Here is a 281,916-nt window from a genome sequence, read left to right on the forward strand (position 1 = left end):
ATTACAATTTTCCTTCTCGATATTTCAAAAACACTTTATTCTTAAGGGATCATTTGGCCCGCAATGTTTTTAAATATTCATGTTAATTTAATGTTCATGCATATCATTCTTACATTGCCAAGCATCTTCACATAAAAGTCCTACAAAATATGTTCCATACCACTTTGATTCGATAATTTTTTACATTGACATTTTCGTGATTTATCATTATTAATATTAAATATCTAACCCTTATCTCTCTCTTTTTTTTTTTTTTCCCCCATTACCCAAATCAACTCTATTTTTGGTTGATAAAACAAAATGCAAACTCCTAGCTGTAGTCAAACTAATGCAAAGAATAGAATCTATCATGAGTGATTGCTATTGAAAATTCCACAAAGGGCAGCCTTGAGCTTCCCATCCTATTCACTGTCGAGATCCTTGCTCTTTATTCTAAAATCCAATGCTGAAAGGAGAAAATAAAACAAAATTATAACTCAAGGCAGCATTTGAGAAGTGTTGAAGTCTAGTTTGTGATGGCTAAAGGGAGACAGGCTCATTCAATTTAAGAATCTCAGCATACATGAAAACGAAGCAAAATTCTAACAAATATCTACATAGTTTTTAACCTTAATAAAATACAAATCCTGCTACTTCACTCTTCCTCTTCGCTTTTCGACTTCTTTTTCTTCTTCTTCATCTTACCTTCGCCATCAACCTGGAGTTCTTCTCCATCTTCAGCTTTACTCTTCTTCTTTTTCTTCTTTGTTGATCCTTCCTCAGCATTGAACCCATTCGCTCCATTTGAGCTTGGGGGGGCCTGATCCTGCACCGGCTCAGACTCCTGCTCTAGTTTTCGCTTCTTCTTCTTCTTCTTTTCAGATTTGGGATCCACAGACGCATCTCCATTTGCATTGGCCTCGGGGTTATCCTCTGCCATTAGGTCATCGTTTCCTTTCTTGGATTTCTTTTTCTTGCTCTTCTTTACAGAAGGTTCAGATGCCTCTACATCCATATCTGTTTCTGTGAACATACACGGCAACACATGAAGATGAGGATTAATGAAAAACTAGAAGAAAAATCCACTCCAACAGTAAAAATATGTTTCATGATGCATAACATTAATCTCTTACAGGAAACCCCATGATATTTTTCCAGTTAGAAAACTCTCTTGGCAATTATGTGCCAACAGACATGCAAATACAATACATGACCTATGGTCAAAGAAAGGTGCATCATCCCAAACACGCAGAATAAAAGGGTAAGGTGAAAGTTACTGCAGACAATTTAACAGGTGAACTGTGCTATTTCTAGATGCTGGAAGTTGGTAAAAGATGCAGCTAAATCAGTCTTAATTCCTAAATATTTTGAAACGATATATTTATTTTTGTCCCGAAGCATTTCAATATCATGTGAATGAAAAATAGCAACTCCATACACCTTACCTTTATTTTGAGCACTGTCAATTGCAGCTTTCATTACATCAATGTTTTTGCGAGGTGCAACACCCTTGTCATAAAAGTCCAGCCGTTCCTCAACTTGTTCACGGAGTTTCTCCCCAAAGGCAGTGGTATTCCCATCTGCACTCAAAAGAATGACATGACATTTTCTAGTGAGACCAATATAGTGCAGGCGAATTTTTTTCAAGATTATATAACACAAAAGAAGTTAAGAAGATAATTTCATCACTCCTCTTTTAAAGTTGTTATTACAACGAAAAAATAAAAACAAAAACTGTCCCTTACCTAAGAAGCAATCAATGCGAGATGCAATGGAGCACTTGTTTGCAAGATAACGAGCCATTCGACCTTTGTTTCGAGCAGATGCTCGACCAATGAAGGAGGAATGAAAAATTAAACCATACTTTGGTGTGTTTCCCCGAGTTTTCAATGCCCTGAAGACAACAATAAATGCATTAAACAAGACATAAGAAAAGTGTCAAGATATCAATCCAACTGTAGGATGGACTCCCTTCTAAATTGAAAATTAAACCATGTCAGGGAATGACTGCTACACCTGAAAAGAGCCTTCTCTGCACCAAGGATCTGAAGTGTAGAAGATGGGCACTTCGCCAGATTTGTGAGACTACCAGCACGAGAAATCAAGCGTGCCCCAACAACTTCGCCAATTAGAGATGCCAAATTGGGTGCAATGTCATTCATCTTAGTAACTAGATAGTCATAAAGCTTCCTCCGGTACTCTGAGAGGTCCATTACCCTTTGAGCACATTGCTTCACATTAATCAGATCAATTGGCGATAAATCCTGTCCTGCATAAAATAAAACCACCAAATGAATAAGATATGGATGAGATTTTCAAACACGATATAAATTCAAGAAAATACCCATTGAAGCTTTTGCAGCTTCTACAATCTCCTTGGCTTTATCTTCATCTCCAATTATGTCAGTCAAGCCTGGGATCTTGTCTTCATTTAACTCTGATTTGTTCTCCACATACGTCGCAATCTTCGCATAGAGATAGTTATCATTGACAATCTTCACTAATTCAGGAAAATGCCAGGAGTACCATTCTCTGCGAACAAATGTTAATCAAATAGCATTTTTAAGGGAAACCAATATTGAACTGCCCAAGAGAAAGAGCCAGAATATCAGTATCAATAACAAACCTGACTCTCATAGAGAAAGAATTTATGTCTTTGTCAAGAGTATCAAGGAGGAAGATGGCCTGGATAACCATGTTGTCAACTCGGTTAACATTGAATTTGACCTTTGCCCTACTGTAACTGTGACCCAAACCAAGTTGTGCCTTTTCTAGATCACCAGGCTATAAGAATTTGAAAGATGAGAAGGAAGTCAAATTAGAGAAATCATTTCAAGTGGAGAAATGGGAAACAGCAAGGCGAGAAGTTAATGCAAACCTTTAGGTCCTTGATAAACCTATCAATATGCAACCGAACCCCACGAAGAAGCTCGAGCACAAACTCATTGCTTTGACAAGGAATATTGGTAACTTCATATATGTGTGAACCAATCTTAGGCTCTGACACACCTAAACTGAACTTAGGTTTCTTTCCCTCCTTGACTTTTGGGAGATTAAGCTCCAAAAAGCTCCTCAATTCATCAGTCATAAGCCCTGAAAGCCAATCACAGTAAAACAAACACAGATGAACTCCAATGAAAGAGCTAAGGCCCACAAACTGAACCAAGACCAGTCATATAAGTATGTAGCTGCATTGAACTTGCATCCCCACAAATATAGTGAAAATAGAATGATATATGACCAAGCTTTGCTAGATCAAATCAGTAACATCTAATGTATAAATGCTTAGTCTGATTTCTGAGAAAATAAAAGGGGTAAAACTAAATTAACTTGCACTTGGGAGCATGGATTTCAAGCCCTAGATTTAGAAATGAAAGGGGAAAAGCTAAATTACCTTGCGTTTGGGAGCATGGATTTCAAGCCCTAGATTTAGAGTTCAGCAGATTTGAAAAACACAAAAGTTATATTAAATTTATTTGAATCCATATGAATCCAAATCCATGGCTAAAACTTCATTCTCCCAAACACGGAGTGAAGACTGTTACAAAGACAAATTACTGATGGAGAGATTCCACCGAATGGAGGCAAATCCAACCATCTCTTTTAGTTGAAGTTGAAACAAAGTCAAGCCAAAGAATGCCAATGGTCTGAAAAAAAAGTGAAGTGCAATACTGAAATTTCAGAAATAACTATGCAAAAGCAAACCATCACAATCATAAACAACCAAATAAAAATCAATGGCATAAAAGGCCTTAAAGCAACATAATTTAGGAAATCCTCTATCAAATATAGATATGAAAACAAATAAAAATGTTTTCAGCCTATCAATTATCATAACCTGAGAAAGTAACCAAGTTCATTATGATTTAGAAAAAAGCAAAAAACAGCCTCCTAAACATGGTAGAAAAGGAGTACTACCGGTAACAACATGATGGCCCCATAAAAACCATGCAATAAACTCTAAAAAGTCTCCGAACTTGCTTTGACTGAACCAAATACATGCAAGACCTTAGTTGTCCTTTTTCGGAATCTCATATATTTATTTTCAAATCCATTTTTCATTTTCTAGTAAAGACTCAAAAATTTTAAAGTTTGCAAGAGTTAACAAAAAAAAAAAGAACCAATAAATAGGTAAAAAAAATTCTTATCTTCTAAATTAGGTTAACACATGCACTATTAGTCCCAAGGCTTCATTAACTTGGTCTTAATGATAACAAACTATTGTGTACTAATGGTTTTGTGCTTAAGTTGTTTTTAACAGGATTAAGCCATTGAAATTGAATAATTGAGAGAAGATTTTGAAGACTTAAATTGATTTATTTGTACTTTTATTCTCTCAATTGTATTCTGCTTTAACTTGTAGAACTCTAAGAATATTAAGGACACGGCAGTGACGACACAAAAGGACTAAAACTGAAGAATTGAAAACAAAATTGAACCCAACCTTGCAGCCAGACAGTTGACCAGCCCACAGGGGACGGTCGACCAGTCCAGGCAGAAGCTGAAGGTGGTCGACCGACCCCTGACGATAGTCAACTGGTCAGGCAAGTTTTCCCTGGAACGGTTATTTTTTTCTATCTAACGGCTAATAAGCAGTCAACCGGGCCTAGTAAGAGGTCAACTGGCCTAATCTGAAAAAATTCCAACAGTAGAAAGCAGCTAGTTTTTCTCCAATCTCTACATATATGCCCTCCAGGCCTAGAGAAAGTTAGAGAATTGATCCATATTGAACTGCCAAGTGCTTAAACATTCTATTCTCTCATGATCTCTCTGTGCTCTAAATTGCACATCTTTGAGAGAAAGTATAGAAAATTCTTGAGCCATATTTTAATTATTCTTTGAGAATTTCTTGTGTGCGCTTCAAATTGTATTTCTTTCCTTGTGAATAGATTTTCTGTTGTAAGCTCTCTTGCATTGGTTCCTTGGTCTCCGAAAAACAAGGGGTTGTTTTGGTTGTCTTGTCTCCGTAGAAAATAAGGGGCGTAAATTAGTTTTCTTGCTCTCCGTTAAAACAAGGGGAATTAGTGGAACCTCAAGGCGATTGGCCTTAAGAGAGTGGACGTAGGCAGGGATAGCCAACCACTATAAAAAGTGTTTGCATATCTCTTCCATTCTCTCTTTAAATTGCTTTAATATTGTGTGATTTGCTTGGTTTGTTTAATTTTCTTTAAATTTTGTATCAAGCTTTAATTTTTATTAAAGCCAATTCAACCCCCCCCCCCCCCTCCTTGGGTTGCCACTTGGACCAACATGCACTAGTACATATCTTTGGTAACATAATTGACATATGAATAACCACCAAAAAGCGTTCCTTCCCACTGTTTAATCATTAGAATTGAGCAAAGATCTTTACCCTCTTTTGCATCATTTCATGCAACATGCATGAACTATAATGCATCGACATTTTTGTCATTCTAAACTAATATTCAACTCAACATAGTTCACTATCAACTATCTAGGTCGACTAAACGAAACCCCTTTGCCATTTAATCCAATCTTGAGGCATGTCCTCTAGCAAATTAAAGACAACCATAAAGTTTCTCATTCCATACCCAAGTTCTTTCTTGCTCTCTTGTATTGATCACCAGACTTATTTTTGCTTCAATTTTTTTTCAACTTTCAGTGAATCAAAAGAACAAATGACTCTGTACTGGGAAAGCCTCAGACAATTTGCTGTTGAATGATAAATATGTTGTGTTTTTCAGGGAGAGCAGGCATCATATATTCTCCACTGAGAGAATTTAATTATTAGGTCCTTATGTTGAGCACATGCAGGGTATCCTACCAGACATAGAAAGTAGCGTGTTACTTTATCCTACTCGATGTCATAACTTATAAGTTATAACCTCCATTTGGACTCCAACCGTGCTCATCAAAAGCTATTGACTTTAATTTTATTACAAATAGAATTGGAAACTGGAAAAAATATCCCATTGAACAAAGAATTTAGATGACGATGTCAAAACAAATTCTGTAAAATTAGTGTCTTTTGAATCTGCACTGGTTGTGCATAGAGCTAAGAGACTGTTATTATCATATTCTCAAGTCAAAAGTACAGCATAAGAAGAATGTTAACCAATAAATACATAAGTTTTACAAGCTTCTACATAATAAATTCTCAAAATCCAGCAACAGAACTTAAATGTACTCTGCAGTCTTCAACCAATAGTTCCACAGTATATTGTTTTTATGAGTACCAAAAATGTTTTCCATACTTCACTGCTTATTTTAGAACAATTGTGGTCCCTAACTGCATTAAGTGCGGATAGATCACCTAAACGAGCGGAGCATCAAGATAACTCTCAGGAGAGAAATAAGAAATAATTTCACCACTTATTATAATAATTATCATACTTCACTACCCATATGATAATTATCCTTACACATATCTTTTGTTACTAAACCCTCAACATAAAAAGTTAAGACAAGAAATATAATAGGAAAGAAAATCTAAAATGCAGAAAATTATTGAGAGAAGAAAGAAGATACAGAATGGAGGACAAGGCATCCCCAAAGCAAAAGAAAAGCACTAAGGGGCAACACGGAGAACTCAGCATCACAAGGTTAGTACACAAGAGAGAGAGAGAGAGAGAGAGAGAGAAATTTTTTTCGTCTTCCAAACACTAACCCTTGGTTAGAACAAATGGAACAAGTCACTGCTAGGGTTGGCTTCATCCATCTGAGGGAACTAAATCTTTGCAAAACCAAACAGGGGAAACAAAGGCAGCTTCACTATCACAAGGTCAAACCATGAAATCTTTCAAGTGGTTTCCAGCTACAATAACATCTTATGTGTATAATTTGTTGAATTTTACATTAAATAATTTAACATACTACGATTTCTAGTAAATTATAACATAAAAAATCCCAAAAAATCTGAATAAATGATTGCAAATGTCAAATAGAGACTTCCCATGGAGCAAACTCAGTTCCTTAAAGAAGTATAAAATATAAAATATTAACAAGAAACATGACACTCAAACTATTTCCAGAAAGTTGAATCCTTGTACAGGAATTAGATGACACTAGGTGAGCATTATTAAAAAAAAAAATTAAGGCAATTTCTTCAGTTTAGGATCACAACTCAAATAAATATGAGGTCGCTTGGGTAAATAATGTTGAGGAAAATCACCTTCTGGAATGTGAAGGGGATGAACGACAAATCCAAATAAAGTGTAATAAGGTCCTTCTCAAGTATTGGAGAAGTGACATCGTTTTCTTGCAAGAGACCAAATTGGAGAATATGGATCTTCTTCTTGTCAGAGATCTTTGGGACCGGGAGACCTGCAAATGGGTTTTCCTCTGTGCTGTGGGTTAACACTGGAGCATCATAACAATCTCAATGTGGTGGAGTTGCTAGATCATTCCATCGACTCTTTTTCAATCTCATACCTGGATGGCAATTTTCGTTGGACTCTCACTGAGGTCTATGGCCTAGACTAAGGACCCTCTAGACATCTTCCTTGGGCATAATTCCTGGAAATTAGAAGCTGCTGGGGCGCTCCTTGGGTTATCAGTGGTGATTTCAACATGGTGCTTTTTCCCCATGAAAAAAGTGGAGGTGAAGTGGAGAGCAGTTGCAGGAGAGAGTTTCTGCACCTCATTAATGTGAATGCCCTCATTCATTGATCTTCCGCTCAAGGGGGAACGTTTACTTGGCCAACAATAGAGAGCCACCCGCTTTCTCCAGGATTGACACATTCCTTATCTCTGCAGATTAGGGCATTCACTATTCCAAAGCCAATCACAGACTCCTTCGCAAGCCCACATTGGATCATTTCCCTATTTTATTAACATAGAAGGAATCAAATGAGGGTAACCTCTTTCTGCTTTGAGAAGATGTGGTTAAAGCACAAGGGTTTCAAAGCCCTCAAAATGAACTGGTGGCCCTCGTTTCAGCTCAAGGGGAATGCTAGCTTCGTACTAGCTTTAAAACAGAAGGGGTTCAAAGAAAAGCTCAAGGTGTGGAATAAGAGCACCTTCGGAAATATTCAAGTAAAAAAGACCACCATTATCAATGACATCAAGGATCTTGATGAGCAGAAGATGCGTCAAAGACTCAGTACCAAAGGAAGGACAAAAAGGGTAGCGATGAAGAAGGAGTTTTCAGAGATCATCATCCTTGAGGAGACCACATGAAGATAGAAATCTACAGCCTTATGGCTCAAGGAGGGAGATCGGAACACTAAGTTTTTCCACTGGACTGAAAACGCTCACAGCAAGTTAAACACTATTTCGAGCAAAGAAATGAATGAGAATACCTTGGCCGAGGAAGGGGAAATCAAAAGAGGCATATGTGAGTTTTACAAGACCCTATATTCATAACCTACAAACTAGAGACCTGTCGTGAAAGGCATTAATTTCAAATCTCTTAGCCCCTCCACTATGGAGTGGTTTGAGACACACTTTGAAACCATCAGAGACTGCAATGGTGACAAAGTTCCCGGACCTAATGACTTCTTACCCTTTTTTCAGTCTAACTGGGACACACTCAAAAAAGATTTCATCGGCACTTTTTGTTTTTTAGGACTTCTTTGGATCAGGTAGGTTTGTGCACAACATTAACGCCACATTTCTTGCCCTGATTTTGAAAAAATCTAGGGCTTTTAACATCAAGGACCTTCGTCCAATCAGCCTAGAGGGGAGTACGTATAAAATTATTTTTCTTCTTTATCTTTCTTAGAAAGATGGGTTTTGTGGAGCGATGGTGTAGTTGGATCGCCTACTTCATAAGTACTCCAAGCTTCTCAATACTCATCAATGGGTGTCTCTAACTTCTTTGGCTTCTCCAAAGTTTAAGACGGTGGGATCCTTTTGTCTCCCTTTTCATTGTGATGATGGAGGTGCTGAGTCTCATGTTGGAAAAAGCACTGACAGAGGACTCCTATTAATGGCAAATCTCTGAAGGTCTCTCACCTTTTATTCGCAGATGACACCATCATTTTCTGTGTGGATGACCCAATTTATATTCTTAATCTGTGATGCATATTAGTAGCTTTCGAGACCATCTCAATTTTGAAAAGTAATCTCAGGACAAGTGAAATCATTTAGATCAGTGAAGGTTCAGGAGGACCTCTCTTCGTGGGTCACTTGGGATGCAAATTAGGATCCTACCCTTTTAGCTACCTTGGGCTACCTATTGGAGCCAAATTTAAAGACAAAAGAGTCTAGGACCCCCAATCATAGACAAGTTTGAGAAAAGGCTAGCAGGATGGAAAAGGGACTTCTTGACAAAATGAGGGAGACTCACTCTTATTAAAGGCACCTTGACAAACCTTCTGGTTTGCTTCATGTCACTCCTCTCCCTCCCGATTTCTGTTGCCAAAAAGGCTGGAGGGGATTCAAAGGAGGTTCCTTCAGGGAAACTTGGGGGCAGAATTCAAATTCCACCCAGTGAAATGGAGCCTAGTGAAGCAGCCAATCAATTGACTACAAAGGTATTCTGGAAATATCTTTTCTTAGAAATGTGAGATTGGGAACTTCACCAGTTCACTGATTTCTACAGTCATATTTACAAAATCCAGCCTCAAAACACTCTCGAACTTCCTGTTTGGTCCTTGGACAAGAATGGGGTCTTCACTATTAGATCCTTTTATAGGAAACTTTTTATTCGGGAGCCAATCAACATTCAATCCCTTTGGACTCAGTCATGGAAGACAGCTGCCTCAAAAAAGGTTGCTCTTTTTACCTAGGAAGCAGCTCATGGTAAGATTTTGACCCTGGACAACTAGCAGAGAAGGGGGTTCACCATGGCCAACAGTCCGCACGGTTGAGGCTGAATCAGTTGACCATACCCTTCTCCACTGCCCCTGGACTAGAAATCTTTAGAGTATGGTTTTGTCTCTTATCAGACAAAGGTGAGTTACTGCTAGATCTGTGGGAGGGGAACTTTGGGCCTAGAGAGGGATTCAGGCAACAAAGGAAAAGAGGAAGGTTTTGTCTCTCATTCCTCTCGCAATTTTCTAGTGTGCTTGGAAAGAGAGGAACATAAGGGTTGTCAAAATTTCAATCTTAACGCTTCAGTTCAACAAGGAGCAGTGGACCAATGGTTTACTGCAGTTAATAGCTGGCATAGTGGACTTGTGGCAAATAAGCTTAATGTAATTTTTTAATTCTGCAACACCCTAATATATATATGAGGTCATCAACGAGCTGTTTCACCAAAGAAAAGCTACCTGATGGAATTCCTGTATGTCTTTTTTAAAAATGGTAAATTGCTTTGAATTAAGTAACCTTCTTCAAGTAACTGCAATTGAGCATTCCATTGAGCCCCAACTATTTCTCCTCTCTCCTTCTATGACAATTTTTTTTCCCCAGAGTGTTTCTTTTAATAGAGAAGGGCAGAACCTCCAATTACATGGTAAATTACCCATCTTATAAGAGATCCTTCCAATCAAGTGGACATATCAATGATTGTGGAACTTGACTTATCCATCAAGTTCCCGCTTTTTCCCATTTCCAAAAGCTCATCATCAAGGGCAATATTCCCAAAGAATCACTTATTTAAGGGCACCTCGGGCCTCTTAAGTCTTAGAACAAGCTGTTAGATTACCACTTTACCTAAAAGCTTAAGCTATTAGGTTGTGGGCCAACAATGTATATAAAGCTTTAACACTCCCCCGCGCGTACAGCCCGGCAGCAAGTGGAGAGAGAAACAAATGATAAATAACACCACAAAATAAACACGGGCGACAAGACTAGAACCCAGAACCTCACGGTAACCAAAGCTCTGATACCATGTTAAATTACCACTTTACCTAAAAACTTAAGTTATTAGGTTGTGGGCCAACAATGTATATCAAGCTTTAACACAAGCTACTGTCCATAAGACTTAAGGGCATCCAGTACAGAAACTAGAAGATTTCAGTCCTATGTCCTACTAACAATACAGAAACTAGAAGATTTCAGTCCTATGTCCTACTAACAATGTGGTATATTCATAGGACTGATTCAATATTGCCATTTCTGTTAGGTTTCTGCAACCACCACGAGCCCTTGCATTGACGCAAAAAAATATTATGCGCTTCTATAAATTTATTTAACATTTACTTACTTTAAAATTATGAAATTGAATCCAAAAATAAGAAGCAACCATTCAAATTGAAAGCAGCTTGTAAAATTCCAACCACATAAAGTGGTAAAAACAGAAGCAGATTGCCCAGTATGCCGGTATACCAATAACAACTTCATGCCCCCTATAAGTCTATAACTAACTGCAATGAACCTTAACAAACATCCGATAAGATAAAAAAGCACACTTTTACATAACTCAAGATATGCATTAGTTACACACACCCAAGTTGAATTCAATAATTTCCAAAATATCATGCGATGATAACTATGTTATTCAAAAGTTGTTCACTTCATTATTTTCCAACAACTTCTTAGCAGCAAAAAAAAAACAAACAATAAACAAAAAACAAACTAATCAACTCTAATAAGCTAACACAAAGTTTGAGCGCGCTCCCACCTTCAGAGACCGAGTTGCATTGTTTGAGGGCATCAAGAGCCGATTCAAAAGGCTGAAAAGCAGTAAGCTTCACAACTTTACCAAACCGATTGAGATCAGACACTGAATTCCTAACGGCCTCTGTGTTCTGCCCGATCTCATCAAGCCCATGAGCTAGAAAAAGCGAAAAAGCGGAGGCCGACTCGTGCAGGAGGTACAGCGCCATTAAAAACTCTCTCCTCTTGTGCGGTTGGTTATTTGAGAGTTACAGAACACTGCAACAATTAAAAAAAAAAAAACATTAGTTAAGGGGAAAAAAAGGAACAAGAAGCACATTGATAGAGGGTTTGAAGGAGGAAATCGCAAAAGCCATCAGTGCCTCACAGTGAATCTAGGATAGAAGCTTTGGGTAGGGGTAGCAAAACAGGTTGGCAGGTTAGGCTTGAGTCAGGTTATAACAAGGTTGAGTAAATTATAAACCCAAACTCGTCAAATTAATAAACAGGTTGTAAATGGGTGCCTGTGAAGAAATATATAATATATTTATTTTAATTTTTCTTAATATTTCATCAAAATGAGTTTAATTATAAAATAAAATAAAATAAAGCACTCAATTTTTTTCTCATTAATATCTTAATGGATGTCATTTAAAAACTTAAAATTTAAAACAAGAAAAGATTTGTAGTAACCAGTAACTCACACGACCCTCCCAAGTCCCAAATTCACAAACCTCTACCCAATGCCAGTGCGAATCTAGGAAGTGCCAATACTGATACCAACATGGATATGGCAATTTTGTAAAAACAAGAATGAGACACAACTGGGGTGCAATAGTTAATTAACATTAAAATATATACTTAGGCAAATTTTAACTTTCAAATTAAAAATATTGAGGTAATAGGCATGCTATGATCTATTTATCAGGTAAAATAAGTTAAGCAAGTAGCAACTAACAAAGAGAGCAGTGACAGCAGCCCAAGTTCCATATTTCGAGTGTTCCATAACATGAGAACAATGTTAATATTGATAATTTGATACTAATATTAAAATATTGATATCAATATATGAATATAATCAACCGTCAAATTTCTTTTGAAAACAAATATACAAAAAAAATAGGTAGTGCGCAGTGGGGGTCGCAAGTACACTCTGAAGATGCATTTTTTGTGTTTGGGCCGTCCCCCTTTTATAATTTTTGAATACTGGAACATTAAAATCAATTTTTCATTTGACCATTCAAACAGTGGAACATCAATTTTGTGCTTGGGCACATCAGTAGTTCCGAACCAGTAAAAGTAAAAAACAGCTGAGGAGATGGAGAAGAGGAAGTGACTCACGTTGAGCAAAGAAGAGCCTTCGAGAGAGAAGAGGCTGGGAGGAGGTGGTCGTGTGTGCTAGGGTAAGATGTCCGGCGAACAGGAAGGGACTCGAGCAAAGAAGAGCCCTCGAGCCTCCGGCAAAAGCCAAGATCGCCGTCGGTAAAGGCTGAGATGTCCGGCCAAAAAGCTAGGAGGCTTGGACAGAGGCCCGAAGGCTTGGAGCTAGGGTTCAAGTCCTTGACGAAGAAACCGGGATGCCTCAGTTTTAGGGTTTTAGGGTATTATGAAGAAGGAAGAAAGTAGGAAGAGAAAATGATATATATCCGGATCCGGGGCTCCGACTACTGTGCTCGTATTCGACAGCTTTACGATTTGAATTCCTCGCCTGACCGGGTGAATAGAACCCGACATGAAATGATGTTGATTCGGATTGAGAGCCTCATTTTAATTTATCTATTATAAAAATATAAAAAAAAAACTCAATTACTAAAATTTAAATAATACATTTTATTTTTATATAACAATAAATTATATTAACTAAATATATGATAAAAGAACTTTAGCATATAAATTGCTTATTAGTTTTATTAAATATTTATGCTTCTCGTGGTTCAAAATATTGAAATTGAAAAATAAGACCTATTCATGTATTAGATATTAAATAATTAAAATAATTTAGATTTTAAATCCATTCAATTTTTTAAATATGAAGCACCTTTTTAAAAAATATAAGACGCAGTCGCATTTCTTGAAATTTTGAATTTTGTGGTTACACCTAATGCTCGATTTGCAATTGTAAAATTTGAATTATGAATTCAAATTTTTTGTAAATTTAAATAAATTTTAATATAATTTTTTGTTATATTTTATCTAAATTCAAACAAGTTTATATCCATAATCACTCACGAACACATAGTAAAAGTTTTCTGAATTTGCAATGCTATTACTTTTTAAACTAATATATTTTCAATTGCACAACATATTTTACTTTATAAAATCTAAAAATATGCCAAAATAATTTAATATCCCTCCATTAGACCTTAATTTAGTTATATTCTAACTCTTTAAAAGCAATTTTTTAAAAGAAACTTATGAAAATAAGTTGATTGAGATCATCAAAAATTAAGTATAAACAAAATATAAATTTTAAAATCTCACATAAATGGATACAGGCGGTTGCATTTTATTTTTAGAAAAAAAAAATTACCTAACTAATCCTTAAAATTTTATTAAATTGCATGTTACTCGTATTATAACTTTAAGTCATGTCATTTAATTTACTGAAAAAAATAGTGACGGCACACTTGAACAAAAAACATCGATATGAGTCAGACCTCTATTTGCAAAAGTTTATCATGCATCTTGATCATTATATTATAACATTTTAACATAATGATTAATATTGAGACTCTATAGTGCCTTGATTATTTCGGTTAGTTGATTATTTAAGTTTTGACCTTGTCTAAAGTTGTGATCATAAAAAAAGTTTATGACATATATTTAATTAAGTAAACAGTCTTAATAAATTTTTTGTATTGAAAATATAATTATTCTTCATTTATTGATTAGATTTATGTCAAGGATATAATAGTCATCTTATTGAAATATTTACCGGGATTTTCATGTTGCACCCGACATTAACAAAGAATCCTACATACATTTAAAATCCTCACAACACGAATTAAAAGAAGATATTCCTATGCTGCACTAAAAATATCAATGAATTAGGATATTGTTGATCGCATATCAAGTACCCCTAAAAATCTAATTCTTATAAGCTTTTACCGACCCAACAAATTAATTACCCAAATAAAAAACATCTATTAGGTTGACAAAACAAGATGAAAAACAGTGAACCATAAATAATAAATTGAGATTATAATATGAAATTATATAGAACAATTAAAACTATTATAAAATACCTAAACTATTTAAATGAATTACCACACAACCATGAAGTGATGAAGCCATAATTTAAAATGAAGTAATTCTTTTTTCTCCAAGGGGATCAATGGGTGCAATGATTAAGTGCTTGGGTGGCCATTTTGAAGAAATCACCACCAATCTAATGACAAGTCATTAAAACCCTATAATCATTATTGTTCCTTCTTTCTACCTTCTAAAATATATCTACTAACTTAAGTATGAGAGGATTATTTTTTATGGCATTAACTAGCATTGATGATTTTTTTTATTCTGAAAAATCTCTCACATGCTATCTTACTTGATCCAAAGAGATCCTTAGGTCCATTTGGATCAAATATTTTGATGGAGGAAAGAAAAGAAAAGGAAATTAAGTATAAAATTTATTTTCTATTATATTTTCTTTCTATACAAAATAATACTAGAAATGAAATAATTTAAAATTTTAAAAAATTAAATATTAATGATGCTTAAAGTTAAAATATATTTTTGTTTTCCTTAATAACAGAATATGAAAATGTGAATTCCTCCGTATTTTTCTTTCCTTTTTCACTATAAATTTATCCATTAATATCCTTAATACATAATCTCTTTGGTTCATTTCTTGAACATATGTGGGGGAAGGAATTATGCTAAGTTTCACTTTTTAGCGTATGATTGGATTGTAATTTTGAAGGGAAAAAGGAAAGAAAAATAAAATAGGTAGAAAATTTATTTTTCAGGATAATTTTTTCTCTATACCAAATACTGCTAAAAATGAAATTTTATTATAATATAATCAAAAAATAAGAAAATTCAAATGTTAACGATGCTTAAAATTTAAATTTTATTCATTGATTTGATGGATTTTTTTTATTCTTTCTTATTTTTTTAATAACCAAATATGGAAAATGGATTCCTCCATATTTTTTTCTCCATTCTCTTATATTTTTTAAATTCCAAATGGGTCTTAAAATGGGTCAAGTCTCAATTCACTATATTCAATTAAAAAAAAAAAAAAAAAAAACTTCAACAAAATAAATGTTATAAATCGAATCTAATCCTAACTTGCAAGAAACAGACCGATTCAAGCCTAGTTCTTTTTTTTTTCCCCTCCATTTTTTTTAAAGAAATTAATTTTTCTCAAAAATAATAATAACATAATTAAAGAAAAATTTTGAAATTTTAGTTGAAGCATGCAGGTTAACTTAGTTAGTCTATTGTTCAAGTTGGGGATTATATATTAGCAGAAAATTTTGCATTAATAATTTTAAAATAGATAATAAAAGTAGGGATAATCGTGGTTCAATTAAAAGAATAAGAAAATATTGCAAATTAATTCATATAAAAACTATTAGAAATTAATGAAGGGAATTATAAACAAACTCTTAAATGACTTGCCAGAAAATTTGAAAAAGAAAAAAAATTATGTGAGTGCTTACTTGGTAGATGTGTTTGCTTAGTATGGAAAAAATCATCTTTGTAATAATATTCTTCAATTGGATACAATAGATTGAGAGTCATTAAAATTTTTATATTTTATGCTTAATATAGAAATAGTTGATGGTAAAAAAATATGGGTAGAAATTGAGAAATTGAGAAGTTACCAACTATAATCAATTGCAATAATAGAAATATTTTCACAACATTGATAATTAATTAATGCTCCGAGATTAATTAAGTCTATATAAAGTGGTTCAACCCAATTCATGTTGTGCATGGTAAACAAGGTGAAAAAAATGACTCTCATCGGTGCCACCTTAAAATTCTTCCTCTCCATGGTCGACGGATCATTGCTTTTAAAAGATTTCGTTCTTAAAGATTTTTGCTTGAAGGGTGAGAAGAAGGTCCGTGTCCATGGCGAATCAGCGAAAGTCACTTAGACTTGTCAAAGTATTGTAATTTTGAAGCTTTATATCCAGAGCGTCTTTATTTTTTTAGGTCGTTTTATTTTGTGTTTGTTTTATTTAGTTACATGTGTGTATTAAAGGTCACATGTTTGGCTTTTTATTTTATTTTTACTTGATATAAAAGGAAAACAGTATGCATTTATACAAGTACTTAATTGTGTGCTAAAATTTGATATCTTTCTTTCTATTATTTGTGCATTTGTACCTTCCGGCTATTATTTATCATCATGAACTAAAATAGTTTAGACTATTTGTTGAAATATTGAAAAGGGGTCGTTGAAAACGAAGTCATTAGCATATTCAAGTGTACTAATTTTTTTAAAAAAATTACAAAATATATTTTTTTTAAAATTTGTATAAATATAAAAAATATATAAATTTAATTTTAAAACTTTTTTAGGAAAGTGTTCAAATTTTTTTAAAAATAATATTTGTAAGGGGGAAAAAAATGAGAGAAAAAACTCTATGAGTTAGATCCATTTTAGGTACACCAACTGCTACATTCGGAATTTGATTAACTTTGAAAACGGGTGCATCTCAAATTTCATATGTAAGTTTAATAGGGTCTCTTTTAGGAGGCTAACAAAAATTTATATGAGGCCCATGACATGACATGCTTAGATTATTTTGACATATCCCTTAATAAAAATTTACTTGTGGAGAGATGAATATGGTATAATATAAAATAATATTAAAATTTATCTAAATTACTATAAATACAAATTCAAAATTTGAAATCTATATTCCGGTAGCTATAATTTTTCTTCAATACAATTTAGTTTATCAATTTAAATACAATAACTAGTAAAAAGGCTTGCATTTTGGTTCATACAACATAAATGTGAAATTATTTAGAAAATAAAATATGAATATACGGCATATTAATATCGAAAGAGTATTACAAATGTAAAATTTAAAATAGAAAATGATTCTACATAGTTAATTGAAATATTTTTTTTAAAAATAAATATCTCCACAATATGTATTATGTATATGTAATAGAGACTATTTATATTTAGTAGACAATTTAAGTTTTTGTGTTAGGATCATTTCACATTTGTTAAAAGGTTGAATTTTGAAAATAGTGTCCACAATAATTTAATGGTTTTTGAAAAATATATTTAATAAATTATACTGATAATTTTAATATCAGTTAGTTATGTTATACTTTAATTATTCTTATTCTTGTATAGTCGATATGAGTTATTTAATAGCAATATTAATCTCTGAAATTCAATATGTTATACTTTAATTATTCTTATTCTTGTATAGTCGATATGAGTTATTTAATAGCAATATTAATCTCTGAAATTCAATAACTTAGATATATAATTTGATAATTATATAAATTTATTTAATAAATTAGGTAGATAAAAGATAAATTTACCGTGTGCAAATATAGAGAAATAAATTCTATCCATTTTAAAGAAATATTTTTGAACAAATAATATATATTGTCAAAAAATAATATTGATATATATATATTAATTAATATTTTAATTTTCTTAATTTTTATTTATATTAAAAATAATTTTTTTATTTTTGATAGTATTTAATAGAGAAAGAAAATATAAGGGAAAATGAGTTAGACCTTATTTTCCTTTCCTTTCTTTTTTCTAAATAAAATCTTTAATCCAAACGGACGTAAAAATATTTTGGTATTTTTTTTTAAAAACTCGGGAATTACAATTCATATTTAGAAAACTTAGGTCATGCCTTTGACTTTTATCCTTCTTTTAAATATCCAGAAAGCTATCAAATCTCCCCATAGAAAATTGCAGACTCCATTATTTGGATGAATTTCTAATCATCGTTAAATATACTAATTTATATGCCCAAAATAAAAAATGAAGAAAAAAAGACCAACCACAGAATGTATAAGTTTTTTTTTTTGAAATCAAATGTCAACAGAACCTTATAAATATTTTAAATTCCTGTTTGAAACATCTGAAAAAATAAATACCATTTAAACAAGTACTTATTTTAAGTATATATGTCAATGAAAAAAATATTCAGTTCACATTTAAATAAATACTTATTTCAAAAATTACTTTTAAAATTACTTTTTTTTTTTTAAATAGACATTTAAAAAAAAAAAAAACTTATCTAAAAAAATACTTATAATAAGTAACTCTAAATTATTTTTAAATAAATATTTTTTATAAATATATATATATATATATATATATATTTTATAAGTAGTTCCACAAGACTTTTAATTCTCGCCCATATCTTTTTCTCTATATATGCATTAGATATATAAATATCATTTAAAAGGGAAAAGGGTCATATCTTTTTGTCTCTCTCTCTCTCTCTCTCTCTCTATATATATATATATATATATATGTATGTATGTATGTATTAAATATATAAATACCTTTCAAAAGGGAAAAGGGAAATAGGGAGGAAGCATGGATCCACTTGGGCTGTATGATTAGATTACAAAATGAAGTGGGCCACTAACTTCATTTCTTAAATTTTCAATTTTCCCTCTTCATATTGCCTAAATTGTATAGAATGGAAAATGATTCAGTATGTTTGTAAAATGTGAGATGGGTCATGGGTGCTCGGAAATATTGGAGACAGCAAAGTGCTTGTGCTTCCATCTCATTCACTGTCAAGAGATTGCTCTTTATTCTAACATCCAAGCCGAAGGGAGAAAGCAATCAAATTATAACTCGAGGCAGCTTTTGAGAAGTGTTCTGGTTCTATCCAATATATCTACACAGTTTTAGCTCTTAATAAAACACAAAAATAATTAGCTCACTCGTTGTCTTCGCTTTTTGACTTCTTTTTCTTCTTCTTCTTTGTCTTGCCCTCACCATCAGCCAGGAGATGTCCATTTTCATCTTTACTCTGCTTCTTTTTCTTCTTTGTTGATCCTTCCTCCGCACTGAACCCATTCGCACCATTTGAGTTCATGGGAGCCTGATCTCGCACCACCTCAGACTCCTGCTCTAATTTTCGCTTCTTCTTCTTCTTTTCGGATTTGAGATCCACAGAAGCATCTCCATTTGTATTGGCCTGGCAGTTATCTTCTACCATTGTGTCATCCTCTTCAACCTTGGATTTCTTTTTCTTGCTCTTCTTTACGGAAGGTTCAGATGCCTCCACGTCCATCTCTGCTCCTGTGAAAATATGCAGCAATACATGTGGATAAATGATTATTAAAAAGCTAGAATAGAAAAACACCCCAGCAATAAAAACATCCTTTATGATACATAAACATCATGCTATTACAGTAAACCCCATGATACATAAACCATATATTTATGTTTGTCCTAAAGCATTTGAATATCATGTGAATTAAAAATAGTCGCTCCATACACCTTACCTTTGTTTTGAGCACCGTCCATTGCAGCTTTCATTACATCAATGTTTTTGCGAGGTGCAACTCCCTTGTCATAAAAGTCCAGCCGTTCCTCAACTTGTTCACGGAGTTTCTCCCCGAAGGCAGTGGTATTCCCATCTGCATTCACAAGATGACATCACATTTTCTAGCTAGAGAACTATAGTGCAGGAGAAATTTTTTCAAAATTATATACTTATCTACACAGAAGAGGTTTAATAATATTTTATCACCCTTTTTCTCTTACGGTTGTTCTTTGAAAAAAAAAATGCCCCTTACCTAAAAAACAATCAATTCGAGATGCAATGGAGCACTTGTTTGCAAGATAACGGGCCATTCGACCCTTGTTTCGGGCAGATGCTCGACCAATGAAGGAGGAATGAAAAATTAAACCATACTTTGGTGTGTTTCCCCGAGTTTTCAATGCCCTGAAGACGACCATAAATACATTAAAGACGACATTTTAAAGTGTCAAGATATCAATCCAGCTGTAGGATGGACTCCCTTCTAAACTAAAAATTAAACCATGTCAGGGAACGACTGTTACACCTGAAAAGAGCCTTCTCCGCACCAAGGATCTGAAGTGTAGAAGATGGGCACTTCGCCAGATTTGTGAGACTACCAGCATGAGAAATCAAGCGTGCCCCAACAACTTCACCAATTAGAGATGCCAAATTGGGTGCAATGTCATTCATCTTGGTAACTAGATAATCATAAAGCTTCCTCCTGTACTCTGAGAGGTCCATTACCCTCTGAGCACATTGCTTCACATTAATCAGATCAATTGGCGATAAATCCTGTCCTGCATAAAATAAAACCACCAAATGAATAAGATACAGATGAGATTTTCAAACACAATATAAATTCAAGAAAATACCCATTGAAGCTTTTGCAGCTTCTACAATCTCCTTAGCTTTATCTTCATCTCCAAGTATGTCTGTCAAGCCTGGGATCTTATCTTCAGATAACTCTGACTTGTTCTCCACATACGTTGCAATCTTGGCATAGAGATAGTTGTCATTGACAATCTTCACTAATTCGGGGAAATGCCAAGAGTACCATTCTCTGCAAAGAAATGTCAATCAAATGGTATTTTAAAGGGAAGCCAATATCGAACTGTCCAATAGAAAGAGCCAGCATATCAGTATCAATAATAAACCTGACTCTCATCGAGAAAGAATTTATATCTTTGTCAAGAGTATCAAGAAGGAAGATGGCCTGAATAACCATGTTGTCAACTCGGTTAACATTGAACTTGACCTTTGCCCGGCTATAACTGTGCCCCAGACCAAGTTGTGCCTTTTCTAGGTCACCAGGCTATAAGAATTTGAAAGATGAGAAGGAAGTCAAGTTAGAGAAATCATTTCAGGTGGGGAAACAGGAAACAGCAAGGCGAGAAGTTAATGCAAACCTTTAGGTCTTTGATAAACCTATCAAAATGCAACCGAACCCCACGAAGAAGCTCGAGCACAAACTCATTGCTTTGACAAGGAATATTGGTCACTTCATATATGTGTGAACCAATCTTAGGCTCTGACACACCTAAACTGAACTTAGGTTTCTTACCCTCCTTGACTTTTGGGAGATTAAGCTCCAAAAAGCTCCTCAATTCATCAGTCATAAGCCCTGGAAGCCAATCACAGCAAAACAAACACAGATGAACTCCAACGAAAGAGCGAAGGCGCACAAACTGAACCAAGACCAGTGGTAGAGTACAAGCCAGTGGGCATTCCTTACAGTGAAAATAGAATGAACTATGACCAGGCTTTGCTAGATCAAAATCAATAACATCTAATATTTGCTTAGTCTGATTTCTGAGAAAATGAAAAGGTAAAAATAAAATTAACTTGCATTTGGCAGCATGGATTTCAAGCCTTGGGTTTGGAGTAGTGCAGATCTGAAAAAAAAATAAAATACAAAATACAAAATTGTATCAAGTTTTTTTCAATCCATATAAATCCAAACCCATGGCTCAAACTTCATCCTCCCAAATAAAGAGTTAAGACTTTTTTACACAGGCTAATTACTGATGGAGAGACTCCATTCAATTGAGGCTAATGCAACCATCTCTTTTAACTGAAATTGAAACAAAGTCAAACCAAAGCATGCCAATGGTGTTAAAAAAAGGTAGAGAGCATTACAGAAATTTTAGAAATAATCATCGCAAAAGCAAACCATCAAAAGCATAAAATAACTAAAAAAAAATCAATGGCAGAAGAGGGATAGAAGCACCATAATTTAGGAAATCCTTTAACAATTACAGATATGAAAATAAAGATAGAATCTTTTATCCTGGTCCATTATAATAGTCTGAGAAAATAAAAATAATCAACTTGATTATGATTCAGAAAAATGAAAAAAGCAACCTCCTGAACACGATAAAAAAGAGAAATAGTACTAGTAACAACCTAATGGCCCTATAAATTACCATGCAATGAACTTTAACAAATTTCTGAACGCGCTTCTACTGAGCCAAATAAATGCAAGATCTTAGTTCCCCTTTTCTCAAATGTAATATATTTACATTAACTTCCGTCATTTGTTTACTAGTAATTATTCAAAATTTTTAAAAATTTTGCAAGAGTTTTAAAAAAAAAAAACCAACAAATTGGCAAAATTTTCTTGCATTTTCTGAATCGGGAGTGCATATACACTACAACTACCTCTGGTAACGTCACTGCCATAACTATACTATAAAGGAAAGTCCCAAAAAATCCAAATAGATGATAGGAAATATCAAATACAGCCTATCCATGAAGCAAAATTAGTTCCTTAAAGAAGTATCAAATATAAGACTTATAAAGAAATATGACACTTTGGCTATTTTCAAAAAGTTGAATTCTTGTATCGAAACTAGATGACACTTGATAAGCATCATTCAAAAAAAAAATTTAACACAATTTTTTCAGCTTAGGTTCACAACCCAAATAATATGAGGCCACCAATGCACTGTTTCACCAAAAAAATGCTACCTGATGGAGTTCCTGTGTGTATTTTTTCAAATAAATTGGTAAAACACGTTGAACTAAGTAACCTTCTTCAAGTAACTACATGAGTATTTCCTTCTGGCCTAAGTAAACTTACTCCAGGGGGTTAGATATTAGAACCTCAAATTCCATGGTAACTTGCCCGTCACAAAAGAGTTCCTTCCAATCAAGTGGATATACCAGTGATTGTGGAACTTGACTAAACCATCAAGTTCCCACTTTTGCCCATTTCAAAAGCTCATCATCAAAGGCAATATGCCCAAAGGAATTCTTGTTCAAGGGCGCCTCTGAGCCTTCTTGAGTCTTAAAACAAGCTATTATCCTTAGGAGCATCCAGTACAAAAACTAATGTCCCGTTTGGAATTCAGAAAAATATTAGGAAAGGAAAGAATAATATCAAGAAATCCTCATTTTGGTGTTTGGTTATCAAGGAAAATGAGAAAGAAAATAAAAAATATACCAAATCTATAAACAAAAATTTGATGTTACACATCACTAATTTTTAGTTTTTTCTAATTTTTAGTCATATTAAAATAAAATTTTATTTTTGATAGTATTAAATAAAGAAAAAAATATAAAAGAAAATGAGTTTTCTCCCTATTCTACTTTCCTTTTCTTTTGCTATGTAAAATCCTTGATTCAAGTGGCCCTTAAAAGATTTTCAGTCCTATGTCCTACTGACAGTGAGGTATGTTCATAAGACTGACTCATTCAATATTGGCACTTAAATAACATGCACTTTTCAATAAATTTATTTTAACATTAATTACTTCAAAATCATGAAATTGAATCCAAAAATTAGTAACAGCTTTTAAAACTGAAAGCAGCTTGTAAAATTCCAACCACCTAAATGGGGTGAAAACGAAAACAGATTAGCCGGTAACAACTCCATGCCCCTGTAAGTAACCTTGAAATGAACTTTACAACCACCCCAGAAGTTAAAAAGCACACTTCTACTGAGCCAAAGATATGAATGGAGTTCAATGTTTTTCAAAATATCACGCAATGTGAACTATGTTATTCAAAAAATTTTCACTTTATTATTTTCCTAAAGTTTCTTAGCAACCAAACAAACACAAAACAAAAGCAAGAAATGAAAAACAAACCAACCAACATAACAAGCTAGTACAAAGTTAGGGCGCACTCTCACCTTCAGAGACCGAGTTGCATTGTTTAAGGGCATCGAGCGCTGATTCAAACGGCTGAAAAGCAGCGAGCTTCACAACTTTACCGAACCGATTGAGATCGGAAACTGAACTCCGAACGGCCTCTGTGTTCTGCCCGATCTCGTCGAGCCCATGAGCCAGGAAAAGTGAAAAAGCGGAAGCCGACTCGAAAAGGATGTATAGCGCCATTAAAAATTCTCTCCTAGTCCACTGGGTTTGGTGAAGAAGAAAATTGCACCGCCGCCAACGGAAAGCGGCGGGAAGGATTTTGGATTGGAGCTGGATTTGGGGGAGGGCTTAGGGTTTTATGAAGAAGAAAGTGCAGCTGGCCCGCACGCGCGATTGCCACGTGCAGGTTACACGCCTGTTTATTTCTTTTGGGTGACCTAATAATTTTCTTAGGCTTTTAGTTATGTGCTCAAATTATGTAGTTTTAGGTTTGAGCTTATTGTCATATCTAGTTAAAAATTTTACCTAATTTTTTATATTAATTGTTTTAAATGGGTTGAAATGTAGTGATGTATTTGATATTATTTTTATTTTTATTTTTTAATTATTTTTGTTTATGTATACTAAATGAATAGATTATGAAATATTTATATGCATTGTTAGTTTTTTCTCTGCAAAACATCAAATACTGACCTAGGTTGGTTGTTCTGCTTGGGCACCTGGTTGCCTAACTTGGGTTCGTTGACCTGATTTGTCAACTTGGTTTACTAGACTATCTGACCAACCAACTTAATCATTCATTCATTAACGAAGAAACTCATGCATCCACGACTTTAACTTTGAATAATTTATTCCTTGGCGAGGGAATTCATGTATCCGTTATTGTAACTCTTAATTGTACGAATGTAACTCTTAATTGTCGACGCCTTGATGAAGGAACTCGTGTCCCAAAGACAATTAGTTGAGGAGGAAAGGGGAGGAGGGAAACAAAACAGGTAAGTCCAATCATTCCTTATTTTCTCTTTTCTTACCTTAATTTAGTACTTTTTCACTTTTAGTCATTGGAGAGATTCCCCCGATTGTCATTGGGACTTCTCGAAAGTGAAATCGCATCCTTACGTATTATTAGTAATGAGGATTGGTGATCCTTCTTCTATTCAATCAACCTTTGAAGTAACGATTTATTTTTAAGTATCAATAGTTTTTGTTGTCAATCTTCAATTGTTTTTTAAACTTAAAACCAAAATTTATAGTTTTCACTTATTTTAATGACATATTGTTAAAAAAATCCTTAATTGTAAGAACCCGAACCTGAATATAGGGGTTAATTATGTAAAAGAGGGGTAAAAATGAAAATTGCACAGAATTCATCGACGAGGTCATAATTCGTCAACGAAGATTGAAGGCTTCTCGTCGACGAAATTCAGAAGCTCGTTGACAAGTGAATGCCGAAAGATCCAAGAAAATGTGAAATATCTGGCTCGTCAACGAGGCTGTCGATTCATCGACGAGGCTAGTGAAGAATTCGTCAACGAGAACCCCATTTCGTCGACGAATCCCCTCGGGTCAAAGGCCTATAAAAGGTATTTTTGGGTTGCTTTGGGACTAAGTTTTTCCCAAACTCTCTCTCTCTCTTTAGAACTCGAAGCGCTCTCTATCTCTCCTCGATTCCTTCACCGTTTGTTGCCTGATTCGCAAATCCAACGTTACTGCGAGGATTAGCGAAGGATTCTTAGGAATCTCATTTCGAGCAATTTCGGGTTTTGGGCTAAAATCGAGGTAAGGCTCGGTTTTCATTTCTGATTCAGCATATGTGTAGTAGTACTGATTGTAAGCATATACTGTACTGTGATTTGTAGGTTTTGGAGTCTCGACTCATAGTTTTGAGGACCGTAAAGTTCGTGGTTGGAATTCAGGTTAAGGTAAGGGGATTCGGTTTTTATCAGTTTATTTTCAAAATCGGGATCAGTACGCTTGTAGGTTACGATCGCATGTATGTTATGACTACTTATTTGGGGAAATCCATAGGGTAAAAATACGGAATTTTTTGGTTATAGTTTTCAGGAAAATTGGGGATTTCGGGTATCATCTCTACTTTGTTTTGGAAACTGTTGGTTATGTTAAAATTGTACTATTGAGATGACCGTAATCCATATTTGCATAAACTGTATACTTGAAATTGTAATTGATATGATTCGTCGTAAACCAAATAAGTGTGGTATGTATGGATATATGTATTTGTTTCAGGTATTTGTAAAACATTTATGTGGCGGCTAATTATCGTACGCTGAAATGTATAGGAGCGTGAGCTCCAAAATGATTCAAGGGATTTGTAAAATAGTCATGTATCGGTTAACTACCGTGGGCGATAGTGGCCGGCTCTATATCCAGGGTGTGAAATATCACCAGTATGTTCTGGCTGGTCACCGAAGGGTGTGTTCTACACCGTATGTAGCAATGTAATCACTGTGGGCCTGAGTCATCGCTTCGTAGTTGCGTGTGTAGCAATGTAATCGCTGTGAGACTAGGTGACCTTGTGTACTTGCGTATGAAGCAATGTAATCACAATGGGCCTGATTCGTCGCATTGTAGTTGCGTATGTAGCAATGTAATCGATGTGAGACTAGGTGACCTTGTGTAGTTGCGTATGGAGCAATGTAATCACTGTGGGGCTGAGTCGTCGCATTGTAGTTGCGTATGTAGCAATGTAATCAATGTGAGACTAGGTGACCTTGTGTAGTTGCGAACTAGTGTGATGACACTGACCGTATGTTTTGGGTATCGTATGTACTGGAATGGTTTTTGTGAAATACTGAAACTGTATGTATATGTATGAAACTGTATAGAAATGTTTCAAACTGTATCGTATCTTTTATAGTGTTATGAAGTATATAAAATAACACTAGTATGTCACACACTAATATAACCTGTTTTCTTCCTTACTGAGAGGTGTCTCTCTCCGAATGTACGTACAATGTTTTTCAAGTCTTTCAGGTAGCCGTAAGTAGCATCCTAGAGTCTGGGAGCAAGGGTGTCGTAGCTACTACTAGTACCTATTAGGTACGAGTTTTGGTATCCAGGTTATCAAGGTAGTTTGGTAGACACTTGGGGTATGTTTTGTATTATGGGGATGTATATCCTGACTTGTATAGACTCTGGTATGATACTGTTTATGTATAAAAGATCGTATTTCGCTGCATATTATGGATGAGTATGGATGTTTGTATGTATGTATGTGGGCATCTGTTCACCCCATGGGGTTGGACCCTCACTTTGTATTGTATCAGGTATGTTTTAAATTAATATAGAAACATGTTAGGTTACAAAATTCACACTTTGGACCCACCTGTGGGTTCGGGGTGCGACATTAATATCCAAAATTAATGTTTGTCAATTAAGTTGTTCTTGTTATTGTTTAACTTTTAATTAATATTAAAATAAAAAATATTTTAATTTAAAAACAATTAAAAAAATTTACCATAAATTTTTTTATTTTAAAAATAATAAATCCACTTAAAAATATTTTTATGAATTTTATATTATTGTGTACCATATGATTATCCTTATAAAGTGAATTTCAATATCTAATAATTAAGTGAGATAATTACAATAATTTATAATAACATTTTAATGATTTTATTTCTTTTTCTTATAATTTTTTTATTATTATTATAGTGTTATAATTTTTTTTAGTCGTATTTCAAGTTGTTATTTCTTTTAAAGATAAAAGCGGGCAACTATTTCAGATTGTTTTAGTTTTAAAAATAAAACAAAAAACTGGGAACCAAACATTAGTAATCTATTTAGTTATTATATTTTTTAAAACTAAAACAACTATTGCTTGTGCTTTTTGAAGTACTAGTAGTGCCTCCCTGTAAATAAAATACAAGATTGTGAATTTATAAAAATTACCAAAAAATCAAAAACCATATCGAGTTAAATTTTGTTTTGCTTTTTCTGATTTTATGTTTTGATTTTGGTTCCTAATAATGTAAAATTTCACTTCCTATGTTGGTTTCTAACCCAAAACTAAATTGAAAAACTAAAAATCAAAGTAATGAATAGTTATGTTGTATATAAAATATATATATATGCTAAAATCCAGTTGGACATCAGGTAAAAATGCCTTATTATCGCGCCCACAGGCATGGCGCGGTGGAAAGACATCAGCACGTAAGAAGGAGCATCGGGGGTTCAATTCCAGGTAGATACACTTACGGAATCAGCGGTACCTGTGAATGGTGAGAATTTATTCTGTGAGTCAGCGAGGACCGTGGATGGTGAGAGTTTACTATGTGAGTCAGCGGGGATCGTGGATGGTGAGAGTTCTCTGTGAGCCAATGGGATCGTGGATAGTAATGGAGATGTGTCCCGAGAGTCGAGTTGGTCAAACGTCCAATTGATGTATGAAAGTCGTGTCCGTATTCCGAACTTTACCTGATTAACGAGACCTAGGGGGAGGACGCTCATTCGTAGGTTTGGTGCTGCACCAGGAGGTCCGAAGGATTTGTTGGTAGTTAGAGTTCATATGTAATAATAATAAAAAAAAATGCCTTGTTGTCATGAGATTTCGTATCTTTACTCGTATATGTTTTTATGATTATTAGTATTTTAATTTTTTTATGTCAATTAGTTTTTTTATTTGATCCAATTTCAATATGTGTATCAATTTTCTTTTGAAACTCATAAAACTTTTACGCCCTTTAGTCTATTATTTGTTTATTTTAATTTTTTCTCCCTCTTGTTTGTCAAAAATTCTAAAAATTCAGACATTTATGTGATTTGCACTTGATTTCGCTTTCACAAAGGCATTTTATAAAATAGTTTTCTTGCCTCAGTCTCAAAATCAAGATTTTCATGGGGTTCTTATGAAACCTATTCAAAAAAAAAAGTGAGTATAGGATGCATATATTTTGTAGGATTCTTTCATTTCTAAAGAGTATTAAGATTTTCATAGCATCAAATTAAATATTCAAACAAATACATGTTGGATATAATATTTTTTAAAATATTGAAAAATGTGCCAATTAAATGTTCCCTTATTTTGTCTTTGATAGCATGAATATTAAATATTAAATTTAAATTTATGTTAATTTAAAAAAAAACTAATATAATTTTATATAATATTTTATTTATATTCACACAAATTTAAATTAAGAGTTAAAATTTATGCATTCAAATAATTTCTCCTTTAAATTGACTGTATATATATTTATTCTCCGAATCTCAAGTCCACTGTGTAATTTTAGGGCTTCCGGGCACTTCCGCGACGATAGCTACGGCCAAGCTAATGCCGGATTCAGTTGGATAATCACCATTGTTCTGTCCGCTCGTCAACCAGGTACTTATTTGCTTCCGTCCGTTCGATGATTCGCTTAATCTGCAAAAATTTTCTGCGCAGAAGAGTTGCAGGTTCATCACCACTCAGCCTGAGCCATGGCTGTGTTTTCTCGACCTCATCCCTAAAACCCACCTCAGAAACCTCGAATTCGGCAGACCCACGATCTCTCACAGTTCAATATCTCGAAAATTCATGTGGGCTGCCCTTAGAATCGGCAATTTTAGCTTCTAAGAAGCTCCACATAGCAACCACTGACGCACCAGACTCTGTGTTAAGGCTCTTGAAAGCTCATGGACTGAGCCAAACCTTCATAAAAAAGTTTATCGTTACTCGGCCATCGATTCTTATGGCAGACCCAGAAAAGACCCTTAAACCCAACATCGAGTTGTTTGCATCTATGGGGTTTTCTGGCACAAATTTAGCTAAAATCATCAGCAAGTACCCTCGGATTCTGGAAACTGATGCACCCGCGGTTGTTGGGTTCTTCAGAGCTCATGGATTCACTGAGAAGCAAATGTCAGTGTTGACCATGAAGCGCCCTGTTTTGTATGGGTGCAATGCTCATAAGGTCTTCAAGCCAAAGTTGGAGTACCTCAAATCATTAGGCTTTTCAGATGCTGAGATTGCGAAAATTTTATCGACGGAGCCGTATCTTTTGGCAAGGAGTTTGGAAAACCAAATTGTGCCTAATGTTCAACTGCTTAAGCGCATTGTTGGCTCAGATGAGAATGTGCTTAAGGTGATCAGGGCATGCTACTGTCTTATTGAATTTGATCTGGGGACGATGATGGAGCCTAACATCGCAGTCTTGAGAGGCTGTGGTGTCCCCGAGTCAAGAGTACTGAAGTTGATAATGATTCAACCAAATACGTTTGTTATAAAAACTCATCGATTCAAGGAGATCGTTGAAGAAGTTTTGAAACTTGGGTTTGATCCTGCCAATTATCTTTTTATTCTAGCTATCCGTTCATTGGCACTAATGAGTAAATCGCTTTGGGAGCAGAAGTTGGAAGCCTACGTTAGTTTTGGCTTGACAAAGGATGAGATTATTTTAGCGTTCAAGTCACAGCCCATGTTTATGATTAATTCGGAGAAGAAGATTAGGAAGTTGATGGATTTCTTCGTGAATGTGCTGTATTTAGAACCCTCCAGGATTTCCAGGAATCCAAATCTTATGCTGCTTAGTTTAGAGCGCAGAATTATTCCAAGGTGTTCAGTTTTGCAACTATTGATGTCAAAGAAATTGATTACAGGTAATGTAAACATAATTTCTGTATTCAAAATAACTGAGAAGATGTTTCTGGAGAGGTACGTGAACAAGTTTCATTGTGTTGTTCCCGAAGTTGTTCAAGCACACCAAGGCAAGATTGAGTTCAAAGGGTTTCCCAGTGATGGTGCTATGTCGTCGTGAGATCCTTGTTTTGGATCTGACTACCTATAATGGAGACAGTTCCGAAGGTCGTGTTTTTCAACTACATAGTCGACCTGAACATTTCTCCGTCATAATTTTTTTTTTCGTGGGCTGTTCAAGAACCCTTCGTCCCCCTGATCACTGTCATGCCATCTGGATGACTGACAGTTCTTGAAAGATCATGAGCCAATTTTTCTCGGACAAGTCGAGGCATCCAATGAAGTTCAGGCGTGTCAGTTCTTAAGACTGGATTAAATTTATAAACCTGATAAGGCTCTCTCCCGACCAAATTCATTCGCCATTTCTGATCTTTTATCTTTGAATTGTAATTTCTTTAACCAACTGTGTAGTAGAGTAATCTCTGTTCACTCTTTCCATTGGAGAATTTGTTTACAATTTTGATCCATAATGAAGCTTACATGTTCTACTTTCACAAATTTCTGGCATTAAATGAATAATCTAATCAGGAAAATGTATCTCAGCAATCTAATAATTGGACTCCCAAGTTTCCAAGTGCATCTTAACATCCTAGGAATTTGATATCTACTTAAGGGCTTATGCTTTTATGTACATGAACAGGTGGTGCTCTTCTTTTTCTCCGACTTAAAACTGAAGTTTGCTTTGCACTCGCATAATGATGATCAGTAAAACATTAGATGGACAGAGGGAAAAAATGAACAAGGAAGAATTTTTCTTTATGTTCAATAGCTAATGATATTTACCTAGTTAAGCATGTAACTGATTGTTTTACAAAGATGGTCAGGCAACGATAAGGACTAAGATAAAATGGAAAGAGGTTTTGATAGGCAGCGATCTATCCTACTTTATGTTTTATGCATTTTGCTTTTAAGTGCTCAAGTAGAGATGCTCAAGGGAGTGTGTACAATCAGACTAATGGCCATCCTTCAATGGCATTATGATTTATGAGATCAATGATCTAACTGGCTAATGATGCCATTGCATCAATTGGCTTGCTAAGGAACCTTGTTTTTTTTTTTTTCTCTCTTTTAATAAGTTATGAAATATAACGTTGAGGCATATCTGCATATTTTGGTTTTTTTTTTTTTTATACCCCTCCAATAAAAATCAAGAACAAAAAACACAAGATGGAGAAGTTGTAATGCTTAATTCACACTAGAGATCAAACCTCTCTTACTGCATGTCTTCTCTACTTTCTTTACTTCACCAAAATTGCCTGCACCCTTTCCTTGTCCATTGAGGCCTGAGGCACTGATGGCTTGATCAATTTCTGGTGTTCTCAGCATCATCTTCACTTTTTGGTTTATACTCTGGAACTGAGGAGCTTATTTGGCACCCAAACATTCTTACGAGGCAGATTAAGGAGCATATCCTATTTCACCATAGTATTCTCTCAACATACAGTTTCTTTCAGGTTCTCTCTAAAAATACTTTATAGACATTATTTTATCTTCTCCAAAGGGAATTTGAGCATTGCCTAGAGCTGTGATGGCATCCTCAAATCTTTGCCTTCTTATAAACTTATCTCTCTCTCTCTCTCTCTCTCTCTCTCTCTCTCTCTCTCCACTACAACAATGCTTTTGCACATCCCAAATAGGAATTGCATAGTGGTTGCTGAAATACGTTCATATAGCTAATTTTGTTTGCTGAAAGTGAAGAAAGAAGGATAGAGATTGCAATCCTACATATATCTAAAGTGTGTGTTTTTTAAATGTTTTTTTTTAAAAAATAAAAAATAAAATGAAGGTATAACTTAAGAGAGAAAGAAGAGAACAAGGGTTGAAGAACAAGGCATACTACTACAACAAACAGAAGAAGAACCAAGATTTGCTGCAAACTGATGAACCTAAAGAACCGATAAAACCAAGCTAACAGTGCCAATAGATTTCGCTGAGGCAATGACACATTGGAATTTCCTTGTGATTATGAAAATGCTTGAGATGTCATTTTTGAATTTAAACATCCTATGTTCCAATGGTCTTCACTTTTAATATACATTGTTATATGAAAATTGTCATAGTTCGGGGATTTAACTGTTTGATTCTCATGTTAATTAGTTCTTTATTTTTTTGTTAAGCCTTTTCCCTCTTATTCAATCAGGATCAAATGTTGTACAACAACCAAGTCTTTATCGTCACTGAGTGGGATTGACTATATGAATCCTCTCTTGTCAATTTGCAGGATCTAGGATCAAATCTTATATCTAGTGCTGCATTATTCTGTTGCCCAAAAAAAAAAAAAACAAAAAAGGCTAGTTCTTTATGTTTTTTGGAATGGACAGAAAACATGGAGAACTTTAGGCTTCGTATAATTGAACAGTAGATGTTCTCAATATTTTCCTATGAAAATGTACTTTTTTTTTTTCTTTCATTGATTGGATATATTTTACTTATTTCTTTAGGAAAGTCTTTTTTTACAATTCGAGAAAAGATGTTTTCTACTAAGTGTGTTTTTCTCTTATATACAATGGAAGATAAGCATTTTCCTCTCAATCAAAGAAGACCATTAGAAAAAAATTTTGCCTACAAATTGTGTAATACATAATCATAAAAATTTTATGGCTTAAGAAATGCTATTGATTGGAATGTTATAGTTTGTGTAAAAATATGGATAAACAGTTGAATGTGGTTGAACATAGTTCTTGCTAGCAAGATAAGATTGTTAGTGCTATTTAATCTGTTCCCATTCCTTACAGAACACCTATGATTGTGTTTGTTGGGTGTTACAGCTCTCATTGATTTTTGTTAAATCTTCTTTTCTCTTTGGATCCAGAACAATTTGGATTCTTGTTTACCTTAGTTGCGGTTAATAAGGTAGGTTCATCAAAACACCAAATCATCCAATGTAAAGACAGTTTTGGTGCTAGTTATCCAACTACAAAAGCAGCCCCATAGGCTTTTGCTTTCCCGTCCCTAAATTGCTTTTGAATAGTATCTAGTCCTTGAATTTGATACCAAAAATCAAGTATCCATTTTCTTTGGATATTAGTGAATATATAAAGTTGCCCACTTGGGATAAAATGAGTAAATTATTTCTAGAGGAAAGATTGACTATGTTTTCTGTGATGGTTCTCTTGTAAACATGAATAATTTGTTTTCCTATTATCTCTTTGAATTGGTAAAAGCATATCCATGTGATGTCTGTCCTGTGTCTAATGATGACAGGTTTGATATGGTTAATTTGCTTAATATTGTTATGTGTCATAGGAAGATGTAGAGAAGATCGTGGTTCTTTTGTTGAATATTTTGACAAAGGAATAATGTATTATTTCACGATGGTGATTGAGATCATTATTTTGTCTCAAATTATTGTTCTTAAGATTCTTTTGAAGTTTATTAACCATTTTATCTTATTTAATGAGATGGATAGGCTTAACTTGATGCCAAGATGTGGGGAATGTTAGTTTGATATCTAGAATTGTTCATTGTGTTAATTGGACTCTTCTTGGACCTTCTATGACCACAATTAATTTTGATAGTTCCATTCATGTGTTGCTAAATTATGCTACTGTGGCTTTTGTAATTTGCAATAGCAGGTGAAGTTATTACTTCTAATGCCGTTAAGGAGGGCTTTTGCTTTGTTCCTATTGTAGAGTGCGAGGTTCTTTGGGCGGCTTTGCTACCAATGTTGGATTAAGGCCTTTGTCGTTGTTGTTTCCGTTTTCACTTGAAGGATGTAGTACCTACAATCAACTCCAAAGAAGCTGTCAGTCTTGCTCGTAAGTGCTTCTCACCCAGCTACCCATCTTAAAATTTCTTAGGAGGCTTGAACGCAGAGATGGAAGGTTTGAATGTTATTAATTAAGAGATAGTGGATTACGACTCTAATTTTTAACTTGTTCATATTCTTCATGTTTTTAGCAAACAAATTGTTTTAGGAGTATGGTAGGCACCATCTTGTTGTATGGATTTGAGTTTTCAATTAGTAAGATTTAACTTTCACTTATTACCAAAAAAAAAAAAAATGCCAATGGTCCTTTAAGAGTGTTTGATACAAGAGTCAAGATTAATCATTTGATTTATTGTTTTCATAAGAGGTCTTTGCAATGTAAAAGTTAACTTTGTTAGATTCATGTATTGCTTGATATACTATTGGTCTAAGGGGCTCCACCTTTTACATTTTAATTTTATGGTGATCTAGCATGATAATAGGTTTGTATCTATTAAGAAATTGTCCCACTATGTGGGGTCGGTTATATGAATCTTTTTTCGTCAATTTATGCGATCATGAACCATTTCTTTTGACAGATTGAGGGATATTAAAATCTTACTCATTATCTCCTTCCAAATTATTTTGGGTCTACCACTACCCATTCTACTGTCCTCATAGTAACTAATTCACTCTTCTTCATTGATGCACTATGTGACCTACGTTGCAAGTATCCATACCATCTAAGTTGTCCCTCACTTATCTTATCTTCGATAGGAGTTACATCTAACTTATCATGAATATGTTCATTCTTTAATTTATCTTTCAATGTTATAGTACTCATTCATTTAAGCATTTTCATTTAGGCAATTTTTACTTTTTGGATATTGTGTTTCTTTGTCGCCAATATTCTGATTCATATAGCATAGCTGGTCTTATAGCAGTACTATAAAACTTCCCTTTTAATTTTAAGGGTATTCCACAATCACAAAGCACACTTGAAGCACTTCTCTATTTTACCCAAATTGCTTTAACTCTACGTTACATCATCTTGAACTTCTCTTTCAGCTTGTAGAGTAGATCTAAGGTATCGAAATCTTCAAGTGCTATTTATTTCATCATCATCAAGTTTAACTTTGTTTCCAATATTTCTCCTACCATTACTAAAATTATATTTCATATATTCTGTCTTATTTTTATTTATTCTAAAGTGTAATGATCCCAAAAATTGTATGCATGGAAATGTAAAAAAAATTAATTAATTAATTAAAATTTAAAAATTAAATAATTAAACGATAATTATTAATTAAAAAAATATAATAATATATTAATATAATATAATATAATTGTTTATATAAACTTAAGTTAATTTCCCTGAAGAGAAACAGAGAGACGTTCTCTCTCTTTCTGCGCCATACTCTCTCTCTCTCTCTCTCTCTCTCTCTCTCTCTCTCTTCAACTTTTTGACTGATATTCGCTCGATAAAAAATCAGAAAATACTGCTGGACTTTATTTTCGACCATCGACATTTCTACCGGAGCAGATTTGTCGTGGGACGACGTAGGTCGTTCTCCTAGGGAAAGGTATACTCCCTATATTTCCTTAATTTCTCCTTTAACCTTCCGCTAGATTAATGATCGGGCACCACCACGGAGTCCTAATCTCGATCGTCGTCATTTTGGTTGGAACAAATTTTTAATTAGGGGGTCATAGGCACCACTCCAAAGTGAGAGTGAGATTTAGGGAATTAAGGAAATTGGTTGTTTTCGGGGGTTTAATTATTATTTGAAATTTATTGGCTTAAGAAATGTTAGAATAATATTTTATTTAAGGTTGATTTGATTAAATTAGGATTATTGAATCAGGGTTCGAGTGAGCGCCATAGGCATCGTTTTGGGGTCCTTGCTGGTGTAGTTTCAGAAAACCGGGAAAGGGGATTAAGTCAAGTCAGTAATTTTATGGAATTTGAGTCAATTTAATTGTTATGTTTATATATATGACTTGATTTGAGAATTTGGAAGTTAGTTTCGAAAACCCCGTTCGGATTAATTCATTTTACAAAATTAGGATATATATGTATTTTTGTATAAAATGAACGATGGACAATTGAATATATATATATGAGAGCGTTTAAATGTGAAATTGTGTGGCAGATGATCTGAATGAGTGGAAAATTATAAAATACTGAATTATTTGAGAAATACTGGAAATACTTATGAAAATATTGAAACTATTTATGAAATGCAGGAGTTTGAAATAATGGCCAGTGGCTGGGTATTATTTGATTGGCCAAGGGCTAGGATTATTATTTGATAGCCGAGGGCTGAATTTTAATTGACGGCTATACGCCGGGTTGTATTTTGTGGCCGGAGGCCAGGTTTTTTGAATAATAGGAAATATATGTGAATTGATATTTTAAATGGTGATTTTTATTTTCTAAATTGCATGATATGCTTTAGGAACTCTGGGGACCAGTATATTGTGAGTACGGTATCGTTGATAGGGATTTGTTATGTGGCCGTGTGCACTCACACCTGTGTTGAGAGGTGTAGGGTGGCTTTGTTCGATTTGCCTACGTGAGGAAAATGTACCCCCTGGGTAAGGGCAATTGGACCAGCAGCTGGAGCTGCATATACCTGCGGAGTATGTTAGTAAAGAGTACAGACGACTATTATCTGGGTGGATCCCCCAAGACATTAGTCCAGCCTTCGGGCCACACAACCCGGGAAGTAAATGACGTGTTTGTCACATGGAGCGTCTTATATGCATATCTATTAATTTATGTGAATACGAATAATTAATATGATAATTTCGAGGGTTTGTTGAGAAAGGTGAGTGTCCTAATAGCAATAATGGTATTAGAGCAGAGGGAAGTTACTTGTATGAGCGGGTAATCTTTCCTATCATCAGCTAATTGTGTGTGTGAGTGTAAAATAAGAATAATTTCATAAATATGTTTATCTACTTAGTGAATTGATTAATTTCTGTACACTAAATGCATGCTGGCTACACGCTGACATTAATTTAGTCTTTATCTTACTGAGCTGTGCCTCTTCCCTACTTTACAAACTATCTTTTCAGGAAATCTTAAGGAGTGGGTCTAGCAGGTTAGAGGAGCCGGGCTAGTGATTTAAATTTATGAAGGTGGTATGTATGAACAGAGATTTTATTTTTGTATAGTTTTATGAGATGTAATTATGTGAAAATTGAGATATTTGTGTATAAAGATAGTTAGAACTCTGGTAATATAATTTGAGAATTTTGTATTTTATTTTCGCTGTGTATATGTGTTTCATATATGAGGAATAAGGTATTATGTACATAGACGTCACTAAAGTTTTATGATAAGTTTTAGAAAATAAATAACTTTTGTGATAGATCTCCCACGCATAAAACCAAATCGATAGAAACCCTAAAAATACTACATTGAATTGATTGAAAGTTGTCTAAATTATAGCATTGAACTTACCAAAAATTAAAACTGTTACAACGAGTTCAACAAGATCCTAAATTACCACATTAAACCAAGTTAAACTTCATTGAAAGCCTAATATTTCGCATCAATCCAAATTGAAACCCTGGGCCCTCTAAAATAGTCTATTGAAACTAGAACAATGACAAAAAGTCAGTGTGATTGGAACATCAATTGCACTCTTGGATCTCAAAATAAAAGAAGATTATGCCCCCTTACCGAAATAGAAAAATTTTAAAATGACAAATCTTATACATGTTATGTTATTTTTTTTTATATGGTTTCATTTTCTTTCTTTTTCTTTTTTAATAAAGAATGTGGTCAATGAAAATATTGTAGTTACAAGAACATATAGGTTTGTTTTACTTTTAGCAGGAACTTGTATTTTTTTTTATACATGTATTATATATATATATATATATATATATATATATATATATATTGTTATCACATTATTGTATTATTTCTTTTTATGTTTATGTCATTATTGCATATAAATTACTCGAAACACAACGTACATTTTTCTTAGATAAAAAATTTTTATTTTATATATTTCATTGCATTATTATCTTGAACAATTCTTATAAGGGTAATAGTAAATTGATAGCATATAGTTTCTTTTGTTTCCACTCATTAGTGATACCAAATAGGCAAAAAAATATATTCATACCAAATAGGCAAAAAAATATATTCATTCCGATTTTTTTTTTATCAACCGAACAAACACGAGTATCTCATTCTTATAATTAAGAGGCTTGTTTTATGAAAATATTTTTATTTTAATTTTACTTTATTATTTGCCGGACGATGTACATAAGATGTTCAAACCAATGTTTTATTGAATGTAAAAATCCACAAGTATTTTAAAAAGATAAACATTATACCTCTTAAATATGTATAAAAAATACAAGAATGAATAATATTTTCAATATAACAACTATTAAGCATATATACCTAATTAAATATATGTCTTAAAACTTTCAACAATCATAAATTAAAAAAAAAAATCAATACCTAATAACTTAATAAACCAAAATATTTTAGGGCAATATGATCTTTAAATTTTAACAATCATTTTCATTTTAATCAATAAATACTATTTTAAATATATTAATGACATATAAAATACCATATTAAAGGGCATTAATGCTTAATCAACTAAAATAATTAGAGTAATTTAGACTCAAAATCAAGATTTTCATGGAATTTCTTATGAAACCTAATCACCAAAAAAGTAAGTTTGGGATGTATACATTTTGCAAGATTCTTTCATTTCCAAGAATATTAAGATTTTGAAAAATGTGTGAATTAAATGTTCCCTTATTTTGTCTTTGATAGCATAAATTTTAAATATTAAATTTATGTAAATTTAGAAAAAAAAATTTTATATAATATTTTATTTATATTCCTACAAATTTAAATTAAGAGTTAAAATTTATGCTTTCAAATAATTTTCTCTTTTAAAATGGACTTGTATATTGGTAGGGCTGTCGCACTTCCGCGACGATAGCTACGGCCAAGCTAATGCCGGATTCAGTTGGATAATCACCATTGGTAATCTTCCGCTCTTCAACCAGGTTCTTATTTACCTCCATCCGCTCCATGATTCGCTTAATCTGCAAAAAATTTCTGCGCAGAAGAGTTGCAGGTTCATTACCACTCAGCCATGGCTGTGTTTTCTCGACCTCATCTCTCAAACCCACCTCAGAAACCTCGAATTCGGCAGACCCACGATCTCTTACAGTTCAATATCTCGAAAATTCATGTGGGATGTCGTTAGAATCGGCAATTTTAGCTTCTAAGAAGCTCCACATAGCAACCACTGACGCACCAGACTCTGTGTTAAGGCTCTTGAAAGCTCATGGACTGAGCCAAACCTTCATAAGAAAGTTTATCGTTACTCGGCCATCGATTCTTATGGCCGACCCAGAAAAGACCCTTAAACCCAATATCGAGTTGTTTGCATCTATGGGGGTTTCTGGCACAAATTTAGCTAAAATCATCAGCAAGTACCCTCGGATTCTGCAAACAGATGCACCCGCGGTTGTTGGGTTCTTCAGAGCTCATGGATTCACTGAGAAGCAAATGTCAGTGTTGACCATGAAGCTCCCTGATTTGTACGCGTGCAATGCTCATAAGGTCTTCAAGCCAAAGTTGGAGTACTTCAAGTCATTAGGCTTTTCAGATGCTGAGATTGCGAAAATTTTATCGATGGAGCCGTATATTTTAGAAAGGAGTTTGGAAAACCAAATTGTGCCTAATGTTCAACTGCTTAAGCGCATTGTTGGCTCAGATGACAATGTGCTTAAGGTGATCAAGGCATGCTATTTTCTTATTGAATTTGATCTGGGGACGATGATGGAGCCTAACATCGCAGTCTTGAGAGGCTGTGGTGTCCCCGAGTCAAAAGTACTGAAGTTGATAATGATTCGACCAAATACGTTTGTTATAAAAACTCATCGATTCAAGGAGATCGTTGAAGAAGTTTTGAAACTTGGGTTTGATCCTGCCAATTATCTTTTTATTCTAGCTATCCGTTCATTGGCACTTATGAGTAAATCGCTTTGGGAGCAGAAGTTGGAAGCCTATGGTAGTTTTGGCTTGACAAAGGATGAGATTATTTTTGCGTTCAAGTTACAACCCATATTTATGATTAATTCGGAGAAGAGGATTAGGAAGTTGATGGATTTCTTCGTGAATGTGCTCTATTTGGAACCCTCCAGAATTTCCAGGAATCCACATCTTATGCTGTTTAGTTTAGAGGGCAGACTTATTCCAAGGTGTTCAGTTTTGCAACTATTGATGTCAAAGAAATTGATTACAGGTAATGTAAACATAATTTCTGTATTCAAAATAACTGAGAAGATGTTTGTGGATAGGTACGTGAACAAGTTTCTTTGTGTTGTTCCCGAAGTTGTTCAGGCACACCAAGGCAAGATTGAGTTCAAAGGGTTTCCCAGTGATCTGGTGCGATTATCTAAATTGTCATGAGATCCTTGTTTTGATCTGAATACTTATAATGGAAACAGTTCCAAAGGTTGTGCTTTTCAACTACATAGTCGATCTGAACATTGTTCCATCATAATTTTTTTTTGTGGGCTGTTCAAGCACCCTTTGCCTCCCTGGTCACTGTCATGCCATCTGGATGACTGACAGTTCTTGAAAGATCATGAGCCAATATTTCTCTGACAAGTCAAGGCATCCAATGAAGTTCAGGCGCGTCAGTTCTAAAGACTGGATTAAATTTGGAAACCTAATAAGGCTCTCACCCAACCAAATCCATTCACCATTTCTGATCTTTATCCTTGAATTGTAATTTCCTCAACTGACTTAGTAGAGTAATTGCTGTTCACTCTTTCCATAGGGGAACTTGTTTACAATTTTGATCCATAATGAAGTTTACATGTTCAACTTTCACAAATTTCTGGCATTAAATGAATAATCTAATCAGGAAAATATATGTCAGCAATCTAATAATTGGACTCCCAAGTTTCCAAGTGCATCTTATCATCCTTGGAATTTGAAATCAACTTAAGGGCTTGTGCTTTTATGTACATGAACAGGTGATGCTCTTCTTTTTCTCCTACTAAAACTGAAGTTTGCTTTGTACTCGCATAATGATGATAAGTAAAACATTAGATGGATAAAGGGAAAAAATGAAGAAATAAGAATTTTTCTTTCTTTTCAATAGCTAGTGATATTTACCTAGTCAAGCATGTAACTGATTGTTTTACAAAGATGGTCAGGCAATGATAAGGGTTAGATCAAGTGGGAATGGAGGTATGGAGGTGTGTGATAGGCCGCGATCTATCTTAATTTTATGTTTTATGCATTTTTCTTTGAAGTGCTTAACTTTAGTTTTATTGAAGTGGGGATGAAAGTAATGTTTTATCCTAAATCCTTATATGACTCAAGTAGAGATGCTCAAGGGAGTGTGTACAATCATACCAATGGCCATCCTTCAATGGCATTATGATTGATGAGACCAAATTGACCAATGATCTAGCTGGCTAATGAAGCCATTGCCTGGCTTGCTAAGGAACATATTTTTTTTTCTTATTAAGTTATGAAATATAACATTGAGGCATATCTGCCTATTTTGGTTATTTTTTTTCTTTTTTTACCCCTCCAAAAAAATCAAAATCAAAATCAAAAATAAAAAGCACAAGATGGACAAGTTGTAATGCTTAATTCACACTAGAGATCAAACGTCTCTTACTGCATGTCTTCTCTACTTCCTTTACTCTACAAAAATTACCTGCACCCTTTCCTTGTCCATTGAGGTCTGAGGCACTGATGGCTTGATCAAATTTCTGGTGCTCTCAGCATCATCTTCACTTTAATTCACCTTTATTACTTGGTATACACTCTGGAACTGGGGAGCTATTTGGCACCCACACATTCTTATGAGGCAGATTAAGGAACATATCCTATTTCGCCATCGTATTCCCTCAACAGACAGTTTCTTTCAGGTTCTTTCTGCTAAAAACTCTTTATAGACATTATTTTCTCTTCTCCAAAGGGAATTTGAGCGTTGCCTAGAGCTGTGATGGCATCCTCAAATCTTTGCATTCTTATAAACTTATGTCCCTCTCTCTCTCTCTCTCTCTCTCTCTCTCCACTACAACAATGCTTTTGCATAATGGTGAAAGTCCATTTGCTTAATGGTCGGTCTTTTATTCAAAGAGTGTCTTATGAGAATGTGCCTAAATTCTGCAAGTTCTGCATTATGCTTGGTCATGCAGAGGTGAATTGCAAGAATAAGAAAGAACAGGAACAGAAGAAAGGTACGAAGAAGAAAGATCCTGCCTCCAAAGAGGGGTCACTGAATGTTTGCTTAAACTGTTTTAAGTCCATTGGCAACCAATTGAAAATGGTGGCTGATGGTGGAAAGAGTAATAGTTCTGGTTCTATCAAGGCAGGTCCCAAAGAATTAAAAAAGACTTTTCCTACCCCTTCCAAGCTGGGGGTTGAGTGAAAGTGGAAAGAAAATGGATAAAGGTAATGTCCCCCTTCCTATTTCAGAAAATCAAGGTGTTGATGTTGCTGAAAAGATTAAGGATAAAGTAAAAGATCCCCTGTGACTATGGAGAATGGATGGATGGTTGTTCATCCTGTGAAATGTAAGAATAGGAATAAGCGGTCTAGGCCTCCTTGAGGTCCGCTCATCTCGCGTTCCCTTGGATTTATGGGTATGCCCAGTTTTGATTGTACTTGTTTCTAGGTTTTTCCTAGTTTTGATGATGCTTGTTTAAGCCTTGGTACCTTGGGTATGCCTAGGTTTGATAGTATTTGCTTCTAGGTTTTCCTAGTTCTGATGCTACTTGTTTTGATTGGGAGCTTTGGCCTCCCTGCCTGGTGTATGTTCAGAGTTTTCTGTTCATATTCCATTTTGATCAATAAAATTTACCTTTACCGATCAAAAGAAAAAAAACAATGCTTTTGCATATCCCAACTAGGAATTGCATAGTGGGTTGTGAAATAGGTTCATAGAGCTAATTTTGATTGCTGAAAGAGGAGAAAGAAGGATGGAGATTGCAATCCTACATGTATTTAAAGTGTCTGTTTTTAAAAAAAAAATAAAAAATAAAATGAAGATGTATCTTAAGAGAGAGAAGAGAACAAGGGTTGAAGAACAAGGCATATTGCTACAACAAACAGAAGAAGAAGCAAGACTTGCTGCCAACTGATGAACCTAAAGAACAGATGAAATCAAGCAACAGTGGCAATAGACCTCGCTGAGGCAGAGACACATTGGAATTTCTTTGTAGTTACTAAAATGCTTGGGATGTCATTTTTGAATTTGAACATCCTATGTTCCAAATTCCAATGTTCTTCAATTTTAATATACATTATTATATGGAAATTGTCTTAGTTTGGGGAGTAAACTGTTTGATGCTCCTGTTAATTAGTTCTTTATTTTTTTGTTAAGCCTTTTCCCTCCTCTTATTGAATCAGGATCAAATGTTGTACAACAACCAAGTCTTTATTGTCACTAGGTGGAATTGACTACATGAATCCTCTCTTGCCAATCAGCAGGATCTAGGATCAAATCTTATATCGCTGTATTCTTTTGTTGCCCCAAAAGGAAAAAAAAAAAGAGGCTAGTTCCTTGTGATTTTTTGGAATGGACAGAAAACGTGGAGAACTTTAGGCTTCTTATAATTGAACAAAGATGCTTTCAATGAAAATTGGAAAGACTATTTTCTTATGCAAATGTACTTTTTTTTTCTTTCATTGATTTGATATATTTTACTTTCTTTAGGAAAGTCTTTTTTTACAATTTGACAAAAGATGTTTTCTACTAACTGTGTTTTTCCCTTATATACAAAGGAAGATAAGAAAACTATTTTCTTAAATAAATATTTTCCTCTCAATCAAACAAGGCCATTAGAAAATCCTTTTGCCTGCAAATTGTGTAATTCATAATCATAAAAATTTTATGGCTTAAGGAATGCTATTGATTGGAATGCCATAGTTTGTGTAAAAATATGGATAAACAGTTGAATGTGGCTGAACATAGTTCTTGCTAGGAAGGTATGATTGTTAGTGCTACTAAATCTGTTCCCATTCCTTGGAGAACACCTATGATTGTGTTTGTTGGGGGTTACAGCTCTGGTTGATTTTTTTTTTTTTTAAATCTGCTGTTCTCATTGGATCCAGAACAATTTAGACCCTTGTTTACCTTAGTTGCAGTCAATAAGGTAGGTTCATCAAAACACTAACACCAAACCATCCAATGTAAAGAGGGTTTTGGTAAAAGATATGCATGTGATGTTTGTCCTATGTCTGATGATGGCAGGTTTGATATTGTTAATATTTTAAATATTGTTACATGTCATAGGAAGATGTAGAAGAAGATCAGAATAATATATTATTTCATGATGGTGATTGAGATCCTTATTTTGTCTCGAATTATTGTTCTAAGATTCTTTTGAAGTCTATTAATCATTTTATCTTATTTAATGAGATGGATGGGCCTACCTCGATGCCATGTTGGGAATGTTAGTTTGAAATCTAGAATTGTTCATTGTGTTAGTTGCACTCTTCTTAGACCTTATATGACCAAAAATAAATTTGTCCAAGGTACTCTAATATGGCAGTCCTATGGACAACGAAGGAGTAGATGACAACATTAACCTCTCACAGAATACTACGTCAGCCATTTCCACGCACGTTTCAAGCGGTCTTATTCTCTAATGACTTCAAGAGAAAAGGAAAACTTAGAATGAAACTTACAGTTTACCTTTTACACTTTAATTTTGCAGTGAATGACTATGATGATAGGCTTGTATCTATTAAGAAGTTCTCTTTTCAATTCTTTATATGGAGTATATATTGGAGATTGAATTTGGAACAAGTTTAATATAATTTTGTACGAGATTTCATGTAAATTAACAAATTTTTAAAATTGCATTTTTTATAGGAAAAATTAACTTTCAACATATTAATTAGCAAGAAAAAATGCTAATCAGTCAAGCAAAAACAATCATCGATCAAAAAATGCAACTTTCAAGTGTTAAAAAAAATACAACAATATTGCTATTTTATTTTATTTTTTTTTTAATTTTTTTATATGGCTTATTTCTAAAAATATGATTAACAAAAATATTGTAATTGTAACGTCTCTTAATTTCTTAATATAAAATGTCACATAAATGTAGCGTCCATTCATAAAATACAACATAACAAATCAAATGGTCAACTCGAACCCGTGGGTAGCGGGGACACCTGTCATACACAGTGGAATTCCTAGCAGCAATAAACATAAAAATCCATATATACATCAAAATATCTCTAGGGTCACACAAAATAACTCTAACCCTAGTATAAAATCTTACCCTTCTCACGGGATAATCTCACTAATCTCAATGGCGGCTTTGACCCACCGGTCTCTCAGGGGCTCCTGAAAAATTTAATAATGTTGGGGGTGAGACACTTCTCAGTAAGGGAAAGTAAACTAAATACAGTTGTGTGACAACATGAATATTTAGTTCAATTATGCATATACTGTACATTTCATAATTTTAGAAATAATCATAATATCATACTAGATGATCATGTACTTTCATATTTGTTAATAAATCATAACATTCATAAGCATTTGTTATCATTGTAATAACATACATAAAAACCATCTGTTGTAATTGTAGTACTGAAAATATACCTAGGATGAATAGCTAGTTAATGTTATGTATTACCTCCCATGACGGGTTATGCAGCCCGAAGGCGGAACCCAACAATGGCTGGCCGACCACTGTCGAATCAAATATGTCTGTAAGTACGATGGGCCCGCCACACCCTGGTCCGGACTGTCAGGTGGACGTCCACACTCTACTGAAAGTCACATCGACTATTCATCTCCCATCCCCTCGTGGAATGGTTAGCACTAATACGGTCTCGTGCCAAATCTGATCTACCCATAGCTACGGTACCGAGCTCCTGGTCTGAACTAAACTAACATCCTGATTGTAATAACATATAATACATGAACATACGTAACATCAACACGGTCTCGTGCCGAAAACATAGATACAGCATCGTGCCGAAATCATACGTATGACCTCGTGCCAAAATCATAGTAAATATGGCCTTACGCCAATAATATCAATACGGCCTCGTGCCGATAGCATAAATACATGGCCTCGTGCCAAAATCATATAAAAACGGCCTCGTGCCGATAACATAAATATGGCCTTGCGCCAAATACATTTCAGGTATTTACATTTGAAAATAACTCATTTATTATATATTTGTCAACTCAATATAACATAACTCATCTTTCCAAAATACCTGAAAATGTATTTTACTCGTAAAAGCATTCATATCATATCTCATTTTACGTAAAATAATATTCATGTCACACATGCTCTATTAAAAGTCATACTTCATATTTTAAAATCGTGCTTTTCTATCATCTCATACATAAATATACGTTTCATCATAATAACAGTATTTCCCAAACGTACATTTCATCTATAATATACAAGTATATCATATGCTTTTCTGAAAATAAATTTACTCATAATCAATAATAGTTTGTATGGAAAAGAACTACTTTACTTTACTCCCTTACTTGACTACTAAGAAAGCCCTCAAAATATCCTAGGCTAACTCCCGTATGGGTTCCTGATCAACACCCTGAAACTTAAAATTTCCAGTATTAAACATCAGTATTTTCATGCGTACATCAATTTCTATAATTACCATAAAGTCTAATTTAGATTAAAAAGTCTTACCTCAACTTTAGGATGATTTCCAACTTCGTTTTCCCAACGATTTGCTCTGGCCAACTTGTAAGGAATTTCGCCAGGAGCATCGTGGTAGCCTCAGATCTTCGATCCGGCATAAAACCAGCCCAAAATCGAAGAGAGAGAGTGAGAGAGCCGAAGAGGAGAGAGAGGAGAGAGAGAGGCTTCTAAAAAAATGAGATATTTCCCAGATTTCCATATTTATAAAGCAGCGAGATTCGTCAATGAGCCCGACCTTCGTTGACAAGTCCTTCACAAATTTTGTCAACGAGACCTTGTATTCGTCGACGAAATTCAGGCTGCCTCAGAACCCTTCTTGGTATTTTCTCATCAACGAAGCCTTGTATTCGTCGACGAAATTTTCGTCGACGAAACCATGTGTTCGTCGACAAAGCTTGGCAGCTTTCCTTCTTTTCCCCTTTTTCCAATTTCCCTTTTTCCTTTCTTTTATTATTTAAATTCTACTCTTAAAATTCGGATCGTTACAGTAATGATAAAGCTTAATCTGCATATAGGCTTGTTTTGCATTTCGCAGGATTTTGTGCGGTTGATATAATCTAAAAAAATTGAATTTTTTCTTTGAATGCAATAGAAAAAATATCTTATATATTTTCGTTCATTATTATCCTAGACATCTCTTGCAAGTGTAATATTGTAAAATGACTAAATATATTTGCTTTGATTTCTTACCAATTTGTAAACCAAATTGTGAGAACAAAATAATCTTGTTTGGTTCGGTTGTTCGTATTGAACCAAATTTGTAGTTCCTTTTTTCTACATTTTTTTCGGGCAAAATACACTTTGAACCTCTATATAGAACTTGAAAAATTATTTAAAAAATAAAAAAAGTATACAAACAAATATATTTTTTATGTTTGATTATTAAGGAAGAAATTATCATTAATATTTAATTTTTAAAAATTTTTAATTTTATTAAATAAGTTTTTATTTTAGTAATATTTGATATAGAAAAAAATATAATAAAATTAATTTCTATTTTTTGTTTTTTTTAGAAAACAAATTTCTTGATGCTTTCCTCTATAATATATATATATATATATATATATATATAAAAATAAAGAAAAGAAATTGTATATATTTAAAAAAAAGGAAAAACATTGAGCATGGGAGGTTAGAAGGTGTTCTGCTTTTCTATATTGTCAGGAGTCAGGGGTTGGTGCTTCTGCGTCGATAACCGAGGTGAAACTAATGCCGGATTCAATTGGATAATCGCCATTGATAATCTTTCGCTCTCCAGGCAGGTACTAATTTACTTCTCTTCGTTGATGATTCGCTTAATCTGCAAAAATTTTCTGCACGGAAGAGTCGCTGGTTCATCACCACTCAGCCATGGCTGTGTTTTCTCGACCTCATCTCTCAAATCCACCTCAGAAAGCTCGAACTCCGCAGGCCCAGACTCTTTCACAGTCCAATATCTCACAAATTCATGTGGGTTGTCTTTGGAATCGGCAATTTTAGCTTCTAAGAAGCTCCACGTAAAAACCCCTGACACACCAGACTCTGTGTTAAAGCTCTTGAGGGCTCATGGATTGAGCCAAACCTTCATCAGAAACTTAATTGTCACTCGGCCACTGATTCTTATGGCAGACCCAGAAAAGACCCTTAAACCCAATATCGAGTTGTTTGCATCTATGGGGTTTTCTGGCACTAATTTGGCTAAAATCATCAGCAAGTATCCTCGGGTTCTGGAAACTGATGTACCCGCAGTGGTTGGGTTCTTCAGAGCTCATGGATTCAGCGTGAAGCAAATATCAGGGTTGACCATGAAGCGCCCTATTTTATATACATACAATGCTCACAAAGCCTTCAAGCCAAAGTTGGACTACCTCAAGTCAATAGGCTTTTCTGATGTTGAGATTGTCAAAATTTTATCAGTGGAGCCGTATATTTTGGAAAGAAGTTTGGAAAACCAAATTCTGCCTAGTGTTCAACTGCTGAAGCGCATTGTCGACACAGATGAGAATGTGCTTAAGGTGATCAGGGCATGGTACTGTATACTTGAAGTCGATTTGGGGAAGGTAATGGAGCCAAACGTCTCAGTCTTGATAAGCTGCGGCGTCCCCAAGTCAAAGATACTGAATTTGATAATGCTTCAACCAAGAGCATTTGTTAAAAAAACTGACAGATTCAGCGAGATTGTTGAAGAAGTTGTAAAAATTGGATTTGATCCCACTAATTATCTTTTTATCCTAGCTATCCGTTCTATGGCACTTATGAGTAAATCACTTTGGGAGCAGAAGTTGGAAGCCTATGGTAGTTTTGGCTTGTCAAAGGATGAGATTATTTTAGCATTCAAATTACAACCCATGTTCATGACAAGCTCAGAGAAGAAGATTAGGAAGTTGATGGCTTTTTATGTGAATGAGCTAAATTTGGAACCCTCTAGGATTTCCAGGAATCCAAATCTTATGCTGCTTAGTTTAGAGGGCAGACTTATTCCGAGGTGTTCAGTTTTGCAACTATTGATGTCGAAGAAATTGATTATGGGTGATGTCGACATAGTTTCTATATTTAAGATGACTGAGAAGAGGTTTGTGAATAAGTACGTGAACAAGTTTCTCTGTGTTGTTCCTGAAGTTGGTCAAGCACACCAAGGCAAGGTTGAGTTTAAAGGGTTTTCCGTAGCTAAATTGTCGTAAGATCCTTGTTTTGGATTTGAATACTTATAATGGAGACAACTTGAAAGGGTTGTGTTTCTTCAACTTGTAGTTGTAATTGACTTGAACATCATCCCATCACAATTTTTTCTATGGGCTGTTCAAGCAAGGCGTCACCGTCATGCCATCTAGATGACTGGCATTTCTTGAAAAGTCACAAGCATACTTTTTCTTTGTCAAGTCAAAGGCATCCAATAAAGTTCAGGTGAATCAACTGTGTCAATTCTTAAGAATGGATTAAGTTTGGAAACCTAATGAGGCACTCTCCTGACCAAATGCATTCACCATGATCTGTATCCTTGAATTTTAATTTGTTTAACTTGTTTGCCTGACTAGTAGAGTAATATTTGTTCACTTTTAGGAGTTAACTTGTTTGCCTGACTAGTAGAGTAATATTTGTTCACTTTTAGGAGAATATGCTTACAATTTTGATCCATAATGAAGTTTACGTGCTCACTGCTCACAAATTTTCAAGCAATAAATGAACATCTAAGTAGGAAAATGTATCTTCATAATTAAATAATAGGATTTCCAAGTCCCAAGTTGCCAAGTAGGGCTGCAAATGAGCTGAGTTGAGTCGATCCTTACCATGCTTAAGCTTGTTTATTAAATTTTTAAGGGAGCTTGAGCTTGAGCCAAGCTTAGACTGAACTTTAATATACTTGCCCAAACTTGTCTATTGTGCAATGAATGAGCTCACGAGCCCTTACCTAGCTGAGCTATTGAGATGCTAACTAACGATTTGGTTTTTTTGGAACCTCTTACTTTGTGAGGGGAGATGCTGTTTGGGTTTTGTTAGGAAAAAAGGTAGAAAGGGGCTCTTATTAATAATGCTTTAGAGTTTTTTCGCCCCCACCAAGTTAGCCTATTGACCTTGGGCATTGTCTTTATTACTAAGTTTAGGTTGTTGAATTTGAGCTACATGAGCTCATACCCAAACAATCCCTACTTTTAAGCCCACTGTAGTCTATCAACTCAATTCGACCTTATTTAATTAGCTAAAAAATGAGTATAATCCAAGCCTATTAAACTAGCCTTAACTAAGACTTAGAACTGAGCCGCTCACGAGCCAAACCCTTTTCTGTTCAAATTTGGATCCAAAATTGGGCTTCAGAATGCTCATTTGTGTAATGAATGGGCTCGTAATGAGCCAAGCTCTTGAGCTGCTTATGAGCAACTTGGTTCATTTCCAATCCTATTGCCAGTGCATGTTATCATCCTTGGAATTTGATATCTTGTTAAGGGCTTGTGCTTTGGTGTGCATGAGCAGGTGGTGCTATTCTTGCTTCAACTAAAACTAAGGTTGGCATTATGCTCACATAAAAGCAGGGTAAGATTGTGTATACTGTATGACCCTCCCCCCTACCCTTGTAAAGCGAGGAGCCTTATGGCCCAGGGATGCCCTTTTCTTTTCCATAACTAGTAATTTTTACATAGTTAAGCATGTAACTGATTGTTTTAGAAAGATGGTCAGGAAACGATAAGGATCAAATCAAAGGCGAATTGAGGTATGTGATAGGTAGGAATTATCTTAATTTTATGTTGGCCAAAGACATTAACCTCCCTTGACTTTGGCAAAAAAAAGACGGATCCCCCTCCCCTCTCTTTCGGAGATTTCAAAAATCTCACAAACATCCCTTGAGATTTCAAAATTTTCATAGAGTTCCACTGAAATTTGATTTTTAGGACACTTGGACCTCTAAAAAGATTTTTTTTTTGCCAAACTTAAAGAGGAAGTTTGTATCTTTTTGGAAAACCTCAAGGATATTTGTGCAAATTTTGAAACCTAAGGGAAGGGTCTCTTGGATTTTTGAAATCTTAAGGGAGGTCCATGTCTTTTAGTCAAACTTCAGGGAAGGTTATTGTCTTTTACCCTTTTCTATGTTTTATTCCCTTTTCTTTGAAGGGCTGAAGTTTGGTTTTGTTGAACTAGCTTTGCTTATGTTACTCAAATAGAGATGCTCAAGGGAGCATGTACCACTGTACTAGTGTCAATTGGTCCATCCTTTATTGGCATTATGATTTATGAGATCAATGATTTACCTGGTGAACGATGCCATTGCCTCAATTGGCTTGCTAGGGAACCTCTTTTCGTTTTGTTTTGTTTTTTTTTTTTTTAATGAACACTACACATTCAGGCATATCTACCCCCCCCCCCCCCAAAAAAAAAAAAAACCAAAGATAAAAAATAAAAAAACCAAGACGGAGCATATGTAAAGCCTAATTAACACTAAAGATCAAATCTCAATTATTGCATTTTTTTCCAGCTTTCTTTACTTTTCCAAAATTGTCCGCACCCTTTTGCACGTCCACTGACGCAATGATGGCTTGATCAAATTTATAGTTTTCTCAGCATCATTTCCACTTTTCTTTCACCTTCATTACTTGTCATATGCACTGGAATTGGGGAGCTATTTGGCACCTAAACATTCTTATGAGACAGATTGTGGTACATATCCTATTTTACTATTGTATTCCCTCAACTTGCAGTTTCTTTTGGCTTCTGTCTGCTGAGAGTACTATATACATTACTCTCTCTCCTCCAAAGGGAATTTGTGCATTGCCTAGAGCTGTGACAAGCTGATGCATCCTCAACTCTATGCCTATGCCAGGTAGGAATTGCATAGTGATTGCTGAAGTACGTCAATAAAGCTAATTTTTTTGGTTGCCATAAGTGGATAAGAGGATAGAGATTTAAATCCTACCTATATTTAAAGTGTCAGTTTTTTGAAAAATAAAAATAGAAGAAATATCATGAGAGAAAGAAGAGTACAATAGTTGAGAACAAGGTATCATTCTACAGAGAACAGAAGAACGAGCAAGCACTTGCTGCAAAATGATGAACCAAGAACAGATGAAATCTCAAGCTAACAATACCAACTTACCCTGCTGATACAGGGACATGTTGGAATTTCTTTGTAGTAAAAAAAATGCTTGAGATGCCTTTTAAGGGTTTGAATATCCTGTGTTTCCAAATTTACAATGATATTTACTTTTAGTATGCATTATATGAAACCAAATCACTCTAGGTTTACTTTGTGGCTGAAAATTGTGGTAGTTAGGGGAGTTTACTGTTTGATGCTCGTGTTAATTAGTTCTTTATTATTTTTAATTAATTGCCTTTCCTAACAACAACCAAGTCTTTTTTGTTGCTGGGCAGTGTTGACTACAAGAATCCTCTTTTGCTAATGTGAATGATCTAGGAATGGATCCTACATTCTTCTGTTGTACCCTAAAAAGACATTTTCTATTAAATGTGTTCTTACATATAAAGGATTTTTTTTTTCAAAAAACTATTTTCGTGAATATTTTGTTGATATTACCATACTAATGTTAGATGTTTCAAATTTTTTTTTTTTAAAATCTGTTTAATAAATGTTATATAATAGTTGTCAATTTTATTTTAATTACGTATATGTTAAATTTAATATGTTAATTTGAATGTTTTTAAAATATTAATTGCTACTTTGACGGTTTGTATTTATGATGCTGAAAGTTATACTTAATTTTACTTATATAAATTGTTATCCAACTTCATTTCAAGATATGGGTTTTCTTCTTTGAAATAACTCTTATCTTCTACTCTTTCTTGAGATTTTTTTTTTTTTTTGGGGTAACTAAATGACACTACATCTCTTATAACTCCGTCTTTGTGAGTGCACACAAAACTGAGCCAATTGAGTAATCTTAGAGGTCGTGTGCACAATGACTATATGCATCGAGAAATGTTCACTGTAGGTGCGAAATTGGCTTTAAGGACAGTGGTCCTTCAAGACTACTACGTCTTAGCTTTTGATAAGTAATTATATTTTTTATTTAATATTAATTTTATTAGTAAATATGTTTCCTTTTATTATATTTCCAACATATTTTCCCCTCAATCAGAGAAGGCCTTAAAAAAAACTCTTTTCCCTATAGATAGGCTAATACATATTCATAAAAACATTTGATAGCTAGAGCGTAGACGTATGCTATTGATTGAATGTCAGAGTTTGTGTTATAATACGAATGAAGAGTGGAATGTGATTAACCTTAGATCTTGCTAGCAATCAAAAATTGTTAGTGCTATTAAGTCTGTTCCCATTCCTAACCTATGATTGTGCTTGTTGGGCTTCAGCTACTGGGTTGTTCCTTGTTCAGTCTGCTGCTTTGTTTGGATACAGAATAATTTGGACCCTTGTTTACCTTATAAATTGCCTTTTTTTTTTTTACTAGTATCTAGTCCTTTTCTGTAGTCCCGAAAATTAAATTCCTTTTTTCTTCTAGAAATTAGTGAATAGAAAGTTGCCTACTAGGATAAGATCAATTGAGTATTTCTGGAGGAAAGATTGATTATGTTTTCTGTGATGGTTATCTTTTAGCATGAATAATCTGTTGTTGCATTTTTTGTTAGTTAAATAGCATATGGATGCTGCTATGTGATGTTTGTCCTATGTTTGATGGTACTGGGTTTGATATTTTATCAATTGGCTTTATATTATGTGATGTCCTTGGAAGATGTATAATGTACTGTTTGCATTCATGTCGAGAAGATTGTGGTTACTATCAGGTAAGGATTGCTGATGGGGATGAGCCGAAGATTACTTGTGTGACGCGGTATGTGGCATATGAATTTTTGGTGATGTCATTTGAGTTAACGAATGTGCCTGCAACATTCTATACCTTGATGAACCAGGTATTTCGTGAGTACCTCGACAAGTTTGTCGTGATGTATTTGGATGATATTGTTGTCTACAATTCCACTCTGGAGGAACATGAAGAGCATCTACAGAAGGTGTTCGATAGGATGAGAGGGAACAATCTATATGTAAAGAAAGAGAAGTGCTCTTTCACTCAACGGAACATCAAATTCCTTGGTCATGTGATTGAGCAAAGTCATATCCGGATGGATATGGAGAAGGTAAGGGCGATTCAACCATGGAAGATCCCCACGACAGTGAAGGTGTTGCGTTCCTTTCTTGGCCTTGCCAACTATTATAGGAAGTTTGTAGAGGGGTATTCGCGGAGAACGACTCCTATGATAGAACTACTAAAGAAGGGTAAGGGGTGGAACTGGACTAAGAAGTGCCAAGGAGTCTTTGATGACTTGAAGGATGCCATGATGAGAGAGTACTTGCTCTTCCGGAAAAAAATATGAAATCCTTCGAGGTACAAACAGATTGATCAAACTTCGCCCTTGGAGGAGTCTTGTTATAGGAGGGATATCCTGTTGCGTACGAGAGCTGTAATCTTAGTGACGCAGAGAGTAAGTACATAACTTAAGAGAAGGAGATGCTAGCAGTGATACATTGTCTCTTCGTGTGGAGGCATTACTTACTTGGGTTAAGGTTTGTGACGAAAACAGATAACTCTGTAGTTAGCCATTTCTTCACACAGCCAAAGTTGACACCCAAGCAGAGCTGATGGCAGGAATTCTTGGCAGAATTTGATTTCTCCTTTGAGCACAAGGCGGGGCACTTGAACCAAGTCGCATAGGAAGGCCAAGTTGGCAGCCTTGCAGATGGTAACACACATGACTGTGAGAATTGTTACCACGACAATGCGGGAGCGCATAAAAGAGAACTTAGCCAAAGATCCAGTTGTGCATAACCTAATAAAGCTTACCGAAGAGGGGAAAATATGTTAGTTCTAGATGGAAAATGGATTGTTGGGGACCCATGGTAGCCAGCTATTTGTGCCATGAGCTGGTGATCTGAGGAAGACACTGTTGAGAGAGTGTCATGATACCATATGGACTGGACATCCAGGATGGCAGCACACTTCACCTTTACTGAAGCAAAGGTATTGTTGGCCGCACATGTGTGATGATGTGGTTAATTATACCCGAACTTGTATCAATGCCCAAAGGAGCCCAACAACGGACAAGAGCCCTTTTGAGCTTGTTACAGGCCAACAGCTGCTGTTACCTCACACAGTGGACAAGCTGTACAGAGGAAAGAGTCACAGGGCGTACATCTTCACCGAATAATGGAAACAAAATGCAAAGATTGCCTGAGCCTATTTGGAAAAAGCTTCTAAGCGGATGAAGAAGTGGGCAAATTAGGGGAGAAGACCACAACGCTTCAATGTAGGTGACTTGGTGCTTGTTAAGCTCAATCCTAAGCAGATCGGGTCACTATGAGGATGAGATAGGAGACTACTTCGCAAATATGAAGGACCAGTCCCCATTTGGGCCAAAGTCGGGAAGGCCTCTTACAGAATCGACCCTCTAACTTGGATGAAAGTGTATCTTGTGTTTCACGTTAGCCACCTCAAGCTGTTCAACGCTGACACCGACGATCCGAACAGAATCAGTCAAACAAAGCAGAGTTCAAGACAGTGCAACCTGACAGACGTGAAGTTGAAGATATCCTTGGAGACAGAGAGTTCATATCCTTAAGGAAGAAGCGGCGGGAGTTTTTAGTGAAGTGGAAAGGCCTTGGTGATAAAGAAATCAGCTGGATTTCTACGGAAGATATGCAATTGTTCGTGGACAAAGTTGAAGTGTATCTAACGTCAAAGTCTACGAGGACGTCGATCGCATAAATGAAGGAGTGCCACGAGCGAAACTTGTTCAGGGCATTATGCTTGCCTATGACCTCTTGTCTCATGCGTTTGGGATGATTTTTCATCATGTAAATACTAGTGTACCTTAACTTTCTAGTAGTTTCTCCCTATGTCAAATAAGGCAGTATGACTCTTAGGTCACTTTGATGTTTCCTAGTGTTAGGGTGAGAAGTGCATATAAAGCTCTTTACTGGAGGGTGAGTGTTCATCAATATTGTAAAACTCATTAGTTATTGTCAACATGTTTAGCCTACTTGCCTTCCTCACTAATTACAAAGGAATAATGTATTATTTATGGTGCTGATTGAGATCCTTATTTTGTTTTTACTTACTCTTCTAAGACGCTTTCAAAGTTTATTAATCATTTTATTTCATATGGTGAAATGGATGGGCTTACCTTGATGCCAAGGTGTGGCTAATGTAAGTTTGAAATTTAGAAATGTTCATCGTATTACTGGGATTCTTCTTAGATGTTTTATGGCTAAAATAAACCTTGACGGTTCTATTCATGCACTGCCAAATTATGCCCCTGCGGGTTTTGTAATTCGTGAGCAGGTAAAGTTGTTACTGCTAATGGGGTCAAGGAGGGGTTTTTCTTTTGTTCCAATTGCATTGTGTGAGGTTCTTCGGGTGGCTCTGCTTGCAGTGTTGGATTAAGGCCTTTGCTGCTGCCGCTGCTGTTGTTTTTTGTTTTTATATTTTGCTTGAAGGATTGACTACCTTAGATGGACTCCCAAGAAGCAGTCAAAATACAAGCCCTTTTCGCCCAGCGTCCCTTCTTAAAATCACTCGGAATGCTCGAACCTGGAGATGGGAGGTTCGGAATTTTACTAATACTACCTTTGGGAGCATGAATTTCAGATTTTAGATTTGGATTCGAATAGGTTTGAACATATTTCAATACAAATTTATATTATATTTTATTCAAAATCAATACAAATTCAAATTCAAAACCTCTCATACATTTAGAGATATTTGATCATGACTTTAATTTTTAATTTGTTTCAAGGTTTTCGTGTTCTTACTGAAGCAAATTGTTGACTGTTAGTTTGCAAGGTCAGGAGCATGGCTGACATTTGGCACCTTCTTTCTGTATGAATTTGAGTTTTTCAATTAATAAGATTTAACTTTCACTTATTCTATTTTTAAAAAAGGATTGTCAATTTGCCTCTAAGAGGATTTGATGCTCAAAACTTCAGTTTGGAGTTTCATGTATTACTTCATATACTATTGGCCCTACAATCTAAGATGCTCAACATAAGTTCACTTTTCAATTCTTTATAGCTAAGTGTTTGGGAGTTTGAAATTTACATGATGACTTTGATTTTGTGTGAATTTAAATAAAATGTACTATAAAATTATGATGAATTTATTCTAAATTTATATAAATTCAAATTTAAGTTTCAAAGTTTATACTCTCAAAAGTCACCTACAAGTATTTGCTCTCACTGGTATAATATTTTGTATTAGTTTGACGTATATTCGAGTTGAGCAGATTCAACAATGAATAGTTGGAATTGAGTCAAATTTAAAAATTTTAAGCTTGAAATTTGACTTGATTTCTTTTAAAGTTGTTGAAGTTGAACTTGATTCAATTGTAACTCTTAAGATTCAAGTTCAATTTGATTAAACTTGATTAGGTTTACAAGTAATATTATGAATCTCATTATGTTCCTTAAATAGTTCGGATCTAATTGCTTAGGGTTGCCATCACAAAGTTGCTTGTAAGAAAGATTAATTTATATGTAGTGATTTTTAATGTTTTAAATTGGGTGGTCATTGATAATTTAATATCAAATGTTCGAAAATATCGAGATACATATTTTTGTAATATTTTACAATATTTAAAGTGCACAAAGAATATAATATTCGTTCATTAAAATTTTAAAATTTAAAATTTTACAAGTTCTCAACTTTTAAAAACTTTTCAAAAAGAAAAAAAAAAGTCAACTTTAAGAAGATGAAAACTTTTTTAAGAATTCAAAAAGCATCTTACACAATAGTCCAACTTGACTTTAAAAAAGAAAAAGCTTCCCCAAAGAGGAGAAGAAATGTTTCCCATCATGATTTATTTACCTTTTTTTATTTTATCAAAAACAAATTAAAAAAATAATTCAATCTAAAATCTAACAGGAATTTGGTTTATGTTAAACATAGCATTTATTTTTTAAAAATAATTCATGTTGCTCTTTAATTTTATTAATAAACATTTTTCATATTTTTTCATTCCATTCTTTTAACAAGAGCACACCCCCGAATGCAATGAAATAATGAGATTTTCATAAATTATCTATTCAAAAACCAAAAAAATAAAAATGAATAAAAAAAAATAAGTAAAAATCTTACCTGAAATAAATTAAATATATATATATTTTAATTTAGACAATATTAAATTCAATTTGATATCCTTAAATTTATTTCTTGATAAAAAATATTTAAACTCTCATAATTGCCTATAGGGCATACATTATGTGATAGGGGCAGGAGAAAATTGTATTGGACAACTCGTCACAATAAGTGGGACCTTCTTTCCCAATCTTTTTGCAAGGCCAAGTCCTTATCCTTTGAAAATTATATATGGGCATGATTCCCTAATTGAATGAAATGGCCCCATCTCCACCTGCACCCCAAAAGAGATAGTACTTGAATGAAATGATTCAATTTTTGTTTTGAAATGAGTTGTTTTTTTTTTTTTTTGGAAGTCAAATTTGCATTTCTAATAAAATTTTAGATATTTTTTGAGTATTATGTTTGGAATATATTATTATTGTTCATTTGATTTGTCTTATATAGTTTTATAGTTTTAGTAGTGAGACAAAACAACTAGTGTTTATATATGTATATTTATTTTTTGAACACCCAAGTTATAAAACGGAAGATAATTATATTTACCATCTCGTATTTTTTTTCTTCTAACTTGAATCCTCCTATCCCATTTATAACTTAAACAAAAAATAGATAAAGGAAAGAAAAAAAATAAAGAAATTCAATTTTTTACATTTGATTATCAAGGAAAGTGAAGAAAAAAAAAAAAAAAATTAATGAGCAAAATTTTATTTTACGCATTACTAATATTTAATTTTTCTGTCTTTTATTTATCAAATATAATTCTAAATTTTATATTTTAATCAACGTCAAGGGTACTAAGAGTTTGTTTGAATATTTCAGTACTCTCAAATTTGTCATTTATGACATCTTAAATGCTCATTCCCCTTCTAACCTAAATGCAGGTGTGGAGGGCAGGGTGTCCTAAAATTAGGGACTTTGGGTTAGACAGATGAATGGAAGTGGGGCCTTCGGCAATAAAAATGTGCATGGTTGATAGGTGATAGGTCTCTAGTCCACTCATTATTTTTACGCCATATGTAGCTTTCAATCATTCACCTCTCCATCTATTCAAAGCTGGAGGCACAATTAAACCCTAATTATTTTATATCATTAGTTTCTTACTAAGGTACCAAATATAGGAGAGAGAGAGAAAGAGAGAGAGAGGGTACTGCATTCCCCTGCAAGGGGTGGAATGTCTTGCAATAGGGGTAGTCCAATGTCCTTAAAAGAGACAAAGTTCTACTTCAACAAAAGAAAAAATTCAGAATCTCCCACCTAATTTTAGGGCATGGAGCCATGTGCAGCTGCCTTTTTTTTTTTTTTGTCTTTGTAGGTCAGAGGTCACAACTAAGAAGTTGAAAGTACATTGTATGACAAAGTAAAGAGATAAATTTATAATTTCATCTAAAATTTTTGTTTCAAATAAAAAGTTTTAAAAGTAGTAATTGGTTCTCTAGGGTGATACATACTATGAAATAGTTTGTTTGCCCTTAATGACCTCTAAATAGAGGTTGAGCTCTTAACGGTCCAAGATTCAGCGAATCGATTTTGTTTGGTCAACCTCTAAAATAATTCTAAATTATCTCTAGGAGAATCGGTAATCTCCCTAGTGCTGATTTGATAAGAACATAAATTTGAAGTTTTTTAAAAAATTTTATCTCTAAAAATAATACAAATTACACAACTTCTCTCCATACTCTCACCTTTCTCGTCTCTGCATTACTGATCGAGCACCTTTAGTATTATCTCTCTTCTTTCAGCATTCTCCTTAGTCCTCCAACACCACTATGTTCTTTCCCCTCTTCTCCTTTTCTGTCTACCTTTTCATTTATGTTTTGGTTTTTTTTAATAAAAAAATAATTTTCTAGTAATGCTTTGACTTATAATGTCGCACAAGATCTCAAAATATGATTTGGGAAGAACCATCTTACTTTAATTATCTTCGATTTATATGATTATCAATTTTGAAAAAAAAAAATTAAAATATTTTTTCGCATATTAAAATGAACTCCATTGAATCCAAGCTCACAATAGAAAAAGGTCATAAATGCACAAGATCTCAAAAAATGATTTGAAAAGAACCATCTTACTTGAATTATTTTCAATTAATATGATTATCAGTTTTGGAAAAACTCAAAATATTTTTTTTGCATATTAAAATGAACTCTACTCTCCGCTGAATCTAAGCTCATAATAGAAAAAGGTCATAAATGCAATAGATTTTTAACTCTCCCACTTCCTTTGTGAGGATTTACGAAAATTTTTATCAAGATGTTTGATCCATGGATGGAAATTGTTAATTGATCTAAAAAGAAGAAGAAGAAGAAGAAAGCCCAATTGCAAGGTGCTGGTCAGCCAAATCCTTGTCCCTTTGCCACAAGAGTGTGGACATGCCCAACCCATAAATGATAATTCCCAAATAGCTAAATTGCCCAACACACTTGTATGGGCAAAGGGTCCTCTGCACTTGCAGATTTTTTCTCCTTAAGGACACCCTGTCCAATAATATATCAACCCTTCTTGGAAACATCAGATGACACTTGCTCAACATGCACACAAACTTGGAGTGCGTGTGCATTGCACATGATGGGTAAATACTATCATGCTAAAAAAATTAATTAGGGTTTTGGATTTAGAACCCTAGCTAGGAAATTTAACCTAGGATCCAAGAATCCATGAAAACTTTGGGAATAAAGAACAAAAAAGCATGAATGAAGGAGAGATTGTGGGAGGTTGGGGGAGAGAGAGCATGCCTTTATGGACATACTAGTTCATTGCGCATGCATGCCTTTGATTTCTTTTTTATTTTTGTTAATTTTTATTTTTGATGATGTACAAGAATATGTGAAGAATATGGGTAAAGAAGGTGTAAAAGCAAGAAACAGCAAAAAGAGAGAGGGGACAGTGGCAGAGTGGGTGCGAAAGTGGGTAGTTAAATCTTACATGTATTTTTTTAAGACTACAATATTATTTATATGTTCATTTGCCATTTAACCTTTTATTTAGTTGTGTAATTCAATTAAAGTTTGCAATTAATATATTATGTCTAAATATATATAATTTTTTTTAAATATATTCTCTTTATTTAGTTGAAATTATACATGATTATATAAGCAGTGTCACGATTCTATATCGGGAGTGTATTGAGCAGGTCTTAAGTTTATAAGGATAGTTTGATGCCAACTATGTAAGATGTCTCTTATAAGACAAAATAATTAGGTCAATGGACCAAAACAGGAAATACCTTATTGAAATTGCACTTAACACAATTACATTTGGTATCAGATGAATCTTACATTAGATGTGCACTAAGGAGATTATATGCATGATTTGAACGTCAACAATGTGAGAGCCTTTTATAAAATAAAATTATAAAATCAGTGGCTCAAAACAGACAATATCTCACTAAAGTTTACAAGATGAAAAGTGTTTGAACTGACTCTCAAACTTGTTTGAGAAACTTGCTTGAGGTTTTATGACCAATATAATCGTAAGATGTGATCAGTGATGTGATGATTGAGTAATATTACGAGCCTCAACCCATCAATAGTATTTTATAGAGACCGTTCAAAAGCAAAAATGAAAAATAAAAGCACAAAAAAGCACCAGCACAAAGCATTTTCAGTTGACCAAAAAAAAAAAAAAAGAAAAAAGAAAAAATTAGAGTACTAGCATATTGAATTATGACCAGACCATAAATAATCAATATTATTTATGTTGTCTTGCACTTTCAAGACCTATGATTTAAATGCTGTTGGTGCACATGAAGAACTTGTCAGTGCAGCTTATGATTATCATATAACGGTTGAGTAAAAGGAAAAAGCATGAGCAGAAATGCATAATGGTAATTATAGCGCTAAAGAAATAAAAAAAACCAATAAGGCCAAACCAAAACAGAGGTTAGTTAATTCCAGACATCTTAAAAGTTAAAAGCAAGCAAAATGACAGATGGATTTTCAGATTTCTCGTTCGCCCCATCACTGTTTCTCACTGCTCACTCTGCGAGCGAGACCCACTCCATTAATGGCGGAGACTGCTCGCAATCTGGAAAGAAGAACACCATGCGCATGTGCCAGCACTTAATGCTTTCATTTCAGGGACACCCACCTCCCAAATGCTTCATTCTCTCAGCAAAAATGGAGTTTTAGGTCTCGTTTCATCATTCATGGTCGGCTCTTTGGTCTCAAAAGGAGATGTTACTTAACTAGGAACAATTCTCCTTGAAGGGTTTTGCAGAACAACACACGTGGGTCAGTCCTAGAGTTAAATCTGTAGTTTCCAGTTTTTGCTTTGTGTAATTTGTCAAGAGCAACAGCTTTGGAACTTTTTTACACCTTTGAGCTTTCAAGGTAGGATTCTATTTTTCCTCCCCCCCCCCCCCCCTCCCTGTTCTTGTCATATTGCGTTGTTAGATTCTGCACAGAATCAAATTAATCTGAATTTCCACTCTAAATTTGCCCCCAACTCTGTTTCATCTTTGTGGTTCATCCTCTCCATTTTAATTTAGAACTGGTTTCTGATGAAGTACTTGTAAGGAAAAGTGTCTCAAACCTCATGGGGTATTACAGTTTGCTTTTGCTGCTGTGTCTTTCATGGAGTTTCTTCATCTTGGGTACCCATCAGCTACAATCCTCTCAAGCCCAGGTGCTTCTTCAGTTAAAGAAGCATTTGGAGTACCCCAAGCAGCTGGAGGTTTGGAATAAACATAGCATAGATTTCTGCTACATTTCATCTGCACAAGTAAACATCACATGCGAGAATGACTTTGTTACTGAACTTGAAATTATGGGTGATAAGCCTGTCAAGACTAGTTTCTTCAATGGGGTTGCAGTCCCAAATCAAACTCTATCGGAGAATTTCTCAATCGATTCTTTTTCAGCTACCTTGGCTAGACTAACCGGCTTAAGAGTTCTTCGCTTGGTATCTTTAGGCATCTGGGGTGCACTTCCTAGCAAAATCCATCGGTTATCTTCACTTGAATTACTGGATTTGAGTTTTAATTTTCTCTGTGGTTCTATTCCTCCCAAGATCTCTGTAATGGTGAAGCTTCAAACGCTTGCACTGGATGGCAATTTCCTTAATGGGACTGTCCCTGATCATTTGGATTCTTTATCGAACTTGACATCTCTAAGTTTGAGGAACAACCAGTTAAGCGGTCCAATCCCGCCTTCAATACAGAAAATCACCTCTCTCACAAATCTTGCCTTGTGTAACAATAGCATATCTGGGGAGTTACCAGATCTTAGTGGGTTAAATAGCCTTTATATGCTTGATTTAAGTGGGAACAAAATAAATTCCGGACTACCCTCTTTGCCCAAAGGGGTAGTCATGGCTTCACTTGGTCACAACTCCTTCTCAGGTGCGATCCCACGTCAATACAGCCAACTGACTCAGCTTCAACACCTTGATTTGTCATTCAATTTACTCATAGGAACAGTTCCTGCTGCAGTTTTCTCTTTGCCCAACATCAGTTATTTGAATTTAGAATCAAATATGTTGAATGGGCAACTTCCTGACCAGTTAAGCTGCAGTAGCAAACTCGAGCTTGTGGATATATCGAACAATAGGTTAACTGGTGGGTTGCCTTCGTGTTTGAACACTACATTGAATCAGAGAGATGTCAAGTTTGGTGGGAATTGCTTGTCTATTCAGTCACAGCCCCAGCATCCAGAATCATTTTGTATAGAAGGCCAGAAGAAACAGTCCAAAGATCCAGGTGTGGCTGTATTAGCAGGTATCATTGGAGGAGTTCTTGTAGTTGCGTTGTTTCTGGCTTTTTTCTTTCTTGTTATGTGTAGAAGATACTGCCCTCGAGGGATGTCAGAGCAGCATTTATTGCAAAAGGCAGTGCAAGAGAACCCAACAGCAGGGTTCTCTTCAGAGCTTCTGACAAGTGCTAGTAAGTCGTCCAAACCAAACTAATATTTCCAAACCTTTTTTCATTCAATTATTGCAGATACATGGCCATAGTTTGAATATTTGCATGTGTATGTAGATATTGTTCATAGAATTGAAGAACACGTATGATGGTAGTTCTCTTTCTACTCTGCAGGGTTTATTTCTCAAGCATCCAAGTTGGGAACAGAAGACCTTCCAATGTGCCGGTTGTTTACCCTAGAAGAGCTAAAGGAAGCTACACACAACTTTGACAAGTCTACTTGTATCGGGGAAGGCTCAAATGGGAAGGTATTTTTTGAATCCTAAGACTTAAAATGTGTTTTGAAATGATCGGTAGAAAGTGAAAACCACTAATATAACTTACATGTGTGTACCCTTTCTGTTTAATTTATCAAACAGATTCCCATATGCAAAATAAGATTGCCATAATTACTTAATTTCAATTATCAACAAAGAAGACAACTAACAGTGGCTTGATTCAAACCACTCAAGCTTTCAATTACATTGTAATGGTGATTTGTTTTTCAGCTTTACAGAGGACGGCTAGAAAATGGAATCCAAGTGGCCATAAGGTGTCTGCCTTTATTAAGGAGAGATTCAATTCGAAATCTTAAACTCAGGTTGGACTTGCTTGCAAAGCTTCGCCACCCACATTTGGTTTGCCTCCTGGGGCATTGCATCGATGGCAGTGGACAAGATGATTTCCGTGGAAACAGAGTTTTTCTAGTATATGAATACGTGTCCAATGGGAATTTTCGTGCCCATCTCTCAGGTAAATTTCACGTTTTAACATTGGACATAAATCTGATAACATGTGCTTGTTAAAATATGAAACATGGGAATGATCAGGTTAGGGCTGTTTCTAACCATCTTCTTGCTTGTTATGCCCATAGAGAGTTACCCAGAAAAGGCTCTCAAATGGTCAGAGAGACTGGCAGTTCTTATTGGTGTTGCCAAGGCTGTACACTTTCTCCATACTGGAGTTATTCCTGGTTTCTTCAACAATCGACTGAAGACGAACAACGTTTTGCTAAATGAGCATCGGGTGGCAAAACTGAGTGATTATGGGCTGTCCATTATCACAGAAGACATTGACAAACATGAGGTAGGACTACCCTGTATAGGATTTTTTTTTTCCCCAGTTATTTCTTCATCCCAAGTGGTAGTAAATTATTATTATTATTTTTTTTTTGGTTTGTAGGTTAAAGGAGAAGGCCCTAAATCATGGTGAGGATTTACTTGAATCAAATTCAAAACTTTGTTTCTGTTTTTGAATTTTTTTCTTTTTTAGTTTTTTTTTTCATTTGTGTGTCTGTTTTTGTTAAGAGTTATTGCAAGAGAGATTATACGCATACAGTCAATGGCTAAACTTTCTTTTCAATTATGTTCAATTTTCTAAGAAAATTTGAGTCATGAATGAACCAAATTGCCCATATCAAATTTAACCCAAACTAAGGACAGTAAATGTATTATCACGAGTTTGGATGGATGTAATGTCTAATGAACAGGAAATCTATTTTCATAATATAGCAAAAGAAAAGAAAATCTAATTCCATTCACTGTGAAGGGAACAAGATCCGCTTATTCTAAATTCAATAAGGTTTAAATTTTTTATATTTTCTGTGTGCTTAGAACTAGATGACAACAACAACAACAATAATAACCCAACAATAATTATTCAAATCCCTGTTTTGCAGGCCATTGAAGAGCCTGGAAGATGACGTGTTCAACTTTGGACTAATTTTACTTGAGTCGCTTGTTGGACCTTCGGTTTCTGCAAGAAGGGACGCATTTCTGCTAAATGAAATGGTATGCACCTCCAACTTACATAACGATCAAACTATAATATAAAAATGATGATCAAGTTGTTTTGGATTTTTTGACAAGTAATGGTCCTCTGTTTCTTTTTTGGGTTGAAAATGTTAGCTGCAGGAATCTTAGGTAATAAGCAAAAGGGGTTGCCAACAGTCAGCTTATTTGAAACTTCTTCTATCACATAGGAAGGATTAGTCATTCTAGTGAAAATTTCATTCTTCCTGAACTAATAATCTTTTAGTCAAGTGTCTTGCAGATTGGCAAGGTTAAATCCTGAAACTGAGTTCTGCATTTTACAGGAATCTTTGAACAGCCAAGACGGCCGGAGACGAATAGTCGACCCAATTGTTCTCAACACTTGCACCCAAGAATCTTTATCAATCATGATCTCCATAACAAACAAATGCATCTCTCCCGAGTCAACAACTCGCCCATCTTTTGAGGATGTCCTTTGGAATTTGCAATATGCAGCTCAAGCCCAAGCAGCAACAGATGGCGATTAAAGTTTTGACAGTGCATTACATTCATGAGTCATGGGGAGGTTGTCTGGAGCTGCTCTAGAAAAGATACAGTTTCATCCTGAAAATCTTTAAATTCTTAAAGAGGACAATTGCTATGGGAGCTTCCTTCTTCCACTGTGTGATCTCCAAAACCTTTTGGAGCATATACTCAAGTTCATGAAACCTTGTTGGCAATGTTAGAGATGCTGGATGTATCATGGCACATACGATTCAGTGAAATTCATTGTGTCTTGGCACATACGATTCAGTGAAATTCATTGTATCATGGCACATATGATTCAGTGAAATTCATTGTCCTTGTATTTTATCTTGTTAGAAAGAGTAAAGTCACAAATTTGATTGAACAAACTGAAAAATTAATCGGGCATGACCAAAATTTATGTACATTAACCATACAATATAATGTGTCTATTTATAGGGAGTGTGTGATCATCCCTGTTGGATTGATAAGGAAGCCTTGGAATTGTAAGTTGGTCCGTACATAGAGGGAAAAGATATTTTCCCAACTGACCAACATATTCTCCATTGCTTTGTGAGGACATTCTTATTTTGTTAAGATAGTGTTTGAGAGTATAGATTTTGAGCTTTGAATTTAAACAAACTCAATAAGATTTTATAACATTTTCGCTCAAAATTCAGTTCCAAAATGTAAGCTCCCAAAACAATTGGGCTAGAGTTGGTAATATACTAACATTTGAACAAATTTTCCATGAAGGATCACTCCTCACTTAGGCAACAATGATAGCATCATTTTGATGCCTACTCAAAACAAGATTCAATTCCATAAGCAAAAAAAATACGGACCCGTTTAGTTGTAGAAAACATTTTCTGTTTTCTAATTTTTAATTTTTCAAAGAATTAAGGAATTTTTAACTTATTTTCAAATTTTTCGAAGTTTGCAGTAAAAAAGTACAAAATAAAAATGTATTTAAATGTGAGACATTTTTTTTATTTCTAAATTTCAAAATAATCATAAAAAATACCTGTTTTCTAATTTTCCAAAATCTATATAAAGTAATATTTTGAATCATGAATTTTGGAACGTGAATTTGGATTTATGTTGATTTAGGATAAATTTTACGCATAATCCACACAAATTAAAGTTCAAGATCTGATTTTCATGCTCCCATATGCAAAATAAAAGTTAGAAATTTGGAAAAATAATGCAAATATGTTTTTTAAATTTTCTATATAAATTTGAAAATTTGAAAATAATGCGATTTTTTTGTAATTATTTGAAAATTTTAAAAATAAAAAATAAAACTATTTCTACAAGCAAATAATGCTAACACTATTTATTGTTGTTCATTTATTTCACACAAATGTTGTAAAAATGAACATGGTTTTTTATAACTAAACAGCCCTAATGTTATTCTCATCAAAAGGGTGCTAGAGTTAATTGAATGTTTGTGCAGCAGTTGGATGTGTATTGAGTTTAGACAACAAGGTAATATATTTCCAAGGTGAAAACAAACTCGTTAAGCACTGAATGGGAGGTAAAATCAAAGACAAAAGGCCAGAACAAGAAAGTTTCCAATTCCCATCATACAAAAGTCCGCTTTTATTTTCACTAATTTCCAAAACTCACAAGCTTGCATCATCAATTGATTACATTTTGAATAACAAACAAGGAGAACAACTTGGATATCTCACTCTGCAAATCACATGATCCATATGTACAGTCAAGTTAAAATCTAAGAGGCAATAGAGAGATTGAGAAGCTTACAGCCAACTGGATCCTGTGGTTAATTTTTTTGAAGAATGTGGGGGACTAATATGCTGGAGGTGTAATGCAGCCAAAAGCCCTTCCCAGGTTTCTCCAGGTGCGCTGCCTACTTGAAAGTCAAGAAGCTTCTTCTGTTTCCGGTAGTAGTCTTCTACAGGCTTTCTCTGTGCAGAAATTTGAATCATTAAAACACCGTTTGAACTGATGAAAAAATGCAGTTTTGACATTAAAGACAGCATTGGGCATTGGCAACAAGTCTCACCAAATTCAGTTTTATCAGCTAAATCAAGTGAAAGGCAGATGCAGATATGGAAATGCATAACGAAAGAACTTAAACAAAAAATGCAAGTAAATATTTCCCTGAAAATGACTTCAACTTGCAATCCACAAAGATGCCAATGATCAAAGAACAAAGAGTAGAAAATTTAACTCGAAACAAATAATAAACCAGACAACAGGATCACTTTCAGATCTAAAAACTAATGAACTAGCAGAGATCAATATTGAACTTAGAAGCCAAAAAGGAATTGATGACTACCTGCTTTGCATAGGCCTGAGGTTTTCCTTTCAAACTAATTTCTGTATTAGCCACAGAACAGTTCAATTGAGTGCACTGTGAAAGCATATCAAAACTAGTAGAAGCAGGGTTACTTATGCCATGAGAATCACGACAATGTGAAAAGATACTACTTCCTTGGTGTTTTGCTGAGCAATCCTCCATGCATTTGAAATTAACAACCAGATCAATTTCAGCAAGTTGGTCAAGGATCTCCTGAGGTAAATAGATGGGATTAAGAAGGAACAGATCCATTAGTATCAAGTCGCGTTATAAATCATCTTAATTTTCATATCTAGTAGAAAATAGCTATCATTTCTTTTCCTTTGAAATGAGGGAAGATAGCCTCCTTATATTTATCTTGTATAAAAACAATACCCTAGATATCAAGCAAATATTCAGCACTTCCTTAAATGCATGAATTTTAACCTTTGGCACTCCAGATTATTCTGATAAAGGTATTTCTACCCAATAATGAAACAGGTACTTCAGGGCTTAAACATGGGACCGCATTCGTTCCCTGATGCTCATTTTACATGCTAAAAACTTGAGCTGTAAGGCAACCAAAAAATAAAATAAAATTTCTCTCTTATACTTTTCGGGTTTCTAAAAATCAAGGGTTTGTTTGATATCATTTTTGTTTTCTATTTTCTGCTTTCATTGCTGCATAGTGAATACATGGGTTATGGCAATGCGTTTTTTTATGTTGTAGTTTTCTGTTTTTATTATTAGTGTTCATAAAAAATTCATAAAAATTGAGAACCATATTTATGATTTTCAGTTGTTGTGGCAACTTTAATACCTAGAATTGACTTTTGTGGATTAAATCATTCTTTGTGTACAAAATTTTTAATAAAAATTAAAATAAAATGACCACTTAAATTTAAATTATAATTAAAATAAAATAGTTATAAAATTTCTAAATTTTTGAAAAATAATAAAGACATTAAAAAAAAAATTTACCATCTTTCAATTATCATGTACAATAAAATTGTTCTTGGAGCATTAAAAAGTGACTTGCTTCACAACCCCGGTTGGTTGGCTAGTAGCTTTGTGCCCACCTTCGTTTGGGGCCGACGAAGAAACTTGAGATTAAGCCACCTTTTATCCTAATATTTTCTAATTTGTATTTTTTTTTTCCCATTTTCATTATTTTAATCATATTTTTTAATTGTTATTTGATTCAAGAACAAAAATGAACTTGACTTCAATTAGATTTTAAGATTGTTTGAGTCTTTGGAAATATTAACTTCAATTCTATTTTTGGTTTTAAGTTCTCATTTCCCAAATTTTTGACAATGATACTGATGCCCCCTAAATAGCCTATCTTGAGTAAGCCCAATGGTTACATTTAGGAGCATGGACTCAAAGTTGGATTGTTGGATAAACTCGAAACAGTCCTGTATGTGCTTTGTTTAAATCTACATAAATCCCGATTCAATGTTTGAACTCAAAGCTCCCAAACACAATATTAGTTTTCCATTGGATCCCAAATACTAGAAGTGCATAGCATCCAATACTTTTCATGTTATTTTCTATCCTACCCTTTTCAGCAACCAAATAGAGAGTGAACAAAAACTAGGTAAGTCAAGTTGAAAGAAAGCCAGGATAGACATACAGCTTGGACCTGTGTTCGAGGAATCCCATCCAGAATAAACCCACTTTCACCTCTGTAATACCCATCTTCCAACCTCTTTGACAAAAGCCCAAATATTATATCTTCTGAAACAATCTTTCCCTGGTTCACTGCATTTGCAATCTGTATTTACACAAACAAAAAGGCAAGGAACAAGGCAGTGTAATCTTAGATTAGGCAAGCAATAATTAAGATCAAAATTCAGATATCTTCCTATCATACAATGGTAGAATCTATGGACAGTCAATTGCAACGTGGAAGAATGAACAAATAGATTTGTAAAAATTGGCATTCCAATCATGCTAAAACACAAAGGGTAAGGCAAAAATGTGCATAAGCAATCAACATAACCATCACTAAACCCTCGTCTAAGCCTAAGTGCCAAACTAGTTCAATCATCCAAGGGCTACAAATGAACCAAGCTGCTTGGTAGCTCAGTTAGTAAGGGCTCATTCGGCTTGTTCATTTGCATGATCCAAATGCCAATTTATAGACTAATTTATTACAAGCTGAGCCTGGAGAAGATTGAGCTCAACTTGTAAACTTTCCATTTATAGGCTCATTTGGACTCGTTTATTGGCTTGGATCAGACACTATTATAAGCTTGATGGACTCATTTAAAGGCTCAAATAGGAGAGGAGATAAGAAAATGTCAATTTAAAAACCTACCTAATTTAACTCTCTACTGGTGTTCATCTTTCACTCTTTCCCCCATTACTGCATTCCCTGATTGACAAACCTAACTGGCTAACTCTCTACTTCTTGTAATACCACTTAACAGGCAGGAAGACAAAACTCAATCACATCATCATTGCCATTAGGGTAGAAGGACATCAACATACTAGCAGCACTACACCACTCCATGTTTATGTTTATGTATGTTTGTTTAATAAATTTATTAAATAAGCTTTCCTTTAAATTAAAATTAATGAAAACCTGGTGGCAAGATCTGTTCCAGTTCAAACTCATATAAAAAGCTAATTCTTTAATCAGCAAGCCTGAGTCATCTTCTTCATCCCATATTCCCACTATACAAAAAATTCAATCCTTTTGTGAATTGTTAATGGGATTCCAATAAGCATACTAAACTTTAGTTTAATCCTGACCTGCACCTAGTTTTATTATCAATTTAATCAATAAGATTAAGCATGGTAAAGGTTGACTAGGCTTAGTGGAACTTGGTTAATACTTTAATGAATAAGCTTGAACAAGTATATTTAAGTTCAGTTTGAACTCAATTCAATGCTTGGTTAAAAATTTGATGAACAAGCTTGATCATAGCAAAATTTGGCTGTTCTCGCTTGCAGCCTTATGCCAATAGAATCAACTAGTCAATTCAAGCTTATGCTAGGTTAAAAATTTAATGAACAAGCTTGATCATAGCAAAATTCGGCTGTGCTTGTTTGCAGCCTTATTGCCTATAGAACCAACTACTCATTTACATCAAATGACACAAACGTACATCCTTCTCTTCTTTTATTTTTTTTTTGCCAAACCTGCACTAATCATGACCACTAAAAGTTACCCAAACAGGTTTTGGCAGAGACCACAATGAACCCAAAAAAACAAGTAAAAGAGCTTAATCGTAGCATCTAATATCAGGTGCTTAATTTATGCATACAAGATGAAACGAAAATTTACTCACATAATTTCAGAAGGGGCACAACTTGGATACACTTGGTCTGGCTCTGGCCTAACTCATGAAAATAATGCTTATATTATGCTTCTTAAAATAACATAAAATTTTTTCATTTTCAAATATCCAAATAAGGATACACTGCAATTCCTTAAATTTTACTAATAATTATTCAAAATATTCAGGATATCTGAAAACAGTTTCCGAATTAATCCAAACATGCAAGAAATATTGGGAATAGTATCTCTCTATGTAGAGCCGCAGCTGTGACCAGAGCTGCTATCCCTGAGTTCTAAAGACTAAAATAGTTTATGCCAAATTCAATACTTTCCTGACCCAACAAAGATCATCAACAAGAAACGGATCAAATGATTGCAAGAACCCCTAGCAATACTTCAACAACACCAATCAATTTAATAAATAAATAAATAAATCCACAAAACTAAAACAAAAGTTTCGCATTTTTTTTTATTCGGAAAACAGGAAACAGAAAGAAGAAGAGATTTTAAAGAAACAAAGAAATCAAGAAGAAGAAAGGGACCTGCTTGTAGAGAGCAGACCTCGGGCAGAGGTCTTGGTGGACGAGGCTGCGCATGGAAATGTGGGGAACTTCTAGAAGCTTCGAGAGCCTCTCCGCATAAACGTGCTTCTTTGCGCCAATGAACACCCACTGTACTCCTCTCAGTGGGACCGACCCTTCGGGGTCGGCCATCGCCGGCGAAACCAGCTCGTACTGGCGGGGCTCGCCCTCGTTTCGATAACAGTAGTGGTCGTGGTCACGCAGGGGCTGAGCTGCGGCGGTTCCAAAGAATCGCCTGAAAACCGAGTGCAGGAGCCGCAACGAAGGCGGCCCTGCCGCTCCAGCGGAGATGGAAGTCATGGAGCGGCCAAATCCGGCCATAGCGGCGGATAGCGGGTGGTCCGGCGAGAACACAAGGAGGCTTTTTCCCGAGTAAAAATAAAAAAAGTTCAGGCACAGGATTTGGAAATTGTGTTTCTTGTTTTTTTTTTTTTCAGGTATTGCGTGAAATGACATGGAATAAGGAGCGCCACGTACAACCTCTTAATGAAAGACACGTGTACTCAATCTTCCAGACTGGGATGTGTTTGCGCCTTTGTGGGGAAAATGTGAAAATAATTTAAAAAATAGAATGACATGAACACCATAAATTGGAATAAGATTTTTTTTTCTTCTAAATGTTATAATTCAAGACCATCCAAAAATGCTGGGAATTTTATATTAAATAAATTTGTATAAAGCATAATATTGATTATTATAAATCGTAGTCTAAACTTATTTAAATTAAATTTAAGGTCTGGACGAATGATAAATTCCATAATATATATATATTATATGTTATTATAACATTATATTTGCATGAATAATAATCATACAATTAATTTTTATAAATAAATCGTGCATGAAAAAGGGTAAGGAAAATCAAGAAGAGAAGAAAGAAAAATAGGTGATGAAAGAATAGGACGAGGGATAAAAATAATTTTTGACTTCTCTCTCATATTTTTTCTTTAAGCGAAGAAAGATTAAAGAAACTCGAGATATTCTAATAGTTAAAATATAAAACTTTTATATTCAAGATATCTAATTCAAATGTTAGACGAAAATATAAATGAACTAAAAAGATAGACTATCTCCTTTTATACGAATGCACTCCAGCAAAACAAAATAAAATATAAGAACATTATTATTTACTCTAATTACTTGACAAATCTCCTTCTACGTATTGTCTCTGTTTTTTTTTTTTTTTTTTTTTTTTAAATTTTAGATAACATACATTGACCTCACTTGAGATTTAGCCAAAAGATAGGAACCTTCGTTAGGTTTATATTTTTTTAAGAACTTCTCTTGAGGTTTCAACAATTGCAGGAACTTCCTATGAGATTTGCCAAAAAACATAAACCTTCGCTTGTATTTTACAAAAAGACGTGTCTTTTGAATGAAGATTTATATTTTTTTTGACAAATCTAAGGAAAGATCTAAGATATTTTTAAAACCATAAAGGGAGGTCAATAAAAATTTTCGACTTTAGGGAAGGTCTTTATCTTTTCATCAAATCTTAGAAGAGGTCAGTGTCTTTTTCCATTTTTTTTTTTAACTAGGTGATGCAATAAGGGCAAACAGGTAGAAGCAAACCAAGAGGATAAAACAGCCACTACCACTAAGAAAGCAAGAGAATGAACAATTGAACCAAATACCATGTTAGGAAGCATGAAATTTCAAATCTTAAATTTAAATCTTTTATATAAATAAAAGAATTGTTATACGGTTTTAGGCTGTATATTTCAAGACCGACACGAATCCTAACTGAAAATTCGAATTCAAACTCCCAAACATGTCCTGACAGTGTTCGAACATCTCCAATAAGCAAGCCACTCCCTAGACAAGACCTTGATAAATCATAGGCAACATCTTCTATTGATTAGGAGAAGAGGAGAGACCATTGAACTTTATAGGAAGATTGAAATTCCTCAAAAGATGAAGAGATTTGCTTTAAAAGAATCATTTGGATTGATGTTCCACAGCATAAGATAGCACCTTACTCTTCCATACCTTTATTTTAACATCCAGCTTCTCCAAAAGATGGCCAAAAAAACATCTTTTTCAATAGCATACATAAGCTGTACCAACAGTACAAAGGATGGGTACTAATTGTGATTGCAACATATAAATGAAAGTGGCCAACACTAGGGTTTCAAGAGGAAAGGGGCATACGATATCCTTGCAGCAAAAATTCAGTGGTGACTTCCCATAAATAAGTGCAAACTCAAGAATACTTCAATTCACCCTCAAATGATATTTTATTCAATGAGGGGCTAAATTTAATGTTACACAGAACAAACAGGAAAGCCCTCAGATACCTTTCTCAAGCATGGCTCTGACCCTCATGGGAAGACCATAGAGCTTGATGAATCCAGCAGCATCAGCCTGATCATAGATCTGCCCACTCTCAAATGATGAAATATCCTGCCTGTACAGGCTATAAGGGCTTTCCCGGCCAGCCACAGTGACTGATCCCTTGTAGAGTTTGAGAGTCACTGAACCGGTGGTGGTCTCTGTGATCTTCTCCATGAATGCATCCATGGACTCCCGGAGAGGGTCAAACCACCTGCCAGCGTACACAAGCTCTGCATACTTGAGGGCAAGGGAGTCCTTGACCTGAATTGTTTCCCGATCAAGGGTTAGAGATTCGAGCTCCCGAGCAGCAGCAAAGAGTATGGTTCCACCAGGAGTTTCATAGACTCCACGACTCTTCATTCCAACTAGCCTATTTTCAACCATGTCAATACGGCCAATTCCATGCTTCCCGCCAAGTTCATTGAGCTCAGAAAGGAGCGATGCTGGGGAAAGTTTCTTCCCATTGACTGAAACAGGGAGTCCCGAAACAATCCCAATTTGTACATATCTGCATGCAGACGGGAACAAGTGCAAGGGAAAGGAGTTTAATGCAATGAAATAAGAAATGAATCACTTTTTATCTGGAAGGGGAGAAAAACTAGGAGAATGATTCTGTTGCAAAAGGAGGAATGCAAATTGAAGAACTTACTCAGGTTTATCTGGTGCATCCTCTGGGTTCACAGACATCATGTACATGTCTTCCTTTGGCTCATTTGCTGGATCTTCCAAAATGTCTCCCTTCAGTGCCATATATAAAATAGAATGATAAAAGAAATACGAGAATGAATGAAAAACCAATTATTAGTTTAGGTCCTCATAAATGATTCAAAAGTGTGTACTTGTCCACCCATAATCAAACAGAGAAAAATACGACTAAAACATCATACTACTATATTAAACTTTGGCTGGGGTAATCGCCCTAAACCCCCCCCCCCCCCCCCCCCCGGGCCCTTTTTTTTTTGGGCACGTGGAGAAATAAAATTGATTAATTGTTTTGTGAGATGGAATGGGGAGGATAGGCACCCAGCTTATACTGGATCTCTCTCTCTTATATATACATAAATATACACACACACAAGTTAGAGATTCAAACCTAGGTTTATTATTGATTCACAACACTAGCGTCATGTTTGGTTTGCAGAACGGAATGGAACGGAATGAAAATTTAAATGGAGAACATGAAACGATCCATTGACAAATTCAATTTCACTCTGCCCTATCCAATTCCATTCCTATGTACCAAATGTGTAGTTAGGGTCAAGGAATATCCAACTGCCCCAAAAGAAAGAATCAAATTGGATTTTTGAATTCATACAGCTCTTAGAGAAACTAACCTCCCCATGATTTCAAACAAATAACCTGGGCTTTCTTCAGCAGTGCCACAAAATAATAAAAAATAAAATAAAAATAAAAACACATGACAAAAATATTCATTTAAATGTATCAAACAATTCATATGCAATTAAAATATTATGATGAAAATCATGAAACTTGAATATAAAATTAAAATATTAGGGTGGCTGGCTTTTCTTTACTACAGAAATTAGAGTTAACAGGTGTTACAGCAAGCTCTATTTATGTGGCTGTGACATTATGATTTAACCATATCCATGTTTTGACCACACGTTTTTGACAATCTTACTTCCACCAAACATCAAGGGGATACTTCAACCTAAAGAGTGGCACAATTCAAGCTTAATATCCCAAAGGCGGCCAGCTCCAGTGGCAATGAAAGAGGACAAAGGTGGCAATTTCCCTGACTATAAAGAAATATATCCAAGCCCCTTGGATTTTCAAAAATATTTTTAGTATAAAACCTCACTTGATCCACTCAAATTTAAGTTATTTCATCTCCGCCCTATTAGAAAATTGAACTTGGCACAGAAGTTTTTATTTATTTATGCAGTCCACCACTAACTAGCACTTATCATTGCACCGTTGAACCATTGCAAAACAAGGGTAGATTCATAGCAAAAGGAAAATGAAAAAAAGATGAAACACAGTCCCATCAAACTAGACTACAGAAAACTTAAAATAAAATAAAATAAAATAAAGGAGATGCCATTAGCTCATTTAAAAGGTTTTGCATGCTTATCCAGGTTCAAGCTGCAAGCAAAAAAGCATAGCATCGCAATAAAAACCATCAAGTTAATTCAGCAAACCTCTATAGGGAAAATTATACAGGCATTTGCAAATGGCTTGCAAATCATGTAACAAATCCGGGCATTGTTCTTTACACCAATATTGATAAGTGAGATAGATTTTTCAGAACTTACACAGAGGAACAGTGCGCATGCATGCAATGCTCAGACCTCAGTAAGCTAATTAAAAATTGTAACACTAATGGCAAAAAGGAAATAAGGGGAAAACCCCCTAATAAGCACAATTACCTCATGGCTAAGGTGCCATAAATTCCTATCTCTGCTGTAGATAGATTTCTTTGTCACAGGAACAGGAACATTATGTTTCTTAGCATATTCAATAGCATCTTCTCTACCTTGGATTTCCCATTCCCTCCAAGGAGCCACAACATTCAGTTCAGGATTTAAAGCAAAGAAAGTGAGCTCAAAACGGACCTGGAAATGTAAATTAGTCATAATAATTTCTCAGACTGAAACAAAAGAAGTGCTATGATTTCAAGAGATCAATCTGAAGCATGCCTGATCATTGCCCTTCCCTGTGCATCCATGTGCGACGGCGTCAGCTCCAACTTCTTTAGCAACATCAACCATGGCCTATTATAATGAAAATACAATTCTATTTATTATCTAAAGACAAAAGGAATACACAACAGTTTTAAATTCCTCGTCAACAGTACAAACCATTAAAATCAGATGTCAGTGAGTAAAAATGTAAAACTGTTAAAAATCAAACATAAGGTCAATTTTGCGGGCAATAGAGTCAGCCTAAATTTTGGAAATTAAAAAATTTAGGAAGAGCAGCCTCGAGTTTGCACTCTCAAAAAAACATGTCGGAACAGCTCAGCGAAAACGAAAATTCACTTCCCTGCAACATTTTCCTAAAGTTTATCAAAATTTAACAAGCTTAACAGTTTCACAACCATCATAATGTATAAAAGTTCACATATCATACAGGCACACACGAGGATAAAATTCATCAAGAAGGCAAGAATATAATCATGAAAAAAAAAAACTCTAACCAGTTAAGGACGATGCTTCATCTAAATAGCTCAACGACTTCATTATCTATATTAATAAACTAGCAACTGTGACTACTTGAACATGGTGCAATAGTAAAATAATTCTAAAAGCACATCGCACCCTAATTTTATGGATTCAATGCCTCTTAACCCGGACCATATCATTTTTTATGTGTGGCAAATACTTTTAAAATCATGAAACAGAAACAGATCATAAAATGATAACACTTCCAAATAATCAATGACCAAATATTGATCATTTTGGAAATGGAGAAAGGAGGCTTAACGTGGAAGAGTTCTACAGAAACGTTTGCATGCATGTAAGCAGGTGTGCAGAAAATGATCAGGGAATAGGTCATGCCTTCCAACAGTTGTCAGTGCTGTATCAAGAGGCGTAGATCAAATTAAGAAGCAATAATTATAAGCAGAAGCATTTGTGCCATCTGTAGTCTAAATTAATCTTCGCACGACAGCACCTTTGCAATAACAGGACGGGCCATTGAGGTCCCCAGCAAGTACTTCCTTTCATAAAGTGCACCAGCTCGCAAGCAAGGAAATATGTAATCTTGCACAAATTCCTCCTTCAGATCCTTCACAACCAATTGGGAAGCCCCACTTGCCTTGGCCTTCTCTGCCAGACCATCCATTTCCTTCAGACCCTGTATAAATTTAACATTTTTGTCTCAAACACAGAAGCGAAAGAAAAAGGGATCCATGAAAAAGAAGAAAGGAATAACAAAAGAAAAAGTGTTATTCCATTGAACAAACATCAGCACCAATATGGGTAATGAATAATGAATTCAATGTGAAAGTAGAATTTGCTATGTATGACATACTTGACCAACATCAGCAGTGAAGCATACAACATCACAGCCATAATTCTCCCTGCAATGATCAAGATGATTATGAACAAAGAAATAAAAATAAAATAAAATAAAATCCTTCAGCCCCTTCAAGATCAAAAGAAGCACATAAATAAAATAAAATAAAAGTAGAATGGAAATGCCCTAAATACTGACATGTTGCCATTCTTATTTGTTAGCAATGCCCAAAAAGATGACAATGTAACAATAAAAGCACCTACCCCACCCCAACCAATAAAAAAAAAATGTAGATGCAATTAAACCAATAGCTAAAAAATAAAAAACAACTGATATAATAAGTGGTACAAGAATTTTAATTACAACCAAAATATAACCAGTATTCCATTTTTTAGGTTCTCATTTTATTGTATGAAATTATGAATTGTTTTGTATTTCAGCCGCATACACAAGTCCTGCAACCTTGTGTTGGAATTCAGGTAAATGTTCAAGGGAATTTTCATATTAATTTTTTATTTCATTTTTTAAAAAAGAAGATATTTCATATACATCTCCATCTGCCTCAGTTCAACAAGTGACATTTCAATCACAAGAGCATATTTTTTATTGCTCCTATACCAGTAGAAGTTTAAAATTAGTTCAACCTGGCTAAATTTTTAAAGAAGGGGCAGTAGACTTGTCAAGCATATTCTCACCTGCTAATTCTTTCATAATTAACACTGATATTAAGCGGCAAAGACGATAGTTTGGGATAATCATACCATTTTTCTATTAGGATGTTTTTTCATAAAAAGGAAAAGTAAAACACCCGCACCAAAAAAAATAATTAATTAAAAATACAAATTTACCTTAGCCATGGAACAATAACTGAGGTGTCTAAGCCACCACTGTAGGCTAGAACCACTTTGTTCAGTTGACCACGGAGGCCTTTACCCTTTGGAGCACCAGAAATATCTGTATCTTTTTCACCGGCCAAAACTGCTTGAATAGCTGCATTTGATGGGCAGAAATCATTATGGTTACAAGACGCAGAAGATAAAACTCAAATTACATCTGAATCCAAGTGGACAGTCTGAAGACATCTCAAGCATAAAATGCTATTTCTCCAATACATGAGCTGATAATTAGATTGCATGACATAATAAATTAGAACAAAGATCATTTAGAATCAGCACAAACAGATCAAAAATGTAAAATTCATGCACTGTAAACCTGAGCTGTAGTTATGCATAAAATTCGAGGAGATGCAGAAGATCAATTTAGTGGAAACAGTATGCTTATGGCTCTATTAATTTCATCAAAAATAATTTGATCAGTAAAAATAAGACAGCTGAATGAACATAAGGGCCAAAAGATGAAAGATGAGAAGTAGACCCAAGTAGAATGTGCTGAGTAATGCAAAAAAATGGAAAGATAATCATTTCTAAAGAAAACCATTAATGTGAAACTCCTAAGTTGAAACTCCCTGTGTGAAATGAAAAGGACAAAGTTGATCTATGGAAGAGAAGATGATTACTATTGAATCAATCAATCAATGAGTAAATAAATACATATGATAACCAGCATTGCGCAAAATGACTGCAGACTGTAATCAAAACCAAAAAAGAACAAACCATTACTAGGGTGCTGAAATAGCACTCGGAGTATTACCTCGATTTTTAGGAGATCGAATAGTATCTCCACTGTTACAAATAATCCCATGCCCACAAAGCTCACTTGCCTTTGCTCCTAACTAATGAACAGAGTATCACAATAACCCCATCAGCATGCACATAAAGAACACTTAGCCACAAATTTATAAAACAGGAGACCAAACCCATCATCATCAAATATATCACAAAGAGAATGAAAAAATTAAATAAATAAATAAATATAATGGTTAAAAGGGATTGCCATAGGAACAACCTCTTGGAACAAAGACACCTTCCTGGGACAGTACAACTTATCATGACAACCAAAAGCATCTGTACACAAAATCAATGACACATTATAAGAGCTCCTCATGTAATACTGTTCTTACTAAAAAACTGTTCCTGGTGAAAACTTTTCTTGACAAAACTAGGTGAAATTACCTCGCTTGGACCCGCAGAAACCGAGACTGGTAGTCGATGAACAAGTGGAAATGGTGTGCAATGGAGCCATCAAAGTCCAACAGATGGAGATTCCCTTATATGTGATTATGAAGCTGGCGATATCACCAGATTTGAACTGGGTCCTGGCACACAATTAATTTGTATGGGTATTTATTCTAGAAATTATTTGATATGGATCAACTAGGAACGGTGAGCAATTGTGATTAAACTTACAAGAAGAAGAACAAGAACAAGAACAAGAGATCACAGAAAATCGAAGCAAAATGGTATAATATGTGACAGAAATCACAGCAAGAATGTCATTTCGCAAAAAATTCCTGAAAGAAATGGAAATAAGAAAAGGTAGGAGATGGGGCAGCACACCTGCGAGAGAGAGCAGCTGCGGCGGCGGTTGCAGTGTACGAGCACACAGAAGCTTTGTGTGACGGCTGCTGTGTTAGTGTGGGTTTTCTATGGCGAGGAAATGAAGAAGACGAGCGAAAAGGTTTTTCAGTGTTGAGGAGATGCTGGGGTTTTTGGGGTCTTTTTAAGGGTATTTTCGTCCTAAATTTTGTCTTGGTTTGGACCTTGCCTTTGACAAGCAAATCTTTAAAAAGTCAATTTTTATTTTTTAAAAATTAAGTTTGTATTTAATTTAAATAAGATTAAATACAAAATTATATTAAAATTTATTCGAAATCAAATTCAAAATTCATGCATTTAGCATTAGAAGATAAAAAATTATTTTTTAAAATAAATTATTCTCCTCAAACATTCAAATTAGTATTCCTAATTATTTTAAGAACTTAAATATAATTTACAAAAACAAACCCACTAATTTGCATCTTTTGGTTGAGATAATGATTCCAATTAGTCTTATCTGATTTTGAGAATAGGATTTGGACCATAAATGCAAACTGACCATAAAGAAAGAATAAAATTAAACAAAAAATAAACAAATATATTTTTAAGGATCCCTAGGAGCTTTCCCAACTCTCACCCATTAGTCCAAGTATTTTGGGATAATTGGAATGAAAATATAATTATTTTAATATAATTAAAACTTTAAAAAAATAAATGTTAGCAAAATGTAAAATTACATTTGAATTTATAAATTTACTATATACTTTATTTTTTCTCAATAACGAAGCATGAAATAGTAAATTATTTTCTTAATTTTATTTTCTTATATAATATTCGATTTACAGCATTTTTCAAAATTTTTTAAATGTGATCAATACGTTATCTTACACCCACCTTTGGTTTTTCAACATTTTTAAAAAATGGTAAAATACCCTCTTCTCCCTTTTTCCATAGTTAAGTTGTAAGAATTTTATTCCTATAAGAAACTTACTTTTTGAACTAAATTATTTTCTCTATTTTGGCATATTACAAAAATATCCCTATAATATAGTATTATTACACTCGATTATTATATTTAAAATAATAAATTATTAATAAATAAAAATATATTATCATATTGCAATAATTTTACATATTAATTAATATTCAAACAAATAAATGGTACATTGTCAATAATTCTTTCAGCTAATTGATCACTCAAGTATTTAATTTTTAAAATTTATGATTATTTTCAAAATTTTATGACACTGATTTAATTAAATACCTATTTTTAATAAGTTGTTGTATTGAAAATAAAAATATCTTTCCTATATCGATCACACATGTTAAGTATTTTAACGATCATCTTTCTTGAAATGCTTCTTAAGAATATTGACATGAAAATCTATATATATTCTTGAAAATATTATAACGTTGAAAATATTCCCCTAATAGACATCTCATTTTCGAAAATGTAATTTTTAAAAATATTATTTTATGTAAATATTTTTTATAGTGCAAACTATGTGTCCTCTAATGGTTTTCAGGGCCGACCTAATCATTAGGCGACTAAAGTGTTCACCTAGGGTCTCAAAAATTTTGAGGCCCCCAAATTTTTTTTTAATACAATAATATATTTTTAGGATCCCAAATTTTTTTTAATTAAATAATGTTAACATTATTTATTATGCATACATTAACTTTTCAACTAACAAATAAATGAAATTGTATTACAAAATGTAAAATAAATACAATTTAATTTTTTTTTTTTCAAGTCTTGTTGACTTTCCAACTAATAACTTTATTATGTTTCTAACTATCTATTACTCTCATCTCTTTCTCTTAGCTTTTCTAAAAAAATATTTCCATCTCTCACACTCTCTCACTCTCATCTCTTGGTCTCTCTATGATTTTTTACTCCGGCTCTTGTATTCATTATCTCAGACCTCTCATTCTCTATAATTTTCATTTACCTTAATTTTGATTTCAATGTTTGTGCATTATTTTTCTATTATTTTCACTCTGATTTTTTTTTTTTTTTCTTAAATTTTGAAAGCTTTGAGGTTAGAACGTTGTATCCGACAAGAATCCGATATCATATCTCTAAAGTCTCGCTCACCGATCGATTTGCAATAATAATAATAATCAAGTTATATTTTTTCAATTTATTATTTCTATAGATTTATTAAATTTATTTTTATTTGTTTACATAATTTATCAATTTATAGTTAGTGTTAATTTTGAAATTTAATTATGTCAACGAAAAAATATGAATCTGAGTATGAAAAACGAAGAAAGAAAAAGAAAATATTAAAGGTCCCTGATTAAATCATTCGCCTACGGCCCCATATTGTGAAAAATCGACCCTCATGGTTTTCTTGTTTCAATGGTTTTCATGTTTCATGTTCTACAAAGCTATGCTTAGGAGTAAGAATTTTGAACCTTAGATTTAAATTTGGATGGATTTAAATAAATTTCGATACTTTTTATATTATATTTTATCCAAATTCATAAATTCAAATTCAATAGCTCGTGAGAGATTTTGTTATTTTTGAATAGTCGGAAAGACAATTTCTTCCTCCTTCCCATTCAACCATTATTTTTGAATCACTTCAATTATGAAAAGAAATTTTCATTTTCAGTTTTCAAAACAATTGCAAATCTATTACCTTATTTTTAAACTTTTCATCATTTACATAAAAACTATAAAAGCAATTCTTATAATATTATATCTATCCAAATGTACACAAATACAAATTGAAAGTATCTCTCGAACATTTCGATTCTAAAAGAATACAACTATTCTCTCAAGAAAATTTTCGTGAGTTAACATTTTCATGATTGGTGAGTCCACAAACTGTCCAATCTCCATGAACGCTATGAATTTGATTATAAATCTAAGATAATAGCTATGAATCACAAGAACAAGAGGAACAAGAACGACATGTCGAAGAAGAATTAGGGGAAAACCTTCCAATGTCCATTAAAGGTATGAATTTAATCACGAAATAGTTAAGAACAAGAACAAGATGAAGAAGATGAATTGGGGAAAAATTTACCTGAACGGCCACTCTACGAGTAGTAATTAGGGCTTTTCGTGTTTCTGCACGAACCGAAGAGAGTGAAGCGCGGGCGGAGCGCAGAGCTGCTGCAGCCTGCAAGTTTGCAACGAGCTCTCAATTTATTTTGCTTTCACACTTTACTTTTAAGTTTTTGAAAATTATTAAAAAGCCCCACTGATTTTTCAGATATTATACTTTGGCCCCTAATCTACTAGCTTTTTGTTAGTGGGAACAGCTGGAATTCACAAATGTAGCGGAGACAAAATAGGGTGCCACTTGCAAATTATTAATTAAAATTACTTATGGGCCTAATTTGCCAAAGACAATATTTTGTCTTTTTTTTTTGGTAAAAAGTATTTAAAAAAATAGTGAATAAATTCTGTAATTTAGGTAGATAATAATCCTTAGCTTAGGTTCTGTTTGGTACTATTGTCATTTTATATATTCTATTTTTCTTTTCGCACGGTGAAAAAATATATTATAAAAATGTATTTATTTATGTTACCGGTTTTTTATTTCTGTGGTTAGTTTTCGACTATTTGCAAAAGAACTAAAAATCAGATTTTATAATTTTTAGTTATTTTGATAACCTATTATTAGAAATTTTAATATTTAGAAATAACTCTTTTGGATTGAATCATACATTTTATAAACTTTAAAATTAAAATTAAAACTAAATAATCTTATGAATTTAAATACAACTGAAATAAAAATATTCATGAATTTTTCAAAATAATAATAAAGGCAAATACAAAATATTTTTAATATTTTTCAATTGTCATGTCTAATAAAATTTTTATTTTAAAGTAATTTTTGAAAGTATAACAATTAAGTAAAATAATTATAATAATTTTTATTTTTATTATAGTGTTTTTTAATGTGTATTATTTTACAATTTTATTATTTCAATCATATTTTTATGATATTATTTGTAGCATCCCGGCCCACCACATGGGCCCGGAGTACTAGAAAACATAACATAAAACAAAATTCTCTCTGATACCATAAATAAGAGCGTCCGACTTCGAAGAGTTCACAGTTGCCCTATCCAAAAACAACATACAATAAAGTAGTGGAAAAGTTTCATTTTCAAAATACCATACCAGAGTTCTAAGTCAATACTATTACATAAATACTTATAATGTTTCTATTACAACTCCAAAAAGATAACCTAACCATAGTCCAGTACTTACATGAGTACTTACAAAAATGACTCACAAATCACTACGCTCCAGAACCCACTAGAACGCTAGGTCCAATTTCTTGCAGGACCTGAAACAAGATTTGTATATTGGGGTGAGACACTTCTTAGTAAGGTAGATCATATTACATCAGTATGTGATTACATGAGTTTATTTCATCAGAAAATAATAGTAAGTTTAACTGAAATGAGTTACGCAGTTAAAACATTCTCAACCCTATAATATAGGATATATATATATACATATTTCCTGCAAAAGATAGTGTAGCCGAGGTTGGGGTAGGATACATGTAACACCCCGACCCCGAGGGGCCTGGGATATTAACTTTTTACTACTCATTTACAGCGGAAGCAAAATAAACTCAATTTTTATTAAACCAGAGCACTAATATTCCATATTACAATCATTTATTTCAAAAGAAGAAAAATTACACAAATATAAATATCTGAAACCATACTAATATTTCTAATAAATCTTTATTTTTCTAATCCCCACCCGCATGCTTGCTAAGCCTGATTTCTGACATGTCCTTCAGAGTTATCTGAAATAAAATATGATTGGGGTGAGACGACGCTCAGTAAGTAAATAAGATTATTATTAGTGTGTGGCTAAAATGAGCTTTTAAAGAATTTCGTAAAACAATATTTAATACTATAATTTCAAGACTGCTTTTAGAATAAACATAAATTTAAAGATTTCTGCATAAAACTTTTGTCATCAATTTCAACAGTAAATTTTTACAATCATATACTATAACTGTTAAATTAAACTTTTAACTTTAAAACTGTAAAAATATTTAATGATAAACATACATATACTTTTCCTTATACGTGTTCCTTGGATCGTCATTTAAGTACCAAAATGATCCTTTTCACGTAAACTTACACTTTTCCTTCAAATCATCAGTAACTTTGTACACGTAATTAAATATGTATAAACATATATTATAAAAATCACCCTTAGGCCTGTTTGTCGTAAACAAACTTTAAGTGAGATTTTCCTTATTAAGTCCTGGTCCGGAACCAGGTGTGCACTCAGGAGAAATCCACTAACATAAATAACCACTCTGTAAACAGTGTGGGTGCACTCTGATCCGTATAAACTTTAAGCTGCAGTACCGAGCATCTGTAACTTTGAACTTTCGTTGCCATAAGGGGTTTGAAAATCATCTTATTATAATTTATGCAATTTAAAATAATATCGTGAAAATCTCATCTTTACTCATATTTACATAAAAAATGTAACGTAGAAATAAACTCATGCCACACAATTTTTGTGTTAAAAAATATATATAATTTTATTTTTGAATAGAAAGAAATACTGAAAATTTATCCGAAGGGATTGAAACATTTTTTTTAACCCAAAAATAGATGCAAGTATATTAAAGATAGAACTGGTATAATTAAATATGCGTAAAAATAAACTTATGAAAATTTTGTGGAACTAAATAACATAATTAAAATTTACGTACAAAATAAACTCGGGTATGAATTTAAAATAAAAAGAAACTAACATAATCAAAATTTACTTACCTTATTCTTTTACCGCGTGCTACGAACACAATAACTATCTTTAAGAAATGAGATCGGAAAGAGTGGGTGATTGAGAATTTAGTTAAAAATTCTCTCTCCACCACAATTTCTTTCACTCACTAATCCTTCTCTTCCTTGAAAAATTGTTGTGAAAAATGAAGGTTGAGAGCTCCCTATTTATAGGAAAATTTTGGGGAAAGAATGAAATTTATAAAAGTGTAGGGAGATGGGTGAAATTATAATTTTTAAAAATTAAAGAATGGGCAAGGGATGGGCAAGGTATGGGTTGAGTATGGGATGGGGATGGAGACCATGTGGGAGTGCTTGCCACCATTCCCATTAAATAATTTTTTTTTAATTAATTACTTACCTAATTAATCAATTAGTTAATTAATTATTTTACTATTTTATTATTTTTCTTAATCATTATTATCAATATTATTATCATTGTTATTACTTTTAAACTATTTTTAGTATTTCTTTATTTTATTTTTTGAATAAGAATTAAATTTGAATTTTAAAAACTCATGTGGGCCCCACATGGTCTTGTGGGCCCCACACAACTTCGAGACCCAAATGGATCCTACGTCACTCGAATAACTCTCATATGATTTTATGCATCCTACATAACTTTGAGACTCGTGTAAACCTCCATACGACTTCGGGACTCATGTGGGCCCCACACAGTCTTGTGGGCCCCGCATAGGATACCTATATTATTATTATTTTATCATATATTTCTACAAATTATATTAGTCAAAACATTATTTTGTGTATTTATTTATGTATATAAACAGTGTCTTGCGGCTCCGGGACTCATGTGGACCCCACATAGTCTCTTGGGCCCCACATATGATACCTATATTATTATCATCTTATTATGTATTTCTACAAATTATGTCTGTCAAAACACTATTTTATGTATATATACTTATTTACGTGTACAAACAGTGTCTATCCTGTTTATCCTATGAAATTCCATTTTGACCAGGCCGACCTCCAGGGAGCGACTGAGCCGCAATGGTCTCTGAGCACTCGCTAAGACAAGGTCTTTCTTAGGCATCAAACATGGAATCAATGATCCTACAGAAAACACTTCTATATTGATATTAACTTAATAACTATTTTTATTATTTTATTATTATTGTACTTTAATCATATATATATATATATATATATATATTTTTGGGTCATCACAATACAGGCCCATACATTGTAAAATCCCTCGGCTCGGTACTCAAAACTGTAATTCTACCCATTTTATTTTAAATCATGTATATGCATATCGAACTCCACCCTGTGACACCCTAATTTTCGTACAATTTTTTTTTTTAACAATAAATAAATAATCACTCGACATCCACAACATTTCCAAATCGGTCACGTCAATAATCCTACTACCATTCATACGACCCGGCCCGCATTGGGTACCGGGTAAAAAGTTCTTTTATTATATAACCTAACAGTGGAAGACAATATATACATATCAGTCAGAATACAATACCCAAAGTATCAATATACACATATACACAATACTATCTCATACCCAAAAAGAACAATACAACCCTAGTCCAAACTCACCCTGTATATCAGGGTTCTAGCTCCCTACTATCATGGAGTTCTATCACCCAGTCGGTCTCTGTTCTCTGAAAAATTTAGATAAATTGGATGAGACACATTTCAGTAAGAAGGAATAAATTATTTACAGTGTGTGGCCATATGAGTACAATTATAATGTACTTTACTTTCAAATCATCGTTTCATCTGAGAAAATACACTTATATACACATTCTCATAATCATATAGATATACAACACAAGTTTTTATAAGCTTTAAAATCATTTCTCAAATTCAATAATTTTCAACACATATTTATCGTGAAGTTCTTGATAATAGGGAAGATTACCCACCCATACATGTAACTTCCCGCTGCCCTAACACGTTATGCAATCACGTATGGCCACATCCGATACCTATCAGGGCACTCACCTTACTCAACAAACTCTCAGGTGGAGAGTTTCACTTCGCCTCGAATATGTATATTATCAACTCACACGGTTCCATTTCTCAATTTTATCATTCTTTATTTTTCAATTTCCATTCTTTCTTTCATTTCTCATTTTAGTCAATTTTATCATTCTTTCACTTTCCATTTTCATTTTACTTTTCAGCTCATGAGTATCCTTGGTATCAAATACCAACATCGCGTCTGTAATTCATGGCCACCCTGAGGATCTTTCTATACACGTCATGCTTCCCCCCATGGTTAAGGTTGTGGGGCCCGAAGGCTGGATCTAATCACAGTTGGCTGATCTGGTTAAATCAAATATCATATCACATATTGCGTCTGTAGTACAACTGACCGGCCTATAACCCTGATCCGGACTCAGGAGGCCCAACAACTTTACACAATGGCACAGTCAACTATCATGCCACACGCTCTAAGAGTCCATGTTGTTGTACTAACACCACTAGCAATGGTACCGTGCTCAATATCATAACCATCCAACAAGGTTTACCACCACATACCCGCAATCATTATGTGGTATTGACATTTTATCATTCATATTTCACGTATTTCCACATTTCTCATTTTCATATTACAAAATTAACATTGTAATATTTTCATTTCACATATTCACATTTCAATATCAGTATTCTTTAAACATTTCATCATTTAAATGATATTTTCTCAGTTCATAATTCATCTCATCTCATACTATCATATACATATCTTATTTCAAAATTACTCAATATTTCTCAAAACACATTTTCATATTTCACATTTCTTCATTTTCTCAGAGAATACATTTCTTGCACATTTCACTTTCATCATTTTCTCATATCTCAATTCTCATATTAAAACGCATTTCAGTATCACATATTTCACAAGGTAAATCATCTAACTCAGTTTAAATATTTCTCAATATAAATCATATGCCACACAAATTTCATCTGATATTTATATCATAATAAATTTCAGGTAAAATAACATACGCCATTTTTACATATTTCTCAATCCATAATTTTCATAAAAAGGCTATTATAATTTATTCCCCTTACCTGACTTACTGAGAGTCTCGTTAGAATCACAAATCCTACACCCTTGGCGCCCGAAATTCAACTCTTGCAATTTGCATTTTCCCCAGATTAATTAATCTATTTCTCCAAAATAATACTCATCTAGCCTTCCCTAAGCTCCATATACCTCAAATTAATATTCAAACTATTATTTAACACCCCCACTTAATTTTCTAAATTTTACCTGCAGGTCCCAAAATTACACATGTGGCGCTCACTCGGGCCCTAAATTCTAGAATTCCTACTTCAACCCCAGATGCTCAGTATTTTAGTATTTTTAAATTAATGCTAATTAATTAAAAAACCCCTTAATAACCCCCGTACCCCAAATTTGGGGTTTTGGCCCGACACCCCCATAAGAATTCTGTCCTACTAGACTTATAGAGAATCATCCCTAGATTCTCATGGTGGTGTCTGTTTGTCAATTGGGCTTATAATTTGCAAGAAATTAAAGAAAAAAGGAAAATTGGCTTAACCCAGGGGATACACCTACGCCGCTCCTACCATCGATCTGTTCCGATAGAAATGATGGCAATGGAGAATAGAGTCCAGCGGTATCTTCGGATTTTCGATCTGGTGAAAATTCGTCACGAAATCGAGGAGAGAGGGAGAGAGAATGAGAGGAGAGAGAGAGAGTATATAGAGAATCTGGGGGAGCTGTTGCGTAGGGAAGAAGAAGAAATAAAAAAAAAATTCATCCTGAAGCTTCAAATTCAAGATGTTAATAATAATAATAATAATAATATATTTTATTAATAAAAACAAAATAAATTTTAATTATTTTTTTCTTTTTTTTCTTTTTAAATCCGATTAATTAATTTATTTATTTATTTATTTTTTATTTTTTTATTTTTGGGAATCATTTCACTAATCTTATATATCCCTCTTTGGGGTTATTACACTCCCTACCCAGGGACACCACATAAACACCATTTACTTCCCCCATGGTACAGGTTGTGCGGTCCGTAGACCCGTTCTATCTCTGGCGACCCACCAGTCTAATCACTTCAATGTTACAAGTCTGTTTTGGTCATATCCCACCCTGGATCAAACACCAGAGCCAGTGACCAATCGACTTTTCAGATACCCACCCTTACCAATAAGGCATGGTTGCACTGTATCACCCACAAGCAACGGTAGTGTGCTTCCACAGTAACAAATTCCTCAGGTGGTTCATACATCATATATACAATTTATAATGAAAGTACAGTAACATGTTTCCATTCCATAAAACATTTAAGTAATTCTAGTATTTTTCACAAACTCATTCATTTATTAGCATTAACAGGTATACACAACCCTCGGTCTTAAACCGATATCTAATTTTCCACATCCCTAAAAACAATTTGGAACTACAGTTCCCACATTTCATACCAAATATTTCACAAGTTCAGTTCATTCACAATTACCATCTCATTTCACACTCATTTGATTAAATATACTATAATATAATAAATAGTTCGTAAGACTACAATTTACATAAAATAGGGTTTCAAGCATCTCCAACTTTTAATATAATAAGAATATATAAGCTTAATGAAAAATGGAGACCATACCCCCAAAACCCTAATTTCCCGAAATCATAAAATACAATTTAACCAATTCAGATTTCAAAAGTAGCTGATGTAAAACAAATCCCCTTACCTGGCTTACAAGAAAGCCCCCTAGAAATCCCAAACTCCATCCCCTACGGTGTTTGCAGTTCAAAATCCTGAAATCACATTTTTCCCAAATAAATCAATACAAACCCTAGATCAGCAACCGTTAATTACTTCATAGGCTTCCCTATAGACTACAACAACCATAAAGCCTTAAAATAACCTACTTACCCTAATTTGTAGAGAATCTCCCCTAGATCTTCGTAGTAACTTCCAATCGTCGAATTTGTCAACGAGCGGCGAGAAATCGTAGAGAGAGAGTGTGTGGTCGTGGGTTAGAGAGAGAGAGAGAGAGAGAGAGAGAGAGAGAGAGAGAATGAGAGAGAAATTATGTTTCTTAATGAAGAAGCAAAAAAAATTTCTATTTATAAGCCCCTTGACCCGATCAAATTCGTCGACGCATGGCGCCTTCATCGACGAGCTACTAAAGGTCGTTCATCAACGAAAGAAAGACCTCATCGATGAACCTTAAGCCTGATATTTTTCGGACATTCTGGATCTCTTCGTCAACGAAAATCTGAATTTCGGCGACGAACCACTTTGGGACTTTGTCAACAAGAACATGGACCTCATTGATGAAACCTGCTAAAACCCTTTTTACTTTCCCTTTCCTTCTTTCTCATTTATTTCTTTATTTTCTAGATTCGGGTCTCTACATTATTTGATTTAAAGACAAAAATGAATGTTTTTTAACTATTTTTTAATTTATTTTAGTTTTGTAAATATTAACCAAACATGCTACTAGTTTCTAGTTTTTGGTTTTTGTTTCTAATTTCTATTTCTCTAATTTTTTACAATGATACCAAACGGATCTTTATTTGCCTAGCAATTATTTTTATTTTTGGTATTTTATTTTTTTTAAGCATTCATCAATTTTAAATATTATTTTAATGAAAATTAGGGGTCAAATTTGTAATTTTGATAGAAAAATTATAAATAAAATTACAAATTATTAACTTATACACCATGCAATAATTTATTTTGGTATTTTCATAATTGTATCTTCTCTCTAATTTTTAAGCAATTGCTTTAATAAGAATTGAGTCAATTCTATAATTCAAGCAAAAAATTCCAAATGCAACTTATAATTATTAATTTATTGATCGATTAAATTATTCTCAAGCTACTCAATGCACAAATCAAGGTTGTTAAAATTAATTTATAATGATCTCTATGTAAATTTGAGTTAGATCATCTCAATTTGTCAAGTTAAAGAATCAATTAGTTTAATTCCCAAGTTGATTTGCTTATAAATCCTATACTAAAATTCTTTAACAAGATCACGAACTAATTCTTTAACTATTCTCATAATATTTTTGTATAAACTCAACTTTTAACTCGTATGAGTTAAAAGATTCATCTTACTTTAAATAAAAATACTTATCTTCATGTCATCATCGATTATTATATATTTTCATTTATCTTAAATAAAAATGATATATTGTGGCCAATTTCTCTTTATAATTGGCAATTAAAGCAAAATTCAATAAAATATGAATCAACATCTTGCATGCTTCTTCTCAAACCCTTTCATAATACTCTAAATCGTTGGCCTAGCCTTGGTCCTATATTAATAATGAACATTTTGAACTAGGGTGCACCAACCCTAAGTTGTAATGCAACACTTTGGGGACACTTGAGAGCCAAGTAGCAAGCTACCAGGGATAAGTAGTCTATGTGAATAAGTAGTCTATGCATTAGACAATAAACTAATAAGAACAGATACACTCTTGATCTTAGCTAAAATGCCAAAAAAGGTATATCTGAAAAAGATTTTCAACTTCCATTTTATAGGCAATTCCTCTTATTCCTTGTTTGAAGACATCTTAGAGTTGTAGTTATATTGGATTTGAATAAGATATAGTAGAAATCCGTATTGAAATTTAATCAAATTCACTCAAATTCAAATTCAAAATTCAAATTTTATACTCCCAAGCTGTAATGGACTGAAATTTAATAATTAGGAAATATAATAAATGAAATAAATTAGGAAATATAATAAATGAAATGGATTAATGGATAAAAAGGGGAAAAGGAAGAATTTTTCAAAAGAAAAGCAGGTCTCGTCGACAAATGTCATGTTTTCGTCGACAAGTGTCCTTCTAAAGCTCATCGGCGAACTCAGTTTCTCGTCGACGAAAGAATATCGAGAGAGTATATGTTGGAACTTTGAATTTCATAGACGAAGGTATCTTCTCGTCGACGAAGTCTTTATAGCTCCTCGTCGACAAATCCACGTGTCTCGTCGACGAAACTCTGTCTTTAAATAGGTTGTTCTTCATTTTACAGCATAATTCACGAACCTTCCTCACTCTCTCTCTCTCTAAGAAACAATCTCCTAGCCTTCTGTAATAACCTCAAAAAAGGATATAGAAGATTAGTGGAGTGATTCTAAAAAAAAAAAATTAATTAATTAATTAATTAATTAACCAGATTTATAAAAAATTTTAAAATTTATTTTTATTTTTATTAATAAAATATATTATTATTAATATTTATTATTATTATTATTATTATTATTATTATTATTATTATTATTATTATTATACATTAACATTCCTGAAGCTTTGTGAAGCTTCAGGAAACGTTGGAGATGCAGAGGCATCTCTGCGCCAAACCCCCCCGCCACTTTACTCACTTTCTCTCTCCTCATTCTCTCTCCCTCTCTCTTCATTTTTCCCAATGAATACTTGTCTAATCAAAAATCAAAAGATACCGCTGAACTTCATTCTCCGCTGCCGTCATTTCTACCGGAGCGAATCGGTGGTAGGAGTAGCGTAGACGTATCTCCTGGGGTAAGTCAAATCTCCCATTTTACCTCATTTCTTACAAATTATAAGTCTGATTGACGAACGAACATCACCACGAGAATCTAAGAATGATTCTCTACAAGTCTAGTGGGACGGAATTCTCGTGGAGTCGTCGTGGGCAAAACCCCAAATTTGGGGTATGGGAGTTATTAAAGGGTTTATTTTTAATTAATTAAGATTAATTTAAGAATGCTAAAATGTTGAGCATCTGGAGTTAAAGTAGGATTTTTGAAATTTAGGACTCGGGTGAGCGCCGCAGGTGTAATTTTAAGTCCCGCAGGCATAATTCAAGAAATTAAGTGGGGGTATTAAATAATAGTTTAAATGTTAATTTGGGGTGTATGGGGCCTAAGGAAGGTTAGTTGTGTCACGACCTGCTCATTTTCACACATTTTTTTTTTTACAATAATATCATCATAAAATCGATACCACCTATCTCACAATCCAGCTCAGTAGGTCACAATCCACTTGGACCCGTGGGTACCAGGGATGCATCAGAACATCTAGCAAAAGCCTACGCAGCAGAAAATGTACAATCATATTCATACCATCATATCATACATCACAATGTACTAGAGTTACTACAATCACTGTACTTTCATATATACATCCCAAAAATGAAATCTAGGAACAATTCCCACAAAACCATACTATCCCTACCAAAAACTTATCCTTCGAAAAAGGGCAGATAAGCCACTCTAGATCAACGGGGCTTTTCCCGCTCTCCTATCAGGGGCTCCTGAAAAGTTTGTAAAATTTAGGGGTGAGACACCTCTCAGTAAAGGAAAATAAACTAATACTAGTGTGTGGCAACATGAGTATACCGTGTTTTACATATACCATACATATCATATTCAGTACTATTTATCAAATCTGGGAAAACATATGTATATCAAAACATGACAGAACATACTGCATTTCATAAGCATATCTCATCTTATATCATCATAATAATAACATAAAAACATCCTGGTAGGTTAGCCGGCTGTTGTCATGTATTACCCCCACATGACTGGACTGGTCCATACACCAGGGGCAATAACATCACACTTCTTGAAAATAACCACATCGACCATCCAATCTCACACCACTTCGTACAGCGGCACAGATATCATGATCACGAGGATTATGGACACATAGCAACGGTACCGTGCAAGTGTTAACCTAGACCAAGCCAATCAGGTTCTGACATCATATACATATACTAAAATCGTGATATATGGATAACTCATATCATTAATTATCAAATCATTCATATTATTTTTCACATATACATATATCATGAAAATCATCGGCCCGTACGCCGGTATTACACATTTTATCATAGTACGGCCAGTACGCCGGTAAATCACATAACACAGCCCGTACGCTGGCAAATCACATAGCTCGGCCCGTACGTCGGCAAATCATATAGCACAGCCCGTACGTTGGCAAATCTCATCCACATAGCATAGCCCGTACGTCGGTAAATTGCATATATATAAAAATATCTAGGCTCGTACGCCGGTTTTCCATCATAAAAACCCGTATCATAATCACATTCTCAGAAAACAATTTCTCATACATTTTATACTCAAGCCACACTAAACAAGTTTTCCACGTATTCAACATATCATATTTTCAACAAGATTTTCTCAAATATAAATCATATATATAAACATATGTATTTTTTTGAAAATGAGTGCTATAAATATATACATACAATTTTCAAAAGAACTACCTTAGTTTATCCCCTTACCTGATTCCTGCAAAGCCCCTAAGAAAATCTTCCCTGCACCCACAGGGTTCCCAACTCAACACCCTGAAAATGGAAATTCCCAATATTAAAGTTCAGTATTTCTAAGCATATAATACTTTCCTCAACTGTCAAAAACCCGAATATTGAGTAGAAAGTTTTTACCCAAAAGTATTCAAGTCTAACACCTGAGGGATTCCCTGACCAATACGCTGAAACTAAAAACCCCCAGTATTAAATTTCAGTATTTTCATGCGTACAACATTTCTTATAACTAGCGCAAGACCAAATATGGCTTAAAAAGCCTTACCTCAACTCTAGGATGATTTCCAACTAACTTTCACCAACGATCCGCTCTGGCAGATTTAGAGAGAACTTCCTTAGGAGCGTCGTGGTAACTTTGGATTGTTGATCCGGTGAGAATCTAGCCAGAAATCGACGAAAGAAAGAGGAAGAACCGAAAGGGAGAGAGAGAGAGAGAGAGAGAGAGAAGAAGAATAGCTTAATTAAGAAGTTAAATACGGATTTTTTCATATTTATAGGATAGCGGAATTCGTCGACGAGTCCTTCACAAATTTCGTCGACGAAATCCACTCCTCCTCGATGAAATTCAGTCGGCTCAAAAACCCCTCTTGGTATTTTCTCGTCGACGAGCCCCTTGTGTTCGTCAACAAATTCTCTTAAGCCTTCGTCGATGAATCTCCTGTATTCGTCGACGAAGTCCTGCTGATCCCCTTTTCCATTTTTCCTCCCAACGAACGCAAAGCGTTCGTCGACGAAGTCGACGACCTCCTTCTGTTTTTGGTCTCCATTTCCCTCTCTTTATTATTTAAATACCATTCTAAATTCGGGTCGTTACAAGTTGAGTATTATTTTGGGAGAAATAAGTTAATTAATCTGGGGAAAATGTAAATTGTAGAAGTTGAGTTTCGGGTGCCAAAGGCGTAGGAATTATTATGATATAAATATTAGATAAATTGTGTGACATTTGAGTAATATTAAATTGTGATGTTTTGCATTATGAAATTAACATATTATGAGTATTAGATGAAAATTGTGTGGCACATGACATGTGTTGAAAAATGTGAAATATAATGATGTGTATTTTCTAAGAAAATATTGAAATGAGTTTATACAAATTACTGATACGAGTATTTTGAAAAATGTGGAAATACGTGAAATATGATATATATTATTATGAGATGATGAAAGTGTACAGAAAATGATGAGAATATTTATAATGAACTGAATTAAGATATTTTGAAATATGATTGATGATATGTCAATACCGCACAATAATTGTGGGTGGGTGGTATTCCTTTCCTACTGATGTCATTGGGGAGGTATGCTTAGTATGAAGATTGTGTGTATGAAGTTCCTACTGATGCCGTTGGGGAGGTATGCTCAGTATGGAAATTGTGTTGTGAAGTTCCTACTGATGTCGTTGGGGAGGTATACTCAGTATGGAAATTGTGTGTGAAATTCCTACTGATGTAGTTGGGGAGGTATGCTCAGTATGGAGACTGTGTGTGTGTGTGTGTGTGTGTGAAGTCTCTACTGATGTCGCACAATAATTGCGGGTGGGTGGTATTCCTTTCCTACTGATGTCGTTGGGGAGGTATGCTCAGTATGGAAATTGTGTTGTGAAGTTCCTACTGATATCGTTGGGGAGGTATACTCAGTATGGAAATTGTGTGTGAAATTCCTACTGATGTCGTTGGGAAGGTATGCTTAGTATGGAGACTGTGTGTGTGTGTGTGTGTGTGAAGTCTCTACTGATGTCGTTGGGGAGGTATGCTCAGTATGGAGACTGTGTGTGTATGTGAAGTTCCTACTGATGCCGTTAGGGAGGTATGCTCAGTATGGAGACTCTGTGTGTGTGTGTGTGTGTGTGTGTGTGTGTGTGTGTGTGTGTGTGTGTGTGAAGTTCTCACTGATGTCGTTGGGGAGGTATGCTCAGTATGGAGACTGTTTGTGTGTGTGTGAAGTTCCTACTGATGCCATTGGGGAGGTATACTGAGTATGGAAATTGTGTTGTGAGATTCCTACTGATGTCGTTAGGGAGGTATGCTTAGTATGGAAATTGTGAATGTGTTGAGAATTAGAATTATGTGATCTAATGTATTATGTAAAGTACATAAATGTGAATTTATGTATACATAGATATGTAATGAGTTAAAATGGGAAATGATTATGAAAAATAAAAGAGTGTGTACTTGAGCAGTACGGTCGACCGAACATGCAACTTAAGTGCATTTCAGTTCTATTTAATTACTTAATCACCCTTTCCATTTAACCATATATATATATATGTGCATGTATGAGTGTCCTAGGGTCATTCTAGGTCTTTTTCGTTTTGAGCTTACTTATCATACCATGCAAGTGATGTATATAATTATTAAAACACAGATCCTATTTACTATTACAGACCCATAATGAATAATGAATTTAAGTACAACATAAATAAGATCTTCAAAGTCATCAACTTATACTTCTTGTGTCATCATTTTGACCTGCCAATTGTATACCTGCACATGAACTCGGCAGATATTAAATACCTGAGTATTTGTCACAAGCAAAACAAGGTATGACCCATAGGGTCAACAAAAACAACTCTCCAACAATTACTCATTTGGTAGACCAAATAATATTTATCCTCCTAAGTACCTTGTGGTATTACTTCAAATATTATAGAAAAAATTATAATAAAAAACTAAAAAATAAAAATAAAACTAAAAAATGAAAGCTAATGAGGAGTTGGTTAATATTTTCAAAACTAAAATAAATTAAAAAATTACTCAAGACGTGGGAGGTAGGATTGGTTTGGAGGCGCCATTTGGAATACAATCTGAGATATGTAAGACAGTACACTTGAGCAAACTGTTGGAGAATTTGTCCCATGAGAGAGAAGATGGTTTCCATTCAAGGGAGATCAATTGGAACTCACAAGAAAAGGGAAGATTGTTGAGAATTCCACTTGTGAAGTTTGTCCTACATTGGAAAAAGTGAGTATTTGATGGGTACTTATATACATGGTCTAAGACCTAACAAGCTTAAGCTTTTGTGTCAAGTTGGTGCTAACACATGTGTATCAAGCACACATATGGACTCCTCCGGTGCTAACAATATTATCATCCTTGTCTTATTAGCGATTCATTTGGATCAAAGATTTTACTTTATAAAAGAAAAAGAAAAGAAAATAAGAAGCAACCTCATTTTTCACCGTCTTTGCTATTTATATTAAATATTGTTAAAAACAAAGTTCATTTTAATAAGACTAAAAATTAGAAAAATTAAATATTAATGATGAGTAAAATAAAAAATTTGTTCATTTGATTTGGTATCTTTAAATTTTTTTTTCTTCCTTTTCTTGATAAAACATGAAAATATGGATACCTTAATATTTTAATATTTTTTGAGTTATAAACAAAACCTAAGGATTCACCTCCCGGCAAAGATCCAAATCCGCTCCAATTATTAGGAAAATACATAACTCTTATTTCATCAAAATTTTAATTTATTTTAGTTTTATAAATATAAGCTAAATAGGATGTTAGTTTTCAATTTATAGTTTTTATTTTAAAACACCCTCAACTTTTTTCACTCTATTCAATCTTATTACAAGGACTAATACTTACTTAAACCAAACATAATCCATAAGCCAAAAATTGAACTAGCTTTGATGGGGTGCGCCAGGCCTAGACTACAATGCAACACCTATGCGACGCGCAAGAACCCTAATAGCAAGCTATTTGGTGAGCCCTTCCCCTAAAAAAATTAATTTAATATCATGTGAACCAATGGTCCACGTATCAGATATTAAACTGATAAGAACAGATACTACACTTGATCTTAGCCAAAAGGCCGAGAAAGGTATGCTTAATTAGTTATTTCAACTTCCTTTTTATGGGTAAACTCTACTTTGACTCCTCTATTGAGCTTCCGATGTGGGACATAAGACAAGAGGTTCAACACTTCACTAAGAGTTCTCTTTTTATTAAATATTGTTAAAAACAAAGTTCATTTTAATAAGACTAAAAATTAGAAAAGGTAAATATTAATGATGAGTAAAATTAAAATTTTGTTCATAGATCAAATATATATAAAAAAAAATAATTACTTTTCTTGATAAAACATGAAAATGTCCCAAGGGATTCACCTCCCGACAAAGATCCAAATCCGCTCCACCAATTATGAGGAAAATACATACAATTAAAAAAAAAAACATTACCCATGTTTTCTATTATTGAAATAAAATAACTTATTTATTTTAATATAACTATATAGTTGATAAAACATAAACTTTTGAGAAGAATAATATAAAATAAAATTGAAATAATACATTACAAGGTACAATTAAATAAAAATGCTATATTTAAATTCGCACACATACATATTTAAGCAAAGGATAATGTGTATGGCTCAGATCATTTGAAATAATAGCTATCCATGAAGCTAGTAGAGAATCCATGTCGTTCAGATCAATGATTTCTCATATCCAAGCAAATTGTCGTCTTCAATTAATCAAAGATATTCCAACAGTTTTATATGAAGACAGTGTTGCATATATAGCTCAACTAAGAGGGGGATACATAAAGGATGACATAACAAAACATATAGCTCCAAAATTTTTCTATGCACATGAACTCCAGAAGAATGATAATATAGATGTTCAGCAAATCCGATCAAATGATAATCTAGCAAATTTGTTCACCAAAACTTTGCCTACTACAACATTCAAGAAATTTGTTTATTTCATCGGAATGAGACATCTTAAAGATCTTAGTAGAACGAGTTAATATATGGGTGACATCTAAGGGGGAGTATTATGAAAAATATGAATGTCACCCCTTATCTTCCACTCCTTCACCCCTTCGTTTTTCCACCCCAATAAATTCTTTGTTATCCATATTGCCTTATAAAAGGGCATCATTCCCCTCTCATTTGGAACACACACATTGCATGCTTGTATACACACATTGCAAGCTTGTATACACATTTGCATGCTTGAAGTAAGTAGGTATACAGAAAGAAGATGGGAGATAAAGAGAAAAGAGATATCTTATATAAGGTTGAAGATATTTGTACAAGGCCAGTTTCAAATTATCTTATAATTTCTCCCGAGATAATAAAGTTTTTTATTCCATCCGCTCATAGAGTAGGCATAGCCGAATCACGTAAATTTTTGTCTCATCTCTATTTATTTTTTTGCATACATATTATAACAAATATAAAAATAAAAGCTAAGTAATTAAGGGGCATAATGTTCACAATTAAACATAACACATAAAGATAAGGTGATACCTAAAGGGCAATTTAGATTCTTTAGCTATGTGCAACATAAGTGAAATAGTACACCAATAAGGAGTAAGCTAATAATACACTTTAATATTTTTAGTCAATATTTTTCAAATTTCAATTCAAAAAAGGGTCTAAAAATAAGTATCATCCATGTTAAAACTAGCTAACTATTAACTAAGTCAAAAAATTAAATTAGTTTTGATAGGGTGCGCCAAGCCTAGGCTATAGTGCAACACCTAGGCGACGCATGAGGACCCCAATAGCAAGCTAGTGTGATTGGTCCTCCCCTAAAAAAAATTAATTTAATATCATGTGGACCAGTGGCCCACGTATCAGATATTAAACTGATAAGAACAGATACTACACTTGATCTTAGCCAAAAGGCCGAGAAAGGTATGCTTAGAGAGATATTTTGACTTCCCTTTTATAGGTAGCTTTCTCTTTGCATTTTCTCTTCAACTCTCTATGTGGGACAAACAAAAAGAAGTTTCACCGCTTCAACTTGAGGGTCTTTTTCTGTTCTTTTTGTTCTTTTACTACATTAACTACCAAAAACAAAAGAGAGAATAACTCACCAACATTTACATTTGGTAAATATGGATAGAATGGAATTGGAGATAATGAAATTGAATTTCTCATTTTAAAATATAGAATGGAATGAGAGATAATGAAATCGAACTGCTCATTCTTAAAAAAAAGAAAATAATTTTTTTAATTTTATTTTTTTATGTTTCCTATTTCAAATCCTCATCCCATTTCCCTTACCATCCTATTCTATTTCATAGACCAAATATTATTTATCCTTTTAGGCACCTTGTGTTATTACTTCAGATATTATAGAAAAATTAAAATAAAAAACCAAGAAATAGAAATAAAACTAAAAAATGAAAGCTAATGAGAGGTTTGGTTAGTATTTTCAAAACTAAAAATAAATTAAAATGGCTAATATTTTCAAAACTAAAAATAAATTAAAACTAACTTAAACTTATATTCAACTTTGTCCTTGAATTAAATAAGAGTTTAAACTAGGATTAAAATAATAAAAATGTGAATATATAAATTTAAAAATATTATTGTACCAAATAAAAATTACTAAATTTATTTCAGTTACTAAATATAACTTTGAACACACATTTTGGAGCTCCAAGAACAATCTTATTATACATGAAAATTCAAAATTAATAAAAATAATTTTTCAATGAATATATTTTCAAGTTTTTAGAAATTTGATGGATTATTTTAATTAAATTTTGCTTTCACAAATTTTATTTGAATTATATGTATAATTAATAATTATTAAGCCATAAACATCAATTTTGTATATTAAATAAAAAGTCACATTTGTATTCAAATGATACCATGAATGATGACACTAATAAATTGTCCGAACAAATTTACTCAAGCATGTTGTGGCACTACGCAATACATTACATAAGCCTAATCACTTTAGTCACACACACATGATGCACTTCAAGTCAAGAGCCTCAACTTGAAGTACAAAAATTAAGAGTTTATAATTGTTAAAAACAGTCGAGACCTCTATTTAATTTATAAAATTAGTTGAAGCTTAAATTATGTTATAAAGCATACATTAAATATTATTGGTTTATTTAATTTCTCAATGAATCATAATATTTTTTTAATACTTAAAATAAATGTCTTCTAATACAACAACAATAACAACAAAACCAAATCTTAAGTCCCACTAGATAAGGTCGGTTATATGAATCATTTTTCGTCAATTTATGCGATCATAGACCATTTCTTTTTATAGATTCTGAAATATTAAATTCTTACTATCTCCTCCTAAGTTATTTTAGGTATACCTCTACCGTTTCTACTGTCCCTCACAGTAACTAACTCACTCTTCTTCACTAGTGCACTATGTGGCCTACGTTGTAAGTGTCCATATCATCTGAGTCATCTCTCTCTTATCTTATCTTTTATAGGAGTTGCACCTAACTTACCGCGAATATGTTCATTCCTTAATTTATCTTTCAATGTTATACCACTTATCCATCTAAGCATTCTTATTTCGATAACTTTTACTCTTTGGATATTATGTTTCTTCATCGCCAAACATTCCGATCCATATAACATAACCCTTTCAATTTTAAGGGTAATCTATGATCACATAGTACACTTGAAACACTTCTCCATTTTACCCAACCTACTTTAATTTTATGCATTACATTATCTTTAATTTCTCGTTCAACTTGCATAATAGATTCAAGGTATCGAAATCTACAAGTGCTATTTATTTATTTATCATCAAGTTTAATTTTGTCTCCAATATTCCTCATATCATTACTAAAATTACATTTCATATATTTTGTCTTATTTTTACTTATCCTAAAACCTCTAGATTCTAAAACTTCTCTCCATAATTCTAATTCAATTTCTACTTCATGCCCAGTTTTATCAATTAATACAATATCATCTGCAAACAATATACACCATGGAACCTCTTTTGAGTACTCTTAGTCAATTGATCCATCACTAAAGCAAAAAATAAGGATTCAAAGTGAATCCCTAATGTACACCTATGGTGATTGAAAATTCTTTAGTTTCTCCATCTATAGTCCTTAATTACATCAATATACCTACTGCATACACCCTTTTTTTCTAAAACTCACCATAAAACTTCCCTAGGTATTCTATCATATGTTTTATCTAGGTCAATAAATATTATATGCAAGTTCCTCTTCTTTCCCCTAAACTTGTCCATTAATCTTTTTAAAACTATGATAGATTTCTCAGGCATAAAATCAAATTGATTTTCTAATACCTTCGTTTCTAACCTTAATCTTTGTTCAACTACCATTTCCCATAGTTTCATCGTCATAAGTTTAATTCCACAATAGTTATTACAATTTTGAATATCTCATTTATTTTTGTATATAGGTAGTAAAATGTTTTTTCCTCCATTCATCTGGCGTTTTCTTAGTTTTTATAATTATATTTAAAAAATTAATTAACCATATAATTTTGTTATCACCTAAGCATTTCCAAACTTCAATTGAGATGTTATCTAATCCTATAACCTTCCATTTTTCATCTTTTTTTAGTGCAAACTTAACTTCGTTAACTCTAATTTCACGAATAAATCTCACACTTTGTCTTTTCCTTATTTGACAATTCTAAGTTTAAGTCTTCTATTTGATTTCATTAAACAACTTACTAAAGTTACTTCGTCATCTTTCTTCTAATACATCCTATAAATCATGTTCCTTCTACTAATTTTTTTTTTTTTTTGGGGTATGGTTCGAAACTCTAACTTGGACAATCCCTTTATATCCACTTAGGCAACACTAACTTGAGAGAATAAAAACCATTATTCTGAAAATCAAATCGGACCAGCTTGTCCAACCTTGTTTGACTGGAACCTGACACATGTTTGATCCCAATGTTGGCTAAAATCTGAAAATAGAGTGACCTGGTGGAGAACCAATTGACCCGATGTGAACCGGTCGAAATCACTGCAACCCAGGTTTGTTATTGGGTCAATAGGTTCATTTATTTTAATTTTAAAATATTTTTTAAAATAATTTTATGTCAAAATGGTAAAACTCATTTACCTAAAGATTAATTTTTTAAATCAAAATTCTAATAAAAAAGTAAAAAAAAAAAAAAAACAAACAAACAAAATAACAATTTACAAATATAATTCTTAAATATTTTGAAAATGAAAGTTACTATGATCTTACTTGAATTTGAGAGATAAATGTTAAATATATATGACATAATTCTTAGATCTCTTCTATTTTTCATTATTTATAATTATGAATATATATATATATATATATATATATATATATATATATATATATATTATGACATCAAGTTAATGTCACTAGTTCAAGCACTAGTTTGACTGACCCGATGGTCTTTCCAAGTTAATCAACAATCTAATTTTCAAAATTATGATGAAAATATTGTTGTCCACCTATTGACGCAACCTTGGTAATTCACTAGGCAAACCACACTAGATAATCGAACCTAATATCTTGAAGTCTCCAAAGCCCAACTTCACTCGTATCACTTGAGCAAACCCACCTGAGCTCCTTCTATTAAATTTTAATTACCAAATTTTAAATTTCCTTCATTTGATTATCCCTCATAAATTTTATCCTTCATTTGATTATCACTTTAATGAAAGCCCAAGAACTGAATTTGGCCAAGCTCTATCATCTATCAACTAAGATTAAGTATGATCCAAGTAATGCCCATTCTAAAAAACAAATTAATAAATTAGCCCCAATTAATTATATAAAAGAATATTATTAAAATAATGCAACAAATAAAAGAATATTGTTATCATAAATTTTTTTAAAATTATGAATCCACAGCAAGAAATAGAAAAGGAATAACTATAATTATTACAAGTGAGATTAAATGATAAAATTATATTTTATTTGCAGAATGACTATTCCTTATAATAAGATGAAACATAATGAGAAATTTGGGAATAGATCATAGACGTATCAATTATTTCATATGTATTCCTTATTACTTCATCTGCCATATAATAATAAAGAAATAGACATTTCCCATTCCTTGGTGAAATTTAAGAAATAATTATTCATTATATTTTCCTTTTTATGTACTCATAAAAAGTTTTGCTTTGTTATTTGTTTTATGATAACAACATAATTCCATTCTCACAACTTATTTAGTCCCTTTTATATTGTTTACGTTATCAGTTTTTTGTTTGTGTTGTTATTAGTTATCTGCGAAATATTGAAAATTAGATTTTATCACTCTTAGTTGTTTTGACAACTTCTTGTCAGAATATTTTGAAATATAATCATATTAAAAATTAATTTTTTAGACTAAATCATTCATTTAATGCATACGCCTTATTAGAATTGAATTAAAATGATCATATAAATTTAAAAATATTGATTAAAATAAGTGTGTAAATTTTCAAAAAAAATGACAAATAATAAAATTCATTTGCAAAATATATTTTTAATATTTTCAATTGTCATTTACAATAAGATTATTTTGTAAAAAAAAAATTGAAATATAATAATTGAATGAAATATTATAATAACTTATTTTTATTATAATATTTTTAAAATTTGCATTATTTTATTAAATGAAAAAAAAGAGTATTTATTTCATTAAATTTTTAATTTGTTTTGGTTTTATAAATATTAGCTAAATAGGTTGTTAGTTTTCATTTTATAATTTTTGGCTTTTAATTTTTTATTTTCATAATATTCAACAAAAATACCGAAACACCCTCAACTCTTTTTACTATATTCAGTCTTCTTACAAGGACTAATAATTACATAAACCAATAACCCACAAACCAAAAATTGAACTAGCTTTGATGGGGTGCGCCAAGCCTAAGCTATAGTGCAACGCCTAAGCGATGCTCAAGGACCCTAATAGCAAGCTATTTGTCGAGCCCTCCCCCCTAAAAAAATTAATTTAATATCATGTGAACCAATAGTCCACGTATCAGATATTAAACTGATAAGAACAGATACTACACTTGATCTTAGCCAAAAGGCCGAGAAAGGTATGCTTAACAAGTTATTTCAACTTCCATTTTATGGGTAAATTATACTTTCACTCTTCTCTTCAACTTCCAATGTGGGATAAAGGACAAAAGGTTCAACACTTAAATATTAGCTTTCTTTTCCTTTCATGCAGGGTTGCATCATTCTAGAAAAATAAATAATCGTCCCATTAATAACGATTTGCTCTGGCTACTGTTTCGAAATCCGCTTTTTGCTTTATTTGTATTATTATTATTGTCTCATTAGCGATTCATTTGGATCAAAGATTTTATTTTATAAAATAAAAAGAAAAAAAAAAAAGGAAACTCATTTTTTACTGTCTTTTCCGTTTATATTAAATATTGTTAAAAACAAAGTTCATTTTAATAAGACAAAATTAGAAAAATTAAATATTAATAATGAGTAAAGTCAAAAATTTGTTCATTTGATTTGGTTTTTTTTTTTTTTTAAATATTCCTTTTCTTGATAAAATATGAAAATATGGATACCTTAATATTTTTATATTTTTTGAGTTATAAACATAACCCAAGGATTTACCTCTCGGCAAAGATCCAAATCGGCTTCATCAATTATGAGGAAAAATACAGAAATTTTATTTCATCAAAATTTTAATTTGTTGTTAGTTTTCAATATATAGTTTTTATTTTAATACACCCTAAACTTTTTTCACTATATTAAATCTTATTACAAGGACTAATAATTACTTAAACCAAACATAATCCAAAGCCAAAAATTGAACTAGCTTTGATGGGGTGCGCCAGGCCTAGGCTACAGTGCAACACCTAAGCAACACGCAAGAACCCTAATAGCAAGCTATTTGGTGAGCCCTTCCCCTAAAAAAATTAATTTAATATCATGTGAACCAATGGTCCACGTATCAGATATTAAACTGATAAGAACAGATACTACACTTGATCTTAGCCAAAAGGCCGAGAAAGGTATGCTTAATAAGTTATTTCAACTTTCTTTTTATGGGTAAACTCTATTTTGACTCTTATCTTGAGCTTCCGATGTGGGACAAAGGACAAGAGATTCAACACTTCACTAGAGTTCTCTTTTTATTTCCTGCAAGGTTGCATCATTTTAGAAAAATATATAATCATCCCATTAATAATGATTTGCTTCGGCTGTTGTCTCGAATCCGCTTTTTGCATTATTTGTATTATCATTCGTCTCATTAGCGATTCATTTGGATCAAAGATTTTACTTTATAAAATAAAAAAAATAGAAAATGAGAAACAAACTCATTTTTCACCATCTTTTCTATTTATATTAAATATTGTTAAAAATAAAGTTCATTTTAATATGACTAAAAATTAAAAAAATTAAATATTCATGATGAGTAAAATCAAAATTTTGTTCACAGATTTGATATTTTTTTTAAAAAAAAAATTATCACTTTTCTTGATAAAACGTGAAAATGTCCCAAGGGATTCACCTCCGGGCAAAGATCCAAATCCGCTCCACTAATTATGAGGAAAATACATACAATTTTTTAAAAAAAATTAAAACATTACCCATATTCTCTATTATTGAAATAAAATAACTTATTTATTTTAATATAATTAATTAGTTGATATAACATAAACTTTCGAGTAGAATAATATAAAATAAAATTAATACATTAAACTGTACAATTAAATATAAATACTATAATTAAATTCGCACACATACATATTTAAGGAAAACAGGCTGAATTTGAGGCAGAAAAATATTTTCCATATATTGCTCTATTTATTCTAGGGGTGAGCATAATTCAGTGAAAACCGAATTAACTGGCCGAAATTGGTCAGTTCGGTTAGGGTAAAAATCCCGGTTTGGTCGGTTCGGTTATAATTCTACAAAATTCCGATTAATCGGTTTCGGTTTGGTTAAGGGTAAAAAAATTTCAGTTAACCGATTAACCGAATTACTAATTAATTATATTTTAAATATAATTTATGAATATAAATTTTGCAAGGCATTTAATTCAACTGGGTTTGGTTTTAAAAAAAATTATATTTGTATTTTATTTTTAGTAATTAATTTTAAATAATTTCAGTTAAAATCAATTAACCGAATTACCTAAATGGACAATTCAGTCGGGGTTCGATCGATTCGGTTAATGATATTATTTAACAAAATTTTTCTATTAATTACCCGAACTAAGTGTTTGCTCACCCCTAATTTATTTGGTCTTCTTAGGTTGAAAGATCCACCAATGCGCATCCATTTAAATACACCATTCTGCAAAGAGCATTTTGGGTCATTCGCTTAGGCAGATAGCATATAAGCCATTCAGCTTCCATTTTATAGTCAACTTCCTCGTTTGCCTCTTCCCTCCTGCTCCCGATGTGGGACAAAAGAAGGGGTTTAGCAGAATCAGTTGAAGGCTTTGGCCACGCTCTTCTCTGTGTCTACAGATTTACGAAGGGAAAAAAAAAAAAAAAAAAATCTTAAAGTAGAGGTTTTGGATTTGGAACTGTACCTAATTTGAAAAGGTGTAGTATAAAATTGTATTAAAATTTATCCAAAACTATCTAAATTTATGCTCCCCAATACTACCTAGTAGTATTTGAAAATATGAATTTTGAAATTTGAATTTGAATTTATATGAATTTGAATAAAATTTAATATAATTTTATACTACTCGAAAACCCTAGAAGCAAGGTATGATATAGAATGCCTTTCAACTTCCTTTTCAAAGGCAATTTCCTCTTTGCCTCTTCTCTTCGGCTTCCGATATTCAACATGAAAAAAGAGGCTTAGCAGCTCAGAAGTGGGTTTGCAGAAAAATTAAGGGGAGAGGAATTCATGAACGCCTCTCAATCTTTCATTTCCCAGCCATTGCAGCTTATAAACTCAAGAAGGAATAACTTAACATGCTCATATGAATAGAATTTGTCTAAATTTGTCAACTGGGATGATAATATCCATAGAATTCGGGATTGTCAAATTCATGGTTTTCAAAAGAAAGGGGAGGAAAATGAAATATGGCTCCAAATGTAGATATAACAAGAAGAACAAAATTTAATTATGTTTTATGAACTGTTTCAATTATACAAATGGTGGATGAAGGGTGGAGGGAGGGGGGGAGATCTTAAAAATACATAGAGTCTTAGGATGTGGTGGTTTGATCTTATTTATCATCAGAGAAAACGAAAAAGTTAAAACTTCAGCATGGGGGTTGTGTGTGCTCTTCCCCCATCGGTGAACTCTCAATCTTAAGCTTCTTTCTTTTTCTGGCTGTAAGGGAGTCAATGTTAGGAGGCAATAGTAACCGGGACTGCATCAAATCGAGCAATCGTGATTGCAGATGCCGGTTCATCTCCATGACATGCTTCGTCATCCTCGTAGCCCACATCCGATTCTCAACACTTGTTTCCACTTCCATTTGCATCACTGCAGGTGTTTGACCCTTCTGCTAATTTCTCAAAACAAGCAAAATAAAAGATCTCAAATGCATTTTTGTTCACAGCATAACAAACAACACACATGAGGGAGAGAGTGAAGAGAGAGAGACCTCCAAGTCCAGAATTTGCCGGTTCAGTGTTTCTGCGCTTCTGCAATCAACGATGGTTCGGTGATCTTTGAGCGAACAACATACAGTTCCCTTGGTTGAGTTGCTTGGAGAAGGAAGCTTCTCAAGCGGAGAAACCCGGAATTGATTAGAGACTTTTGGGTTGTTTGTCATGGAAAGCAGTGACAACTGTGGTATCACTACCAGATTAGTTATGGGTCCTGCTTGTCAATGAAAACAACATTCTTAATTATTTCCAAATCTCAAGGAATTTAGAACTAAAAGCTGAATTCGAAAGACATCACGCAGTATTAAGGGAAAGAGGTCTTCTCAATTACTGGGAAAAAAGGAGGCATGAAAAAAAAAATTGGTTATTTTTGTAAAAGGAAATTTCATAACCTAAATAGTGGTTTGGTTTATGTGAATGCTAATCAAAATGTGAGTTCCATACTCTGGTTTACTCTAGATTCCATGTCTTATACCTAAACCTACCCTTTCCATCACACTGACTTTGTTTTCAAGCGATGCAAAATTCGGTCAGTCTTTCTTAAATATCCTTTTAACTGAGTAGAGCACTGAAATAAGATAGAAAATCCTTACATAGCACACTCCCCCATTTTCCTCCTTCAAAACAATAAAATAAATTGAAATCCTTGGTACCTTTTTGATGATTAAATCTTCGAATGATCACCCAATTCACGACATCCCAGAGGCAGGCAGTACAGTCCTCAGAGGCAGAGATAAGACCCGATGCACTGAAGGCCAACACAGTTACAGGCCCACTGCATGGCCAATTAGGATATATGTGAGGTTCCAAATTGCCTTTTTGCCCATGCAAATACTAGGGCATATACTAATAAACAAACATAAATATTTGGGCAAGGTAGGGGGCATCATATGGAATATTCATACCGTAAATGTGTTAGCCAACATGGTTTTGCAAACTCAACTTGGTAGGCTACCAAAAAAAACTAATTTGAGAGAAATCTTTTGTACAAATATCTATGTTCATTCCGAGTAGAAATCAGATTCAAGGAATTGAGATGTTTAGGTTGGATTGGAGAACCCAAAAAAATCAACTAGTTCAGCAAGTTTTCCTAGATGTAGGGGGCAGAAATAAAATAGAAGGTCAATTGATATTGTCCAACTAGTTCTGCAATGGGGATCAATTCTCCATTTCACTTCAAGAACTTCAGACGCCATACATTACTTGTGTCCATTTAAAACAGTCGACTGGTCCTCTGCAACAGTGAAAGGATCCCCTGCTAGTCCAATGTCAAGCTTGTTAACAAAAATCCTTCCATCTGAACTTCCAGAGAACAAGAGCTGCTCTCCTGGATCAATAACAATGGCAGTTATTGCTTGTGGATAGACTTGAGTTTGCAAAGGCCTTCCCGTGACCAGGTCCCAAATCTAAAAATATACAGAAAAAATTGCCTCTTCAGCAAGCAAGAATATAAATATCAACAAGCTATCACAATTCCACACAATAATACATTAATCAAGCCCTACTAGTACAGAGAAGTAACACATGTTGATTACTGACCTTAGATAATCCAGAGACATATTACATAATGAATCTTGTCTGGATAACTATAAGACTTGGTCCATTTTTGTTAATAGGGCAGTAGTCTCAAATTATTATGAACAATAATACATTAATCAAGCCCTAGTACTAGTAGTACAGAGAAGTATTAAATATTGATTTTACAGACCTTACATGTGCCATCAAGGGAGCTTGATATAAAAACTGAGCTTGAACTGCCTGCTGTAGAAAGAACACCAGTTATAGAAGACAAATGCTCTGAGGAAGAATGGAGTAAAGGAGGCAAGCTTCCGCAATCTGCAGCATCCAGCAAACTTCCATCGAATTTATCAGAACAATGTATTAAAGGTTCTTTTTTATTAAAAAGTTTTCTTCTTTTTTCATGTCAATCACAAACAAACTAGTGAAGGTTCGAAGGGAGAAATATTTAGTCTTTACCTAAACATAGACCAAACGCAGATTATACCATCATCTGAACCGGAAATGAGAAGAGAATCATCATCAGAAAACACCATGCAGTTCAAAGATCTATTGTGGGCATGCCAATTCTTGAGCAATCTTCCACTGGTGACCTGCATATTACCACCACCTAATCAAAATGTTGAGGCAGGCAATGCTTAATTTTTCCAAAGACACTGCCCATTCTAAGATTGATGCTCCTTGTGAAATTAGGTCCCAAAACAACCGATAGATACAGAGACATGTTACATAATGAATCTTGTCTGGATAATTATACGACCCATCTAGTTTTGTCATTAGGTTTGTTTGTTCAATTGTCCCTTTCACTTTCAGGGGATTCTTTACAATGGGGGAAAAGGTTCTTAATCCCACTTAGTGCGGGAAAGCATATATTTAAATAAATGGGAAGCAGGGAAAAAGTGTGCTAACCTCCCAGATATAAACATTTCCAGAAGGAGCTCCACCAGCAAGAAATACACCATCTCTTGTGCAGCAAATTGGCCCAATGGCCTCCACTGGATAGCTCCGAAGCATTGCCTGGGGCTGAATGTCAAAACAATAATAAATGAAACTAACTTGAGTTTTAAACAGTAGACTTCAACCTTGCTGCAGTATTTTAGGGGCTTAGGGCAGTCAGTAGTCTCAAATTATGAGTTCCTCTATAACCATTCAAAATTGATTGACTTCACTTCCATTTATCATTAAGAAAAATATAATATATTTATACAGTGACCATCTCCTTTTTGTTAATATTCTATTTAACAGTAGAGGAAAAAGATGAAAAAGGATTTCTGAAGAAATTTTGGGTAATCAACAGAACAAGATTTCTCGATGAACCAGAAAAAATAGACACTATTATTCAACTCAAAAATAAAATGGGATGTTTTGATAATCAAAACACCCTCATGATCAACGAAGACCAGAACTCCAACCTAACTAGATCCCAGGTGAATCTCTAAAAATTGACACACTTCTACAACAATAAGTGAAACAAAACAACACGATTCAAGGAAAATTCAGAGCTGAGTAACTAGTGCAAGGGGGGGAAGCGTGAGCATTCTCAAAATAATTAGAAAACAAAAACAAGGGCACAAATGAACGATCAAATCAAACTGTTTTGAGACATTAACCACGATTTGAGAACACACCCACATGATCAATGCCGAACAGAACTCCAGCCTAGTAAGAACGCAGGTGAATCTCTAAAAATATAAGAACTAAAACAAACCCACGAGATTCAGGGAGAATTTGAATATTTGGGAGATTACCTTGTTCAAGGGCCAGGCCACGATCGACCCACCACCGAGGGATCCATGCCTGTTGATCTGAGAAGCCATAAAGAAGCGATTTCTCAAGCACAAGAAGCCGTGGGGAGGGGAAGCACAGGTGGGAATGTGGAGAACGCGATCCCCTGTTTCAATGTCCCAGATTGTGATTCCTGCGATCATGCTCTTGTCACTGCACACCGCCAAACCCTCTCTGCGCTCACCCATCTCCATCTCTCTCTGAGAGGGGAAGAAAGAGAGAGAAGGGTAACAAGGGAGCTCTGGGACTCAGCAATTTTGGCAGCTGTTCCGCAGATTTCTTAGCTTTAATGAGCATGGAGACAGAGGGGAAGACGAGGGTGCGCCATGGGAAGGTGGTTAAGAGCTTAGTGCAGATTCAGTTGGGAGTTTATCACTCCGCTCCACCCAATCAGACGCCCACCATGAATGCTTCAGAGCTCAGACAAAAAACGTTGTCTCTTAATAATTGATTTCGAAGGATGAGCCAAACAAATTGATTGCTCCATGTGAGATTTTTGTTGAGAAATTTCACTTGGAGGTTTCTAACAAAGTTTGAAAATTAATGTCTAAAGAATTAATTTTTTAGTTCAAGTTGGTGCTTAGAATTAATAATTTTAAGTTCTGCATTCATTCTAGCGGCTTTATTTTATTAAGGTAGGTTAAATATTTTTAATTTGATTTTGGTGCGATAATACTAAACTTTTGTATCAAATATTTCATATTTTATTATTAAAAATGAATAAATGTGGCATGTAGGTTTGGAATAAGAGTTTAATATTCATTGTTTATGATTCTTATTCTCAATTTAAAATTTTAGATTTGAACTTGTATAATTTAGATAAAATTAATATAAAAATATAATAAATTTCATCTAAATTCACAAAAATTCAAATCATCATGTTATATGAGACGAGCATAACACTATTTCATCTAATCAGGTCTTGTCATTTGGATCTGTAATGACATGAGCCCGTGTCATCAAGCATTTTCTAAATTCAAATCTAAGATCACAATTTCACGCTACTTAATATTACCTTATTAAAATTAATTATTATTATTTTTGTCAGATTTGTGATTCTCACAATATGCATTTTCTTTAATTATAATTTTAATACACTTTTTGTTCGTATCAAAGATTTGAGTTCTTTTGTTAAAAAAATCTACAAATGGTGCGATTATAAACTTTTTGTTACTATAAAAAATTTCATCATGATAATCAAAAGTTTTTATGCGTATAAGTCAAGCTTATCTGTGACTGGTACGTATGCATACCTATATGCGTATGTACTTACATATTAAATGTTTTATATTTAATTTGAATTTAGTAGGTTTTTATTATGCAAATTGAATGACTAGTGCATTGTGCTTGGCTTTGTTTTTATGAAATTTAAGTAATTGATTTTATTAAATATATAAATGAAAATAAAAGGTTAGGATAAGTCATAAGTGGGAATGATAACAAGGGGAGGAGAGGGAGGAACATCTCGGGGATCATTCAATGTATATTGTTACTTAAAGTTGCATTTAAGTTGAACATTTTTTAGAAAAAATGTATGTATTAAATGCTTTGTGGTTGGCGTGAGTTTATTTGTGCTTTTATTTTTTCTTTTAATTTATTATTCAATAGTTCGGTGTCAAATATATTTTTTATTAAATTTATAGTGTTTTTAACAACACGATTTGTTCTATTATGAAATTATCAACTCTATTTCCCGACTTATATTATGATTTTTACTATTTGAGCGAGAGGAAGAGAAGAATATGTTTTTCCTATATTGAACTGTTTCGGCGGAAGACCGTATTAATGTGATATAAATTAATCAAAATAATTACATTAGAAGGTAATAAACTATTGGCATATTAATTTCCTCTCTCTTTTTTTAACATATATTTTCTATAAAGGTCACAATAAATAGCAAGCTTGTGGTAGAACTTGTGATGGATCTTGAAACTAGCAAAGGGTATGGAGATGAAAGAGGCAAATTATTGTTTTTATTGTCTTACCATTTATACAAGGGAAAGCAATGAAGAAAACTTTATTTACCTTTATTAGTTCTTATGAAAATTGACACAATAAATGTGTCACAGTGAGGATGTTCATCATCAGAAGTGGATGAAAAGTAGCAATTGAATCTTTTTAAGCATATGATATAAAAAAAGTTGGGCTATATAATGCAGTCTCATGATGATATAAGCTGACATTGCACAACATTAGTGAGTATAATATTTTGGGTCACACTATTGCATTCGCTAATGCCCTGCTACGTGAGCTTATATCATTACATACCCACATTACTAAGCATTTTTTAATAAAAAAAAATTGTAGGCAATCAAATATTTGCAATAAATGTCAAAAATGAAAGCATTGTCCTTAAAAAACTGTGTTTGAACAAAACTATCAATTATTGTGTTAGCGCATTTTAATGGTATATTTTAACGGTAAGGCAGGAGATTTTAAATTAAAAGTCTCAAATTTTTTAATTTTAAAAAACAAAATAAATAAGGTTTTGAGATGGAAAACGACTCTACCACTACGTTGGTTAGACTCGATGAGTAATCCAATATAAGAACATGATCATTTTGCATTTTTCCCCAAATATTCTTTAAAAATCCCTCTTTTACGATCAAGTTAGATTTAAGCGATTGATTAATTAGTAAGTTGATAAATTGTAGATAATTGAATGGACACATATTTTCCTGACACTGTGGTTGAATCACATTTAACTATATTTCAACTCAATGTTGGAAAAAATAATGGAATAACTAAACTTGTACAAAGTACTTGCACAACCTTTCTCACCTTATACCAATAAAACAGAACAATGGGATAGATATATAACCACTAAATTTCAATTTCAAAATTGATTCGGCAATGTAACAATTAAATCACCAAATAAATTAACATAAAATTAGCAAGAATAGTAAAACAATGAAACACTCAAAAACGGAACACAAAAAATTTACATGAAAAACCCCAAATCGAAGAAAAACTACAGGACCTCCGGTCTATGCCAAATCCATTATGTAAGAAAAATATAAGGGTCTATTAACTCTATAAAAACTCTCAATAACAATGGAAATTGCAAATATACTAAATAATCTTACTTGGGAGCCAATCTTACCAACAAGAACTCGAGATCAGTAAAAGATTGTCTAACAATAAAACAAAATTCAAAGAAAAATGTCATGATCAAAGTCAATCAAGTCAAAACCCTTGTCGTGTGATTGCACACCTAAAATTTCAAGTCAATTGGAGTTCGTTTGGTCGTCCAATCAAGTACCTAAGTGGGTTTCTTCTTGTCCATATTTTCTTTTTCATCAAACCGTCGCCAACCCTTTTTTTCTTATTTTATTTTAATTTCTAGCACACCCACTCACACACGCAATCCTATTTTCCTTCTATTTATATATATATTTTTTAATTTACAAAACTGCCCCTCTTATTAATTTTCGTGAGGAGGGAAGCACAACAATCTCCCACTATAGACTCATGAGGAGAGGTCTTGAAGACCTACAACCACCCTGCAAAATTCAAGCTTCCTCTGACGTAATGCTTTTGTCATCATGTGAGTCTTATTTTTATCTATGTGAATTTTCTCAATCTCTAACAATTCATCTCTAGTGCATCTCGAATCTAGTGATACCCCGCCTCAATATGCTTCAATCTCAAATGAAATGTTAAGTTCTTGCCAAATTGAATTGCACTCTGGTGTCACAATGCATGTGATGACCCAAAATATATATATATATATATATATATATATATATATAATTAAAGTATAATAATAATAGAATAATAAAAATTGTCATTAAGTTAATATCAATACAGAAGTGTTTTTCTGTAAAATCCTTAATTCCATGTTTGATGCCTAAGAAAGACCTTGTCTTAACGAGTGCTCAGAGACCATTGCGGTTCAGTCGCTTCCTGAAAGTTGGCCTAATCAAAATGGAATTTCATAGGATAAACAAGATAGACACTGTTTGTACACGTAAATAAGTATATATACATAAAATAGTGTTTTGACAGACATAATTTGTAGAAATACATAATAAGATGATAATAATATAGGTATCATATGTGGGGTCCACATGAGTCCCGAAGCCACAAGACACTGTTTATATACGTAAATAAGTATATAAAATAATATTTTAACTGATATAATTTGTAAAAATATATGATAAAATAATAATAATATAGGTATCATATGCGGGGCCCACATGAGTCCCGAAGCCGTATGGAGGTTTATACGAGTCTCAAAGTTATGTAGGATGCATAAAATCGTATGAGAATTATTCGAGTTACGTAAGATCCATTCGGATCTCGAAGTTGTGTGGGGCCCACAAGATCATGTGGGGCCCACATGAGTTTTTAAATTTTAAATTTAATTATTGCTAAAAAAATAAATAATAAAATAAATAAATACTAAAAATAGTTTAAAAGTAATAACAATGATAATAATAATGATAATAATGATTAAGAAAAATAATAAAATAATAAAATAATTAATTAACTAATTGATTAATTAATTAGGTAAGTAGTTAATTAAAAATTTATTTAATGGGAATGGTGGCAAGCACTCCCACATGGCCTTCATCCCCATCCCATACTCAATCCATACCTTATCCATCCTTGCCCATTCTTTAATTTTAAAAAAATTATAATTTTACCCATCTCTTCACATTTTTATAAATTTCATTTCTTTTCCAAAATTTTCCTATAAATAGGGAGCTCTCAACCTTCATTTTTCACAACAATTTTCAAGGAAGAGAAGGATTACTGAGTGAAAGAATTTATGGTGAAGAGATAATTTTTGAATGAATTCTCAATTACTCACTCTTTTCGATCTCATTTCTTAGAGATAGTTACAGTATTCGTAAGGAAGAAAGTAAGTAAATTTTAATTATATTAGTTTTTTTTTATTTAAAATTCATACCCGAGTTTATTTTATAAGTAAATTTCAATTATGTTAATTAGTTCCACAAAATTTGTATGAGTTTATTTTTACACATATTTAATTATATCAGTTCTATCTTTAATATACTTGCATCTATTTTTGGGTTATGAAATGTTCTAATCTCCTTCGGATAAATTTTCAGCATTTTTTTCTATTCAAAAATAAAATTATATATACTTTTAACACAAAAATTGTCTGGCATGAGTTTATTTTTACGTTGTATTTTTTTATAAAAATATGAGTAAAGAGGAGATTTTTACGATATTATTATAAATTGCATAAATTATAATAAGATGATTTTAAAACCCCTTATGGCAACGAAAGTTCAAAGTTACAGATGCTCGGTATCGCAGCTTAAAGTTTATACGGATCAGAGTGCACCCACACTGTTTATAAAGTGGTTATTTATGTTAGTATATTTATCATGAGTGCACACCTGGTCCGGACCAAAACTTAATAAGGAAAATCTCACTTAAAGTTTACGTACATTGATTTAGTTTGGTCGGCCAGCTAGCTAAGTCCAGTCTTCGGACCGCACAACCTAATCATGGGGGTAAACATGACTTACGGCAAACAGGCCTAAGGGTGGTTTTTACAATATATATTTATACATAGTTAATTACGTATACAAAATCACTGATAATTTGAAGAAAAAGTGTAAGTTTACATAAAAAAGATCATTCTAGTGCTTAAATGACGATCTAAAAAAAACGTATAAGGAAAAGTATATGTATATTTATTATTAAATATTTATACAATTTTAAAGTTAAAAGTTTAATTTAACAGTTATAGTTTATGATTATAAAATTTTACTGTTATAGTTGATGGTAAAAGTTTTATACAAAAATTTTTAAATTTATATTTATTATAGAGACAGTTTTAAAGTTATAATATTAAATATTGTTTTACGAAATTTTTAAAAAGCTCATTTTGGCTACACACTAATAATAATCTTATTTACTTACTGAGCGTTGTCTCACTCCAATAATATTTTTATTTCGGATGACTCTGAAGAGCATGTCAGAAATCAGGCTTAGCAAACATGCGGGTGGGAATAGAAAAATAAAGATTGATTAGAAATATTAGTATGATGTCAGATATTTATGTTGTGAAATTTTTTTTCTTTTGAAATAAATGATTGTAATATGGATAATTAGTGTTCTGGTTTAATAAAAATTGAGTTTATTTTGCTTCCGTTGTAAATTAGTAGTAAAAAGTTAATATCCCGGGCTCCTCGGGATCGGGGTGTTACATTTGGTATCAGAACAATAGGTTATAGGTTCTGTAGACTTTAAGAAATAATTTTACTAGAGCATAAGATATAGGTTCTGCATAAATCTAATATATAAATTTTACCAGAGCATAGGTATAAAACATGGTTTGGGTATGAGTGGGTAGTTTAAAATATTTATTTTAGTTTGTTATATTATTATACGATAATAATAGATTTATGATTTTAAAATAATATTTGGTCATTGTTTAAGAATGGATCTTAAAGATAGTAGCATTAAAGGAAATGAGATTTATGTGAAGGCTCCCAAGGACAGGTAATAATTATAAATTTTTTAAGAAAAATAGTAGTATTATTGAAGACACGTTAATTAATTTAAATATGTTATTTATGTTTGTAGAAACACGTACCTATATTGATGATTCATAATTAATTGTCAAATGCATTAATAATTTAAAATTTATATATATATATATATATAAATATAATAATATAATAATATCCAAGATTTATTTATTTTCTCCGTTATTATTTTCACTAAATATATAAGAAATAACCCATTAGACCCTACTGAGTTTAGAAATGCTACACATACAAATAGATATGAACAAACGGTCTATTATGAAATCTGAATTTACCCAAAAAATTTATTTGCATGCATAAGTTGGATACGAATATGTATTTTTACGTTACATATTCAGTTATCAACAAAACATTCAACCTTAATTTACAAATATATATTTTGACAAAATCTTTAATTTTAATTTTGTATCAGTTTATAAGGAATTAAATATAATTCAAATATTGCTTATTATATTTAAATTCAAAAAAAAAAAATATATATATATATATATATGTATAATCCCTTAGTATGTACAAGTTAAATATGTATATCTATTTTTTCCCATTACGTATTCAATTTCCATCAAGTATCCAAGTTTGATTTATGAGTACAAATTTTGACGAAATCTTTAATTTGGTATAAATTTATAAAAGTTAATACAACTTAATTTTTTTTATATAAAAAAAATACCATTAATGAAAGCAATATAAAAATTAACTAATTTCCTTTAAATAACTAACCAATGTCAAATCATCAATTAGCTAAACATGCCCAACATATATTTAATAATAATAATAATAATGTTAGTGGAATATATATATATATATATATATGCCCAACATATATTTAATAATAATAATAATAATGTTAATGGAATATATATATATATATATATATATATATATATATGTATAAAGGGGTACTCTTGTAGTTAAAAAAAGAAAAGAAAAAGAGCCTCATGGGTGAAAATCATCGGCTATAGCGCACTTACCCCCGAAGCAAGGCCAGGGCATGAGACCACTTGGGCATAGTGGGGACTCGAACCCACGATCACATGGATGCGTGGCCGGTTCCTTACCACTAGGCCACCCACCCAAGTAGTGATCTAAGGATGAAATTAATTATAGTTAAAGCATTAATAAAGATGTAAAAACATAAAAAGAACCTAGAGTCTGCAAATTTTGCAACACGTGTCGCTATCCCTCGATTTGTGTAAAACGCGTTGTTCAATATCCGTGACACGCATCGCTCTCTCTTGATTCTCGCAACACACGTCGTTCTCCCTTGATCTGTGCAAAACGCGTTAATCGATATCCATGACACGCGTCACCCCCTCTCGGTTCTCGCAACACACATCGTTCTCCTTCAATTTGTGCAAAATGCGTTGCTCGATATCCGTGACACGCGTCGCTCTCCTTCGATTCTCGCAATACACGTCACTCTCTTTCGATTTCCACAACACGCAGTCATTCCCTTATAAAAAGGGTACGCCCTCCTCAAACTCTAAGCATCACAGTTTTCTACCATTTTGAACAACCACATTTCGGTTTGAAGAGATTAGTTTTTCCCAACTTTTCTCTTGGTTGTCTCATTATTCAAAAATGTTGCCAAATCACCCAACTCCTCAAGCTGCTGAGAGCGGCACTAGTTCGCCAATCCAAAGATGGAAACCTAGCAAGGCACAACTAGAGATTTTAGAGGAGGCCTTCCGCAGCAGTTAAGGGGAACTCCCTTCTGTGGAGCGAACTATCTTACTTGCAGCACAACTTCGAAGGTATGGTCCAATCGAGCTGAGGAATGTGCGCTTTTGGTTTGAGAACAGTAGGCGTAGGCAGGAATCAGTTGGAGAAACCACTATCTCAACTACTGCCCCATCAATTCTCCATATTACCTCCTCCGCCACTACCGACCCGAGCAGTGCCCTTGCCATTTTTCCAACCCTCTTCCCTATCGAGAATATTCTGACTATGAAACTTACGACTAATATCACACCAATGAGCCATATCCCTCACAATGGCAATATCGCAGTCACCACACTAAGGGTTTCGGATAATGCTGGCCTACTACACCATTGCAAGGAAATTTGATGCGCATTGAGACTCATATACCGGCCACCAATAACTTGGGAAAAGGGCAGCTCTTCCTCCCTCGCCGAACAAACGGGCGTTCTCTCCCTTTTTCCGACCCAAGCCGGCGACATTAGAGAGGTCAACTATACCAAGAAAAAAAAAAAACCCCGGCGGTTAGCAGTGACACCGCTAGTACTTCGATAGATGTTGATGTTGATCTAAGGCTCTAAAGGCCAGATTTCGTCTCATTTTTTTTTTTACATATATTTTTAATTTATAGGATATGTATAATATATACATATATATAATTATCCTTTTCCACATCTTCTAATTTCTTTTCCATTTCAACCTCTATTAGACTGACGATTCACACTTCAATTCTCAAAATAAAATACTTCGCCAAATTGACCAACAATCTATTCTAAGACTTAATCAAATCGTTAATCAATGTACTCTTTTAAATAGCGCAACCAATTATATAGTACTCATTTTAAATTAGCCAATTTCGAGGACGAAATTTTTATAAGGAGGGGAGATTGTGATGACCCAAAAATATATATATATATATATATATATATATATAATTAAAGTACAATAATAATAAAATAATAAAAATGGTCATTAAGTTAATATCAATACAGAAGTGTTTTTCTGTAGGATCCTTGATTCCATATTTGATGCCTAAGAAAGACCTTGTCTTAACGAGTGCTCAGAGACCATTGCGGCTCAGTCGCTCCCTGAAGGTCGACCTAGTCAAAATGGAATTTCATAGGATAAACAAGATAGATACTGTTTGTACACGTAAATAAGTATATATGCATAAAATAGTGTTTTGACAGACATAATTTGTAGAAATACCTAATAAGATGATAATAATATAGGTATCATATGTGGGGCCCACATGACTATGTGGGGTCCACATGAGTCCCGAAGCCACAAGACACTGTTTATATACTTAAATAAGTACATAAAATAATATTTTAACTGATATAATTTGTAAGAATATGTGATAAAATAATAATAATATAGGTATCATATGCGGGGCCCACAAGACTGTATGGGGCCCACATGAGTCCCGAAGTCGTATGGAGGTTTACACGAGTCTCAAAGTTATGTAAGATGCATAAAATCGTATTAGAGTTATTCGAATTACATAGGATCCATTCGGGTCTCGAAGTTGTGTGGGGCCCACAAGACCATGTAGGGCCTACATGAGTTTTCAAAATTTAAATTTAATTATTGTTTAAAAATAAATAATAAAATAAATAAATACTAAAAATAGTTTAAAAGTAATAACAATGATAATAATAATGATAATAATGATTAAGAAAAATAATAAAATAATAAAATAATTAATTAACTAATTGATTAATCAATTAGGTAAGTAGTTAATTAAAAATTTATTTAATGGGAATGATGGCAAGCACTCCCACATGGCCTCCATCCCCATCTCATACTCAACCCATACCTTGCCTATTCTTTAATTTTAAAAAAATTATAATTTCACCTATCTCCCCACACTTTTATAAATTTCATTTCTTCCCCAAAATTTTCCTATAAATAGGAAGCTCTCAACCTTCATTTTTGACAACAATTTCTCAAGGAAAAGAAGGATTAGTGAGTGAAAGAATTTGTGGTGGAGAGAGAATTTTTGAATAAATTCTCAATTACCCATTTTTTCCGATCTCATTTTTTAGAGATAGTTACAGTGTTCGTAAGGAAGAAAGTAAGTAAATTTTGATTATATTAGTTTTTTTTTATTTAAAATTCATACCCAAGTTTATTTTATAAGTAAATTTCAATTATGTTAATTAGTTCCACAAAATTTCCATGAGTTTATTTTTACGCATATTTAATTATACCAGTTCTATCTTTAATATACTTGCATCTATTTTTGGGTTATGAAATGTTTTAATCCCCTTGGGTAAATTTTCAACATTTTTTTCTATTCAAAAATAAAATTATATATATTTTTAACACAAAAATTGTGTGGCATGAGTTTATTTTTACGTTGCATTTTTTATGAAAATATGAGTAAAGAGGAGATTTTTACGATATTATTATAAATTGTATAAATTATAATAAGATGATTTTAAAACCCCTTATGGCAACGAAAGTTCAAAGTTACAGACGTTCGGTACCGCAGCTTAAAGTTTATACGGATCAGAGTGCACCCACACTGTTTACAGAGTGGTTATTTATGTTAGTGGATTTCTCCTGAGTGTACACTTGGTTCCGGACCAGGACTTAATAAGGAAAATCTCACTTAAAGTTTACGTACGTTGATTTAGTTTGGTCGGCCAGTCAGCTAAGTCCAGTTTTCGGACCGCACAACCCAGTCATAGGGGTAAACATGACTTACGGCAAACAGGCCTAAGGGTGGTTTTTACAATATATATTTATACATAGTTAATTACGTATACAAAGTCACTGATGATTTGAAGAAAAAGTGTAAGTTTACATGAAAAATATCATTCTAGTGCTTAAATGACGATCTAAAGAAAACGTATAAGGAAAAATATATGTATATTTATCATTAAATATTTATACAGTTTTAAAGTTAAAAGTTTAATTTAACAGTTATAGTATATGATTATAAAATTTTACTGTTATAGTTGATGGTAAAAGTTTTATACAAAAATTTTTAAATTTATATTTATTCTAGAGACAGTTTTGAAGTTATAATATTAAATATTGTTTTACGAAATTTTTAAAAAGCTCATTTTGGCCACACACTAATAATAATCTTATTTACTTACTGAGCGTCGTCTCACTCCAATAATATTTTTATTTCAGATGACTCTGAAGAACATGTCGGAAATCAGGCTTAGCAAACATGCGGGTGGGGATAGAAAAATAAAGATTGATTAGAAAGATTAGTATGATGTCAGATATTTATGTTGTGAAAATTTTCTTCTTTTGAAATTAATGATTGTAATATGGATAATTAGTGCTCTGGTTTAATAAAAATTGAGTTTATTTTGCTTTCGCTGTAAATTAGTAGTAAAAAGTTAATATCCCGGGCCACTCGGGGTCGGGGTGTTACAATGCAACACATATTTTTCTTGCTTGATGCCTAGCTTAGAAACTTTTTCTTTCATAGAAGGTCCTTTGAAGCTTTAGTGATTGTGATATATTCAACCTTTGTACTTGGTAAAGCAACACATTTTTGCAATTTTGACTATCAAGACAGTGCGCCACCTATAAAGGTCATCATGCCCAAATGTTGACTTCTGGAGTCAACATATTTTGCCATGTCAGAGTCAAGGAAACCATTTAACTCTTGTCATTAACAAAACATAAACAAACTCTAGATGTACCCCTGAGATATGAAGTATCCATTTCACTGTCTCCCAATGTTGTTTACCTAGATTAGAAAGAAATCGACTTACCACTCCAACTGCATGAGCAATGTCCAGTCTTGTACTTACCTTGACGTACATTAGGCCACCAACATTTGAAGCATACGAAACCTTTTTTTGTGTACTCCTTCTCTTCATCACTTATATAGGACACTGTTTATTCACTTGAAGTGACCTACAAGTGGAGAACTCACTAGCTTTGCATTACTTATTAATGGATTTTTGAGTCTAATCTCTGTTTTGATGCTGACAAAACACAAGTCACTCATACGTGTATTTAGTTATTGAACAGGTCCTTAATTCAAACACACACATAAGGGAAAGTGGAAGCCAAGAGGAACTTCAAGCTTATCATCATACTGGCATATTTTATGAAGAGAAGAGCAAGGAAGAAAAAAGACATTTGTTTATTTCAATTGTAATTGCATTTGGTTTTCATTATTTGGTCTGTAATAATGCATGCATTTGCTTGATATGTTTAAATACTCAGATTAACCGTAAACTGACCTTAGGGCACCTACACTTTATACAAAACATTTTCATAAAAAGATAAAATCATACAAAGGTTTTCAAAATAAATTAAGGTCAAAATTATGGCTTACAAAGATGGTCAACCAATGTTAGGTTTTAGGCTTAATTCAAAGCCTCGATCGACCGAACTCTTCAGTACAAATCAACTTGGTCGACCAAACCAGCCCTAAGTCAAAAGTTTGACTGTCTCGATCAACCAAACCCTTGGCAGTATAAATGTCACGATCAACCGAACCGGTCAGAAGTCAACAAGTTGACTTCTCACGGTCGACCGTTCTAAAATGAAAATATCGTCCTAGGACGATCGAACTGACATGTGTCTGACCCCCAACTCTTTGGCTGACCATTTATGTAGTTCAAATTGGCCATGGTCAATCGAACCATATGAGCGGTCAATCGAACCTTAGCCATGGTCAACCAAACCTACGAAGGGTTCAAAATTGCTCTGAGACAGTCGACCAAATTCGTAGTTCAAAATTGACACGGTCGACCGAACTTATTAAAGTGGTTGACTGAACCTCTCGGATTGAAAAATTTTTAAGGGCTAAAACGTCATTAATTTTTTAATTAAACTTTTCCAAAATACCCATTGTGTCCTCAACGGTCATAATTTTCGAAAAATCTATATATACCCCTTCATTTGCTTTTATTTGCAACTTTGATTAACCCGAATTTTGTCTATAATTAATTGTTAATCAAAGTTCCCTCAAAACGTTTTTTATTGTCAAAATCTTTTTTTTGGTGCAAAATCTTTTATACAAATCTCTCAAACTCTCTTTCATGCTTTTATTTCAAAATCATTTTTGATGAGAGTATTTTATCTAGGGCATTTTATTTACATATATTCTCACTTGTTATTTATTTCCCGAAAATCATTTTTGAGAGTATTGCTTAGGTTTTCTCCCGATTATTTCTTTGATAAATATTTTTGAGAGAAAATTATTTACAACACAAATATTTTTTTGAGCTTAAATTCCTAAATTCTCCAAATATTCTTTATTTGCAAAAATATTTATAGGCGAACAATAATATTCATTTTTAATATATATTTTATTTGTGCAAAGTTATTTGATAGCACCCTTACTATACTGAGCATAATGCATATCATTAGAGAGTGCATATATTGGGTTTTAATGTGTACATCTTTATTTGTATTTCAGAAGCATGTTTTATGTACGAAAATATTTTAATGTATCGGTTGGGTTCAGCTCGGAATTGTACTGGAGAGTCTCAGCCCCGTCAATGAAACCAGTTGGGTTTAGCCTAGGAAATTGAATTGAGGAGTTTCTGCCCCATAAGGGAGACAAGTTGGGCTCAATCTTGTAATTGAGTTTTGGTTTACCTCACCTCATAAGGAGAGATTGTAACAGCTTATGCTCTGCTCGTTTAAGTGAGTAAGGATAGTGGAATCCTTGGGGGGTATGCCCAAGGCGGGGACGTAAGCTGGTTTGACCGAATCTCGATAAAAAATATCGTGTGTTTCTCTCTCTTTATCTCATTTAATTTCCACACTTTAATTTTCATATGTTTATGTCTATTCATTTACAATTATAATTATTTGCATGCACACATTCAATTTAAATGAGATTTGTGGAACTTGTGTATGTGTATGTATTCATTGTTCAATTTTTTTACATACACATGTATATGTAGAATGAGATATGATATGTGGTGAATCGGCGCTTAGTTTGAATTAGCCAAAAAGTTTTGAAATCCAATTCACCCCCCCTCTTGGGATCACATCAATTCCAACACTTATGTTGAATCTTTCTAACACCTTACACCTTTATTTAGAAAAATCAAAGCCTATTGTGTGTCTTGTCATGAGATATTCTCATGCCAAGAATTTGTTCTGCCAAACCTAAGTCCTTCATTGCAAAAGACTTACTCAATTCTTGCTTTAAGTTAGTTATTTTCTTAGCATCATGACTACAATCAACATGTCATCCACATAAAGCAAATGAATAATAAAACCATCACTCGAAAATTTCTTAATTAAGGAAAACACAATGATAGGAAGAAGTCTTAACATACCCATGTTGTGACATAAAAGATTCAAACTTCTTGAACTATTGTTGTGGAGTTTGTTTCAGTCCATACAAGCTTTTTTCTAACTTGCACACAAGATGCTCTTTACCTTTCTCTTTGAATCCTTCAAGTTGCTCCTTGTAGATTTCCTCATGTAAGTCACCATGTAAAAAGGTAGCCTCCACATCAAATTGTTCAACCTCCAAGTTTTCAAACTTGCAACCAAGTTAAGAATCATTCTAATAGAAGACATCTTGACCACGGGAGAAAAGATTTCCTCAAAATCAATGCCTTTTCTTTGACCAAAACCCTTAACCACCAATCTTGTCGTGTATCTAAAGACCCGAAAATTATAATAATTAAATAACAGAGAAGAGGAAAACTAAAAGGGTGACGAATACCCTGGTTTCGTCGACGAATTCCCAGAAGGATTCATGGAAGAAGTTCAGTATTCGTCGACGAAAAGATACCGAAAGGGGGTGATTTGAACCCATTGGTTCGTCGACAAACTCCCTTCTTCGCCTTGTCGACGAAGCCACGTGTCTCGTCGATGAAACCACGTGTCAAGTCGTTTATAAATATGTGAAAAATCAGTTTTTGGTGAGAAATCAACTGCATTTTCCTTTCTCTATCTTGAATTTCGGTTGTTCTGACTTCTCTTTACAAATTCGGCTCCATTTCTCCCCGGTTCTATGATCAGAAGCTACCACGTTGATCTTGGGGAGATTCTCTACAACTTAACCGGAGCGAAATTTCGATTTAAGAAGTTTAGGAATCATCCCAAAATCAGGGTAAGTAGGTTATTTAAGGGTTATTTGGCTTGTAGGTTTTTCTAAGCCCAAATTTGGTTATAGATGTTAGTATACTGGTGTTTGGGATGATTAATTTGGGTGTTGTGAATTCAGGATTTTGGGGCTTTTACTGCAGGCAGGTTAGAGAACTTAGAGGGTGTTCCCAGGAACCCAGGTAAGATGATGAATAGTTTATAATTTAGGAAATATGGGTATACAAATTATTCTGGGTATTTAGTTGATTGATAGGGAAATATATATGATATTTTCAAGATTATGGAATTATAAATGCCAGGGGTGTAAGTTAGAAATTAGTAAACGAGCTTAGTTTGTCAGGTAAGGGAAATATGCTACGCTAGTAAATTATAGTATTTATTTATTAAGATACAGGGTATAAATTATACAGTTTTATAAATTTCAGAACATGAGTTTTATTAATTGTGTGGCATGAGTAGGTATTTGTTCAGTACAGAGTTTATATAGTTTTTTTTTTAGAATATCAAGATTTACAGTATTTTTGTGCAGAAATATGTTTTACTAGATTTTAAAGAATTATGAATTTCAATGTACAAACAGACAGACATTTTACAGACAGATATTTTACCGACAGATATTTTACAGACATATATTTTACAGACAGATATTTTACAGTATTTGTAGAATACCATGATTTCCAAAATTTCAAAACCATAACACTCAGATATTACAGATTATTCAGTCAAATATTATAGATAAGATATTACAATTATTTCAGTCAGATAATGCAGTATTTCAAATCAGTTTTACAGTGTTATGGTTATTTTGGAATCATGATGAAACGGTAAGATAATTATATATATTAGTATTATATAGTATTAGACCCTGATGAATTATTTCAGTCAGATTCAGTCAGCAGAGCACGACACCGTAGCTATTTCAGATCAGAGTAAAACCACATATCTCAGATAGTGTGTGGATTACCGTCAACCGTGCCTATGGAGGGATTGCAAGCTCCCCAGTATTATGGGTTGAGGAGGTCGGTTTGACGAGGGAGATACCAATACCATGCCTTTGGAGGGATTGCAATAAGGTCGGTCTGAGGATTGATAGAGTATTCATGTGACTTATCCTGGTAGGCCAACCAGAGTTAAGTCCCCCTTATGGGCCACACAACCCTGTCATGAGGGGTTAAATCATGACATATAGATTTTCAGGGTAGTTTTCACAGTTATCTATATATACACATATTTACAGAATTACAACGATTATATTATATTACTAGCAGTATGAATAAATAGAAAATTCAAATAATTTAGTTATGTTTTGTGTATGTATAATTTAGGGAGATACTGAATTCTAGTTGTAACGTCCCTCAATAAAATACAACATAATAAATACATAGTCAACCCGAACCCGTGGTTAACAGGGACTCCTGTCATACACAACGGAAAACCTAGCAGCAGTAAATATAAAAATCCATACATCCATCTATAAAACATAATACCAGAGCTTTCTATTAACGTCAATATACTGTTCATATGTGCAATCTCCAAAAAGTCAAAATAATACTAGGACTATGCAACAAAAATCTCCTAGTCCTAGCTCAGGGCTTACCCTTCTAATAGGGAAGCACCAATCACTCAGCGGCGGCCCTGACCCATCGGTCTCTCTGGTTTCCTAAAAAATTTAATAATGTTGGGGGTGAGACACTTCTCAGTAAGAGAAAATAAACTAAATACAGCTGTGTGGTAACATGAATATTTAGAGTGCTTATACATGTGTAATATATTTCATAACTCTAGAAATAATCATAGTATCATACTGGACAATCATGTACTTTCATATTCGTTAATAAATCATAACATACATATATAAACATCTGTAATAACTCGTAATACTGAAAATCAACCTAGGATGAATAGCTAGCTAATGTCATGTATTACCTCCCATGACGGGTTGTGCAGCCCAAAGGCGGGACCCAACAACGGCTGGCCGACCACTGCCAAATCAAATATGTCTGTAAGTACAATGAGCCCGCCACACCCTAGTCCGGACTGCCAGGTGGATGTCCACACTCTACTGAAAGCCACATCGACTATCCATCTCCCATCCCCTCGTGGAATGGTTATCACTAATATGGCCTCGTGCCAAATCTGATCTACCCATAGCTACGGTACCGAGCTCCCGATCTGAACTAAACTAACATTCCGGTTGCAATAACATATAATACATGAACATACGTAACATCAACACGGCCTCGTGCCGAAAATATAGATACGACCTCACGCCGAAATCATACGTATGGCCTCGTGCCAAAATCATAGTAAATATATATATATGGCCTCGCGCCAATAACATAAATACAGCCTCGTTCCGATAACATAATAATACGGCCTCGCGCCGATAGCATAATAAATACGGCCTCGCACCGTTAACATAAATAATACGGCATCGCGCCGATAGCATAATAAATACAGCCTTGCTCCGATAACATAAATAATACGACCTCGCGCCGATAGCATAATAAATACTACCTTGCGCCGATAACATAAATACGGCCTCGTGCCGAATCATTTCAGGTATTTACATTCTAAAAATAACTCTTTTATCATAAATTCGTCAAACTCAATATAGCATAACTCGTCTTTCCAAAATACCTAAAAATGTGTTTTACATGTAAAAGCATACATATCATATCTCATTTCACGTAAAATCATATTCATGCCACACATGCTCTATTAAAAGTCATACTAAAATCATGATTTTCTAACATCTTATACATACATATACATTTTAAGCATCATAGCAGTATTTTCCCAAATCATACATTTTATTCATAATAAACAAATATATCCTATGTTTTTCTGAAAATAAATCTATTCATAATCAATAATAATTTGCATGGAAAAGAACTGCTTTAGTTTACTCCCTTACCTGACTACTGAGAAAGCCCCTCAAATTTCCTAGCCTGACCCCCGTAGGATTTCCTACTCAACACCCTGAAACTCAAAATCTCCAGTACTAAACATCAATATTTTCATGCGTACATCAATTTCTATAACTACCATGAAGTCTAATTTGGCTTAAAAAGTCTTACCTCAACTCAAGGATGATTTTCAACTCCGTTTTCCCAACGATCCGCTCCTACAAACTTGTAGGGAGCTTCGCCATGAGCATCGTAGTAGCCTCAGATCTTCGATCCGGTGTAAAACCAACCCAAAATCGAAGAGAGAGTGTGAGAGAGCCGAAGAGGAGAGAGAGAGAAGGAAGCTTATATGAAATAAAATCAGATTTTTTTCCTATTTATATAGACAACAGAATTCGTCGACGAGCCCGATCTTCGTTAATGAGTTCTTCATAAATTTCATCAACGAGACCCTGTATTTGTCGACGAAATTCAGGCTACCTCAGAACCCTTCTCGGTATTTTCTCGTCGACGAAGCCCTGTGTTCGTCGACGAAATCTTTAAAGCCTTCGTCGACGAAACCCTGTGTTCATCGACGAAGCTTGACAGCTTCCCTTCTTTTCCCTTTTTCAAATTTTCCTTTCTTTATTATTTAAATTTCATTTAAAAATTCGGGTCGTTACATCGGTATTGTGTATATGGTTGTACAGTTTCATGTTTTCTGCTATATAGGCATTTTCAGTAGTCATTATAAGGGTATCAGAGTAATATGATTATCAGTATATTTTATATATTATTTGAAAAAAAATTGTAGGAATTTTCAGGTCGTTATAGTGTACCTAAGTTGTGAATTATTTCTATCATTCTTCAACCTAAATCCATTTGTCCTCAAGTGTTTTTTTCATTTATTAGTAAGGGTAAATATATTGATAAAAAGGAATATGTGCAATACATACACCTCACGGGAAGCACACAACTCCCCATAAAAAAAATAGTAAATACCACAACTTTTACATCAAAACCTGGGCATATCATATCCACTCCAATACAATATAATTCAAGCTAACATTACTAGCAAAAGAGAGTCCATTGTCATTATCCTATGGAGTGTAAATCAAATTTATCAAACACAACTTTGTAGATGTTCCTTTGGATTACCTCAACAAGCTCCTTCGGGCCAATATCCTTGCCCTCAAACCTCTTCTTATTTTTGAAGTGAAATAAGAAGAAGACTGTAGTAGCAAAACCGACTCTTTTCCCCGTAGCATTGATGCCAGCCCCTCTAACTTCTTTGTGGAGCCATTTCACTGCTGCGTTCAAAGTTGTCATGGCCCTACATATTCCCAACCAGCTTCTAATACTTCCCCAGACATGTGATAAGACTCTACATTTAAAGAAAAGATGGTCTATCGTTTCAATCTCATCTCCACATAACACATATTTTTGGTCATTGTTGCCCCAGCATATTTTGTCACTCGTAAGTAGCTTGCCTTTAATTCCCAACCATAGCGTAAATGCATACTTTGGAGTACCTCCATTCTTGAGTGTTTTCTTGCCCTTAGGCAACTTTACTAGCTTATAGGTCTTGTTGTCACCTAGAGATTTAATCTTTTATCTAATATAAAAGTTCAAAAGCAAAAAGAAAAAATTATAAAATATATATATATTTTAAATGTAAATGGTAACCTGATGAGTATCTAATCCAAATGTATTTAACCCATTTATTAAATGAGTTGGGTTCAGATTGACTTGTTTATAAATGGATCGTCTCTTCTCAAACTTAAAAATCTAAAAGGTCCCAATGGACCACCCATTGAGTCTTGCCCTATTTTGCCACTCTTCCAAACGCATATGTAATTAAAGACTACTTGTATTTGGTAGACAAATTTTTTTTAGCAATAATGCCCACAATAATTTGATGGTTTTGAAATTTACATTAGTTAAATTATACTCACAATTTTAATATCACTTAGTTATGTTATAATTTAGATATTGTTGTTCTTATGCTGTCAATATTATTATTTTTACTGCAATATTAATCTCTATTTTTTTTTTCAAATACCATTGAAATTATGCATAAGCAAGTATAGTTATTTAAAATTTGTTGAATTAATTAATAATTAAAGTTATTAAAATATTATATTGTTATCTGTTGTGATTTGTGATTGTATTTTATGAAAAAAATAATAAAAGTAATATAAATAATGAGAATATGTATGAAAATAATGGGAGATATGTTAAAATGTTTTTAAAATTTGAAGATTATGATAGTGTTTGGAAGTATAAATATCGAATTTTAAATTTGAACTTTTATGAATTTGGATAAAACGTAAGAAAGTATTTGCAAGCATGAATTTTGAGGCTCGGATATGAATTTAAAAGAAATCCAATACAATTTTATATTATATTTTATCAAAATTCAGATAAATGCAAATTCAAATCCCAAAATCTATGCTCTTAAAGACAAGGTAATACAATTTTTCATTATATTTTTTTTCCAATCCATACAAAAACTTCAAATTGAAGGTGTGAAATCCAAGCACTCAAATATTTTATTAAATTATTTATGTACTAATGAGAGAAAGAGAATTGAAAATCAAGGTGTCTGATCAGCAAGTGAGAGAGAGGAACGACAAAATAATTTTTTTAAAATATATTTTAAATTAGTTATATATTTATGAGAGTTGATATAAAGGGGAAAGAAAAGTTAAAGGGGCTACTGGTGTAGGGCCACTTGTTCAGATCGATGAGAGAGAGAAGATGGAAAATGGAAAAAACAATAAAAATAAAAACAAAAGGCAAGTAAAAAAAATCTAGTGACAATATGTGTCCTACCAAAGTTGATATATAATATAGATTTCGATATAGGTTTAATCTATAAAAATTAAATTTATAAATTGAAATACTATAATAATAAAGTGTCACTCTAATTGTAAATCATAAAATTTAACTCTTAATTTCCCAAGTTGACAACAATAACAAAAATGAAAGTAATTTTATATTTTATTTATTTGCTATATATCAATAAAAATAAAATAAAAAGTATATCAAAGAACTCTAAATTATTAGTGTTCGGTTTAAGTGCAAAAAAAACAACAAAAAAAAATGGGGACATTTTTTATATTTCTCAAACTAGAGGGGTGTTTTTAAAATTACAACATTTGAGCCCCAAAAATAATATATTAACGTAGCTCGAATCTTGAGGAGGGTTGGTAAGAACTTTTTAGATTTATTGCATTGAATGCAAATAAACATAAGTTGGCAGACATATGTGCAATAAAAAATAAATAATTTCTTTATTTAATTATTTTCTGCAACACCTGCAGATTCTTCTTCACACTGATACGACGTCGTTTAGAGAAGACCGTAACCGAACCCCACGGCCTGCAGGCACCTACCTAGTCCAATAAGTCTCTGGTTGTGTCCGCCTGCGCTGACGGCGCAAAATAGAACTCTGTAGTTCGGAAATAGAGTGGGTGAACTTTGTCACTTCACACTCTCCCAAGTGGAGATCCGAATTCCTTGGCGGTCAGATCCGGACTCCAAATATGGGCGGTAAACCCATCGTTGTCCTCGCCTAGGGTTTCAGTTCGTCGGATTTCGCCGGATTCGTCCGTCGGAATGCCTGATGCTGTTTGGGTTTGTGATTTGTGTCCGCAGGTACTGAAGTGGCGGCTCCGCATTTGGGTCTGTGGTTTGCCCCAAACCCGAGTAAGAGATGGGGCGAGATGTTCTTTCTTCTCTACACTCCCTTCTGGCTCACTCTCTGCCTCGGAATCGTCGTTCCCTACAAGCTTTACGAGGTCTGCTCTTGCTCGTTACTCTCCGTTTGTTAGCCGAGAAAACCGATGAAACGAAAAGAAAAAAATAGTCGCTAGATTTTTATGTGTTTGTCTTGTGCTGTTGAAATAAATCCCGAAAGAATTTTTTTCTTTCAAGATGTTTGATTTACTAGCTTTAAAGTTAAAAAATGTTGAGAAAGGAAAGAAATTCAAATTCTGAGAAAATTGTTGGACTTCAACTCGGTGGCGCCTTTTGATTTGGTTGCTCAGAAATGTTGCCAAAGAGTATATTTAAAAAAATAAATAAAAATTCCTCGAATTTTTGGTTATTGATGTAATCATGGACCAAGAAAATGTGAGAGCTTTGAACAATGTGGGACCTTAGCCCGAGCAGAGGTTTTATGCTTTAATATATTAAGTGGCCTCATGTAGGATACAAATATTTGTTTGTTCAGTGATTGAAATATATTACTAAGAAATAATTTCGAGTGATTCCCATTTCTGTATTTTTTTTGTTTTCTCTATGGATCATGGAGGTCCACCTATTGTGAATTTGAGCTGGTTTTGTATTCATAACATGGAAGATGGAGTGAGGAAGCGATTTTTGAGGTTCACGAAACTTGGTTTCTCAATGCCGGGGCATTCGAGGGGTAAGCATAGATAAAAAAGTTCCAGTTGTTTACGTGCATTATGGGGCAAGAATAGCTAAAATCATTCCAGTTCTTTACCATGTTCCATCAAGTAATAGCTATTTAGTTCCATCTCCTGGGCTCTGTTTGCATGGATGTTAGCTGGTATTTGGATATTATTTGTATCAATGATTTGGCCAATCATTCATGATTTTGAGAAGGGTTTTTGATTGATCAAAAAGAAGAATCTACTTCAACCGATATGCCCTTAAGCACACTATGGCTCTGATGTGTTCCCTTAACCAAGCCACTACCTGTGATTCGCCGGCTCACAGCTTGGGGAGGGGTTTTTATTTATTTATCCCGAAGCTATGGAACTTAGGTATGGGTCTTTTGTCGAAATGGGAAATGGAATGGCCTTACTTTTTTTTTTCTTTTTAATTCTTATTTATCTTATAATTGATCTTATCGTGAATGATGGAATCTAAGTTTGATACCAAGGTTCCAATTATTTCTGTGATTGAATTAGTATGCTTAATCACAGGTTTACTAAAAAATTTCACTTGGCAGAGTTTTACAGAATTGGAGTACTTGCTTTTGGGACTTGCATCTGCAGTTCCTTCCTTCTTGATACCTATGCTATTTGTTGGAAAGGTAAATATTTGTGTTATCATACATTTCTTACAAATTTAATTGCTTAAACTGCATGAAATTGTAAAAAAGTCAATATCAGCCTCTATTCATGGAAATGAAATCCTAAATGCTGTCATATCAGTTGTCATATGCCCATCTTCAAAGTAATATTTGGATGTTCTTTTAGGTTTGTTTACAAAGTAAATTTTGGTTTTTTTTTTTTTGTTTTTTTTTCCTTATCGAATACTTCTAAGCCAATGTGAACTGTTAGTAAATTTGCATTTCTTTTGGATTATTCTTGCTTCTCAATTTGGCACTCCATATGGCTATATCTTTCACAAGCAACTAATGCCTCTCTTTCCTAGAGCTTTGATTTCAATAATTCATCATTTAGCTGCTTAAATGCTCAACAGGAAGGAAAATTTTAGTAGCTTGTGACTTTAATATGTTTATGACTGTCTTTGTGGGTTTTGATGTTTTTGGCAGGCCGACAGAAGCTTGTGTTGGAAGGATCGTTATTGGGTAAAGGCAAGTGTTTTTTTTTTTTTTCTCCAGTTTAAAGTCTAACATATGATAAATATGAAAAGGTTATTAGCTACCAACCCTGATAAATAAGCTATGCATTTATTTTTTTCCTGTTGTGTGTTTAGTCTTAAACTACAAGTTTGCCATTTAACCAACTGTCAAAGACAAACACATCAATTCTACCATATTTAAATTGTGTTTAGCTTGTAAAATTGGTCTTCTGCGTGGCTTTTTTGTGTAATTGTGTGGGAAGCAGGGTACATTGCACTTGATTGTGTCCAAAGTCGGTTTTAATGAGTTTGCATCATTTCATTCTAGGTTTTGACAGGGTGGACCTTTTTTTTTTTTATAGGGGCACCATGAGGAGAGGAGGAGGGCTAGGACAAGTGGGCTTGTATCAAATTATTTTCTTCAGAATTTTCATTCTAGAAAATTATTTACTTGAGGTAGAACAAAACCTAATTTTTGGACTAAAATCTGAAGAGGACAGGTTTAGTTTGTAAACATCATAGCAAGTTGTATGCTTACATACAATTTAGGCTCACTTTGAAATTTTGTTTCAGCATTTCCATATATGAGATGCTAACTATCATGCAGTTTGTTGATTATCATTTGGTCATTAGTCCATGGTGCAAGACCAGTAGATCTATAATTATTTTTCCTAAATTAATACAGTTGTTTTTGAAAATGTCTACTGCTGGGTATCACTGCTTTAGTCCCTCCCTTATTGGTCTAGGCTTTATGGCCTATTAAGAAGCCAGGTGCCCAATCTGCATATTTTGTTAAGATAAAATTGAGTAAAGATACTATAGCATTTTTCTAAGAAGAAAAATTGAAAGGCCATAATTGGCCAGGTAAATCAATTTTGAGAGTGTTGTCTTCTTGTTTTCGGCAGTATTTAAAATTTTGTCTGATGAGTAATTCTTATAAATTCTAATGCAGTTTCTGGGTATTAGTTGTTCAACTTTTTTTCTTTCTTTGTTTTAAAAACCAGTCTTCTTGTTATGTTTTTGTGCTTTCACAAAGTTAATATTTTGTTTGTAGAAACTTATTATAAGTCCAGTGGCATTTACCTCTGCATAGCATGTTGTCCCAAATTTTTATCTGATGAATAATTCTTATAAATTCTAATGCAGTTTTTGGGTATTAATCATTCAACCTTTATTTTTTATTTTTCTTGTTGTAAAAATCAGTCTTCTTGTTATGTTTTTGTGCTTTCACAAAGTTAATATTTTGTTATAGAAACTTATTTATAAGCCTGACCTATGAAATTGTTATCGTGACAGGCCAGTCTTTGGATAATGATCTTTAGTTACGTTGGGAATTACTTTTGGACACATTATTTCTTCACAGTTTTGGGTGCTTCATATACCTTTCCCTCATGGAAGATGAATGATGTAAGCTACTAAGCAAGTAATTAAACAAGTATTATTCTGTAGTCAGGTTGTGAGTTGTTTCGTCAGTTTACTAGTTTATTTATTTCTTGTATCACAATATTTATATATGTTATTATTTCTTTGTAGGTACCTCACACAACTTTCCTTCTTGCATATGTATGCTTCCTATTTTACCACATGATATCAAATATAACACTTCGCAGGCTACGGCATTCTCTTGCTGGCTTGCCTGAGAAAATTCAGTGGGTCATTGAGGCTGCTTGGATTTTGGCTCTTTCTTATTTCATAGCATACCTAGAAACCTTTGCTATTTCCAGTGTAAGTGGAAATTCAGTGCTAGACTGCTGTTTCTTTGAAAAGTTCTTAACGCATCCACTGGGCCACAAATGTTTGAATTAAAGCTGTGACAATGCTATTTTTGTTTTGATCTTTTGCAGTTCCCTTATTATGAATTTGTGGATCGGGCGTCCATGTACAGAATTGGATCCTTGTTTTATGCAATTTATTTCATCGTAAGCTTCCCAATGTTTCTGAGGTAAAGAATTCTGTTCTACGAATCAAGAAAAAGTATCTCTATTCTTGTCTAGAAGAGTGTGAGAACTCATACTATGTTTGTGAGAGTGTTATAAAATTTATGGGGCTCGCATTGTAGTATCCATGATTTTTACAACTATTTGTGCAAGTTTTCAGTGTTTAGGATGATATTCAGAGCTTATATGTTTTATCTTATGGGATAAAATTTATGAATCACCTCTCGAGTGCATGCTTGTACAATCAGCAGTGGTCTGTGGCCCATTTTCTGCTTATCTCTTGTCAAACATGATCTTACTATCAGAATATTTTTGCTATCTGATATGTAAGTTGTCAACTCTATCCCATTGTTTTGGATTGTGCGCATGTTTGGGGATGTACTTCATCATGTTCACTGTTGACTTTACACAATTGTTGGTGATGAGACAAAACTTGGTGTAAATACCAAGTTAGAATCACAAAGAGATGCTTTGGATCAGAAAGTATTTTAGAATGGTCTAAAATGGGAAGTGCAATTTGTGGTGTGAAGTAGAACTGGAGTTATATTAGAAGAATACATAAAATTATTGACTATATTATATACCTGAAGAGCAACTGTTTTTGTAATTACATTATCAACTAGGAGGGGGATCAACATTAATAATTGGCGTGGAGTAGGATAAAGTAGAGCGCTTATGAAGTTAAGTTATTGGTACATAACAAATTATTTACTAGGATGAAGTAGGACACTAATAATGACTTGCCTGCCTGATGCATATAGCTGGAGTCTTTATTAAATTTTCTCATGCTTTATTTTATTTCCTGAAAAAAATGTAAATTTTTTTCAGATGATCTATATATATTTTTTTCCCAAGATTTAAACCATGCGGCTGTTTTGTTATCTAATGTTCTTTGAGGAAATTAAAAGAAATTTTTTGGCAAAGAATGTAGAAAGATAAGGAAGTGCTTCAAGTATGAGGAAATTGCGGAACATTGTGGACTACACAAGAAAGGCTTGTTGTCCTATTAGTCTATTGTTAAAAAATAACGCGTATAGCCCTAAACATGCACAATGGTGAGAAGGTGCTATATTTTGGATATTTTTTTTGTTGAGTTGAGCTTTGATTGTCAAATTTTGGCTTTCGATCCTATTTATTATTATTTATTTTGGTTGTTGATAGAATTGTAGTTCTTGATCCTTTTGTTAATGATGGTGACTTATTTTTTATAATCCTGACTAGACAATAATGAATGAGCATTTTGTATAGTTTTTGAGCCAGTATAATAGTGGGTTTTGGTTTTTCTTAATGCTGGTATTAAAGACCCTACTTTGTCATTTGCGGCAAACAACATGGAATTTTACTTTTTCTAGACTGATTTAAGGTGTCTGCCTTGCTTTGGCCAATGGAAAAGAAAAAGTATATATATAATAAAAAAATCCAAACCAAATTAGATATAAAACACAGGAGTAATAAACACACAAACATGCACGCAATCACACGCGAGCTCATCAATATGTATTTGTTTGGTAAAATGCTCATATTTGCCTTTTGTGTTTATGTTTTTCACCTCTGGGAAATGGTATCCTTAATTTAAAGGGGTTTCACTGATATAAGCAGGGTCGGCGAGAAACCTGGGGATCCATGGGATCTACCCAGAGTAGCAGTGGATGCCCTGGGAGCTGCAATGCTGGTCACCATAATACTTGATCTCTGGCGCATCTTTCTGGGCCCTATCGTTCCGACTCCAGACTCCAAACAGTGCCTTCAACCAGGACTCCCATGGTTTCCAGGACATGCCAGTGAAGCTTGACACTTTCCTTGTAGGCCACACCAAGTGTGCCTCCCCCTCGCTTAGGTTCTCTCAGCTGAAGCAGCCAACCCAGGTTTAATCTGGGGGATTCCATTGTTCATGCTGTACCAAATTTATTTGGTCATTACTGTATTGTACCATTTTCTGTCGAGGACATTGGTTCAATGGCTGACTGCACTTCCATAGGTGCATTGTTACATTTTTTTTGGGTCAATCTGTTTGTAGTGAAACTGTCTGTTTGATGGAACCGTGACTTCTGATCATTCCTTTTTTGTTCTCTATCTCTTGGAAAAAATTATTCTTTTCTTGTGGAATAATGTATTTAAAAAAAATGATTTATTCAATTGAAAACAAGGCGACAAATAAGATGTGAAAATTAGAAGAATAAATTTCTAATTTATTTCTAGATAAGTTATTTCAACTATATATATATATATATATATATATATAAGATTTTTACCTGAATGCTATCTTAAAATATTAGTTATAATTTTACCATTTTTTCAGGTGAAATTTTAAGTTTATATCTTGAATTTTATAAAATAAAACGAGAAATGCTTACAAGAAATGATAAATTAGTAGGTTAGGTAGTTGGAGTATGTCACATTTATGTAACCAATCATATCTTGAAATTTGTTGGATGATTTTGAAATAAAATTAACCAATTACTTCAACTTTATAAGATCACTTAAAATCTTAAAAAAATTGGAGGTGTGATTGATTGTCTATCTTAAGGTTTGTTTGTTGATTTAAAATGTGATATAATTAAAATGTATAGCCTAATAATTCCTCGAGTGAGTATGGTCGTGCATTACTTGAGTATGTTTTAAAATAAATAGAACTGAACTCTTTGCAAATACTTCTCATGTGTGTTGTTGCATAAGCTATTTAAACTTAATAGAGAACCAATTCTTCTCTAGGCCAAACGATTTTTTGTATCCGCTCTTTTATTTCTATTAAATAAAGTATAGAATAAGCTTCTCAATTTTTAAAGGGTTAGTGATACATAAGATTGACAAATTTTTTTTATTAAAAAGTTAGATATATTAACGAAATTGTTTATACTAAATATTTATATGTCAATTCATATCTTTACAAATTCATCTTAGTTGATATCAAATCAGTTGAGATTTTTGAGATTTTTGAAATCCTTGACAAACATGATTCGACAAATTAGCATTAATAAAAGTGAAAATTAATCATAAATGGGGAAACAATCCCAACATGACAAAGAAGTTTTCTTAACCATTCTTCCCAACTGAGTTTAATTATTGGGACTATAGGGATGTTTCGACAAAAATCTTTTGTCAACAAAATAATGGGTACTCCTTTTCAAGGTTTATATATTTTGACAAAAAAAATATGACAATTGAAGTCCCCCACTGACTTCATGAATGGTGAGATCAGTTTGGATCATTTGCGAACTTCTTTCCCTGTTAACTTAAACACAACTACAAGCTTTTGAGTGACAATATTAATCTTCCGGACCATTGGTTTGAATTCTCATTATTGTTCATATTTTACAAAACCTTTTAGCTTAACTTGGAACTTAATGATGGAATATGATTCTCAATATAAAATTATTGGACAACACAAGGTTCCATATTTTAGAAGCCAAGTTAAGATAAAATGGTGGGGCTGTATCAATTTGATTAGTTTGACAAAATTTGCTATTGCAAAATGGGTTGAGCAAAATCTCTGATTAAACAAATCACATGACCAAACAAAAATTTTAATGACAAAAGCTCAAGTACAGGCAAGGTTAGTTGTGCCAAATCCAAAGAAGAAATAATTTTGATCTTGAACAAGACTATGTCTACTTGCTTAAATGATGACAATGTCTCTCAGTTGAACTGCCTTCAGGACAACAAGAATGACCACTATAAAATTAATTTTTACAAGAGTAATATTGCCGGTACAAGACAGACGACAATTTGCTAACCTATAAAGTTACGTGATGAAGACATACAAAATAAATAAAGATATCTGACAAGAAATAAAGTAAGGATGTCTGACAAGAAATAAAGTAAAGATGCTTGACAAGAGTTAAAGAGTGATGAAAAAAGAACAGTTGAGTTTAAAAGAAGAAAAGGTTCGAAGAACGATTGTGATTGCTTGAAAAAAAGGATATCTTGTCTATAAATTATAAAGAAGCAAACCATTCAAAGCAAATCGGTTTTGAAAAATCTCAGTACCCTTTACAAATCCTCTCCTAAATTTCTTCTTTGTACTCTCTTCTATTGTTGTAATCCCATCTTGATAATTGTTGTAATATAGTGATTAAGACTAATTATCAAACTTTGTATCAGACATTATACTATTCATCCAAAAATTAAAATAAGATCAATTTTGTTGCTGAATAAAAATTTCGATGACCTCTGACGAATCTTCCAATCTCGATCACCTGAAAAGGATGTAGAAAAGATTGGCTTGGAGGACCCGGGGTGTACTCCGGGGGATCTTTCCAATGCCTAAGTCAGAGATTGGCTTTGAGAGGTATGAAGCAATAGTAAAGTATGGTTTAAAATGAGATACCTTTACTCTTCTATGTTACCTCCTTTTATAGTGGCGAGGTTTGACTCTTGGGGAGACCCGCCATTATGACGTCCGACGTGGATCTCTTTAGTCATTATTGGATTGGAGCTAAATGCTCTTACCAGAGCATTTGACTTGGGCTATGATTGCCCTCATCAATGTTGAGTTTTGGCTTCCTTCTACTTTGGTGTTGATATATTTAGGGCATATCAGTTGCCCTCCCTAGTTTCGAATTTTCGGAACTTATTCTTGAAATTTCAAAAGTTGCCCTATCTTTTCCCCTTTTCTTCTTCTTCTTCTTCTTCTTCTTCCTTTTTTTTTTTAACACTGTGTAGGGAGGTTGGTTGGTCCGAGCTGATAATGGAGCCCGTCTGACTTTGCCGAGCCGATTTAGGGGCTAGTTCAATTTTTCCGAGCCGATTTCACAGGGGACGACTAGCCTAAGCTGATAAGGGAGCCCATTTGGCTTTGTTGAGGTGGTTTAGGGGCCAATTCGGCTTTGCCAAGCTGATGTCATGGGGGATGGCTGGCCCAAGCCAATAATGGAGCCCATTCGGCTTTGCCGAGCCGCCGAACTACTATTCATTCAAAATTCTTGCCGAGGTGCCGAGATTCTCTTCATCGGCATTCTTGCCGAGCTGCCAAGCTGCTCTTCGTGGGCATTCTTGCCGAGCTATCGAGCTACTCTTTGTGGGCATTCTTCCAAGCTGCTCTTCATAGGCATTCTTGTCGAGCTGCCGAGTTGATCTTCGTAGGCATTATTGTCGAGGTACCGAATTGAACTTTGGGGGCATTCTTGCCAAGCTACCAAGCTGCTCTTCATGGGCATTCTTGCCGAATTGCGAAGCTACTCTTCGTGGGCATTCTCACCAAGCTGCTCTTCATAGGAATTCTTGTCGAGCTGCCAAGCTACTCTTCATGGGAATTTTGCCGAGCTATTCCTCATGGGAATTTTTGTCGAGCTGCTCTTCATGGCCATTCTTGTCGAGCTACTATTCATGAGCATTCTTGCCGAGCTGCCAAGCTGCTTTTCGTGGGCATTCCTGCTGAGCTACCAAGCTGCTCTTTATAGGCATTCCTGTTGAGCTGCCAAGCTGCTCTTCATGGGCATTCTTTTGGCCTCATGAGCTTTGCACGTCAGTTGGGTTGATTTTGCCTAATGAGCTATGCTTATTTGTTGGGTAGTCTTCTGGCCTCATGAGCTTTGTTTTTTAGTTGGGCCGATTTTTCCTATTGAGTTGTTCTCATTTGTTAGGTAATCTTTTGGCCCCACGAGCTTTGCACGTCAATGGGGCCGATATTGCCTAATGGGTAGTGCTTATTTGTTGGGTAGCCTTCTGACCTCATGAGCTTTGCTCGTCAGTTGGGTCGTTGTTGTAGAGTTTCGAGGTCCTCCCATTATATATTGATTGCACCTATAGTGTAGTGACCTAGAGGAATTATAGTACTTAAATAATAAAGAGGAAGAAAAGGAAATTAAAAAGGAGGCACAGCTTCGCGTTCGTCAACGACGTGACATATTGGGCTTGTCGACAAATGTAAGAACCCGACTCGTGATAAATGGATTAATTATATAAAAGAAGGGTAAATTGGTAATTGAGCAGAGTTTGTCGACGAAGCCAAAGTTCGTCGATGAAGTCTATGTGCTGCACGTCAACGAAATTTAGAGGCTCATCAACGAGGGAATGCTGAGAGGTTTAGAAAAATTGGAAATATCCGACTCGTCGACGAAACCGCCGTCTGGTCGAAGAGAAACCCGGTGAACTCGTCGACGAAGACGTCATCTCATCGACAAATTCACCTGAGTCAAAGGCCTTTAAAAGATCTTTGGGGTTGCTATGGGGCTAAGAAAACCCATATCTCTCTCCCTCTCTCTCTAGAACTCGAAGCTCTCTCTCTCTCTCTCTCTCTCTCTCTTGATTTCTTTGTCGTTCATCGCCTGATTCATGAATCGGACATTACTATGAGGATCAGGGAAGGATTCTCTACGTTTCTAACGGATCAGAATCTCATTTCGAGCAGTTTTGGGTTTTGAGCCAAAATCAAGGTAAGCCTCGGTTTTCCCTTCTGATTCGAAATATGTATAGTAGTATGAGTTGTAAGCATGTATTGTACTGTGGTTTATAGGTTTTGGAGTCTCGGTTCGTAGTTTTGGGGACCGCAGAGTTCGTAGTTGGAATTCGGGTTAATGTAAGAGGATTCAATTTATATCAGTTACTTTTTGAAATCGGGATCGGTAAGCTTGTAGGCTATAATCTTATGTATGTTTTGGTAGCTTATTTGGGGAAATCTATCAGGTAAAATATGAGATTTTTGGGTTACAATTTTTGGAAAAATTTAGGGATTTCGGGTATCATCTCTGCTTTGTTTGGAAAATCGTTTGTTTTGTTTAAACTATATTATTGAGATGACTGTCATCCATATTTGTATAAAATTGTTTGCTTGAATTGGAAAACGATATGATTTGTCTTAAACCAAATAAGTGTGGAATGTATGGTTGTATGCAATTGTTCCAGGTATTTGTAAAACAGCTAGTGGCGGCTAATTACCATATGCTGATACGTATAGGAGTGTAAGCTCCAAAATGATTCCAGGTTTTGTGAAATCGGCTAGTGGCGGCTAATTACCATACGCCGAAACAGCTATGTGGCGGCTAATTATCGTATGCTGCGCCATTTACTGGTGTCAAAATCGTGGGCGAGAGTGTCCGACTCTATATCCGAGGGTGTGAAATATCACTTGTATCCCGGCTGGTCACCGAGGGGTGTGAGCTACACTATATTAGCAATATAATCGCTGTGAAATTTGGGGTTTCATGGAGTAGTTGCGTAATAGTGTGAGTTACATCGTATTGGCAACGTAATCACTATAAAATTTTGGGTTTCATAGAGTAGTTGCGTATTAGTGTGACGACACTGACCGTATGTTTGGGTATCGTATGTACTGGAATGGATTTGTGAAAATACTGGAACTGTATGGAAATGTTTTTGAACTGTATCGTATTGTATGGTGTTATGTTTTACGTAAAATAACACTGGTATGCCACACACTGATATAACCTATTTTCTTCCTTACTAAGAGGTGTCTCACCCCGAATGTACGTACAAATGTTTTCAGGTCCTTCACGTAGCTGTAATTAGCATCCTAGCAATCAGAAGCAAGGGTGTCGTTAGATACTGTTAGTGCTTGTTTAGGTACGAGTTTTTGTAACCGAGTTGTCGTGATGGTTTTGTAGACACCCGGGGTATGTTTTTGTAGCTATGGGTAATATATATCCTAGCCTTGTATAAACTCTGGTATTATACTATACATGTATAGAAAGACCGTATTTCGCTGTGTATTTGATGAGTATGGATGCATATGTGTTGTGTATAGGGCATCCGTATATCCCACATGGTCAGACCCTCTTATTGTATTGTATCATGTATGTTTAAATTGATACTGAGACATGTTAGGTTACTATATTCACACCTGGGACCCATCTGCGTGTTCGGGGCGTGACAACGAAGGTGTGCTTTGTCGACGAGAAAATACTAAGAGGGGTTTTGGGTGATTCTGAATTTCGTTAACGAGGAGAGAGTTTGTCGACGAACTGTCTTCTTGACCTTGTCGACGAGGTGACGTGGCTCGTCAACAAAGGCTAGTGTATAAATAGGCGAAATCTTCATTTTTGGCCGAAACTCACACACAACTTTCATTTTCTCCCTCCTCTTCGGTTTCCCATCCTTCTCTCTTAGTTTCTGGGTCCGTTCTTCGCCGGATCGACAATCCGAAACCACCACGACACTCTTGGGGAAGTTTTCTACAAATCTATTGGAGTGGATCGTTGGTGGGGCGAGTTCGGAATTCGTCCCAAATTCAAGGTAAGACTTTCTACTCAATATTTGACTTATCGACAGTTGTAGAAAGCGTAGTATATGTAGAAATATTAAAGTTTAGTTCTGCGAAATATCATTTTCAGGGTGTTGAACCGGGTACCCTGCGGGTGCAGGACTGTTTTTCTTATGGGCTTTTCAGGATCAGGTAAGGGGATAAACTAAGCTAGTTGCTTTATGAAAATTATAAGTAAAATTGTATAACATTTGATTTCAGGAAAATATATTTATATGTATATATATGCATTATGTTAGGAAATACTGTTGAAAATGATGATATGTTCTAGATATAAATAATACCCATTTTGTGTGGCATGAGTAGATTTTATGATGAATTACCGTTTTCTAGGAACATGATAATATTATGAATTTTTATAATGGAAAATCGGCGTACAGGCTAAGAGTTTTATATGTTTTGCCGGCGTACGAGCTGAGCTGTGTATATGATTTGCCGGTGTACGGGCTGAACTATGGATATGTTTTGCCGACGTACAAGTCGAGCTATGGATATGATTTGTCGGCGTACGGGCCGAGCTATGGTAAAAATATGAAATGCCGGCGTACGGGCCGATGATTTTCATGATATATATATATATATATATATATATGTAAAATGTTGTGATGATTAACTTGGCAATTGTTAGTATGAAATATTCATGTATCACATTTTGATTATATGTTATATGTTATCAGAACCTGGTTGGCTTGGTCTAGGCTAGCACTTGCATGGTACCACTGCTATGTGTTGATGATCATCATGATATTGTGTTAACGCTGCTGTACATAGTAGCGTGAGGATGGATAGTCGATGTGGTTTTAAGAAGTGTGGACGCCCTTGGTGTATAGACCAGGTCTAGCAGATCCATCGGACTTACAGACTGTACTTTTGACTTAATAGTGGTCGGCCAACCATTGTTAGGTCCCGCCTTCAAGCCACACAACCCAGTCATATGGGGGTACTACATAACAACAGTCAGCTAACTTACCAGGATTGTTTTCATATTATTATTATATGAGATGAACTATGCTATGAAAATCCAGTATGTTCTGCCACGTTATTATTATACGTGTTTTTCCCATAAATGATACAGACATATTTACTAGATATGCTTACATATGCTTTTACGTATAACACAAATAAACTCATGTTGCCACACACTAGCATTAATTTATTTCCCTTGCTGAGAGGTGTCTCACCCCAAAATTATACAAACATTTTAGGAGCCCCAGGTAGGAGAGCGGATAAAGGTCCACAACATTAGAGTTCAACCGCTTTACCCTGTCTGAAGGGTAAGCCTTTTGTTAGGGTCTGACGGGTTTGTGGGCGACGACCCTGTGCTACTTTTGGACATTTTTGGGTTATGTGTATTTTATGATATTTGTAGTAAACTCTGGTATTATACTGATTTGGTGTTATGGTATGCATATGATGTTATGTTTCCTACTGTTTAGGCTTCCGTACTGTATTTCTGATGTATCTCTAGTACCCCACAGGTTCAGGTTGATTATGATTTTCTGGATGGTTATATTGATTTTTATTTTATCAGGAAAATAAAAAAAATTATTTATGGAAATAAGCAAGTTGTTACATGCAGAGAATCAAAATTTTTGTTACTAGTGCCATACTTGGGGAATTTGAGATTTCTTGGGACTCGTGGCCACATTTTTTGGGTGTCCCCTTTGGTTATGTGGGTATTTCTGTCCGATCTCCTCCTCAAGCTCCTATGAAGCTTCTTCCACCACGTGATTCCTCCACAGGACTTTTACTAATGATATTTTCTTACTGCGCAATTCCTGTTCCTTCCTGTACAATCTACACTGGGGTTTCCTCATAAGCTAAGGTATCACTAAGTTCTATCTCTGCATAACTAACCACGTGGGAAGGATTTGGGACAGGCTTCCTCAGCATGGAAACATGAAATACATCATGTATTCTAGATAGAGCTGGTGGCAGAGCTAACTTGTAGGCAACTGACCCCACTCTATCAAGTATCTTAAATGGGCCAATGTACCTAGAGCTCAGCTTACCTTTCTTCCTAAATCTCATAACTCCTCTTAGTGAAGTTACCTTCAAAAATACCCAATCTCCCATATCAAACTCTAACTCCCGACGGCGAGTATCTGCGTAACTTTTCTATCGACTCTGAGCTACACTAATTCTATATTCAATTTGTCGGACTTTACCGTACGTCTGTTGCACCAATTCTAGTCCTAGAACTAGCCTCTCACCCACGTCATCCCAGTGCAGTGGAGAATGACACCTTCTACCATATAACGTCTCATATGGTGTCATGCCGATGCTGACCCGATAGCTATTATTATATGCGAACTCCACCAGCAGCAGATACTTGGTCTAGCTACCCCTAAAATCCAGCACGTAAGCTCGTAACATATCCTCGAGTATCTGAATCGTTCTCTCAATCTACCCATCAGTCCAAGGATGAAAAGTTGTGTTGAATGCTAACTGTGTTCCCATAGCCTCCTGAAAGCTCTTCCAAAATTGTGAAATAAATCGGGGATCTCTGTATGAGACTATAGATATTGGCACACCATGGGAGCGAACTACCTCCTGAATGTACAACTTTGCTAGTATGTCCATAGAATAGCTGAATTTAATAGGGATAAAGTGAGCAGTTTTCGTCAGTCGATCTACGACCACCCAAATAGCATTCTGTTTTTGTCGCGCTGGCGGTAGCCATGCCACGAAATCCATAGAGACGTGATCCCATTTCCACTTAGGGATGTAGAGTGGTTTCAACTACCCCGCAGGTCTCTGGTGCTCAGCCTTTACTTGCTGGCACGTCAAACACTACTTCACAAATTTAGCAATATCCCTCTTCATGTTGGTCCACCAGAAGGATTCTCATAGATCCCGATACATTTTAGTACTACCTGGATGCACGGTGTATAGGGATCTGTGTGCCTCTTCTAAAATAGTTCTCCTAATCTCAGCATCTGTAGAAACACATAATCTGGTATGGAATCGTAGGGGTCCGTCATCTAATATGTTGAGATCCTCCTCCTATCCATCTTGTACTTTCTCTATCAACTCTGCTAATTCTACGTCATTCTTCTGAGTGGATTTAATTCTTTCTTACAAAGTAGGTTGTACCACCAGGTTGGCAATGAAAGCCTGGTGATCCCCCTTTATTGGCTCCACGCCTAACGTCTCTAAATCCATCTGGATAGGGTGCTGAACTCCACTGTTGACACCACTACTCCTGCTGTTTTCTTGCTCAGTGCATCAGCCACCACGTTTGCTTTCCCTGGAAAATAGCTGATAATACAATCATAATCCTTGATAAGATCCAATCATCTTCTCTGTGGCATATTCAAATCTTTCTAGGTGAAGAAATACTTTAAGCTTTTATGATTAGTGAAAATCTCACATTTCACACCATATAGATAGTGCCTCCGAATTTTCAAAGCATACACCATTGTTGCTAATTCTAGATCATGCACAAGGTAGTTTTTCTCTTATTCTTTAAGTTGTCTGAACGCTTAAGTAATGACTCTCTCATGTTGCATCAACACGCACCCGAGCCCACTCTGTGACGCATCATTGTATATGACAAAACCATCCTCTCCTGATGGAACAGCTAACATCGGGGCGGTGAACAATTGCTGCTTCAACTCCTAGAAGCTCTACTTACATTTATCAGACCATTCAAACCTCGCATTCTTTCTCGTGAGTCGTGTCAAGGGACCTAATAGTCTGAAAAAACCATTTACAAAGTGTCAGTAATACCCTGCCAAACCTAGAAAGCTCCTAACATCCTAAACATTTCTCGGCCTTACCCAATCTATCACTGTCTCTATCTTGCCTGATCAACAGATATACCATCCCTGGAGATCACATGCCCCAGAAAGGTAACCTGTCTCAACCAGAATTCACATTTCTTGAATTTCGCGCATAGCTTTCTTTCCCTCGATACCTGTAACACCAACCTCAAATGATGCTTATATTCTTCAAAGCTCTTTGAGTAGACCAGTATATCATCTATAAATACCACAACAAACTGATCGATAAACATATGGAACGCCCGATAAACGTTGTCAGTGCATTTGTCAAACCAAATGGCATAACGAGAAACTCGTAGTGCCCATTCTAGTTCTGAAAGCCGTCTTCGAGATGTCCTCCGCTTTAACTTTCACCTGATGATAACCTGACCTGAGGTCGATCTTGGAGTAAACTTGAGTCCCCTGGAGCTAATCAAATAGATCATCAATTATGAGAAGAGGATATTTTTTTTATCGTCACTTCATTTATCTCTCTATAATCAATGCACATCCTCATGGTCTCATCTTTCTTTTTCACAAACAAGACTGGAACCCCCCCCAGGGCGACAAACTGGGCCTAATAAATCCATTTATCTAATAACTCTTGTAGCTATTCTTTCAATTCAGCTGGAGCCATTCTGTAAGGCACTTTATATATCAGTGTCGTCCCTGGAAGCAGATCAATTGCAAATTCTACCTCCCGATCTGGTGGTAATCCAGGAAACTCCCCTGGAAAGACATCTGAAAATTCTCTAACCACTAAAATATTAGCCTATTTCAGTTCCTCTTTTAGCAGCTCCTTTATGTAGGCAACATATCCCTAACAACCACCCTGAAGTAGCCTCCTCTCTTGAATAGCTGACACCAATTGTGGAGAGGCGCGGTGCATACATGCGACCCCATAAATCTGAATTCATGTTCTCCTGGAGGTCTGAAGATAACCTATTTCTAATGGCAATCAATGTTGGCATAATTAGCTACCAGCCAATCCATACCCAAAATAACATCCAACCCCTGCATATCTAATACCACGTGTAACGACCTCAAAATCTTAATACAAAATGTAACATAATAAATAGAAAAGTCAACCTGAACCCGTGGGTAACGGGGAAACCTATCAATCACAGCAGAAACCTAAGCAGCAGTAAGTATAGAATCTCAATCATCAAACCATAAAACATAATACCAAAGTCTATTTACACCAAAATAGCATACATATATTTTCAATCTCCCATAACGTTCCAATTACAACTAGGATCTCAAAACAAAATAATCTTGATCTTAGAACAAAATCTTTCCCTCCTAGTAGGGTAACTCAATAAACTCAACGGCGGCCTTGACCCGCCGGTCTCTCTGGGTTTCCTGAAAAATTAATTAAGTTAGGGGGTAAGACACATCTCAGTAAAGGAAAATAAACTAAATACAGCTGTGTGGCAACATGAATATATAATGCAATTATATATATACAATACAATTCATATATCTGTAAACATCCGTCAAAACATACTGAATCATTATATACTGTCATATTTTTCTAGCAACTCATATCATTCATAAATTTTCTGTTATATCTGATAATACTGAAAACATACCCAGGATGAATAGTTAGCTGATGTCATGTATTACCCCCCATGACGGGTTATGCAGCCCGAAGGCAGGACCCGACAATGGCTGGCCGACCACTGCCGAGTCAAAAATGTCTATAAGTACGATGGGCCCGCCACACCCTAATCCGGACTATCAGGTGGACGTCCACACTCTACTAAAAGTCACATCAACTATCCATTTCCCACCCCCTTGTGGGGTGGTTAGCACCAATCTTATCATAGATATCTAATCTATAAGCTACGGTACCATGCTCCTGAACTAAACTAAACTAACATCCGGGTTCTCATAATATATAATACATGATATTATAGCATCTTTCATCATTTCATAAATATGGCCTCGCGCCGAACATTTCATAAATACGGCCTCGCGCCAAACATTTCATAAATACGGCCTCATGCCGAAATCATACGTAAAATATGGCCTTGCGCCAAATAGCTCATACATATCATTTTGAAAATAAATCAATTATCATGTATTTTCAAAACTATAATGTACTGCATTATTTCATAATTCCTGAAAACATGCTTTACTCGTAAAATCTTCCATATCATTATACTTCTTATGAGAAATAACATTCATGCCACACAAAGCTGGGTAAATCATACATTTCATTCTAAAATCATAATTTCCGTACAACAGCAGTATTTTCTCAAATATGCATTTATTCCATAATATTCAAATATCGTACATATTTTTTAGAAAATCAATTTGCTCATAAATAATAGTAATTTGCGTGAAGAGTAATTGCTTTAGTTTATTCCCTTACCTGACGACTAAGAAAGCCCCAAAAATATCCTAGTCTAACACCCGCAGGATTTCCTGCTCAATACCCTGAAAATGAAAACTCCAGTACTAAACTTCATTATTTTCACGTGTATATCATTTCCTATAACTACCATAAGACCAAATTTGGCTTAAAAAGCCTTACCTAAACTCAAGGATGATTTTCAACGGAGTTCCACTGACGATCCACTCCGGCATATTTGGAGAGAACTTCTCTAGGAGTGTCGTGGTGGCTTCAGATCCTTGAACCGGCGGAAATTTGGCCCGAAATCGAAGAGAGAAGAGAGAGAAACCGTAGGGAGAGAGAGAAACCGTAGGGAGAGAGAGAGAGTGAGAGGTTTCTTAATTTTGAAGTTAAAATCTAGATTTTTTATATTTATAGGACTGGATTCGTCAACGAGCCATGTCATCTCGTCGACGAGTCCTTTAATAATTTCATCGACGAAACCCACTCCTCGTCGATGAAATTCAGACTGCTCAAAACCTCTCTCGGTATTTCCTCGTCGAAGAATCTTGTCTTCGTCGACGAGGTCCTCTTATACCCTTGTCAACGAATCCCCTGTGTTCGTTGATGAGGCCCCGATAATTTCCCCTTCCTCTTTATTTAAATTACATTATTTTATTCGGGTCGTCTCATTCTCCCCTCCTTATAAAATTTCGTTCTCGTAATTTACTATTCATATAATTCATCATCCCTTATTAGGCAAAATGGCCTACTTATTTTATTACTTACCCTCACTTATGGCGGAGGAATACCGTGGTTACATTTCAAGTCCTGGGAGATTACATATACAAAAGAAAAATTTCCCCTAAAACTAAAATACCACTTACTACAACAGTATTACATGTACTTGCAAAAGAAACATTATATATTTACTTACATTTAAACTTTTTGGAATAGTTGCGGATATTTTTGTCTGATATGCTCCTTAAGCCTCTAAAGAAGCCTCTTCTACTGTATGATTCCTCCATAGGACCTTTACCAATGGAATCTTCTTATTACGTAGTTCCTGCTCCTTTCGATCCAGAATCTGCACTGATACCTCCTCATAGACCAGCGAATTACTAAGCTCTAACTCACCATAGCTGATAATATGAGAAGGATCTGGAACGTACTTCCTCAACATAGATACGTGAAATATGTCGTGCATTGGCAAAGCTAGCTTGTAGGCCACCAGCCCCACTTTCTCTAAAATCTCAAACGGACCGATAAACTTAGGGCTAAGTTTACCCTTCCTACCAAACCTCATAACTCCTTTTAATGGGGTTATCTTTAGAAACACATGATCACCCACCTCGAACTCCAAATTCCTACGGCGATTGTCGGCATAACTTTTTTGTCGGCTCTGAGCTACACTGATTTTATCCTTGATAAGCCAAACTTTATCGCACACCTGCTGTACCAGCTTTGGCCTCACAACTTGCTGCTCACCCATCTCATCCCAATACAAAGGAGATCGACATCTCCTACTATACACTGCTTCAAACGGTGTCATGCCAATACTAGACTGGTAACTGTTATTATACGCGAACTCTACCAGCGGCATGAACTGAGTTCAACTACCCCCAAAGTCTAATACACATGCTTGGAGCATATCTTCTAGTATCTGTATCATCCTCTCAGTTTGCCCATCTGACTGAGGATGAAATGTCATGCTGAAAGATAGCTGAGACCCTAAAGCTTCCTGCAAGCTTCTCCAGAACCGTGACGTGAAATGCGGGTCTCAATCTGACATAATATATACTTGCACCCCATGAGAATGAACTATCTTCTGAACGTAAATCTCCGCTAAAGGTTGAGGGAATAACTGATTTTGATAGGGAGGAAATGGGCGGTCTTAGTCAACCGATCTACTATCGCCCAAATCGCATTCTGGCCATACGATGTCGACGTCAACCCTGAAACGAAGTCCATAGATATATGATCCCACTTACACTCTAGGATAAATAACAGCTGCAATTGACCCGCTGGCCTCTAGTGCTCAGCTTTTACCTGCTGGCACATCAAGCACTGGGCTACATATTCGACAATCTCCCTCTTCATACCACTCCACCAGTAAAACTCTCGCAGATCCCTGTACATTTTCGTACTGTCTGGATGAACCGTATACAAAGATCTGTGAGCCTAATCTAAAATAGTCTTCCAAATATTAGTATTGATAGGAATGCATAATTTGGAGCGGAACCGCAAAGTTTCGTCATCTGAAATGCAGAATTCCTCTCCTTAACTACTCTGCACTCTGTCCATCACCTCTACTAATTCTAGGTATTTTTTATGAGCAACTTTAATTCTTTCCTGCAGTGTAGGCTGTACCACTAGGCTGGCGATACATACTGGAGTATTACTCTATCAATTCAATGTCGAGTCTCTCTAGATCCATCATGATCGGATGCTGGATCTCCATAGCTACCAACGCTGATTCCCCAAATTTCCTGCTTAGTGCATCAACTACCACATTTGCTTTCCCTGGGTGGTAACTGATAGTACAGTCAAGATCCTTAATCAACTCTAACCACCTTCTTTGTCTCATGTTCAACTCCTTCTGGTTGAAGAAATACTTTAAGCTCTTGTGGTCGGAGAAAATCTCGCACTACTCACCGTACAGATAATGCCTCCAAATTTTCAATGCATGTACCACTACAACCAACTCAAGATCATGGGTAGGGTAGTTCTTTTCATAATCTTTCAACTATCTAGACGCATATGCCACAACCCTACCATGTTGCATCAATACACAGTCAAGTCCCTTCAAGGACGCATCACTAAAAATAGTATAACCCTCACCCCTAGACAGGATGATCAATACAGGTGTTGTGACTAACCTCTGCTTCAGTTCCTAAAAACTCTGCTCACAACTGTCGTCCCATTCAAATATGGCATTCTTCATAGTCAGTCATGTCAGAGGCCCTGATAAAACTGAGAATCCCTCGACAAAATGACGGTAATACTCGGCTAATCCCAAGAAACTTCTGATCTCCTAGACGTTCCTCGGTCTAGCCCAATTCATTACCGTCGCAATCTTACTAGGATCTACAGAAATTTCGTCTCCTAAGATAACATGTGTAAAAACCCCAAAAAGATATATAAAAGATTAGCGGATTGATTTCCAAAAAATAAAATAAAATAAAATAATAAAAAAAATATTATTATTAATTAATTAATTAATCAAATTTTAAAAGAAAATAAAAATAATTATTTAAAATTATTTTTATTTTATTAATAAAATATATTATTATTAATATTAATTAAATATATTATTATTATTATAACATTACCTGAAGCTTGAAGCTTCAGGTAAGTCTCAGAAAAGTGCGCAGGCCCCCCCCACAGCATCTTCTTCTTCTTTCTTTTCTTTCTTTTCTTTTCTTTTCTTTATTCCTTCTCTGCAACTCCTGCAATCTCTCTCTCTCTCCTCACGTTCTCTCTCCCTCTCTCCTCGATTTCATGACGGATTTTCGCCCGATCGAAAATCCGAAGATACCACTGGACTCCATTCGCTGCTGCCGTCATTTCTATCGGAGCGGATCGGTGGTAGGAGCGGCGTAAGTGTATTCCCTGGGGTAAGCCATTTCCCCCTTTTTCTTTAATTTCTTGCAAAATATAAGCCCAATTGACGAACGGACACCACCACGAGAATCTACGGATGATTCTCTATAAGTCTAATGGGACAGAATTCTTGTGGGGGTGTCGGGCCAAAACTCTAAATTTGAGGTGCGGCGATTATTAAGGGGCTTATTTTTAATTAATTAACATTAATTTAGAAATACTAAAATATTAAGCATCTGAGACTGAAGTAGGATTTCTGAAATTTAGGGCTCGGGTGAGCGCCGCGGGTGTAATTTTGGGACCCACAGATAAAATTTAGAAAAATTAAGTGGGGGTATTAAATAATAGTTTAAATATTAATTTGAGGTATATGGAGTCTAGGGAAGGCTATATGGGTATTATTTTAGAGAAATAGATTAATTAATTTGAGGAAAATGTAAATTGCAGGAGTTGAATTTCAGACGTTAAGGGCGTAGAATTTGGGATTCTAGGGAGACTCTCAGTAAGCCAAGTAAGGGGAATAAATTATAGCAGTGTTTTTAGAATTATTATTTGAATGAATATGTGAAATTGAGCATATGATATTTTGTCTGAAAATTATTATGATATAAATATCAGATAAATTGTGTGGCATTTGAGTAATTGTAAATTGTGATATTTTGGAGTGTAAAATATAATAATGTGTAATTTCTGAGAAAATATTGAAATGAGAATTACTGATTTGATTAGTGAAAAATAATGTAATATTGTATTATTATATGAGTAGAAATGTTTTGCCTGGAAAATGGGATTTTGTGAATTATTAATATTGAAAAATAATGAAATGTGGTAATTATTTGTGAGTGAAAATTATTTGCATGAGAAATGAGTATTTTGGGAAAATATGAAAAATACATGAAATATGATATATGATATTACGAGATGATGAAATGTGCACAGAAAATGATGAGAATATTTATATTGAACTGAATTGTGATATACTGGAATATAATTGATGAAATGGCAATACCGCATAATGATTGCGGGTATGTGGTGGTAAACCCTGTTGGATGGTTATGATATTTAGCACGGTACCGTTGCGAGTGGTGTTAGTGCAACCACACAGACTCTTGGAGCATGTGGCGTGACAGTCGACTGTGCCATTGTGTAGGGTTGTTGGGCCCCCTGAGTCCGGATTAGGGTATTAGGCCGGCCAGTCGTACTACAGACGCGATATGTGATATGATATTTGATCTAACCGAGTCGGCCAACCGCGGTTAGATCCAGCCTTCAGGCCGCACAACCTTGACCATGGGGGGAAGCATGGCGTGTATAGAAAGATCCTTAGGGTGGCCATGAGTTACAGACGCGATGTTGGTATTTGATACCGAGGATACTCATAAGCTGGAAAGTAAAGTGGAAATGAAAAGTGGAAGAATGATAAAATTGGCTAAAATGAGAAATGAAAGAAAGAATGGAAATTGAGAAATAAAGAATGAAAAAATTGAGAAATGGAACAGTGTGAGTTAATAATATAAATAATTAAGGCGAAGTGAAACTCTCCGCCTGAGGGCTTACTGAGTAAGGTGAGTGCCCTGATGGGTATCAGATGTGGCCATACCCGGCTGCATAACGTGTTAGGGCAGAGGGAAGCTACCTGTATGGGCGGGTAATCTTCCCTATTCTCAGGAACTTCGCGTGTAAATATGTGTTGGAAATCATTAAATTTGATAAATGATTTTTAAGCTTATAAAAGCTTGTGTTGTATATCTATATGATTATGTGTTTGTGAATATCAGTGTATTTTCTCAAATGAAATGGTGATTTGAAAAGTAAAGTGTATTATAATTTTACTCATTTGGCCACACACTGTAAATAATCTATTCCTTCTTACTGAGATGTGTCTCACCCAAATTATCTAAATTTTTCAGGGAACAGAGATAGGCCAGGTGGTAGAGCTCCGTGATAATTGGGAACTGGGACCCTGAGATACAGGGTGAGTTTTGACTAGGGAGGTGTGGTTTCCTAGGATTGTATTATTTTTGGGTACGAGATAGGGTTGTGTATTTATGTATGTTGATACTCTGGGTATTGTATTCTGACTGATGTGTATATACTAGCTTCCGCTGTTAGGTTGTTTAATAAAATACTTTTTACCCGGTATCCAATGCGGGTCGGGTCGTATGAATGGTACTAGGATTGTTGACGTGGCCGATTTGTGGATGTTGTGGATTTATGACGTGATTATTTATTTATTAAAAGAAAAAAAAATTGTACGAAAATCGGGGCGTCACAACATGCCCCAAAAACACAACTTTCTCGAGCCAGAATTCACATTTACTAAATTTTGCATACAACTTCTTCTCCTTAAGCATCTGCAAAACTTGTCTCAAATGTATCTCGTGCTCCTCATAGCTCTTCGAGTAAACCAGTACATCATCAATAAAAATAACCACAAGCTGATCTAAATATGGATGAAAAATCCTATTCATTAAATCCATAAATATCGCAGGAGCATTCGTCAGACCAAATGGCATAACAAGATACTCATAATGCCCATATCTGGTCCTAAAAGTTGTCTTCGATACATCCTCTGCTCTCACCTTTACCTTATGGTAACATGACCTGAGATCGATCTTGGAATACACCCGTGTACCCTATAGCTAGTCAAACAAATCATCAATACGAGGTAGAGGATACTTGTTTTTTGATGGTCACTTTATTAATCTCTCTGTAATCTATACACATCCTCATAGACCCGTATTTCTTTTTTCACAAATAGCATTGGAACTCCACACGGAGATACACTAAGTCGTATGAATCCCTTATCAAGCAAATGCTGCAACTGATCTTTCAATTCTGCCAACTCTGCTGGCGCCATTCGGTATGGTGCTTTAGAGATCGGCGCTGTACTTGGAAGTAGATCAATAGGGAAATCTACCTCACGATCAGGAGGCGAACCTGGTAATTCATCTGGGAACACATCCGTAAATTCTTTCATCACAGACGTATTGATAAGCTTCAATTCATTTATGGACATTTCCTTCACAAAAGCCACGAATCCCAAACAGCCATCTTGGAGCAGTATCCTTGCCTGAACAGTTGAGACCATCTGAGGTAAAGATTGCACTCGTGACCCTGTAAATCTGAATTCTGGTTTCCCTAAAGGTCTGAATATCACTTCTCTTGCACGACAGTCTATAATAGCAAAATTAGCTACTAGCCAATCCATGCCGAAGATGATATCAAACTCGTGCATATCCAGCACCACCAAATCAGTAGATAAAATTCTCCCCTAAACATCAATTGGACAACCCTGAAGTATCCTACTACATATCACCGCTAACCCGGTCGGTGTAGCCACTAATAACTCAACATCTAATGATTATGTTTCAACCCCACATAATTTAACACGTCCCAATGACACAAATGAATGTGTGGCACTAGAATCAAAAAGTGTAATAACTTTAAATGAAAACATATTAACCGTACCTATCACCACATCACCGGCCGCCTCAGCATCGCCTGGCGTCAAAGAAAAAACCCTAGCAGGGGCTATATTCCTCTGCTGGCCTCCACGTGGCGCCTAGTAGCCTCCTTGAGCAGGTCTAGGAGTAGGAGTAGCACCAATCTGTGTCGGATACTCCCTCATCATATGTCCTGGCTCCCTGCACCTGTAGCAAACACCTCGCCCGGCACGTCACTCCCCCAGGTGTCTCTTCCCTCAAGATAGGCAAGTTGGAGATGGCTGCACACCCTAGAAACTACGATTCCCGATCTTTTGTCTCCAGTTTCTATAATGGCCACCTCTCTTCCACGAAGCACGGCTAACTCCCTGCTGGGAACCGAAAGGTGCGGATCTCTTCTTCTGCCTCTGCTCCTCAGCCTCCAACTGATCACCAATTTCTACTATAGTGGCTCGGTCAACTAGCTCAGCGAAGTCCTGCAACTTCAGTATCGATTCTTGCTTGTATATTTCTCTCCTCATGCCTCTTTCAAATTGTCGTACCTTCTTCACCTCATTTGGAATGATGTACGGGACGAAGCGAGATAGCTTGATGAACCTCGCCGCATACTGCTGCACTGACATCTATCCCTACTTCAGATTTAAGAACTCCTCAATCTTAGCCTCCCTAGACAAGGCTGGAAAATATCTATCAAATAATATTTCTTTAAACCGCTCCCTCGTCATCTCCACAGGCACAATCCTCTGCTGCTCTAATAATCTCACCGCCAACCACCATCTCTTGGCCTCTATAATCAGTTTATATGTGGCAAATAGTACCCTCTGCTCCTCCGAACACTGTAGTACTGCAAACACTTTCTCTATCTCCTGCACCCAATTTTCAGCAACTGCAGGATCTATCCCTCCTGAGAAAGTCGGAGAACTCATCTTAATAAACTTCTTTATTGAGCTACCGTGGCCTGCCGAGGGACCACCTTGTTCTTTCGAACTCCTAACAATTTCTACCATAACCTGCTGTGCCACGCTTTGCGAGACGGCATTTGAATCGCTACCCATAGCTCCTGAGGGTCCAGCACCCTCACTCCCACTAGCGTGGGCACTACTGCCACCAGGGTCCATCCTGAAAAACAAATAACTTAACTCAAAAACCCTTCACTACATATATCCCTCAACCAATATAGTATTTATTCCCAAATTAATTCATCTCTCCTTATCGTAATTCAAGGTTCAATCCTGTAACCTAGATACCCAACCTGACGATAGTTTACCATGACTTTCCTGAAATCGTCACCTCAGGAAAATCACACAAACCACCACGGAAGTTCTGCATTTAGACTACAAAATCAGACCTCAAATTCCCTTATCCTATACTCTAGTATTATTACTGCTACATTCTAGAGTCTACAGAACCTAGTATCCTAACCTCTGATACCTAACTATAACGACCTCAAGATCTTAATATAAAATGTAACATAATAAATAGAAAAGTCAACCCGAACCCGTGGGTAAAGGGTACACCTATCAATCACAGTAGAAACCTAAGCAGCAGTAAGTATAGAATCTCAATCATCCAACCATAAAACATAACACTAGATTCTATTTACACCAAAATAGCACACATATATTTTCAATCTCCCATAACGTTCCAAATACAACTAGGATCTCACAACAAAATAATCCTGATCCTAGAACAAAATCTTACCCTCCTAGTAGGGTAACTCAATAAACTCAACGGCGGCCCTGACCTGCCAGTCTCTCTGGGTTTCCTGAAAAATTAATTAAGTTCGGGGGTAAGACACATCTCAGTAAGGGAAAATAAACTAACTACAGTTGTGTGACAACATGAATATATAATGCAGTTATACATATACAATACAATTCATATATCTGTAAATATCCGTCAAAACATACTGAATCATCATATACTTTCATATTTTCCTAGTAACTCATATCATTCATAAATTTTCTGTTATATCTGATAATACTGAAAACTTACCCAGGATGAATAGTTAGCTGATGTCATGTATTACCCCCCATGATGGGTTGTGCAGCCCGAAGGCAGGACCCGACAATGGCTGGCCGACCACTGCCGAGTCAAAAATGTTTGTAAGTATGATGGGCCCGCCACACCCTGGTCCGGATTGCCAGGTGGACATCCACACTCTACTGAAAGCCACATCGGCTATCCATCTCCCACCCCCTCGTGGGGTGGTTAGCACCAATCTGATCATAGATATCTAATCTATAAGCTACGGTACCGTGCTCCTGAACTAAACTAAACTAACATCCGGGTTCTCATAACATATAATACATGATATTATAGCATCTTTCATCATTTCATAAATACGGCCTCGCGCTGAACATTTCATAAATACGGCCTTGCGCCGAACATTTCATAAATACGGTCTTGCACCAAATAGTTCATAAATACGGCCTCGTGCCGAAATCATACGTAAAATACGGCCTTGCGCCGAATAGCTCATACATATCATTTTGAAAATAAATCAATTATCATGTATTTTCAAAACTATAATGTACTGCATTATTTCATAATTCCTGAAAACATGCTTTACTCGTAAAATCTTCCATATCATAATACTTCTCATGAGAAATAACATTGATGCCACACAAAGTTGGATAAATCATACATTTCATTCTAAAATCATAATTTCCGTACAACAGCAGTATTTTCTCAAATATGCATTTATTCCATAATATTCAAATATCGTACATATTTTTTCAGAAAATCAATTTGCTCATAAATAATATTAATTTGCGTGAAAAGTAACTGCTTTAGTTTATTCCCTTACCTGACTATTAAGAAAGCCCCCAAAATATCATGGTCTAACACCCGTAGGATTTCCTGCTCAATACCCTGAAAATGAAAACTCCAGTACTAAACTTCAGTATTTTCACGTGTATATCATTTCCTATAACTACCGTAAGACCAAATTTGGATTAAAAAGTCTTACCTCAACTCAGGGATGATTTTCAACGGAGTTCCACCGACGATCCACTCCGACAGATTTGGAGAGAACTTCTTCAGGAGTGTCGTGGTGGCTTCAGATCCTCGAACCGGCGGAAATTCGGCCTGAAATCGAAGAGAGAAGAGAGAGAAACCGTAGGGAGAGAGAGAGAGAGTGAGAGGTTTCGTAATTTTGAAGTTAAAATTTGGATTTTTGATATTTATAGGACTTGATTCGTCGACAAGCCACGTCATCTCGTCGATGAGTCCTTTAATAATTTCGTTGACGAAACCCACTCCTCGTCAACGAAATTCAAACTGCTTAAAACCTCTCTTGGTATTTCCTCGTCGATGAATCTTATCTTCGTCGACGAGGTCCTTTTATACCCTCGTCGACGAATCCCCTGTGTTCGTCGACTAGACCCTGATAATTTCCCCTTCCTCTTTATTTATATTACATTATTTTATTCGAGTCATCACACCACGAGGTTGGCTGGTAATATTTTTTCCTAAATGCCCACTAAATATTTTTTTTAAGTTCCCTTCTACATCTCACCATTGATCCAGTCGCCATAACTACGGACAACTCAATATCTAGAAATTGTGTCTCAAATCTAGACAATCCAACATATCCCGATGACACAAACGAGTGGGTGACACTTAAATTAAACAAAACAATAGATTTATATGGTAAATCAATAAGTGTACGTGTAATAATGTCTCCGGAAGCCTTGGCATCTCCTGGGTGTCAGAGCATAAACCCTCGCTAGGGCTACATTCCTCCGCTGGCCTCCACGAGGCGCTTGATAACCACCTCATAATGGTCTGAGAGCTGGGGCCTAGGTTGGCGGTCCTGGGCATGCTCGTACCATATGGTCGGGTCTCCCACAACAATAGCAGACGTATCTCCCTGCTTGACACTCTCCCAGATATTTCTTCCCGCACATTTGACACATAGGATAGGTCTGCACATCTTGATTCTCACGAGGTCCCGTCATCTGCCTTTGACCTCCACTATAACGGTCTTCTCTCCATGGGCCATGGCTGGAACCCACCTAGAAACTCTAAGGCGAGGGTCTCTTCCTCTAACTCTAAGCTGCGGTACCTCTCTGCATGCCACTCTCAATAATCACAGCTCTGTCCACAACCTTCGTGAATGTTTGAGCCCAAAAACTAATAACCTACTTAAACAAATTCTACCTTAGGCCTTCCTTAAAATTCCTCGCCTTCTTCTCCTCATTCGGTTCCAAATGTGGGGTAAACCGAGACAACTCTATAAAGCAAGTTGCATATTGTTGTACTGTCACTGTTCCTGAGTTAGGTATAAGAATTCGGCTGCCTTCGCTCTCCTAGAAGAAACACATCGTTCTTTGTATACGATACATTCGGGTAGTACGAAGATGTATCCGAATTTGCGTGAATATTTCTGGTGGAGTGGCATGAAATGGGAGATTGCTCGATTTGTGGAGTTATGTCTGACGTGTTAGCAGGTAAAGGCTGAACATCAGAGGCCGCCAAGGCCATTGCAGCCATTGAGCATTCTAGAGTGGAGATGGGAGCTCATCTCTATGGACTTTATCATCGAGTTATCACCAGCACTACATGGGCATAATGTCATCTAGGTAATCGTGGATAGGTTGACTAAATCTGCTCACTTTGTACTGGTGAAGGTTAACTACTCCTTGAGTAGGCTAGCAGATTTGTACGTGCAGGAGATAGTCAGAATGCACGGGGTATCGGTGTCTATTGTTGCAGATTGAGACCCGAGATTCACTTCTCAATTCTGAAAGAGTTTACAGGAGGCACTAGGGGCAAAGCTTACTTTTAGTACAACGTTCCACCCCCAGACTGATGGACAGTCAGAGAAGACGATACAGATCTTTGAGGATATGTTACGGGCTTGTGTATTAGACTTCGGTGGTAGTTGGATTCAGTTTCTACCATTGGTGGAGTTTGCCTATAACAATAGCTTCCAGGCTAGTATCGGGATGACACCGTTCGAGGCATTGTATGGTAGGAGGTGTTGTTCTCCTCTGTATTGGGATGAGATAGATGAACGGTAGGTATTAGGGCCTGAACTCGTACAATAGGCTTCTGAGAATGTCAGATTGATCAGGGATAGGATTAAATGAGTTTAGAGTCGACAGAAGAGTTACACAGATGTTGGTCGTCGTGAGTTGGAATTCGACGTTAGGTGTAGTGACCTAAAGAAATTATAATATTTAAATAATAAAAGAAAATGAAAAAGGAAAAAGGAAAACAGAGCCTCGTCGACGAATTCAGGGGGTTCGTCAACGAGAGAGCATGAGGAGCTCATCGACGAGAAAATACCAAGAAGATGTTTTGGGCGATTCTGAATTTTGTAGACGAAGGGAGAGTTCGTTGACAAATTTCCTTCTTGACCTCATTGATGAGGTGACATGGCTCATCAACGAAGGCCAGTGTATAAATAGGCAAAATCTTCATTTTTGGCTGAAAACTTACGTACAACTTCCATTTTCTCTCTCCTCTTCGGTTTCCCATCCTTCTCTTTAAGTTTCTGGGTCAGATTTACTCCGGTTCGGAGGCCACCACAACACTCCTAGGGAAGTTCTCTTCAACTCTGCTGGAGTGGATCGTTGGTGAGGCTAAGTTGGAATTCATCCCAAATCCAGGGTAAGGCTTTCTACTCAATATTTGACTTCCTGACAGTTGTAGAAAGCATAGTACGCATAGTAATACTGAAGTTTAGTTATGGGGAATATCAATTTCAAGGTGTTGAACGGGGAAACCTTGCGGGTGCAGGACCACTTTTCTTAGGGGCTTTTCAGGAATCAGGTAAAAGGATAAACTAAACTATATGAAAATTATAAGTAAAATTTTATAGTATTTGATTTCTGGAAAATATATGTATACAAATATATATATATATATATATATATATGAGTATTATGTTGGGAAATACTGCTAAAAATGATGATATGTTTTGAATATACATAATAATCATTTGTTATGGATATGTTTTGATAGCGTACGGACCGATGATTTTCATAATGTATATATATATATATATATATATATATATATATATATATATACACAAATTGATGCGATGATATTGATTTGGCAATTAATATTATGAAATATCCATGTATCATAGTTTGATTATATGCTATATGTTATCAGAACCTGGTTGGTTTGGTTTAGGCTAGCACTTGTACGATCCCAATGTTATGTGTTCATGATCATCATGATATTGTGTTAATGCTGCTGTACGGAGTAGCGTGAGGACAGGTAGTCGATGTGGCTTTAAGAATTGTGGACGCCTCTGGTGTACGGACCAGGTCTAGCAGACCCATTGGACTTACAGACTGTACTTTTGACTTGGTAGTGGTCGGTCAACCATTGTCAGATCCCACCTTCGAGCCACACAACCCAGTTATGTTGGGGAAATATATGACAATAGCCAGCTAACCTACTAGGATTGTTTTCGTATTAGTATTATATGAGATGAATTATGCTATGAAAATCCATTATGTTCTGTCATGTTATGATTATACATGTTTTTCCCAGAGATGTTATAGATATATTTATTGGATATGCTTATCTATGCTTTTAAATTTAATATGGAAATACTCATGTTGCCACACCCTAATATTAGTTTATTTTCTCTTACTAAGAGGTGTCTCACCCCAAAATTATACAAACATTTCAAGAGCTCCTGATAAGAAAGCGGATAAAGCTTCATCGAGATAGACACAGCTGGTCTACCCTTTCTAAAGGGTAAAAGTTTTGGTAGGGTCAAATGGTTTTTGTGGGAAATGACCCTAGGACTCATTTGGGTTGTATGTATATTTACAATGGATGTAGTAGCTCTGGTATTGTGATGGTTGGTGTTATGTAATGGCTTTATGAGTTATTTATGATTTAATGTTTCCTGTTGCTTAGGCTTTCGTGCTATTTTCTGATGTATCCGTGGTACTCATGGGTTCAGGTTGACCATGATCTGTTGGATGGTTATATTGATTTTTAATTTTAAAAAAAATTTATGGAAAATAAGCAAGTCGTTACATTGGGGGTAAGATATTCCTGAGAATCATTCCGATGAAAGGGGTGATGAGATTTGGGAAGAAGGGCAAGCTGAGCCCAGGTATATCAGACCATTCGAGATACTAGAACGAGTGGGTCTAGTGACATATAGGATTGTACTACCGCCAACGCTCTTGAGGATCCATGATGTGTTCCACGTATCCATGTTGAGGAGGTACGTGCCAGATTCGTTGCATGTAATTAGTTATGAATCCATAGAGATTGGGGATGCTTTGGCCTATGAGGAGATACCCGTTCAGATTCTGGATCGTAAAGTTCATAAGCTGCGTACCAAGGAGATACCGTTAGTGAAGGTACTGTGGCGGAATCACGTGATTAAGGAAGTTGAGAGTTAGAGACATAAATACACCGGAAACATCCACAGTTGTTTTGAGTAGTAGTTTTGATAGCAAGATCGGTATGGGTATGTATGTATGTAATATTCTGCTATTGTAGTAATGTTGAGTGGTTGGTCTCAGGGGGAGTGTGTAATATTGTGAGCTCCCGAGACAGTGTATGTATGTAACCATGGTATTCCTCCGCCATAAGTGAGGATATGAATGTATGTGGGATGGGGCTGCTCTGTAGGTGGCCGCCAACTCTTTTTAGAGTTGGGTATGCATTTGGGTATGTAGTTGAGTAGGTAAAAGAGAGATTACAAATTTCGAGGACGAAATTTTTGTAAGGAGGGGAGGTTGTAAGATCCTAACTCGAGAATTTCAAATTTAATAAATAACAAAAGGGTAGAAGGGTAAATTTAGCAGGCTTGGTTGACGAAGCCATTGTTCTCATCGACGAAGGCCCTCATACTCTTCGTCACCGAAATTCAGAGCCTCGTGGACAAAAAGGTATCGAACGAGTTGTAAAATATCAGAATAGGGTTCATCATTGAAGGAACCGGTTCGTCGACGAAATGTATAGATGATTCGTCGACAAAGGTGTCATCTCGTCAACGAATTGGACCGAGTCAAAGGGCCTATAAATATCCTTCTTCATTGCTTAGTTGCTAAGAAATCTAAATTCTCCTCTCTCTCTCTCTCTCTCTCTCTCTCTCTAGAACTAGTGGAATCTCTCCTTCTCTCTTCAATTCTTCGTTGTTCGTCGCTTGATTCAACGATCCGATGTTACTACGTAGATCAGGGGAGGAATCTCTACGTTTATAGCGGATCGAAAATTCATTTTTAGGATTTTTGGGTTTTGACCCAAAATCGAGGTAAGAGTTTGATTTCATTTTCGTTTCGATATATATGTAGTAGTAAGAATTATAGTAAAGTATAACTCTTGGATGTTTAGGCTTCAGGAACTCGATACATAGTTTTGGAGCCGTAGAGTTTGTATTTTGGTATTCGGGAAAAGGTAGGCCTGGTAAACGGGCTGGCGGGCCGGGTTTAGGCGGGTCACTAATGGGCCGGGTCATAAACGGGTCAATGTTAAATGGATTACACACATGTCAACCCTAACCCGCCCATTTAATAAACGTGCGGGTAACGGGTCACCCGTTTAAAAATATATATATTTTATTTTAAAATTTTTAAAATTTTCATATAAAATGACATTTTTTTAAAAAAAAACTGCATTTTATTTATTAATTTCTAAATGAAAAGAACATAAAATGTAAAAAATAATACATCCCTTTAATGAATACAATTTTTTTAAAATGTAAAATTAAAAAAATAATACATGCATAATACATGCATAAAATATTTATATATAAATCTAAATTTAAATGAGTCCCGTAATATTTACATATAGAGCTAAATGTAAAATATTTAATAAGTTCATTCATCATTCATATTTTTTAATTCATGCATTATGCATAACACATGAATCAAATATTCAAGTCCCACAATCAAAACATAATCTTAAAAAATATAACAGTTAAATATTTAGAAACAAAACCAAATTTAAATGAGTTCCATAAAAATTCACAAGATTACAATTTTCAAAAGATAATAAAAAAACTTAATTAGCCATGATTGTTTGTCGAAACTTCTCCCAAATCATTAATCAAAAGATTTTCAAATTTGACTTCTAATTGTTCAACTTCTTCTCTTTCTTCACTTGGATCCACTGCAATGACAAAATAAATAGATAACAAATAAGAAACAATAACAATTGACAAAGGATATGAAAGTAAATAAAATGTAAGTATTGAAATTATTGAAATAATATTGGAAGAACTCAAAAAAAAAAAAATGCATACTTGCGTAACCAAACAACCAATTTCGAGTTGTTATCAATGCTCCTGCATTTTCCGACAAAAGTGATCTTCGATATTTGTTAAGAACCTGGGCTCCAATGCTGAATGCAGATTTTGATGCAATGCTTGTGATAGGAATAGTAAGTACATCACGCGCCATAAGAGATAAATCAGGATATCGAAATCGATTATCTTTCCAATACCGCAATATATCCATTTCAGCATTTTCCACACGATTTAGCCTAGGCTCTTCCAAATATAAATCTAATTGAGATTTTTCTGTAGTAGCACAATATTGGCTTTCATAAAATTCAAATTCCTGTCATATATTAGAATAGAAAAACAAACAATATAAATATAACAACTAAAAATAATATATAAAATAAGAAATGAAAAATTAGAAAATATAAATGAAGTTACCGAAAGCTCATCTCTAATGAGATTGTCACCACCACCAGTACCCCTAGTAGATGGAGCAGTAGATTCCAAAGAATTTTTTGATTTGTTTGCATAATCTTGGAATAGAGAGTACAACTTTTGGCGAAGGAGATTTAACTTTTGCCGAGTAGTGGATGAATCAATCTTTGAGTAACAAAACTAGACAAATTGAAGCTTGTAACGAGGATCAAGAACAATTGCAAATGCCAAAACAACACTATAACACTTCCAATATTTATCGAACTTCTCTTTCATTTTTGCAGCCATACCATTAACAATGCAGTCCGGATTTTCCATTGTTTCGAGTAAATGCAATTGAATTTTCCATATATTTGAAAAATACAAATTAGATGTAGGATAATCCGAACCCGAGAAGAGTTTTGTCATGTCGTAAAATGGCTTCAAGAAATTGCAAATGACCTCAGCTCTATTCCACTCTTCATTTGACGGACAATACTTATAATTTGCATCAAGTAAAGCATAATGAATTAAAGCCCGTCGATATATGAGTGCACTTTCTATCATCATGAAAGTTGAATTCCACCTAGTTGGTACATCCAAGCGCAAACTGATTGAAGCAAGTATACCAACTCGTTTAATGCACTCTTCAAACTTAAGTTTTCTTCCTTTTGAACCCTTAATGTACTTGACACTTTCTCTAATGTTATACACAACACGTTCAATCACTTTTAAACCTTCTTGAACAATAAGATTCAAAATATGAGCACAACACCTTACATGAAAATATTCACCGCCACTTACTAAAGGTGCTTGCAAAGACAATTGACTTGAAAGAATATCTTGCATACTATCATTAGCAGTTGCATTATCCAATGTGATGGAAAATATCTTCCTATCAATACCCCATTCCTTCAATACACTAAATGTTTTTTCTGACAAAGCAACTCCTGAATGTGGGGGTGGCATGTGAGAAAAGTTAATAATCTTACTATGCAATACCCAATTTTCATTCACGAAATGAACTGTAATGCATAAATATCCTTCAGTTGTAGGAGAAGACCAACAATCAGAAGTCAAAGACACTCTACCAAAAGCACTCTGTAGTGTAAGTTTAAGTTTCTCCTTCTCCCTTTTATGTATTTTCAATACATCAGCTTTAGCAGTGTTCCTAGCAATTGGTTTAACATCAGGATTAAGATATTTATGCACATCTCGATTTCCTTCATGCTCAACCCATGAAAAAGGATAACAATGTTTTATTACAGCAATTGCCATCTTCTCACGATAAACATCTTGCTCAATTTTTTTCGCATGAAGTTTGGTTCCGTAATCCATGTGCATCTGCTTCACATCATAGTTATCACGTAATGGACAATTATTAATGTGGCGTCTCAAATTTGCCGTCCCAAGGGTTGAAGCATTAGCAACATATTCAGCCCCACATTTTTTACATTTTGCCTTCTGTTTTCCATCAACATCTATAGGTAACAAATAGAATTCATCCCAAGCAGCTGATGTCTTTCTACATTGTCTCTTTTTGTTAGTGCCATCATTGATAGAAGAACTGTTCTTTTTAGATTTATCTGAAGATGGAGTAATATTACACTCATCATCAAAATCCAAGTTTATGGAATCCATTATTTGCAATTTGTATTATCCCTAACAAAGAATAGATACGCTGGGTGTCTTGGGCTTTCGCACCAGACTAATTCCCTAACAAAGAAAAATAGTTAAGACTCCGAAAAATAATAAAATAAACAAAATAATGAAATATTTAAACAATAAACACAAATCTGTTATTGGGTGTGTGTGTGTGTGACAACAAATTATTTTTTTATTTTCTGTAGGGGAAACACAAAAAGCATTATTATAAAATTTCTTTTATTATTACTTGATTTTCATTCTACTTAGCTTCTGAACATGGTAGGATCCTTCTTGTTTTCTTAATTTATTTTATTTATCTACTATTTATTTATGTACTATTTATTCATCACAAATCTATTTATTCATCACAAATCCATCATGGCATCATCCATGAAACCCAACAGCCAACAAGCCAATAAATCAGTAACAGTAAGTAAGGCAGTAACAGTCTAACACAGATACAGTCATATAGAGACCCTAAAAAATAAAAAAATCTTGACTCACCTCTGCAACTCACCTCTGGAGCTAATACAGTAACTGACAGTCGCTGTGGTCACTGGTCCGTGGAGCCTGGAGGAGACCTGGAGACGACGACTCGAGCAACTCACAGCACCGGCAGGTCCGGCAAGTAGCAGCACACCAGAGGAGAGGAGAGGAGACTCAGGAGAGGACAGGTCGAGGCCGTCCGGCACGTTGCAGTGCACCAGATCCAGAGAAGAGGAGAGGAGAGAATGAGATTTGAGAGAGTGAGAGTTGAGAGTTGAGATTTGAGAGGTCAGAGATGAGGACTGAGGAGACTCAGGAGAGGCCGAGAGGGTGAGAGCTTGAGAGTGGAGACTCGAGAGCCGTGGCGTGGGTTAGAGACTTAGAGCCCTTAGGGTTTTTTCGTGTTGATTGAGACTCTTGAGTCTTGCTAGGCCTACTGTCTACTAAGTCTGAGTACTGAGAAGTGAGAATTGCTGAAGCCTGAAGCGTGATTCCGTGAAGCCTGAAGGGTGGCCGAAGGCATGTGCCGTGTGCGTGAAGTCATGACTGCAGTGCAACGTGCAGGCTGTAGCGTGAGTCTCTGAAGTGAAGGCTGAAGGCAAGCTGGGCTGGCGCTGGAAATAAGCCATTAAGGATTCAAAATAACGGGTCACCCGCCGGGTGACCCGCCCAAACCCGGATAACCCGTTTATAAACGGGTTAACCCGTGACCCGCCCAAATATTAAATGGGTTAACTTCTTCAAATCCGAACCCATTTTAAACGGGCGGATTCGGGTGACCCGATGGGTCATTACCCGTTTTTCCAGGCCTAGGAAAAGGTGAGGGGATTCTATTTATATCAGTTATTTTTTAAATCGGGATCGGTAAACCTGTAGTTTACAATCGTATGTATCTTTTGGCTACTTATTTGGGAAAATCTATCGGGTGAAAATATGGAATTTTTTTGTTAGAGTTTTGGGGTAAAATTAGGGGTTTCGGGTATCATCTATATTTCTATTGGAAAATCGTATGTTGTATAAAACTATAGTAATGAGATGATCGTACCTGTATTTGTATTGAACTATATTTCTCGAATTGAAAACGATATGATTGTTGTATAAACAAATAAGTGTGGAATGAACTGTTGTATGTAAAATGTTCTAGGTTTTGTAAAATAGTTAGGAGCGGCTAATTACCGTACGCTGATGGGTATAGGAACATGAGTTCCAAAATTGTTTCAGGTCTTGTGAAATTTTGCCATATCTTGGCTAATTTGTAAGAACCCGAACCGTGTGAGGTGGGTTTATATGTAAAAGAGGGATGGAAATGGAATTCTGTAGACTTCGTCGACAAGGCCATAATTCGTCGACGAAGGTAGAAGGCTTCTCGTTGACAAAATTCAGAGGTTCGTCGACGAGGAATAGCCAAGAGGTTCAGGAAAATTTAAATATCAGAGTTCTTCGACGAAATCTTTGCCTCGTCGACGAAATCTTTGCCTTGTCGACGAAATCTCTGAAGACTTCATCAACGAGGACACCAATTCGTCGACGAAGCCCCTCGGGTCAAAGGCTTATAGAAGATCTTTTGGGGGGGGGTAGGGGGTTGCTTAGTTTCTAAGTTTGGAAAAACTCTCTCTCTCTCTCTCTCTCTCTCAAACTCTCCTTACTCCTTCTCTCTAGATTTCTTTACCGATCGTTGTCAGAATCGGGAAACGGAAGTTACCAAGAGGATCGTGGAAGGATTCTCTACAACTTCTACCAATCAGAATCTCGTTTCAAGCGTTTTCGAGTTTCAGGAAAAAATCGAGGTAAGGCTCGATTTTCCTTTCTGATTCAGTATATGTGTAGTAGTACATATTGTAAGCATGTACTGTACTGTAAATTATAGGTTTTGGAGTCTCGGTTCGCAGTTTTGAGGATCGTAGAGTTCGTAGTTGGAATTCGGGTTAAGGTAAGGGTATTCTGTTTATATCAGTCCATTTTCAAAATTAGGATCGGTAAGCCTGTAGGCTACGATCATATGTATGTTTTGGCTACTTATTTGGGAAAATCTATTAGGTAAAAATGCGGGATTTTTGGGTTACAATTTTCAGGAAAATTGGGGATTTCGAGTATTATCTCTATTTTGTTTGGAAATCTGTTGGTTGTGTTAAAACTGTATTATTGAGGTGACCGTAATCCATATTTGCATAAACTGTATACTTGGAATTGTAAATGATATGATTTGTCATAAACTAAATAAGTGTGGTATGTATGGTTGTATGTATTTGTTTCAAGTATTTGTAAAACAACTATGTGGCGGCTAATTATCGTATGCTAAAATGTATAGGGACGCGAGTTTCAAAATGATTTCAGGTTTTGTGAAATCATCTAGTGGTAGCTAATTACCGTAGTGGTGTGAGCTATATGCTACATCGTATAAAGCAATGGATTCACTATGGGCCTAGGTCATCACAGCGTAGTTTTGCATATGGCAATGTAATCGAGGTGAGACTAGGTGACCTTGTGTAGTTGCGTATGTAGCAATGTAATCACTATTGGGCCTAAGTCATAGATCTTCGTAGTTGCATGTGTAGTAATGTAATCGCTATGAGACTAGGTGACCTTGTGTAGTTGCGTATGAGGCAATGGATTCACCATTGGGCCTTGATCATCGCAGCGTAGTTGCGTATGTAGTAATGTAATCACTGTGAGACGAGGTGACCTGGTGTAGTTGCGAACTAGTGTGATGACACTGACCGTATGTATGTATGTATGTATGTTGGGTATCGTATGAACTGGAATAGTTTTGTGAAAATATTAGAACTGTATGTATTTGTATGAAACTGTACGAATTGTTTCAAACTGTATCGTATGTATAGTGTCATGAAGTATGTAAAATGACACTGGTATGCCACACACTAATATAAACTGATATCTTCCTTACTGAGAGGTGTCTCACCCCGAATGTACGTATAATGTTTTTCAGGTCCTTCTAGTAGTGGTAAGTAGCATTCTAGCGTTTGGAAGCAAGGGTGTCGTAGCTCCTGCTAGTACCTTTTAGGTACGAGTTTTGGTATCCAGGTTGTCAGGATAGTTTTGTAGACACCTGAGTATGTTTTGTGTTATGGGAATGTGTATCCTAGCTTGTATAGCATAGACTTTGGTATGGTACCATTTATGTATAAAAGACCATTTTTTCGCTGCGTATCTGATGAGTATGGATTGGTATGAGTATGTATATAGGGCAACTGTGTACCCCACGGGGTTGGACCCTCTTATTTGTATTGTATCATGTATGTTTAAATTGATACAAAGGCAAGTTAGGTTACTGAAATTCACCCCCGGGTCCCATTTCCGGGTTTGGGGCGTGACATAATTACCATGGGCAAACGTCATGTCTCGACTAAATACTGTGGGTGAGAGTGTTTGGCTCTATATCCGAGGGTGTGAAATATTACTTGTTTGTTCCGAATGGTCACTAATGGGTGTGAGTGGACACTGTACTGGCAACGATATTGCTGTGAGGCTTCGGTTATTGTAGGGTATCGGGTGCTTGAGTGTGATGAAACTGACCGTATGTTTGGTATCGTATGTACTGGAACTGGATTGTGAAAATACTAGAACTGTATCATGTTATGTTTTATGTTGAAATAATACATGTATGCCACACACTGATATAACATGTTTTCTTTCTTACTGAGAGGTGTCTCACCCCGAATTTACAAATGTTTTTCAGGTCCTTTGAGTAGCCAAAACTAGCATCCTAACGTTCGGGAGCGTGGTTGTCAGTTAGCTACGTTTAGTACCTATGTAAGTATGAGTTGAGTTTTGTAACCGAATTGTCATTGTTGGGTTTGGTAGACACCTAGAGTACGTATTGTATTTTAGAGCATAGGCTCTAGTCATGTATAGACTCTCGTATGGTACGTTGTATAGTACATTGTATGTACTAGAAAGAACATTTCTGTTGCGTATTTGATGTGTATGAATATGTATGTGAACGTGTATAGGGTGTACGTGTACCCCATGGGATCGGACCCTCACTCAGTGTAGCATCATGTATGTTTTTTGTCTGTTCGTGCGACCGAACTTCAGGTCAAATGCCCAAAACTCTCGGGTTGCTCATTTTTAACTGGGATAATTAGGGTTAAAAATTATTAAATTTTTTTAATAATTCCAAGCATGTCCCCAACGGTCAAAATTTTCCCTAATTCTATATATACCCCTTTCATAACTCAAATCAACAACTTTGATTAACCCATTTTCTTTCTAATTTTTATCCTAATCAAAGTTCTCTCAAAACATGTTTTTATTGCAAAATCTTTTATGGGGTAGATTTTATACTCTCCCAACACTCTTTGTTACCTTTTGAAAATCATTTGAAATAGTATATTCATTTTAATTGGGCTTTTATTTTATCAAAGTGCATTTGCTCTCACCTAAACCTATATTTTTTGAAAATCATTTTGAGGGTAAATTTTGGAGTTTCTCCCGTTTATTTGGTTGATAAATACTTTTGGAGAAAATATTTTATAGAATTTAAATCTTTATGTGCTTATCATATATATCTTTTTCATAAATTGAAAATACTATTTTGAGTAAAACACCCTTACCCCTTTCATATATATCTTTTTGCTTGTATTTTTCAAAAGCATTTTCATGTACAAAAATTGTTTTAATGTACTAGTTGGGCTCAACCCGTTAATTAAATTGGGGAGTCTCAGCCCCATAAATGAGACTGATTCGGTTTAGCCCAAAAATTGAACTAGGGTGTCTCAGCCCCGTAAGTGAGACTAGTTCGGGTCAACCAAGTAATTGAGTTGGGGTTTTCCTCGCCCCGTAAGGAGAGGATGTAAACGGCTTCTACTTCGCCTGATTAAGTGAGTAGGTTCAGTGGAATCCTTGGGGGGTATGCCCAAGGCGGGGACGTAGGCTGGTTTAGTCGAACCTCAATAAAAATTCTTGTGTTTCTCTCTCCCTATCTCATTTAAATTACTGCACTTTAAATTCAGTATGTGTACGCCTATTTATTTTCTATTATATTTAGTTGCATGCACACATTTACTTTGAATAAGATATGCATGTATGCACGAACTGAATAACTTAATCTTTTTACATACACGCGTTTAATATTGAATGAGATATGATATGTGGTGAATTGGCGAAACATTTAAATGAACCGAAAAGTTTTTAAATATCCAATTCACCTCCCTATTGGGATCACACCATTTCCAACAATTGGTATCAGAGGCTGGTTATAATAAGCTTAACCGCTATTTGCATAAAGATTGCAACGACTCATATTTCGGTGTGTCCCTATTTTGAGGGTCAAGTCTTTACAAATCCTCTCCTGATTTTATTGCGTAGATTTTAGGGTTTGAAATTTGAAAATAATTTTGTAAAATCAATTGATTTGAAGATTTGGAAAGTATTTGTCAAAGTTATCATATCTCATTGAAAAATGATTTTTAAAAATGTATAATTTTCCAAAATTTGAAAATGAATTAAATTTGCATATCATGTGTTTTAATGCATATCATTTGTGTGTCATGCATATTTTTTCTGTGCCTTAGTCACTAATGCTTTTGCAAGTTTATATCTTTCCATGTGCTAAAATGTTTGGGAATCATAAGGATTTTGAAAAATTGAGAGAGAGAATGACACCACTCTGAGCATAAACTATTATGGAGGAGTAAAATACAAAGATATATATTTCCTCCTCCTAATTTATTTGTTAGTTCATGTTATGGTTCACTTGATGCATTTTATGTTAGATTTTTGTTATAAATCAAATGATAATTTTGTGATAACTACATACCATCCTATGAGGTGTATTTTAAAAGAATTTTTTAATACTCATAAGATTTTTATTAGAATATAATATATAAAGGGAATATAATGCTTTAAATCTCTAAATAGTGTTTTGTGCTTAAAATTCTAAATTTTGTATACACTATTATGATACTAAAGAAAACCAAGCCAATACATGGGTTTTTGTGATCACTTCCAATCTATTTGTCTAATATATGTATATCATTATGATTGGTGAATATTTGAAGTTACTGGCTATCCCCTTCTAATGGAAGAAATGTTTTAAACTGCTAAATCTTTTTAAATTCTATACATTTGCTTAAAGTTTAAAACTCTTGAATATAGCATGACTTGTCCATCACACAGATTTTAAGTTTAGGAAATTAATATTATATATATCATATAGCCCTAAATTCACAATGGAACTTAAAGCTCATCCCCATATTTGAAAATTTTGTTATACCAAATACTGTTATTGAATATAAAATTCTTTGATTCATAACTGAGGGGGAACAAAGAATTTTTGTTTAAATTTGTTGTTTGAGCTCAATGTCACTATCCTGTACTTGTTAAATGTTTGCATTATTTAAAGGGTAGTTTATATTTTATTTGACATATTGATTGAACTACCCGATTGCATGCTTAGTCTAAAATGTCTCCTGCATGATGGATGCAGTTGATGAGAATTGCACGTTGGTAGTGGATATAGGTTCTCACATGCCTTTAACTGAATGGTATCTGCATGATGTAGATTATTTTATATTACTTGCTTGAATCTATTAGGTTTCAGGTACATGGAAAAATGAGAAAAAAGTCCAATTTACAGACGTGCTGCAAAAAATTTCGGTAGAATTTTTCCCAAAAATAAAACCTTGTATCAAGATAATTAGTTATTACATGCCCAAATGTTTTTGAAATGATGAGTGAATGATAAATACAATATTTATTTTCATTCGTAGTTAAAAATGCATGCACAATAACATATAAAGAAGACCATACTGAACATATGATAAAATGCCTTAACAAATAACCAGTATAGTTGCATTAAAAGGACCGCTTATACTGTTTGATATACTTAGTGATTAATTTTTGATTAGTATAAGCAACACATTTCCTTTCCCAGGATGCACAGTAATTGCATAGGTTAGTACATGTAAAATCCAAACCGCTATATATTTTGAAGACATGTACACATTTTGTAACGACTTGCTTATCTTATCATATATTAAAACATAATTAATAAAATAGTCAACCCGAAACCTGTGGGTAACAGGGACACCTGTCATACATAGCGAAACCTAGGCAGCAGTAAATGTAAAATCAGAAATTCATAACCATAAAATATAAATATCAGAGCCAACTACAATCCACAGTGATACTGTATTCATATACAACCTCAAAATATCAAAACACATATAGGATCCCACAAAAATCTCCTGACCCTAGAACAAAACTTACCCTTCTAATGGGGTAACACTAGTAACTCAACGGCATTATTTCATGATACTGTCGGTCTTTCTAGGTTTCCTGAAAATTATTTAATATTCGAGGGTGAGACACTTCTCAGTAAGGGAAAATACACTAAATACAACTGTGTGGCAACATGAATATTTAATGCTAATATAGATATACAATACATTTCATATACCTGAAAACATTCATCAAAACATACTGAATAATCATATACTTTCATAATTTCTAATAATTCATACTAATCATGAAATATATTTTATAACTATTAATACTAAAATTCTACCCAATATGTATAACTAGCTGATGTCATGTATTACCCCTCATGACAGGTTGTGCAACCCAAAGGCAGGACTCGACAATGGATGACCGACCACTGCCAAGTCAAAAATGTTTGTAAGTATGATGTGTCTGCCACACCCTGGTCCGGACTATTAGGTGGACGTTTACAACTCTACACTGAAAGTCACATCAACTATCCATCTCTCACCCCCTCGTGGGGCGGTTAGCACAAATATGAGCATAGTAATCTGATCTATATAGCTACGGTACGTTCTCTTGTAACTGAACAAAACTATCATCGGGGTTCTAATAATACATAATACATGATAATATACAGTTTATCGTAAAAAGGTTAGTAGCATTTTTTGTAATAATGTAAATACATACAGCCTTGCACCATTTACTTTTATATTTGTGGCCTTGCACCAAAATCATACATGTACACGGCCTCGCGCCGGCTATCAATCACGACCTTGCGCCTAACATTCCATACATATCATTCTGATTAAGTAATCCATTTATCATGTATTTAAACATCATAATGTACTGCATTATTTCATAGTCTTTGAAAAACATGTTTTATTCATAAAATTGTCATATCATAATACTTTTCATGAAAAATAACATTCATGCCACACAAAGCTGAGTAAATTCGTAAATTTCATTCTAAAATCACATTTCCTGGCATATCATACTAATATATATATATATACATTTCAACATAATAGCAGTATTTTCACAAACATGCATTTTTACCAATCTCTTCATATATATTATACATGCTTCCTGAAGATAAATTTGCTTATACATAATAATAATATAATTTTCTTGGAAAATAACTATTTTAGTTTATTTCCTTACCTGACACTAAAAAAAAAACCCCCTAAAACACGCTCATCCTACACCCGCAGGGTTCCTCGTTCAACACCCTGAATTCAACAACTCCCAAAACTAAACTTCAGTATTTTCATGTGAATATCATTTCCTATAACTATGAAAAGACCAAATTTGGCATAAAAAGTATTACCTCAACTCAGGGATGAATTTCAACTCGCTTCCACCAACGATCCACTTCGGCAGATTTGGAGAGAACTTTCCCAAGCGCGTTGTGATGGCTTCAGATCATTGAACCAGTAAATCCGGCCCGAGATCGTAGAGAGAAGGTAAGAGGGATGTATAGGAGAGAGAGAGAAAGGAGTGTTTGCGCAAGAATTCGGCCAAAAATGAGATTTTTACCCATTTATACACTGGCCTTCGTCGATGAGCCACATCACCTCGTCGACGAGGTCAAGAAGGAACTTTGTCAACGAGTGCTCCCCTTCATCGATGAAATTTAGAGCTGTACAAAATGGCCTCTCGGGATTTTCTCGTCGACAAGACGCACCATCGTCGACGAGCCCTATATACAACGTTCGCGTTCGTCGACGAAGCCTGCTGTCCCCCTTTTAAATTTCCTTTTCTTCCTTCCTTTTATTATTTAAATATTATAATTCCTCTAGGTCACTACACATTTAATTTGTGTCTTAGGAGGGACTAATTCGTGGACACCATTTCGTCCAATTCTTTGGTTATGCACTTTCACTCAAGACTCAAATGATAAAACATCATCCTCTCGATTAAACATACCATATTTTGATGATGGTCCATAAACTTGGAAAATTGCATGACTTGGGGGGAGTTTTTAATTTTATGCACTCTCGTTATGTTTTGAAGTGTGTCATCCTCTTTGATCCCCTATTGCATTACCCTTGAGTATAGCCTTGATTGGCTATTGTGTATTTAAATTAAAATGCAATATGTCATGTTGTGTGCTAAACGCTTATTATTTGCCGCATACTGAAATTCTTAGAAAGGATGAAATATGAGGATTGTTCTTAAAAGATTATCATACTTGAACTTAATGCAAGTATGTATGCATGCAAATATACAGAGGGAGCTTAAGCCCCACTTTTAAGAAGAATGAACTTAATGCCTATAATCTTTTGCATGCTGAGTAATATTTAGAAGGATGAACAAGTGATGAATGTGCTTGAATGAAATTCATCCTTGAGCATACATGCACTTATGTGTGCATGAGACTATACCGGGGAGTTTAAGCCTCATCATTGAAAAAGGATTTGAATCACCTGACCCATGGACTCATATTTTTCATTGTTTCTACTTTTTGAGTCTGAAATTTTTTCTCGTAACATGACCATCATATCCTGTCTTTACTGAATCATTATTTGATATGGATTGTTCACGGTATGGATGAACACCATGCAAGACCTATTGCTTGATATTTAGAGCATGTGTGTTTAAGGACATTTTATTTGTGAGATTCATTTATCCAGTAAAATCTGAAAAAGAGTACTTATACTATTTAAACTCTTAAACTTTCAAAATTTGTTTCGGTATAAGTTGCTAATAGATTCTAAGCATGTAATGACCTGAAAAAAAATGGTATTTAAATAATAAAGAGAGATAGAAATGGAAAAAGAAATAGAAGGAGACAACAGACTTGCGTTCGTCGACGATATAGCACTTTGGGGATAATAACTGAAAATTTTTCCTTGGTCCTTGTCAATGAATACAGGGGATTTGTCGACAAGGGTATAGCAGGACCTCGTCGGCGAGGACAAGCTTCATCGACGAGAAGATACCGAGAGAGGATTATTGGGAAGTCTGAAATTTGCCGACAAGGGGGTAGGTTTGTCGACGAACTTTCTGCAGGACTCGTCGACGAGGTGATGTGGCTCGTCGTCGAATCCCGCAATATAAATAGTGTAAAACCTCGATTAAAAGCAAAAATTCAGCGTCGTGTTTCCCTCTTTCTCTCTCCTACTGTTCTCCTTCCAACTTTCTTCGATTTCGGTTCCGTCAATCACCGGATCGACGATCTGAGGCCACCATGACGCTCCTGGCGGAGTTCTCTTTAAGTCTGATGGGGCGGATCGTTTGTGGGATCGAATCGAATTTCTCCCCAAAATTAGGATAAGACCTTTTATTCAGTTTTTGACCTTATGACAGTTGTAGAAAATGATGTAGACTAAGAAATATTGATATTCTGTTCTGGAAAATGTGGTTTTCAGGGTGTGGAATAGGAAGCCCTGCGAGTGTAGGATCAGTATACGATAGGGGCTTTTCAATAGTTTGGTAAGGGAAACATGCTATGCTAGGAAAACCTAGTATGATTTTAGTATGAAGTTTATGTTTTTACCGGATTATTATTCAGAGCATAAATTTATGCAATTTATTATTGAGGTTAAAGTGTTTTAAATTATTGTGTGGCATGAGAGTAAGAATACAGTATAAAAACATGTTTATACAGTATTTTCAGAAATATGTTTTACAGAATATACAGACAGTAAAATGCGTTTACAGTATCTTTCAGAATACCATGATTTTACAATTTTACAGCACCATAACAGGTAGATTTACAGTTATCTCAGAAAAATACAGTTGATGTAGTTACAGATTATTATAGCATCATGGTTTATACAATTATTACAGAATCATGGTAAAACAGTTAGTTGTATATAGAATTGTATTATATAGTATCAGACCCTGATGGATCAGACAGCAGAGCATGGTACCGTAGCTACAGATATACAAATATTCAATTCAGAGTGCAACCACTATTCTCAAATAGTAAGTGGTATGAGGTCAATTGTGCCTAGTTGTGGACAAGCTCCCCATCATATATTGGTTGAGGAGGGCCGATCTGACCGAGGAGTAGAGTGGTTTACCCTGGTCGGCCAGCCAGGATAGATCCAGCCTTCAGGACGCACAACTCTGTCATGAGGGGATAAATCATGACATACTGCCATCCGGGGAAATATTCTCAGATATTATAGTATTATCAGATTTTTTGAAATAGTAATATTATTATGAAAAGTAATTTCATATAGTTTGACATATTAAATTATGTAGTTAAAGGTTTTATAATATGTTATGTAGTATCAACATTTTCAGTTTTAGTTATTTGTTTTACTCTTATCTCGGATTAATCTTTGCAGATTCACATCTCAATTGCCACACACTAGTGATAGCATGTTTCGTCTTACTAAGCTTTGGCTCATCCCAGTGTTGAATTATTTTTCAGGTGAGCCAGTTGGGCGAGCGGAGCAGGCTCGCAAATAGAGGAGCTATTAGTTTGCCCTTTTTGAGGGTGAGTGCTTTGGGGTTCAATTTTGTTAACTCTGGTATTAGTAAGAGTAGTTTTTGAGAGTACAGTGAAATATGTAATATTTGTGGAATATTTAGACACTCTGGTATTGTATATATATAAGGTTGTGTTTCATGTTATTTGCTTTCCGCTGTGTAGGAAATTATTTTAATATAAAATATGAGAGAAGATTTTAGAATTTATTTTATAAGGAGGTCGTTACAAAGCACGTATTCAAAATTGATAGGGGGAACATCTTTTCTTTAAATCTCTATCTTGTTATGCTTACCAAATTTTTCGCTTAGATCTGTGTTAATTCTTTGTGGCATGTGCTTTACTATAATATTTTATTGAATATCATAAATGAAAATATTGTGTTTGCCACAATTCTTCGTTTTTCCATATGATCAATTTTTTTTAATTTATTTAATGTCTTTGGATCTATATGGTGGTTTTTACTGGTACTTTGTGATTTGTACTGAAATGATAAACCAGAAAAATAACGTTTGCTTGAGTTTAAATTAAAGTTTCATTTTCAACAAGCATAAGCCCCCAGGGCTTATCGCAAATCATAAGGGGAGATATATATTTTTACGCATACATATATATATATATATATATATATGCATTTATAAAAGCAAGAATTAAACTCATATAGAATATATCTATATCTTGCTTGTGTGTTTTATGCTTCATGACACTATCTTGTTTTAAAATTATTTGTCATGAAATTTCTTTTTAAAGGTGTTGCATAACTTGTTCATGGATTATTCATGAATTGCATGTGAACTAATTAGACAACTTTTATGCTCAAACTTACATTTGCTATTATATGTCGTGTGTGTTGAACTCAAATCTTTCATGGGTCTTATGATATATTTAAATTGTCATGGTTTTGGATAATCCTGGTCTGATCTTGTTTGTTATGTGGATTTCAATCTCTTAGTGACCAGTTATACTGTTGTGTGCTTTATTGCCATGTTTTTTTCAGAAAATGTAAGAATGATTTTCTATGCCCAAATCTTAGGCCAAAAAGAGGGAGAGTTTCAATAAGAAAAATAAAAATTATTTTAAAAGGGGGGAGTTGTAACGACCTCAATTTCCTTAACATAAAATGTAATATAATGATAAAATGGTCAACCCGAACCCGTGGGTAACGGGGACACCTGTCAATCATAACGGAAACCTAAGCAACAACAAACATAAAATTGAAACCATCCATTCATCAAGTATAATACCAGAGTTAACTACAACATCATAATACTGTACTTTTATACATTCTCATAAACATCAAAATAACTCTAAGGTCAAACACAAAATAATTCTGACCCTAGTACAAAAATCTTACCCTCATAACGGGGTAATATCCCTAACTCAACGATGGCCACGACCCACCGGTCACTCAGGGTCTCCTGAAAAATTAATGAATGTTGGGGGTGAAACACATCTCAGTAAGGGAAAATAAACTAAATACAGTTGTGTGACGACATAAACATTTAATGCAATTATATATATACATACATTTCATATTTTCGTAAACATTCATCATATCATACTGAATAATCGCATGCTTTCATATTTTCTAGTAAGTCGTATCGTACATAAAACATCGGTTATACTGATAATACTGAAAACATACCCAGGATGAATAGCTAGCTAATGTCATGTATTGCCCCCCATGACAGGTTGTGCAGTTCGAAGGTGGGACCCGATAATGGCTGGCCGACCACTGCCGAATCAAATATGTCTGTAAGTACGATGAGCCGGCCACACCCTGGTCCAGACTGCCAGGTGGACGTCTACACTCTACTGAAAGCCACATCGACTATCCATCTCTTATCCCCTCGTGGGGTGGTTAGCACTAATCTGAACATAGATATCTGATCTATATAGCTACGGTACCGAGCTCCTGAACTGAACTAAACTAACATTCAGGTTCTGATAACATATAGTACATGGTTATATAGCATCTTTCATAATTACTGCCTCGTGCCGAACATATCATAGTTACGGCCTCGTGCCAAACATATCATAATTACGGTCTCGTACCGAACATATCATAATTACGGCCTCGCGCCGATCATATCATAATTATGGCCTCGTGCTGATCATATCATAATTACGGCTTCGCGCCGATATAATACATAAATACGTCATTCTGAAAATAATCATTTTATCATGCATTTATAAGAATCATAATGTACTGTTTACCTTCATAACTTCTCAGATCATACTGCATTTACATCATTATCATATCAAAATATTTTTCCACGTAAAATAATATTCATACCACACAGTTGTTGCATTAAAACTATTCATTGCATTTGGAAATCATGATTTCTGGCATCTCATACGTATATACTCATTCCAACATACTAACAGTATTTTTCCAAAAGTGCATTAATTCCATAATATACTAATATCATACATATTTTTCGAAAATCAATTTACTCACAAATAATAGTAATTTGCGTGAAAAGTAACTGCTTTAGCTTATTCCCTTACCTGACTACTGAGAAAAGCCCCTATAAACTCTAATCTCATATCCGTAGGGTTTCCTGATCAATACCTTGAAACTGAAAACTTCTAGTATTAAACTTCAGTATTTCTACGTGTACATCATTTCCTATAACTGTCATAAGACCAAATTTGGCTTAAAAATCCTTACCTCAACTCAGGGATGATTTCCAACTTGCTTTCATCAACGATCCGCTCCGACAGATTTGGAGAGAACTTCCTAGAAGCGTCGTGGTGACTTCGGAATGTTGAACCAGCGTAAATCTGGCCCAAAATCGATGAGAGAGAGAGAGAGGACCAAAGGGGGGAGAGAGAGAGCGAAGGTTGCTTAATAATGAAGTTAAAAATCCAGATTTTTCTATTTATAGAACTGAATTCGTTAACGAGCCACGTCATTCATTGACGAATCCTTCAATAATTTCGTCGACGAAATTCAATCCTTATCGATGAAATTCAGTCAGCTCAAAAACTCTCTCGGTATTTCTTCGTCGACGAAATTTAGTCTTTGTCAACGAATTTTCTTAAGCCCTCGTTGACGAAGCCTTGATGATTCCTTTTGATTTTTTTTTTCCTTCCAAAATGCAATGTCATCGACGAACGCTTCGTGTTCGTCGACAAAGTCGACTTCCTCATTCTATTACTGTTTCCATTTCCATTCCTCTTTATTATTTAAATACTATTTTTATTCGGGTTGTTACAGGAGTTCTCTTTATTAAGTTTGTTTTAAATGATCAAACTTTTCTACTTAACTTAACCTTTTTTACTGATGCTAAAAGGGGGAGAATATATTCGAGCAAAATAATAATGACCGAAAGTGAAATTGTTAGGGGCAAATCATAGGAAAAATTGTGTGAGTGTGTGTTTTAATGCTAAAATTAAATGCATAATCATTTGTATTGTCTTCTATCTTAATATGCTTGAACTTTACTGCGTATATTTTGTAACGACCCAAAAAATACTGAGATTTAAATATTAAAGAGAAAAAAAAATGGAAACATGAACAGAAGGAGACCGTAGACTTCGTCAACGAACGCTCTGCGTTCATCGACGACATCGCATTTTGGAGATAATAATAATAATAATTTCAAAGAAATTGTCAGAATTCGTCGACGAATACAGGGGTTCGTCGATGAAAAAATATCGAGAGATGGATATGGGATGCTCTGAATTTCGTCGACGAATACAGGGTTTCATCGATGAATTTAATGAAGGACTCATCGACGAGGTGACGTGTCTCGTCGACGAATCTAGCAGTATAAATAGTGAAAAACCCAAATTTTTATCCATTTACAACGCTTGTCTCTCTCTCTCCTCTCTCTCTTTCTCTACGTCTCTCTCTCACTTCTCTCTTTGTTTCCGGGCCTGTTTCTTACCGGATCGAAGAACTGAGGCTACCACTACGCTCCTGGCGAAGTTCTCTACAAGTCTGCTAGAGCTGATCGTTGGAAAAGTCGATTTGGATTTCGTCTCAATCTCAGGGTAAGACATTTTATTCAGTATTTGTCTTTCCCTCAGTTATGAGAAATGTTGTAGGTAAGAAAATACTGATATTTTGTTCTGGAAGATTGTGTTTTCAGGTTGTTGAGTTAGAAACCTTGCGGATATAGAGTTAGAATTTTATAGGGGCTTTTCAAAGTTAAGGTAAGGGAAATATGTTATGCTAGGAGTTTTCATAATGCTATTAGAGATTTCATGGACACATATTTATACCAGTTTATTATATAGTATTTATAGAATATGAATTTAAATGCTTGTGTGGCCTGAGTAGATTTTCATATGATAAATAATTTATATAGCTTTTATAATGTATCATACTATACTGAATGCCCAGAGATTATACAGAGAAATTTACATGCATATACAGCTTTTATACGAATGGTTTCATGATACAGATATATATATAGATATATATATATATATATATATATATACATATACATGTATACAGTTTTACTCAGATCAGTGTATATATTACAGTTTTATACAGAACAGTATGTACAGTGTTATAGCATGCCATGTTTTCCCATTACTATAACATACAGAGTATATAGACAGAGTATACAGATAGATATACAGATGTAGCATCAAGATGCTACAGATACAGTATACAGAGCTTACAGTATTTATAGTACATAAAGATAACGTTATGGTAATTTTGGGGAACATGATGAAAACAATAAAAGAGTATATATGTATATATGTATATAGTATCAGATCCATATGGAAAGATTACAGACAGATACAGTTACAGAGAACGGTATCGTTCCTATATACAGATAGAGTGCAACCACATATTTCAGATAATGTGTGTGTACCGTCTAACTGTGCTCGGAGTGGATGTAGCTCCCTAGTACGCTGGGTTGAGGGGGCCGGTTAGACGAGGTAGTAGCCAGTACCGTGCTTAGGAGTGGATGCAGTTTGGCTGGGTTGAGGTAGTGTAGAGTATGATGACTTACCTGGAGGGCCGACCAGGTTAAGTCCCGCCAACGGGCCGCACAACCCTGTCATGAGGGGTCAAATCATAACGTACAAAGTTTCAGGGATAAAGCACAATTATGTATATGTATACAGTTTTATAGTATATGAGAAGTATAGTATGGTATTATCAGTATGAAAAGTAGAAAATATAGACGATACAGTATATTTTAAATTATGAAAGAAAGATATGCTTTATATATTATTCATTTCATTACAGTTCAATTACTATTTAAAAGTACTTTTAACTTAGTTGCCACACACTAGTAATAGCATATTTCCACTTACTGAACGTCGACTCACCCTATTAATTTAACATTTTTCAGGTGAGCCAGTTAGGTGAACAGATCAAGCTCGCGGATAGAGAGAGTGTTGATTACCCTGGTTATAGGGTTAGTTTTTGACAGAGTTGTGTATATTTTTGGGTAGATGATTCTGGAGGGGTTAGTCTTGTATGGCTATGGTGAATATACACTGGATTTTGGTATTGTATGGTATATATATGTGAATGGTTGTATGATTTATGTTCCCGCTGCTTAGGTATGGATATATATATATATATATATATATATATATATAATGGATAGAATTTTGAGGATGTTACATATTTTCAATTATGCACACTTTTAGGGGGAGCCTTTTTAGGTTGTACCCATTTTGCTCTAATGCGTTTATCATCATAAAAAATGGGGAGATTGTTGGCTTTTTGAGTTCGATCCTTGGTTTTGATAATGACAAACCGCAAGTTTCTTATATGTGTTGTTAAGTGCATAAACAGGTACATTTCAGGTCACACATAAGATCAAGAGAACATGGAAGCCAATGCTGGTCTTAAAGCTCAAAATTGGTGTATTCTGTGAAGTCAAAGAGCAAAGGAGAAAAAGAAGACATGTTTTGTGTTGTAATTGCATTTGATTTTAATTTGGTTTGTAATAACTGCATTCATCCTGCATGATATGAATGTAAGCTCAGATGGAACTGTAAACATACCTTAAGTCAGTCGACCGACGTCAGGTTTTTTAGGATAAATTAAAATGCCTATAACTTAGATTGACCCTAAGTCCCTGCACATAATTTTGCTAAAAATCATGACAAAATCGTAAGTGTGAAAGGGCTTCGGGTAACCGAAATGTGTGCGTTGAAAACGCCTCGATCGACCAAATGGTTAACTAGTAAACAAGTTTGACTTGGTTTGAGCGACCAAACCAAATTGAACTAAGCGTCCCCGAGCGACTGAACCTTTATGCAGTCATTTTTCACCTTCCCTAGGCACCCGAACTTCACGTTCAAATCCACCTCAAGCAACCAAACATGTACGTTCGGTAAACTGAACTTTAGACCGGGCGACCGAACCGAAATCTTTTGAAATCGTCTTCGGTTCAGCTACTCGAACATATTTTCAGGCACCCGAACCTCAAAAACTCGCTTTTTCTTTTGTGTCTATTCGGGCGACCGAACTTCAGGTTAGACGCTCGAAACTCTCGAGTTGCTCATTTTTAACTGGGGTAATTAGGGTTAAAAATTAATTAAACTTTTTTAATAATTCCAAGCGTGTCCCCAATGGTAAAAAATTTCCCTGAGTCTATATATGTAACGTCCCTCAATTTCTTAATATAAAATGTTACATAATAGATCAAATGGTCAACCCGAACCTGTGGGTAACGGGGACACCTGTCAAGCACAGCGGAAAACCTAGCAGCAGTAAACATAAAATCTCAAACATCCAATCATAAAACATAATACCAGAGCTTTCTATAACATTATAAAACTGTACTTCTATACATCCTCATATACATCAAAATATCTCTAGAGTCAGACACAAAATAACTCTGACCCTATTACAAAATCTTACCCTTTTCACGGGGTAATCTCACTAGCTCAATGGTGGCCCTGACCCGTCGGTCTCTCAGGAGCTCCTGAAAAATTAATTAAGTTTGGGGGTGAGACACTTCTCAATAAGGGAAAATAAACTAAATACAGCTGTGTGGCAACATGAATATTTAATGCAATTATACGTATACTGTACATTTCAGATTTCGTAAACGTTCATTATATCATACTGAATAATCACATGCTTTCATATTTTCTAGTAAGTCATATCATACATAAATACTAAAAACAAATACCCAAGATGAATAGCTAGCTGGTGTCATGTATTACCCCTCATGACGGGTTGTGCTGCTCGAAGGCGGGATCCAACAATGGATGGCCGACCACTGTTGAGTCAAATATGTCTATAAGTACGATGAGCCTGCCACACCCTGGTCCGGACTGTCAGGTGGACGTCCACACTCTACTGAAAGCCACATCGACTATCCATCTCCCATCTCCTCGTGGGATGGTTAGCACTAATCTGACGTAGATATCTGATCTACAATATAGCTATGGTACCGAGCCCCTGAACTGAACTAAACTAACATTCTGGTTGTGATAACATATAATACATGATCATATATATAACATCATTACGGTCTCGTGCAGAAAATATAGTAATTACGGCCTCGTGCCGAAATCATGCATAAATACGGCCTCGTGCCGATAATATAAATACATGGCCTCGCGCCAAAATCGTTTCAGGTATATATATATTCTGAAAATAAATCATTTATCATATATTCGTCAAATTCATCACAATATATATTCTGAAAATAAATCATTTATCATATATTCGTCAAATTCATCACAACATAACTCATCTTTTCATAATACCTGAAATCATGGTTTGTTTGTAAAATCTTTCACATCATAATATATTTCACATAAAATAATATTCATGCCACACATATGCTGTTAAAAGTCATACTTCATATTCTAAAATCGTGATTTTTCAGCATCTCATACATACATATATATTTTAATCATCATAACAGTATTTTCCCAATCGCACCTTTCATTCATAATAAACAAATAGCATATGCTTTTCTGAAAATAAATTTACTCATAATTAATAATAATTTGCATGGAAAATAACTGCTTTAGTTTATTCCCTTACCTGACTACTGAGAAATTCATTAGGACCCAAATCTTACGCCCTTGGCGCCCGAAATTTAACTACTGCAATTTATATTTTCCTCAGATTAATTAATCTATTTCTCCAAAATAATACTCACCTAGCCTTCCCTAGGCTCCATATATCTCAAATTAATATTTAAACTATTATTTAACATCTCCACTTAATTTTTTAAATTTTTCCTGCGGGTCTCAAAATTACACCCACGGTGTTCACCCGAGCCCTAAATTTCAGAAATCCTACTTCAGTCTCAGATGCTCAATATTTTAGCATTTCTAAATTAATGCTAATTAATTAAAGTAAACCCCTTAATAACCCCCGTACCCCAAATTTGGGATTTTTGCCCGACACCCCCACGAGAATTCCGTTCCGCTAGACTTGTAGAGAATCATCCCTAAATTATCGTGGTGGTGTCCGTTCGTCGATTGGGCTTATATTTTGCAAGAAATTAAAGAAAAATGAGAAAATGGTTTACCCCAGGGAATATACCTACGCCGCTCCTACCACCGATCCGCTCTGGTAGAAATGACGGTAGCGGCGAATAGAGTCCAGTGGTATCTTCGGATTTTCGATCGGGCGAAAATCATCACAAAATCAAGGAGAGAGGGAGAGAGAATGAGAGGAGAGAGAGAGAGAGAGAGAGAGAGAGAGAGAGAGAGAGAGAGAGAGAGAGAGAGAGAGAGAGAGATTTCAGTGCTGCGCGTGAAAAGAAAAAAAAAGAAAAGAAATGAAGAAGAAGATTGGAAGAGGGGGGGGGGCTATGCCAATTTCACTTCAAGAATCTACCCGAAGCTTTAAGCTTCAGGTAGTTTAATAATAATAATAATAATAATATATTTTATTAATAAATATAAAAATTAATTTTAATTAATTTTTTTTTATAAATCCGTTTAATTAAGTAATTATTTAATTAATTATTATTATTATTATTAATTTATTTTATTTTATTTTTTGAATCACTTTACTAATCTTCTATAACCCTTTTTGGGGTTTTTACAACATATACCCCTTTCATAACTCAAATTAACAACTTTGATTAACCCATTTTCTCTCTAATTTTTATCCTAATCAAAGTTTCCCCAAAACATGTTTTTATTGCAAAATCTTTTATGGGGTAAATTTTATACTCTCCCAACACTCTTTGTTACTTTTCGAAAATTATTTGAAAGAGTGTATTCATTTTAATTGGGCTTTTATTTTATCAAAGTGCATTTGCTCTCACCTAAACTCATATTTTTAGAAAATCACTTTGAGGGTAAATTTTGGAGTTTCTCCCGTTTATTTGGTTGATAAATACTTTTGGAGAAATTTTTTTATAGAATTTGAATCTTTATGTGATTATCATATATATCTTGTTCATAGATGGAAAATATTATTTTTAGTAAAACACCCTTACTCCCTAAGCATATTTCATATCATTCAAATGTGCATATTCAAGCTTTATTGTGTACACTTCTGCTTATATTTTTCAGAAGCATTTTCATTTACAAAATTTTTTTTAATGTACTGGTTGGATTCAACCCATTAATTGAATTGGAAAGTCTCAACCTCATAAATGAGACTGATTCGATTTAGCCCGAAAATTGAACTGGGCAATCTTAACCCCGTAAGTAAGACTAGTTCGGGTCAACCTAGTAATTGAGCTGGGTTTTCCTCGCCCCGTAAGAAGAGGATGTAAATGGCTTTTGCTCCGCCCGGTTAAGTGAGCAGGTTTAATAGAATACTCAGGGGGTATCCCCAAGGTGGGGACGTAGGCTGATTTGAGCGAATCTCGATAACAAATCTTGTGTTTCTCTCTCCTTATCTCATTTAAATCACTGCACTTTAAATTCAGTATGTGTATGCTTATTTATTTTCTGTTATATTTAGTTGCATGCACACATTTACTTTGAATGAGATACGCATGTATGCATGAATCGAATAACTTAATTTTTTTATATACACACGTTTAATATTTAATGAGATATGATATGCAGCAAATTAGCGAAACATTTAAATTAACCGAAATTTTTTTAAATCTCCAATTCACCCCTCTCTTGGGATCACACCATTTCCAACAAACAGTGGGGGGGGGGGGAAGGTACTGCTTTAGTTGTTCAAAGGCTTTACTGTAACGCCCCGAACCCCTAAACCCGGGTCTGGTGCGTTAGACCTTGTATTATCCTAATAATCCATAATCTATAATATACATACGCAACTGAAAACATAACCATAATCTCCATAAACCTAGTTCTATAATACCAACATTCCATAATACCAGAGTTTTCTATTTCCTATTTATAAATCCATAAAAACCATCCATCACCAGCATTTCCATAAATACATACTCCATAACATTCCAGTATGTTTACAAACATTCTTTTCTCCACAAACTTAAAACATAATGACATAAAACATAAACATTTCCATTCCCAAAATATTATCAACATATACCCTATTTCTATAGTCCTCAAAAACGCTAAATACCCTCGAGCTCTCTAGGCTCGACCTTGAGGATGTCCTGAAAAAGAAACATTCATATTCGGGTGAGACACATCTCAGTAAGGGAAGAAATATCCATATTAAAACAGCGTGTGGCTAACATGAGGTATATAGATAATATTTTAAAATACATTTGCAAATCATTACATAGCATTGAAATCATTTTCTAAACCTACACAAACACATGCAAATATTTAACCTATGAGATTACCCAATGATAGGGGTGATTACCCGCCCCTACAAGTAGCACCCCTCTGTTCTGATATTTAGGTAACCCCAAGGTCACAACTAAAGCATACCAGGGCACTCACCTTACTCAGTATGCCCTCAAGTGCTAGTTTAATCTCGTACTCACACATTCAACAATAGTTTACTGGCAAAAGCCCTAAGGATAGGAAAATCTACCCGCCCATATAAGTAGGTTCTCTCTGCCTTAGTACGTTATGCAGCTACTACCACATCTGAAGCTACTAGTGCCCTCGCCTTTCTCAACAAGCCCTCAAGCGAAGAGTTTGCCCAATCATAACATGTTCTACGTACATACATACTTCTAATATTATAATACATCATTCCTTTCTGTCATTATACATTCATGCACATTCATTCACGTTCATAACTTAACTTTGCATTTCGTTTCACTTTAAGTGACTCTTTCCCATTTACATCGTTCACATTTGTCATTTCATTTCATTGCCATTTCATCGTCATTTCATTGCATAACATTTCATTTCATTACTTCGTACTACAACTGGTCTTTAGTCATTATTAGTTAGTCTATAACTCCTTTTTCCTATCATCAGTTAGTCTACACAAAAGTGTGCTAGATCTGCTAACATGGTTGTCTTTCATGTAACATCCCTCAATTTATATACATAAATATCACATAATAAATGAAATGGTCAACCCGAGCCCGTGGGTAACAAGGATACCTGTTATACACAGGGGAAAACCTAGCAGCAGTAAACATAAAAATCCATACATCCATCCATAAAACATAATACCAGAGCTTTCTATTAACATCAATATACTGTTCATATGTACAATCTCCAAAAAGTCAAAATAATACTAGGACTATGTAACAAAATCTCCTAGTCCTAGCTCAGGGCTTACCCCTATAGTAGGAAAGCACCAATCACTCAACGGCGGCCCTGACCCGCCGGTCTCTATGGGTTTCCTAAAAAATATATTAATGTTGGGGGTGAGACACTTCTCAGTAAGGGAGAGTAAACTAAATACAGCTGTGTGCCAACATGAACATTTAAGATGCTTATACATATACCATACATTTCATAGCTCTGGAAATAATCATAATATCATACTGGATAATCATGTATTTTCATATTCGTTAATAAATCATAACATACATAAACATCTGTTATAACTCGTAATAACATACATAAAACATCTGTTGTAACTGTAGTACTAAAAATATACACCTATGATGAATAGCTAGCTAATGTCATGTATTACCCCCCATGACGGGTTATGCAGCCCGAAGGCGGGACCCGACAATGGCTGGCTGACCACTGCCGAATCAAATATGTCTATAAGTACGATGGGCTCGCCACACCCTGGTCCAGACTGTCAGGTGGACGTCCACACTCTACTGAAAGCCACATCGACTATCCATCTCCCATCCCCTCGTGAAATGGTTAGCACTAATATGGCCTCGTGCCAAAATCTGAACTACCCATAGCTACAGTACCGAGCTCCTGGTGTGAACTAAACTAACATCCTGGTTGTGATAACATATAATAAATTATCATACATAATATCATTACGACCTCGTGCCGAAAACATAGATACGGCCTCGCGCCGAAATCATATGTATGGCCTCGTGCCAAAATCATAGTAAATATGGCCTCGCGCCAAAAATATCAATACGGCCTCGTGCCGATAACATAAATACATGGCCTCGTGCCAAAATCATATAAATATGGCCTCGTGCCGATAACATAAGTATGGCCTCGCGCCAAATACATTTCAGGTATTTACATTTGAAAATAACTCATTTATCATGTATTCGTCAACTCAATATAACATAACCCATCTTTCCAAAATACCTGAAATTATATTTTACTCGTAAAAGCATTCATATCATATCTCATTTTAAGTAAAATAATATTCATGCCACATATGCTTTATTAAAAGTCATACTTCATATTTTAAAATCATGATTTTCTGACATCTCATATATACATATACTTTTAAGCATCATAGCAGTATTTTCCCAATCATACATTTCATTCATAATAAACGAATATATCATATGTTTTTCTGAAAATAAATTTACTCATAATCAATAATAGTTTGCATGGAAAAGAATTGCCTTAGTTTACTCCCTTACTTGGCTACTGAGAAAGCCCCTACTGAGAAAGCCCCCAAATATCCTAGGCTAACCCCTGTATGAGTTCCTGATCAACACCCTGAAACTCAAAACTCCCAGTATTAAACATCAGTATTTTCATGCGTACGTCAATTTCTATAACTACCATGAAGTCTAATTTGGCTTAAAATGCCTTACCTCAACTAAGGGATGATTTTCAACTCCGTTTTCCCGACGATCCGCTCCGGCAAACTTTGAGGGAACTTCACCAGGAGCGTCGTGGTAGCCTCAGATCTTCGATCCAGCGTAAAACCAGCCCAAAATTGAAGAGAGAGAGTGAGAGGGCTGAAGAGGAGAGAGAGATGCTTCTTAAAAAAATGAGATATTTCCTGGATTTCCATATTTATAAAGCAGCGAGATTCGTCGACGAGCCCGACCTTCATCGACGAGTCCTTCACAAATTTCGTCGACGAGACCCTGTATTCGTTGACGAAATTCAGGCTGCCTCAGAACCCCTCTCAATATTTTCTCGTCGACGAAGCAATGTGTTCGTCGACGAAATTCTTAAAGACTTTGTCGACGAAACCCTGTGTTCGTCGACTAAATCCTGCTGAACCCCTATTTTAGCCCTTCCAAAATTCAATGTCGTCGACGAGGTCGATGACTTCCTTCTATTTCCGATCTCTATTTCCCTATCTTTATTATTTAAATACCATTCTAAATTCGGGTCGTTACATTTCAGCTGTCTTACATTTACATGGTTGCATTTAACATATACAAGCAACATTGTCCATATCATATTTTATTCATAAGCTTTACTTACTTAACTTGCATCTCGTATATCTAACATATATTTGCACAGAATCTCGTGCCACACAATTTTTGAAGTAAAATTTCATATACATTTCTTACAAAATAAGCCAACCCATAATTAACATTTATATACTGAAAATACATTTAATTCCTTAGAAAAATACTTTCTCACTTTCATTCAATTATTTTCACATATACATAGCTATATAAGCATTCCTAAGCTCATAAGACATAAATTTCATGACTGGTATTTTAAACCCACATATAAACATATATACATAAATAGCATATAATTCATTTTAATTCATAAAAAACCTGATTTAATATATAAATTTCCCCCTTACCTGACTTCAAACTATGCCTGTGAGATCCTCGAACCGATACCCACAATGTTCACTTGGACGCTGAATCCAAAAATCCTAACTTAATCAAAATAAATTCCAATTAACTCAGATCTTAAGAAAAATACCTATTTACTATTTCTTAGGCTCCATATAACATTATTCGTTAAGGAAAACCCAAAATAACTCACTTACCTTGATTTTGGGATGTTTCCCAAACCTTACAATCCAACGATCAGCTCATACATCCTTGAAGAGAATGATCCCACAAACCTCCTGACGGTTTTGAATTGTCAAACTAGGTCAAAATCGGCCCGAAATCGAAGAGAGAAGGTTGGAGCTTTGTTTTAGAGAGAGAGAGAGAGAGAGAGAGAGAGAGAGAGAGAGAGAGAGAGAGAGAGAGAGAGAGAGAGAGAGAGAGGAGAGAGTTCACGAGATTTCACGCTGAAAATGAAGAACAACCTATTCATAGGCAGGGCTTCACCGACGAGACACGTTGATTTGTCAACGAGGCACTGTAGAGTCTTTGTCGAAGAGATGATACCTTCGTCAACGAAATTCAGGGTTTCCAAAATTCTCTCTCGGGATTTCTTCGTTGACGAGAAACAGCCTTCGTCGACGAGCTTAGAAGGACATTCGTCGACGAATACAGGACATTCGTCGATGAGGCCTGCTTTTCCTTCTAATTTCTTTCCTTTTTCGTTCATTATCCATTAATCCATTTCATTTATTAGATTTTCTAATTATTTAAATTCCCGGGTCATTACACTTACCTTGTTCTTCTCCCAATTAAAATCCTCCATTTTTCCGCAATGCCTTGAAGAAGGGTAAGCTCATATCTCCCGAACAGGAGATAAACCTACTGAGTGAGGCAATTCTTTCGGTTAAGATTTGAATCTCCTTCTTGGTTCGAGGAGCCTTCATCTCTAGCAGTGCTCGTATCTTGTCAAGGTTAGCTTCTATTCCTCTGTGTGTATCATGAACCTAGAAACTTCCCTGCAGAGATGTCAAATACGCATTTAGAAGGGTTTAACTTCATTTGATACCTGCACAGCAGCTCAAATGCCTTATTTAAATCTTTGTAGTGCTTCTCTGCTTTCAGGCTTTTCACAATCATGTCATCAACGTATGCCTCCATAATTTTCCCGAGCAAATATTTAAATATCCTATTTACTAGCCTCTGATACGTTGCCCTTGCATTTTTTAGCCCGAAGGGAACCCTATAACAGTAAAGCCCCCTTTTCATGATGAATGAAGTTTTCTCTTTGTCTCTTGGGTGCATTGGGATTTGGTTGTAACCTGCATGCACATTCATGAAATTAAGGAGCTCGTGTCCAGATGTCGAGTCTACCAATTGATCGATACGAGGAAGGGGAAAGCTATCTTTTGGGCATGCCTTATGTAAATCCGTGAAATCAATGCACGTCTGCCACTTTCCATTTGACTTCTTTACCAATATCACATTACTGAGCTATTCAGGATAGTTGACTTCCCTGATGAACCTTGCATTTACTAGCTTTGTTACCTCTTCACCTATCACCTTGACCCACTCCAGCGTGAAGCTCCTCTTCTCTTGTTTGACAGGTTTGTGGTTAGGGTCTACCTGCAACCTGTGCTCCATGATCGCAGGGTCAATCCTCGACATGTCATCGGCCGATCAGGCAAAGATGCCCACAAACTCACTTAGCAATCTGCTCAATTCCATTTTTCAAAGTGTCTGATAAGCAACTTCCAATATGGACACACTTCTCCTAATCATTGTTTATGGGAATATCCATTAGGTCTTCGTCAAGCGTGCCAATTTGTGGATATTCTCCTATTACCTCCAAGTTTTCGACGGTCAGGGCCTTCCGTGCCTCATTCTTGCCTTTTAGTGCCATCCCATAACAATTTCGGGATGTTGACTGATCTCCTTAAATCATCTCAGTCCCATGTGAGGTAGGAAATCTTACCTTTAAATGGTAAGTGGATGTCACGGCTCGGGTTGCGTTAAGCGATGGGCGGCCCACTATGATGTTGTAAACTGATGGACGATCAACCACCAAGAAGTCCGTCATCAAGGCGATTTGTTGTGAGGATGTCCCCATTGTCATTGGGAGCGTTATAGTGCCCATTGGATGTACCACGTCTCCTCCAAATCTAACCAATAGGGTGGAGATGGATTTTAGGCGTTCTTTACCTATTTTCATCTCTTGGAGCACCGACTAGAATATTATGTCGGACGAGCTCTTGTTGTCTATCAGCACTCGTCTCACCTTGTAGTTGGCTACTAGTAGCGACACCACCAAGGCATCATCATGAGGCTGTTGTATTCCCTTCTCATCTTCCCTATTGAAGGTGACGATGTCTTCTTGATTTGTTTCTTATAGTCCAGCTTCTTTCCCTCTGTTAAGAGCACTTGTTTGGCGTATCTCTTCTGGGCACCCCCGTTATCTCCACAACTGGCGGGTCTCCTGAAGATCACGACTATCTCTTTGACGACCTACTCTTCCTTCTCCTCTACATTAGGCTTTTTTCATTCTTGAACTTCCCTTCGACGGTCCCCTTTTCTCACGAACCCTAACAAATGCCCTTTTTTATCAAGGCCTCGATTTCATTTTTGAGGTGAATGCACTCCTTGGCATCGTGCCCGTGATCCTTGTGGAACTGATAATACTTTGACCTATTTCGCTTATATGAGGGTGTTCCCATAGGCTTATACTATGAAACATATTGCTTCTCTCGTATGTGCATTAGCACATTGGTGCGAGGTGTGTTTAGGGGAGTATAAGATTGAAACTTACTAGTGTGTCATGATCCCCTGGAGACGCTTTGTGGTTTGCTACTCTCCTGTCTTTTCTCAGCCTTGGAGGATTCGCTGATATCTCTAGCCCCCTTTCTTTTCAATTCGGCTCGGTCTCTCCTCGTATCCATTACCTCCTGTAAGTTGATGTATTTGTGTGCCCTAGCCATAAGCTCTCCCACGTCGGCTGGTGGTTTCTTCCCTAATGAGTATAGGAAGGCATCGGGTTGGAGGGCCGTGGTTAGGGCCGCCAGTGTCACCCCATGATCTAGGTTGCGAATCTCTATGGTTGCTATGACGAAGCGGTGTATAGACTTCTTTAGTGTCTCCCGTTCTCCTTGAACTAGACTCATCAGATGGGACATGGTTTTGGAGATCCTTCGACTACTAATGAAATGGCTAGTGAATTGCTGCTCCATCTCAGAGAAAGAGTTGATCGATCCAGGCTTAAGGGTTTGGTACCACGCTCTAGCGTTACCCTTAAAGGTGACAATAAACGCACGACACATTATGGCATCAAGTGTGCCCTACAATTGCATCAATACCTTGAAGGTATCCAGGTGATCAATTGGGTCAGTCGAGCCTTCATACCTTTCAAAAGTTGGCATTTTGAATTTGTTGGGCAACATAACCTCCATCGCTTCTTTAGTGAATGGTGGATCCGATGACTTTAACGAAGTCTCTCTATAAAAGGGGTTGGTTCGACCTTCTTTCATCATCCTTTTTATTTGATTAATCTTTTTTATTCTTTCCTCTAGCTCATTTGATCATTGCTCATTGACTCCTATGCCGTTCGTGTCCTCCACCTTCTTTGTAGGGTTGGTTTTTCCATTGCTCTCCTTCGGGTCTTCCGCTCTCTCTTGTGCGTTAGGATCAGCTAGCTGCTGGCTGGAGGCAGGTTCTCCATGACTTTTTTGTTGTAAGAGCATGTTGAACATGTCCTCCATCTTCTTCTAGGAGGCTTCCATTCTCTTTTGGAAGATAAGGAATTCTTCCCTTGTCACTCCCGAACGGTCTCCGGGTGCAGAAGGAACGGACTGGGGTGACTGATCACCCGCAGCAGGGTCGGATCTGGAATTGGTGGTTGCTGCTATGTTTCAAGAATCGAGATTGAAGGTAGGATGTGCACCTCTCAGAAGCATTCCCACAGACGGCACCAACTGTTGTTGAATAAAAATGTTGATGACCTCTGACGAATCTTTCGATCTCAATCACCTGAAAAGGATGCAGGGAAGATTGGCTTGGAGGACCCAAGGTGTACTCTGAGGATCTCTCCAATATCTAAGTCAGGGATTGACTTTGAGGGGTATGAAGTAACAGTAAAGTATGGTTTAAAAATGAGATACCTTTACTTTTCCACGTTACCTCCTTTTATAGTGGCGAGATTTGACTTTTGGGGAGACCTGCCATTATGACGTCCGGCATGGATCTCTCGAGTCATTATTGGATTGGAGCTAAATGCTCTTAGTAGAGCATTTGACTTGGACAATGACCGCCCTCATCAATGTTAAGTTTTGGCTTCCTTCTACTTTGGCACTGATATATTTAGGGCATATCAAATTTTATTATGTCTTTTAATGCTATTTTGTTAGATACCAATATCTTGTTCTATTATTACGGTTTTTTGGTATCATCCTGTTGAGCATGTTGGTTCAAGTATGAAGTGGTTAATGAGTTATAATTATGCTTTAGAGCATGACTTCTTTAAATTTAGAACGGTAAATATTTTTATTCCAAACAAAAAGCAAATCACGTGTAACGCACGTGGAAGCATTTGCCATTACTTGCGAGCGAAACGATAAGATATTCCTCAGCCGTCAAGCAAAGATCTTCTTCTGCCCTCCCCATCCCTCCATTTTTCCCGCTCCGAGCTCCCAACTCACTCCTCGTTTTCTAGGTTTTTTACGGTTTGAATCTCAGAAACGTCCATAAATGCATGCGAACTAGGATTTCTCGCTCCCTATACGTTGTGCTGAGCTCGTCGGCGAGCAGAGAGAGCCACTAAAATGGCTGCTTCTAATGCTTTCCCCCTCTGCCCGTGCGAGTTCTCGCGTCGTTCGGCTTCCTGTTGTGGGTCCGCCAAAATGGCTGCTTTCAGTGCTCTTTCTATCTGCCCCTACAGATTATCGCATCGACCGAACCCTGCCAGGCGTTCAGCTTCGCGTTGCGTTGATTCTCGTACTGCCGTAGGTAATGTTTTTGTAGCTGCATACTGTCATTTGTAGTGATCTATTTAGCTTTGAAACATAGTTTTTACTTTATTGTTTACAAAATTTGAATGAATTATGGAAATGTCACCTTATTTTTTTAAAAATTTGTAACATTTTTTTTTTCAAAATTTCTGTGCAAATGTTGGAAAAATTAAAATCAAAGTCCTTAAAAAATTAGAGATGGAAAATGAAAACTGTTTTCTTCAACTTCACGAGTCCAAAGCGTTCGCAGGCCGACTTGTGTTTTATTGGGAGAAAATTGAAGTGGGGAAATGAGAAGTTAAAAATTGAGTAGTTTGTCTGTTCCTTATTTTTCTTGTCGCGGTCTTTAGAAAGTGTAAGAGTAATTAAACTGAACCAAGTGGCTGCATAGAGCCATGTTGAGTGTGGGTTCTGGTTTTCCAAACCACCAACTATGGAAAGTGGAAGATTTTGATGTTTTGGTGTTTTTCCCCTGTACAATGTCTGAGCAACCAACACACAAATCAATTTGAAAAACAAAATTTTTAGAGCTTGCAGATGTTGTCTAACATTAGCTGTAGGCCTCTTTTAATTAGCTGCTGCCAATACTAGATTCAATAAAAATTTAAAAAGCTCGCAGTTTCTTGCATTCCTTGCATTCTATGTACAGGTTGTTGAGTTAATTATGCAGTTATTGGAGTTGAGACATAAAATTTTTATGTAAGCACCTTGTTTTTAAATCACTGTTTATTAAAAAAAAAAATATGATTATAGATGGGAAACAGCGTTTAATATGTATTTAATACCAATTTTTCTTCATACATGTTGTAGTTTTTCTTCTTTCAACATTTTGGGTGCATTCTAAGTTTTTAACTGAATGAAATTGTTGATTTAACACTTCAAAAAGTAGAAGAGTTATTGTTTCCTAAAAAATAATGATGAAAGTTAAACAAGAAACAAATTTATCTACTTTATTTAGGAAAAAAATACTTGTATGTATACACTACACAAATATAAAACTAAATCGATTCATCAAAAGAGAAATTACATAAATAGTGTTTTTAAAATGCATCAAATTTTCGTTACTATCAAGTCCATTAATGAATTAGAATGGCTTGTTGTTACCTTAGGCAGGAGAAAGATTGGAGCAAATTTTACTTTTGAGGGTTGGACAATGGTTTGGGTTTTAATATTTAATTTCAAAGAAATAAAAGCGAAAAAAAATCTTGAACCTTGTTTTAAGAAATTTTAAGTACAATTTTATCATATAATGAGGTTTTGGAGGGAAAAAAAAAAGTAATCCCCTTGTGTAGTCTTTTATCAATAGGCCTCTCAGTGGATCATATGTATATATATATTTTTTTTGGGGGGGTGGTAGTATAATATTAATGGAAAGGTCTAGAAAAGATATTGACATATGGGTGGTTATTATTATTATTTTTTAGCTGTTGCTGTGGGATATATAAGTGTTTGGTTATTACAAGGGTTGAAGACTTGAGGGATCTTTCATTTGTTAAATTGCTAATTTTTAAATAAAAAACAATAATTTAGTATATTAATAAGTAAATTAGTAATTAAATGTAAGTAATAAGTAATTAAATAATGCTCAACTGAATATTAGTACTTATTTTAAAATTGCTTTAATTATTAATTTGCTAATTTAGTATAATAGCAAGTAAATCAGTAATTGAATGTAAATAATACGAAATTGAATTTAATTTTTAATTAAATATTACAACTTATTTTAAGATTCTGATAATTATAAAATTTTTTTAAAAATGTTGTTAACATTTGAATCAAAATTAAGTTTTCAATTAACACTAATTTTGAATTATTGTTTTAAAAGAAAATTAATTAACTATCTGGGCATTGTCATTCTTTTATAAATTTTATTGTCTAACACTTACAATTCTCTACAATCAATTGGGGAAAAGTAGTAGTTAATATATTAAAAATCATTAAAGTAATAAATAATAAATTTTGATTAAAACAGTTTATAAAATTGTGTGTGTGTGTGTATTTGAATATGATATTTCCAATTTTTAACTAGAATAACAAATGTTTAAATGTGTCTTGGTTTTTTGGGCTTCATGCTAAATTGAAAGGACTTGTAAATTGTAATTGACATTTTAACTCCATGTGTAGTTTGCAGAATGGAATTGAAGTAGGAAATGAATCGAGGGAGGAATGGAATAGATTTTGGAGTGCAATTACTGCATTGGTTAGTAATATGGAAAGAATGACCATAAGAATTGCAGTTTTGATTCTTTTTAATGAATGGTATTCTTCAATGATGGTTATAATGGAATAAGAAATAGGGTAAAAGACACTGACCTCAGTGACCTCTTTTGAAGTTTAGCAAAAAGACACTAACCTCTCTTGGGGTTTTAAAAATCTCGAGGACCTCCATTGAGATTTCAAAACTCCATGGATCTTCCTTGAGATTTGATTTTTGGGACACTTACACCCCTAAAACTCTCGTTTTTTTGCAAAATACTATTAAGCTTGATATACATTGTTGGTCCACAACCAATCAGTTTAAACTTTTAGGTAAAGTGATAATCTAACATGGTATCAGGGATGGTTACTAGAGGTCTTGGATTCTAGTCTCGTTGCCCACTTTTATTGTGTAGCATTTAAAAAATTATTGTATTCCCTATAATTGGTGATATTATTCTTTTTATCTCTCCACGTGCTGTTGAGTTGCATGTGCGGGGGAGTGTTAAAGTTTGATACACATTGTTGGCTCACAGCCTAACAGTTTAAGCTTTTAGGTAAAGTGCTAATCTAAAACAAAGGGAGGTTAGTGTCTCTTTGGTAAACTTCAGGGAAGATTTATGGAATACTTGAAGGAGGTTCTTGGGTTTTTCGAAATCTTTTGGGAAGTCATTGTCTTTTTTTCAAACCTTAGGGAAGGTCTGTGTCGTTTGCCCTAAAAAATAATTCATTTTTCAAAATGCCCTTAACATAGAATTATTTAATTTTGTCTTTCAAATACATGAGTTCAATTCAACATAATTTTTTAATTTGAAGTATTTTTACATTTTGTGAATCTTAATATTTTTTTTACATACGAATAATAATTGATATTTTTGTCTGGTTTTTGATTTTATCTTTCATAATTAAAAAATAGTAGTAAAATTATTATTATTGTTTTTGGGGGATTGTCAGCCTCTGATAACCTTATATTTAAAAGGGATTGGAAGGTGGAAGGCAGTTCTGTTTGTAATTTTGCTTTACCTTTAATGGAGGATATCTTATCCTCTTCTTCTTGTACCTCTTCTTCTTGTAATGATTCCCTTTTTTTTTTTAATGATTTTTTTTTTATTTTCTAAAAAATTATTATTATTCTAATTATTTTTCAAAAAATTATTATTACAATAATTATTCTTGTTTCTGTTGTTATTTGTAATACTTATTATTCTTAGAATAATCATTATTATTATCATTACTATTATTGTTGTTATTTTATTGTTTATATAAAAATTATAATAATAAAAATAATAATTATGATTCTTACTGATGATAATATTATTATTATTTTTCGATATAGTTATAAATATAATTTTGATAATTATAATTTATTTTTGTTGTTTTATTACTGTTATTGTTGTTCTTGTTGCTGTAATTATTATTTTTACTGTTTTATAGTAATATTTTATTTATCTATTATTGTAATAATAATTATTTATTATTTATTTTTTTTCCTGTTATTAATATTTTTATTATTTTTTAGCAACAATAATTATTCTTATATTGGGGGTGCTACAGTTAGAGATGGTCATCTTGTTTTTTATTTTTATTTTTATTTTCTTATTTTAAGTTTAATACTTAATGAGGATCATATATATATTTTTAATATTTAACCGTCAGAATGCAATTGTGTTTTTTACGAGGAGGAATCACCATTCAACGGAATGGGGGAATCAACATTCTGGCCAGTATGCAATTTCACCCTCATTTATGCAAACCAAACATGGAAATGGGAATTAGGGTTAGAATTTCAATTCCATTCCACCCCTGAGTTCGTGAACCAAGTGGGTGATTAATGTTTTTTTTGGTTATTCTGATATTGGATATTTTTGTCATGGAAGTAGTTGTTTAACTAGGTTTCTCCATTTTTCCTGGCAGCTTTATGGGTGAGTGAAAATTTATATTCATTTGTTTATACATTTAGTTTGTATAAAGGGCGTGTTAGTAGTTTCCAACACAAATTGTCCTTGACTCCTATGATTTGACTTGGAGTTCTATTGCTGGAGGTTTTTTGGCATTTTCGGATTAAAGTACATTAGACTTCTCATTTAGCATTCTGCTGGTGGGGAATTTTTATAGGGACTTGCCCCGCGATGTGCCCATGTTCTTGTTTCCTAAATTATAAACATATTGGAAATGGATCCTCCTTTTATATGCTTGATATTAATGAACGCTGGACCAATTTGTCACATATTTAACATCTAAAATATAGGCATGTAGACACATGGAGGGGTAGGTCCCCCATATAATTTTTCTTCTTGGTGCTTGTATTTGGTTCAACAACAACAAGCCTTAAGTTCCACCAGGTGGGGCAGGTTACGTGAATCCTTTTTTGCTAATTAACTCAATCGAGAACGCTTTCTTCTATTAGATTAAGAGCTATTAAATCCTAGGCCTACCCCTACCCTTACCACTTTTCATGCCAAAAACAATAATTAACTCCCCCTCAAAGGTGCTCTACTAGGCATGCGTTTTTTCATGGTGCTTGTATTTGGTAATTGTTCAATTTAGGGCTTGTTTGGTATTGTTGTTTTCTGTTTTTGTTTCTGCATAATGAAGAAATGGATTATAAAATGCATTTGTTTATGTTGTCAGTTTTCTATTTTTTTTGTTGGTTTTCAGTTGTTTGTGAAAAAACCAAAACTAGATTTTATGGTTTTTAGCTGTTTTGGCAACCTATTGCCATAAATTTTAAAATCCAGAAATAATTCTTTTGGATTAAATCATACATACATAAATTTCAAAAATGATAATTTTAATTTAAATATAATTAAAATAGAAACATACATAAATTTCAAAAAAGAATATTAAATCCATTTGCAATTTTTTTTTATACTATTTTTCAATTATAATGTCCAATGAAATTTTAATTGTAAAGTAAAATTTGAAAGTATAACAATTAATTAAAATAACTATAATCATTTTATTTTTATTATTGTATTTTAATGTGTATTATTTAGCAAATTTATTATTTTTTATCATATTTTTATAATATTATTTGGTTTAACAACAAAAATGAGAAATTTTTAATTAAGTTTTTAATTTGTTTTAATTTAATAACTATTAATGAAACATTTTGCTAGTTTTTGGTTTTTAGTTTCTATTTTTGATTTTTGATTTTCGTTTCCGATTTTTGTTTCTATAATTTTTGACAATGATACCAAATGACCCCTCAAATTTTAAGGATTTTTTATTCATGCATACATCCATATTGAAAATGGAGTAAAAGAAGAGAGACAAACTTTTGATCTTTTGTCTTTTTATCATCTTTATATAGAAGGTATAGGAAAAGCTCCATGTGAAAGGATGGAATAGATATGACTAGCTCAATTACATGGATACGTTTGCTTTCTAGGTCCCAAATACTTTAAAGCCAGTTATTCAAATTTTTTGTTTCTTTTTTTATACATTTTATCTGTACCTAAATATACTACATTATCTGAACAGATTTATCTTTAGGTGTAATGTAAGGTTCAAATTCATGATGTTCTTAGCTTCCTTCTCATTTCTTTCTGTTTTTCTTTTATATGTTTAATGTACAATTGTACATACTTACTATTTTAGGGGTACTGTTCTTCATCCTCATCTTGGGAATCCTTACGACATCAGTTACTGTTCCTTATCTTTTCTGACCTTTCTTTGACATAGATTGTTACTATGGTTTGGTTTAGGCACACATGGATCTAAACGACCACGTAAAAGATCAGCAAGAATGGAAGGGGCTGGAAAAAGCATGGAGGACTCTGTTCAGCGCAAGTTGGAACAGTTCTATGAAGGGATCAATGGTCCGCCGCTCCGGGTTCTTCCAATTGGTGGCTTGGGTGAAATAGGAATGAATTGCATGCTTGTTGGAAACTATGACCGTTATATTTTGATTGATGCGGGCATCATGTTTCCAGAGTAATTCTTAGCATGACAGTTTTTCACAAAATCATAGTTTAGTTATTGAAGGATTTGTATCTTAGCAAGGCTATATAGATGTCATTTCTGTTGCATGGAGGATCTGTTTTTGTCGTGGTTTTCTTTTGTGAGATCAGTCCCCCCCCCCCCTCCCCCTTTTAAAAAATTTGTTACTCCTGCCCCATTTTAGTTGCCCAGAAAATTATGAATGGTAAGGTTGTTGCCGTGTGACCTGGAGGTTACGGGTTCAAGGCGTGAAAACAGCCTCTTGTAAAAATGCAAGGGAAGGTTGCATACCATAGACCCATTGTGGTCCACCCCTTCCCTGGACCCCGCAATGTTGTGTCCTATGGAAAGTGTGTGTACACTTAATAACAGGACCACTTTCTTTGAGAAGGGGACACGGGAGCTTTGTGCACCGGACTGCCCTTTTTAGAAAATTATGAACTGATTTCCAAAAAAAAAAAACTGAAAGTTTATAATTTATTATTGTTGATCATATATAAGCTTGATCTTGTCAAACGAGGTTGGCTTTATTAAATTGACTTTGTTTTTGTTTTTCTTTGTTTTCATGATTGAGGACTTCTTATTCTCCTCTATTGTATGTGTCTCTTTTCTATTTCAATAAATCTTCTTTTCTTACCCAATTTTTATTTTTTTTTAAAATCCATTGCAGATAAACATCTGTAAAATGGGAAATCTATTGCATGAACATACTTTATAATTGTCTTAAAACGGAGTCCTATTAATGAGGAAAGGGCTGTTAATTATGGGGGGCCTTTTTAGATTGAGGAGGTTAAGGAGGCAATTTTTGAAATGGAAAGAGATATGGCTCTAGGCCCCAATGATTTCATGTTTGCTATATCTTTTTTTTTTTTTATTATTATTATTTTTAACAATAGTAAGAGGTGATTAAGGATGATATTATGTGGGTATTTTCATGATTTTTTACGGTAATGGGATGGTTGTGGGGAGCATGAATTTTACTTTATTATTTCTTTTGCTAAGAAGGAATGCTTCATTAGGGTGAAGGGTTTTAGGCTTTTAGTCCTCTGTAACCAGTCTAGAAGACTTAGCAAAAGGTGTTGTCCAAGAGGCTGCAGGTGGGTTTTAGGAGATGCAATGGCTTTGATGTAGAGTATGGCTCTTGGTTAGCTTTGGAGAAACTAGACAAAGGGTTGTTTGTCCTCAATGAATATGCATACTTTTTCATACTTTTTCCTTTTTCTGCACACTTTGGGAGTTGGTGTGTTTGAGCAGAATGATTTTTCATGCTCAAGGGCTGGGGCTTAGGGGTGATTAGGGATTTTATAGGTAGTGATCAGGTTGAAGTTTCCCATCTTTAGTTTGCAGATGACACCATTTTCTTGTTGGAGGATAGTGCTGAGAAATTTTGTAAGCTTATTGTTTTGTTAAAAATTTATGAAAATATGTTAGGGATAAAGATTAACAAATCCAAGAGTGGGAGAACTAGTGTTAATATCGATCATTTCGAGTTTAGAGGAGTTTATGTCTTTAGCTTTGTCATGACCTTGGTCTTATTTAGGTCTTCCTTCAGGTAAAGGGGCCAACCCTAGGTCTGTGAATTTTTTGGGAAGTGGTGATTGAGATAGTGTGCAGGAGATTGGAGGGTTGGAAGAAGCTTACTTGTCCATGACGAGTCACATTATTCATTAGTGCTGGTTTTTTGGATATCCCCATTGATTTTTTGTTCCTTTTAGAATCACAATTAGTGTTGCACTGCTGCTAAGATAATGGAGATGATTATGGGAGATTTGTTATTGGCCTGTTATGGGTGATAGTAAGAGGATTATCTTGTGAGTCGGGATGCGGTTGGTAGACCAAAATCAGAAGAGGGTTTGGGACTTTTAAATTTGGTGTTTAAGAGCATCTCTGTTGTGTGAAAATGGTTATGGTGGTTTCCTTTAAAGTCAACTCCGTATGGCATGAGGATATAAAGAGTAGGTGTGATGTTCATTATAAGGTGGAATGTTAGAGGTAGCTGCAATGCTTCTCATGTGAGCCCTTGGAAGTTTGTTTCTCAAGTTGTTTATTTGTTTTCTCCTCTTATCTACTTCAAGGTTGGTAATGGTAATAATACTTGATTTTGGGAAGATTTGTATGGGTGGGATTTCTTTGGCAGTCTCTGTTAATGCTACTTTCAAGGCTTCCTTTCTTTTATAACACTCCGTCACTTCCTTTTATTCCTTTTATTAATAGTAATGACTTATTGCTCATGAAGAGACACTATTAAGGCAATCAATCCAAATATTTGCATGATGCATTTAGGCTTCAGAGTCTAATGAAAGCATCTTTTTATACAATGGCCGAGTGGCTATACAGCTTTGGGTAACACTCTTTTCTTCGTTCTGATGAGGTGTAAGTGATCCCATAATTTGTAGATGACTTTTTGTTGGTGAGAATTTGGAGAAGTAAGAAAGGTAAATTTTGTGGATTTGTGATTTGATTTGCAGAGTGATTGTGGGCCTGCCATTTTGTAGTTGTCTTGTAGTTTTTCTTTAGGACATGTTGTTCCCAAATCTTTCTTTTTTGTTTATTTGTTCTCGTTCATTAATGAATTTCTTTAGAGATTGGAGGGCTGCCATTTTGTGATTGTCTTTTAGTTTTTCTACAGGAGGACATCTTGTTCTCCAATTTTAGTCAAAGGTAAATTTTGTGGAGTTGTGACTTGATTTGCGGAGGGATTGTGGCCCTGCCTTTCTGTAATTGTCTTTTAGTTTTTCTTTAGGGCATCTTGTCCCCAATATATATATATCTATATATATATATATATATATATTTATATCATCTTTCATTAAGGAATTTCTTTAGAGATTGGAGGGCTGCTATTTTTGTGATTGTCCTTCAGTTTTTCTACAGGAGGACATCTTGTTCTCCAAATTTTGTATTTTTTCTTTCTTTTTCATTAGTGAATCTTTTTTTTTAAAAGTCTGGCCTTTCATGCGTATTTATGGTACTTATTTAATGTGCTGCTGGAGTTAACAAAATGATGCATTGATTGAATTATAATTTGTTACGTATTTCAGCTATGATGAGCTTGGTGTCCAGAAAATTATACCTGATACTACATTTATAAAAAGATGGAGCCACAAAATTGAAGCTGTCGTTATAACACATGGCCACGAAGATCACATTGGTGCGTTGCCTTGGGTAAAGTTTCTTTCTACCTTTCAGAAATGCCATTTGGAAATGCAATAGTTGATTCAATACTTCTAATGTATGGTAGTGGTGATCACGATTTCTGTAGATTGTTATCGTTATATTCCCAAAACCCTCTTTAACACCTTCGGACACTTCAAGCTATTCTGCAGCAAATTGGAGCACAAACTTTATGATAATGTTGAATTTGAAAGGTCGTGGATCAGAACCTGATTGACAATATTATCCTTCCTCTGTTTACTCAACTTGAGTTAAAGTTTCATATATATGTATATATATATATATTCATAACTTAAAAATTGGCATTTTAAACATAGATGTGCAGCAGGCAGAGATGTTTGGTGAGGTGGAGAAAGATGACCCTTTTTAAAAGTGTTAACTGCCTTTTTACCTTATCTCTTAACCCATCCGTGTTCTGAACCTAGAATCCTAGATACTTCCTAAAGTTCACATGAAGTATCTCAATGGCTGCTGACCGACTGAACACCATGTTATATTTGATGCAGAAACATCTCTATCAGAGTTTATGCCCAATCTTGGTAATATGGTCCTTCTCAAATTTTTTAATCCTCTGACAATTTACATAATTTGAAGGGAGATTTGATATTCTTAACGGCACTGATGTGAGTAGTAGCAAGGGCAAGCAGAAAGAAAAATGTGGTGATATTTGGGATGGAAGCCACCATCCCCAATTGAAGGTTTAGGTGGTATTTCAATATTTGAGGAGGATGGAACAAGTAGGGAGCAGCAGTGCAAGGATGCAATTTTGCCCACTCCAATAGACAAGGTTGATCGGAAGGACTTAGAAGCTCAACAATTGTTAAGGAACTTTATCAGCTTTGAACAAGTCTAAAGAAGCCTCCCATAGTCCCATACCTTAGTTGGATTACTGGCATTAAACTAAAGCAGCCCCCCAGACCTTAGTTGGATCCCAAGCATTATTCAACAGAAGCATACCTGGTAAGAAACAGTGAATCTCAATCCCAAACTCGGGCTGAGAGGGAGGAAGGTAATATTTTTCAGCCAAATATAGTTATTTTATAATTTTTTTAATGCTTAGAGAAATTTTGAGGTTAGTGTTTGTTAGATTACCACTTCACTTAAAAGCTTGAAGCTGCTAGGTGGCAGTGAACTATGTATATCATGCTACTCAAAATTCCTAGTGTTTGTTGGATTACCACTTCACCTAAAAGCTTTAAACTGTTAGGTGGCGGCCAACTGTGCATATCATGTTACTCAAAATTCCTCCTTACATGCAAACATGCCTTGCATTTGAAGGGACAAAAAGATGAATTCCAATAGGTGCTTGGACATTGATGGCCCAACTATGCTGTTCAACCTGCAGGGGGGTTATGAGGATGACTAAATCTCATGAAAATGTTGGCTTTAAAGTAGGGTGCAGAAGCAAGCACACAATCACAGGCAAGGCACAAGATTTATGGTAGTTTGATATACATGTGCAATTGACACACAAACAGATAATCAAATCCAGGATGCAGAGTCCAACGAATGCGTAATCCAACAAAAATTCGATCCTATCGAAGTAATAACTCGAGTTCTAAATAAGATAATACAATAAATCTTAGAATAATTATGATACTTATGAAGCTAAGGAAATGTAAGCTAAGCCATAATAATATTACCAATCAACATTTTGAAACTAAGGCTTAGTCAACATGAGTTGACTTATGTATCTCTTCTTTTCCTTTTAATACATCTCTTTTCTTATAAATAATCTTGTATTAAGCACTGACATTCAAGGTAACTTGGGAAGATGAGAAACTCTGCAGAACTTTTAATTCACACAGAGAGATAAATGAAGGAATTAATTGGCAGATATATGGTTAACTAATTTATGTAACACAATTATAAGTACCAAAAAAATTCCAAGTGAATAAGAAAATCACTTTGATGCTTATGTATAAAAATAAAGGAGATATTCATAATCATAATAAACTGCAATGAAATTAAACTTATGAGTCTTACAATGAAACTTTGGGAAAGGGTAATTGAGCAAAGATTGAGGTTAAAGACAGAGATTTCAGAAAATTATTTTTGTTTTAAAGCTCAGAAGAACAGGCTGTATATCTATTCAGAAGATTATGTGAAAGTTTAGGGTGAAGAAGAGGGACTTGTACTTGGTTTTCTTGGGCTTGGGGAAATCTATGATAAGGTACCTAGTGAAGTTCTATGGCTGGTTCTAAAAAAAGGGGGGCTGGAGTAGGTGGATAGATGTCATTAGGGATATGTATGAGTAATAACTAGGATTTAGGGCTATTGGTGGGAGAGTCTATGGAATTTTCAATCATATTAGGTATACGTCAAGATTCGCTTTGAGTTAGCGATGAACCTACTAGGATCATCCAACATGGCACATGTTGTTTGTATATGATATTGTCTTGATTGATAAAACTAGAGGTGGAGTTGTAATTGTAGAATTACAGAGAGAAGCTTTATAATCTACTGGTTTTGACATTGGTAGAAATAAGATAGAATATTTGAAATGTAGTTTTAGTCATGTTAGGAGGAATATTGGAGAAAAAGACTAAGTTTGATTGTCAATAAAGTAAGCACTAGTAGATTTAAATATCTTAGTTCTATTATGCAAGCTGAAGGAGCAATTGAAAAAGACAAAATACTAATGCATAGTTAAAGCAGGTGGGTAAAATTGAGAAGTGCTGTGGGCGTGTTGTGTGATCAGAGAATAATACATTTAAATTAAAAGAACTGTTCTATTTTTTTTTGATCAGCAAAGAGAAAATAATATTAGCAAGGCATCAAGGGGATGCCAACCAGTGGTACAAAAACATCAACCTTTCTGTAGAGTGTCGCAACATCAAGGATACATAATGATCACTAACAATTTTCCTGCTAATCCAGTTAGAGACAGCAGCAACCCATTGGTCTTTGCAAGTCTGAAGCGTAGTTGTTGAAATATTGAATATTTGAAGGCTCTATTATTTCTTTCTTTCTAAGCACACCAAAAGATGGCGAGAGGAATGAGGTTCAAAGTCTTTTAATTCTCCTTGGTGGCATTGATGCCTTTCCAAGCCCAAATATCCCCTCCAACTGAATTTTCCGCAACCCACTGCTGTCCAGTCAAGGAAAGAGCCAAATTCCTGAAGTTCCTTGTTTAGGGGCTGTGGAGAAGAATGTGGTTGACTGATTCTAGATCAGCCTTGCAAAGAAAACACATATTTGTGACTGTAAGCCCTTTTTCCTGCAGATTGTTGTGGGTTAACATATTTCCATGTATAGAATCCCAAACAAAAAAGGCAGCCTTTGAAGGGAGCTGCCATCCTCCAAATGTGAATACAAGTGGAGTTGTTGCATTTTGTTCCCAACAATGAGAGCTTCTTGTAGAAATATTTAACTAGAGGTCCAAACCCAACCGAAAACTGAACTGAAAATTGCGGTTTTGGACTTCCTGAACCGAAACTGAAACCAAAATCGAATGTGTTATCCCATGGAGAACCGAACATTCGGCTGTTTGGTTATGGATTTTTTGGTTTTTAACCGATTTTCAAAATATTTAACATTTAGCAAACGCAGCAGCAGCGCAGCCCTAACGGAGATGCTTGAAATTCTAGATCATAGAAGCAGAAATGCTAAGAAAAAGGAATGCTTGAGTTTTATTCCAAGCACTGTGGTACCTTAGGCAGAGTCGAGAGACAGAGAGAGACTGAGAGCCTGAGAGAGGCAGAGTTGGCAAGTCGCTAATAGCTCGAAGGCTCAGAGCAGTGACGACAACGACGAGCATAGAGACCTAGATTTGAGAGTTTGGTCTGAGGGAGAGGCAGAGACTCAGAGTGGCGTCGACGATTCGCAGTGTAAAGAGAAATCGAGTGAATATGAAACCCTAGTCCCCCACTCGCCCACTCCCCAACCCATATATATATATTAAATAATTATATTAATTTATAAATTTATTTTTTATTTAAATTGATTTTTCGGTTTTTTCGGTTCGGATATATTTTGAAAACAAAACCAAAATTGAAACCGGAAACCAGAAAACCGAACCGCTTGTGATTTTGGTCTGGTTTTGGTCCAATTTTCGGTTATTCGGTAATTTTTGTACACCCCTATGTTTAACAGTGGGAAAACCATTTTTGTCTAAAGCCCATTTTGGTTTGTTTGTGATGTTTTGGTGACAGAATTTGTAGAGAAATCTGTAAAAGTTATTAAGTGCATGAAACTCCCAATCTGCCAAATTCCTAGTAAAATGGATATCCCTGAAAATTCCCTAATTAGTAATTTGGAGACGATGATTGATAAGGCCATTTTTGTCACAAGCCAAGCTATGGAAATTCATCTGTGAAGGATGGGATGACTTTTTTCCAATTTGTGACCTGTCAAGTGGGGAATGGGGCTAATGGTAAGATGTGTGGCATGAGAACAAGTAATCTTAGGGCTGCCTTTCCTTCACGGATGAATTTCCATAATCCCTCTCCATAAGGGTCCCTTCTATTGTGAGTTGTCCAATCATTTTGCTCAAGCCCATGTTTAGAAATAATAACATCCCACCAAAAGTAGTCTTTCCCCTTTATGAACCTCCATAATCACTTCCTGTGAAGGGCTTTATTGAAAGTGAAGAGGGATTTCAACCCCAAACCTCTTGAACCAATGGGTTGTTTGACCATTCCCCATCTAACAAGGTGATATTTAAATTCCTCCCCCAATCTTTTCCAAAGAAATCTTCTCTGAATTCCCTCCAATATCCTAGCAATTGAGGTCGGTAAGGGTAAATTGGAAGATTCGTAGTGCTCCTGATAAGGGTGAGTCTACTACCTTTTGATAAGAAGTTTCTTTTCCATCGTACCAATCTCCTTTTGAAATTTTGAATAATAGGGTCCCAAACTCCTTTGCCTTTGAATTTGGCTTCGAGGGGGAGATCAAGGTGATTAATGGGAAAAGTTCCCATCTTGCAACCCAACAGACCCGCATGGAAGAGCCCCCTGTGTTCTCTCTAATTGGAATAAGCTGAATTTTACCAAGGTTCAGTTTCAGTCCTGAGACGACCTTAAACTCTAACAAAATGTATTGGAGATTGAGGATATGAAGAGGGTCGTCTTCAGAAAAAATGATATTATCTTCTGCGAAAAGAAGATGAGGAACTTTGTAAGCCTTCCATTTCTACCCACCTTAAGACCTCTAAAGATCCCTCCTTCTGTAGCTTTCATCAATATGAAGCTAAGCACTTCCATAACCAAGATAAACATAAAAGGGGACAAAGGATCTCCTTGTCTCAAGTCTCTCGAGGAGTAAAAGAATTCAGAAGGGCAGCCACTTATGAGCACTAAGAAGCTTGGGGTTTTGATGCAATCCAACTACACCATAGCTCCCCAAAGTCCATTTTCCTGAGGAGATAAAAAAGGAAGCCAATTGACATGATCAAATGCTTTCTCCATATCTAGTTTGCACACTATTCCCTTTTTTCCTTCCATACCCTACCTCATTAGCAATGAGGGCTGAATCCATAATCTCTCTTCCAGGCACAAAAGCATGCTGAAATTGACCAATGACTTCTGGTATTGCTTTTTTGAACCTCTCAGTGAGTACTTTGGAAAATGGTTTTGTAAATGCTTTCGACCAAGCTAATGGGGTGATAATCCTTGATGTTAGCAGCCCCAACTTTCATTGAAACAAGAGTGAAAAAAGTGGTTTTGATGCAACTGACGTATTTTTCTGATCTATGAAATTCCTCAAACATGTCGTGCTTGAGGAGACCCCAATTAGCTTGAAAGAAAGCCAAGGATAAACCATTCGGTCCAGGCGCGCTTTAGCCCCATTGCAATTTTTAATAGCTTGGAGGAGTTTTGCTTCTTCAAAGGGTCTCTCAAGCGACCTCGCAGTGAAAGAACTTAGAGATCTGAAATTGATGCCATCTACTATGGGCCTCCAAGTCTTGGGTTTAGTGTAGAAGTCTTTTTAAAACTCAAATACCTTTCCCAAAATCCTCTTCATTAGTTAAGGTGATTTCCCCAATGTTAATGCTTGATAAGGTGTTACTTCTACAATGAGTGCTGCTTGTTCGATGAAAGAATTTTGTATTACAGCCCCCCCCCCTCTCTCTTTGAGCCATTAAGATTTGGATTTTTTCCTCCAATGCATCTCTTCAAGATTAATAGCCTAATCAATTCCTTCTTAAGCATAGCTCTTTTGGCTTTTGTTCATTATAAAGATAGGGAGATTTTTCTGCTCATGAAGTTATTTGATGTCATTAAGGATAACAATCTTCTTCTCTTGAACATTCCCAGAGGTGTTTCTATTCCATATCTCTAGCTTTTCTTTTATTCCTTTCAACTTTGAGACAAGCACAAAACTAGCCTTCCATGTGACTAGAATAGAAGAGCACCAAGTTTTCACTAAGTCCTTGAAACCATCATGTTTTAACCACATATTCTTGAAGCGAAAGGGGGTTAGGCCCTATTTAACTCTCCTCTTGTCATGGGATATGGGGAAATGATCTGAGATGGGCCTATGAAGTAGACTTTGAATCATGCGAGGAAAATGAAGTTCCAACTCAATTGAAATTTAGAAAGTATCAATCCTTAAAAAGGAAGGCAGCTCTCTGGAGTTGGACCAAGTGATTTTGACACCATTGAGAGGGAGATAATAAGGGCATTCACGTTGATGAAGTCAAGGAATTCTTTCATGCTATTGGTCTCAGGGCTACCCCCATTTCTTTCATGTAGATACGCTATCTTATTGAAATTGCCTCCAATGATCCTAGGAGCATCCCATCTACTCATAATCTCGAAGAGCTCATTCCAAAAAAGAGAATTGGGGGGTCCTTCAATTGGGCCATAAACACTTATGAAAATGCATTGAAAGTTATCATTCATGCTTTTGAACAACAAGAGATTGAGAAGGAGTTGATGGAGTGGTCCAACAATTCCACATACTGGGCTTCCACAAGACTAGTATACCTTTTGAGCTGCCTACTGCTCCAAGAGGTATCCAATCACATGTGTCTTGGTCCCAAAGGTCATTGATCAAGAGCTGCTCTATTGTCTCCACCTTAGTTTCTTGCAAGAACACCACATCATCACTCCAATCCTTAAAGAAAGGACTTGATTATAGTCTTCTTGGATTTGTTGTCAAGACCCCTCATGTTCTAGGAAATGATTTTTCTTAACATGATTTAACACAAGGGCTTCGACTACTGTATGCCTTTGCTATTTCTAAGCATCCTCTTGTTTTTTCATTGTTCACTATACATTCCAAGTGCTTTAATTCCTTATTGGTATCCAACTTCTTGATACTGCTTGAAGGTTTTTTTTGATTGCTTCACATCTCCTCTCTTGTCTTTTTTTTCAATATCCTTAAGCAATTGTAAGGCTCTCGCCAAACCCTTCGAAGGACATGCCTATGGTTTTGCTTACCAAGTTCAACTTCTGAAGAACCCAAATAGATACTCAATTCTTGAAGTGAGCACTATTTGAGTCCAAGTCATTCAAAGTGTCAAAATTGGGTATATCAATCAAATATTAAAAGTTGGAATTGACGCACAAAGTGTCATAACTAGTACTAGGGGTTGGGACAAGTGCAAGTCTTCCAATATCATTTGGAGAATTAAGGGGTTCTTGCTCCAGAACAATCTCCTCTTGAGTTGTAGTTGCTTGTGAGAAGGTCTTCTAGGGGGACAACCTTCCTAAAGTGGATTAACTTTTTGGTAATTTCAGAAGGACCATCGTGTAGCTTAAAGGGAGAAAAAGAGTTGGGATTGGACTTTGAGTAGTCAAGTGAGAATGGAAGGCCGTCTTTAGCTCCAAGGCCTAAGTTAAGGCCCACAGCCCACTTCGACATCCTCGAATGAGACATAGGCTTTAGGCTTGTCTTTATTCAGCTTATGGAAATCCAAGGAGTCATCTGCAACATTGCTCTTCTCCCCCATAGCACTCGCGAAGGATTGGATGAGCTTATTCGTCTTCCCCCCCGCCTGTGAGTTGGGTGTCAAGCCACCACTCAGCAATAGGCTTAAAGGCTTGCCACAATGAGGGCAAGGGCACAAAGGAGCTGATCTATTGAGAATTGGGTTCAAATTCACTGGGGAGGATGTTGGCTTCTTCTCCACCTATTGAACAACTGAAGATATTGAGCCTTTCTTTGTGGGAGAAAAAACACGACACCTAGCTTGGCTGCCGAGGTGGAGATCCTCATCCATCCCTTGGATTCAAGCCCCTAAAAAAATGCAAAGGTTCCCCAATCACCACTATTGGTCTTCATAAAGGCAAGGTAGTTACCAAACGTCTTCGAGTTCAGCTTCAAAGTGAGGGTTCTATCCTTGATCCTTGTTTGATGAAACCAAGATTTTTCCTGGGATATGGATTTTTTCAGAGCCCAAAATTCTTCTCAAGACTCAAGAGACCATTTGAATTTACCATCTCTATGAAGATGGAGATCCTTCTTCCCCTGCGGTATTCCATGATTCTAAGAAAATAAGAACTTCCCCTTCTAAGACCTGGTCAAAGGATTTCTTTTCAACCACCATAGTGTGCTTCCCATCCCTTGGCATCACGTCAAGACATACAACAAATAGAGAACCAGGCCTGCGAGGGAGTGAAAGGACCACGAGAGAAAAGGGCCTTCTAGTGAACATGTAGAGGCCAACTTTGAGTAGAAGGAGCTTGCTGTCACTAGAGAGGATTATGCGAACCAGAGAAGCTTGTGAACTAGGAGAAAGCTTGCGAATCTGAGGAACAAAGGGAAACTTGCGAACCAGTCACAAAGTCGATTAGCAGGAAGCAAGCGAGAACCAAAAAATTAGAGAGAAAGGTTGAAGCAACATTTGGAATATGCTAGGGGTAGTTGAAATGATTGAGCAGATGACAAACTATTTAATATGGATTAGAATGTTAGAAAACTAAGAAACAAGATGATCAAAAAGTAAAAGTTTCTAAAATGAGAATACTAGGGTGGAAGAGTGGTAAGTTAGGCACAACAAGTTAAGAAGATAAGATATGGGAGGGGCAGTTGAAATGGTTGAGCATATGCAACTTAGGTGAAATAATGCGCTAGTGAGGTGGTGTTAGTTAATGTTTGTGTGAATTGGAGGGGGAGGGGTAGATGTAGAATAACTTGGAGTAAGATAACGAATAAGGATTTGGGAGCCTTTATTGGTCAGAGGACATTGCACTTGATTTTGAAAAATGACACAAAAGGATTCATGTAGCTAACCTCACCTAGTGGAACTTAAGGCTTGGTTATTGTTGTTGTGTAACAATGAAATGTATGATTACAGTAACAAGGTTAGCATGAAACAATCATTCAAAATAATAAAGTTAATGAGGTTGCTTGTATGCTGCATGAGTCCTCTCATGCACTCTTCAGGCCATGAGTTAGCTTCTGCTAAGCATGAGTGGACTTAGGCTATGTTAGAAGTTAGAAGAAACTTTAGTTTCAAACTATTTTCAAATAACACCAGTCTCGTAAGTTGTGAATAGCAGTTGCACAAAAAAACATCACTCAAATAGTTTTGAAATCATCAAAACATCATTAAATGACCATAAAATGTTCAACATCATAAAGTATCCAACTTTACTCCATATTCTTCAATGATCAATGTGCAAACTATACTCACGAAACATTGAAATATTCCCAATATAACTAATACCATCATGTAGTATTCACAATAATATCATGCACAAAACATTTGTAACAACATGCTCATTATCCTTGAGAAAAAATAGATTGAGGCACACTATAATAGACATAACGGGGCAAGACAAGGTGACAAGGCTTGAATCTAGCAATCAGAGCTTTCATACCAAGTTAGATTACCAAAAAGCTTAGGCTGTTAGGTGGTGGGCCAACAATACGTATACATAAACAAACCAAGCCTTAAGTCTAACTAGGTGAGGTTGGTTACATGAATCCTTTTTTGCCAAGTCACACAATTGTTGGCAATTTATTTTGACAACTTTAGAGCTATTATTTTCTTACTATCTCATTCCAGGTTATTTTAGATCCAACCAAGTACTGTCTGCTGTCACTAATTGTAACCAATTCACTGCTCCTCATTGATGCACTATTTGGTTTTTGTTGCAAGTGTCCAAACCATTTGATCTGTCCCTCCCTTATCTTTTACAAGTGCTATGCGTAACCTACTGCGTATTTATTCATTCCTTAATTTGTATTTTAATGTTATACCACTTATCTACCTTAGCATTATCATTCAACAACTTTTACCTTTTGGATATGTTGTTTCTTAGTTACTCAACATTTTGGTCTAAATTGACCCATATATCATAACTAGTCTTTAGCTGTCCTATAAGACTTTCCTTTGAATTTTAGGGTCATTATGTGATCACACAACACATCCAAAGCACTTCTCCATTTTACCCACCTTGCTTTAACTCTATGTACAACATTTTCTTTGATTTCTCCTTCGGTTTGCATAATATATCTAAGATATTGAAAACTAATAGTACTATTAATTCCTTGACCATCAAGTTTAATATTTCCTTTAATAGTCCTCCTAGCACTGAAATTACATTTCGTATATTCTATCTTATTTCTACTTATCCTAAAACCCCTAGATACTAAAACTTCTCTCCATAATTCTAATTGAGATTCTACTCCATCCCTAGCTTCATCAATTAAGACAATATCATTTGCAAGCAACATACACCATGAAACTTTATTTTGGATACTCCGAATAAGTTCATTTATCACTAATGCAAAAAGGTAACGAATCAAAATAGGTTTTTGATGTACACCTATGTGAATGGAAATTCCTAGACTCTCTACCTATAATCCTAACTATATTCATTACTCTATTGTACATATCCTTGATGACTTAAGACCTACTATATATTCCCCTTTTTCTAAAAATCACGATAGGACTTCCCTAGTACCCAATCATAGATTTTCTTTCAATTAATAAAAACCATTTGCAAGTCCCTTTTTTTTCCTGAACTTTTCCATTAATCTTCTTTGAAGATATATAGATTTTGCAGTTGATATCCTAGGGCATAAAACCAAATTGATTTTCTGAGGTCCTCGTTTCTAACCTTAGTCTTTGTTCAATTACCCTTTCCTACAGTTTTATTGCAGGACTCATAAGTTTAATTCCAATTTTGACTATCTCCTTTATTTTAGGTACTAAAGTAAATAAATTAGTTAATAAGATAACTCAGTTTTCATGTAGGCATTTTCGAACTTCAATTGGGATGTCCTTTGGTCTTATTGCTTCCCATTTTTCCTCTTTTTCGATGCAAACTTAATTTCATTAACTCAAAGTTTGTCAATAAATCTCAATTTTTATTTTTTATTTTTTCCTCATTTGTCAATTCTAAGCTTAAACCTTCTACTTGGTTTTCATTGAACAACTTACTAAAGTAACTTTCCCTTCTTTCTTTCATATCTTCTTCTTTAACCAACACTTATCATCCTCATTTTTTATACATTTTACATTACCTAAATCTTCGCTCTTCCTTTCTCTAACTCCGCCAAGTTTAATTATGTCTCTCCCCTTCTTTTGTGTCTAATCTATGATATAAATTATTATATGCTCTGTGTTTAGATTCACTAACATCCGTTTTTGCATTTTTCTGACCTCTTTATACTCTTCAAAGTTTTTTATGTTTCTATATTTTTTCCATGTTTTGTACCAAATTCTTTTTGTCTTCAAGGTATTTTGTACATCTTGATCCCACCACCAACTTTCTTTACTACCTGAGACTCTTCTTCTAGATTCACCTAAAATCTCTTCTGCTATATTTTTAATAAAGTGTTTGCATCTGCACTATACATGGGATGTATTTGAGTTGAGTTGAGTCGACATAGTTGGATTCTTGAATTCGATTCGACTCGAAAATGTTGAGCTTGAAACTTGACTCAAACTCGATCGAGCACAAAATTGTTGAAATCAAACTTGACTCAGCTACAAGTTCTTAAAACTCGAGCTTGATTCGATTATGAATTAATATAAAAATAATATAAACTAATATAATGTATCTATAATATTAAATATATGTATAAAATATATATTATATGACTTATATAGTATAAAAATAATAAAATTACAAAAATCTCAATTAGGCTTGATTAAGCTGGTGGTTAGTATTACAAAACTCAAATTGGACTCGTTAAGATACTCGAGCCGCTTGAACTCAACTTGAACTTTTGTAGAATTGATTCAAGTCAGGTTATAAAGCAAGTTGAGTTTGAGTAGCTTACGACCAGGTTTGACTCACTTACACCCCTAATTATCCCCTTATTGTCCAATTATAATTTATAGGGGGATATCTAGCTATTGAAAAGTGTCCATTTAAATTGTAAATTTGCTAATTAAAAAAATGATTGTGAGAATAAGCATAGTGTATCTACCAATCCTGTTAGTCAAAAGTCTAGTGGGAGTTGTTGATTGAAACCAATGTTTTAAAAAGCAGAAGGCAGAAGGTGAGGCATTTTAAGTTTTTAACCCTTAAGAGATGAGGTGTAGGACTTAAGGTGTTGAGGTGTAAGCCTTTTGGAATTTTATCTTTAGATAAAAATATGTAAATAAATTATATTTATTTTTTTAAAAAATTAATAAAATTATTCAATGAAATGTTAAAAAATAAAATATAATTTGTAAACTACTTGTTGGCCATTTAAAAAATACTGACTTAAATTCATTAACTCATGCCAAGAGATTGCTACAAGATTACAAAGTTCAAACTATTTTCAAGATCTAAGATGCGACTCAATTATTTTGGAAATGTTGATGTACAAGAGTTTTAGAAATCAACTTACATTACGAGTTATGACATTCATTTCATATAAACATGCAGTTCAAATTTTCTTGGCAAATCAACTCAAGATTCTCACACTCAAAATGTATAAGTCTCCACTTAAAAGATGCAAAACGCGTGCTTTTTTTGTACAAATGCATAAGCCCCAAGGTGTTTTAGACATGCTTTGTCTTAAGGCTAGCCTTGATTGAGCCTTTTAAGACATTGATTGAAACATGTGATATTAGGTACCCAAAATTACAGGATGGAGTTGCATGGAAACAGCATAGTACATGTCTATGCCCTAAATACAGTTTCAAAGAAACTAATTGAGATAAAAGGGAGTGTCTCAAAAACTTCATCTCCAAGATGGTGATGCCACAACCTAAAGGGCTTTATATCACCATCAAGCCTTAGCTCAAAATAATATAACTGGAATAAAAAAAACTGCTAAAATAAAGTGATTACTGTAAAGAGAGCTGGACCAGTTGTAGGACCTTGATTAGAAAATGATTTGTAAAATCATGGAATGGTTGATTTTGACTTAAAGAACTTGGTGGCATTGCATGCTTTAGCCCCTCTGGCAGTTTTGGGCCTCTTGTGAGCAAGCTGCGTCAGAGACTTTCCTGTCACTCATTCCAGATCACAAAGACATAAAATCAACAAATTATAAATGTGAGGAATTTCTTGGCCCTCATTCTAGTAGTTGGATTGTTTGATTGTTTGCATAATACTATTATCAATTATGAACGCCTGCTTTTAAGCGTTTTGCTCTTAATGTGTTTTATAGCAGTTTTTTTTACTAGCTACATTATTCTTTATGCAGGTTATCCCGGCATTGGATCCCCGTACACCAGTATTTGCGTCTTCCTTCACGATGGAGGTAAATGACGAGGCTATGACAAATGTAACTTTTCAGTTTATGGAATTCTGTATTTTAGGGAGTGGTGATTTGAAGAAGAGAAGACAATGATGCTCAGCGGTTTAGAGTATCTATATCTTGGCCTGTAATGATGATCATGATAGCTACCAATTAAAGCTACTTATATTCAGATTTGACCTATAGACTCTTGAAGTTTCTAAGCTACTATGGGAATAAATTGCATCAAATCTTGATGCTAACTTGGTATGCATGAACTGCAACCCCCAGGGCAGCAGCCCAATCCACTTGCCTCATCAATTATTGTGTAGGGTTTTATATTTGCTAATATGATGTTTTTGCAGGTTATGTGTGATCATGTGTAATTTTCTGCAGTATTGTGGATTTTCTTGAGATATTTTTAATTCTGGAAGTCTCTTTCTTTTTGATCAGTTGATAAAAAAACGTTTAAAGGAGTTTGGCATCTTTGTTCCATCGAGGCTAAGGTTGTTTAGAACAAGGAGGAAATTCATTGCCGGACCATTTGAAATAGAGCCTATTAGGGTCACCCATTCTATTCCTGATTGCTGTGGACTGGTTCTACGTTGTGCTGATGGTACAATTCTTCATACTGGTGATTGGAAGGTGGGTTTTAGATTCACGTGTATCTTCTCTTGTCTATATTTGTTTTTTCGAGCTACATGAGAATTCCATGTTCAACAGATTGATGAGTCACCAAGGGATGGAAAGGTTTTTGACCGTGAAGCCTTAGAGGAGCTCTCAAAAGAAGGAGTTACATTAGTAAGTCGCCGAATATATGTATGCGTGTGTTTGTGATAAGTTCGGTGTTAACTTTTGAATTTTGAGGAAGAAATAAGGGGTTTGTTAGGGACTCATTTGCAAGGGATTCTTCCTCCTGGAAGAAGTTTGTGCAATAGGTGTCGTTTTTTTGGGAGGAAAAATAATATTGAGAAGAGTAACGTCTCATATTCTTGGTGCTTGTGGATGGGGTGCAAATCCTGATGAAATGCAGCTACTGTTACTGAGTTATGAAAATTAGTGGGATGCATAGTTGTTAGAATCTTACATTCATGATTTTATTCATATGATTCATATCAATTCCACCCCAAATAGATTTGAATCTTACTAATGAATCTAAAAACAGCTGAATCTTTGCCAAATCTATTGACTCACCATATGAATCTGTCAAATCAATCCAAATCTACTGATTCACATGATTCTTAACCTATCATATCCTGACTAACCTGACTAGTTTAAACCCCCCAAAACAACATTTCTTTCTTTTTTTATTGCTTTTATTTTCACACAAGTACTTTCCATTCCTTGCCTACATCAGTTTTGTGCTTAAGAAAGGAGAAAATTGAACCTTAGGTCTTATGCTGCCTTCACAAAACCTTTCTTTACTCTTGGAGTACAGTGTTATGCCACTGAGAAGGGGCAGAACGCTCACCAGCTAATGTGGTACTCCTGTTTTCTTATGCTGTTCAGATCCAAAAGTTTTTTTTTTCAGTAGAATGTTCAACTATTATAATTTTTTTAGGTTATTTATTTTTTTCTTTTTAACCTGAGAAAGAATATCCATGGATTATTATTTCTTTAAATTGTTGATGTTTACCAAAAGTTCAATTTTTATTTTATTTTATTTTTTCTTGATTCCTTCCCTTAACAGCATAAAGTTCATTAATTTATTAATATCTCCTAACTCATTCTCGTCTCATTTGTTTAGGGAAGCAATAGCATACACATGAAATATGATTTTTTTTTTATCATCAAAATTTAAATGTATTTTATTATTTTGCTGCTTGTTTATATACCAATATATGCATGTTAGTTGGAATTGATTTTGGAAAGTTATACCGAATCGTGGTTTTATTGCTTCAATAAACTATTATGTATTGTCACCCATAGCCATAAGCCCATAGTTTATCATGGCTTTCATAATATAAAGTAGTGTTTTCTCTGCTTCTTTTCAAGCAATGCTATATCAATATGTCCTGCCAAATGTCCCGCTATTGCTACCAATTGCGGCAAACACTGGTAGTAGTTGACCTAGGTACTGCGTACTTGCGCCGCACATTGTGTCATTCCTATGCTAGCAATTGTGACAAGGCACTAGTACTTCTAGCCTCATGCATTGATAGGAATTGCATCAGGCACTACTAGGTGGGACATTAGGAGATAGTAGTTTTTGAAATTTTTGTTGAAGTCAAGCCTGTGCATTTACATTTTCAGTTCTTGATTTTTTTTTTTTTGACTTCATATATATATATATATATATTTTCTATTTTCAGTGAATTCTGTTTTGCTATCTAATGGAAGCCAAAAAAAGAAAAAAGCATATAGTACAGCTTCATTGGACTTGATGCAATGGGAGTTTATTACCTGAATTACAGTTGTTCCCAAAATAATCTCAAGTAATTACCACTCCTTTTCAGATGATGAGTGACTCCACGAATATTCTCTCGCCTGGAAGGACAATTAGTGAGTCTGTTGTGGCAGATTCATTACTAAGGCACATTTCAGCGGCTAAAGGAAGGGTTATTACCACTCAATTTGCATCAAATATACATCGTCTTGGAAGTGTAAAAGCTGCAGCTGATCTAACTGGTAGAAAATTGGTATGTTCTCTCTGCTCTACTGTCATGTACTTTCTTCCTTCCTTTAATGTTTGGGATACTGTGCAGCTCAAGAGTTCTCACGGAAGAATTTGTCATTTTGATATGTAAGAATAGACCTTATTTTTTTTTTTTTAAATTTTATTAGGTATTTGTTGGCATGTCATTAAGGACATATCTGGATGCTGCTTGGAAGGATGGAAAGGCGCCAATGGATCCCTCAACTTTGGTAATAGCACAATAGCATTTTCTTATTGCTTCCTGAGCCCACTTTTCTTATTCTTTTATGTTATTGCTTCAATCCTTCTCATTCTTTCCTTAGGGTTATTGACATAGTGTGTTTACTTTTTTTATTTGGGGGTGGGGTGGGGGAACCGAGGTTATAAGTTTAAAGTTTTGCTTTGACCTTGAGTTGAAAAAATGGCTTCTTTCTATATTCAGCATGTTTTTTGATATTTGTCTCACATTTTTTTGATCAGTATATTTATCCGGCATCTTTTGACTGAACGCTGTTGTAGCTTGACTCCTTGTTCTGGATCATTACTGTTGTGAAACTTGGTTAGGTTGTCCTGGAGAAATATTTGTTCAGTCACATGTCTTGTGTATGATAGTTAGTGCTGGCATCATCATTGCTAATTCTTAAATTTTAGAACAAAACCCCCTCTTCCTTTTTCGATTTTCATTTTTCTATGTTAGACTAATGGGCAGTTGCACACTTGAAGTATGCCATACATGCACTTTTGATTACTCAATAGTGAAAAGAACCAAGGATATTCCTGTGTGGGTTTGTGTTTTGGTATTAGGAAATGCCTGGAAAAGAGAGTTATATGCTTATTGGTGGTTGTCCACATATGTTGGTTGCATGAGTATGTGCTTGAGCACCCTAATTGAGTCTGATGTGGCACATTTGCATCAGCCTGGATTCAGGATTAATTATTCCTCAAGAAAAAGGCAAGGAAATTATGTAGGTAAAACCCAATTGGATAGGACTTTAACATGGAGTTCTCCAAGGCATTACTTTCAAACAATAACAATAACTAATCAAGATCAGGCTTCGTCTACTGATTTGATCCAGGATCAGATTGTCTTTATTGCTTCAATGTGGTGCTTTTTTTCCCCTGTACAGATGTTTGGTAGCACGGGGTTTTTTCTGATACTCAGTGAGATCAGTTGGCTTTGTTAGCAAGATTTTGTTTTCTTTTTTCTTGTTCTTATTTTTTTATCCTGTCTTCTTGTTTTCCTATTTTGTTTAAGAGGTTTTCTCATCATCATTGTGTATTCTTTCTTCTCTTAATGAACTTTCTTCTTCTATCAAAAATAAAATAAAATAATGATATCTAATATAGTGATCAACTATCATGTCAGAAATATTAATTATTGTGCACAGCATAGATGCGTGTCTGTATCTTTTGTGAATGTAAAGAATATTAAATTTTTTTTGCTTTTGTCGTTTATGAATGTATCTCTTTTTCTTATTTGTTGTGGGAATTTTTTTGTTCATGAGATTTGTCCTCGTGCTCTTGTTATTAAAGATATGCTCATCAATATCATTTTCAATTTTTACTCTACTTCTAAAATATTGCATATATTAAATAGGTGAAAGCGGAAGACATTGATGCCTATGCTCCAAAGGATTTGCTAATTGTCACAACAGGCTCTCAAGTAAGTGGTTTTAGATGCTCTGCGCTGGCTGTTTTCCGGTAGACCACAATTTTATTAGACTGCTATGGCTCATTCGTGACTCTCTGCTTGTTTCAGGCAGAGCCACGTGCTGCTCTAAATCTTGCTTCATATGGGGGTAGTCATTCCCTGAAACTGAGCAAGGAAGACATAATTTTATACTCAGCTAAGGTAATGAACCTAAAACAATATGTATGATAGACTTTATGGTTGCTAATGAAAATTTTTTCCAAGTAATTAATGTGATTTTTAAATGTTAACTCATCATGTCTCCACTTAAGCTTCACTTACGTAAATGATGCTTTTTTGCCTTCCCAACTACTTGTGTGGATGAATGGTTGACCTGCTTGTAATAATTTCTATTAGTTCTTTTTTGACTCTTCTGTTAATCACATTTTTTTTATTAACAGGTTGGTGATTTGTGTTTTTAACTTTCCTTCTGCCATCTGTTTGATGTAGAATTGAGCCATCCATGGTTGAACATAATTAATTTTTTCCATGGGATTGATGCCATGTTGCCAATTTTGACCTATGAAAAGAATGCATAAGTTTGAATTTGTAGAAAAAGAATTCTGGACGAAAGACAATTATTTTCTCTTCTTCCTTTGTGTGAGTCAATGACCTCCCTAAATTCTTGCAATTAAAATAACAGAGACATTTTATCTTTGGTTTGAATCTCAAGTGCTGATTCCCCTCCTTTTCAATGTTAACCGCTTTAATTGTTTGTGAACATCTTTCAAAATTTTACTTTTTGAGTTTTCATAACTTCTGTAGAATCTGTAGTTTTAAGTTGTTTGCGGTTTCTTGCAGAAATTCATTTAGCTATTAAATGATATGGTTTATTCATTTGAGTGTTTAGGTAATCCCTGGCAATGAAGCTCGGGTAATGAAAATGCTAAACCGTATATCAGAGATTGGTTCAACAATACTAATGGGTAAGAATGAGGCACTGCACACATCTGGTCATGGTCATCGTGGGGAATTGGTAAGTTAACCGTAAGACCTGCTATATCTAATTTTCATTTCTCATCTACTCAGATTTTTCATGTTAATAGGAAATAGATACCAAAAGAAATAGAGAAAATGCGGTGATGATGTTGAAATGTCATTGTATCAATCTTGTAGGGTCTAGATCTGTCTCTGCAGCCCTGTGCTTTGGTACAGTGAAAAAAGACATAATGTCTTCCATTCTATCCCTCTTAAGATTAAAATTTTCCCCTCAGAGATTACTAATATAAATCGAAAATGTTTGCCACAACTAAACAGGCCATTAGTTTTTCTGTATTTCCTCTTTTTTCCTTTGAAGGATTCCTTATCCTCCTCTCTTGCATATTCTTTCTCTATTAATTACTTCTTCTTTTGCAATAAAAAGGATATGCAACATTATTTAATTTTAAGCTTATTCTACATGAGACAATCTAAAGCTTGAAATGTCTTTTAAAGGAGGAAGTACTTAAGATTGTGAAGCCGCAACATTTTGTGCCCATCCATGGAGAACTCTTGTTCCTGAAAGAGCATGAATTGCTTGGAAAGTCAATTGGCATTCGTCACACAACTGTGAGTAGTTTTAATTATATAATAACATTCAGATGTGTCATCATTGACTTAATGTGACTGAAGATCCAGTTGTAACTGTGGAGGCACAATGGACTACAATGTGTTGTTTGTATTTTCCATGATAAGATCTTCGTATTGTTTGGAGACACTATTGCTGAATTCCATTTTCATGATAAAATCCACCCCTTCCTTCTCTTCCCCAGCCTGCCTCACTCCTCTTTTATTCCTTAAAAAAAAAATAAATTTAGCAACATCATTTTTTGAAGTTTGTTTCCTTTTGTTAGCTAATGTTCAAAACTTAATGAAGTACAATAGCATGATTTCTTCTAGTACTGCATGGCTGATTGTAATCTTTTTCATCCAATTTGTAAAAATGAGGATCTTTTTTGTGAACTATTGCTGTGTTAGAGCTTAAAGCAATGTTGGTGACTTTCGAAAATAATGTCAGGTTATAAAGAATGGAGAGATGCTTGGTGTCTCACATTTGAGGAATAGAAGAGTTCTGTCTAATGGTTTTATGTCCTTAGGGAAGGAAAATTTGCAGGTTGGTGATCCTCTGATGTTTCCTTTCTGTCTTGGTAAAAAAACTATTTAGCTGAGAAAAATTCTAATAAATCTACTATTGTATTGCAGCTAATGTACAGTGATGGGGATAAAGCATTTGGCACATCATCTGAACTCTGCATTGAAGAAAGGCTAAGAATTTCTTCAGATGGTATTATTGTGGTCAGGTAAAATTTTTAAAATTTAAAATGAATGGTTCATTTTTTTATCTTTTTTTATTTTTTGGGTTCAATGCCATTTTAATTTATCTTTTGCCGCAGCATGGAAATTCTGCGCCCTCAAAGTGTTGATGATATAGTTGAAAACAGCATTAAAGGAAAAATAAAAATCACCACACGTTGCTTATGGCTTGACAAAGGGAAGCTTTTAGATGCTCTCCACAAAGCTGCACATGCTGCACTTTCAAGCTGTCCTGTGAATTGTCCTCTAGCACATATTGAAAAAACCGTCTCTGAGATGTTGAGAAAAATGGTAAGGAAGTACAGCAGTAAAAGGCCTGAAGTTATTGCAGTTGCTTTTGAGAACCCAGCGGCAGTGATCTCTGATGAGATCGAGGCTAGGATATCTGGAAAATCATATGTTGGTTTTGCTGCATCAGCATTGAGGAAGGGGGTTGACAGGCATGCAAGGAAAATACGGTCAAACAGGACGCATGAGGAAGAAGACAGTGGGCCCGTGCATCTAGAGGACACTCCACTGCATGATGTAGAAGGTCCTTATTTTATTTGTGTCTTGGAGCCATGTGAAGTTTTTTTGTTTGTGTTTTTTTTTTTTCATCTGTTTGTTTCGTTTTGTTTTGTTTTTGTTTTTTTTTTATGCACGAGCATATCTGTTTTCTGCCATCCTATGATATTGCTATCCAATAAATTTTTTTGGGGGGCAGGGTGGGTCGATTTTAAGTCTTTGCATGCCTTGTGTTATTGCCCGATGCTATTTTGCAAGCAAGTTTGCCAGCTCCTCCATGGGGTATGCAGTGTAGTTGTTGCTTATTTTGTCCTCATGGAAACAGTATGATCACTCTATTTTAAATTTTAGGAAAACTCCACTGGAGTCGTAGCTCCAGTCATGGGATTTATTGTAGAGTAGTCTGGAAATTTGCACATTGCTTTGCTGCTTTGTTTCTTTGCCCAAAATTTTCATTGAACTTTTAAGGTTTTGGTTCACACATTGAATGGGTTAGATTGAGGGGGTCCAACTGGATGGTTGATAGCATGTGAATTAGAAACTGAATAACTTACGACTTGAGAGATTATGAGACTTGATAAGAAATTTAAAAGAATAGGATGTTACTTTGAGCATAAATTGATTCGAGGGAGTCATGTTTCCTTATTTATATTTTGCAAACATGGTTGTTTGAAATCCCTTGTACTTGTTCAGTTGTTTAGCTGTCGTCTTGTCATTGTTTGGTAAGGTTGGACATGACCAGTAGTTTATAGCTGTATACTACATTGTGATATAATGATGTCCCTGTCCTGTCTGTTTGGTGATACTGGACGTTAGCTGTATCTATAACTGTAAACTGAAGATTCTGATCATAATGATTTTATCTTTACGGTGCCAGTGCAAAAATTTACCGAGTAGATGTTAATGGTATAATTTACTGTGAATTTTTTATCAAACATATTCAACAATTGCAGAAATGGCTGATGATATCACCTTTCGTTCAGTTAAAATTTGTCAGATTGGTATTAGAATTACCAAGTTGGGCAATGTCTTTTCTTTATCCTTCAGTTTGGATTTATGAAGTGGATTATGTGGTGGAATAGTTCTTTCTCCTGTCCTCAAGGCAGTTGGAGATATTTAGTTATCTATGCTCCATGTGAAATGTGTTTATGTAGGTCTTTCTCCTGCTGTGAGTGGTATGGTGTTGGGAACTTGGGATTCAATTTGTGGCTCTTCACAAGATCCACTAGTTAAGCTTATAGCTCTGAGTAGAAATATTAGTTTCTAAATTGTAGCAATTTATTATTGCAGTGTTTTATGCAGGTGGCAGAGTTGATAGACTACTACCTGAGGAGGATACTACTACTACAAGTTCTGGCTTGACTCAGGGACTTTTATCCATTTCAGAGGACAACGATGCTTTCTGGGAATCATATGTAGCCTCATCATCACCTGTTGACCAATTGTTTAAGAATAATAATGGTCATATTCCACAAGAAAAAAATCCTGTGACGCTGAAGAAAGATGTCCCTGAAAGCAGTGAAGATGACTCTGTTGAAACATCAAATTCTCAACTAAAGTCTTCCAAGTCTGCGAGACGGAAAAAATGGAGACCTGAGGAGGTTAAGAAGCTAATTGTGATGCGAGGAGACTTGCATAGCAGATTTCAAGTTGCGAGGGGGAGAATGGCCTTGTGGGAAGAGATATCAGAAAGCCTGTTGGCTGATGGGTTCAATCGAACTCCTGGGCAGTGCAAATCTTTATGGGCATCCTTGATTCAGAAGCATGAGGTTTCTCTCTCTCTCTCTCTCTCTCTCTCTCTCTCTCTCTCATGTGCTCTATAGTGGGCCTCTGGATTGTTGGATTGGATTTCTGTGTTCGTGCTGGGGGAGTAATATATCTGCATCTTATGATAGAAGCAGTCTTGCTTATTAAGATTAAGAAAATTTCATCTTCATACTTATAAAATTGCAAAACATCACACCTTGTTTTCAGTTTTCTAACATTTATTTGGAAAAGCTGAAAAGTAATTGTTTTTCAATTTTTCCATATAAATGTCAGAAATTGGGTGTCATTTTTTTTTTTTTTTGTAATTTTTTGGAAAGAAATAAAAAATAAATTTTTTTTTTCACAGCTGAACAGGCTGTAGATTATTTTAACCATCTCTTCAATTGTGTTTCTTGAAAATTTTCTCAACAGGAAATATCTGTAATTTGAAAGAAATGCAAAAAAAAAAAAAGAAAGAAAAAGAAAAAGGAAAACTGCTTAAATCTGAAACAAAGTTGTGTTGAGACTTGAAATCAGACTTTAGAAGCATGTTTTCAATTTCAGAAAATAGGTTTCATAATCAAGATCATCCAGTTAGAAGGGCAGTTAATTTCCTTCAGCCCTCTGTTAATGGTGCTTATTATAAACCATTTTTTCTTTTTGGGAACTTCAACAGGAAATCAAGAGTGGGAGGAAAGGCAAGAAGAGTTGGCCTTATTACGAGGACGTAAACAGAATTTTGTTAAACGTTGAGGGAGCGGCAACTAAATGATCAAAGGAGTGTAAGAAACCGCTTGCTTTGCTGAATTATTTCCCAGATGTTCGTTGAGCCAATACATGCACATTACAAAAGCGAGAACAATAACAGAAATGATTGTGGAGTCAATGATGACATTGGCAGTTCTACTGGATAGTGATCGTTGCTGCATAATTTCTGTACTATAGCATGAAATGTCTGATTATTGTGGAAGAGATGAGAAAAAGGAAATTTCGTAACCCCAGAGCCTCTGTAATTCACAATAGCTGTATTGGTGGAATTCCTTCCAAGGAAGCGATTGTTTCCCCCATAAAATTTTCTCCTCTATGATTGATTGATTCGAATGAGCCTTTATAGGTAATTTGTTGCAGCCATGTTATATAATTGGAATTGAGATTTCTCTACTAATATCTGATTAAAAAATGCCTCCAAGATGTCTTGGCTAAAGCCCTTTTGAAATGAACAACAGTGCGCAAACTATTATTATATTTTAGATCAGAGAAAATATATTGATAAGAGTAACATAGTACAAAAGAGAAAAGATTTAAGATATCTTCCAAACGGGAAAAAAGGGATAAACATAGTGACAAATTATTGCGGAAGAGCTATCCTAGTAACCAGAAAGAATGAGCCAAATAGATGTAAGAAGCATGACATGACTCAATCTTGTAACATGCTAGTAGGAGTTGTGCAGTCCTTGAAGATTTTTGATTCTTCGCGATCCTCATTGTTCGGAAGGTTGTAAACTCATGAATCTCTATAAAGCCTTGCCCTTTTTGGATTTACTAAAATTCCAAAGCTCACTTGTGGGAAATCCCCAATTACCTAGAAGGCCAACCAAGCTTTGCTAGAATGCAAGAAAAGAGCGTCTCAAAGAAGGCAAGCCACCATGCAATGTAGCAAGAGGTGTGCGTTTGTTTTGTTAATAATTGTTTAGATGAACGTCTTTATTATTTTAGCCTTCCAAGTGATGTGGCTCCAAGGAAATTGACTAGCAGTAAGGTGTTTGAAGGAGGCGAAGAAAAAGGGATTTGGTGGAAGAAGGCCTAGAGAATCCCCCTCCTAAACTCTCATATTTCTTGTTAGAAGAAACAAAAGACTCTAGGATGTTAAGCATGGTGGTGAGCTCATTAACCTCCCCTTCATTGAGATTTATGAGAAAATGGAAATCCCAAGAAAGAGAGCCCCTTACAAAGAAAAGAAAGAGTTGATAGGTGCATTGTGAATAGAGGAAATCCTAACAAGATAGACGCCAATAACACCAATGAACTTATATCAACCCAGATATCCTCTTAAAATCAAATCTTATTGCCATTACCCACTTTGAAATGGGTGAAAAGATAAAAAATAAAATAAAATAAGCAACATGGGAATCAAACTTCCAACAAAAACAATATCATTTTCTCATTCCCGTCCATTTTGATGGGCAACAATGCAACATTTTTATCACCTTGTATCATAGGAAGTAACTTCTATGGGGAATTTTTCGCAACTATTTTCCAATTAGAGAAGTGCTTTTAGGAGTCACGTTGCCAAGACCTAGCCCCTTTCCATTTGGGTCTCCTAACAATTCCTAAACTAAGTAATCTCTCTTATTTTATCTAGACTTATATACCAAATAAAGTCGTGCATCAATTTTTCAATAATCCTAGCGACACTCTTGGAACTCCTAAAGAGAAAAGAAGTAAATAGACATATTAGAAGAGGAGGCAGTAATGGGAGGAATACTAACTCTAGGAGATGAATACATCCTCTTTGACCCCTCCAACCTCCTTGACCTTCTTAATCATAGGTTCTCAAAAAGTCACAAAATTTGAATTGCCTCCCAAGGGAAGCCCAAATAGGATAGCTACTACTTTATGCTTGCTAAACAATTTAAACTCAACTTGTATATAATCAAATCAAAACAAGTTGTAGATCAATTCAAGCTCGAATAGTTTATAAGTTGTCTTAATTCATTTATACTTATATCATGTGTTTAGAAGAGATTTTAAATTTAAATTTATGTAAATTTGAACAAAATATAATATAAAATTGACTTGATTCCTTGGGAGCGTAAAATTTTGATCTTGAAATTTAACTAGTGAATTTGGATAAATTAATTAAATTTTTTTTAAAAAAATTTATTCAAATTCAAATTTAATTTCTAAATTTCATCTTTTCAAACATTACCTTTAAAAAATGACATTTTAATTTATTAATAATTTTTAATTTTCACGCCAACAATTAGAAATATATATTTAAACATTTTCACAAATTTTAAAAACTATTTTCCAGAAAAGTAAAATAAAACATAGTCTTATTCAACTCTCCGCCTCGACGTTTCTTTGTTCTCAAGCTTTTTGCCGCCCTCCTGCTTCTGTCGCGGAGATCTCTGAACGTCCCTCGCTCTTTCTTCTCCTTCAAGGTATTTCCTAGGGTTTCTGCTAATAGCTCTGTAAATTCTAAACTTTATGAACGGAATCTTTGGAATCGGAAGGTAGAGCCGAACCAATCGTATGTTCGCGTTGAATTTCAAAAGTGTTTCTGTGTATTAGCTGTATAAAATTCGTTTCTTTCACCAACTGACCATAACTTTGAACACTGATAGAATCCGTGGTTTTGTATTCTGATTGCTTCACGCGTAGTCTCTATTTTGTAAGCGCACATTATAAGAAGCCTTTGCGTGTGAAGAAGTTGTTGTTTTAAATATATGTGTTTTTATTATTTTCAATCTCCACAACTGGATGCTCAAAATGCGATGGTTGCATAATGAGAGGGGAAGAATTCTGCTTAGTGTAGCATTTCTCCAACTTCAAGGGAAATATGTTAATTGAAAGTTTTCATTTGAAGCAACCACTGCATTTCTTATTCTAGTGTGTGGATGATTGGATGCTAGTGCAGTGTTTTTTCGCTCATTTATATATTTAGTTGGTGTAGGTTGATAATCATGAAGCTTGATACAAGCGGGCTCGAATCATTTCCCACTCAATTTGGAGCAAGCGGTGAGCTTTGTGGAGGGTTTTCAATCTCCCCATCATTTGAGCTTCCAAATGCTGCTGATGTGAGTATTCATGTGAAGTTCTTTTGAAAAATAATGTTCCATTTGAGTGCCAAAGAGGCAGAGAAGAAACTTTAGAATCTTTGAAGTTAAGAATTTTCAAGCTTCTGCCCTTTTGGCAATCATAGGGAGCATAGGGTTTCCCTGGAGCTGATTGATTTTTGTTTGCCAGTTTGATGGCTTCCAAAAGGAGGCCATACAGATGGTGAAACCAGCTAAAGGAACAACAACCCTTGCTTTTATCTTTAAAGAAGGAGTCATGGTGGCTGCTGATTCTCGAGCTAGCATGGGAGGATATATATGTATGTACTTGGTCCAGTATTCTTAATTCTTTATCTTTAAGCATTGCATCATCAGTTTATTGGCCTATCCTTGTGTTAAAAATCATGTAATTTCCCATTTTTGGGTTCAATCCCGACTCCAACCTGATTTTACCAGTACTTGAATATTAATCGTATCATGTTACGGATCTGTTTCAAGTAATTGTTTGATAATATGTAAATTTGTTATGAATAATGGTCAGCTTATTGCACGTGGATGCCTCACTGTCATTGGTCAACACTTGCTTTATTTTAAATTTTAAAAATTAATCAGTCTTTGGAGAGCAGAAATTAAATTTTATTCATTTTATTTGTAATTGATGTGCTGTAAATGATGATCACATGATATACTTCTAATTTAGCCACTTTTAGATTTGTCTATAGGATGATAGTGGGATATTTGTAGATAACAGTGCCGTTATGGTGAACAATTTTTGTTAATGAATCACTGTCATCTTGGCTGCTGCATTCTGTGTATGATTATCAGTTACAAGTGATTTGTTTTCAATCATTACTTTTTCATCTTGACAACTCCCTTGTTGTATGATTAATTGGACAATAATATATTCAGAAGTAAAGAGATGTTTTGCACTCATGTCCATATTATAATTTTTGAATAGTTTTTTGATTAATTTTTATGAGAGATGTTTTATAGTGAACTCCATTTATTATTTCCTCTTTTAACATTTGCAGCATCTCAGTCTGTTAAGAAAATTATTGAGATCAACCCGTACATGCTTGGGACAATGGCTGGAGGAGCAGCTGACTGCCAATTTTGGCATAGAAATTTGGGGATAAAGGTAACATGATAGTCTAGTAGTATTTATTTCCACTTTAAAAGAAAAAAAATTCTAATATGTATTTTTGTACCTCTTTCTATGAGTTCATATGTGTCATGCATAGTAGCATCTAAGTGTTTTGATAATTCTTTTTTAACTTTCTAAGTTGCTTGCTAAAAGCTGTCTGCCCTGTTTAAACCCTAACTTTCTTAATATTTAGGGTTTAAACTGTCAGAACTAGTGGCCAGTCTGTTGGGGAGGTAATTAGTCCACCTTTTTTGCTTATTGTGGTGCTTTAGCACCTCATTATGGCTAGTGTGGATATGGGGACAAGAGTGATATGTTGTGTATATTATAGGCAGGCCATTTTTCGCAGCCCTAGCTACCAAGCATTATTACTCACATTGGTAATCTCTCAAAATGCGAATTCCCTTCTAATTGATATTCTTCTCTAATTTCTGTTGCTTCATATACATTATTTATTCATTTTTCCATATTTTTTGCTACAAGCCTACAATGAAAAGTTTGGTGTCTGCAGCGAAACTTTGCACTGTAACAGCACCCATAAAAAATTCTAGCTTAACCAAATACACCAAATAATGGCAAAAAACATACGCTTCCACAAACGTTTTCTCTCCTTCCCTCTCCACTGAAATTAGCAGTATCAAAATCAGCCAAAAAAGGACAGAACAAATTGTTTCCCAAAAACTCATAAACAAGTTATTCTGCAATTTCCAAGAGAAAGGGCAATGTACACACAAAACGCACGTACACACACAATATAACACCTAGTGCACAATGCTCCCATGCATCGGGTATCAAGGATTGCCCTTGATATTTTGTATACATAAGGTATGAAAGTACAATAAATATTACAATTACTACAATACATATACCTGGGGCAGGGGATGGCAACAAACATTTCCACCATCCCTCACCCAATTCGGGTGCTACTAGGTGCACCTGCATCCAACCTGTCCTCTTCTGCATTTCCTCTCCCCTCCCCCCCTTCTCCCAAAATAGAACCTCTGCTGAAACCCATATGTGGGGAAATTGACATCCCAACTATGAGGTTGAGATGTCGAGTTGATTCTGCCGTGCTGCTTCAGAGGAGATTACACAATTTTCCCATTCTCATGCATTCATGGCTCTTTAGATCACATCCCCTGCCTGGAACCCTACTAATAAGGACTTTGTTCTTGAGCATTGTTCTGTATCAACCTGGGAATTGATTGAGGGCAAGCTCTCTCTATTTTTTAATTTTGGTTAGCAAGCTGTTTGTACATTTTTTTGGGGCACATATGAATGCAAATATATCTGATGATCAATTCTTTCTTGAGGGAGGATGCATCTAGGTGTTTTGTTTATCCTACTATATGAAGAAGAAAGTTGTCCTATTTTAATTGGTGCTTTTCAAAGAAAAATATGTTGGACATGGGCAGTAACAAGCACTCCCCTGCACCACTGCACGGTGCGTGTGGGTTATGACTTTTGGACCACCCTAGATTTTGGGAACCTAGATAGGACTGTTTGAGATGGCCTACCATCAACCTTTCCTCGATCTTGTTACTATTGGAACCATGATACACTTCACTGTCTTTTTTTTTTTTTTGAAATATTTTTATCTGGAAAAACCTTCACTCAAGAATCCTAACAAGTGAGTCAATAGGGGCAATAATGTGATGTAAAAGGTGTATTACCATTTCAGCAAGTTCCCTCATTTTTTAAGGGAGAGAAACATGTATCTCTTCCATGTCTTCCATTTTCTCACACAATCAAAGTATTAGAAACTCCAATGGTCCATGGACAAATATTGGGTGTTATACAACAACAACAACAGTAACAAGTTTTAAGTCCCAGTTTTGGGGGTCAGCTATATGAATCATTTCTGCCAATTCATGCAATCAAGGGCATATTTTTTTGACTAAGAGCTATTAAATCCTTCCTCACTACCTCATTCCAAGTGATTTTGGGTCTACTCCTTCCTCTTCTATTACCTTCTACAATGACTTGCTCACTCCTCTTCAATGGTGCATCAATTGGCTAAACGTTTCAAATGCTTAAACTGTTTAAGCCACCCCTCCTTTATCTTATCTTCTACGGTGCTATGCTTAGATTATTGTGAATATGTTTATTTCTTAATTTATCCTTTAATGTTAATACCACACATCCCACCTTAGCACGCGTATTTTGGCTACTTTTATTTTTTGAATGTGTTGTTTCTTAGTTGCCTAACATTCTAATCCATAAAGCATGACAAGTCTTATAACCAACCTTTAAAACTTTCCTTTTAATTTTAATGGTATTCTATTGTCACACACCACATCCAGCACACTACTCCATTTTAGTTGACCTGCTTTGACACTATGCACTACATCCTTTTCAGTTTCTCTCTCCACTTGCATGATAAATCCGAGATATTGAAATATATTGTGTTATTGATTTCTTGATTATCAAGTTTAATCTTATCTTCATGATTTCTCCTTAGTCCTTAGATGGCTGAAATTACATTTCATATATCTACTTATCCTAAAACCTCTGGTGTTATGCATGTGTAAATTATGAGTTCACTTTTTATGGATTTATATTCCAACAACACTTGTATGTTAAAGGTCAATTTCATCAAATGCATATCCTGTATTTATTATGTACAAGTACAACTAATTTCCCATGGTGGTGTTAAGAATATTATTCTATTCTCTGATTTGCTCTTGCTATCTTAGAGGAGAAAATTTAGATTAGTTAAAATTTACAATAATCATCAGCCTTCCCCCTCTCCCCTCTTTCAAATTCCAATTTATCAAAAAATCTGTTTTGTGTTGCTGGAGTTTTTTGGACATCTGGTATTAAGTGGTTGGAAGTTGGCCAAAGAGCAGGCAAGATATGGACATCCCACTGGATGGCTTGTGACCCATATTTTTGATACTCTTTATAGATTGGGTTTTTCAAGAAATGTGGTAAACTGGTGGCGCTATACAACCATCATTTGCAGGCATTTTATTTTGTTCAGTGAAGTTATGTTTCGGTTTGGTAAGATTGGATGTACCTCCTACAAGCATTTTGAGGTTGTGGATGCTTTCTACAGTGCACCACTTGATTTCTTTTAAAGACTTTGCATGATATAGTTTTTCTTTCGTCCTTCTGATTTCAGTGCCGGCTGCATGAGTTGGCAAACAAGAGGAGAATCTCAGTGACAGGAGCTTCAAAGCTCCTAGCAAATATTTTGTACTCTTACCGTGGAATGGGTCTGTCAGTAGGAACCATGATTGCTGGATGGGATGAGACGGTAACAGTCTCTAATCTGGATCAGATTATCAGTGCTTCTTGTTCTGGCTTGGCTTGATATTAACTGTATTTTTTGTACTGGTCTCAGGGTCCTGGCTTGTATTATGTCGACAGCGAAGGAGGAAGGCTCAAAGGCACTCGCTTTTCTGTTGGATCTGGTTCGCCGTATGCTTACGGTGTACTGGACAATGGGTCTGTTAGTTTTGTTTTTCTTGTTTTTGTTTTTTTTTTTGCGGTTCTTGCTTTCTCTAGCTTTTGCTGCTTTGTTTCTTTATCCACCTGACTCATCATATTCTTTTTCCCTTCAGGTACCACTATGATATGTCAGTTGAAGAAGCAGCAGAATTAGCTCGACGGGCGATTTACCACGCAACGTTTCGTGATGGAGCCAGTGGTGGAGTTGCTAGTGGTACTCTCTCTTTCTCTCTCTCTGTATAGCGTGTAATATTCGAGAACAGGGAGTTAATTTCCATTGTTATTTTTCAGTTTATCATGTGGGACCAAGTGGATGGAAGAAACTATCGGGTGATGATGTTGGGGAGCTGCACTACAAATACTACCCTGCAGTCTCCAGCTCGGTGGAGCAAGAAATGGGTGAAGTATCCGGAGCCTGAGAAAAGGCTGGTCAGTAGAGATGTATTTATTATTGGTACTGGTTCTGCTTTCCTTTTTCACATTTGGGAAAGAAAGAACTGCAAGAATTCACATGTTTGGGGAAATGGAAATCTTGTGAAACATGTGTTTGGTTGCTCAGCATAAATCTACCTGAATGTAATTTGAATTATGAATTTCCCCTTCTAACCAGTTTTGGTGGATTGTGAAGCTTCTTTATCTGACTTGAATGTTATTTTCATTTTTGAGCATTATTGTAGGCATAGGAACTAAATATATGGCAGTGTTTGCCGCTGGCAACTTCGACGACGATAGATAATTCAATAGAGTAATTAGGAAATTGTTAAGACTCTGCATAATCTTATTCAATGTTTTAATCAATTCTCACAATTTAAATTGGAGAGTTGAATTTCAAGTTCTCAAACGCGGGCTACGGGCCATTGTCACTAAACATGAATGATTAATACTTTTAAATTTTAGACACAATTGTTAAATGGTTTTATTTGAAACACTTAGACCTTGTCTGGAACTTGAAAAATGTGAGAAAAAAGAAATGAAAATATGGAGAAATTCATTTTTTCATATTTGGTTATTACTAAAAGTAAAAAAAAAATAAAAAATATACAAAATTAATAAATAAAAATTTAATTGAAGGCATCATTAGCATTTAATTTTTAAAATTTTTAATTATATTAGAATAAATTTTTATTTTTAGTATTATTTGATATAGAAAGAGCATATAATGGAAAATGAATTTCCTACATATTTTCCTTTTTTTTCTTTTCTTCCATCAAAATCCTTGATTCAAATCCATCCTTACATGAAAATCAAAAGGTACATCTTTTATTTTCCCTGCAGATAGCTTGAAAGACTTATTTTTAAAATAATATTTTTAAATTATTTTGAGACATACAATCTGTAAACAATTAACATTCATATATAATGTTTGGTTTGCCAATGCAATCAGAGTAAGAAAGAAATGAAATGAAAATTTGAATAATGCCATTCTTTGATTGCATTATATTCTTTTGTACCAAACATGTAGTTATAGTTGAAAAAGCATTTGTTATAAAACTTATTACACATCGTCCCGAGTACATGTTTTTGATCGTTTGTGTGGTTATATTACTAAAACAAAAACAAATTAAGGTTGCGATTGAATGCAATTTATTTATTTATTCTTAGATCAAATGACAATTAATTCACCCTTATGATCCTTCAATTATCATAATTTTTTATTACCAAATATAAAGGTATCTAATGATATCATATTAACATTTAGTAAATCAAACATTGGAAATACATTTAAAGCCCAAATTAATTAAAATCTATTTAGAACAAAGTGTGAAGAACACAAACCAAAATATTCAATAACATAACAAACCAAATATTCAATGACATACTCCATGTGGGTATATAAAAAAATTAATTTATCAACGTAAATCTTAGATATTAAAATTACAAGTGATTTTTATTTTTATTTATCATAACAACAATAAAGAAAAATATAAATAAAGTTTTCAAAATTACTGTTCTGAGAATATTTTGGGTACACAAAAGATCGATGTGGGTCCCATTTAATGCGTAGGAGTGGGGTCTACTTAAACTTAGTATGTCCAAAATGTTTTGAGGACACCAAATCTATAAGCCTACCAACACTTTGCCTAATTAATAAATAGCTCTCCTTTTATTTTATTTTATTTATTTGTTTTGTTTTGTTTTTATTTTGTTCTATTTGTTTTCTTTTTTGGGGAAGGAAGGATTTAGGAGCAGGGCCACAGTGTGGCCCATTTAGCATAAAGAAAAATGAGAACGATGGCCCATTGAGCACAGGACCCTACCATAGGCTTCCCACTAAGGAATCAAATCAATCAATTAATTGGGTCAAAATTTTTAATTCAATCGCATTAAGAGCTCATTAAAAATACCAAACTAAAACCCTAGACCATTCCATGAGTGAGAGAGAGAGAGAGAGAGAGAGAGAGAGAGAGAGAGAGAGAGAGAGAGAGAGAGAGGGAGGGAGATGGTGTTTGTATTTTCCATAATGGTTCAAAATGCACCATGTGACAATGAATGAAGTTTCCAAATGCATAAATGGGCATGTTGAACAAAATTCTTCTTTGACTCGCACATTTATAAATCTTATTTTCAATTTATTAGTATATGTGGGCTGTCTTTTAAATATAAAATATGGAAAAAAAAGATGCAATTGATTCATTACTATGAATCTTTATGTGAACGTAAGAGTTCTTATTGGTTGAAAAATAAAATAAAACATAGTTTTAATACACAATTTGTAAACTATAAACTCTACATGTGATAATTTTAGGGTCTACGAAGAATTTAAGATCACAACTATTTTAGTATAGGGTTGAACTTGACCCTATTCCTAGTAAGAATATGATACGTGCTTATACGATTCTATATTCAAATGTTTTCAAAGGCAAGAGTCAATATAATAATAGATAAGAATGTCAATGAGTGGAGATAGAACCGAAATTTCGTTATTTTGTCTCATTAAACCCTATAACTAGGTAAAAATTACCACATCTTGTTTAGAACCGAAATTTCGTTATTTTGTCTTATTAAACCCTATAACTAGGTAAAAATTACCACATCTTGTTTTTAGTTGGGAAATTATTAGTATATGAAACCAATATCATTCATCTTACTTATGTATGTGGAACGAATGAGAAAATGTTATATTGCATTCATATAGCATCAAAGTTATATCAAATATTAGATAATAACTTCGGTAACTTATGGTATTTATTATTTGACAAAAAATATTAATAGAAAATTAAGATGGTATTAATTAAATGTGCATAATAAGAGCTACTGAATTAGATTTGTGCCTAATTTGGTAAAAGATGAATGATATTGGTTTCATATACTAATAAGTTAAATGTTCTAATTAAAAAATCAACATATTAACATATCAAGAATTTTACAATTTTTTTACCCCTATGGGCATGATGTGTTGGAAAGGTATTAGTACGTATGAAGGAGCATTGAGGGTTCAATTCTAGGTATATACACTCACGGAGTCAGCGGTACCTGTGGATAGTAAGAATTTACTTTGTGAGTTAGTGAGGATTGTGGATGGTGAGAGTTTACTCTATGAGCCAGTGAGGACTGTGGATGGTAATAGAGATGTGTCTTGGGGAAAAGATTGGTGGAATGTCCAATTGATGCATGGAAGCCGTGTTCGCATTCCAGACTTTACCTGATCAGCGAGACTCAGGGAGAGGACGCTAATCCGTAAGTTTGGTGCCACACCAGGGAGTTCGAAGGGCTTGTTGGTGACTGAAGTTCCTATGTAATAAAAAAAAAAGAAAAAAGAATTGTACAATTTTATCAAGATTGATTTTTCAAATTTCTAAAATAACTCTATAATTATCCATATTTTTACTAAAAAAAAGAATATAATAGTAATATTGATAATGCAATTATTTTTAACGTTTTTCAAAATTTTGAAACTCGTGACGTATGCATTTCGATGTTATGGTATTTGCAGACAAGCATTTTGCAGTTTATTACCATTATGTTAAAAAAATATTTCATTTTATAAGTTTTTACTAAAAATAAATATTTCACTAAGGCCCCGTTTGCAATTTGGAAATACAAGGAAAGAGAAAAGAAATTATAAAGGAATTCATTTTTTCATATCAAGTTATTGAAGACAGTAAGAAGAAAATAAAATCTACAAATAAATCAATGAATAGAATTTTAATTTTATTTATGATTAATATTTAATTTTTATTAATTTTTTTAGTTATGTTAAAATAAATTTTTATTTTTAATACTTTTTGATTTAGAGAGAAAATATGATCGAAATTATTTTTTTTCTTTTCTTTCTCAAATAAAATCTTTCATCGTACTAAATGAATAATTTGATAAATATAAATTTTACTCGTAATCACGAGAACTATTAATAATAATTAATTATTCTCCTTTTTAACTATTGCAATTTAAAAAAAAAAAAAAAAAAATTAACACCACCACCACCTTGTTGTGAATGGGAGAAAAAGTTTCAATTTTTATTATTATTATTTTTGAGATTTTAAAGATAAAGAGTAAAGAGTAATGGTTTTTTTTTTCAAAAACTCAATATTCCGCCCCCCTTTGACTTTGACATTTCCTTTTTCACCCTAAGCAAACTTATCTCTGCCACGTCAATACAAGCCACGTCATTTAACGTGTCCAATCCCAGTGGTGACCGTGGCAGCATGACCAAAGACTTAGTGGGCCCGACGCATTTCGCTATCAACATATGGCAGTTTCCGACCGTTGCTCCTTCATTATTCATCTTTCCAGACGGCCGCTTTTGGAATTGAACTGTCTATAGTCTGTCTCTGTAAGTAGGCTAACCCTTTGACCTAGATCCCAATCCAAACGCGGTCTTACCCTTAAATAATATCGCTTGCTTTCCGTATTTGCTAACATCATCGCTGATTCGCTGCTCTGCTTCTTCCCCGCAGCTTCCTCGCAGCACCCTCTCCACTCACAGGCGGTCCCACCATTTGCTTCTTGCACCTTCGATTCCTCCTCTATAAATATCCCACAAGCCCTCTCCTCCTTCTCACCTAAGGTTCAAGTCATTCAATCCATTGAGGTTGTCCTCTTCTCTGAAATCGTTTTCCATTCGAAGTTGAATTTTTCATCGACTGTGTCGCGTGGTTCGTTGTGTTTCTTCTGCTGTACTCTGTTGTTTCCGATACCCATTTTGCCATCTTAGTGATTCTTTCGTTCATTTTTGGATTTTGCATCGTTTTGTTCACAGTTTAGATAATTTGGTGTTCAAGATTGGATTTTAGTACAGAGTTTGGTCTGTCATACTCTGTTTTTAGACAAATACCCGTTTTGTCAGTTTACTGGTTCTTTCATTCATAGTTCATATATATTCTTCTCTCATACTCATCACCCACATCACCCATATTTGTCAAGTTTCGGTTCAGGGTTACATTTTTCATCCTTTATTTCACAATTTACAGAGCTTGCTTTACCATACCATACTCCGTATCTAGACAAATTTTTCATCCTTCATTTCACAATTTACAGGGCTTGCTTTACCATAACATAGTCTGTATCTAGACAAATACCCATTACCTCGATTCATTCATTTGTTTGTCCATTCGAAGTTGCATTTTCGCATTATTTAATCCAAAACCGAAAAACCCATTTCCCCAAATCGCTCAGTTTTCCATTCCAAACCTATAAAATGAAAAGGGACGTGGAGGAGCTGGAGCGCGTGTTCCGCTGCATCGACAGCAACGGCGACGGGAAGATTTCGGCGGCAGAGCTGCGGCACTGCGTGGTGATGATCGGCGGCGACCTGCCGGAGGAGGAGGCGGAGGCGGCGGTGAAGTCAGCGGACTCCGACGGGGACGGGCTGTTGGGGTTGGAGGATTTCATTGGGCTGATGGAGGCAGAGGGGGAAGAACAGAGGGTGAAGGATTTGAGAGAAGCATTTGCGATGTACGACGTGGAGAAGTGTGGGTTCATAACTGCGAAGAGCCTGCGGAGAATGCTGAGCAGGTTGGGAGAGTCGAGGTCTGTGAACGAGTGCAAGAAGATGATCAAGAAATTTGATTTGAATGGGGATGGTGTGATCAGCTTTGATGAGTTCAGAGTAATGATGCAGTGAAAGTGATTGATAAGCTTTGATTGTTTTAATTGTTAATTTGCTCTCTTTTGGGTTGGGCACATTGATTTGGGATGCTATTGTACAAATTTATCTGTCTCGATCAATAAATATTTTCCTTCTCAAAGTATTGTGTCTGAATTTATTTTGACGCTTTTGAATTTATTTTGCTTGTAGAGAAGAGAGTAAGTCCTCTTGGGGATGAAAAGAATTACTCATGAAAACTAATTTTTTGTCACAAATATTCACTAAAGAAAGTTTAATTTCCAAAGAATAGAAATGACTAGTAAGTTGATTAAGAATTTCGACTTTAATCTTTTACGAGATGGGAGATGAAAGTGTTAGAAAAACTTTACACATAATAGGCAACAGGATTTTTGATTATCATGAATTTCACATCAATAATATTTGTGGAAAATAAATAAATTATAAACTATAAATTTTACATATCGGAATCAACCATATCAAATTTATCGAGAAGAACACTTGAAGAGGCCAAAGAAATCGTTTTTCCCGCTTTTCCTCATTCTCTTTCCTTCCTTCACCGGATCTATGAGATCTCCTGACGATTAGAGAAGTAGATGCAGAGAGAGGATAATGCCTTTCTTCCTATCTTGCAGCTAACATCACTATACAGCTAACCTTAGAGCTTATGAGCTTAACTCTGGCTTACACTTCTTTAACTCTCCTTTCCTTAGCTTAGTCTGGATGTATAACATGCCCTTACAACTACTCCCCATAACAGTAGCTAATTTATGTATAAGAATCCCTTTGAACTTCCATCATTAATTTCTAATATTAAATAAGCTAACCCTTTAGTTAACCCATATAACCATTCATATCCTTATCATATGGGACATATACCCTTCATGTGGGACCCATATCATTTATGTGGGACACATCCTTTGGGATATAAATCCTACATTCTCTCACTTGGCCCATATGAATGATATTGATATGGATTAATAAACAACCATAATGTGCACAAAATATTAGTTTATTTATACTTTCAATGAGATTACCATAATATCATAATTAAGTAACCTATTAGCACAAGTCATGCTAGTAAATATCATTAGAGCGACATCTTCCCTTCCATGTACCACAATTGCTAATAAACCACTTAACTATGATTCATAATAGGAAGTTACCATACTTGTAGAGACCCAAACCTGGAAAAAAAAAAAAAATAAATAAAAGAAGAGAGAAATAAAGAAAAAGAAAAGAAAAAGAAGGAATTGGTTTGGCAGGACCCCAAACCGTTGACGGTTTCACTAAGCTCAGGAAAAACAGTTGACGGTTACAATCAACTAAGGATAGTCAACTGCCAAACTGTTGACGGTTTTGTCAAACTCAGAAAAATCGTCGACAATTTTCTTGTGGGCTGGTTTACTTAAGGGCTAAGCAATACATTTTAAAACATAACTCACATTCCTCTCTATCTATCTCTCTCTCTCTCGTAGGCTCGCCTGGAGCCATGCTTACTTTCTGATCATCTCTCCCTTCTCTCTCGGCTTGCAGGTTCGCTTTCGGCGGCGGGATTAGAAAGCCAGGGTTTTCTTTTTCAGAATGTTAGTGGTCTATTTTTCAAGAACTGGTAAGGAGATTAAGTTAAGTCAGGTTTTTTTCAAATATGAACCGATTAAACTGCTTTATATGTATGCATAATTATGATTTCAGTGTTATTTCAAAATCCAACCGTTCAAAGAGGCGCTTTATAAATTTATGGTTATACCTTATGATATTGTGAATAAATTGAACGGTGAAAAGCTTGGTTTTATCTTACAAACTAGATATACTACGAGGCACTCCTTGGTTGTTCATTTGATTATGTTCAAATACTGAAATTGTGTGGCAGGTGAATAATCTATATGGTTTGTTATATAACTGAATCTGAGTATGGTTGTGAAAATATATTGTAGAATGGTGATTTACACTGGTTGTGAAAATACTGAATTGTTTGTGTAAAATACTGGAATTTTTGGTGTAAAATATTGGGTTTTATTTGATGGCTGAAAGTTGAGTTTTATTTGATGGCTGAGAGCCCAGTTTTATATGACGACTGTGTGCCACGTGGTAATATGGTGGCTATATGCCGGGTTTTGATATGACGACTATATGCTGGGATTGTGAAATGGCAGGTTTTATACAAAATGAGATTTATATATACTACAATTTTATTACTTAAATTGCGTGATATGATTTAAGATCTTTGAGGACCAGTTGTATTGCGAGCATGGTACAATTGCTAGGGAATTATTTGGCCAGGTGCACCCACACTGTAGTGGAAGTGTATGGGGGTTTCAGTCGATTGACCTGCTTAATGTTGTTGTACCTTCCCTGGGGTTCAGACCAGGAAGTGGTAAGGCACACGTGTGACAACCTGAATAAAAATAAAATTCAAATAATAAAGAGGAAGGGAAATGGAAAACAGTAATAGAAGGAGGAAGTTGACTTCGTCGACGACATTGCACTTTGAAAGGAATAACCGAGTGAATCATCAGGGCTTTGTCGATGAATACAGGGGATTCGTCGACGAGGAAATACCAAGAGAGGTTTGAGCCGACTGAATTTTATCAACGAGGATTGAATTTTTTCGACGAAATTACTAAAGGATTTGTCGACGAATGGCGTGGCTCGTCGACGAATTCCTTGCTCTATAAATATCAAAATCCGGATTTTATCTTTATTATTAAGTTAACTCTCTTCTCTCTCTCTCCCCTTTGGTTTTCTCTCTCTTTGTTTCTTTGATTTTGGGCTAAATTTATGTCGGATCGACAGTTTGAAGCCACTACGACGCTCTTGGGGAAGTTCTCTCCAAATCTGCTGGAGCGGATCGTTGGTGAAAGCAAGTTGGAAATCATCCCTAAGTTGAGGTAAGGGTTTTTAAGCCAAATTTGATCTTGCGATAGTTATAGGAAATGATATACACGTGGAAATACTGAAGTTTAATATTGGAAGTTTTCATTTTCAAGGTATTGGTCAGGAAATCCTACGGGTGTTAGACTAGATTATTTTGAGGGCTTTCTCAGTAGCCATGTAAGGGGATAAACTAAGCTAGTATTTTATGAAAAATGTATGTACATTATTTTAGAATTTGATTTCAAGGAAATGAATATATTTATATATGATTTTTATTTGGGAAAATACGGTTAAAACGATGGTATGTTAAATATGCGGAAAATTTGTTCAGTGTGGCATGAGTATAAAATGTTATGAAATATTGTTTTCTAGAATGAGATTATGATATAGATTTTTATAATGGGAAAACCGGCGTACGGGCTGAGATTTTTATATATGTTTGCTAGCGTACGGGCCGTGCTATGATGTGATTTGCCAGCGTACGAGTTGTGCTAAGATGTGATTTGTTAGCATATGAGCTGTGCTATGATGTGATTTTCCAGCGTACGGGCTGTGCTATGATGTGATTTGCCAGCGTACAGGTTGTGCTATGATATGTTTGCCGGCGTACGAGCCGTGCTATGATGTGATTTGCCAGCGCACAGACTGTGCTATGATTTTCTGACTTACAGGATGAGCTATGATAAAATGTGTAATACCAGCATACGGGCCATGCTATGATGTGATTTGCCAATGTACAGGCTGTGCTATGATTTGTTAGGTCCCACTTTCGGGCCACATAACCCAGTCATGTGGGGGTAATACATGACAACAGCCAGCTAACCTATCAGGAATGTTTTTGTGTTATTATTATTATTATTATTATTATTATTATTATTATTATTATATGAGATGAGATATATTTATGAAAATACAGTATGTTCTGCCATTTTTTATAATATATATATATATTTCCCAAATTTGACAAAACAGTTACTGAATATGTTATGTATGGTATATGTAGAACACGGAATACTCATGTTGCCACACACTGGTATTAGTTTATTTCCTTTACTGAAAGGTGTCTCACTGCAAAATTTTATAAACTTTTCAAGAGCCCCTGATAGGAGAGTGGGAAAAGCCCCGCTGATCTAGAGCTGTTGTTTGCCCCTTTTGAAGGGTAAGTTTTAGTAGGGATAGCTGGATTTTTGTGGGAAGTGTCCCTAGATTTTGTTTCTTTTGGAATGTATATACTGAAATACAGTGGATGTAGTGACTTTGGTATTTATAGTAATGTGATGGATGATTTGTATTTATTATATTGTGATTATGTTTCCTACTATTTAGGCTTCCGTTATGAGTTCTGATGTATCCCTAATACCCACGGGTCCAGGTGGATTATGATCTATTGAGCTGGGATTTATGATATTGATTTTATATAAAAAAAAATATGAAAATTAAGCAGGTCGTCACAGTTTGGTATCAGAGCCTAGGTTGCTAGGTTCTGTAGACTTTAGAATGCAGTGGAAACAACACCAGAGTTTAGGAAATGATTTGAGGTTTTGTTCTACAGTCTAGAGGCAGGACTTCCGTGGTAGTTTATGTGTTTTTCCTGGGGTGATGATTTCAGGAAAACCATAGTAAGCTATTGTGGGTTGTGTTCCTAGAATGTAGGACTAAGGATTAGAAATAAGTTATAAATGTTGAGATAAGTGGTGAGGATAGGTGGGTATAGTATGAGGATAGGATTACTGAGTTGCAACTGCTATTTTTTAGGATGGATCCAGAAGGAAATAGTGCTCATGCGAGTGGCAATGATGGAGCAGGAATATCGGGTGCAGCTGCGACCGAATCTGACGCGGTATTACGTAGCGTGGCTTAGCAGGTTATGGCTGAGATCGTTAGGAGCTCAAGGGAGTAGAGTGATCCATCTGCAGGCCATGTGTGCACTATAGAGAAGTTTATGAAGATGAATCCTCCGACGTTCTCAGGTGGAGTCGATCCTGTAGCCGCTGAGAACTAGATGTAGGAGACTGAGAAAATTTTGGCTGTACTATAGTGTACTAAGGAACAGAGGGTCCTCTATGCCACCTATAAACTGATAGGAGAGGCTGATAGGTGGTGGACTGCGGTGAGACTATTGGAGCAGCAGAGAGTGACTCCGATAGCCATGACAGGGGACTGGTTTAAAGAATTGTTCTTTGATAGATATTTTCCAGCTACTGTTAGGGAGGCTAAGATTGAAGAGTTCTTGAGTCTGAAGCAGGGACAACTATCCATTCAGCAGTACGCAACGCGTTTTATTGAGCTCTCTCGTTTCGCCTTATACATTGTTCCTGATGAAGTGAAGAAGGCGAGACAGTTTGAGAGAGGCTTGAGGTGGAGTATATTCAAGCAGGTAGTGGTGCTGCGGATCCAGGATTTTGCTAAATTAGTCGACAGAGCTGCATTGACAGAGATTGGTGAGCGTCTTGATGTAGAGGAGCAGGGACAGAGGAAGAGATCTACATCTACGGGCTACCAGCAGGGTCATAGGCTGGGTCAGTGGAGGAGAGGAAATCATGGCAGAGGGCGGAGACATGAGACAGGAGGACGCGAGGTGCAGGAAGGGTAGGGTCCTCCAGTATGTCAGACTTGTGGTAGGAGGCACTGGGGAGAGTGTCAAGCTGGTGGCGTGGTGTGCTATCGCCGCGGTAGATCGGGGCATATGGTGTAAGACTGCCCTACCCCACTAGATGTAGTTCTGGCTTCTAGACCATACCAGGGAGGTTACCACGCGCCACGTGGGGGCCAGTAGAGGAATACGGCTCCATCCAGGGTGTTTACTCTGACGCCGGGTGAGGCTAAGGCGGCGGGTGACGTGGTGACAGGTATGGTTATTATGCTTTCTTTTAAAGTTATTGCATTGTTTGATTCATGAGCTACACCCTCGTTCGTATCTTCGGGGTGTGTTAAATTATGTGGGGCTGAAACACAACTATTAGAAGTTGAATTGTTGGTATCTACACCGACTGGGTTAGCAGTGAGGTGTAATAGGGAGATTAATAAAGTGACAATCAAGAACAAGTATCCTCTACCCTGTATTGACGATTTATTTGACTAGCTCCAGGGTACATGGGTGTATTCGAAGATTGACCTTAGATCCAGCTACCATCAGGTAAAAGTGAAAGTAGAAGAAGTATCGAAGACGGCCTTCAGGACCAGGTACGGGCATTACGAGTTTCTTGTTATGCCGTTTGGTTTGACGAATGCTCCTGCGGTATTTATGAACTTGATGAATAGAGTCTTTCACCAATACCTAGACCAGTTTTTTGTTGTGTTTATTGATGACGTACTAGTCTATTCGAGGAGCTATGAGGAGCATGAGACGCACCTGAGGCAGGTTTTGTAGACACTTCGGGAAAAGAAGTTGTACGCCAAGTTCAGAAAATGTGAATTTTGGCTTGAGAAGGTCGTGTTCTTGGGGCATGTTATATCTGGAGACGGTATTTCTATGGATCTTAGCAATATTGAGGCTGTAGTGAATTGGGTCAGACCGAGAAATGTCCAGGAGATTAGGAGTTTCCTGGGGCTAGCTAGCTATTATCGCCGTTTCGTTGAGGGATTCTCAGTTTTCTCAAGACCTTTGACACAACTGACGAGGAATAATGTCAGATTTGAATGGGACGAAAGCTATGAGCAGAGTTTTCAGGAATTAAAGCAAAGGCTAGTTACAGCTCTAGTATTGGTTATTCCATCAGGGGGTGAAGGGTATGTAATTTACAGTGATGCGTGCTTGAAGGGACTTGGCTGTGTATTGATGCAGCATGGCAGGGTAGTGGCATATGCGTCCAGGCAGTTGAAAGAATATGAAAAGAACTACCCTACACATGATTTTGAATTGGATGTAGTGGTACACGCATTGAAAATTTGGAGACATTACCTGTATGACGAGCAGTGTAAGATTTTCTTCGACCACAAGAGCTTAAAGTATTTCTTCACGCAGATGGAACTGAATATGAGGCAGAGAAGGTGGTTGGAGCTAATTAAGGATTTTGATTGTACCATCAGTTATCACTAGGGGAAAGCAAATGTGGTAACTGATGCTTTGAGCTAAAAATCCAGGGAACTAGTGTTGGCGGCTATAGAGATCCAATATCCGATCATGATGGATCTGGAGAGACTTAGCATAGAGTTGATAGAGCGTGATCTACCAGTGTGTATTTCCATCTTGGTAGTACAACCTATTCTGCAAGAAAGAATTAAAGCTGCTCAAAAGGAAGATTTAGAATTAGTAAAGGTGATAGACAGAGTACAGAGTGGTCAAGGGGAGGAATTCAGTATTGCAGATGATGGAGCTCTACGATTCCGTTCCAGATTATGTGTTCCTGCCGATACTGAGATTAGGAAGACTATTTTAGAGGAGACTCACAAATCTTTGTATATAGTTCATCCCGGCGGTACGAAGATGTATAGAGATCTGCGAGAGTCGTACTGGTGGAGTGGTATGAAGAGAGATATCGCCGAGTATGTAGCTCAATGTTTTACATGCCAGCAGGTAAAAGCTGAGCACCAGAGGCCGGCAAGGCAGTTGCAGCAGTTATTTATCCCAGAGTGGAAGTGGGATCATATATCTATGAATTTCGTGTCAGGACTACAGATGGCGTTACATGGCCAAAATGCCATCTGGGTGATTGTTGACCGTTTGACTAAGACCGCTCGTTTTCTCCTTATCAAGATTAGCTACTCCCTCAGCCGTTTAGCGGAGATCTACATTCAGGAGATAGTTCGTTCTCATGGGGTACCAGTATCAATTGTGTCAGATTGAGACCCGAATTTTACATCACGATTTTGGAGGAGCTTGCAGGAAGCTCTAGGGTCTCAGCTATCGTTTAGAACGACATTCCATCCTCAGTCAGATGGGCAGATTGAGAGGACGATATTGACATTAGAGGATATGCTCCATGCGTGCGTATTGGATTTTGGGTGTAGTTGGACTCAGTTTATGCCATTGGTAGAATTTATGTATAATAATAGTTATCAGTCCAGTATTGGCATGACACCATTTGAGGCTTTATATGGTAGAAAATGTCGTTCTCCTTTATTTTGAGATAAAGTGGGTGAGTGGCAAGTAGTGGGGTCAGAGCTTGTGCAGCAAGCGTGTGATAAGGTTCGGCTTATCAGAGACAAGATCAGTGCGGCTCAGAGCCGACAGAAAAGTTATGTTGATAATCGCCGCTGGAATCTGGAATTTGATGTGAGTAATCATGTGTTTTTGAAGATAGCTCCGATGAAAGGGGTTATGCGATTTGGTAAGAAGGATAAACTTAGTCCTACGTTTATCGGTCCATTTGAGATTTTAGATAAAGTAGGGTTGGTAGCCTAGAGGCTAGCTTTACCACCGGTGTTGTCTAGGATCCACGACATGTTCCATGTTGCTATGTTAAGAAAATACGTCCTAAATCTTTCTCATATCATCAATTATGATGAGTTGGAGTTTAGTGATTCACTGGGGTATGAGGAGGTACCAATACAAATTCTGCATAGGAAAGTACAGGAGCTACGTAACAAGCCTCAGGTAAAATTTTGTGGAGGAATCATGCCATTGAAGAGGCTTCTTGGGAATCCAAGGAGCAGATGAGATAGAGGTATCCGCATCTATTCCAAGAAGGTTGATTGGATAAAATGTAAGTAGTTAGGTAGTTTCTTTTGCAGGTACATGTAATGGTTTATTAGTGTAGCATTTTAGTTTTGGGAGAAGTTTTATTTTGTATATGTAATCTCCCAGGACTCGGAATGTAACCACGGTATTCCTCCGCCATAAGTGAAGGTAAGTAATAAAATAAGTAGACCATTTTGCCTAATAAGGGATGATGAATTATACGAATAATAAATTTCGAGGACAAAATTTATAAGGAGGGGAGAATATGACAACCCGAATAAAAATGGCATTTAAATAATAAAGAGGAAGGGAAATGGAAAACAGTAACAGAAGGAGGAAGTCGACTTCGTCGACGACATTGCACTTTGAAAGGAATAACCGAGTGAATCATCAAGGCTTCGTCGACGAATACAGGGGATTTGTTGACGAGGGTATTAGAGAATTCGTCGATGAATATAGGGGATTCGTCGATGAGGGTATAAGAGAATTCGTTGATGAATACAGGGGATTCGTCGACGAGGAAATACTGAGAGAGGTTTGAGCTGACTGAATTTCATTGACGAGGATTGAATTTCTTTGACGAAATTACTGAAAGATTTGTCGACGAATGGTGTGGCTCGTCGACGAATTCCCTGCTCTATAAATATCAAAATCCAGATTTTATCTTCATTATTAAGTTAACTCTCTTCTCTCTCTCTCTCCCCTTCGATTTTCTCTCTCTCTGTTTCTTTGATTTTGGGCTAAATTTATGCTGGATTGACAGTTTGAAGCCACCACGACGCTCCTGGGGAAGTTCTCTCCAAATCTGCCGGAACGGATCGTTGGTGAAAGTAAGTTGGAAATCATCCCTAAGTTGAGGTAAGGTTTTTTAAGCCAAATTTGGTCTTGCGATAGTTATAGGAAATGATATACATGTGAAAATACTGAAGTTTAATATTGGAAGTTTTCATTTTCAGGGTATTGGTCAGAAAATCCTACGGGTGTTAGACTAGATTATTTTGGGGGTTTCTCAGTAGACAGGTAAGGGGATAAACTAAGCTAGTATTTTATGAAAAATATTTGTACATTATTTTAGAATTTGATTTCAGGGAAATGAATATATTTATATATGATTTGTATTTGGGAAAATACGGTTAAAATGACGGTATGTTAAATATGTGAAAAATCTGTTCAGTGTGGCATGAGTATAAAATGTTATGAAATACTGTTTTCTGGAATGGGATTATGATACGGATTTTTATAATGGGAAAACCAGCGTATGGGCCGAGATTTTTATATATGTTTGCTGGCGTATGGGCCGTGCTATGATGTGATTAGCCAGCGTACGGGCTGTGCTATGATGTGATTTTCCAGCGTACGGGCTGTGCTATGATTTGTCGGCGTATGGGCCGAGCTATGATAAAATGTGTAATATTGGCATACGAGCCGATGATTTTCATGATGTAGTTATATATGCAAAATGATATGATTGATCTGATAATTAATGATATGAGATATCCATGTATCACAGTTTTAGTATATGCTATATGATATCAGAACCTGGTTGGCATGGTCTAGGCTAACACCTGCACGCTACCGTTGCTATATGTTCATGGTCTTCGTGATCATGATATTTGTGTTAACGCCACTGTACGGAGTGGTGTGAGATTGGATGGTCGATGTGGTTTTTAAGAAGTGTGTGTGATCGCCCCTAGTGTATGGACCAAGTGAGGCAGACCCATCAGACTTACAGATTGTACTTTTGACTTGGCAATGGTCGGCCAACCATTGTTAGGTCTCGCCTTCGAGCCACACAACCCAGTCATGTGGGGGTAATACATGACAACAGCCAACTAACCTACCAGGAATGTTTTTGTGTTATTATTATTATATGAGATGAGATATATTTATGAAAATGCAGTATGTTCTGCCATGTTTTGATTTTATATATATATATATATATATATATATATATATATATATGTTTTTCCCATATTTGACAAAACAGATACTGAATATGTTATGTATGGTATATGTAGAACACAAAATACTCATGTTGCCACACACTGGTATTAGTTTATTTCTCTTACTGAGAGGTGTCTCACCCCAAAATTTTATAAACTTTTTAGGAGCCCCTGATAGGAGAGTGGGAAAAGCCCCACTGATCTAGAGTTGTTGTCTGCCTTTTTTGAAGGGTAAGTTTTAGTAGGGACAGCTGGATTTTTGTGGGAAGTGTCCCTAGATTTTGTTTCTTTTGGGATGTATATACTAAAATACAGTGGATGTAGTGACTCTGGTATTTATAGTAATATGATGGATGATTTGTATTTATTATATTGTGATTATATGTTTCCTGCTCCTTAGGCTTTCGTTATGAGTTTTGATGTATCTCTGGTACCCATGGGTCCAGGTGGATTATGATCTGCTGAATTGGGATTTATGATATTGATTTTATATAAAAAAAATGTGAAAATTAAGCAGGTCGTCACAACTCGGACCTGCAACTGAGCTTGCGGATGCTTGTAGACATACTTGCAGATGGTTACTTTGAGTTAGCTTGGGTTGATCACTCAGGGTAAGTCCAGCATTCAGGTCGAACAACCTGTCTTGGGGTTTAGGCATGTCGTTTAGTCCTAGGGAGTGTCTTTTATGCATATATGTTAATTTATGTAAATGGTATTTCTATTCATTGAACTGATTTATACTGTGAAAGAAAATGCATATCTTTAGAGGTATAGGTGTGAGTATTATTTTGCAAAAATGCTTTTTTTTGTTAAATATAGAAATGAATATTTTCTGATTCTACTAAAACTCATGTTGGCCACACCTTGATATTAACCTAGTCTGTCTTATTGAGAAGTGTCTCACCCCAATGATCATTTGACTTTTCAAAAAACACCAGGGATCGTGCTTAGCTGGCTAGAGGGGCTGAGTCTAGTTTATTTAGCTTATGTACGTGGTGTGTATGGATCGAGTTGGTTTTTGTATGTATGATAGTGGTTTATATTTGGGAAAATACTGTTAAAATGATGGTATCTTGAATATGTGGAAAACTTGTTAGTGTGGCATGAGTAGAAATGGTTTTGAAATACTCTTTTCTGGAAATGTGATTATGATACGGATTTTTGTAATGGAAAACGAACGTACGGGTTGAGATTTTTATATGTTTCGCCGGCATATAAGCTGTGCTATGTGTATGATTTGCTAGCATACGGGCTAAGCTATGAATATTTTTTGCTGGCGTACGGGCCGTGCTATGAATATGATTTGCCAGCGTACGGGCTGTGCTATGTGTATGATTTACTGGCGTACGGGCCGAGTTATGGATATGATTTGCTAGCGTACGGGCTGTACTATGATTTGTCGGCATACGGGCTGATTTATGATAAAATGTGTAATACCGGCATACGGGCCGATGATTTTCATGATATATGTATATATACAAAATGATATGATTGATCTGATAATTGATGATATGAGATATCCATGTATCACAGTTTCAGTATAAGTTATATGATATCAGAACCTGGTTGGCTTGGTCTAAGCTAGCACTTGCACGGTATCGTTGCTATGTGTCCATGGTCATCATGATCACGATATCTGTGTTAACGCCGCTGTACGGAGTGGTGTGAGATTGGATGGTCGATGTGGTTTTTAAGAAGTGTGTGAGCGCCCTTGGTGTACGGAGCATGTCTGACAGACCCATCAGACTTACAGACTGTACTATTGACTTGGCTGTGGTCGGCCAACCATTGTCAGATCCCGCTTTCGGGCCACACAATCCAGTCATGTGGGGGTAATACATGACAACAACCAGCTAACCTACCAGGAATGTTTTTGTATTATATTTTATGAGATGAAATATGACTATAAAAATGCAGTATGTTCTGCCATGTTTGATGATATATATATGTTTTCCCAGATTTGACAAAACAGTTACTGGATATGTTATGTATGGTATATGTATAACACGAAATAATCATGTTGCCACACACTGGTATTAGTTTATTTTCCTTACTGAGAGGTGTCTCACCCCAAAATTTTATTAACTTTTCAGGAGCCCCTGATAGGAGAGCGGGTAAAGCCCCACTGATCTAGTATGGTAGATCTGCCCTTCTAGAAGGGTAAGTATTTTGATAGGGTCTGATGGATTTTGTGAAAATGGCCCTAAGATATCTTTTTGGGTTGAGTATTATGTATATATGTATACAGTGATTGTAGTAACTCTGGTATTGTGATGTATGGTATATTGAGATGTAGATGATTGTATGTTTCCTGCTGCCTAGGCTTCCATTATGTGTGCTGATGTATCCCTGGTACCCACGGGTCCAGGTGGATTGTGATTTGTTGAGCAGGGATTTGTGATATTGATTTTATTATTATATAAAAAAATGTGAAAAATAAGCAGGTCGTCACAACACTGATGTTCACCGTCATGAGTTGGAATTTGAGGTTAGTGGTAAGATATTTCTGAGAATCGCTCTGATGAAAGTGGTGATGAGATTCAGGAAGAAGGGCAAGTTGAGCCCGAGGTATATAGGACCATTCGAGGTATTGGAACAAGTGAGTTCGGTGGCCTACAAGATTGCACTACCCTTAGTGCTCTCGAGGATCCATGACGTGTTTCACGTATCCATGTTAAGGAGGTACATGCCGGATCCGTCGCATGAGATTAGTTACTAGTCCTTAGAGATTGGGGATGCTTTATCTTATGAGGAGATACCCATTCAGATTCTGGACCATAAAGTTCAGAACCTGCGTACCAAGGAGATACCGTTAGTGAAGGTACTCTGGCAGAATCATGTGGTTGATGAAGCTTCTTGGGAGTTAGAGACGGAAATACGCCATAAATATCTGCAGTTGTTCTGAGTAGTAGTTTCGATAGCGGGATTGGTATAGGTATGTACGTATGTATGTAATATTCTGTTATCGTAGTAATAATGTGTGGTTAGTCTCTAGGAGAGTATGTGATATTGTGAGCTCCCGAGATAGTGTATGTATGTAACCACAGTATTCCTTTGCCATAAGTGAGGGTATGTATGTATTTGGGATGGGGTTGTTATGTGGGTGGTCGCTGGCTCTTCCTAGAGTCAGGTATGCGTTTGGGAATGTAGTTGAGTTGGTAAGTGAGAGATTACAAATTTTGAGGATGAAATTTTTTGTAAGGAGGGGAGGTTGTAAGAACCTGACCCGAGATATGTTAATTGACTAAATAACGAAAGGGTAAAAAGGTAAATTTTGCAAGTTTTGTTGACGAAGTCATTGTTCTCGTCGATGAAGGCCCTCATACTCTTTGTTGCCGAAATTTAGAGTCTCATCGACGAAGAGATACTGAACGTATTGTAAAATATCGGAATAGGGTTTGTCGCCAAAGGAGCCAATTCATCGAAGAAATGTATGGATGATTCGTCGACGAAGGTGCCATCTCGTCGACGAGGTTGGCCGGGTCAAAGGGGCTATAAATATCCTATTTCATTACTTCATGCCTAAGTAAGCTAAAACTAACTTTCTCTCTCTCTCTCTCTCTCTCTCTCTCTCTCTCTCTCTCTTCGATTCTTCGCTATTCGTCACCTGATTCAACGATCTGACGTTACTGCGTGGATTAGGGGAGGAATCTCTTTGAGAATAGAGGATCAGATCTTCATTTTCGGGACTTTCGGGTTTTGACCCAAAACTGAGGTAAGGGTCCGATTTTAGTTTCATTTTGGAATATATGTAGTAGTACGAATTGTAGTGAAGTATAGTTCTTGGATGTTTAGGTTTTGGTGTCTCGGTTCGTAGTTTTGGAGCCGTAAAGTTCATATTTTGGTATTCAGGAAAAGGTAAGGGGATTCTATTTATATTAGTTATTTTTGAAATCGGGATCGGTAAACATGTAGTTTACGATCGTATGTATGTTTTGGTTACTTATTTGGGGAAATCTATTTGGTGAAAATGCGGAATTTTTGGGTTACAGTTTTAGGGAAAATTTGGGGGTTTCGGGTATCATCTCTATTTTGTTGGAGAAATCGTATGTTGTATTAAAATTGTAGTATTAAGATGACCGTACCCATATTTGTATTAAAATATATTCTTGAACTGAAAAAAAATATGATTTGTTGTATACTCAAATAAGTGTGGAATGAAATATTGTAAGTAAAATGTTCCAGATTTTGTAAAAACAGTTAGGGGCAGCTAATTACCGTACACTGATGAGTATAGGGACATGAGTTCTAAAATTTTTTCAAGTTTTATAAATCAGCTAGGGGCAGCTAATTACCGTATGCTGGCGCCATGTCTCGGCTAATTACCGTGGGCGAGAGTGTCCGACTCTATATCCGAGAGTGTGAAATATTGCCTGTTCTTTCTGGCTGGTCACTGATGGGTGTGAGCTACACCATACTGGAAACGATATTGCTTTGAGGCTTCGGTTATTGCAGGGTATCAGGTGCTTAAATCTGACGACACTGACCGTATGTTTGGTATCATATGTACTGGAAAGAATTTGTGAAAAATACTGAAACTATATTGAACTGTATCGTATTATATGGTATTGTATTGTGTTATGTTTTACGCCGAAATAACACTCGTATGCCACATAGTGATATAACCTTCTTTCTTCCTTACTGAGAGGTGTCTCACCCCAAATATATAAATATTTTTCAAGTCTTTCGGGTAGTCGAAACTAGCATCCTAGCGTCCAGAAGCGTGGGTGTCGGTTAGCTACGTTTAGTACCTGTGTAGGTATGAGTTTTGTAACTGGGTTGTCAGTGTTGGGTTTTGTAGACACCCGGAGTATGTATTGTATTTTGGGATGTATATTTCCAGTTATGTATAGACTCTGGTATGGTATGATGTATGTATAGAAAGAACATTTTCGCTGCGTATTTAATGAGTATGGATATGTATGTGAATTTGTATAGGGTGTACGTGAACCCCACGGGTCGAACCCTCATTCAATATGGTATCATGTATGTTTTAAATGATACAAAGACAGGTTAGGTTACTAAAATCACACCTGGGACCGATCTGTGGGTTCAGGGCGTGACACGTAAGGTATCCTTGCATCAAATTGGAAACATGAATAGTAGAACCAGAGTTAATTTACCAAGTATTAGAAGGAACTTGTGTCTTATTTGATTCGAAACATACATTAGCTAAAAGCTTACCTTTCTTTTGGAACCAGGCTTTACGTTTTAGGAAACTTTTCTTTAAATGCCCATAGCCATGACAAAAGTAACACCTTGGTCCATAATGTTCCTTCTTACGAGCCTCACCACTATACGAAGTACTCGCCACCTTCAATGGATCTCTCTTTAAACCTTACTTTTATTTCTTTCCTTTACTTCTAGTTGTATGACTTATAACATTAATTGAATGTTGTCCTTGTTGTTGTCTTGCCTCTTCTTAAACTAACATGCTTGGTAATTCATTCACATTTCATTTCTCTTTAATGGTACCACAGTGAATCTGAAAATGCCCATACTGAGAAGGCAAAGAGTTCAAAATAAATTGAATAAGGAAACTTTCATTAACATTCATTCACAGAGTATAAAGTCTAGCTGCCAAATTAGTCATATCGAGGACATGTTCATTCATTTCTTTACTACCATCAAATTTCATTGTGGTCAGTTCAGCCATTAACCTCCCTGCAAGGGGCTTATCTGTTGAACGAAATCTTTCCTCCACACCCTTAAGGTATTCCTTTGCATTATCTAGTTGAGGGAGTGTTGATTTAATATTATTTACTATACACATCGCATAAACATCAAACTTAATCTGTTCGACCTTTCCCATGACCTATACAAAGCTTGCTGCTCCGAACTGTTAGATTTAGTAATAGCAACCGGCTTATCCATTCGCAAAGTTAAGTCCAAATCCAGAACACCAAGGTGAAATTGAATCTGCTCATTCTAGTTAGAGAAATTCATCCCATTGAATATCATAATAGAAGAAGCTAGCGAATGCAATGAAATAGGCATAAACACTGTAATAACACAAAATGCTCACTACATTAATGCTTTGAGTTTAAAACATTTTATTAGTAAATTGTGTTCAATCTTTGGATCAACTTATGCAATGTACTAACCCTTACATTTACTGGTAATTTTCATTCATCCAGCCATATTTGATAACCTTTATTAAGTTCGATTGGTCTGTCACCTTTGGGCAAGCATCCCAATCTCACTACCATTCTTTCAATTATCCCGATTAATTCAATGATTATTTGAAAATTGATGCACCTTTGGGCCAACCATAATATTCAAAATAACCATTATGTTATTATTTTGCAAGATTATATTTCAATCAACGTTTATAACTTTTCTTAGCAAGATCACTTGGGTGATAACATGCTAACCATAATAGTAACATTGATTGATTCCTTATTTAACAAACTTTTATCCATAGTTTTCAGCAAATAACCAATTTCCCCACAGTGAGAATTTTACTTTCTTACTTTTATGTAAAATTCCCTCGCCCTTGCATGCATAATCACAACTTTCCATCCAATACGAATGGGTCCATAGCATTGCTTTTATTATTAATTTACCATTATGGGACATATTAATGGTTTGCATGCATTTTATTTAATGGCTCATTTTATAATTTTTTTTTATGGAAAAATATCTATACTTGTCGACGAGTGGACACATTCGTCAACGAGTGTTCAACACCCATTTGGCAATGAAAACATACACTCGTCGACGAGGCACTTTTCTGAGAAAAATAAGGCCTTAATATTTTCTCGTCGACGAGGTTGTGCATTAGTCGACAAATGACCTTGATTAATTCATCGACGAGACCATAAGATTCGTCGATGAGTCACTCGAACAACCACCTCGAAATTTCGGGAATCATATTTTTCTAATCACAGAACCATCCCAAAAATCCAATGAACAGTACAGATAATTTCGGTTTGATTCCAGTAAACAATATACCCATAAATTTTACCCGTAAAACCATAATAAGATCCAACAAAATAATCATAAACGATCTTTGTTATGAAGGAAATTCATGATAATTTCAACTTTAGCTCTGATACCACATGTTAGAAAAGCTTTACACATAATAGCCGACAAGATCTTCAATTATCATGAACTTCACATCAATAACTTTTATGTGGAAAATAAATAAACCATAAACTATAAACTTTACATACCAGAATTAGTCATATCGAATCTATCGAGAAGAACACCCAGAGAGGCCAAAGAAATCGTTTCTCCTGCTTTTCCTCCTCCTCCTTTCTTTCTTCACCAGATCTATGGGATCTCCTGACGATTAAAGAAGTAGAGGCAGAGAGAGGACAATTCCTTTCTTCCTATCTTGCAGCTAACATCACCATACAACTAACCTTAGAGCTTATGAGCTTAGCTTTGGCTTACACTTCCTTAGCTCTCATTTCCTTAGCTTAGCCTTGATGTATAGCATGCCCTTATAGCTACTCCCTATAATAGTAGCTAATTTATGTATAGGAATCCCTTCAAACTTCTACCATTAATTTCTCATATTAAATAAGCTAACCCTTTAGTTAACCCATATAACCATTCATATCCTTATCATATGTGACATATTCCTTTAATATAGGACCCATATCATTCATGTGGGACACATCCTTTGGGATGTAAATCCTACAAAAAGAATCATTATATTTGTATTTAGTTAAAGAGCAAGCTATTGTGAGTTACTTGCAAATGCTTAAAAAGATGATCCAAAAATATTTAAATTAATTATTCATTTAGAGCGCTACTTGTAATGTCGATTTTGACAATTGGGTTCGTACTGAATTATTTAAAAGGAAATTTTGGGAGGTATTAATATACATGAACTGCTTAAGTCGTGATTTGATATGCACTTAATTAAGTTTTGAAGAACAATGAGTTAAATGATCCTGTCCTAATTAAAATTGGAAAGCTTTCGGAGTTTTAAATTCTTGACTTATAGGAAGCATTTAGTCCTAACGCTTTAGATTTTTTTGACTCATCTAAGTTACTTGTAAGCGTGGTTCATTATTTTTGAAGCAATTTTGTTATAATTTACTTGCATTGGTTTTTATATTTTTGTGCATAATTGTTGTTTAACGGGTTTTCTCATTAAATGTTCTTTGAATGAACTTAACTGTACTAAGATTAGTCTTGTTTATAGAAAGACTGAAAGAGAACATGAATATAGATATTTTTGTCCATATGAATCAAAATTAAATGATTTTAAAAATTGAAATAACGTGCTTTCTTAATCGATTACACCTCAACACGATAATATATTTATTTTTGATGAATTGGACATTATTAATATACGGCGTCGATGTATACTTTTGTACATCTTTAAATTTAACCAGTAAATTTAAAATAAAAAATTGGGATTAGACAATTAAGGTTCATTTGATTTGAGTAGACTTTGTAAAAAAGGAAAAATAGAGAACTAGTTCATATTTCTTTCTTCTATTTTATAAAGCAAGAAGGAAATAAAATTTGCTTGAGAAATTAATTGGAAAGTGAAGATTTGAGTAGACTTTTATATTTAAGGAGAAAGAAAAAACAGTTATTGTGAAAAACGTGTAGAAAAGGTAAATAGTAATAAAAATTTGAAGGTCTTCGTATGATTTTCGGGACTTCAAATTTGATTTTAATAAGGAAAGAGGGAAAAAGTGGTCTGGTCTAAAGGGAAAAATGAAATGAAGAAGAAAAGGTAAATTGTGTTTTCCTCATTAAATAATAAAAGATAGTAGGAAATAAAGTTTGAGGAAATATAGATTTTATTTGAGCTGATTCGCATTTAATAGATAAGAAAGAGGGAAAATTGTAAAGAAGGGAAAAATAAATAAAAGAAAGTGAATATTTTTAATATTTTTCTCCTTTTTGGTATATAAAAACAAATTTACGCTTCTATTCGTTATGACAGACTCTTCCGTCCAATTTCAGACTTTCTCAACATAGTAGTCTCCATCTATACCTATATGTAAAAATATCCTCAGGATAACTCGATGCAACTTCAATGAAAATTATTTGCTTTGATCCGCTAAATTCACGATTTTAATTTCTAAAAATTGAATTATCTTTGTAAGTCCAAGATCTTTCTAATACATGTGTAATGTATGATGGGAGAAAAAAAATTAGGTTCTCCCATTATATCCTTTCATCTAATGAAAATATTTTAAATAGGACCCTAGGTCTTGTACGATAGATGAGTCGCACTTAATTTAATGAGACCTATTAAGGGTGGCAAAATGGACCAGAACTCGACGAGTAACCCGTGACCCGTCCATTTAAATCTGGTTTGGGTTAGCAAAAGGTGATCGGTTTATAAACGGATAAACTCAAATTCAACCAATTTAATAAACGAGTTAGACGGATTTAGGTTGGGTACCCGCCGGGTGGCCCGTTTAATTTGATATATATATATATATATATATATATATGTGTGTGTGTGTGTGTGTGTGTGTGTGTGTGTATTACATTAAAAAATATTAATTAAAGAGATGTACTATTTTCTATATTTTTTATTTTTTTATTAAAATATTAATAAATAAAATAAAAAGTACTATTTTTTTTAAATGTCACTTTATATGAAATATTTAAAACAATTAAAAATAAATAAATTCTATTTTTAAACAGATTCTTAACGAGTACCCATTTATTAAACGGATACGTTTTAATTTATATGGTAATCACCCGTTAGTAAACGGATCAACCCAAATCCAAATCCAAACTCGTTTAACCCCTACTAGCGTACAACCTGCTCAAACCTAATTCACTAACCATTTTGCCACCCCTAGGACCTACTGTTAGAACTTTGAAGTATTTTCTTAAAAATAAAAAAGACCACATTGGTCCTCCAAAAGAGCAATGTAAAAAATTAGGTCTCTTTCGAGAACTAGTATGGTCCTCTCATCAAGTCCGATTCATCTAATGAAAATATTTCAAATAATGAATCGTATACCATATGATTCACATATAATTTAATATGATATAGAAAGACGTAATAGAAAGATCACAACCCTTTCTCGAAAGGATATAATTTTTTCTCGTGACGGTGACACTTTGGCCAAAGATTAGTTAAATAAAAGAAAGTGTCGAACGCGGGATCATGAATCATGCCAGAGGAAGAGGGGAAAAAGAAAAGAAAAGGCTTCACAATTCACATGCATGAACAAGGACTATATATGTGTATATATACGTAGCTAGCTTGTTTTATTGAACGAAAAATGGGATGGTTCATTGATTGCAGAGACGTAGTGGTACGGGCCATGCACTTCTGGGGGCCCCTCAGGACAGCCCCACAAACTAAGGACACCCATTATCCAACCTACCATTAAATTGACCCAAACTGGCTCTAGGTTACATTCACAGTCCACACGCATTGTCCCAAGTCGTACTTAGCCTGCCCTGCCAGCTCTTTTCCCCTTTTAGCTTGTGTCACATGGAATATCATTCCCCAAGTCGACGGCAAAACAGGTTGGCGAATTAGGTTTCCATGGATTCATTCATGTATGGATGCGACTCAAACGAGTTTGGCTCAGAATAATTTGTTTATAAATGAGTTTTTGGAACTCGTATTTGAAGTCGATTAATCAATTAAAGAATTATAACTTATTACTGATTAATTGTTGTAGTGTATGACTCATATATGTTGAGTGCTATGGAAAAAATAATGAAAGTTGTTTACAAAAGAATATATATGAATATATAAAATTATGAAGTAGGTAAGGAAATATAGGAAAGTGCGCTATTTGTTTTTTTCATTGCCTTCAATTGAATTGCATTAACACCTTTATATCGGCATCTTCATCTTTTACGCACTCCTCAATTCTACACACTTCTACATATTTCACCTTCCACACAATTCTACACACTTCCCTTCACCTTCCACACAATTCTACACATTTCCACACACTTCATCTTCCACACAATTCTGCACACTTCCACACGCTTCATGTTCTACACAACTCTTCACTTTTCCACCGACTTCAATTTTTTAATTTACATTAATAAAATTACAAATTAATTTTTAACAACCCCTCGGGTTGGGTCCGTAAAGTTGAACGTAGATGGTAGTTGTCGTGGGAACCCAGAGACATGTGGAGGGAGTGGTGTGATTCGAGATTGCAGCGGGGCTTTCTTGGATACTTATTCTTCCTTCTTTAGCTGTGACACTAATAATAAAGCTGACCTTAGGGCCCTGACGGAGGGAGTGCGGATGTGCAAAGAGATGGGCCATATGAATGTGGAGATTGAATGTGACTCTAATGTAATGGTTGATTGTTTTCATTCTCGGAGATGCATTGTAAAGACCTGCTATCTATTTCCAGTTTATATATATATATGCTCTGATACCAAACTTGATTAAACCAAACCATTAACCTAAGCAACGTGAAGTGGAAATCATATAAACTCAACCATATATACAATACCAGAATGCTAACATATCCTTCGAAATATACATATATGTCTGTTCCCCATAATACCCACAACTTGGTTAGGGCTATACAAAAATACTCCAAAATTACTCACTCTACTGACAGAGCGTCACTGAAACCCCTCTACCTGCGAGCCTGATCTGCTCGCTTACTTGAATCACCTGAAAAATATTAATTTATTGGAATGAGACGACGCTCAGTAAGACGAAATATGCTATTACTAGTATGTGGCAAATGAGTTATAATACTATGAAAATCTGTTTTTATATAATCATGTATAACTAGATCTATGAATAATATACAAATAACAAAAACCACCACCAATTCCATATTGCTTAACATATTTGTAATTTTAGGTTACTTGTCAAAATACTTCTAATGTGCATAAGTATATTCTCTATCTCCGCAAATTTGTATATACATAATAATAACTGAAAACTTCTCTGTGGATAATTGTGTATCATGATTTAACCCCTCATGACAAGGTTGTGTGGCCCGTAGGCGGGATCTACTCTGGCTAGCCAACCAGGGTAAACCACTATACTCCCTCAGTCAGATCGACCACTCCACAACCCATATCTGATGGGGAGCCTGTCCACGTCTGGGCACGATCGACCTACTACCACGTATTATCTGAATAGGCGGTTACACTCTAAACTGAATATCTGTAGCTAGGTACTGTGCTCTGCTGTATGGTCGAATAGGGTTTGATACTATATAATATATTTCTATATACAACTAACTGTTTTACCATAATTCCATAATAACTGTATTAACCATGACACTATAATAAATTGTAATTGTATCATCTGTATTTTTGAACTGAACTGTAATCTGTAAGTCATAGTACTGAAAACTGTATAATCATGGTATTCTGTAATTACTATAAAACATAACCACTGGCTGTATATTCTATAAAACATATCCTGAAAATACTGTAAAACATGTTTATTTACTATACTCATATTCTCAAGCCACACAATAATTTTAAACATATTATACATAAATGATAAACTGTATAAATTTCTATCGTGAATAATCATCTAATAAAAACGTATAGTTTATACTGAAACATAGTAAAATTGCCTAGCATAACATATTTCCCTTACCTGATCCTGCTAAAATCCCCTATTGAGACGGGTCCTGCACCCGCAGGGTTTCCTACTCGATATCCTAAAAATAATTTTCGCCAGAACAAAATGTCACTATTTCTACGTTGACAGCATTTTTTACAATGGCTAGAAAGCCAAATTCTGAAAGAAAGACCTTACCCTGGATTTGGGATGAATTCCAACTTTGCCCCACTGACGATCCGCTCCGGCAGACTTGAAGAGGACTTTGCCAGGAACGCCGTGGTGGTCTTAGATCGTCGATCCGGCGACTGACGGGGCCGAAATCGAAGAGAGATGCAGGAGAGGCCGTAGGAGAGAGAGAGAGAGAGAGAGAGAGAGAGAGAGAGAGAGAGAGAGAGAGAGAGAGAGAAGAGAACAGCACTGATTTTCTGTGAATAAAATGAGTTTAAGGCTATTTATATTGCGGGCTTCGTCGACGAGTCACGTCATCTCGTCGACAAGTCTTTAAGTAATTTCGTTGACGAACCTTACCCTTCGTCAACGAAATTCAGAGTAACCCAAATTCTTCTCTCGGTATTTTCTCGTCGACGAGGTCCTGAAGAATCCTCATCGACGAAACCCCTGTATTCGTCTACTGCCTCCTTCAGTTCCTATTCCCATTGTCCTCCCTCTTTATTATTAAAATACTATTATTCTTCGGGTCACTACATGTATGGTATGATATTTGTGGGATTTTTGGGAAAAGCTTCTTGAGGCTCTTTCCATGATTAATTTCACCATTGCTCACCAATTCAGATAAGGAAATAAGGTCGTGGACTTCTTGCCATGTCAGGGAGAGGAAGGCGTCACTATGAGATATTTGAAGTTTGCTTCTTTATCTCGTCTAATTAGAGACATGATACGACTAGACAAAATTGGTCTTTCTCTAGTGTGTTGTTTTGTCTTCATTTCGTTTTTATTTGTTTGTAGTTTGATTTGCTAGAACCACGGTATTCACTGGCCATAAGTGAGGGGTTTTCTAATAAAGAAAGGAGGTGCCACCTTCTTTTATTAAAAAAAAAAAAAAATTTTGACATGATCCCTGACAAAATTGGTCTTCCTCATCGATGAGCCCAAGAACACCGCTCGTGGATGAACTCGGGAGCTCGTCAATGAAATTCAGATACTCAAAACCCTCGTCGATGAGACATGCATACTCGGCGACGATGCTCAGAAGATTGCTCGTCGATGAGAAAATCCAGCCCATCAACGAGGGCTTGCTTATTACCCTTTAAAACTTCTTTTCCCCCTTCTTATATTTTCCCTTTTTCCTTTTTATTATCTTTCTTATTACTTTAAATAGTTAAAATTTTCCGGGTTGTTACAAAAAGATGTTGGGTATATTATGAAATGAAAATGAGAATGAAATAGAAATGAAATGTGAAATGTGAAATGTGAATAATGTGAAATGGGAAAAAGCCACGTAAAGTGAAATGAAATGTAAAAGATGAAAATGTGAACAGTTGTGAAAGGCGGGATAAATGACAAACATGATAATGTATTACAGTAGTATCATTATTTATACTTGTAGAACATGTTACGTTTAGGCGGGGCAAACTCTTCGTCCAACAGCTTGCTGAGAAAGGCGAGTGCCCTATTAGGTATCAGGTGTAGCATTAGGCTACATAACGTACTAAGATAGAGGGAAATTACTTGTATGGGTGGGCATATTTTCCTATTCTTGGGAGCCTTCGCTGGTAAACCTTTAAAAGAATTGTGTGAGTACGATATTATTTCTTTACTTGAGGGCTTACTAAGTAAGGTGAGTGCCCTGGTATGCTTCAATTGTGATCTTCGGGTTGACTAAAGTATCATAACAGAGGGGTGCTACTTGTATGGGTGGATAATCACCCTGATCCTTAGGTTTTTCTTCTGGGTAAAATATCTTAGATGTGATTGATTAGGTCCAGAAAGTTATTTCAGAAACCATGTTAAGATCTGCAAATGTTAAATATTATGTTGATTATAACCTCATGTTGGCCACAAGCTGTTTTAATATATTGTTTCTTTCCTTACTAAAATGTGTCTCACCCGAATATAAATTATTCTTTTTCTGGAACTCCACGGAATCTAGCTTAGAAAGCTTAAGGTTATTATAGCATTTTTGAGTTAGAAAGGAAAAAGGGTATAAATTTGACGATACTTTTGGATTGTATAAATTTATGTTTTATGTTTTATGTTTTATGTTTTAAGTCATCTGAGAAATAGATGAATGTGAATACTAGAAGTTGTGGTATGTTTTTGGAGTTATGCATATATGTGGATACAGGCGGATGTATGTTTTATGTTAAAATGTAGATAGATGTAGAAAACTCTGGTATATTATTAATTGAGGATTCTAGTTATGTTTTCTGCTGCGTAATTATAAATGGAATAACAGGTACAGGAAAATGAATGACGTGGCACTTGAGTCCCACAAGGCGGGTTCGGGGTGCCACAAGACACAGTTAATTAGGTATAATGCACCAAACCGAGTTTTCGGGTTTGGGGCATTACACATATTGTCATAGCAGATAATTGTAAGAGCATTTTCAACTTGTTGTAGGTCCACTAGTAATCTACGTAACCACATTGCTTCGCATGTAGCGTCTATTGTTGAAATATATTCTGCTTTTGACGAAGAACGTGCCACTGTTTTTTTCTTTTTGGATCCCCACGAAATTATTTTCAATCCTAAGAAAAAAACATAGTAAGAGGTGCTTTTCCAATCATCAATTGAACTTGCCTAGTCACTATCAATGTAACCCACAAGCTTGTTCTTTTTTTCTTTCATATATCTAATGCCAAATTTGCTTGTTACTTGATGATATCGTAAAATTCTTTTTTCTGCTGCATAGTGTAGCTTATTGGGCTGATGCATGAAGCTTGAAATTAAGCTGACAAGGTAAACAATATCTGGCCTTGTGTTGGTTAAGTAAATTAAGAAACCAACCATGCTTCAATATGATTTTTCATCTACCTTCAGTGTGCCATCATTCAACTGTAGCTTCTCATTTACAACCATTGGAGTAGAATTTGGTTTGCAATTACTCATTTTAAATTTTTTCAATAAATTTTCAAGACATTTTTCTTGAGAAATAAATATCTTGCCTTTTAATTTTCGGACTTGAATTCCAAGAAAATATTTCATAAGCCTCAAATCTGTCATCTCATATTCTTTCATCATAGCTCCTTGAATTCCTCCACCATTGCTAGATTGGTTCCTATGTAAATTAGATCATCAACGTATAAACAAATTAGGAGAAAATCTTTGATACCTCCTTTTATGTAAAGTGAAGGCTCATTTTGACTTCTTTGAAATCCTTTTGATGGAAGTAGGAATCGATCTTCCTATTCCAAGCTCGTGGAGCTTGTTTTAATCCATGTAAGGCTTTTCGTAGCCTATATACTTTTTATTCTTGACCAAGTATACAATAACCCTCAAGTTGCTCCACATAAACTTCTTCTTCCATTTCTCCATTAAGAAATGCTATTTTGAAATCAAGTTGGAAAATTGGTAAATCTAGTGGTGCAGCCAAGGCAAGAATTGTTTGTATTGTCTCCATACGAGCTACTGGTGCAAACGTTTCATTGAAGTCGATTTTAGACTATTGTGAATAGCCTTTTGCAACTAGATGAACCTTGTGCTTGTGTATTGAGCCATCTTATTTATACTTGGTCTTTTAGACCCATTTTAGCCCAATTACTTATTTGCCTTCAGGCAGATCTACAAGCTCCCATGTGTTGTTCTTCTCAATTTTTGCAATTTCTTCAATTGTTGCAAGTTCTTCATTTTATTCAGGCAGATCTACAACCTTGGTAGGGATAAGATCACCATGTGTGACGACCTTCCATGCTTTCCAATCCATGGTTTGAAGGTAGATCATCATTCTTTGTTTTCAAAATGTGTAGTTAAGTCCACAAATGATCGGAGGTCTGGTTGAGGATTGACCCTCTCTAAAAGGAGCTACGCCTATGTGTACCATTTAGATCTTTATATAGCTTCTATTTAAGATTTTCTATAACACGGCTCTGATGTCAATTGAAAACTAAGGTGTAGTCCCAAGAGGTGGGTGAATTGGGTTTATAAAAGTTTCTTTTAAATCTCTTTACAAATTCACAACCTTTTGTAAATTTAGAAAACACACAAGGATGATTTAATGTTAATGCTTAATTAACTCAACCACAATCTACTTAATATCAATACAACCCAAACACTTTCAATAATATCAATCAAACAACCAATCAATCACAATATACTTAACCAATATATAAGCTGCAGCACTTTCCAAGATTCAGCGTTTGCAAAAACTCAAAGTAGAGTTTGTTTAAAGCCCTGTTTATATGAATTTTGTTTGCTTCCTTTTAACTAAGGTTTACGCAAATGATTAATCAACGTACTCCCTTTAAGGTTTTTGCAAAAAATTTATAATCAACATACTACCTTAAATTAAAAGTCTTCTCAATCTCAAACTCTTAGTTTCCTGCACTTAGATACACAACCACACAATTTATATATGTAGAAATTTAAAGAGAAAGGGTAGAGAGTGAGACCGATTTTTTTACGAGGTTCGGCTAACACCAGCCTACGTCCTTGCCTTAGGCAAGACCACCTAAGGATTCCACTATACCATTCTTTTCCAGGCGGAACAAATCGTTACAATCCTTCCTTTAGGGTGGAGCCCCCTCTCCAAGCGATAGCCCACGCTCTGTACAACGATCCAATAACCTTGAACCGTCAAGAAAACAAAGATACAAGGAAGAATTCTTGTGTAAAATAGTGCTCTTAGATAGAGCTGGTTAGTACAAGTTCAAACACAACCAATACTTCAAAGTAAATATCAAGAAGAATGAAATTTGAAGCTCAAGAGTATGTATCACCAAAATTATTCTATTGATTTGTATCAAACCTCAGAAGATTGCTTTTAGATCAGTGATTAGAAACTCAGTTTATCTCAGAAATTTCTCAGCAAGAGGATGTAAGCAAAAGAGCTTTGAGAGAAAGTAGGCAATTAGCTTGAAAATTGATTTTCAATTCTTGGTGATTAATTTGATTTGAGAAACTATGTATTTATAGGCTTAAAAAGTGTTAAATTTGTGTTTGCCAAGTTACTTAGAGTATTTTCCAAGTTTTTAGAAAGTTTGGGGCACAAGCAATCCGAATTTGAATTTAAAAACCTTTTAAAAAAATAACCATTAACGAGGGTTAGTCGCGTGAACCCTTCGTGGTCAGTCGCCTGACCTTTGAACGCAGTATATTTTTTCAGTTCAAAATAGGGTCAGTCGCCTAAGGTGCCAGGGGTTAGTCGCCTAATCCTTTACTGCATGTTCAAAATCAATTCTGGAAAAATGTCAGTTGCCTGACCAAGCATAGGTCAGTCGCCTGAACAGTTATAAAAGCTGCTTTTCAGGTTTGTTTTCAAAACTCTTAGCTATCTTGCTTTGATCCATTTAAAATGTGTTTTTTGGGGTTTTCAAAGTGAGGTCTTTAAGTCCATATTAACCCCTAATGAGCTTCAAAGTATTCAAAATGATACTTAAAGTGAAGTACTTACATAAGACTTCCTAAAACTTTAAAAACTCTCTTAAACTTGAAGTCTTCATGTCTTTCTTTACTTTGAGTCCTCTTTTGCCTTGAGCTTGAGTGTTCTTTAAGCTTCATTTGTCTTGACCATCTTGAACTTATTTGAGCTTTCATTTGATCACTTAGTGAATGAAGTAGAGCTTTATAGTACATGTGATCCTTGGCTTTCAATTCTTGAATTACTTGAACTTAATCATATTTGGTTTCTTGAAATATCATTACTTAAACAACACTTTGTTAAATTAACCTTTACTTGTTATCATCAAAACATGATTCAAAAGTCATGTTAGGCCAACACTGAAAGTAACTACGTTCGGGTGACTTCTTTCCGCTCATTCTTATTTTGTCGCAATTTTTTTGGGAATCCTTTTTTACTCTTAAGTTTTTAAGCAATTTTGTTGATTGCACTGCTATAATTTTTGCCCCTATTATAATGGAAATTTTATTGGGTTACATAAGCCTCGTGGTTTTTACCCTTCACATTAGAGGAGTTTTCCACGTTAAAAATCGTGGTGTTCCTTTTGTGAGTGCGATTTATTATTATTATTGGTTGGTTATTTTTGCTCGTCACAGATTTAATTTTTGAGAAAGATTTATCCACTATGCTAGTTGTCTTGTTACTTTCCCAACACTTTTTGTGGACTGCGATTGCTTCTTTTCCAGCAATTTTATGTAACTTGTCATCTCTGAGTTTTACTTCAAAAGAGAATTTGTCATCGAGCTTCACGAACAAATCTTTTTTTTTCCTGTCATATGATTACTACATACACTATCCATGTACCAAATGTTCTCGAACTCTTTTTTAGCATTCATAAATGAATAAAATACCTGCCTTGCTTCCACACATACACTTCACCTTCCACACAATTCTACACACTTCCACACACTTCATCTTCCACACAATTCTACATACTTCCACATACTTCACCTTCCACACAATTCTACATACTTCCACACGCATACACTTCACCTTCTATACAATTCTACACACTTCCACAAACTTCACCTTTCACGCAATTCTACACACTTCCACACACTTCATCTTCCACACAATTCTACACACTTCCACACACTTCATCTTCCACACAATACTTCACATTTCCACACACTTCCATTTTTTTAAATTTACATTAATAAAATTACAAATTACTTTTTAACAATATTGGGTGGAACACATGTATAGAGAAAGCGAACTGAAGAAAATTAGGAAGCTGGCATGAAGAAAATCGTCGACGGTTTTGTTCAGCGTCAGTTTTTGAATTTGAAATTTATTATTTTATTGGTTGGGAGTGTAGGGGGCAATGCCCCCACGGTACAATACAGGGGTATTTGAGGAATCTTTCTAATACCTCTGTAGGACTAAAGTTAGTATAAATACATATGATGTAACTTTACTTTCTACGATAGTAAAATTCAGCTGCCGCTTACTCCTATGGATGTAGGCATACGGCTTAACCATATTAAATCTATGTATTTTCCTTGCTTTCTTTATCTCTTTATTTTTTCGTATTATTTATCGTAATTGCCATATGTTTCTCAACATTAATAACCATATAATGAATTTATTTTAATTTTTATTTATTATTTCATTAGATACGAGTTATTTATTTATTTATTATAAAAAACTTGGTTATTATTTTTGAATATTTCAAACAAATGCGAAGCAAAACTTGAAAAATAGTGTCGGTTTTGATTATTTATTATTTGATCATTAATATTCCAACAAATATGTTAAATTTTAAAATTTGGCTGTTATCTATGTGGGCTATGACCTATGGTTGTGAATGATACTCCTGAATTAATCATGATTTATGAGAATGAATTTCGGTTGCAGCAAGTAAGCATAAGCAGGATGTAGGTTAAATGGGTAACTTGATGGTTATTCGATCGAAACCTATTTAACCTATCAAGTAAACGGATCAAATTTGAATTGACTCAATTATAAATGGGCACAAATCACTCATTGGGCATCGATCCATTTTGTCACCTCTTATTTTTGATATACCTTTTGACTTTTAGAACTTCTGAATTGAACTATGCAACTATTCATGTCTACTCTCTCACGGTCTTAGATAATTAATCTAGTTAACTCATTTATTTTTAAAATTACAAGGTAATCCATTTTTACTACTTAATTTAGAAAAATTATGCAGATCTGATTCCCAAAGAAAACCATTATAGCTTAATACGAAAAAGGATGTCTCGATGGTTCCGTAAAAAATAATGGCGAGAGAGAGAGAGAGAGAGAGAGAGAGAGAGAGAGGGTTTTTCTCGACTGACTTTGTTTATAGACTTTTGATTAAAGAAAAGAAAATTTAGATGAAGAATTAAACAATGAAGAAGAAGAAGAAGAATAGAAGAGAAAATGATAATTTGGTGCCAAAAAATTATCCTTCTGCAAGTATTATAGTACAAAAAATATTTTTATTTTTCATTTATGTAAATGGAGACAAACTAAAAATTGTGTTTGGAAGCACGGTTTTCAAATATTAAATATAAATTTGTATAATTTAAAACAAAACTCAATACAACTTTTTTTGCGTTTCATCTAAATCTACAAAAATTCAAATCTAAAACTCAAATAAAATTTAAACTTTCAAATATAAGACAATTCTATTTCTAAAAGCTATAATTTCTTTTCGAATGGTCCATTAAAATTTTACACATCCACCTACCGTTAATTCTAGTTAAAGTAACAATATGAATAGCATCAACTCGAATGCTCAAAATTTGGGTATGCATCTTAAGTTTTGTGAAGATGATAACTTCACTCTTACAACTATAACGACTTGTTTGATTTGGTGAAATACTCATTTTTAGAATAAGATAAAATATAGTTTAAAATTTTGATAATCGAGGGAATAATTATTTCTTATATATTCTTAATTATTTCATTCAAGATGTAATATCAAAGAGAAGGGGGAGAGATATAATGGAAAATGTGACATCGGGAAATAGAAATTTAGTTTAACCATAGTGAATTTTTTTAAAATTATATTATTGTGAAAATATTAATTAAATATAAAATTAATAACAATACGAGAAAATATTGTTCATCTTATAATTCATATATAAACTACTTATATCTAACAATTGTACAAATATTTATAACTCGAATTTATTTCATAACTATATAGGATTCTTTTCTAGTGTCTACATTTTTAACCTATTGAAATATAGCTAAGTGGCATACAAAAAATGATTAAATTATAAAAATTAAATTAAATAGTCAAAGAACAAATTAATGTTGTGATTAAATTAAACGAAATCACATTTTATGTGTCCATCATCTAGGCCATGTG

General features: G+C 35.0%; 13 protein-coding genes, 4 non-coding genes and 1 pseudogene across 25 annotated transcripts; 7 read left to right on the forward strand and 11 right to left on the reverse strand.

Moving 5' to 3' along the window:
* Positions 1-509: 509 nt before the first annotated feature.
* Positions 510-13,134, reverse strand: LOC131159462 (nucleolar protein 56-like). Its single transcript, XM_058114394.1, has 9 exons — positions 12,766-13,134; positions 11,450-11,703; positions 2,858-3,072; positions 2,606-2,763; positions 2,324-2,511; positions 1,996-2,248; positions 1,725-1,873; positions 1,425-1,559; positions 510-1,002 (listed from the first exon to the last, which is right to left on the reverse strand). The coding sequence occupies exons 2-9, from the start codon at positions 11,652-11,654 to the stop codon at positions 635-637; spliced, it is 1,671 nt and encodes a 556-aa protein (XP_057970377.1). The 5' UTR covers positions 11,655-11,703; positions 12,766-13,134; the 3' UTR covers positions 510-634.
* A 6,001-nt stretch (positions 13,135-19,135) lies between these two features.
* On the reverse strand, positions 19,136-24,444 carry LOC131159463 (nucleolar protein 56-like). The gene is made up of 8 exons (XM_058114395.1): positions 24,046-24,444; positions 21,320-21,534; positions 21,068-21,225; positions 20,786-20,973; positions 20,458-20,710; positions 20,188-20,336; positions 19,894-20,028; positions 19,136-19,687 (listed from the first exon to the last, which is right to left on the reverse strand). Exons 1-8 carry the CDS (start codon positions 24,248-24,250, stop codon positions 19,323-19,325), a joined length of 1,668 nt encoding a protein of 555 aa, XP_057970378.1. The 5' UTR covers positions 24,251-24,444; the 3' UTR covers positions 19,136-19,322.
* Positions 24,445-29,220: 4,776 nt separating this feature from the next.
* Positions 29,221-31,199, forward strand: LOC131159464 (transcription termination factor MTERF4, chloroplastic-like). Its single transcript, XM_058114396.1, has one exon. It carries the CDS (start codon positions 29,377-29,379, stop codon positions 30,760-30,762), a length of 1,386 nt encoding a protein of 461 aa, XP_057970379.1. The 5' UTR covers positions 29,221-29,376; the 3' UTR covers positions 30,763-31,199.
* An 8,107-nt stretch (positions 31,200-39,306) lies between these two features.
* LOC131159465 (uncharacterized) lies at positions 39,307-41,282 on the forward strand. Its single transcript, XM_058114397.1, has 2 exons — positions 39,307-40,685; positions 40,776-41,282. The coding sequence occupies exons 1-2, from the start codon at positions 39,464-39,466 to the stop codon at positions 40,850-40,852; spliced, it is 1,299 nt and encodes a 432-aa protein (XP_057970380.1). The 5' UTR covers positions 39,307-39,463; the 3' UTR covers positions 40,853-41,282.
* A 4,190-nt stretch (positions 41,283-45,472) lies between these two features.
* Positions 45,473-73,450, reverse strand: LOC131159468 (probable adenylate kinase 7, mitochondrial). Of its 2 annotated transcripts, none has more exons than XM_058114400.1 (5): positions 72,994-73,450; positions 70,799-70,939; positions 69,163-69,396; positions 68,625-68,788; positions 45,473-45,767 (listed from the first exon to the last, which is right to left on the reverse strand). In XM_058114400.1, the coding sequence occupies exons 1-5, from the start codon at positions 73,351-73,353 to the stop codon at positions 45,758-45,760; spliced, it is 909 nt and encodes a 302-aa protein (XP_057970383.1). In that variant the 5' UTR covers positions 73,354-73,450; the 3' UTR covers positions 45,473-45,757. The 2 variants fall into 2 exon arrangements, with proteins under 2 accessions (XP_057970383.1, XP_057970382.1); XM_058114399.1 differs by lacking the exon at positions 45,473-45,767 and adding an exon at positions 66,519-67,083.
* LOC131159467 (probable inactive leucine-rich repeat receptor-like protein kinase At3g03770) lies at positions 62,571-67,246 on the forward strand. The gene is made up of 7 exons (XM_058114398.1): positions 62,571-64,563; positions 64,717-64,850; positions 65,091-65,334; positions 65,456-65,667; positions 65,764-65,789; positions 66,260-66,371; positions 66,677-67,246. The coding sequence occupies exons 1-7, from the start codon at positions 63,219-63,221 to the stop codon at positions 66,878-66,880; spliced, it is 2,277 nt and encodes a 758-aa protein (XP_057970381.1). The 5' UTR covers positions 62,571-63,218; the 3' UTR covers positions 66,881-67,246.
* A 1,740-nt stretch (positions 73,451-75,190) lies between the features above and the next one.
* LOC131159469 (argininosuccinate synthase, chloroplastic) lies at positions 75,191-84,953 on the reverse strand. 3 transcript variants are annotated; one of them, XM_058114404.1, is made up of 12 exons: positions 84,821-84,939; positions 81,804-81,890; positions 81,420-81,562; positions 81,253-81,311; positions 80,998-81,079; positions 80,196-80,337; positions 79,363-79,411; positions 79,003-79,185; positions 78,027-78,101; positions 77,757-77,942; positions 76,016-76,104; positions 75,191-75,874 (listed from the first exon to the last, which is right to left on the reverse strand). In XM_058114404.1, exons 3-12 carry the CDS (start codon positions 81,487-81,489, stop codon positions 75,322-75,324), a joined length of 1,488 nt encoding a protein of 495 aa, XP_057970387.1. In that variant the 5' UTR covers positions 81,490-81,562; positions 81,804-81,890; positions 84,821-84,939; the 3' UTR covers positions 75,191-75,321. The 3 variants fall into 3 exon arrangements, with proteins under 3 accessions (XP_057970387.1, XP_057970386.1, XP_057970385.1); XM_058114403.1 differs by lacking the exon at positions 81,804-81,890 and having other exon boundaries at positions 84,821-84,953; XM_058114402.1 differs by lacking the exon at positions 84,821-84,939 and having other exon boundaries at positions 81,804-81,964.
* An 8,933-nt stretch (positions 84,954-93,886) lies between these two features.
* LOC131161219 (U2 spliceosomal RNA) lies at positions 93,887-94,057 on the reverse strand (annotated as a pseudogene).
* A 6,466-nt stretch (positions 94,058-100,523) lies between these two features.
* Positions 100,524-100,718, reverse strand: LOC131161216 (U2 spliceosomal RNA). Its single transcript, XR_009138367.1, has one exon. It is a non-coding gene; the product is annotated as a U2 spliceosomal RNA (small nuclear RNA).
* A 1,625-nt stretch (positions 100,719-102,343) lies between these two features.
* On the reverse strand, positions 102,344-102,539 carry LOC131161212 (U2 spliceosomal RNA). The gene has a single exon (XR_009138363.1). It is a non-coding gene; the product is annotated as a U2 spliceosomal RNA (small nuclear RNA).
* A 4,941-nt stretch (positions 102,540-107,480) lies between these two features.
* Positions 107,481-107,676, reverse strand: LOC131161217 (U2 spliceosomal RNA). Its single transcript, XR_009138368.1, has one exon. It is a non-coding gene; the product is annotated as a U2 spliceosomal RNA (small nuclear RNA).
* A 744-nt stretch (positions 107,677-108,420) lies between these two features.
* On the reverse strand, positions 108,421-108,615 carry LOC131161213 (U2 spliceosomal RNA). The gene has a single exon (XR_009138364.1). It is a non-coding gene; the product is annotated as a U2 spliceosomal RNA (small nuclear RNA).
* Positions 108,616-110,658: 2,043 nt separating this feature from the next.
* LOC131159982 (protein ROOT INITIATION DEFECTIVE 3-like) lies at positions 110,659-115,039 on the reverse strand. 2 transcript variants are annotated; one of them, XM_058115242.1, is made up of 8 exons: positions 114,446-115,039; positions 113,607-113,720; positions 113,157-113,290; positions 112,888-113,032; positions 112,383-112,585; positions 111,833-111,954; positions 111,176-111,393; positions 110,659-111,073 (listed from the first exon to the last, which is right to left on the reverse strand). In XM_058115242.1, the coding sequence occupies exons 1-8, from the start codon at positions 114,674-114,676 to the stop codon at positions 110,828-110,830; spliced, it is 1,413 nt and encodes a 470-aa protein (XP_057971225.1). In that variant the 5' UTR covers positions 114,677-115,039; the 3' UTR covers positions 110,659-110,827. The 2 variants fall into 2 exon arrangements, with proteins under 2 accessions (XP_057971225.1, XP_057971224.1); XM_058115241.1 differs by having other exon boundaries at positions 110,659-111,076; positions 114,446-115,015.
* A 20,979-nt stretch (positions 115,040-136,018) lies between these two features.
* Positions 136,019-142,208, forward strand: LOC131159640 (cycloeucalenol cycloisomerase). The gene is made up of 8 exons (XM_058114686.1): positions 136,019-136,212; positions 136,318-136,460; positions 137,639-137,722; positions 138,188-138,229; positions 139,513-139,623; positions 139,750-139,941; positions 140,061-140,158; positions 141,753-142,208. Exons 1-8 carry the CDS (start codon positions 136,206-136,208, stop codon positions 141,943-141,945), a joined length of 870 nt encoding a protein of 289 aa, XP_057970669.1. The 5' UTR covers positions 136,019-136,205; the 3' UTR covers positions 141,946-142,208.
* A 59,499-nt stretch (positions 142,209-201,707) lies between these two features.
* On the reverse strand, positions 201,708-202,337 carry LOC131161000 (uncharacterized). Its single transcript, XM_058116860.1, has 2 exons — positions 202,332-202,337; positions 201,708-202,226 (listed from the first exon to the last, which is right to left on the reverse strand). Exons 1-2 carry the CDS (start codon positions 202,335-202,337, stop codon positions 201,708-201,710), a joined length of 525 nt encoding a protein of 174 aa, XP_057972843.1.
* A 1,171-nt stretch (positions 202,338-203,508) lies between these two features.
* LOC131159377 (ribonuclease J) lies at positions 203,509-236,766 on the forward strand. Of its 4 annotated transcripts, none has more exons than XM_058114250.1 (17): positions 203,509-203,889; positions 209,795-210,023; positions 213,071-213,194; positions 226,749-226,805; positions 227,235-227,426; positions 227,505-227,582; positions 229,238-229,420; positions 229,566-229,646; positions 231,014-231,079; positions 231,176-231,268; positions 231,957-232,082; positions 232,541-232,654; positions 233,103-233,198; positions 233,288-233,385; positions 233,479-233,930; positions 235,205-235,671; positions 236,325-236,766. In XM_058114250.1, the coding sequence occupies exons 1-17, from the start codon at positions 203,706-203,708 to the stop codon at positions 236,418-236,420; spliced, it is 2,736 nt and encodes a 911-aa protein (XP_057970233.1). In that variant the 5' UTR covers positions 203,509-203,705; the 3' UTR covers positions 236,421-236,766. The 4 variants fall into 4 exon arrangements, with proteins under 4 accessions (XP_057970233.1, XP_057970232.1, XP_057970234.1 ...); XM_058114249.1 differs by having other exon boundaries at positions 203,511-203,889; positions 235,193-235,671; XM_058114251.1 differs by lacking the exon at positions 203,509-203,889 and having other exon boundaries at positions 209,885-210,023; positions 213,071-213,180; positions 235,193-235,671.
* A 1,907-nt stretch (positions 236,767-238,673) lies between these two features.
* LOC131159378 (proteasome subunit beta type-5-like) lies at positions 238,674-244,692 on the forward strand. Of its 2 annotated transcripts, none has more exons than XM_058114254.1 (8): positions 238,674-238,812; positions 239,316-239,448; positions 239,618-239,747; positions 240,459-240,565; positions 243,696-243,830; positions 243,918-244,021; positions 244,138-244,238; positions 244,316-244,692. In XM_058114254.1, the coding sequence occupies exons 2-8, from the start codon at positions 239,335-239,337 to the stop codon at positions 244,441-244,443; spliced, it is 819 nt and encodes a 272-aa protein (XP_057970237.1). In that variant the 5' UTR covers positions 238,674-238,812; positions 239,316-239,334; the 3' UTR covers positions 244,444-244,692. The 2 variants fall into 2 exon arrangements, with proteins under 2 accessions (XP_057970237.1, XP_057970236.1); XM_058114253.1 differs by having other exon boundaries at positions 239,325-239,448.
* A 4,257-nt stretch (positions 244,693-248,949) lies between these two features.
* Positions 248,950-250,212, forward strand: LOC131160547 (calcium-binding protein CML37-like). The gene has a single exon (XM_058116346.1). It carries the CDS (start codon positions 249,663-249,665, stop codon positions 250,086-250,088), a length of 426 nt encoding a protein of 141 aa, XP_057972329.1. The 5' UTR covers positions 248,950-249,662; the 3' UTR covers positions 250,089-250,212.
* Positions 250,213-281,916: the final 31,704 nt, after the last annotated feature.

The sequence above is a fragment of the Malania oleifera genome, chromosome 7 (genome assembly GCF_029873635.1).
Source record: "Malania oleifera isolate guangnan ecotype guangnan chromosome 7, ASM2987363v1, whole genome shotgun sequence".
Lineage (NCBI taxonomy): Eukaryota > Viridiplantae > Streptophyta > Magnoliopsida > Santalales > Ximeniaceae > Malania > Malania oleifera.

Bases quoted from the DNA above. Each gene is read 5' to 3' on its own strand.
- LOC131159640 (XM_058114686.1), top strand. The intron at 136,461-137,638 runs GTCTGCTCTTGC...TTCACTTGGCAG, and splicing joins TTCCCTACAAGCTTTACGAG to AGTTTTACAGAATTGGAGTA. The intron at 139,942-140,060 runs GTAAGTGGAAAT...GATCTTTTGCAG, and splicing joins AAACCTTTGCTATTTCCAGT to TTCCCTTATTATGAATTTGT.
- LOC131159982 (XM_058115241.1), bottom strand. From the start codon at position 114,676: ATGGAGATGGGTGAGCGCAGAGAGGGTTTGGCGGTGTGCAGTGACAAG. The intron at 111,955-112,382 runs GTAATGTATGGC...TTGGCCATGCAG, and splicing joins ACTGTTTTAAATGGACACAA to TGGGCCTGTAACTGTGTTGG. The intron at 111,077-111,175 runs GTCTCTCTCTCT...TTGAGAAATTAG, and splicing joins GGCAAATTCTGGACTTGGAG to CAGAAGGGTCAAACACCTGC.
- LOC131159469 (XM_058114403.1), bottom strand. From the start codon at position 81,489: ATGGCTCCATTGCACACCATTTCCACTTGTTCATCGACTACCAGTCTC. The intron at 81,312-81,419 runs GTAATTTCACCT...TTTTGTGTACAG, and splicing joins TTTCTGCGGGTCCAAGCGAG to ATGCTTTTGGTTGTCATGAT. The intron at 79,412-80,195 runs GTAAATTTGTAT...TGATCATTGCAG, and splicing joins GTTATTGTTCCATGGCTAAG to GGAGAATTATGGCTGTGATG.
- LOC131159378 (XM_058114254.1), top strand. From the start codon at position 239,335: ATGAAGCTTGATACAAGCGGGCTCGAATCATTTCCCACTCAATTTGGA. The intron at 239,748-240,458 runs GTATGTACTTGG...TAACATTTGCAG, and splicing joins TAGCATGGGAGGATATATAT to CATCTCAGTCTGTTAAGAAA. The intron at 243,831-243,917 runs GTAACAGTCTCT...TACTGGTCTCAG, and splicing joins TTGCTGGATGGGATGAGACG to GGTCCTGGCTTGTATTATGT.
- LOC131159463 (XM_058114395.1), bottom strand. From the start codon at position 24,250: ATGGCGCTATACATCCTTTTCGAGTCGGCTTCCGCTTTTTCACTTTTC. The intron at 20,711-20,785 runs GTATTTTCTTGA...TATTTTATGCAG, and splicing joins AGCTGCAAAAGCTTCAATGG to GACAGGATTTATCGCCAATT. The intron at 20,337-20,457 runs GTGTAACAGTCG...GGTCGTCTTCAG, and splicing joins GCGGAGAAGGCTCTTTTCAG to GGCATTGAAAACTCGGGGAA.
- LOC131159462 (XM_058114394.1), bottom strand. From the start codon at position 11,654: ATGGCGCTGTACCTCCTGCACGAGTCGGCCTCCGCTTTTTCGCTTTTT. The intron at 3,073-11,449 runs GTGGGAGCGCGC...ATTGGCTTTCAG, and splicing joins ATGCAACTCGGTCTCTGAAG to GGCTTATGACTGATGAATTG. The intron at 1,003-1,424 runs GTAAGGTGTATG...GTATGTTCACAG, and splicing joins TGACAGTGCTCAAAATAAAG to AAACAGATATGGATGTAGAG.
- LOC131159465 (XM_058114397.1), top strand. From the start codon at position 39,464: ATGATTCGCTTAATCTGCAAAAAATTTCTGCGCAGAAGAGTTGCAGGT. The intron at 40,686-40,775 runs GTAATGTAAACA...TTGTTCCCGAAG, and splicing joins GTCAAAGAAATTGATTACAG to TTGTTCAGGCACACCAAGGC.
- LOC131159464 (XM_058114396.1), top strand. From the start codon at position 29,377: ATGATTCGCTTAATCTGCAAAAATTTTCTGCGCAGAAGAGTTGCAGGT.
- LOC131159468 (XM_058114399.1), bottom strand. From the start codon at position 73,353: ATGGCCGGATTTGGCCGCTCCATGACTTCCATCTCCGCTGGAGCGGCA. The intron at 68,789-69,162 runs GTAGTCATCAAT...ATTTCTGCACAG, and splicing joins CTCAGGCCTATGCAAAGCAG to AGAAAGCCTGTAGAAGACTA. The intron at 67,084-68,624 runs GTAAGCTTCTCA...TGATACATCCAG, and splicing joins ACCACAGGATCCAGTTGGCT to CATCTCTAACATTGCCAACA.
- LOC131159467 (XM_058114398.1), top strand. From the start codon at position 63,219: ATGGGGTATTACAGTTTGCTTTTGCTGCTGTGTCTTTCATGGAGTTTC. The intron at 64,564-64,716 runs GTAAGTCGTCCA...TCTACTCTGCAG, and splicing joins AGAGCTTCTGACAAGTGCTA to GGTTTATTTCTCAAGCATCC. The intron at 65,790-66,259 runs GTGAGGATTTAC...CCTGTTTTGCAG, and splicing joins GGAGAAGGCCCTAAATCATG to GCCATTGAAGAGCCTGGAAG.
- LOC131160547 (XM_058116346.1), top strand. From the start codon at position 249,663: ATGAAAAGGGACGTGGAGGAGCTGGAGCGCGTGTTCCGCTGCATCGAC.
- LOC131159377 (XM_058114249.1), top strand. From the start codon at position 203,706: ATGGCTGCTTCTAATGCTTTCCCCCTCTGCCCGTGCGAGTTCTCGCGT. The intron at 203,890-209,794 runs GTAATGTTTTTG...GGTTTGGTTTAG, and splicing joins TGATTCTCGTACTGCCGTAG to GCACACATGGATCTAAACGA. The intron at 231,080-231,175 runs GTAAGTGGTTTT...TGCTTGTTTCAG, and splicing joins TTGTCACAACAGGCTCTCAA to GCAGAGCCACGTGCTGCTCT.